Source organism: Homalodisca vitripennis, chromosome 2, assembly GCF_021130785.1.
Source record: "Homalodisca vitripennis isolate AUS2020 chromosome 2, UT_GWSS_2.1, whole genome shotgun sequence".
NCBI classification, from domain to species: Eukaryota; Metazoa; Arthropoda; class Insecta; order Hemiptera; family Cicadellidae; genus Homalodisca; species Homalodisca vitripennis.
Genome location: NC_060208.1, coordinates 234,515,230 through 234,803,587, shown reverse-complemented (window position 1 = coordinate 234,803,587; position 288,358 = coordinate 234,515,230). Strand labels below are relative to the sequence as shown.

The following is a 288,358-nucleotide window of genomic DNA, read 5'->3' as shown; positions in this document are numbered from 1 at the left end:
GTCTTTCATCCATCCCAGATGCAATAATCCAATGGAGATAGATCTGGTGATCTTGGTGGCCAAGGGTGAGGCCCTCCACGACCAATCCAGTGTCCAGGAAATTGATGATTTAAGTAAGCAGAAACGGCACGTGAAAAGTGGGGAGGTGCTCCGTCATGCTGGAAGTACAAATTTTGTCTGAGATGTAAAGGAACATTCTCTAACAGCTGCGGCAACTCTTCTTGAAGGAAAATGCAAATAGAACTCAGCATTTAGGCGTACAGGTAATATGAAAGGTCCAATCAGCCGATTGTGCAAAAGGCCACACCAGACATTTGACGCTAAATCGGTGTTGAAAGTTCTGTTCCACTACCTCATGTGGATTTTCTTCTGCCCATGAGTGTTCATTGTGCAAGTTTATTGACACCATCCCGAAGTGAATTGTGCCTCATCCATAAACAAAATACGCTTGTAGAGTTGATTATTAATATTCAAAAAGTTGTAAAACTCCAAGCGAAGCGGACCATCCCCTAGCTGTAGATGTTGAACCTTTTGTTTATGAAACGGATTAAAATTTGTTTTCGAATTAGTGACCTCCACACCGTTGACTGCGAAACTCCTATCCGCCTAGAAAATACGTCGTGTAATTTACACCTGGACTGCGATGAACAGCATTAATAACAATATCATCATCAAGTTGGACAGCTCGTTCATAATTGGTTTCTAGTACTTGGTAGTGATCCTGTTTCCCGAAGAGTACGAAAAAGTTCCTGAAATTGTTTTGGTATCTGGAATCCTCCTATTAGGGTAACGTAGTTTCATATTCTTCTACAGCAGCTCTAGCATTACCATTAAAGTAACCCAAAATAAAAACCAATATCAGCGTATGTTCTCTGATGTAAATAAGTAAGGCATTTTTCGCTGAATAAACAATCGAATTATAACTCACAGAAAAATTGCTTTTAATAACACGATTCACAGAACCCCGATCTCCTGCTGTAGCTTGCAAAACACCACTAATACACAGTTCTAACGTAACAGTACAGAATACCATTGTTGATCAGCTGTTATTCGTGCGTTACCAACTTAGAAATTAATAAAACAAAAAACTGCATTTCGATGATTAGTAAACAATAATGGGAAAATGTTTGCTTCATTTATTTTCAAACATTTGATGTAAATTTTTATAAAAAAAAAAATACAACGTAATAAAACATGATATTTTTATTTACAAACAAATTTATTTAACAGTTAATCTTGTTTTCTCAATTTATCTCATCATTAAGGAACAAACATTTTGTTTTTGTTTTATTTTAACTAAATACCGTACGGTATTTCTTTACAGCTAGTAATGTATTATACTGAATAAAATTGATTTTTTGGTACTACTTATTTCTATTTTATTTTAGACTTTGATTATATCAATTTTCTCAGAATTAAATTCTCTACAATTAATGTTTGTTGATTTTATGTATTTATTACCAATTTAAGAAAGTTATTGTACACCAAACTTAAAAAAAACATTGTTTCGTGCCCCAATTTTTTGCATTTAACCCTGAATCCCACAAAAACTACTACAGGTACAGTTCTGAAAACCTATTTTATTAGCTTTATCAGGTAAAAATACATAAGAATCCACGATATTTCTTACTTAATTAACCTTTCCAAAAGTTCAGTATGGCTTTATTTTACTCTTTACCCAGGAATTCAGGCGAAATCTTTCGCTAGCTGTAACTCGCTAACGAAGCGTTTTCGGACCTATGTTTATATAACATTTTTTTTCATTATTTTTACTAGTACACTAATGTGCTGTAGAAGTGGGGGGAGAACTTCATGAATCACCCTGTATAATTGGATCTTAGTTTCTATTAGGTATGTTACATTAACATAAATCTATTTTGTACTCTACAACGTTGTAATTGTTTATGTAGTTTAGTTTTGTCCCCAGTGTAATGGGGCAACTAGTCGTGAAAATCTCCGGCCCTCATGGACAACTTCTTAAAGACTTCAGGTTCTCAGATTACACTATTTTTAAAATCACCTGATTTCTGTGAGCGTCTAGCCTCTGGTAACCTCCAAGCTTCCAGTCCTCCTGATTTCTGGAAGCGACCAACCTCTAGAAGCTTTCGGCCTCTAGGGCGTCCTCTATGGAAATTCGACATAGAACAACTAATTATTGTTGTAATTTATGATAAGTACAGAAATATACTAAAAATTGGAAAGTGTATAAATCATGATAATATACAACTTAATGTTCACGTGTACAAATGATATCGTGGTGCATTAGCTTAAATACCTTGCCAAATGTCTTAAAAACATATTGTTCAGTTTGTCACACGAAAGTAAGAAATATAAAGTAATAAAAATAATATAAATATAAGACTTGTCACTAAGGATTTCAAATTAGATACTTCAGTAATAAAAGAATTAAAATAACGTTATAATTATGTCAACTATTTTTAGAAGGATAATAAGTTTAAGAGTTTTACAATTATTGAAATAAAATAGATTATAATCAATTACAATAAAATTAGTAACTCTAATTATGGGAATGATTAAACTCACTTACCGTCTAGTTGTAAGAATTCAACAGTGTCTTAATTTGTCAGTTGACAAGTATACTGAATCATACTAAGGTTGATTGAAGAAACGTTTGGCATTCCAGGCCACAAGTGCTCGTCTCAAGTTTCTACAGGCTTACTTAAGAGCGGCTTCCAACTGTCCGGCACGAGATACTGTGATTGTCTTCTTCCACTGAGAAGTTCGAGTGATCCTGTCAGGTTTCTACAGGCTTACTTAAGAGCGGCCTCCAACTGTCCGGCACGAGATACTGTGATTGTCTTCTTCCACTGAGAAGTTCGAGTGATCCTGTCAGGTTTCTACAGGCTTACTTAAGAGCGGCTTCCAACTATCCGGCACGAGATACTGTGATTGTCTTCTTCCGCTGAGAAGTTCGAGTGATCCTGTCAGGTTTCTACAGGCTTACTTAAGAGCGGCCTCCAACTGTCCGGCACGAGATACTGTGATTGTCTTCTTCCACTGAGAAGTTCGAGTGATCCTGTCAGGTTTCTACAGGCTTACTTAAGAGCGGCCTCCAACTGTCCGGCACGAGATACTGTGATTGTCTTCTTCCACTGAGAAGTTCGAGTGATCCTGTCAGGTTTCTACAGGCTTACTTAAGAGCGGCTTCCAACTGTCCGGCACGAGATACTGTGATTGTCTTCTTCCACTGAGAAGTTCGAGTGATCCTGTCAGGTTTCTACAGGCTTACTTAAGAGCGGCTTCCAACTGTCCGGCACGAGATACTGTGATTGTCTTCTTCCACTGAGAAGTTCGAGTGATCCTGTCAGGTTTCTACAGGCTTACTTAAGAGCGGCCTCCAACTGTCCGGCACGAGATACTGTGATTGTCTTCTTCCACTGAGAAGTTCGAGTGATCCTGTCAGGTTTCTACAGGCTTACTTAAGAGCGGCTTCCAACTGTCCGGCACGAGATACTGTGATTGTCTTCTTCCACTGAGACGTTCGAGTGATCCTGTCAGGTTTCTACAGGCTTACTTAAGAGCGGCCTCCAACTGTCCGGCACGAGATACTGTGATTGTCTTCTTTCACTGAGAAGTTCGAGTGATCCTGTCAGGTTTCTACAGGCTTACTTAAGAGCGTCTTCCAACTGTCCGGCACGAGATACTGTGATTGTCTTCTTCCGCTGAGAAGAACGAGTGATCCTGTCAGGTTTTCTACAGGCTTAATTAAGAGCGGCTTCCAACTGTCCGGCACGAGATACTGTGATTGTCTTCTTCCGCTGAGAAAAACGAGTGGTCCTGTCAGGTTTCTACAGGATTACTTAAAAGCGGCTTCCAACTGTCCGGCACGAGATACTGTGATTGTCTTCTTCCGCTGAGAAGAACGAGTGATCCTGTCAGGTTTCTACAGGATTACTTAAAAGCGGCTTCCAACTGTCCGGCACGAGATACTGTGATTGTCTTCTTCCGCTGAGAAGTTCGATGATCCTGTCAGGTTTCTACAGGCTTACTTAAGAGCGGCTTCCAACTGTCCGGCACGAGATACTGTGATTGTCTTCTTCCGCTGAGAAGTTCGATGATCCTGTCAGGTTTCTACAGGCTTACTTAAGAGCGGCTTCCAACTGTTCGGCACGAGATACTATGATTGTCTTCTTCCGCTGAGAAGTTCGATGATCCTGTCAGGTTTCTACAGGCTTACTTAAGAGCGGCTTCCAACTGTCCGGCACGAGATACTGTGATTGTCTTCTTCCACTGAGAAATTCGAGTGATCCTGTCAGGCTTCTACAGGCTTACTTAAGAGCGGCTTCCAACTGTCCGGCACGAGATACTGTGATTGTCTTCTTCCACTGAGAAGTTCGAGTGATCCTGTCAGGCTTCTACAGGCTTACTTAAGAGCGGCTTCCAACTGTCCGGCACGAGATACTGTGATTGTCTTCTTCCACTGAGAAATTCGAGTGATCCTGTCAGGCTTCTACAGGCTTACTTAAGAGCGGCTTCCAACTGTCCGGCACGAGATACTGTGATTGTCTTCTTCCACTGAGAAGTTCGAGTGATCCTGTCAGGCTTCTACAGGCTTACTTAAGAGCGGCTTCCTATTGTCCGGCACGAGATACTGCGAGTTGCAGACGATTGTTACACGAGGATGTTGAGTGTTCTGGAAGATGAGTCTGCACACAATGCCAGACTGCGTATCAAAGATTAAGTTCTGTTATCTAACAGCATATTGGATTCATGTCTGAATTAGCCTACTCTTTACTCATATTGAGGCAAACTTCTAGCTAAATGATGGTGAAAACCACAAGGGTCATCCGGAAAGGAATATTGACAGATTTCTTATAAAAAATAAACAACATATTCTTTGTAAAAAACTTGATTCATTTTATTCCTGGCACATTTTATTTCTTTATTTTCACCATATTTTATAGAGTTTAAACATTTGTCATAACGTTCTACGAGCTTTTGAATGTCGATGTCGTAGTCTGCCGCCTGTGAGGATAACTAATCTTTCACTGCTTCTTTCACCTCGTCATCATAGTTGAAGTGCATATAGCCAAGAAAGTCCGTTAAGTAGCGAAACAAGTCTCTCGGCGCCAAGTCCGGGCTTTATAGGCGGGTGATCAATTTTCACGAATCTTTTCATCAACGAGATTGACTAAATCTTCCGTGATCACTGATGGCCGACCAGATCGCGGTTCATCATTTCACCCGCACATTTTCCCGTCCACCTTTCAAAGCACCCACTTCTGCACTTTGCTGTCGCATTAGGGTTATTCACCTCTCATCACACGTAATTATACCTTTTACTGCTACTAGGGAGACAGGATAATCAGGATTGGTATGGTTGGGAGACGCCTCCTGTTGACATGCCACGAGGAAGAGTAACAGGCTCTATCCCAGTCGTGTCACCACGGAAGAAACGGAGGCTAGCTCTATTCCAGCTTCTTACAATGGAAGCAAGGAAGACCGAGAGAGAACATACTCCCTCATGTTGAGGCTTGAAAAAACCCTTTAACATTAAGGGATCTCCGGCCACTCGAAAAGTCACCCTCTACAGTACGGTGGAGACTATTTATATGACACATCGATTTTTGCTGTACCCAGTGCAGGTTTTACTGGTAGGTTGAGGTCACCTTCTTGAAGCAATACGAGTTATTCTCTCTCTCTCTCTCTCTCTCTCTCTCTCTCTCTCTCTCTCTCTCTCTCTCTCCCTCTCTCTCTCTCTCCCTCTCTTTCTCTCTCTCCCTCTCTCTCTCTCTCTCTCTCTCTCTCTCTCTCTCTCTCACTAATATTCTTTTCATTATATACTTAGTCCTGACCAATAAGAATTTGAGAAATTTTCAATTTTTGACTTGTGTTCAAAGAAAGGTACAACCTAGTTTGTTTGGCCTACTAGCTAGTGTAGCTGTTTTTAAAGTATATCCGAAATTTTAAGGAGGTATATGCGTGCATTGTGCACAAATTTAGGCAATAGTCTTGAAACGCAGCATCAGTTTATATAATCCTACCTACATGTAGTGTGTTAACTTTGCCTTGTTCCTGGGCTTGGTAGTGTATAAACGGGTAGGAAGGATTAGACTACGTAACGCATTCAGATTAACGCAATAATACAAGTAGTTTCGATTGTTATCATCATTATTTCGATAAATTTATTTGTATTTTTGAAATTGTATGCAAACATCAAAAATATTATTTTAAAATTTTTCGATAGCAATTTTCGACTGTTTAAAGTGTTATGAATTGTTTTTATAAAGCAATGATTTAAAACAGCTATACTGCAACTTAAAAATATATTAACAAATTTACTGTTATTAACAATTTTAACGGGCAGTAAATACATACTAACCAATTTTAAATAAAAATGTACAAAAATGTAAAATGTACAAAATGAAAATTGTTATGTACGGACATAGTATGTTTTAAAGATTTTACTCCTCCCTCTTGAGCTACTCTTAAATCTTGAGGTTGTTGTGAGATGGACGCTGAGGTCTGGGCCCTATACTCATCTGGTGAGATCATAATGAGATAAAACAGCTAGAATATTCTGTACCGTTATGGAACACTTGTAGATATGACAAGATGGTAGTCCTAGTGGTATATATCGTAAAATTAAAGATTGACAAACACCATTGGATGCAAACTCATTCTTCAATCTATTTATATTTCAACATCTGAATTACTCAGAGGAGATTCTTACCCCACACCAATTCAGAGAATGCTCCTAAATTCAGAAAGGATATATTCTAGAGAAGGCAATTCTCATTTGTCTGTATTTGTCTCATTTTTAAAAGCATTTTAAAGTGTCTACAAATATTATGTTAAACGTATTTACCGTTACTCTTATGGTGACTCTTCTTCCTCCTATAACAGATTTAGTCAGTCGTCAGTCGTCACTCTCAGCTGACGGCGTTTTCTAATTAAATGTAGATATAATCGTGACCTTACTGACAATAAGAACAGAGTTGACTAACACAGCTCAGCACAGTGCGGTCGGACTGTATTTGTATGGTAAATTGTAAACAGACACTAACCATCAGTTTGACGGATCAGGAAGTTTGACCACGTGATACAATCAGCTGTCAGGCTCCCGGAAGTCCGTCTGTCTCTGGAAGATCGACTGTTTCCGTTATACCACGCCGTAATATTTATCATCATCTAGACGGTAAAGTTGTAGGCCTGTTTTAGTTTAACTTTGCAATTTAATTTCACATAAATTATCAGTTAAAATTAAACATAATTAATTTACGTTTTCTAATTATTTTTAACCTGTATCAATTCTAATTCTCTTAGTATGTTGCATGGAAAAGTATAGATGAATAAAACAGATATATTTTTATGAAATAAAGTAACTTGCAGGGTGTTGAATAAAAGTCACCTCCAGCTAGCTTTTGAAATAGACAGAGAGAAAACAGTAAAAACAAACCTCGTTTGGTAGGGGCAGATCTAATATTCATTGTACATAACGCAATATATTGTTACTTACGAAATCGATGTATGAACTCTTTATCCAAATGAAGAATTCTATAAGAAAGAATGAAAGTTCAGTAGGGTTAGCATAGGTAGGAGTCGAAATGAGAGATTTGACAAAAGAGTTATAAACCAATCGGTAATAATGTTTAAGTTTAATATATTTTTAGCTAAACACGTTGTAAATAATGCTTAAGGATTCACAAAATAACCTGAAAAGTTGGTTTAGGACTGAAACTGACTAGCTAGTACGTTTTGACATTGAAAGTCTTGTTCTATAAATGTGCCAGTTCTAGAAACGCTTGGAATCATTGAATCACGTCTCAAAGGAGACCGAATTTTAAAAGAGATTCCTAAATTTCCCGTGCCAAAAATCGTGAACTGTGAGAGCGATGCACTCAATGTAATTATTTTGAGTTAGAGGGGAATATTTACAGTCTCCTATTTTCGTCAATATATTTATGGAGGAATTAGATCAAAAAGTCTTGGCTTTAGGTAAGATAAACCGAAGATTTGGTGGAGATAATGTGGGTGATACCTACAGTTTTTGAAGACACTAAATGGAATGCCTTTTTTTGATAAAATTCCTCCTTATATTCACCTCACAATGGACGTGAAAGTCCAAGATAAGTTTCATTTTTTGGATGTGTATGTATTAAGAGATAAGAATGTCCTGAAGACTACGAGTTTTCGAAAGAAAACACACACGGTCATATTACAGTATTGATATTTAAACTATCTATTAAACTATGAAAAATCTGTCATAGAAGGAATGGCCTAATCGTTATATGATACAGCAAAGAGGTTAGGCTCAGATAAAGATGGATTAAAAGAGGAATTTAAGAAAATTGAATCTTATCTTAGACCCAATGGATACCCTCCATCAGTAATAAATAAATGCAAACGAGACAGGAGAAGCTTTCCTGGGTCATTAAATCAGATTAGAGCTAAATTTGTGTTCATGTCAATCCCTTATGTACCTGGAATATCGGAGAAAATTAGAAGATTTGGTGAAAGTGCGACATTAGACACATAATAATCTTATACAAACTCTCCTAAAGAAATGGAACTCAGAATTCCAAAAACCATGTTATAGCATAACATTTAGTTGTAATAAAGCATACATAGGCGAGACAAAAAGACCATTAAACGTTAGGATAAAAGAAAACTAAGAAAACACGAGACAAGGGATAAAATTGCACAACAACTGATCACTCAACCATCAGTCGAAATTAGGCCGCTTCGGTTGAAATTCTGAACAATTAACTAACGAGGAAACCTAAAGTATCAAGTAGATTAGAGATTTGTGATAAACCAATTCGGAGCAATGTTATGGTTTTGAGAAGTCATCTAGAATTAACCATAATAATAAAGGCCTACTCCCGTTTCCTTTTTTGCCGACAGCTTGCTTCTTCCGTGACGATCGCCAATTACTATTGATCTCTGGATAGTTAATTATCTATGGTTATTTGTTTAGTGAACCCATTTTTATCTGTATTTTTAGTTCCGTTGTTATAAATAGAGTTTTGTTTTTATTAAGTGCATGTTTTAGAGATATTATGACTGGAAATAATACACCAAATGGTGGTTGTGATTCCTGTCATATGCGTGTCACAACACTCTGGTATGATATGTTTATTTTAACTTAGGTTGAAATTATATGTTTGGTTAGCTATTTACCTAAAGGAGAGATCAGATGGAAAATCAAGAAATAGTGTTATTGATTTCTTGTATCACTGAACGATGGCAAATCTCCAGATAACTCCTGTTTCCTTTACAACCCTTCCATTGTCAAACACAAACTTTAAACATTTAAAAACAAAGAAAAAACAGAAAAGGAATGTTGCGATAGGAAGTTGATTATGTAACCTCAGAATATTTGCCCATCAAGGGTTATAGTCACCACACTGACTTTTGTTTTAAAATACTCACTCGTGTTCCACCCGAGGGAAAGATGGACGGATCACCTGACACTGTGCAGCCCCTGGAGCTCTGGTGGCAATTTTATTCTTCTTACTAAAGTCAATATGTTTGCCTCGGGATAATTTACCGTAATTAGCGTAAGCACACAAGAAGTTAGACCCAAACTCACCAAGACTTCGTGATATGAGACGATCGTTGGCACAAGTACCGAAAGTGATTATAAGATCATAAACGAATATACAAATTACGACATAGTACTTATAAGACAGAGTAAGCCTTATTGATTGGTTATTTATATATATATAACAAGTAGGAGAATACAACACTACGTGATGCTGTGACGTGTAGCAGGCTTCGCTGAAGTTGCAAGCAAATTTCAAGTCTATTAATAATTTTATTACGCTACATGTATTACTATATCACATGTATCGTTATATGTATGTATATGTTTATAACATATGATTATAATCTGTTTGTTTATGAAGTTATTTATACTACGATTACGATTTATTATATAAAACTTCAAGTCTATCGTTCTTGAGATATCGTGCGGACAAACAGAATTGCAATTTTTCTATCCCCTTGAGCTAACGCTTGCTCAACAAGATAATAGCAAGCCAGAACACATGTCAATAACAGATTTGGTAGGTTTTGTGGGCATTGTCTCAAAGATGTTCTTGTGGATATGGTTCATCCAATTGTCAGAAAAAGTGCATCATCCTAAAAGGTATCTCTAATCATGCTAGGGCAGTAGGATTCTTCAATGTCTCCCTGTGTGATAAGGTCTATCTATGAGGACTTCCTTGAAAGATAAGGGAAAGCAACTGAAGGCACATGTAACATCATCGGAATTTAACCTAAATTCCAAGCCAATAGCTCAATTCGATATCGAGATATTCTGTTGACAAGAGGACAGTGCCAGTAGACCGAGTGATTTGTTAATCCTCAGCTAATAAAATGCACACCTCATTCTTACAATTTTGGTCTATTCTCGAGATAAGTGCAGATATCACTTTTATAACATTTCATACTGTAAATATAGTTTTGGTTCGAATTAAAGACGTTCAATTGAATCTTTATTAGTGCCACCTTTGGTGAAAATAGTTAATTATATATTTTGTAAGAAATACTGCTACACCAATTTAATTTTTTTTAATCCATCCCAATTTAAATGCAATAACGTAAACAATATGCGAGATATAACAAATACTACTTATATAAATTGTACATTCATTTAAATTATAATGGCTCTAGAGTTCCAGAACTAGTATAAAGACCCGAGAAGCAGCGACGTAATTGGCATATGGGGGTGGGATTGTGTTCAGCTGGTGTAAACAGATAACATTAACATTTCTGACGCTGTTTCATACACAGTGCACCGTACATGGTTGTCCTTTACATTGAATGTAATAAACGTGAACTACAAGACGGTCAAAATGTCTTTCTTACCTTATTTTTAAACTGTTTTATCCTAAAACCGAAGAGTACGTTTATTCTCCCTGAATTCCTGACTAATGAAGATTGTTAGTATTTGAGAAGTTCTAAGATTTATGCCAAGCAACTTTTACAAATTATTTTTGTGGAATCCGAAAAGTAAGTTTATTTTTCCTGTATTCAGAACTATCGATAATTGTTAGTCTTCGTGAAGTTAAAAGATCCATGACTAGCAACTTTTACAAATTGCTTATGTAGAAACCGAAGAGTACATTCATTCTTCCTGTATTCCCAACTATGGATAGTGGTTAGTCTTCGTGAAGTTAAAAGATCTACGACTAGCAACTTCTACAAATTATTTATGTAGAAACCGAAGAGTACATTCATTCTTCCTGTATTCCCAACTATCGATAGTGGTTAGTCTTCGTTAAGTGAAAAGATCTACGACTAGCAACTTCTACAAATTATTTATGTAGAAACCGAAGAGTACATTCATTCTTCCTGTATTCCCAACTATCGATAGTGGTTAGTCTTCGTTAAGTGAAAAGATCTACGACTAGGAACTTCTACAAATTATTTATGTAGAAACCGAAGACTACATTCATTCTTCCTGTATTCCCAACTATCGATAGTGGTTAGTCTTCGTTAAGTGAAAAGATCTACGACTAGCAACTTCTACAAATTATTTATGTAGAAACCGAAGAGTACATTCATTCTTCCTGTATTCCCAACTATCGATAGTGGTTAGTCTTCGTTAAGTGAAAAGATCTACGACTAGCAACTTCTACAAATTATTTATGTAGAAACCGAAGAGTACATTCATTCTTCCTGTATTCCCAACTATCGATAGTGGTTAGTCTTCGTTAAGTGAAAAGATCTACGACTAGCAACTTCTACAAATTATTTATGTAGAAACCGAAGAGTACATTCATTCTTCCTGTATTCCCAACTATCGATAGTGGTTAGTCTTCGTTAAGTGAAAAGATCTACGACTAGGAACTTCTACAAATTATTTATGTAGAAACCGAAGAGTACATTCATTCTTCCTGTATTCCCAACTATCGATAGTGGTTAGTCTTCGTTAAGTGAAAAGATCTACGACTAGCAACTTCTACAAATTATTTATGTAGAAACCGAAGAGTACATTCATTCTTCCTGTATTCCCAACTATCGATAGTGGTTAGTCTTCGTTAAGTGAAAAGATCTACGACTAGGAACTTCTACAAATTATTTATGTAGAAACCGAAGAGTACATTCATTCTTCCTGTATTCCCAACTATCGATAGTGGTTAGTCTTCGTTAAGTGAAAAGATCTACGACTAGCAACTTCTACAAATTATTTATGTAGAAACCGAAGAGTACATTCATTCTTCCTGTATTCCCAACTATCGATAGTGGTTAGTCTTCGTTAAGTGAAAAGATCTACGACTAGCAACTTCTACAAATTGTTTATGTAGAAAACGAAGAGTACATTCATTCTTCCTGTATTCCCAACTATCGATAGTGGTTAGTCTTCGTTAAGTGAAAAGATCTACGACTAGCAACTTCTACAAATTGTTTATGTAGAAACCGAAGAGTACATTCATTCTTCCTGTATTCCCAACTATCGATAGTGGTTAGTCTTCGTTAAGTAAAAAGATCTACGACTAGCAACTTCTACAAATTGTTTATGTAGAAAACGAAGACTACATTCATTCTTCCTGTATTCCCAACTATCGATAGTGGTTAGTCTTCGTTAAGTGAAAAGATCTACGACTAGCAACTTCTACAAATTGTTTATGTAGAAACCGAAGACTACATTCATTCTTCCTGTATTCCCAACTATCGATAGTGGTTAGTCTTCGTTAAGTGAAAAGATCTACGACTAGGAACTTCTACAAATTATTTATGTAGAAACCGAAGAGTAGTTTCATTCTTCCTGTATTCCCAACTATCGATAGTGGTTAGTCTTCGTTAAGTGAAAAGATCTAAGACTAGAAACTTCTACAAATTATTTTATGTAGAAACCGAAGAGTACATTCATTCTTCCTGTATTCCCAACTATCGATAGTGGTTAGTCTTCGTTAAGTGAAAAGATCTACGACTAGGAACTTCTACAAATTATTTATGTAGAAACCGAAGAGTACATTCATTCTTCCTGTTTTCCCAACTATCGATAGTGGTTAGTCTTCGTTAAGTGAAAAGATCTACTACTAGCAACTTTTACAAGTTATTTATGTAGAAAACGAAGAGTAGTTTCATTCTTTCTGTATTACTATTGAAGGTTTTTGATGTTCGTGAACTTAAAAGATCTATACCTATCCACTCCTCTACAAATTATTTCCGGTTCTGGCCGAGTAGGACAATTTTTATGAATAAATTATCATGCGATACAATAGTTAGTTAGTTTTTGCCTTCTTATCTCGGCCAAGAAAATATACACGTCGGCCAAAACATTCTATTTTGGTTCTACATCGAGCCATTTAATGTTCTTCCGGTCTGGGGGATGGAGTGACAATTTCCAACTTCTGGTTGTGACTTATTATTCAATATCCCAACATTAGTGCCGTGCTGAATCTCTCCGCAGTACGCCAAACCGTTCTCAAGATAACCTGCATACATCCACATTCGCTGAAAAGACCTTTTCATGACCGCATCATTGAAAATATCATAAATTTTTATAAAAATCATAAAAACAAGCTAAAACGATAATTAAGGCAACAGTAAACACATAACTGGTTTCTTTGCCTTCGGTCCCATATGAGGGAATAGTTGGCACTCTCCTGGTTCTACACATGTCGTAGCTTCATATACTAAGATTCATGTGACTCAATTTAAGAGTTGAAGTTGCATATTTTCGAGATTTTAGATAGAATATCATCAATAAATCGATATTTAGAGGTGACCAGATCTGCAATAAATGATCGGGTAAGACGAAATTAAATTAATAGTCCTTTACGACAGGTCCTTCTTAAAATCTAGTCGTCGACTGTATATCCACCTTTTAATTCTATACTTATCTATTTATATTTTGATTAAATTTTAATCAGCATGGTTTAATTCATTTCTTGAATCAAGATATATATTTTGATCACTCACCTTGAGGCATCAATTCCAAGATTTACATTTTCTCTTCGCATCTTTTCTTCTTTCTTTCAATAATACTAGTCTTTCTTGGCTGCGTGCCTATTTAAGAGGAAAAATATACTCTTCCTTATTATTTATATTCAGTGTGTTCCAAATTTTATACACACTGATGGCATCTTAGAAATTATAAGAGATACAGCTAAGATTAAATGGACAAAGTTGCGCTCAATGACACCATACCATTAATACATTCAAGTTGATTATTTATTGATTGCGCCGTTCACTTCACTCGCTGAGCTAAAAACTGTTTTTGGTCATAAAATTTCAAACTGACACTAAAATAAAATTTTTCAAGTCCGCCAAGTCCGAGGTTTAGAGTTTGAGTCCATTTTTTAATGCAACAACAAAATAAAGTAGATTTTTATTGATCTGAAAAATAAAGTATGTGTTTACTTTCCTTGTGGTTTTCATAAAATAAGTCATAAAATTATGGTTGTGTGAAGGGAATCTTAATTATACTATTCGGATAGTTGGTAAACCTGACTGATATTTCTCTGCACACAGTGTTGGAATCAGCTGTTTAGTGAACTGCAGAAAATATTAAAATGACTGTTGCTGATATTTCTGTAATTGATTAGCAAAATAACACGTTATTTTAAAATTGTATCACAGTTTATAATGTATAAAAATAAAGATAATAATATAAATATAATTAAACAATCTAATTAAATTTGAACACATAATTTTACTGTTTCTAGTCCCTTTTCCGTGTTAAAAAAATTTCTGTTCTAAAACCTAACTAGGCTTGAATAAACCCATCCAGCGTGCCGCAAACGGAAAGTAGACTATTGCCATGACTAGTCCAAGCAGATGGGTGAGAGGAAGCAGGTACACTAGTAACCTCAGTGACTGGCAGTACTACCAGCACAAAAATGAAGGTTCCGAAAAATTAATATTGTTATACTTTATGAAATCCTACTTGAATGTCCTAGAAATATATTTAGAACTGATAGAAAAGATAGCCATACTCATGATCCATCGAAATTCCGTTCGAGAAACTACGAAGCGAGTACGGACCGGACCGGACATTGCTCTCAATTCTTTTACTCAGCGATTAGTGTTTTCCTCCTACTGTAAGCGAGTCACGAGATGACCCTTGTCACTTTGCATCCCGGCAAATTGAAGGCGCTAATCACCTCTCTTGAGACTGTAACTATAATCGTGTGCATTAATGTTGCAGACGTAATTACTGACTTAAGTGGCTGCAAAATAAAAGTGATACATAATTTTTTTGATAGCCTTCAGGAAAAAAATGTTGGTGACATCTTGAAAACTCTTGCAAGGAAGTCGATCAAGGGACACATACTATATTTAGTCTATGGCAAGTCAGGATGTTTAGATTTAAGATGCAGTTTCAAATTACAATGAGTTATATAGTTTAACATTGATTTTTACTTTTGTAAACGATACAATCAAAGTTTAAAACAATTGTACCATGTTTTTAGAAAGCAGGTAGTTTTAAACATAACAGCTACCTTAGATGGTAATAGATAGGCAATTGAATGTTGGAAGATGTTGTGGATTTTGTAGGTGGCCACGTGATACACATTAATTTATTTTTGTTCAAAGTGGCGCATAATCAGTCTACCATGTGTTTTATATTTCTGAATGCATATATTGATTTGAAAAAAAAAATATTATTAATTCCTGCTTTTCCTTACATATTTCAAGCCACTGAATAATACTAAAAGTACTGATTTCTCAAAGAACGGCACAATTTATATTTATGACTTAAATATTGCTAGTTAGATTTTTTATACGAAATCTATTATGAAAAGAAATACAATATGTCACATACGCACTTCTTTCATTTAACTTTCAAAGTGCCGCTTAAATATTAAAAATCTTGATTTATTAAAAGATAGCACAAGCCATTTTAGTTTTCGTTGCTCAATGACAAAGATTCCTTTCCTCTTATTATAGCTAGTATATTCAGGTTTTATTTACCTAACATAATAATTATTAAGTAAAGCAAAATAAGATACTTAAGATGCGTGGTGTTGTACATTTCCTGGCCGTGTTGGGATAAAACAATGAACACTGTTGAACCCCTACATCTATTGTTAGGCGCTCAAGACCGTGTACTGTTGGGAAAACACGGCCATGTGACTATTACCGGCTATTGTGGTACGCAGCTACTACCGCAGACAATTAATGATTTCTTTACAAAAATGTTACACTTACAACCATTGTTAGTCGCCCAACAGTGTACTGCTGGGGTAGACACGGTCCTTGTGACTATTACCGGCTATTATGGTACGCAGCTACTACCGCAGACAATTAATGATTTCTTTACAAAAATGTTACACTTACAACCATTGTTAGTCGCCCAACAGTGTACTGCTGGGGTAGACACGGTCCTTGTGACTATTACCGGCTATTATGGTACGCAGCTACTACCGCAGACAATTAATGATTTCTTTACAAAAATGTTACACTTACAACCATTGTTAGTCGCCCAACAGTGTACTGCTGGGGTAGACACGGTCCTTGTGACTATTACCGGCTATTATGGTACGCAGCTACTACCGCAGACAATTAATGATTTCTTTACAAAAATGTTACACTTACAACCATTGTTAGTCGCCCAACAGTGTACTGCTGGGGTAGACACGGTCCTTGTGACTATTACTAGCTATGGTGGTACGCAGCTACTACCGCAGACAATTAATGATTTCTTTACAAAAATGTTACACTTACAACCATTGTTAGTCGCCCAACAGTGTACTGCTGGGGTAGACACGGTCCTTGTGACTATTACCAGCTATGGTGGTACGCAGCTTTGTTAAAGAATTTTACTTATACGCTTTAGTCATGCTAAAGAGCCGGTCATACTCAATTTCCTGTTTCCAGATATCAATCAACTGGTTGTATTTGTGCCAAATTAGTCTATCGGATTTTCCACGACAAAGAAAAAATAGTATACTTCTTTGAAAACTTAATCGGATGCGTTTCTCGATGGTTTAAATTTAAGATTAGATTCTATGCTACATTTATATATACAGTAGACTTACCATACGCCATAGTTAAAATGTTTTCCAATTTAAATGTATTAAACTGCATGTTTAAGTAGACAATAAATAATGAAAATTTGTTTCTTTGCTACCATATTGCAATTATTATGGCCATATTAGGGATACAGATTTTAGGTGTGGCTGCTGCTTTTAATTTGTAAAAAATGTTCCCCAGTCATTTCAAAATCAATGAAGTGTCCAAAGTAGTGAGTAAAGTGCTAAAATTCTATCAGTTTCTGGAAGTATTTTCCAAATTTATAATAATTTACTCCTTATAAGGGCCTAAATATTCTAAAATATAGTTTCAGAACACTAGACAATGGCTTTGTAACAGTTAAAAAATTAGCAAACTTTCAACGTTATGCTAGTTGTTCAAACTAATAAAGCATCACTAATTTAATATTTTAAGTAGCAGTCACATATTAATCTTCCTTTCTTAACACTGTGCTGTGAGGCTACAATTACAAATTAAAGGCAAAGCAGCCTCTGTTAAAGCATTGTTTCTAAACATGTTTTTCTTATGAAAGATACAAAGCAACTATAAATTGTTTGTAAAAATTGAATTGTATTAAAAAGTATTAGACGTTTCGGCAAAAATGCGGAACTTGGTGATCTTGCTAGCTTTAGCTTAGTATTCCTAAACTCACCTTCTTTGATTATTTGATGAGCATTTAAACTAAAAACAAAACAATTCATCACAAATTTAATTGAATCTGTGTAGAGATTTAAGATTGCCACTATAAAGTGCTAAATAATGTAACTTTGTGTAACATTTCAATTTAAACTGCGCGAACATTAGCTCAAACTATTTACTTATTTACGGACGCTCAAGGCTGGCAAAGCCCAAGGAATGAAGACTACTCGGGACATTGACATTGCTGCGTATCTTGGCGATCGTTAACCCTTTGTAATATTACCAGACTAAATTGAATTCCTGTTTTGGAATTTCAATGGGGAATTCCTCAAGATTTTTTATGAGTAAAAAGTAAGCATAACGCGTCAACAGCGTTTTTAAACTTGACAGATGGTAAACTGAAATTCGCAAACTTAATACACATACGACACTACAGTCATCCTAATATTACTACATTTTAAATAGCTCTATTACTAATGGAATGTCACCTTAGAAGCAAAGACATTCTTATGATCTTATCATCTCAGTCATGTCGAAGGGATTAAGTCGCCTAGCAGATCCCAATCCCCTCTACAGGCTTGACATAAGTACAACTTACTGTCACCTATGTCAGAAGGTATTAGGAGAGAAAACACTTCAACATGAGAGACTTCAATTTATAAAATCTGAAATCTACTTTTCTGCTTAAAAAATGAGTTTTTCGTAACTGGCTGAAATTTGGAAGAAAATCACTATGGATTACAACTAAACCGTGGCGGTGGGCTAAAAACTGTTATCGTTTTACACAGGCATCACCAGGGTTTTTGAATAGCTATTGGGAAAAAGTTATCCTCATCTTAAAATATGGAATTCATTTCATTTTATCTTCGGATGTTCTTAATTGGACAACGATTTTACAAAGTTTCATCAGTCAATCACCCAGCTTCAAGTCTTTTTTGTATAGACCGTACAATATTGGTTAGGTATTTTTGGACATAAAATGGTACAATGTAAATGCAAAGATTATATGGATTTTTTAAATTTTACTTGGTTTATATATTCATTAAAATTTTTTCATGAATGCATGTCTGAAAATCTGTACTATTTCCTTTTATCTATTTCATGGCTGTTTTATATGGTATATAGTTAGAATTTCATAGCTATTTAAATACAAAATTATAATTTAGATTTTTTTTAGCAGTCAAAAGATACTAGATAGTATCAACCAAACAATTCTTAAATCTTCTAAGATTTAAGAACACTAATACAGATGCTAATTATCTAAATATGAAATGAACTGCAAATAATAATTGACTCCATTCGCCATTGTACAATCTGGAGTAAAAGTAAGATTATTATATACATTTATTTTCTGTCTTTGCTATCTACACCACTACTAATGAAACAACTTTTTGATGAACTTAAAATGGAAGCGTTAACAGCTGTTTAGTGTCAGTTAAGTTTGGATTTGAAACATAAATATTACCATTTTTCCGAATTCAAAAATATTCCAAGAAACTTTGCCGATCCTCTTTATATATAAACCTTCCTTGCATTTCAACAAAATTTTTCAGAAAGAATTGTCCAAATTGGTCTAGATCATCTCAAGATTAAACACTGTGATTAATGTTTATTTATAAGACGATGCATAAGTTTGAAATGAGTGAGTTTTGGTTTGAAAATACAGTGATTTATTAAATTAAATTTGCAGTTCGCATACTTCATACCTGCCTGAAACAGGTATTTAACCCAAAGAGCTGACATAGCTGTATGACATAAAAGACAAATATGGCACTGTGTTAGTTGTGGTCAGACATTCCTACATTCTGGGTCGGAGCCCAGGAGCAAGCCTCCTCTGTGCATGAAACAATTCTGATAATTTTTAAATTACTGTTGGTAGCGCTTATACTTTTCCTTTCCATTGTAAAAAGATAAATATCTTTTCTATAAATAATTTTGATCTCTAGTAATAGTCAGGTATATATAGGAGTAAACAATGCTACAGTAATTGAAGACATGTTAAAATACAAAGGACATATATAATCATTAATATATTGATGAAGATAATGTACTTATGTAACATTGTGCTCAAAGATTTACGAGTTAAATAAATAAAATTTCAAATATATATATATATATATATATATATATATATATATATATCATACCCAGTCTATTCTTGAATGGCTGGTCTCGTCGTTTTTGTTGTAAAGGGTAATTCTTGGTTTCATAAACTGTTCTAAATGGTTTGTTCATATTTAGCTCAGATGGTAAGATCTCAGGTTTACTAGTAGATGGCATTCATTCAACAAGTATCTTTCTAATAGATTCTATTCAGGGCGTCCCGTAACTCTCTGGACGAAGGTATACCAAGTTATTGCTCAGTTTATGACAAACATATTTTAACATATGAACATGGGTCTCAGATTTTTAGTTTCCCATCTGTCTGTCTGTATGCTTTTTTTAGAAAAAAAAACTAATAAATTAAATTATACCAAATTCGGTTCAAATGTTAGCATAATTTATGATAGCATAAATTTGGTTCAGACTGGAAACTAAGTATCACAGACCCATGTTCATATGGTCAAATATGTTTGCCTTGACCTGAGCAATAGTGTAGTATAGACCTGAGTTTTATGTGTGAAGACTCGGTTGCTTCACCGTGCTTTTGTATCGTGACAGTCAATGTCGTAATGTGCTCAACTGTTCACCTGATCAGACAATGAGAATACCTCTTCACATAGATTGCACTACTTTTTGTAGTCTGGGTATCTCTGATGTCAAAACGATGCGAGGAGTTCTTTTTGAGCGTCTTCGTTCTTAGTCACCGACTATTTTTGGATCCATTCAGGCGGACATGACTCCAGATTTCAGGAGTCAAGTCTTTTACAGCATCAGATTTCAAATGCTGCAGGTAAGAGGAAGGTGAACTGGAGCTAAATTCAACATTCACATCGAATCAGCCCTTCCCACCGTAGTTGTTGTATACTTTTGTCCAGAGAGTTATGGGACACCCTATATAAATATTGCGGCAGAATAGACAATAAATCAAACGTAAACTTTCTTTAATGTAAACAATCCTTCTTTAGGTCGTAATCATACAATTTGGATAATTGTATCATTCCAGTATTTCAACCTTCCCTTTATTCTCCCAGACTTACATTTTCAAAATCTGCCAAACACGAGCTACTAAGCCCTATCGACTCTCCAGTTTCGTTTTACTGTTAAACAGGACCAGGTATTAGGAATGGAATGAAAGTATTACTCCTACTTCTAAGACATTTATCTTTTATTGGTACAAACATTGGAGATCTTGTACTCAATAACGAGCTACTAAGCCCTATCGACTCTCAAGTTTCGTTTTACTGTTAAACAGGACCAGGTGATAGGAATGGAATGAAAGTATTACTCCTACTTCTAAGACATTTATCTTTTATTGGTACAAACATGAAAACGCAGAACTTGTACTCAATAACTGTTTAAGATTAACATTCGATCTCAATGCTGTAGAGACCAGGATAGAAGAGATAAAGTTAACTGGAGAAATTCGTTGTTAATTCAATATTTACGATTGTCTGTTGGTGAAGATACGTAAAACCAATTTTAGTCCTTGGATTTTGTCAAATAGAAAAGTTTTCCCAATTAATTAAAAAAAGCAAAATTTGTGCACATTTTAATGCAATTTGTAAAAATATAACGTGCAGTACACGCGTGATCGTGTTTTTAATGTGTGTACATTCACGCATGCACAAAAAATCGAAACATGTTCACAAGTCTATAATTTTCACATTTAATCCATCTGAGCTTGTGTATTACTAAAAGTGTGGCCAATAGCTTATGTTCTTGCAGAAAGTTGTGGATATATTAATAAGCAGTTGTAAGTTCTATGGAAAGTAGCTAGACTGTTCTGCAACTGGAGTTTTCGGAGAAGATCAGAGGTGACGTAATTGGCAAGTCGGGGTGGATTGTGCTCAGCGGGTGTAAACAGATAACACTAACATTGCTGAGACTGGTACTTATACATAGTAACTCTGCTGTAGGCAATAACTGCGTTATCTGCTAACCGATTCAATTCATATATAGTCACGATTACACAAATAGATGTTGTATAACATTGCTGAGACTGGTACTTATACATAGTAACTCTGCTGTAGGCAATAACTGCGTTATCTGCTAACCGATTCATTCATAGTCACGATTATAACATTGCTTACTTATACATAGTAACTCTGCTGTAGGCAATAACTGCGTTATCTGCTAACCAATTCAATTCATGATTACACATTGCTGAGACTGGTACTTATACATAGTAACTCTGCTGTAGGCAATAACTGCGTTATCTGCTAACCGATTCAATTCATATATAGTCACGATTACACAAATAGATGTTGTATAACATTGCTGAGACTGGTACTTTATACATAGTAACTCTGCTGTAGGCAATAACTGCGTTATCTGCTAACCGATTCAATTCATATATAGTCACGATTACACAAATAGATGTTGTATAACATTGCTGAGACTGGTATTTATACATAGTAACTCTGCTGTAGGCAATAACTGCGTTATCTGCTAACCGATTCAATTCATATATAGTCACGATTACACAAATAGATGTTGTATAACATCGGACTACAATAGTTGGCTTTTGGATTTCAGCTTCGAGTCTTACGTGGACAAACTAATTATTTACCAGATTATAGAAGAATAGAAGAGAAGACACACAAAAATATACAATGAGAACTAAGTTTAAGAAACACAATGCCTTGTACTGCAGAAATCTTATAGAAATAAAAAAATAACTATTAGGACTAATATATTGGAATTACAGCATGAAATATATCATAGCGTAGAGGTAAAAAATAATAGTAATAAAATAATTCAAACTTAAAAAATGTGAACAAGGTTTATGTATGTTTGGTCTTGTTTACATTTGGTTGATTAAATTAATAAAAAATTAAAATAATCGACTGGAAATCCAATATTTTTGAAGCGGTTGAAGTTTCGGTTTTTACATATCTTTTTACAAAGTAGAAACAAACGTGGATAGGTGCTGGCATTGAAATGGTATTTTTTTTTGTCCTGAGGGGAAATGACGGTTTGTCCCCGGTTAGTCCTAAAAGGACCTTGAAAGGGTATTTGTAAAAGAAGTTTCTAATTATTTACGTGGCTTAGAATCTTTGCAAATAACTTGAGAATAACAACGCCAGTGCTCAGAATAGCCGAGTATTATCGGACATACGATAAATATCGTAAAAGTACGATCAATTCATAATTCGGCACGATATCCATCGTTAGTCATTGCAGTACCGTGAAAGTATTTTATACCAATTAATACAAAGAGCGAGACAGAGAAGTTGCTGGGTCAAGTAGAATCAGCGATATTATTGGAAGAAAGAATTTATGCAAATGATAGAGAAATATTTTTATATTTACCTATGTTTAATTGTTTCAATAATTTAATTAGTATTTTGAGGGCTTTCGCGCCGTAAATAAATAAACCGCTTTGGGTGAGTTTCCCTGTAAATAATTAAATCGAACTGTATTTCCCATCCGGAATGAAACAAACTAAAAGTAAGTGTAGTGTTATTTAGTACATACGTACCTAGTTGAACATCTCCACGGCACGGTCATTGCAGTGTAATATTTACTCCACAACAAAATGCACAGTGTGCTATTTGTATTGTGCAAACTGAATCTGTTATAACTGTGCAACGTAATTTTAGCCGTCACTATGTCCGAAGCACCTACAGAGAAAACTATCCGTGATTGGCTAGTGTTTTTCTGTACAATGAACTATTTTAATTCTTACAACTATATCCTCTCGCTGCCTTGAAGAAACCTGAGTAGCTAAGAGACGCAAAATCATTATTTTATTAAAGTCAGTGTGGTATTTTCAGAGTAAACCCTAAAAAATAATTGGTTATTCTGATATTCTGGTTTTTACCTTATTACGAACATTTTAAACCAGTTTAAGAATTATAGCAAATTAATTACTTTTAACGTATAAAACTAAAGTAAACAATGTTAATTTCTTAATAAAAAGTAATGCAAATTAAAAAATACAATCTATTTCTAACTGTGTAAGGATACCCTTTCCCCAAAGAGTGGCCTTTGCTTTTGGATACTGTTAATATTAATTATTTGGAAATAGGGATAATCTATTTATCTATGAGTAGTACAAAAATCAAATAGTACTGTATAAATAGATCAATATTGTTATTCTGTGATAATGTTTGCTATTAACTGATAAGGCTTATCGGATTCTCACAATATTCGACAATGAAGCAATCGCGCATTTACAGTTATATTTGGTACAAAGATTGCATTGTAATAATTTAATTTATGTTAGTAAAAAAATCAGTTTTTAAGCATTGTATCATAATGATTGAACATCCGGAACAGTTAGTACAAAAACTAAAAATGTTTATATATTTTTTGTAACCACAATATCGTTTGCTTTTCTGGGATTCTATTTTTATTGAAAAAGTATAAGGCACATGATGAAAGTATTTAGGAGTAAGATACTTGAAAACATTATTGAAGTACTAAGGCCTTTTGAAGTCCAGGAAGTTTGCAGAATATACCCTGTTGTGGTTTTAAAAATAATAGCCGTAAATAATTGGTTCTCCCTGTAGATCAAAGAATTAATCTTTAAATGTAAAATAAATTAGTGAAATAGTGAAATTATTATTGCAGCCAAAGTACAATTTCATGGCAACCGTCATGTTATACTACACACTACACTACTACTGTTGTACTTATACTAAAATTTGGATTCAGTACTACAGTTCTCTCACACAGACATAAATTGTGATAATTTCCATTCATTCATCACAAATTATTGCTACTTCAATCCGGGATCATTTTAATGATTACATAATACTCCTGTTTATTATTTATATTTATGTTTATAGTCCACATTATAAAATACGTAATACGCTAAACAGCATTTCAAAGAACTTTTAATAGGCCATAGCGTTAGGGCATTCTTTTATATAATTTGGCAATTTGTTGAGCAAATGAACTCCAGCCTGTGAGAGAAAGCGTTCTTGTTCAGCCGTCCTGAGTCTCGCAGTCCGGTAGTTCCTCCTGCCTGTAGCGTGGTATAAGTGTAGGCTACGTCTCGGCAATTGGTCAATGCACAATTTTATATACAGTATAATGATCTATCTATAGAGGCTAGACAGAGTGAACAGTTGCAAACTTTTGAAATCTGGACCACACGACTCTCTGAATTTTAACTTTGCAATGAGGAGGATTGTTTGTATTTGTAATTTACATAACCTCAGGAGCAGTGCATTGGCGCAAAAACTTACAAAACCAGTCCGTAAGTAAGGAGCGAATAATCAAGTGGGAATGAATAAGTCGTCTACAGTACCTGAGTAGGCAGTATTCAGCTAAGGACCTTGAAACTTAAATCCTGTAGCAAATTTGAAGCAGAATTGGTTTCCATGCCAAGGCTCCATTAAGTGAATTCCAAGAAATTTCGTACAGTAAACTTCATCTAGAATTCTATCGGCCACCATTACGGTTGGACCACACTCGAAGTCCACCGAGCGGAAATAAAAATTCAAAACACTGGATTACTAGTACACAACGCGGCTATAGGATTAAGTGAACCTATTTGCAGTCTAAAGTGTTAATTTTAATTCTAGAACTGTGCTTATTATACATTGGTGATTATGGTGCTAGAGATGGGATAGGTATGCTCAGTTTTCTTTTCACGATTGAAAAATGCGGGGGAGACTTTAATAAGCGGCCTACACTCGTTATTCGATTGCTATTATCGAAAAATTCGATACATTATCCAACTTCGACATTTAAAATCGTACAGAATAAGATTTATAATAAATTAACGTAAAAAGAATAATCCCGTACGTTACCATTTAAAAACATAAATTAATAATAACATTACGAAAAAGCAAAACCAACTATGGCCTAGACGTAGATATCAAAGATACCTTACATATTTATAACTTGGTCAGCTTGATATCAAAGAGTAACCGCTTTTGTTAAACGGAGGAAAGAATTCTCCCCATGTGTTGCTATGTGCCCCATGTGCCAAACTCACATGTTGAAGCCACTTAAGCAAATTAGTCACTTATTTTCTTCATATTAATAGCCATTTTCAAAGTCTTAAAATATTAGTTGCTTTTTGTTGTTTATTGTTTACATTAAAATTAATATAATTAATAAGTTGAAATAAATTGCTAAATTAAATACATTTTAATATCGAATTATTCCTTCGGATAAAAACAATCGAACCATTCGATAATAGCAATCAAATAACGAGTGTCGGCCGCTTATTAAAGGCTACCCAAAAGCGGAAAGAATCAATAAAGTTCCATTGAGTCATTCATAAAGATGTAACCATTGTGATACCTCGTCCGGTAGTAAATACGTGACCATTCCACTGTGTATGAACTGTACTTTGACAGTGAAAGTAGACTATCAACCCATAACAGATCAGAGTATCTATAAGGACACTTCTAGTAATGTATGCAGTTTTTACACCGTAAATTGATTCTCTCAATTTAAAATCTGTGCTCTTTGATATTAGAACAGCATAATTGTTAAGAAGTTAGGAAAATGTTCGCATATAATTGTAATTTAACTCAGCCCAGTTTGTTGGGAACTATTCATGGTGGATGACACGTCTGTAGAAAAGAACACTAAATCCCAAAAGGGCTCCGAAGTTTGAAACCAGTCGAAGAGACAGTAGGCCAGGCAAGCGGCGGTTGTTCTCGAGAAAGCCCGTTGAAACTTGGACCGAGTATTGTCTGCCTGGAATACTAAACTTTTTCAATCAACCGTTATATGATGCAGTTCATGTACGTCACGGTCTAAATAGGTTCTGTTGATTTAAACTTCTAAATAACAGTAATAAATTGAGAGGAATACATTTTGTCTGTAATGTGCTTTTGACACATACGCATTCTTTATTTAAAGTTTGTTTTTGACGATAGACTATTTTAAAGATTAACATGATCTCGGTCTTTTAACATCATGTTTCGTAGGATTGGAATATACACCCTCTTCTTCAGATGCCAAATAATTTTAAATAATATATATAAAAACTTGTTTAGCCTTTTACTATTTTATACACTAAACATTTAATAAGATGCAGAAACTAATTTTAACACAGTTCTTTAAACAATTTGTGACAAAAAAGTTCAATTTAAAAACATACAAGAATTAACATTGAATTCTCCAAACTGATGAAATTGATATACGAATTTATACATCGATGTAGTTTTATACGACAATACGTTTATAAAATTATTAACTGTTTAAGAAACAATTGAATTATAGTAAAATGTAGAATACGACATTTTATTTATCCCTCAAAACGCAGAATGCCAAGTCATGTCCAAGTATGTGTCTTGCTGATCTTATTACTGTATCATCCAAGAATAAAGTATTCTTAGGAACGAACATTAGCTAATAGTCCAATAACAATTGAATTATAGTAAAATGTAGAATACAACATTTTATTTATCCCTCAAAACGCAGAATGCCAAGTCATGTCCAAGTATGTGTCTTGCTGATCTTATTACCGTATCATCCAAGAATAAAATATTCTTAGGACCGAACATTAGCTAATAGTCCAATAACAAGAAACAATTGAATTATAGTAAAATGTAGAATACAACATTTTATTTATCCCTCAAAACGCAGAATGCCAAGTCATGTCCAAGTATGTGTCTTGCTGATCTTATTACCGTATCATCCAAGAATAAAATATTCTTAGGACCGAACATTAGCTAATAGTCCAATAACAAGAAACAATTGAATTATATTAAAATGTAGAATACGACATTTTATTTATCCCTCAAAACGCAGAATGCCAAGTCATATCCAAGTATGTGTCTTGCTGATCTTATTACTGTATCATCCAAGAATAAAGTATTCTTAGGACCGAACATTAGCTAATAGTCCAATAACAAGAAACAATTGAATTATAGTAAAATGTAGAATACAACATTTTATTTATCCCTCAAAACGCAGAATGCCAAGTCATGTCCAAGTATGTGTCTTGCTGATCTTATTACCGTATCATCCAAGAATAAAATATTCTTAGGACCGAACATTAGCTAATAGTCCAATAACAAGAAAAAATTGAATTATAGTAAAATGTAGAATACGACATTTTATTTATCCCTCAAAACGCAGAATACCAAGTCATGTCCAAGTATGTGTCTTGCTGATCTTATTACCGAATCATCCAAGAATAAAATATTCTTAGGAACGAACATTAGCTAATAGTCCAATAACAAGAAACAATTGAATTGTAGTAAAATGTAGAATACGACATTTTATTTATCCCTCAAAACGCAGAATGCCAAGTCATGTCCAAGTATGTGTCTTGCTGATCTTATTACCGAATCATCCAAGAATAAAATATTCTTAGGAACGAACATTAGCTAATAGTCCAATAACAAGAAACAATTGAATTGTAGTAAAATGTAGAATACGACATTTTATTTATCGCTAAAACCGCAGAATGCCAAGTCATGTCCAAGTATGTGTCTTGCTGATCTTATTACCGAATCATCCAAGAATAAAATATTCTTAGGAACGAACATTAGCTAATAGTCCCAATAACAAGAAACAATTGAATTGTAGTAAAATGTAGAATACGACATTTTATTTATCGCTAAAACCGCAGAATGCCAAGTCATGTCCAAGTATGTGTCTTGCTGATCTTATTACCGTATCATCCAAGAATAAAATATTCTTAGGACCGAACATTAGCTAATAGTCCAATAACAAGAAAAAATTGAATTATAGTAAAATGTAGAATACGACATTTTATTTATCCCTCAAAACGCAGAATACCAAGTCATGTCCAAGTATGTGTCTTGCTGATCTTATTACCGAATCATCCAAGAATAAAATATTCTTAGGAACCGAACATTAGCTAATAGTCCCAATAACAAGAAACAATTGAATTGTAGTAAAATGTAGAATACGACATTTTATTTATCCCTCAAAACGCAGAATGCCAAGTCATGTCCAAGTATGTGTCTTGCTGATCTTATTACCGAATCATCCAAGAATAAAATATTCTTAGGAACGAACATTAGCTAATAGTCCAATAACAAGAAACAATTGAATTATAGTAAAATGTAGAATACGACATTTTATTTATCGCTAAAACCGCAGAATGCCAAGTCATGTCCAAGTATGTGTCTTGCTGATCTTATTACTGTATCATCCAAGAATAAAGTATTCTTAGGAACGAACATTAGCTAATAGTCCAATAACAAGAGAAACTGGATGAATTACAATTTTAGAGCAGGTTGTAATAAAATGGCCTTGAGTTATATCCTATAAGAAAAATATTAAACCTCATGTAGTTTTAAGCCCTTCATTTTAGTCGTGGAATTATGGTAATGCCTCATTTTAAAGATATAATTAATACGCATCCAAACTCATTTAGTATGTTTTTATGGGTTGTTTATTGTAAAACTTATTGTACTTGATTGTTTAAATATTAAAAACATAAAGCTTAAAAAAACTAAAAAGCGTTTGGAAGCTTAGTTAATAAGCATATGATATCTTTAAAATGAGATATCTCCCATAATTCTACTATAAACATAAGGGCGTAAAACTGTATGAGTTTTAATATTTGTTATGGGAAATAACTCAAGATCATTTTACTGCAGGACTTCATCGCTCCACTGGTGGTTTGAACGTGAACAGAATCCAAATGTCCATGTATTGTTGATTTTGCTTTTCCTTAGAATACGGATTAGGATTATGTTCAGTTGATTTATATTACAATTAAACGTTTCTCTAAGAAAATAAGCAAAACAAGAAGAAGGTGTTACCTGTCGGGTTTGGAGATACAGTTTTAAAGACGTTGTTGGTTTTGAATATAGTTTATAGAGTAGCTTCCACAACACTATGGTTTATTTCAATTATTTCTGTTATCATCATTAGTTAGCAAAATTATGGATTTTGAAAATTGTATTATCACCGATTTTCAGGCTTCAAGTTGCGGTTCCGGCTACGAACTTAACCAATGACTGTATCCTTAAAAAAACGACGTATTTATCCATGAAATTCAGTCTCTTTAATAAACTGCCGACGATCAAAGAAATGTTAGATACAATCTTTCTCGTGCCTTGCTTTAATGATTGGCTATATTTGACCTATTGTCTCGTGGTAGATATATACAGGGTTTAAATTAAGTCGTGATACGCCTGGCTATATTTGAAACGGATTGAGATATCAATGTAAAATCTTTACAATGGCTATTAAAATACTTTAATGGACCATTTGAAGGATAAAACCCTTTAAAATTATTTAGACGCGGGTCACTTTAAAATTTAAAATTGCTATCCCTATCTCGTGACATGTCATTCGATAAACATCTCTACGATCATCCTAGCAAAAGTTATGGGCTAACAATCCTTTAATCTAAGGGTGTAAATTAAGTCCTGATACGCCTGGATATATTCCAAACGGATTGAGATATCAATGTACAACGGTAAACATACCTATTAAAATACTTTTTTGGATTTTTTGAAGGGTAAAAATAATGTCACCTCCATTTTAAAAGGGGGGTAGAAGGGGGTAATTTTAAAATTTAAAATTACAACCCATATCTTGTGACATGTTAATTTGAAAGGCAACAGTTATATATATATATATATATATATATATATATATATATATATATAATTCTTGATGCCAAAACACCTATTGTACACATGTTAAAGCTGTATGTGAAAGATGTGCATACATTTTTATTTACACCTATTTTTATTACTAGTCATGCGGTTTTTATTGCCCTAAAATTCTGTTCTAGTCCATACTACAGCTGAAAAAGTAAAGATATCGCAATAGAGAAACAACTTTGTCAGAGTTTTACTGGAGAGACATTCTTAAACCCTTAAACTTTCCGCTCTAGAAACACTTCTGCCAGATTACTTTCTTCCGAGACTAACTTTCTCAATCAGACTCCCGGATTGTATGCTTGTACAGTGTGTATTATTTGTAAGTAATGTATATATTTAGCATGCGTGCCACCATTGGCAGGAACGAAAGACTTTTATGCAATGTAAACGGCTCAAACAAACTAGTAATAATTAAAGTAATTAACGTGATGTTAAGCAACGTTAAGTTTATTACTGTAGGTACTTAAAGTGTAAAGCTGTACAAGCTACACAGCTACATACGAGTACATAGGTGAAGTTTGACGATAATAGTTTTATGTCTATATGTCTGTTTGTGGTTTCTGATATGGAATGAAGTTAGAGAGTATGATATATCCTTATTGGGTTAGGTGCGAGTCGAAGGCCAAGTGGTCAAGGGCGTCGGACTTTGAGTCTGAGTTAGGGATAGCACAGGTTCGAAGCCTTTCTGTGACCGCTGCACTTTTTATCAGTACTGCCAACTTCATACTGTACCGAATTTGTTTGATAATATCCTCGCACAAGTCAGTGAGTGCATATGAAGAAGGGCAGAAAGTCTACCGAGCTGCAACGAGCGTAGACGGAATTGAGTTGGTGTCCTTGCAATCCGACCAATATCTAATTTGTTTTGAGCTGTACTTTCAAATTATAAGCAAAATAACAGAAAATAGACTGTGTCTAAAGGTGAAGAAAGCTTATAGTTCACTATATTAAAATTTAACACTTCAGTACCCACATGCGGAATGTGATGGTGGATTGGTTAAACTCGTATATTCTCTGCACATCTGGTGATCGTACTATTCCCCCACAAAGATTCACGTGCTTGATAGCAGCATTATCACTGCGAGAGTGATAATTAGTTCTATTTTAGTTGACATTGGATAGTCATATTTACTGGTTATAACGACGTTTTATATGACTACCAAAAAATCTATGCCTGCTTCTTTATATATATATTATTAAAAACGAGATTACACCCATCATGCATTAATAATTTTTTTGAGCCACACTCTAAAAAAGAATTAAACGTCCTAAGTTACTTATTCAAGCCAATTCCGATTCAGAGAGAAATCCTGACTCCCTTGCTCGAATATTAAGGTTTTATATTTCAATCAATCGAAGGTCAGTAAGCTCAAATGATTACTGGATTACTAGCTCATCAAATGTGTAATTAAATGTGTAATAAATTAATACGTAAATATTAGTATTAAAAATAGTTTTAAGTAGATTGAAAATTATTATAGGATAGTTTATTTTAAACTAATGTATTTTCCCGCATTAACACATAGATATAAAGGAGGAGTTTGTTTAGTTTTTATAACAAGTAATAACATTAACATGTATTCAAACATGAACATGGCTGGAGAAAGAACGAATCGCGACATGGGGGAATGTCAACACAAAGACACCATTTGGTGATTACTGGTGTCTGGGCAACACGGTTATTGTACTGTACACATGTGACTGTCATTGTGACACCTTGTGATGTGTTCAGTCCAACACTGTGACCTTCCGTAAGTTTATAATATAGATATTTGTGAACGTGCTAAGTTTAAATGAAATTAAAAATAGGATTTGTGAAGCAAAATGTCTTGCAAATATTTTAAACCATATTCTAGGAGAGAAAAATGTAGAAAAAAACTTTTCAAGAACATAAATAGGAAGTGAAAATAATATTATCTTGGACCGATTTATCTTATATAGATGGCCTTAAAGAAGAAATTCATTATTTGTAATACTTATACCAAGGTTGAATGTAATTGTAGTACCTAATGTAATGGATTAACGTGATTGAAATACCTGCTGCCATAGATTATTGTTATTGTAATTCCTGTTGCCATGGATTACTATCATTGTAATACTTGATGTCGATGATTCTGTGATTAAATATACTGGTCAAGGTTTTCCGCGTACCAAACTCGCTTAGGACAATATTTATTATCAGGTCTCCAAGATCTAAAGCATGCAGTAGAACTAGATTTGAGACAACCGATTTCAATATTCAAATATCTTTACATAGTTTTAATTTATACAGTGTTTTAGTAATGTCACCTCTGTGGGTAATAGCAATCAACTTAACTTGGAAAATATTTTAATGACATTAAAGCTCAAATGTTTTTTATGAGTTTTGGTCTTTGGTTATCCTGTTAGCTTACCCAGCTTAACGAGTTAATTTTTGCTTTGGAACTTTCCCTCAACTAATGAATGTTAACTGTTTTAAATTCTTGAGAAAAAAAGATAAAGTGATCGGAAATACCAAATCCAATAAAGTAAATTGTGACAAAAATAAAGTAATATTTACAAAGTATTGTGTGCAGCTAATTCCAATCCAATTCAGATCCTTTCACCATAACTTTTGCTTTTATCAGATTCCGTTCTCAATCTGATTATTTGTTTAAAATGCTTAGAACTGAATTTTGCCTTTTTATGGAAGTCAGAATTCTTTATAAAAAGTAAAAATATAATGAAAATTAAAAATTAACGTACTGCTCATTTTCGATTTTTCATTCACGGCAAGAAGGTGAAACCCCTTTCATTGGACTTAGTCCTAAAATTACCTTTGCGCTAGCCTCCGGACTGACGGGATATTCAGTATGGGCGAGTTTGGTGTAGGAGCCGCTTTTTGCTGGGATCCCATGGATATGTTCGGCAGGATATATGTCAGTCATGGCGCATTGGGAAAAGGGTAGGTATGCTCTGCCGTAGCCTCTACAGGCAATGCTGGTAGGGTCAGTGCTTAATCCACAACACACGGGGAGCTTAATCCACTCCAACAGTCGTCCTCTGCAGTAGGCTAGACCCATCGATCCAACTCCCCACCAAAATATCTCTAGATTTGCGGTTAGTAATGTGCCGCTCCTGGATACCCATAGGTTTACCCACATATTATCGACACATATAGGTATGAACCATCCAGACACAATAATATAGGGAATACTGCTTTGTTACTTTCCATGCAGTTTTTCCAGGAGAGTTTTATGCTTGACACTGATTATTTATCGCCAAAAAGTGATAAGACTTGATATGGGTGTTTACAGATATTGAAACTTGTTGTCACGTTTTTGAGCTCTTCTTGTTCATAATTATCAAATTTGTTGCTTAATATTCATGAATGCTGTAACTAGCCGCAAAAGTTTGTCTGAGCGTTGAATCTTTCTTTCGACAACGCTGATTCTGATGGACGTCTGTCCCGCAGTATTCACCAATGATTTCCTAACCCTCGGCTTCTCTTCTGGTAAGTTTCTTTTACTCACGGATATAGAAAGTAGCTTCTTATTGTACAGTATACGTCTAATTCGATTTCGTTCTTTTTTAAATGTGGTATGTACATGTTCATTCTTCCCGTAACTTAGGCATTTATAACGTTTCAAAATCCATGAACGACCTAATGAGACTACCCAATGAGATTTTAGCGTGGTATTCGCATAAGACACTCTTATATTTAATACGTTTAATATTAATAATATCACCCTATTGAATTTAAAAATGTCTCAATTGAGCGTATATACTAACGTACTCATAAATAATAATTTCCACTGGCAAATGGTAGACTATGAATTGAAAATATTCCACAGACACAGTTTTCATTGGTTTTGACTAAGCACTACGAAAAGATAAAAAGGGTTTTTATCTTTTACATCGTTAAATGTTACAAGAGATAACAGTAGTGTTATTGCAGGCGGTGAGCTTAGTATTCCAAATTTAATACATATAAATGGTCACAAAAACCGAAATCCTGCTATCCTTTGAAATCATTCATCTTTAATCCTTAACTTTAAACAATGAACTATTTGAAATCTAACTACTGAGAAAAATTGTAGCTGTGAAGTTTTCAGGATAATAGGGTAAATCTTTAAATAGAATTTAATTTAATAAAATGGAGTGGGATAATCACTATAGCAACGATACTTACATATAAAGTTTTTAACAAATTGCACGACAGTTACACGATTTTTGGATTAGATATAATTATTTAACAACATTTATCTACTTGTATTGCTGCACAGTGTACAATGTAATTGCACTTCTAAGTATTATTTAGACTAACACACATCCACAAGCCTCATTATCACTAAGCCGAGCAGAGCTGCAAATGTGAGTGTCATGTCCTTGGTCGGGGTTAAGCCGATATTTTCCGGTGACTGCATCAAACCTCCCAAATTTATCCTGCTTATGACGTCATATGAAAACTCCTAGGTTTGCGACTCTCGGTATATGTCTAATTCAGATTTTCCAGCTAATACTGTGCTATACACAAGGTATAGTGATCTCAATATTTTGTTTCTAATTATGGAAGAGTTGATTAGAATTTTTACTATTCCCGCCAAGATATAAGGTTTTACAGAACCATCAACATTGACTAGGTTTCCTCTGATCGCATGCAAAGTATATCGAAAGATATGAAAGCAGCATTTTTTTGTTTATAACAGTGAGAATAAATTCTAAATTTGACAGCAGTTGAGTTTCAGACCATACTTCCCAAAATCTTTCATTTTCGGTGATTTGCGAAAATGGTACTATTAAATGTATAATCATATAGTATTTTTATAATAAAAGCCATCTTAACTCAGTTTCAATTGTTTTATAGTTGATGGCTCTCGAAATTGAGACTGAAAGTCTGCTACTTGACTTAATTTATAAATTTCTGCAAACGTGAGATAAATGTATAGTGACTGCTACCCAAAATCATTCATTAACTTGTACATAGGGGAACAGTTATTGTTATGCAATTTAAGTGTTTTAATCTAATAAACCTTCAACGTTTGACTGAAGGTGGGTCTTCAAAGAGATGCTGAAATAACTAAGGATTTTATTTGTGTTAACAATATTTCAATATGGTTCGAACAGGACACTTAGTAGCTTAAGGCTAGATTAGTTTCAAAATAAATACCACGTTCTTTACTGAAGATACACTACAATAGTAGTGTGTAGCGTAACTCCGGCCGTTAGAGCAGCCCTCACAAAAATAGTACGATGGTAGCTCTTACGTTTCAAATATCCCTCTATACTCAGCGCCCAACACTGTTGCCAGTTTTACACGTATTTTGCGATAAGAAAAAAGTTAGTTTTCGACACGGAAGAACAGCTGGCGGTCAGCAGTAAAATGGCAACACCGCCACAAATGCCATTGAAGTATTTTGTTGCGGGTTGCTCTAGCTGGGACATACAAACAAAGAATACATTATAATAATAGGACTTCATGAAAAATAACAGGATTATATAAATGCAGTTAAAGCATTACATAAAAAACTGTCTTATAAAAATGTTTCGATTGACAATTAACCACTTAAATTTTTTGATAAGGTCAAAGTAACAAATATTACAAGATTATTTTGCCAATGTGAGTATTATTTTCAACTACTGTTCATGATAGCTTGCTACTAATGCAGAGATACAATACTGTGCCATAATGTTCGTAGGTGAATATAGGCTACCCAAGATTTGTATAGCTCCACCACAGATTCGCATTCACGGATTTCGAACTGCACTGTGCACGTCGATACGCACTCACCGGAAACAATCGGCTTGCTCTCGAGCTCCACCGCAGACACTTCGCATTCACAGTTTCGACTCTGCGAGTAATGCAGCAATACATAATGTTCGTAGGTGACTATAAGATTTGGACGCACTCACCGGAAACAATCGCATTCGCACACAGTTTCCAATAGGAAATAGAGGATATCGCACTGTATTGTATGGCTGCAAGTAATGCAGAGATACAATACTGTGCCATAATGTTCGTAGGTGACTATACCCAAGATTTGAACGCACTCACCGGAAACAATCGGCTTGCTCTCGAGCTCCACCACAGACATGGGATTCGCATTCACAGTTTCCAATAGGAAATAGAGGATATCGCACTGTATTGTATGGCTGCAAGTAATGTAGAGATACAATACTATGTGCCATAATGTTCGTACGTGACTATACCCAAGATTTGAACGCACTCACCGGAAACAATCGGCTTGCTCTCGAGCTCCACCACAGACACGGGATTCGCATTCACAGTTTCCAATAGGAAATAGAGGATATCTCACTGTATTGTGTGGCTGCTAGTAATGCAGAGATACAATACTATGCCATAATGTTCGTAGGTGACTATACCCAAGATTTGAACGCACTCACCGGAAACAATCGGCTTGCTCTCGAGCTCCACCACATACGGGATTCGCATTCACAGTTTCCAATAGGAAATAGAGGATATCTCACTGTATTGTATGGCTGCAAGTAATGCAGAGATACAATACTATGCCATAATGTTCGTAGGTGAATATACCCAAGATTTGAACGCACTCACCGGAAACAATCGGCTTGCTCTCGAGCTCCACCACAGACACGGGATTCGCATTCACAGTTTCCAATAGGAAATAGAGGATAGGCCTATCGCACTGTATTGTGCGGCTGCAAGTAATGCAGAGCGTACAATACTGTGCCATAATGTTCGTAGGTGACTATACCCAAGATTTGGACGCACTCACCGGAAACAATCGCTTGCTTCGTACTTTCGCATTCACAGTTTCCAATAAATAGAGGATATCTCACTGTACCCAGAGATACAATACTGATGTTCGTAGGTGACTATACCCAAGATTTGGACGCACTCACCGGAAACAATCGGCTTGCTCTCGAGCTCCACCACAGACACGGGATTCGCATTCACAGTTTCCAATAGGAAATAGAGGATATCGCACTGTATTGTATGGCTGCAAGTAATGCAGAGATACAATACTGTGCCATAATGTTCGTAGGTGACTATACCCAAGATTTGTACGCACTCACCGGAAACAATCGGCTTGCTCTCGAGCTCCACAACAGACATGGGATTCGCATTCACAGTTTCCAATAGGAAATAGAGGATATCTCACTGTATTGTGTGGCTGCAAGTAATGCAGAGCGTACAATACTATGCCATAATGTTCGTAGGTGACTATACCCAAGATTTGAACGCACTCACTGGAAACAATCGGCTTGCTCTCGAGCTCCACCACAGACACGGGATTCGCATTCACAGTTTCCAATAGGAAATAGAGGATATCGCACTGTATTGTATGGCTGCAAGTAATGCAGAGCGTACAATACTGTGCCATGTTGTTCGTAGGTGAATATACCCAAGATTTGAACGCACTCACCGGAAACAATCGGCTTGCTCTCGAGCTCCACCACAGACACGGGATTCGCATTCACAGTTTCCAATAGGAAATAGAGGATATCTCACTGTATTTTGTGGCTGCAAGTAATGCAGAGCGTACAATACTATGCCATGATGTTCGTAGGTGACTATACCCAAGATTTGTACGCACTCACCGGAAACAATCGGCTTGCTCTCGAGCTCCACAACAGACATGGGATTCGCATTCACAGTTTCCAATAGGAAATAGAGGATATCTCACTGTATTGTGTGGCTGCAAGTAATGCAGAGCGTACAATACTATGCCATAATGTTCGTAGGTGACTATACTACCCAAGATTTGAACGCACTCACCGGAAACAATCGGCTTGCTCTCGAGCTCCACCACAGACATGGGATTCGCATTCACAGTTTCCAATAGGAAATAGAGGGTATACTATTGTTTTGTTTAAGAATTCGATAAAAGCAAAGGAAAGTAACATTTTGCTAGAAAATCATGAAATTCCGGTTTATTTACTAGTTCGACTAGCATAGCATTTTAGTTATATATTATTATAATAAATAAATAAATAAAAATGCGTTTATTTTCAAGCGATTTTCTGTATAAACAGATTTTTAAAATAACTTTCCTCAAATCAAACAATACAATAAAAATACAAATTCGGTCTTAACCTAAATACTTATCTAATTAATTAGAGTACATTTGATTTTTTCTCTAAAACTTGCAAGACAATGGTCTTTGAGGCTCGCCGGGAGTCCATTGCACAATGCCAGACCGAAATAGGCAAACCCCCTCCTGCCAACCTCACGAATTATCCTCGGGAAATGGAGGAGCCCGTCCTGCCGGGTGCCTCGCAAAGCGACATCACGCCGAAGGGAGAGTTTCTCACAGAGGTACTGAGGCTCTCCAACAATGAGAGCTTTATGGACCAAACAGCATGTCAGCACTCTGCATATGACATCCATGGGGGGTATGTGCAGGGCCTCCCTGAAAGGCGACACTCGGTCACGGCGGCTGAGGCAGAACATAAACCTTATGGCGCTGTTCTGAACCTTCTATATCCTCCCCATATTCTCTTTAGAGATACTATTGCCATACGCAGGATAACAGTATTGAAATACTGATAGAATCAGTGACTGTACAAGCTGAATTTTTGCTGCCTCTGGCAACAACTTTCTAAATCGGTAAAGTCCCCTTAATCTACCAACTGCACGTTAAATATTCAGGCTAATATGGTCAGAAAAGGAGAGATCACGATCTAATGTGACACCAAGAGTTTTGACCTTGTCACTCACTTGTCATGAGTGCCTCCCCATTTAAAGTAATTGCCAAGGATCTCTCGTTAAGGGACTGTACAAGTTGTTGTGGCGCTATGTGGACTGCACTACATTTCTTAACGTTTAATTTTAGACCATTTTTGGCAGACCAACAGGATATACTCTGTAGGTCATCATTGATGTAGCCGATTGCAAAGTCGACCGTCTTTGGGCAGTAAGCTAACTGCAGCTGACAATCATCAGCGTACATGTGGACCGTACAATGTTGCACACATCTTGGTAAGTCAGATGTGTACAGGTTAAACAATACAGGCCCAAGGCAGCTACCCTGAGGTACACCACGATCCTTTATAAGCAACCCAGATGTCTCACTTCCCACTCTGGTGACCTGCGCTCTGTGAAATAAGTACGACCTAAACCAATTTACTGCATATCTGCCGAACCCGTAGTAGTGCATCTTTGCAAGTAACAGTTCATGATTCAGAGAGTCAAAAGCTTGCGAATAGTCAAGCATGACAACAGTGCTATTTTTACCTTCATATTTGGCTTTGAACAAATCATCAAACATATTCAGCAAAGCAGTGCATGTACCATGGTTCTTTCTAAACCCGGACTGTAGTTTGGGTAAAATATTTTCTGAATTTAAGAAAGTCAACATCTGTCGTATGGCATATAGATATTGGCCTTAATTGTTGCACACTTTTTGGATTCACAGTTTTAGGGAGTGGATGCACAATACTTTTCTTCCATCTCTCAGGAAATATCCCTTCTCTCAGTGATTCGTTCACTAGGTGTGTGATGGCTGTAATTGTAAATGGGCTAACAGATCTAATCATGTCAATGGAAATCTCATCGCTTCCAACTGCATTTGATTTAATTTCTTTCATCACTTCTATCACCTCGTTTTCTGACACAGCTCTAAAATTGAAGGTGCTCTCAGATGTGTTGAAAGTATTGTTTCTGAAAAAACTTATGTTGTCATCAGAGGCATTTGTATCGTCACCCATTTTCTGAAAGTAGCTGTTTATCTCATCTGGGGTAATTTCAGTTGGTAAATCGTTGTTCTTGCTTTTCCCCAAAACATCGCACTGCTTGAGGCACGACCAGAAATCTTTTGGATTCTTGCTATTAGAAAGCTTATCTGAGAAATACTTTTTGTTCTCAATCCATATCAACCTATTTAACTCATTTCTTACAGTTTTGTATGTTTGCCATTCACCATTGCCCTTGGTCTTCCAGTATTTATTCCTTAGCTTATTTTTAATCTTAGTTAGTCTTTTGATCTCATTTGTTCTCCAGGGTGCTTTTTTCTTAGTCACTTTCTTACATACAACTGGTGCATGCTCATCATATATTTTTCTTATGCTTGAGGTGATAAAGTGTTCTACGTTTTCAGCCCCTTGTATCGCTAGTGCGTCATTCCAACCGAATTCTGAAATTTGAGTAACCACACGATCCGGCTTAAAACTGGAAAAATCTCTGTAAGTTATAAACTTAGATTTACTTTTATCCTTCTGACAGGCTAACTCACAATACACCAGCTTATGATCAGTTATTTTAATTCCTCTGTGATCTTTAATACTTGCTGTATCTATTACACCTGTTCTATCAATTTTGGCCCTCTTGTCCACTATAATGTGGTCTAATAAGGTAGTAGAGTTTGTTGTTACTCTTGTTGGTTCACTAACTAATTGAATCGTATTAGTTTCCTTCAAAATTCGGTTCAGGTACTTTGTCTCATTAGCCACACAATTCATCATGTCAATATTTGTATCACCTAGATATATCACTGAGTTTACTTCAGCTGCCAGATCAACAAAGAGGGAGTGAAACAAGGTTGAAAGATGGGTATACCTTACATAAGACGGCCTGTAAACCACACAGACGCCAAGCCTAACGCCTTTAGCTTTCAAAACGATACAAAGAGATTCCAAACCCGGGGGAAGATCCTCAGATAGAGTATGCTCGTCGTAAAATATGCCATCTTTAACATAAACGACCACACCACCACCAACCTCCTGCGCAGAAGTCGTTGAGGACTGATGGCGATCACAACGGAGCATTGAATAGCCCGGTATTTGAAAGCTGTCTGATGGAGTGCCAGGAAGAAGCCAAGTCTAAGTTACTCCTATAACATCAAAGTCGCAATCGTTCAAAAGTGAACACATTTCATCGAACCCAGTGTTCAATGAGCGCATGTTCAAATGAGCAATTTTGAGACTCCTTGTGGCCTCCCGCTCAACTACTTTCCCGAGACAGAGGATGACAAACTCCTTCGAGGTGAATCCCCGTCCATGGGACTCAGGTCAAGACGGGAGGTTGATTCCTCCTCCTGCACACTCGGCGAGGCTGTTTCCAAAGTTTGCAGCAAACTGCTGATGGTCTCTAGAATCAGTTATCCTAAGCGTGAGACACCTCTCCGGTTGAGATGGACGCCATCTCGAGCAAGATTCCACCGCGAAAGCACCCGATTGACATCAACAAAAGTCACTCCGAAGTTCTGGCACATGAGCTCCAACTGTAAGTTAAAATTGTTCAAGGCTTTGTAAGACAAGTCCCCCCGGATCAAAATACTGTTAAGCACAACATTCGCCGAGGGAAACATGGTACGAACAGTGTAGAGCAAACCCGCCATGCTATGAAGGGCCTCGCGCTTTCCCTGTCCGCCATTGTACCCTGGACCCCCATTGTAGCCTCTCCTTAGGTTATTTGTACCTACGTGAATATAAATTAAGTTAAACTCTACACCTACATGCTCTAATAATCTTGACTTAATATCGTCTATTTTGCCACCCGGACAAAACTCAACAACAGCTCCCTCCCTACAACAGTGTCCACCAGCATGCCTCAACAATGAGTCCCCAATCACAAGTACTTTACTCATGGCCTGAGGTGTGGAGGCGACGCAAACAGTAGGGATAGTTTGCTGCTGCTGTGAGGTAGGCGACTCTGGCGGTGTCGAAGGTTTGAGCAGTTCAGGCTGTAGAGACGGTGGGGCTGTGTGGCTGCTGCTCGAACCAGACCGCTGATCCACGTTCTCGGCGCACTGCTCGCTGTTGGTAGCATCAAGTGTCACCTCAGTCATTGTCAGCTCCGCCATGACGTCCACCGACACAGAGGACTGTCGCCGCTTGGCCCTCTTCTCCATTTGACGCACCTCAGCTCTTAGACTCTTTACGTCAGCCTCCAACACCTCAATAGTGGTCAAAAGACACTTACGATCAGCTGTGAGTGCTTTGATCTTTTCGTTGCTTTCAGCATTTTATCAACTAAGTCTTTAAGGCACACATTCTGCTCCCTAACTTTATTTAGCTGTTCAGTTATACAATGTATTTTACTTTCGTAATCATCCTCTATTTCCAAACATGCAACAGTTTTATCTTTGAAGCTATTATTTAAATCTAAGCATTTATTTTCAGCAGCTATCAAATTTTCACTTAACAATTTCATTTCCTGTTTCAACTCACAGTTTACTTTACATGAATCGTTAAGCTTTGACAAAAGAGAAGTCACATGAGGTACAAGTTTAACAATAGCTTCCTCTCCATAGGTTACTACAATGCTTTTTAATTCATTATAAAAAGCTGAAACTAGGTCAATGACCTCGTCATCAATATAAAATAGACCATTAGTTAGATTGAGCAAATCGCTTGACCTTGTAATTCTAGGCATTCTAAAATAATTTAATTTAATTTAAAAAATAATCAGTAATTTATACAATAATTACAATAATTAGTTAGTAACAAATAAATTAATAACTTAACTAGTAATAAATATTCTTCAATCAATAAAAATAAATAATAATTTAAAATAGTTTAGGACGATAGCCTATAATAAATAACTAACAGCAATAAAAAAACAATAATACAATAACAACACAATAACAATGATTTATTTAGATTAATAAAAACATCTCAATCTGAAAAAGTCCTTCGCCGTAGATTAAAGATGGTAGGCAACCGCTTTGCAGCAGTATGCTGAGGTTGCGTCGAGAGAATTGAAGGCGCCAAGAAAAAACCGGCGTGGACGTAGAGCAGCAGGCAACCAGATTGACAGATGTTAGTCACAGTGTCGGCAGTTGGCTCTCCTGGATCGGCTGCGCTGCAAGCCTGCGCCGCAGACGACTTTGCAGTTATACGTGCCAATTCAAGTTTCCAGCTATCTTGTCGTTAGTGTTTTACTTTAACACATATATTTACTTACAGTTTCTGTTTCACTGAAGTAATGTTATAAACAGGTTCACACAAATTAAAAACTCAATGGCACGACACAACTGGTGGAGTGAATTTAAAATAATTCGTCAAAATTATAAAAAACCGTTGGAACACATACAGAGCTCTACTTCTAATGCAGATAAAGGGTTACGTCATATTGTCATATAAACTATTTATCTAGCATAACAGAAGAATATGTAAAATTTCTAATAACTGTCATCTAGATTTATATTTAGGCTTTCGGAAATCTCTTTTGTCTAATATAAAAGAAAAAACTATTTAGGTTTGATTTTTAACAGCTGGGTATGTTAGAAATGACATATTTCTGAATTTAGGTATTATTTCTGGGTTTCCAATAATGAAAAATTGGTTATAAATTTAAGGGAATGTAATAAATTCCTGTTAATTGATGAGATTCGATTAAGATGTGTAACAGAATTTGAGTTAGATGCTAGGTTGCTTGTTCAGAGGAAAATATTGATTTGTCTATTTATATTTATCACAATTACGTATTACAAAAGCATTTATACTCTTTTATTTACTTGCCTCTATCTACTTGATACTACGTTGTTGCATATGAAGAACACTATTATTGCTCTAGGAAAAGACGTAGCTACTATACCAAAGGAAAACTGTCAGAAGCGCCAACACCGCACAGAGGTACATACACACAAGAGTGTATTTGTCAACATCCTTTCCAACCAGAGCTCAGCACCAGGTGTTAAAAGCTTGATTAAAACATCGATTATCTTAAATGGATTTTTAATCCGTGAAGGTGGTTCCTTCACAGCTTTGAGAGCGGGCCAATATGAACTGGGCCGAGAGTAGGAGGTGTAAAATCGTATGATTGTGTGATCACGTGAGCCTGCAAGGTGAGTTAATTATGTTGTAGTAATTCAGCAATCGACATTTTATTGATACTATTAATTTAACATATAATATATCGTGTTACATTAATACAAAATTAATAACACGTCAGTCCAGATCATCAGTTTTAAGCCTGGCAATAACTTGATATATCTTTGTATAATCTTTGTGGTTTCAAATCAAAAATATGTCTCAATGTGTTACCGTGATCATTATAATACACTAGACCTTTATTTTTTAAATAATGTCTGATGGAAGTTTTAAATAATGTGTTTTAAAACATGTCAGTTTAAGGGCCGTCAGTAGTGATATGACTTTGAGTTCCATCCTTGTAGGATGTTAAATTCCAACGTTTTACTAATGATCACTTAAGAGCCTTCAGTAGTGATATGACTTTGAGTTCCATCCTTATAGAACACCTTACGCTCTTAGCTTTCGTCGTAGAAGTATGAATCGTCTTATTTTTTGAAGATTATGGTCAAGAATTTTAAAAACTTTTGTGTAAAGAGTATACTTTTTGAATATTTAAATAATAGGGATCAAAATTTGAGATTTTGCCTCAATAGCACAAAAAAGTAAATAAAACTAAAATTGTTTGGTACGTGACGTTTTGGGTACAAATTTTTGAAATGAAACAAATAAGAACGTAAACGTCTTTTTATCGACAAAAGTAGGTTGTTAGATCATTCTTATTTGGCTAAAATTAGGATGACCGCTAGTACAACAAGCTTTTCAGATATAAAAATTATTTTTACCCTGCTATAAAATTACCTCAATACTCATTTCAAACATTCTGGGAACAAAATTATTTTCCCCCATTATAATAATTATTATAAATTGAATAGACTAGATTTCCTTTTAAAATTCAGGATAACAACTAAAGCAATGATAACAATGAATATTAAGCATTTTTTAAAGCAAGTTTTAATACTATAGACAGAAAAGTACTTGAAGATTGAATTCTTAAGAACGAATCAACTTAGGAACGGTTTTAGTTAAACAAAAGTTATCTGGTTCAAATAAAGCGGATGACTGGAGTAATTAAAAGGTCCACTTTGTCCAAATGGATTGCCATTTCATTGTCTAACGCAAGACAATTGGACTGTAGCGTCTTAAGTTGTTTTTGCTAAAAAGAACGTCACTTGTAAAAGTTTACAATTGAACAACAAGTGATTTCTGAGACATTCAACATTTAAATGTGTATTGAAAGAACATTTTTATCTGTAAGGTTTTTATTTTCTATTTGGTTTTAATAATATTTTGAATTCATTAATTATTAAGGATGCTTGTGGTATACATAAAACAGTCCTATATATAATTTAAATAAACATTTACTCACAAAAGGTACTTACTTCACTGGGACATTTATAATTAATACAATTTTAAAATAATGTCCAAACTGGACTAAAATTATAAAATTTTGTTTTGAAACTGCAACAGAATACGATGCCCTGTTTTGTAAGGTAGTAAAGATTTTTAATTTTAGTTTTAGATAAAAAGAATGTCAACAAAATTATAAAGTGGCGATGGTAATACTTTGCAATTACATTATATTTGGCATGTATTAGCCTACACGATATTACACCATTGTTAAGTTTTATTATAAAAACATGATATTGGACGTATTGAATATGTAATTGAGTGAGTGCGACTCAGTTTAAAAATAAAATTGTTGAAAATAAATTTAACCGAGTTGTAAGGTCGAGAAATTGGATGAGATTAGTGGTTAGAATGGAATAAGCGTACACCAATGCAAGGAGTACAGAGAGAGCCAACAGAACCTAATGGAGGTCTTTACCGAACTCACTGTGGCTACCAAACAATGGAATAAAGTAACTTTATCGTAATGTAAAAATGTTAAAAATGCATTTTATAAGTTTACTTTCGACCTTTCAAATCCAAAATAAACAGTTCTTCCTAGAACCAAAAAAACGTTCATGCAAAATTTCGATTCTTTGAGACTACTCTATCATGTCTTATCGCAAGAATAGAAAGACAGACTGACGTACGACACTATTTAAAGGACCTGTCTTATCATAATTTAATAATAAAAAGTTCCAAGACCAAAAACTACTCAAGGTTACAGAGCCTCTTAAAAATTTCATTACACTGTGTGAGGGAGCGTTCTGAGAGCTAACGCCAACCCTAGGGTAACGTCTAGACGTGGCAAAAGACTCGTTTCGAGTCTTTTGAACAAAGGTTTTGTATAATAGATATTATTTGTAATTTATCGTATAGTAACACGTGTTATTATATATCAATAAACGCGGAAATATATGCTGAACATTATGATATATAATATTGTAGGTTTATATAAATTATAAAATTCGAAAACAATTATAACTTTCGGCAAACATTTACGATCACTAGCCGCCGCCATGAGTACGATCTTCATTTGATATAGTACCCTATTTATTGGCTTCATTGGCCAACTAAAACTTTTAAGTTCTGTCAAAGTTCTCTGTAAAAACATTTACATGTATATTTTTCTTTTTATTATAAAATTGTCTATATTTTCGGTTCGTAATCAATTTTTCTTTGTTTTTAAAATCTAGTCGTTTTTAGTTCTCTTTTAAGCATCAGCTCTTGGCTATGCTGGCTTGTTTTTGGTCACTGTGGCTGCTATTCCTGATTTTAGTTTCTTTATTCGCTGGTTCCTGGCAACAAATTTCATTGATCACAAAAAAAAAAAAAAAATTAATGTAATACACTTATGGCGGATCTCTATAAACACTCTTTCTCTTCAAAGTAAAATATATTAAGAAAAGATTCTACAGCATTTAGGTGGGTTTTACGTGTTTCAACCAGTTTTTACCAGTTTCAACGTTTTTTGCTATTTAGCAAATTATTTATTTTATAATTTTACTTTTTTATAATTTTCAAAATCTTTCCATTGGTCAAATTTTCTATTTAATTAATTTTTGTAATTATGTGTTTATTATTTTTTACAATGTGTCAAATTTACAATTTTAGTTCGGTATATCTAAATATTTTTAGTTTTCCACATAATAAGTCCAATTCATGTTTTAAGAAATCATATTATTTTGCCATAATATAAAAGTTTAACCCTTTCTGCAGAAATCAGTATGCAACATCACTAGGTTAGAGTAAAACAATATTTTTATAAATAAAAAAAAATAGTTTGCAAAGTGGCCAAAAAGAGCTTGACACTGTGGAAGTTTAGCATTGCCACTTCTAGGGTTAAGACAACTTTGATGTAAAAAAAACTAGTGGCACTAAAAAGAGTGTACACAATATTGGACCAATCAGTTTTTAATCCAGAATTCGTAATGGCCAAGGATGTGGGAAGGCGGATATTTAAATCAAGGGGAAGCTTGAGGAACATTCAGCAGTACTCTCTATATATAATGAATCTATTTTATATTAGATATTGTATTGTGCTCTATAAAAACTTTTCAAGTTTCAAAATTTTAATAATTTTACAGCGGGTCTTAAGTTTAGCTCATGCAGATGTTGGGCGATAATCCAGCGAGTTCTCAACCCTGTGTGATTGTGCTGAGTGCCTCAATCGGCTTTCACTGCTGACGCCACAAACAGGAAACATCCATCGCCAACTGCGCTGCATCCGTGCTGAATCTCTCTCCGTCTGCAATATATTATACATTCTATTTTGATTTATAAATAACATTTGTAAAATTAATGGTTCTTGGGGTTTATTTAAAAAGATATCTAGTTTCTTTAAAACTCTTGGTGATTGAACACTTAACGTTAGATTTTTCAAGCGAATAAAAATACTCTATGGAATAGTAAAGTTTTTGAATACATTACTGTTGTAGTAGGAGTTGGGTTAGGTAGTTTGCATTGATGCAGTTAAAATGCGACACTATGGCTTAGGTATAGTGTTATAGTGCTGAATTTTACTCGGGTATTTGAATGAGATTAAAATCGCAACGCGATGAAGAACGTTTTGATTTGAGCAAGTGGTGGTGGTGTGCGTGGCAAAAAAGTTGCCTATTCATTGATGAATCATTGGTTAATTCTGAGTTTTGGGGTAACAGCGTTGGTCTTCCATCATGCAGGATCGCCTGGTACAGAAACGGGGAGAGCTCATTAGGGGTGTCACGGTTGTTGTAAGAAGCATGAACATTATTACAAGATGTTCAGGAAACTCGTAGGATATGGTCATTAAGAATGTATTAATTTATGCTTTATTCTACATATAAATATTAATATTAAGTAACTACATATAAATATTTAAAATTGCTTTAAAACTTAGAATATAAACTTCCATACAACATGTGCTATTTAAATGCCATTTAGAAAATTCTATAATGATGTCCACCTTCATTTTGTCCCAGTAGAATAATATTAAACCTCAACTGTTTAATGCTGTTAGTTTTCGTCGTAGATTAATGAGAGATTCCTCATTTCAAAGATAACCTCTTGTTGGCCTTCTTAATGATTATAAACAAGTTCAAACCCTTTTGGCCTTATTCAATAAAAACAATCAAGGTAATGTAAAATTTATATTAATGCGTATTAGTTATATCTTTGAAGTGATTTGTCTCCCATAGTTTTAACTCCAAAAATAAGAGCATAAAACTGTGTAAGGTGTAACATTGTTCTTAAGGATATGACTTAGTTAATTTAACTACGACTGGCTCTACATCTGTTTTGTTAAAAATTTATACTTGTTAGTAAATTGTGTATGTTTAATAAATGTATTAATTTCAAATAGTAGTAAAATACTTGTTCCTCTAGAAGAATTAATTCTACTGCATTATAGCGAGTGCCCGATCAGGCGAAACTAAACGTACAGAAAACGATTGACACGATTGTGATGGTGTGATGGTTATTTGTTTCGCCTAATTTGCCATTTACATGGCACATATTTCAATCCCTTCAATATATATTGAATACAATATATATATTGTGTTGAGTAATAATCAGAATTAGAGAGTGACTCGTTATATTTTGTGAGTGACACGTTGCATACGCAAATAAATAAGTTTGTCTCCATTTTAATACATTTGGGTACTATAATTTAAAAAATGTTTATTTTGTTGGATAATATGTATTAAAAATATCACAGTGTGGTAAAAATAGAAGAAAAAAAGAAAAGAAACCAATTACATAAATGTTACGTTAAAATGAAGTAAACCCAAAAGTCGTTGAATACCAGCTCTCCTTCGAAGCCGAGAGGCCCCGGTTTCTATTCTTTGGGAATTCACAACAAATAAAAAAATACCAGTATACTTTAAAACCAGCGTAGTTAAATACCGAAACTTAGAGATATTTCAATCCATAATCATACACTGAAGATTAGCTATGTATATTATAATTATTTATAACATGTTTATAGTTATACAGTGTTAAAAAAGATTAAAATCATTGTTTTTTCGTTATTGAATTAGTATTTATATATGTTTTTAACGGATAAATTCCCACAAAATTAGAAAAAAATCAAAAAGAAAGCGAAAAGAATAAAATATGAAAATGAAAATATAAAGTTTAGGTCTCAAACAACAGAATAATGCACTCATTCCATACACGGTAAAAGTATCTTGTTTAGGAATTCCTGTGAAGGGTTAACAAAGTGTAGTTCACAGCTTGAACCTCAGTCTAGAGCATAGCATGGTGGTGGAATGCGCTCAGATGCCTGCAGCCCTCTCATATTAGTCAGGTTGTTGTAAAGATGTGCTAGGTATGCTTTACAGCCAGGGTCCTCCACAGGCTGCTACTCAAACACGCTAAACATCCACCAACTATTTACCGAGGCAACAAGAATTATTACACTTCGTTAATAGTTTGTCGCATAAGCAAGTTTCCTTTCAGCTAAAAACAGAGGGAGCGAGTAACAATACTGCAACAGTACTTTTAAATAATTCATTATTTTTCTTAATAATGAATCGTTCTTTTACGTCGTTTTATTATAATCTACTACCGTATAGCACTGTATAAAATGTTAACAATGTGCATAAGAATTATTCTGGTATAAAATAGAATTATCTATATGTTCGTTATTTTATATTCCTTATGTTCTTCACTTCTCTAATGTTTGTTCAAGCCCCTTTTGCCATTCACTTCCCATGTGCTTTTCGCATTTATCGGGCTCTTCAATTTCCCTACGTTTGTCATTTTTTAACATTCTTTACTTTTATTGTGCTCTTCGCTTCTGAGGTGTTAAAAGTGCCATTCACTATTGTGCCATTTACTTGCTTCTTTGTTCATAGATTTCCTATTATTATTCATGTCCCTTGTGTTATTAAATTCTCACGTGATCTTCCCTTTCCTTATGCACTTCAATTTCCTTATGTGAATATACTTCCATGTTCTTTATTTTCCTTGTGAAGTCCACTTACCATTTTTGGTCTTCACTTTACGTGATCTTCTTTTCCATGATATTTATTTCAATCGTTTTTTTCAGTTAATTGTGTTATTTACTTACCTTGTGTGAACAACAGCAAGAAACACTTATCTTGTGTTATATGACAATGTAATGTCGAAAAAATTATAATCTCTAACCGTGAATTATTGATCAAATTTTCTTAGTCCGATAAAGAGTTTCTTTGGAGAGATGCATGTTAACTCGGACCAAGAAATTGTGATATAGTGTAGGACTTAAATCTAGATTATATATGAAGAAAAAATATAAAAAAGCTGAATAAAATCCCTTTGGAAAGGCCTTATAGTTTCCAATACCTACTCCAAATTTATGAAATAGATTTACAATCCAGTAATATCCCTTTTACTGCCTCATCCGATAATATATATTAATTAAGGATAAACCCATATCTATAGCCATAAATAACCGGAAGTTGAAATTAAAGTACATATTAGCAACTTAAGTTTAACAGAGTTAATTTTCTACAACCATTAACAAAATTAAAATATATTTGAGGTAATGAGGCCCGAATCAGAGTTTGAGGCAATTCATGAGCTTGAGGAAGAATTCTGCATTCATATTTCATATCAGGGTGTAATAATACATAGTTTTATGTAAGTACGGTAATCACTATTTTGATTAATGTGTTTCATTCTTAGATCTTATTGTTATTATTAAGAAACCATGGAAATGAATGCGTTACTAAAGTTAAGAAGTAAATCAATCATGAGATAGTCATTGTAAAATTTAAAATACATTTTAGAAGGATTCACTCACCCCCTCAATATTACCAATACAGGTAATCTGTTTTGTGGTATATTTTTAAGTTTAGAATAGTCGATTAAAACACGTAAAATGTAGATGATAAATAAGAAGGAATTTAAATGTTGAGTTTTTAATAGTCTCATGTATGAGAAACGTGATATAATTTATCATCGTTACTAATAAGAGTAGCATGTGTTATATCATAAAAAGCATTCCAATCTCAATCAAAGCATGTCCTACTTTTATCGAAGAGGTAACCAGATATTCAACAGTCTCACAAAGGTTCATGGTAAATCTTTCTTAAATGAAATAACTTTTGTTGATCAACCCTGGATCTGTTTTAACTCCAAGATAAACACTAAATATAAACAATTTCAGTAAAAATTATGTTTTGGAAGAATAATAGAATTTTAGTTATTATCCATATTTATATGTATCAAAGACGGTACACTACTTTAGGTGGATTTAAGTATAAACTCTCCGAGAAGTCAAAAAGTTCTAATGTACAAGGTTGAACATGCGTAACACGCTTGAAACTAAAAGGTACGACAATCCAGTATAACAAACAATGATGTATTGTGAAAATCCCAGAAACATCATACATATTTAATTTCTGTGGTAAGGAGATGGAGAAAATATGTGGAATTGTAAATGTGGAGTTTTAAGATGCATGACGAGTGCATTAGGTGAAAGAAGAAGAATTTGTAAAACTGAAGTAAAATGTGTAGTTTAAATAGTTCTTACTTTATATTAAGTACAATTAGTCATTTCGGTATTATAATTTTGCAGAAAGAAGTGGCTAATCACCGTAAATTTGAAAATATTAGAAATGAATACACTTTGAAAATAATGAATTTCTCGTATGAGCAGCTTCAATAAATTTAAACATTGTAAATTTTTTTCAGGCTTGAATTATCGTACATGTATAAATCTATAAACAATAATTGATAGTGTTCTGAATCTTCGATCTTTTGAAGTTTTTTTAATCCTAACAATATCTCTCTCTCTCTCTCTCTCTCTCTCTCTCTCTCTCTCGCCTGTCATGGTGATTAAACATTCTGTTAAAAAAGGTATTAGTAAAAACGTCCATTCCAAATTTTTGATTATGATGTTCCAGTATTTTTTGATTATTATGATGACAAAAAAGAAATCATACGTAACTAAAAATCCCTTATTAGGTATATTTTCAATTTATGGTTAAAAATAGAGGGCATAAGAGAATAAAATGTTTTGAGTTTAAAATATAAAGTACTTAAGTATAGCGTACTATATTATTTATGTGAAATATATTCAAGAATGCTAACTATACATTTAAGATTAAAACTAGATTTGGTAATGAGTTATACAAATTCCTATTCACAAAACAGTGATAAATAACAAATTCCTTAATGTTTTGTCTATTAGGCTAATGAATATTTTAGACAATGATATAAAAAGTCCTTATAATGTGAAACAATGTTCTAAAAATGTTACTGTTGCAAAGTAGTAATTTTGTATAAAATACGAATTTAATACTTACAAATTAAAGTTTTTATGTTTTTACAGTTTTAGTACTCAGAATGGACTGAATTTAACTGCACACTTATTGTGAAAAATTTGTTAGTATAGGTAACCATTAGTCGGGTTACCTATACTAACAAATATACAGGGTGTCCAGCAACCATTCGAAAAAACTATGCCACATTGTTCAGCAGGCCAAAACTAACAAATAATGAAATATAACAGGTGCCCTATTTCGCTTCGTTTAGCGTCTGTCTGTCTGTATGTGTTTTTTGGTAAAAAATTACTACTCAAAAACCACTTAAGATACAGAATTCAAACTTAACAGTTATGTTAACCTAGTGTTGGTCCTTTTCAGTGAAAAAAATAAAACAAATATCTCATTGCATTTCAAAATGGCGGCCGTTCAAAATTTTCAAATTGTATTAGCTTTGAAACGGCTACTTTGACAACAAATTCACCAGGATAACTTTTTTAGCGTATTTTATTACCAATTCAACAATTTTTGTTTCAAAAAGATTGAATAACAAATAACTGAGTTACAGCACCAAACGTAAAAACAGGTTAAATCCATGCATTGCAAGTACATACAACAATGTAGTGGATTTTTACGAATAAACTTTTTAAGGTCCTTTATTAAAATAGTGAACAATATTATAACCTGAAATTTAATATTTATTTTTAAATTTGTTTTAAGGTAAATTTAAAAAAAGTTCTTAACCAATTGTGAATCCTGGTTTTTAAATATAAAAAAAAATGTTAATAGGGCTACGTTATGGTTGGGTATAGGGTTTTCTTACATGGCAATTGTGTGAAACAGCGTAATTAATTCAATGTGTTTGAAAAATTTTATTGAACTTGATATTTTTTATTAAGAAATCAATGATTACATTACTGTAAAACTTTCATAATCGTTGCTCAAAGTGGCGTCCTTGTAACTCGTTGCAGATTCTGAAGCGTCGTAAGCACGATTCTCTCACCCCTTCAAAAGGATTACTGTCTTGAATAACTGCAGCAGCCTCAACAACTCTAGCTACTAGATCCATTTCATTCTGTATGGGAGTGGTATACACTAATTGCTTCATGTGTCCCCACAAGTAAAAATCAATGGGTGTGAGGTCAGGTGACCGTGGAGGCCAAGGGACGGGACCTCCACGTCCAATCCAACGATCTCCATACACTTCATTCAAATGTTGTCTAGCAATCAGGGAAAAGTGGGCCGGTGCTCCATCGTGTTGGAACCACATTCTTTGTCTAGTTTCAATAGGAACATGTTCCAACAGCTCAGATAAGATTTCCCACAAAAAAACTTCATAAGGTCCGTTCAGTCTGTTTGGTATAATGTGTGGCCCAATCAAATATCCGTCTACTATTCCAGCCCAGATATTGACAGAAAATTTGTGCTGAAAATTACGTTGCACAATTTCATGAGGGTTCTCTTCAGCCCATAAATGGCTGTTTCGGCTATTTAATATGCCATCTCGAGTAAATGACGCTTCGTCAGTAAAGAGAACATACCTTAAAAAATCGGGTTCATCATCTAATTTGTGAAGGAACCAACGAGAGCAGTCTACCCTGAGAGGAAAATCTGCAGGTTCTAAGGCTTGTACTTTCTGATGTCTGTAAGGGCACAAACGTTTTTCATTTAACACTTTCCACACAGAACTTTTGCATACATCCAAATTATGAGCAATAGCGCGAACGCTGGTGGAGGGGTTTTCTTCTACGAATAATAAAACCTCTTCTTCAAAATCAACAGTCCGTACGGATTTTACCCGTTCTACAACATTATTTTTCAAATGTCCAGTTTCCCTAAGACGAATATGAACGGCACTGAAGACGCTATGAACTGGGTGCAGCCTATCTGGAAAGCGCTCTCTGTACAATCTGCTAGCTAATCTGGCATTTCCTCCAGCAAGTCCGTACACAAAGTGAATATCAGCATACTCTTCAAAAGTAAAACGGTTCATATCGTACAAGAAACAAAGTAATAAAAGAAATTTAAATTAACAGGAAAAAATAACAGGAATTACAAAGAAGAACAGAACATTCAAACAGTGACAATCACGTTCAAAACATAGACTTGCTCAACAATGTCTTGATAGTTTGTTTATTAGTTTTTCTTCATTTAAAACACCTGATTTGGTTGCTGATTGCTGGTCAGCTGTTTTCATGTAATATTATGCTATTGTTTTTTTAAGAGCATTGTGAATAGTTTGTTTCTTTTTTATTTGTGTGTGTGTAACACATTGATTACTGTAAATGGAACAAAAATGATAGTAATATTTTTTTTAGGTTATAATAATTGTTCCGTTATTTTAATAAAGAATCTTAAAAAGTTTATTCGTAAAAATCCACTACATTGTTGTATGTACTTGCAATGCATCGATTTAACTGTTTTTACGTTTGGTGCTGTAACTCAGTTATTTGTTATTCAATCTTTTTGAAACAAAAATTGTTGAATTGGTAATAAAATACGCTAAAAAAAGTTATCCTGGTGTATTTGTTGTCAAAGTAGCCGTTTCAAAGCTAATACAATTTGAAAATTTTGAACGGCCGCCATTTTGAAATGCAATGAGATATTTGTTTTATTTTTTTCACTGAAAAGGACCAACACATAACTGTTAAGTTTGAATTCTGTATCTTAAGTGGTTTTTGAGTAGTAATTTTTTTACCAAAAAACACATACAGACAGACAGACGCTAAACGAAGTGAAATTAGGGCACCTGTTATATTGCATTATTTGTTAGTTTTGGCCTGCTGAACAATGTGGCAAAGTTTGTTCGAATGGTTGCTGGACACCCTGTATATTATTACTGTAAACATTAGTTAATTAAAAATATATTATTTAATTTAATATTTGTAAATATAATTAGTTTTATTGGTAAATAAAATCGAAATAACATTTTAGAATGTATTGAAATATATTGATATAAACCAAATATTTGCATAACATTTAAAAAGAAACGTAAACTAGTAAATCTGCATTGTTGTAGAAGTTAGTAATTTAGTGGTTACTAAGAGAACCCGAAACAAAACGTAAAGTGTTTTTCATTTAATGGTTCTTTCTTTTGATTAAAAATTTGTACGGTATTTGTTAAAAAATACTAAGGAATAAACAAAAGATTATTCTATGTAGCTACCACCAAACCAAACTTTGGGGTAATAATTTTTAAATATCAAAATTTTAAATTCGAGAAACTGGTATCTTTCTATAGTATGGTTAAAAGAAAATGCATTTAAGTATGAGTTGTCGTTGGATTATTTTTAAAATTCAAATTTATGTGATTCAAACAAGACATAGTTTGATGTCTTGGAAAAATTGTTTCTAAAATATATTTGAACAATTTTGTACCAGGTATTATAGTGGATTAACATCAGTTAAAATTACTAAATGTCACCTAAAGGAATATCTCAAATTTGTTAGCACAGTAGTGAACGGTTTCTTGACTACTAAAACGTTATCCCAGAATTTATATGTTTTTGTTAAATGTGTCTGCCACTACTTTCTGTTTTAACCTATGAAGTGTGTACGTTAAACCATGGAGTAAGCAGATACTCTGAATGGAAAGTGGTGATACTAGTGAGAATGCAAAAACCTAACTGAGCTCGAGCTTTCCAGATCAGATGGATCCTCTCAAGCAAGTCTTTATAGGACAGAAGAAACGAATACGACGAGGCGAGGGGGACCACATGGGGCTGCCTACTTGTGTCACTCCCTGCTATAAACATTGAAGGATGTTAATAGGAGGGTAAATCAATTAGCTTCTGTGGGCGCGTGCCGACGCAACAGGAGCGCCGGTCCGCGCCGCGACGACTAGTGGGGGAGGGGAGGGGCGTCCCGACGCTCACTTGTCGCGTAAACGCCACCGACGCTACTACGCGCCACGCTGTCTCCCTCAGCTCGCCGTCTCGCGTAAGTAGTTAACACTTTATCTTACTGCTCAAAGTTCTCGAATATCCTCGCTGAAAACTTCCTGTGCGGAAACATAATATCTGGAATAATAACAACTGAATGACAATTGGAACGAATAAAACGATATTTATTTACCTATATTATCCCTAACTTTGAAAATGTTTTAGACAGCGCACTGACACGTCAAAGTAAATTAAATATTAATGATATTGTAGTGAAATATATAAAATAAAACGATCAAATACAGTAATAAAATATTAAATCCTTATATTAGCACCATATAATGCACACGAAGAAGAATGTTTTTAAAACTCAACTTGTAATCAAAATGTTTACATAAGTTCAGTTTTGTTCTGTTTATAAATAATTATAAACCTTAATAATAATGTAGCGCAACAAACGTGTTTATGACCAATATGCTATTTTTAACTTCTAACTAAAATGTGGATGGCATGAACAAAATTTTGAAAATAGTAAATTTTTATAGGGATATTAAGGTTACTTGGAGTATTATAGTTAAACCAATTAAATAATTTACTAGTTTTCTTGTAACGTCACTAGAAAATTAGTATATTTTAGCATTAAATTAAAAATTTATAATTTTTATTAGTTCAAGATTGCCATTACGAGAAATATAAGAAATACAAATCAATGTAGTTAACAAGCAAAATGGAATTATTTACTAATTTAATGTACATATTTTAATTTACACGTGTGAAAAATAATAATAACTGTAGTTACTAAACAATACGAAACACTATGTTTAAAATTAGGGAGTATTACTGATTTATACACACCGCATGCAAGTAATTACGGTTGATAAACAATTAATGGTAAATAACAACAGTCACAGTGGTTATGTTGTCGACAACATTCAGTTTAACAATAATTAATTTGGTTTGACAATTAATTGTTAATTGAATTACATTTTCTTTTAGTACGTTTCAAGCATCATTTCTACCGGAAATCAAAATCACATATCAAATGAACAAATAAAACTATTGTTTGAACTTCTATGGTTTTAATCTAACCAAAATATGTTAGATGTAATTGAAAATATATTATTATATTAATAAAGAAAGTGTTATAGGTTTAAAAGTTAAGTTAAAAAAACACTAATATTACTTAAAGTTTGATAAGTTAAGTGCCAGTAAAGATGAAATTATTACAATTTGTATACATTGAACTAGTAAAATAATTTCAAAAATTTAACATTTAACAAAAAATATTGGCTATGTGAAAGACAAACAATTATTTGGTATATCGCTTTTTATTGTAAATAAAAATAATAAACATATAAATATAAATATACAATACATGATTGTACGAAAACTGCATCCATAAATTTCCGTACAAATACTCAGTATTTTACTTACAAATAGCTATTTTAATATTTAAAAAATCTACATCGTACATCATACTTTTCTTTTCAGTTGACATTTATGATACATTCTGAATTTCACTAATATAAAAAGTAAGTTTGAAATAATCGAGATATCTTAATTACAATCCATCGTGTTTTAAAATCTCTTATTGTCAAAGTATAAGTGGACCCAATAGCCAGGTTATAAAAAATACAACAATCATTGCAAATTTATTACAATTCTAAATTATAATTGTAAAACGTGATGCAAAAAAGGAGTTTTGTTTTAAAATGTTTACCATGCATTAAAAATATATACTTGTTTTATGAAAAACTTTATTTATACAATTTTCATACGTATTGTATAAAAAGTCTTTAAAATGAAACCAAAATGTTAAACTAGAATAGCATGTTACAAATGTATAAGTGAATTTGGTTGCAATCGAAAGATTACTCTGTTAAATAAAGTTGAAATGTAAACCGACGTTAATTTCTGTTGACAAATCTAATTTAAAATAAAAATTCATACGGTCATATGGTGATTGAGACAAAGTTTAAAATAATTTATAAATTTATATTTTAAATTGTTTATTTTACTTAGCAATGATTTTTAAACGCTGAAATACAAACAATGTAACAAGAAATTTTCTCTAAGCATCTCCGTCTCAACTTCTAATAAATCTATATTTTGCGACTGAACAAATTATATTGTGCGTGGTCAAAGCTGTATAATTTTGAAATTATTAAAATTTTATTTATGTTGCAGATTAATATAAACGATAAATACATCTAAGCCAACATCTACAGTTTAAAAAATCAATTACATAAATAGTACAGTGTAGATGTCAAAACTCATGTTGTTCTTAAAAGAATCATAAAATTATGATTATGGTAATGCAATATTTTTACATTTGTTAAAGCTTTATTTCATAAAAATATTGTATAGGTTAAACAATGGTTTTATTTTTTGTACTAAGAAAAATATAGATTAAAATAATAGCTTCTCTAAAAATTCTTTTAATTAGTACTTAGTAATAATTAAGTTGTTTATTCTATAGGAAAAATTTAATATACATAAACATTTATTTATTTATTTTATTTATTGTCTCTTAGCATCTATATCTCAATTTAAAAAAATAAGCATTTTGCATTATTTTTGGACCCAAAATTATATTGTGTGGTAAAAGTTGTATAATTATGAAATTATTAAAATTTTATTTTGGTTACGGATAGGATAGAATATAAACGGATATATACATATAAGCCAACATATACAGTTTAAAATAATAAATAATAAAGTGTAGATGTCAAAACTCATGTTGTTCTGAATAGAACCATGTTGTATTCTATAATTATGGTAGTACAAATATTTGGTTTTATATTTGTACTAAGAAAGTTATAGATTAAAATAATAGCTTTTATTAAAATTCATATACTTTGGCAATTTGATTGATTTGTTCTATAAAAACATGTAATATAAATAAACATGAAAAAGGATTAAAAAAGTAAAATATTTTTTAATTTTAATAGCAATGTTATGGCCTTCAACTATCTCGGACTTAAAAATAAATAAAATCACATCTCACAATACTTTTAATGATGTAAAAGATTATAGTGCCTAATTTTTAATAAATTATAGGGAGGTGTCTTCAGTTTTTATATTGAAATAGTAAACCATAGAATATATTTACACAACCCTATTAAAAATTCAAATCCAACTATAAGTTGCTAATTTACAAAATAAATGTATAGGCCTACCTATAATACTTTAAGAAATTAGGCTAAGGTGCAATAAAATAAATCTTATTAAGCCCGTAATCAAATAAGAATAATAACCCATCGAAGAAGTCTTTATTTTAAGACATTCAAATAAAAATATTCTACCATTAAACTAGCAAATTCTAAGCACTTTTCTGACTAGTTTTTTCTTAATAGTTTATAAACTGAATAAGTTTTTTAATTGCTAGACCGTATTTAAAGATGAATAGATGAATGGAGCTCATTGATATTATATTTGGTTGGTAAAGTGAAAATTCTTGACTTTTTTAAAGTTATGAAGTATACATTGGATCACAAAAGAATTATTAATATATGTGGAAAATTATCAAATTATGATGGTTTTTGTCCATTGAAAAATTTTATTGTAATCCGTAAAATAGAAAGAAGGTTTAATATAAATAAATATTTAGTTTAAACCTGTGTTTTAGGTAATTTAATTGCAATATTTCCTCGGAAAATTTTAACGATTGATTAGCACGCATTAAACAAATAATTAAACAATTATTCTTAATAATAATAGTGGTAAATAAATGATGGTTAAATGGGATAAACTATAGAATATTTACTTGATAGCATGAGCTTACATACTTCATATTCAGTAGTTAAATATCATTTACTTATTTATAACAGTAATCTCGTTTTATCACAGGCTGTATATAAAAATATTAATCAGTTATAGTTCTCAAGAGTTTTAAAACAAATCGCATAAAAGTTTAGTTTTTTCCTTCATAAAATTATATCTGTTTACTTGCAACAGATCGAGGATAAGCTAGGCATTTCATTTTCTTTAATTTTAAAACTTATCTTCAAGTTTTAAAACCCTAATATAAATTCATATGAGTTCTTTGGCAGATACGAAATCAACTTCTGAAACGTAAAAATAGTAAATTCCCTGTTTAGAAATAGACACATAAAGAAGAGCTGTTGGAATCCTTAATGACAATATAGTCGTGGTGTTAACATGGTTTTAAGTTGGAACTAAAAAATGTCATAGTTTTTCCTTCATAAAATTATATCTGTTTACTTGCAACAGATCGAGGATAAGCTAGGCATTTCATTTTCTTTAATTGTAAATTAAAACTTATCTTCAAGTTTTAAAACCCTAATATAAATTTATATGAGTTCTTTGGCAGATACGAAATCAACTTCTGAAACGTAAAATAGTAAATTCCCTATTTAGAAATAGACACATAAAGAAGAGCTGTTGGAATCCTTAATGACAATATAGTCGTGGTGTTAACATGGTTTTAAGTTGGAACTAAAAAATGTCATAGTTTTTCCTTCATAAAATTATATCTGTTTACTTGCAACAGATCGAGGATAAGCTAGGCATTTCATTTTCTTTAATTGTAAATTAAAACTTATCTTCAAGTTTTAAAACCCTAATATAAATTTATATGAGTTCTTTGGCAGATACGAAATCAACTTCTGAAACGTAAAATAGTAAATTCCCTGTTTAGAAATAGACACATAAAGAAGAGCTGTTGGAATCCTTAATGACAATATAGTCGTGGTGTGTGTTAACATGGTTTTAAGTTGGAACTAAAAAAATGTCATAGTTTTTTCCTTCATAAAATTATATCTGTTTACTTGCAACAGATCGAGGATAAGCTAGGCATTTCATTTTCTTTAATTGTAAATTAAAACTTATCTTCAAGTTTTAAAACCCTAATATAAATTTATATGAGTTCTTTGGCAGATACGAAATCAACTTCTGAAACGTAAAATAGTAAATTCCCTGTTTAGAAATAGACACATAAAGAAGAGCTGTTGGAATCCTTAACGACAATATAGTCGTTGTCTTAACATGGTTTTAAGTTGGAACTAAAAAATGTCATAGTTTTTTCCTTCATAAAATTATATCTGTTTACTTGCAACAGATCGAGGATAAGCTAGGCATTTCATTTTCTTTAATTTTAAAACTTATCTTCAAGTTTTAAAACCCTAATATAAATTTATATGAGTTCTTTGGCAGATACGAAATCAACTTCTGAAACGTAAAATAGTAAATTCCCTGTTTAGAAATAGACACATAAAGAAGAGCTGTTGGAATCCTTAATGACAATATAGTCGTGGTGTGTTAACATGGTTTTAAGTTGGAACTAAAAAATGTCATAGTTTTTCCTTCATAAAATTATATCTGTTTACTTGCAACAGATCGAGGATAAGCTAGGCATTTCATTTTCTTTAATTGTAAATTAAAACTTATCTTCAAGTTTTAAAACCCTAATATAAATTTATATGAGTTCTTTGGCAGATACGAAATCAACTTCTGAAACGTAAAATAGTAAATTCCCTGTTTAGAAATAGACACATAAAGAAGAGCTGTTGGAATCCTTAATGACAATATAGTCGTGGTCTTAACATGGTTTTAAGTTGGAACTAAAAAATGTCATACACAATTTTATAAATAAAAATAAACGGAAGAAAATAAACTTATATGCTTAAGGTGAATAGTAATAATCACACACAATTGTGTTTTTTCTATTATTATGAAATCCGCAGCCAGTATAGAAAAGAAAGAAAGAATACGAATCATGTTTGAATGTTTAAATTTTTTAATTAATGTCAATTTAAAATTCAGTGTTCTACTATTCTGACTGTCTATGCGTTGTACCGACATAAAAATAAAAAGGCCGTTTGCCGTGGAGAATTTTTAAAACAGAATTCTAAGGCAGAAGTAAGTGAATGTTTATTTGAAGGTACATGCTAATCATAATAGTTACAGAAATAGGTTTTTTTAAGATCTGATTCATGCATTTTTGACTTTATTTAACAGGTTTTGGCTGGGCTCTTGTGTTGTTGAGGAACAACAAAGCATTTCATGTAACCGTTTTGTATACTGTTTAAAGTGTTATTATTAATGCATATTTTCTCACATAGAAAACAGTGTATTTAGAGAAGCATTGTGTACAAGAATACAATAATTCACGTTCAAAAATAACAGCTGTTATAAAATTTAGTGTAGTGTAACTTACCATGTCCTCCTTTTATGATAGATTGGTAACTGTCAATTTTGTTATGGTTAAGAAAATACCTTGAAATCAGATATTACAATAATTAATTACTCAAATCATGTCATATAATGTAACTATAAGTTAATCCAGATTTATATTACATTTTGAAAGCTATTAAAGAATGCTCGTAATTTTGAACTGAACTGCAAAATGATTCTGCCAGTTTAAAATAAATAAACACATATTTGAACGATCGTATAAACAAGTTTGGGAAACAATAACACAAGACTATCAATAAATGAAGTACCTGAAAAAGTAAAATATGTACGTTCCATATAAATACTACAGATTAGGTGTTTTATAAATGACATAATTATCATACGTATTTAATACGCGTGCATAACGTCGGCTTTATTGGTAAGTACTACAGTTTAGAACCTAGACAATATGTATCTCAATAGTGAAACAGTATAACATTTTGTGGGCTGAACAATATATTTATTATTTAACTTAGTTTAAAAATAGTTATTATAATAAAGCAGTGATTTAAATAAGTAACAAATACCAAGTAACGGACCTTATCGGTTATTAAGAATATAGTAGAGCTATTGTTCTAAAAAACTCTCTAGCGTAAGTACATTGTGATTAATTATTATAGTTTTTAAGTGTTTGTTCAATTTGGAACAGCGTAACTTGTATTTCGTCAAATTATTTGTGGGCCCAAGAAAAGTCCAGAAAAGAAGCTGAAATTCATACAAGATAAGTTTTTAGTAGATCGTATTAAAACTCATGACTTCTCGATAAGTACCCCAAGTACACCTTTTGACTTCTATACATAAGCTGTTGGTACATTTGTTAGTGACATCAAAATGGTAAATGAAATGGGTAAATATTATGACGAATAAGTATAGATTTATAAGGAAATTATTGATCAATAGATCTGATGTTCCCTATGTTTGAATAGTATGGGGAGGGGGGTAAAATAAACAAATGATTACGAGGTTTTATTTCCGAAGGGAAATTATTAAACCACTTATTTGATAATAGACGTGTTTATTTATATGAAACGTGTCTCTATCTCTCTCTCTCTCTGTGTGTGTGACGACTTACGAGTAATGTAAATACAATTTAAATAGAAATCAAAGGCTGCGATGTACATAATTTTAAAGATAATGTGGCAAATTATGAAAAATACATATTGCTTTGTTAAAAGAATTTAGAAAATCGTAACAATCAGCTGTTCTAGGATTCTAATTGCAGAGTCGATATTCAAGTTTGATTTATTCTATAATTGAAAGTTTTGTCTAATTAAATTTTGTATTTACTCATTGCTCTTCTTCTCATAAAAAAGGGACTGGTTAAATTATATTATCGCTCTCAATAATAATAAACACAGGGTTTTGACACGCCCTTTGTCGATGGCTGCTTATTGCGTACATACTTATTGCAAACCTTTAGTTCAGTTTACAATAATTCATGTTTGTTTTATTAAGAGCATGTCTTAGATATAGTGTGCATGAAGTTGACACAGAACATGTTTGTTGTGATTACTACATGTGTGTCACAACGCTCTGGTATGATTAGTTTAGTTTAGCCTAGATTGTGGTTACGTGTTAAGTTAATTATTAGACTGCATAGATCGAGACGTATTATTGCTGTGTTTTTTTTGGCAAATTACAACCGAACTTTCAAAGAAGCTTTTAAATGTTTATGTTAATTTAAATTTATATATTCTTTACAAAGTTTAATATAATCAAAACATATCAGAGAGATTATAATTGATATTGAACTCAATACTCTATATTTGCATTTGTTTTCTCCACGGCCTTCTGGAAACTTTTCTCCCTTAGGCACAAAAATTGCAGATCCACGTGATACTCGATGACCAGTATAATGATTATATTTGCCTTGTATAAACCATTATTACTAATACATTTAATGTTTAACTATATTTGCGTTTAATTTTGCATACTTATTTTCTGGCTCACCAAATTATTAAGGGAAATACTTAACTTTTATAAAGTATAGATTTTATAATTGACATATTCCAGGTCAGTAAACATTTTCCATTCTCTCAATTTTCACATTTTTGCTCCTTTTCAAGCCTATTGTATTGATAAAAACAAGGTTAACTTTTCTTTGTAGACCAGAAGATGTTCGTACGAGGAAATAAGCTTTATTTTCCTAATTTAAAATGTAATATACGTTCTTGTGGCTTTCAAACTTTATTAAAGATTCCTTGACAAAGACTTTAATATTAGGAGATGTGGCATTCTTCAGCCTTTAAATTACAGACATGGTAGTCAAATATGCTCACTCGCAGTTTCTTGGGTCTGATAAAGAAGAGGAATTTTGGGACTAGATTATAAAAAGTAGTACAATGGCTTGGAAATCTACAATGGTATTTTAAGTTATTGTAAATAAATATTGCTTTGAAACAATATAACATCAAAAATAAATAAATAAAAATTGTAATTAATTAGTTTAGAACTAATATTATTTTAATGTAAATTTAATACAGAAAAATATCTAAAGATCCATGCAGCATTCTATGATTATGCGTTTAAGTAACATTATGATTAAAGCATAATTATAATTATTAAATAAATATAAAAAGTTAAAATAAAATAATATTCATTGGAGAACCGTATCAGTCATGTTAGTTACTTTAAATTTATTTTACACTGTACGTCTTGGAATATGGAAATAGCAACCTTTTACAGCGTGTAATTTACTAGATTTTTATTATTATCAAAGTGAAATTTATAACATTTATAAATGTACTAAAAGTTTATTGATCGCAAACAACATATTTATACGTTCTAAAGTAATTCAATTTATTAATATTTTAATATGAGTTTATAGACTGTAAAAATGTCAGATTCCCATCGAGGGAAGTGGTATTAAACAATTTTAATATGATTCGGGTAGTTAGAGCACAAAATGTAGGGCGAAGTGGCGTTTAACAGTCCCGGGGCAATTACAGTATCGCTGGGAAGCAAGTTACATGATTCTGTTATAGCGAACAACCGGGGTGGGGCGGAGCTCTGTGCTCAACAATATCGCTAAACAAATCGCTGGCACGCTCAGCCCGCCAAGTATTTGTAATGAATGTTGCTGTAGCGCCTTGGCGGGAACAATGAGTGCCATGGCGGGAAACAGTAGCTCATGTTTACTCCTCTAGGCTTCATCCTCTGCCACTATTACTACAACAATTATTGTTGAACACTTTTCCAGCCATAAGAATGACTGGAGTAAAATCAGTAAAAGACAAAATGACAGTTTTATTGTTGTTCCGCATAAAGTAATGACTATATATTAAGCAATTAAACGATACCAACACGATAAAATCTCGCATACTTTACGATTTGAATTTCCACAATCATCCCAATGAGAATTGCAACCGTCATATCGGGTAAGACAAAAATGCTGTTAACAGAGAACGTATTGCATGTATTTTAAAATTAAAATCTTTCAACTTTAAAAAATATATTGAATACTTACAACTAACGTTATTACATAGTTAATACTAATACTGTATGTCACGATGGATTTGTAATTTTGTAAATTAACAATACATCACTCATTTCAGTGTTTATTAGTAATCCCAGAAATCACAACTCTGTAACAAAATATATATTGAATACTTACAACTAACGTTATTACATAGGTAATACTAATACTGCATGCCACGATGGATTTGTAATTTTGTAAATTAACAATACACCACTCATTTCAGTGTTTATTAGTAATCCCAGAAATCACAACTCTGTAACAAAATATATATTGAATACTTACAACTAACGTTATTACATAGGTAATACTAATACTGCATGTCCACGATGGATTTGTAATTTTGTAAATTAACAATTTATACATCACTCATTTCAGTGTTTATTAGTAATCCCAGAAATCACAACTCTGTAACAAAATATATATTGAATACTTACAACTAACGTTATTACATAGGTAATACTAATACTGCATACCACGATGGATTTGTAATTTTGTAAATTAACAATACACCACTCATTTCAGTGTTTATTAGTAATCCCAGAAATCACAACTCTGTAACAAAATATATATTGAATACTTACAACTAACGTTATTACATAGGTAATACTAATACTGCATGCCACGATGGATTTGTAATTTTGTAAATTAACAATACACCACTCATTTCAGTGTTTATTAGTAATCCCAGAAATCACAACACTGTAACAAAATCCTAGTTTTATAATTTTATGAAAGTGACATTTCAGGTTCAGCTAAATGCAAGCGTTGTATGAAACAACCAGTCCAACAAAGTAACTTCAACAAATGTGTTGCTAAGTTGTTGAAAAATATCTTTTGGTTCATTTTATTAATTATATACACACATATTTCTCATGATCAACAGTTTACCCATAAACCCAATGTAACGAATGTCACCTTTTGGACAAAAATGGACTGATGTTTACCACTTTCCTGCGAAGTAGAGGCAGTAAAGGTAATGTTTCATATCAACTTTCAATCCTCTAGATCGATTCGTTCGACAATTATCGTGCGTACAGAACAGAGATGAATCCGATTTCCTCCATCAGAAACTGGCGGGAGAGGCTTCACTACATACTCAGCCATAAATAATTTCATAAATGTTTTCCCGTAAGAAATACATAGAATTCTTTTTACCCCAAACGTTTATAAATAGGTTTGAAAATTTTCAGGTCATAAGCGCACGATTATGTTCCATATTTAAAATGTTTAGTACGATTGGGAGCAATGCCAGTCAGACGGTACAGACGTATGTTGTATTACAGTAATAGTTAATATAGTACCAAAGTCATTACTTAGCGTTATAAAACAGTATTGCGCCGTTTCATTTCACATCAGAGCATCCGGTTAACCAAAGAGTCGAATAGGTCAATGAGTTGAGGATAATTGGTACTCTGACATTAAATTTTATTCCATTCATACTATTTGATTACACAAAAATATATGTATAAAACAAAGTGTTATTTATCTAAATGTTATATCTGCATGTTTTTGGTAGTAATTATATATATATATATATATATATATATATATATACACATATATAGTTTTGTGTGTGTGTATATATATGTATATATATTACTACCAAAAACATGCGTGTCCATGCAGAGCGTCAGTATCGATCTTTCTCCCAGATCGTGATGGGAGGTAGATCCAGGAAATAATCTTCCTGGAGTTTGATTTCTTGTACGTTTTAGGAAAGAAACTACAAACAATTACTTATAATACTAAAATTTAAAGATGTTTTTATAGTTGATGGTATTCAGTTGATTCGATTTTATATTTTCGAATATCTTATGTCAACAAATATTTCTCTTATATACAGATTCTTTCTCATATACAGGGTACTGTTGTCTTTACCATTATCAACAGAAGGAATAAAAGTCAACGGCCATGACTCCGTGTCTATATCTTTACGTATATTGTCATTATTCATTTGTTTACTACGTGATTTTTTAGAAATAAAACACTGTCAATGGAAAATAAAACTCTTTTCCGATTCACTCAGAAATATTTCAACTCATTTAATATATTTCATGTAAAATGTTTTCCATGTTGTATTATTCCTACTTTGTGTTTTTCGGTAGTTAGTTGTTTTCTGTTCCTCAATTTTTTTACAGTTCAGAGATACAATATTTAATTAAAAACAATTTTACTCCTTAAGTATGACACTGAAAATATAGTAAATACAACCGAATTAAAACTTATAAACTGATTAGTTTATCAATGCTCAAACTATAAATATTGGGGTTTTCTTATAATAAGGCATTTTATTTAAGTGTTATTTTATAAGTCTTTTTCAAAACGTCCATACTTGCAATTGTATTGATTGAAAATTGCCAATGAAAATAACGTTTGTATAAATAATTAATCTTCGGTTAAATGCTAAAACGATACATTTCCCGAGTATCAGGCTTTGATTTCATTACCAATTAATACAAATATTTACTTCATTACCTAATTATAGATTCCGAGAAGGCTGGTGGGAGATGACAACACAAACCGTTATTAATTGATTAAATCCTACTGTTTTTGTATTACTGGATTTACTACCGATCAAGATTATAAGTAATCGATGACTTATATTGCTATAACACTGTATTTTACCCAATGGCGTAGTGCAACGGGTACAACGGTTATCGCAAGATAACCGTTTCAAGCAACGCCGAGCTTGGCTGCTGCTTGGATGGGTGACCGCTGAGCGATCCTGTCCTTGCAGGCAGCCCGTCTGCCCGGCCGTTGGTGGTGGTTCGGAAGACCTTTAAGCCGTTGGTGCCCAAGTTAAATGTTAGAGAGGGCTTCTTAGCTCTATATTCGCCTGGTAAAATAAGACATCTTTACTTTACTTTTTATGTTTAGGAAGTACGTCAAAATAAAGCTACGCAAATCTATGATCACTCTACAAAGGACAGAGATAAGGATACGACTTTTTTGTGGTTCGTACGTGAGCTATCAGGCAGGGGAAATAAATTTCAAATGTTGTATGCAAGTACAAAATCAAAGATTATATAGTAACGAATAATTCGCAATATTAAGATATTATATTTTTAGAATTACATTTCTATACATTAGAATTTTGAGTTATTACCATCTAGAAAACTCACAACATATCTACGTAGTTACACAAGGGGCTAGACTTCATGCCGCGTATCATGTTTCGCTGCAGTTGCATGCAAAGTTTCAATCTATAATTCATTTAATTGTTGAGATATCCTGTAGACAGAGGGACAGACAGAAAATCAGAAGAAAGGAAATTTGACATGCACCTGTTATACATAGAGAAATTTTGCCAGTCAACTGTGTTAGCATTCGATGACGCTCAGCTAAATCTCTGATGGACAAGCACCACCACCAAACCCGTTGTTGCTTGAATAGAGATGAAGCTTTACGCAAATTGTAAACTCTATAACTCATTTTGTTCTCGATATATCATGCGGACGGTAAACAGAGAGAAGGAAATGAAAATTTTCAGTCCTCAAGTGGTAGCTTTCGTTAACGCTCAGCCAATAAAACTATGTCAGCTGGAAAGTAAAATATCCTGTCTGCACAGTTGTGTGAAAGTACAATATTGTAAAGTTTATAAGCACAAATAATATTTGGCACGTTCATGTATATTTGAAGTTCCGTTATGTAGAAAACCACAAAGGATATCTAAATAATTATAGGAACATCGCGTTCCTGAAAAAAGTATTAAATCGTTTTATTCTTGTTCTGATTTTAACCCTTACACACTTTTTTGTCATAACGTAAATTTTAACCAATTTTTAATTAAATAGTATAAATCGGAAAAATCGAAAAAATAAAAATTAATAAGATTAGCTCTACATTTATATTTTAATGGCATAGACTCGACTTATATGCAAAGTAAACTTTGCAGGTTTCGTTTATATTTATAACTTTATACTCGTGATTTCTTATATTTGTGCTACGTTAGCTCTACATTTATATTTGAATGGCATAGACTCGACTTGTATGCAAAGTAAACTTTGCAGGTTTCGTTAATATTAATTTATAACTTTATACTCGTGATTTCTTATATTTGTGCTACGTTAGCTCTACATTTATATTTGAATGGCATAGACTCGACTTGTATGCAAAGTAAACTTTGCAGGTTTCGTTGATATTTATAACTTTTATACTCGTGATTTCTTATATTTGTGCTACGTTAGCTCTACATTTATATTTGAATGGCATAGACTCGACTTGTATGCAAAGTAAACTTTGCAGGTTTCGTTTATATTTATAACTTTATACTCGTGATTTCTTATATTTGTGCTACGTTAGCTCTACATTTATATTTGAATGGCATAGACTCGACTTGTATGCAAAGTAAACTTTGCAGGTTTCGTGTATATTTATAACTTTATACTCGTGATTTCTTATATTTGTGCTACGTTAGCTCTACATTTATATTTGAATGGCATAGACTCGACTTGTATGCAAAGTAAACTTTGCAGGTTTCGTTGATATTTATAACTTTATACTCGTGATTTCTTATATTTGTGCTACGTTAGCTCTACATTTATATTTGAATGGCATAGACTCGACTTGTATGCAAAGTAAACTTTGCAGGTTTCGTTGATATTTATAACTTTATACTCGTGATTTCTTATATTTGTGCTACGTTAGCTCTACATTTATATTTTAATGGCATAGACTCGACTTACATGCAAAGTAAACTTTGCATGTTTCGTTTATATTTATAACTTTATACTCGTGATTTCTTATATTTGTGCTACGTTAGCTCTACATTTATATTTTAATGGCATAGACTCGACTTACATGCAAAGTAAACTTTGCATGTTTCGTTTATATTTATAACTTTATACTCGTGATTTCTTATATTTGTGCTACGTTAGCTCTACATTTATATTTTAATGGCATAGACTCGACTTACATCCAAAGTAAACTTTGCATGTTTCGTTTATATTTATAACTTTATACTCGTGATTTCTTATATTTGTGCTACGTTAGGTCTACATTTATATTTTAATGGCATAGACTCGACTTACATGCAAAGTAAACTTTGCAGGTTTCGTTTATATTTATAACTTTATACTCGTGATTTCTTATATTTGTGCTACGTTAGCTCTACATTTATATTTTAATGGCATAGACTCGACTTACATCCAAAGTAAACTTTGCAGGTTTCGTTTATATTTATAACTTTATACTCGTGATTTCTTATATTTGTGCTACGTTAGCTCTACATTTATATTTTAATGGCATAGTCTCGACTTACATCCAAAGTAAACTTTGCAGGTTTCGTTTATATTTATAACTTTATACTCGTGATTTCTTATATTTGTGCTACGTTAGCTCTACATTTATATTTTAATGGCATAGACTCGACTTATATGCAAAGTAAACTTTGCAGGTTTCGTTGATATTTATAACTTTTATACTCGTGATTTCTTATATTTGTGCTACGTTAGCTCTACATTTATATTTTAATGGCATAGACTCGACTTACATGCAAAGTAAACTTTGCAGGTTTCGTTTATATTTATAACTTTATACTCGTGATTTCTTATATTTGTGATACGTTAGCTCTACATTTATATGTTGAATGGCATAGACTCGACTTGTAATGCAAAGTACACTTTACAGGTTTCGTTGATATTTATAACTTTATACTCGTGATTTCTTATATTTGTGCTACGTTATTACATATGTAATGTGACTCCAATCTTTCATTATTACCAGACATCGAGAAAGATATGTGATAAACATTTAAGGAGATGCTAAATTATCTGAGAATTCTAAACATGTAGTCAATTTACCATAAATATATAAAATTATTTTTATATAAAAGTAAAAAAATTCGAATGTTGTTGTTTGTAATACATTTATTCCAATGTTGTAATAGATGATTTGAGTAATTAAAAAAATAAATATGTAGGCCTATTTAAATTTTTCGTGTGTTATGTTTGTGTCTACGGTTATATCTGTTGTATACTGACACAGGCTAAGAGATCTGGGATTGTAATCAGTGAAGATTTGGATGTTTTTGGAGGATTGCAATACGCAGGTTCCTAAAAATATCTAATCAAAAGATATAATATAAAACAATAAGTGGGATGCCTTCAAAGTGATGAATCATAGCAATATTAAATCAAAATAATCAAGTTTCAATAATCGAAAATGACGTTGAACATTGACTGGTAAAATGTAATACCCAAATCCTGAAGCTCTTATTCGACCACCATTACTGCCACAACTATAGCCGTCAGCCATGTGTAATTATGTGGCGTGGAACTCATTATTATGAATATATACGTATGAATATTTACATTCGATATTGTTTGAAATGGCAATAGCTTGTAACGTCATTTATTTATTGTTCTCATTTCGTAGTTTATAACAAACATATGACAGTCTCATGGTATAATGTTATAATCAATAGGACTAAAAAGGCATCTAGCTCCTCTAATGCTTATAATTGTATTTAATATTAAAATATCTTCAGACATAACACCATAAACGTATAAATTTGCTTCAGTGGTACCAATATATTTACATGATCATCGTTAAGCTTAGATTAAATATGATTACTTTATTATATTTTTGATATCACATTTGTGTACTCTGTGATAGAGAAATGTTAAAAAACCAGTAACTCCTTTACTTCGTTTGTACTAAGTTGGTATTAAAAATTAGTTTACAGAATGTGTTGACTGTTAACCGCTTGAGCCTGAAATTGGCTGCACTGTATGTGCAGCTGAATGCAATGTGCAGCATTTTGTGACGCCTACAATGGTTTTATAGCTACCTGACAGTAGAATTAAATATTTTGAATTTAGATGAAGGATCATGATAAAAAGAGTATGGCAGGACGGGAATATACACTAGAACCAAAAGTACTCGTATGTATATATCAGATATATAATACGTATACAATAAATGTATATTATAAGGAATAACACTATATGAAATATTGGTGTCATGATTAATGTGTATCTAGTTACTAAATATAAAATAGGGACGGTAAAAATTTCTAGTATCGGTCAAAATAAAGCAGTCTCTTTACAGAATTAAGTCATAGTCAAGCTGCAATATGTAATAATAAAATTCACTATGCGAGTAACCGAGTCGCTTTAGGATGATTAACATGTATTACTCGCGGTTATTTAACAAAACATAAGTTTGCTTATCCAAAATACTTTTATCACGTTTGCGAGAAATTGTATTCAATGTACATATGATATTTATTCATAATGTTTAAATATCTCTTTATATGTTAGCAGTAATTTAGATCAAATAGTTTAAACTTTATTCCCACCTATTTCAAAATATAAGAACATTATTTAAAATCTAGTTTTTATTACATGCTTTTACACATAAAAAAGCTATGGTGGGAAACGCTGATTCGATACGATTACGGGCCGAGTTTAGCTCCAGTTCACCTTCCTCGTACACGCAGCATCTGAGATCTGATGCTGTTGCAGACTTAACTCCTGAAATCTAATGTCATGTTCGTCTAAAGGGATAAAAAATAGTCGGCGACGAAGGACGAAAAAGCTAAAACGAACCCCCGCATCGTTTCTACATCAGAGACCCTCAGACTACAAAAAAGCATACTGGAGCAAAAAGATAACTGGAGCTAAACTCAATAAGCGTATCGAATCAGCCCTTCCTACCATAGCTGCTTTACGTTTTAGAGGACTCGGTTGCTCCACCGTGCTTTGGGATCGTGTCACTCAACATCGTAGTGCGTTCAATTGTGCACCTGATGAGACAATGAGAATACCTCGTCACCTACCTGCTTTTTTGTAGTCTGGGTGTCTCTGATGTCGAAATGCTGCAGAGGCAACAAGGATCAGAAAGACTAAACACTTTGTCTCTTCATACAGGCACCGAGATGTCTTCCGGACCAGCATCGTACGTTTTCGACTTTTTTCCCACCTAGGAGCCCATACAATCTGCTTCCATCACTGGAAATTAAAGAAATCGTCAAAAAACATATTTTTACAAAATTATAAGATGATGGAATCTTTTGAAAGTATAACATTTGTTAGTACAAGAATTTCGAGTAAATATTTGTAAAATAGCACCATAACAATAATTATTTTTTTACGTAAATAGATGTGCTATACTATGTTCTGTCATCTAAAAATGTAATGTCAAACAATATTGTTTTTAATACCGTTTACTTTTGTTATACATTTTTAATTTACTATTAAAATTTTGAATTGTTTTTAAAAAGCCTTTGATTAAGCTTTCATGTTTTTAACTAGTTTAATATACTTCCATGTAAAATATTTTCCGTCTTGCATTTTTTTTATCTTGTGTTTTTTCTGGAAATTGGTACTTTTCTGTTCCTAAATGTTTTGATTATTCAGTGATAAAATACACTGAGAGTATTGTAAATATAACCAAATTAAAACATGTAACATGAACTTAACTTACCGCTCAAACTATAAAAGATAGATTTTCCCGAGTATTAGGCCTTGATTGCATTGCCCATTATCAAAGTATTTACCTTATTACGAAATTATAGATTCTGAGAAGGCTGATACAACGTCAGTGAGCGAACACAAGAGAGGCTTGTTAATGGTTTAAATATTACTGGCGTTACTTTACTGGATTAAGTACAGATTAAGATTATAAAATTCTAGACAATTTATACTGTTATAATATGATTATATATAACATTAATAATATGATTAAAAATAAAGCTTTAAAAATCTATGATAACTCTAAAATTGTAAGACATTATGAATCAAATTAAAATGATACTATGTGCAATTTTGGAACCAGTTACTTAAGTAAAACAGTTAAAGATAATGATGCGATATTTTTGGTAGTGGGTTAAGAAAATGATGTTTTAAAATTGTATAAACACTTCTATATAAAAAACCCGTTCTCTTGGTACATTGTTTACATCCATTCTGTAAAAATTCATGTAATTATCATGTTTTTTTTCAGTTGCCGTAATTTGAACAGTATACATTTCTACAAATTCACGTGGAATGACATTTTTTAATTTTCCTGTCTTTAGGGAAAATAAATTTTGGGGTTGTTCTTGTAAAATAAAACAATTATCTCAACTGATACTTATTGTATTACCTCAAGTATGTGAGTGCCTCGTATGGTTTAATGTAAAATGTAATTTTATAAAATGCTCGTTAAAACGGTTTCTGCTGCTAAGTTCAAAGAATTTATTGCAATGAAATAACTTAAATCATTGTTGGCTGAGAAGCCTATCACTTTATGGGGTTGGAAAAATTTCAAAAATAATCTGAACAAGTTTTTTTTCTTTTTTATGTTTGCCCGAAGTTTAGCTCGAGAATTAAATGAGCATAGGCTTAAACATTTTCATGCAACCTTAGCGTAGCCTGTTCCGTATTCATACTCTAGCATGCTCCTAATTGGTATTATAATCGGAATACCTACAATAATTTAACGCCTATCTCTAAGCCCATGCAACAGACTTGATAAATACACATGCATTTTTATTGAGTAATCCAAGGAATGTTGTTTACTCATTCTTTCACACAATAAAGAATTAGACACAGTTTCTCTTTTAGATGTTGGCATTAAAGTGAGAATTTTACAGAATCTCTCTGTCATAAATAATGATTTAAGCCATTCCCAAAGTCGTGTATTTCATCTTCGACCCCATTAATACTTCTCACTGAGCGTTTAGAGATACAAACGACTGAAACCTTATAATTTAGTGAAACACACATCACGCTCAAGACATTTAGCTTGGTCTTTTGTGTCATCTGGGATGTAATTCCTGAAGAAATATTTGGTTACAGAACCGTATATCTTCTTCATACTGCTCTCTAAAGTTTTAATAAAAATTGATACACCAAAATATATTCATGCTGAATTCATAGGAAATCACTATAAAACCCTTAAATAATGAAATGATCTGAATCTTTAGTTAAAAGTTATTTACATCTCTCAAATCCCAGAGTTTAATTTCATTTATTTTCCTATACTATACTATAGAGTAGACCACACAGTGGTGGTGTGTTCTATAGTAGGCCTACATTTGAGTGATATACTCCATATCCGTCGATCAGTTGGGGTCTAAAGATGTATGACAACTGTTTAATAGTAAAAATATAAAATATAAAACTTTTAAGTACCAGAGAATGATTAAGAGTTGGACAGGATAATAAAATATATTTATTATTATAAAATCTTCACATGGAGTCTTCACTGTTATACCTTCAATAGTACTATCAAAATAAATAATATTTATTTATATTATATTTACATTTTAACTGAAATTCATGGTTACCATAAGTTTAATAATATGGACCATATACAGAGAGAACTGTATTAGCGATCCCTGCTGAGGACATTAGTCGGAATTACTATCAAAGCTCAGCATTTATAGTTGTAAACTTATCAGTTTTATTTATAAAATTTTATTCTTCATTAAGATTCTTATTTCATTATTGCTTTCTTATACTTCATTTTCTGAAATAAACCACATTAGTAAACTCCAATTCTAAGGGTTTCTTTTGTAAAAACGAATATTAGGCGTAAAAACTATATAGGAATCAAATTTTATATAAGGCCATAAAATCAATCACTCCATCCGAGATAAAACGAAACGCAGGAATTAATTTATCACAATGCAAGTCTGCGCTGATGACCCGACAGAGCGTGGATTTCAAAACAAAGAGTACAATGTCTGTTGCTGATCTCCCCCTCCCCCCCCCCCCCCGCTCGCTTTCGCATTTCAGTTCACAGATATTTACCGAAACGGATGCCGATATTTCTTTCTCCGTTTTAAATTCCAAGTAACGGCAAAGCAGTTGATCATGTTTATACACATTGGGAAATCTGGGCAGCAGTTGAACTGGTAGTAAAAATATCAGTGAGCACATTCCTCAATGAGTCTTCTAGTTGGGACTCGGCATAATCGTAAAGCTTTAATGCTGTACAATTGTGGTGAATGTAATTAAAAGTGAATGGGAGATTGTTAAAAAGCATTGGAGATACCTGGACATACTGGAGAAATTAGAAGAATATGCTAAAACTTAATTCTAATTTGATTTCTTTAAAAGAATGATAAAGCAGGTTCTTAATTTGCCCATTTTTTATAAATTGAGTTTTAAACTTAATATTTATTACATTGTACTGCTCTTCTATATATTCGAACTTGTCACCAATTCAGTAGCATAATTTTTACACATTAAGTATCAAAGCATTTTAAATCATACCCTAATTAGAAATTATGATATTGATACATCAACATAGATCAAAAGATTCTGAAACCATACTCTCGATTCACCATGATTTCAAATAACCTCAAAATTATTTTTCCAAGTAGATGGCTTTTAGTCAGACTTAACACACAGGACACTTGTACAGTGGATTTACAGTCAAATTTAACAATGTTTCCTTGTTTAATAAATGACAGCAACTTTATTACGTTCACAATTATTTTAATTAAATATAAAAAGGATGTTAAACATGTAAAATGATGTTTCTTTAACGACCCTGTGGTGACGAGTGATGAAGATTTTATGAACTAGTTAGAGTTACTATTTCTGCAAAAACTGTTGAATACTTTATGAAATTTCTGGTCAGTGACATATTCAAGCCCAGAATCACTTTGTGCGACTTTCATTGTCTAAGGTTAAAGTTTAGAGATAGTTAATATGTAATAACATATTAGGATATCTGCGCAAGATATCCTAACATTTCATTGAAGGAGGAAATCCTCTTATTGGAGTACGTTAATACGTAGTGTATAATTTGTTTTAACTGTAAGAAGATACATCGTCAGGTGTAAATTCAAATTTTTAATATTCAAAACTTTGAAGTGTAGTGGCACCTTATGATTAAATTGGAGACTATAATCAATCTTTTTAGGAAGCATAGAAAATACGTAAATAAGAATATCTGTTCACTGCATTTCTCAGCACTAAACATTGGGGGTTGAAGACTGAGATGAGATAACACTCCCTTTCAAAATTGTGATTAAGAGAAACATATTACTAACAAGTGTGAAAATATTTGGTTATATAGTTTATTAATTAGTAATATATTTACTGAAAAGCCCAGTGGAGTGATAAGATTGGGGAGGAGGAGGAGAGCAAGATTTTCCATAAAATCCACCCCATGGGTGTTTGAGTTACTTTTTCTGCAAAAACTGTTGAATAGTTTGTAAATTTTAATTATTATTATATGCTGATTAAAGGAAAATAGACATATGAGTTAAGGGTTGACACTATTTGTGATGATAACAATTTCAATATGTTACCGCCTAATATGAAACGCTTAAGTATTTTATTTAAAATTGCAAATAAAAAATAATTTTTGTACAAAAATTTTTAATGTTGTTATTTTAATTCAGTGCACAAATGGCATTATGCAATCAATAGTTATAAATTAGTTACTATTGAACGCGATAACAGCAAACAAGTACTTGAATGAAACGAGAATTTAATAATTCCCCATTTACTTTTCCATCAAAGCAAACATATACTTACTCATAATTCAAATGGCCTTTAACTCCATATTTTGCCAAAACATATGATTCTTTTGTAGTTTTGTTATTGCGGGTTTCTACATATGTTTAGTTAATTGCTTTGATCAATTATTGTATTAATTATTAAAGGCTCAAGAACGTAAGTTGTTAAAAGTTAAAAACATTATGTGCATTTCCAAGTATAGAATTTGTCATTGTAGCTTATTACTTAGTAAACTGACATAATTTCTCTTTAGTTTGTAGTGGAGGTGTAAAATATTTCTTTTCTGAGTCCGTATATCTTTTTGAAGGAATTTGAGAATGACATGAACTTAGATTTGAAAATTTGCTAGCAGCTCCATTGAAGACTGTTACTTGACATGCGGTGTGGAGGTCCTACCTTGTATTAAAATTAACTTTCAGTGATTGAAAAGTTTGCTAATGTTTTTTGCTTGTATGCACGCAGTATAAATATATAATATTTTAAAATGAGCTTTAAAAAAATTTGAGAAGTCCCATAAATTACTTTCTGTTGGCTGATACCATATCTACTTCATAAAAGGTAAAATTTGTTGCTCACAACTCACAATGCGTTAAGTTTAATGCCTTTATAGTTGTAGAGTGTGTACCAACCTCAGATAGAGCGATAGATTTACCACTCTGAGACGGAACTTTCCCTTTCACAAAGCCGCCAGTACAAGGCAACCAGCTTCGGTGTACATGACGCGATGCTGCGGTGTTGGGAACGACCCGATTATAAATGTGGGACGCACCACAGTCTGTACCAGACAACCGTTGTGTTCGTTCGGTCGACAAGAAGCTCCATAACGTCTTCTACCAGATTTATTGACACTGCTGTTTAGAGCGGTCCAATAAATGTTCTTGCTAGAAGATATGTGACTACATGAATCAGACTTTATCGAATAACTGGAGTGTCGCTGGTAAACTTTGAACTAAGTTCTTTGAGGGTTTTAAATCACTTACTCTTTACAAGTATAAATTACAGGGGTAAATGTTTATTCTTGGTGTTTAGTCTATAGATTAATGATTGGTTGACAGTTAGCAAAACATATCACTTAAGGTGCTGAACAAAATTAATTACTGTCATTTGTGTGTTACTTTCCGCACGGCATTTCAAGGGCTTACAGACGATATATGCTCCATTGATATATGCTTTTAGCAGATTTCAACATATTAATATATGTAGACTAATTATTTCAACGCTATTTTATGGTAACTTGGTGTAAGACCTCTTTATTTAAACACTGATATAAAACCCAATTAATGAATAATAATGTGAATATATCATGAAAGAAGTGTCTCTTAAAAGATGTCACAGCGGACTTAGAATTTTGTATGAACTTAAATATTTATATACGTAACACCCAATTTGTTAATGGTACACGTCTTTGTAATGGATTTGGCTGAGCGTTAGCGAGTGTCTTCAGAGTAACCATGGTGGAAGTGAGAAAATCGAAGAATAATTCAATTCGTAAAGAAACTGAGTACTTCAAAACATATGGCATTTTATCCTTTGACATAACAACACATGTGGCATTATGAAATGAGCTGTAGGCTTGTAATTTAGCATTAACACTCAGCGAAGCCTGTTGAATACTCCTACAGTACCTTTTTTAAATAATGTAAAAGTTGTGATTACTTAATGCTTTAAACGCCTATCCTTGCCAAAAAACCAGTCTAACGTATTATGGAACTAGTGTTATTGGCACAGTATTAACCTCAGTATAACCGAGTCTGATGGTCACCCCATTCTGAAATAGCTTACGAGTGTTCGTTATGTAGTATTATATACATTTGTTACATACATAAAACAACTTAGACTTCAGTTAAACCACTTTTAAAATGCTTCCTAAGGTTTCAAAAATTACTTTTGAATCTTCGTAAGACAATTACGGTGGATCTTTGATGTATTGCTCAGTGAACATGTAAAAATTACAACAAACTGAGAACCACCATAGTATGAAATTTTAATATATGAGCTACTAAGACATGCAGTATAACTATATACAAGATTTTACTACTTTACATATGTCCGACCATGGAATTTTGCTGAGCGTCATTGAGGCCAAATTTGTTAAGCTCAGAAAGTGGATGATTTGACAAGGTGAAGATGAAAAAATTTCACTTTTGTCGATTAGGGGGATGTAAAATTTATTTTCTGTATGATTAACTGTATTGATTGCCTATCTGTAAGCAGTTCATCTCGAGAATGAACATTAAACATTAGCGCACGTGTTGTGGCGTACTACTTATTAGTGTTATGGGATATAGAGTTTCAATGAGTAAATATTATACCTTAGGGTTATGCAAATCAATCATGCGCCTGTGTTTTTAACACCATTTATTCTCGTACATGACTCTTGAATTTCTCTAATGGTTTTTGTGAAATTCGTTACGGATAGTCGTAACTATGTAATGAATACTTATATTTAAAGGCTTGTCGATTGTTTAGCGTTATAAACTCTATACTAGACCCTCTCTCAGTTGAGATTACCTATATAATTTACTACGTGTTACTTTCATGAAAGGGTCTCATTATGGAAGCTGCAATATCAGTGTGTTCCAAACCAAAGAGCTACATCACGTTATTTTGGAGCTAATTCTTCATGGCTATTGCCCATGTAGCCTACATTATCCAGCAGTTAAAGCCAAGTGCTTAATTTTGCTGAAGTTTGTTAACTTCTCACTCAAACTTTTTAGACTTCAACCCTATAATAGCCCTAATCAAAGTGTTGCTTAACATTAACGAATTGGTCAGTTTTTATTTGAATCCGTACTTAGACGCCTACCGTGTTAGTCCCAATTTGATCCCAATCTACTCCGTTTCACTAATAAAACCAGTAGATATTTTAATGACACAAAACTTTTTAAGTTATGGAGATTTAAAAAATCTTCAAAATTGTGAAAAATAATTTAATGTTTTTGTTAATAAAACCATTTGTACAAGTAATTCTTTATTTAATTTTTGAAACCAGATAAAAACCATTTTAATTACTTTTATGTCTAAAAAATTTAGTAAAACTATTAGTTAAACCCGTGCAATGATATTTATTGATGATTTATTTAACAACATTATATTTCATAGCTGAATCTGGAGATTAAAGTATTACTTTTGTATCAGTCCTTAGTTGACCAAAACATAAAATTAAAATATCAGGACGAATAGTCAGCCTCTGTTTGCGGGCAACAGCTGGCCGTACATTGGGTGCTATCAATCCACCATTACGTCAAGGGCCGCGAGTCATTAGTCAATCTCATTATCTGGCTGGCTTCGGGTGTAACTGTGTCATAGATTCAGGGTGAAATCCTAGTTTATCACTTGATACGCAAATAACTTATCTGTTTGTCAGTTTTAGAAACGTATATACACATATATGACATAAACTATTCAAAAGACAAAAAGTATGTGCACTAAGATGTACATAAAATAAATATGTGTAGTAAATGTTACGTGAAAAAATAATTAATTCATTTATAAAAATAAAATTTGTCTTCATAAATAAAAATGGAGATGGAATGGGCGTTCAAATAATAATTTGCGTGACGATTAAAATGTAATAATACCACTTTTTAACATTTAGTGAGGGCTTTTGCGGATATAGTAAGTTTGATGTCAAAGACTTTGTTTCGTACTTTGTTAATTTACTTGTTTTTTATTAAAAAAATAGCTTTTCTAGAAAGCTAGTCCGTGAAGGAAATAGTGGTCTCAAACGTCCCAGAGCTGAAAACCATCTGCCCTGAATTCGTCAGAGATTGACGCAAATTAGAGAGATAATTGTACAAGGTTCATAAATAGTTGCAAAAGTGGATAGAATAGGAAGACGCCTTAACGTGACAAAATTTTCCTTCTAACTCGTGACAAGCTAAAATATTTCCGAGATTCTTATGATAGAATACTATTAAAGTACACATATGGACATTTTGAGTAAGACATTTTCTTGTGCAGACGATGGAAAGAACGTTACTACACCTTGAGATAGCCATAGACATTAGACAATTTTAACAGGACTCATCCGGATTTCTAGAGAGTTGACGGATCTGTTAGCATAATTTAAAAGAGAATATGGCATAAGAAATTATTGTTGTTCCAGTTTTCCCTAAACTAATCAATAAAATATGAAGGCCCTGTCTCTTACTAGGTACTCAGCTGACTGTCTCATGTTAAATGTCGTCAAGAATCTAAAGATCTTAGCTAAACTCATTGAATGGAAGTAATCGAGTTAGGCCAGCATTGCTTTGAAGGTTTTAAAATACACTGACAATGATAATTTAATTTACACTGACTAAGATATTTAATACATATTTCCAAGAAGTTATGTTTCTTACAGTACTGAAAAAGAGCTGTAGTAAATCCAATTTTTAAAAACAAGATCCATTGAAAGTAAATAATTCACGGCCAATCTCAATCCTAACAGTGCTATATATATATATATATATATATATATATATATATATATATATATATACACACACACACACACACACACACACACACACACACACACACACACACACACACACACACACACACACACACACACACACACACACACACACACATATATATATATATATATAATCCAATTCTCCAAAAAATCAGTAGAACCATGGACGAGGGTGTTGGCCTCATGCCCTGGAAGTTTGGAGTCCCGGGTGCCGGACCACTGGAGCTGTCTTCGCTGCTCTGATCAAGTCCTGAAAATATGGTTAATTAAAACATATAGGGACATGTAGTGGAACCAGTAGTGCCATTGGGGCCAGGGTGTTGGCCTAATGCCCTTGGAGTATGGGGTCCCGAGAACCAGGCTACTGGATCTGTCACTGTTGTACTAATCCGTCAAGTCCAAATCAGTTTGGCTTTAGAAAAGGAAAATCCGCAATCGATGCAATTACGTACTTCATTGAACTGATTGTTAATAGCTAGGACAAGAAAACCGTAACACTCAGCATTTTCCTTTACTTGACCAAGCCTTTCGATTGTGTGGATCACACTGTTCTCCTCAAAAAATTGTAAAATTTTGGCATTAGAGGATAGCTACTGAAGTGGCTTCAGTCATACCTCTCTGATAGAACCAATTTTCAGTCCAAGATTATTGTCCAAGTTATTGTAGTTTTAGATAAGAGGTCCTGCAGGCGTCCATCCTAGGACCAGTTTTGTTCCTGATGTACGTAAACAATTTGAATTTAAATATTCATAAAGAACACATAGTCCAATATGCAGGCTACACGACTACTTTCACATTCAAATCAAAATCTCAAGTTGAAATTCAAGCTTACGAAGAATTAAAAGTATGTACCTAATGCTTTGAAAACATAAACTAGTTTAACTTAGTTATTCGAAGACAAATTACTGTACATGGCTTTTAAATGGTATCACTGCACCATCTTAGAACAGACCTGCTTTGATGTTGGACGAGATGGTCCTGGATGAAGTTGACTATACGATACTACTGGGAATACTACTCGGTAGAGGTTTGACTTGGACAAACCATGTGGACAGTGTTTGTGCGAGACTATCAAGTAATATCTAACTCTTCAGAGGTCTTACCGAATACAGTTCAAATCAAATAATGAAGGCTGCATATTACGGTTTGGTCCACCCACATTTATCCTACGGTATTATATTGTGGAGTGGCTGTTCCACAGAATATTTGTCTTTCCGAAGAGGGTTATCGGAGTTATTGCCAAACTAAAATTTAGAGAGCCACGTAGGAATACTAACATTACAATATATGCATGTACAGGAAATTACTGTACACTGTCGATTTAAGGGCCACATGGTTCGAAATCAATACATTCACAATCTTGGTACAAGGGATATTGAAAACCTCATACCTGCTTGGCATAGATTGAAAATACGTGTAAATTTTTTTTAAAGCCAAAATAAGGTTTCTAAATGGGCTCCCTGAAGAAATAAAATTAAAAAAAATTGAGGGCAGTGTTTTAATATATTGCATTAAAATCAAAAGGCAAGAGATAAATTATTCTTCTATTGGTATCAAAAGTATCTTGGGTCCTCAGTCAAATAGCATCTCAGACAATTCGAATTTCGAGAATTTCGTACGGGGATTATACACGTATACACGAGGTTTCTCTAGAACATTGAATTCTTGGCGAATGAAGAGATCGTTTGGTCAGTGTGTATAGTCAGGTGTACTTTTTCTTACAATATCCAGACAAGGAACAATACCTCAATTGATGACTTAGAACCTAACACTTTGTCAACTAAGGGGAATCAGAAGCGTTCTCTGAAGAAGCCATGCCCCAAGTGGAATGCAGTGACCATCAGCGTGCAAATTCTAATGGAGACGCGAAAGTCGTGTGAATTAAACTAAGGTCAGTCCTCATATTCGTGTATGTTTATTTTGTCTGTAACGTTGATATAATGAAATGAAAATTTCGAATACAGGAGAGAATGCGAGAGAGTGTGTGTATAGTGCCTGGGTAGGGATTGTAGTGGGTGATTTTAGTATCAGCCATCAGGACCACCATGTTGACGGCCCATTTACATCTTAACCATAAATAAAAAAGGATACGGTCCCTAAAATGGAAAATTGCAAATCTCTGGAGTAATGGCTGACTTCACTTTAGGCGTAGTTATTATACTTAACCAGATAAGCTCCCTTCTCGCCCTTCTTCTGAATCTATAGCTATTGTAATACAATCTAATACTCTATAAAACTTCCACGAAAACCCTGTTGACACATTTTTCACTTTCATATCAAGTACGTGCAACAAAATATTAAAACTCCTTGAATAAAATAAAGCATTATTAATTATTCTTTTCCATCAGGTTTAAAGTATATGAAAGTTTTAGATATTTCATCAGAAGTGTAGGCGTGTGTAATATATTGTAGGCAATTTTCTTTTACAAATATTTTATTGTTGATAGTTACCCTGAAAATGTTTAAAAAAGTAAATTTAGAACATATACTATTCATAAAAAGTTTGAATTAAAAACTATAACTTCTTAAATAGAAAAACCTCAAAATAAACCATCTAATTTATCATGTTGTACCGAATGGATGAAACACATGGGGTTGGAGATCTATAAGGTTGTAGTAATAAATACTCCATGTTTACTTTAATGTTTAATTATGTCAAATAAAACCTAAAAGCACTCCTTTTAGATGTTACAATAAAAATAACTTGCCACGTTGCTACCAAAATAGAGTAATAATTAACTAAAATGATATCTGAAGGGCTAACCTAGTGGTTTCAATGTTCTTTGGAACTTTACCTACGAACTAAATCATTTAATAATGACCTATAATCATTAAAATTACCTCCTTTATGTTGAGGTTGACTTTGCATCTTGGCTCGAAATTAAAGATGGAGTGGCAAAAGGAAACTTGAATCAAAGTAGTCTTAAAGAATAATTATTGTAGGACTCAAGAACTTGCCTAAAACAAAATCGCGACGGGATTAGCCATTTATTAAGACTAATTAATTATAATCACAACAATATTGTCTCGTTAGAAGGACATTCCCACAATTTATATATTTATTAATCTGGCAAATAAAACATGGTCATGGGTAAGTTACTTTCATATTTATTCAAAGTAGATGTGTCGCATGAACGGGTGAATTTATAATTAAAAAATATTAATTTAACTTACGGACAAGGAACGAAGTGTGGTAACCGGAGAGCTGTCAAACTGCAACAAAGTTCAAGACAGAACTTTGGTTCAAAATATAATACTTTACATCTTAGAAAAACAACACGATGTAGTTACTATATTTTTTAACAGCTGATTGGCTAAAAATGGTAGGCGTTAGTTTAATTAAAAAAAAAATACAATACAACTTTTTATAAGTTGTTTTTTACAATTAATTAAAAATAATCCCTTATATACATAAATGTGCCTGTCTGCAAGAATTATTTACGATATTTTAATGTTTCTGAAGAATAGTTATGGAAGTAAAATGGAAACGGTTTACACATTTAGTTTAATACATATGAAACAAAAAAAACCTCAAGTGGACAATACCAAATGTCAAATTTAAAACTAGACCTAACTTATCTTCAGTACATTTACGTTACTGTATCACACAGTTTATACTTTCATGGATAGAATTCAAAATATGCAATTCAGTAGCAAGCCTGTCGTGTTCTATACTTATATACTAGTAGCAATTAAAATAATAATTGAAAAAGCATTGATGGTACCAAAATTATGCAAGAGAGAACATGCAGTCCTGTTTTTTTAGTGATATATCATATTTTTATTCTCTCACGTTGTCGCTACAAAATTAAATTTTTCATCACCCCTTAGTTAATGTAGTAATGATAATGAACTAAAAACGTATTTGAATTACGCTAACGTAAGCGTGGTGGTGCCCCTCGTCCGGCCGTCCGTCACGGTGTGGTACGCGGCCAATCGTTTAGCCATCGCTGTGATTGATTCAGACCCATCATTCATACGTTATCGTGCCAGAGTTTATCAGCTTAACCCTTCCAACTGATCCACTAAGCTTTTAAATTGTCCTCTCATTTCCTGCTCAACCGAGTTTAATATGACTGACATTTGAGATCAGCTACACAACTTTTGGTACGATTCATTTTCACACTATGGCGGTGCTTTATGCATTTATTGATAAACTGAGTGTTTATAAATTGTAATGTTTTAATACTAAAATAACAAACCTTTAGTATTCTATACCGTTACTATCTCTTGTTTCCTCAGATAAATGCCACATGGTGAGTTGGTACTTCATTTTATATACAAGGACAACATAAGCTAAACATAATGGTCATGAAGGAAAATGATATTCCAACGATAAGTTTAATAAATATAACCAAAAGGTGGCAATTTCAAGCTGTAAAAGGTGGATATTGTGTAAATCTTCTCTAACTGTTATATACATAGTTTATTATTTTTACACATTATTATTTATTGTCTATAAATTCTGTGCATATACTTTTAAAATGTAGGGTGCATAACATAAACCAAGGATATTAAGAAGGAAACATTAGCGATATGTGTGTGTGTGTGTGTGTGTGTGTGTGTGTGTGTGTGTGTGTGTGTGTGTGTGTGTGTGTTTTAGGTTTTAACAAATACATTTTCGTTATTATGTATACACTAATAGATTTTAAGGAGATACGGTCTAGGGGAATATCCTATCTACCTTTGTTATACGTGGGGAATCCTTATTAAGCTTATGCAACATTCCAAAATTATCGTTTGTGCAAGGTTTTGCATTATAGATGGCCTGTTTTCTTTCGGAATTGCGTCCGGAAAATAATGTATCGTTAAGGAATATTCGTTTCATTTCTGTTTTTCTTGAGCTACTATTAATATAATTGTACCATATCACAATTCCAAGGAAGCCCACCAGTTTCGGGTGCCTTATGTGAAAACATCCTCAAATTTGCAATGAACCAGATGTTCCAAATTTGTCACAGGCGCAATCTGGTGTAAAAGATATTAACTTTGCCTTTGATATCTGCATTACTACTACTGTATCTGATGTAGCACTTTTCTAAAATTTAAATTTTAAACAAATGCCTTTTCAAACTACGACAGAATGTTTTGTCATCTTTACTCAGGAAATATCTCAGATAACTTTTCAGATCTTTCTCCTTATGTAAACCTTATTCGATTTCAACCATTATTTAAAACAAAATTGCCGAATTGGTTTGACCATTCTGGAGATTAGCGATTAGCAATGCGTTTTGTGATTCACTCTTATTTATAAAATTAAAGGTTAAATTTCATAAAAACTGAACCCATAAGCTTGCTTCAACTCTTAAAAGATGATTGTTCAAAATGTAAAATTTTGTATTTTTAGGAAAAATACTTACATTATATCTGATTTGGTAACTTAAATCTGTACTTATGATACAGATAATGTATGCTTTAAAAATATTTTTCCAAAATTAAGCCCTTTTTGTTAGAAGGAGCTTTTCTAATCTTAGATCATTATTATTAATAAAAATTAGGTTGGCTAGGGAAATATAGAAAACAGTAGCAGAAATAAGATTTGGATTTGTTTGCATTGTCTAACCAATAAGTTCAGAATTGTAGTTATTGTCATAATACCCACATCGAGTGTAGTGTAATATCCTGTGTAGTGGATTATATCCTGTGGCTATAACATAGTAGGTGAAAAGTAATTAAAACTCATTTAATTGTGGTACATTTGGTAATATTTATTTTAACACCTTCGCTGCGGATCTATACTGAGTGGTCCTGACTAATCATACGGATTTCAAATCACATACAGTCATTCAAATCACATACAGTCTCGACATAGTTATACAGCTGTAACGATTATTCTCAAACAGAAAAAAACATAACTATAAGTTTAGCACTTTTGAAGGAGGTGATTTCTTTTCAGACCCGAGCCCTCCAATTCTCTCACCGTGTGAGATTTTATAAAAATGTTCCTGAAACACCTGATAGAAAATGTCACTTCTAACAATATCACGTGTTGCCATAGTGCGTTCGTTATTGAGAACGATGAATGATGAAGATACTTCTGGTACCTTATAGATAATTACTATACAGTGAGGTGGTGCAGCATTTCACATTAAAGCTTGGTCACCAATGTCGTCCGATCATGACAATTCAGGTCTTACATAATCTTAAAAATATGAGGGGTCGTGTTGTCATTATTACACAATAATATCACTTTGGACAATTTTGTACTTTCTCTAAGATCACTTTTTGGGCAGAATACAAATACTATTAACGGCAACTAGGTTTTTAAAATTAAGAGTCAAGTCTAGTTTGACTGGACTACGATGGTCTGTCTTTTAGTCGAATACGATTACAACACACGTTTTGACTAATTACAAAGCTTTAATTGATTTTTAGACAAAAGTACAGCAAAGCTAAATGCAAGTTACACTGTTTCAGTTTGTCCTTTGTATTATTTACCGTGGATATAAATCATACATACTTGGTTTTCTGGAATCCTGTGAATTATTGTAGCTACTTCTGAAGTCCAACAATAGGGCTGCGTCTCTTTACTTTGATTGTTAATGCTCAAGTATATGCTACGTAAGTTTCTCGATCCACAGATGGCAGTACAAGCGCTCACTTTTGCTGTACCTCATCTGTAGCATTGGATGAGTTATCTCTTGTGTAACTAATACAGTCGAAGGTTTGAGCCCACTTGAACTATACACACGAGAAGTTCAGCTATGAAGTGGTTATTTCAAATATAAATATTGCTACACGTATAGTAACATGATACAAAGCCCGCAAAGCACGAGTAAGTAGTGTACTGTTGTGGTGTGGTTGTTGGGGTGGGTGGGGGGTGGGGCGAACTGTCCGTGCTCACAGGAACTGAACAGGCTATAAATCCAAGCGGGGCTTATACGTCTCTTGTCTGCCGCAGCCTACTGGCTGGAGCAGGCTCTTAAATATGTCTGGAACACACCGACCAGATGTGGCTTCCAGCGATGAGGGCCACTTCTGTCCTTGACACAGCGTCTGTTGACAATGTGTGTCAATGTGTCATGTTCTGATCAGCTAGCTGTTTTGCAAGTAAAAATCGTAGAATACGTACGTACGTTTAGATTAAATTTCGTGACCTTATTTTCCCTTTGCCTTCAAAATTTACACTACCTACGTACGTTTACATATTGATATCTTGAATCAGTGAAACAAAGTTTCCTACAAACACATTACAAATATCTCAAAGTTGCACCGTACGTAGATATCTAGCTGTATTTATAATAATTATAATGCGTGAAACGTCATTTCTACGTATACAAGATTGAGTTCTATGATGGGGGATGGAGGAAAATCATTGAAGTCTATCACTCCGCATGATTGCTTGTCCGCCTGTTTGTCCACTACCTACATTAAACTTCATTACGAATGTTAAGTTCAGCTTCAATTCACCTTCCCCTTAGTGCAGCGTCTGAAGTCTAAAACCGTTACAGACTTGAAATCCCTTAAATCTGGAATCAACATCCATTTGAAAAGACACATAACTGTCGGCGACGACGGAGCTTAAAACAAACTCTTTACATTGCTTCTAAATCAGAGACACCTAGACTATAAATAAAAAAAGTTAATCCAAAATAGTGGTGGATTGTCTCATCAGGTGCACTACGGTATTTCTGACACAATCCCAAATCATAGTAGAGCAAACGAGTTTTCTACAAGAGTTGAAACGATGTAAAGATTCGTATTGAGCTTCATCGTTGCAGACTGTTTTGCACCTTTTCTGACGCACGTTGAATCCAAATTTCAGGAGAAAATTCTGTCACGGCGTTAGACTTCAGGCGCTGCGCAAAGTGGAAAGTGAAATAGACCTGAACTTAAAATTCTTATTTAACCAATGCTCTACGTTATGTATTGTTATCAAATTTTGCACGCAACGTCAGCTAAGCCTGTTACGGTGCTCTTATATATTTCATTCACGGACTAGATAGCAGAGAGATGGAATAATGTGTACTAAATGTGTTATTCTATATTTATACACGCCGAGTCTACCAAGAGAAATTGACTATAAACTCAGGTTGTGCTAATGTGACATACAGGTAAACTAATTTTTCCCTTTACCGAGCTGTTTAAAAAATGTAATATAGAAAGAAATATTTAGAAAGCTGTAAACGTGTATACATAAAAGAACAATAAATTACTTCTAAATATTCAAATTTCTTTATGTATGGTATACGTTAATTTGTGCTAAAATTAAAGTTACTACGCATATAGTACATCATATTATATACATGTATATATGATTAAACGTGTAAAAATATATAATAACATAATATGTATATAGAAACTGTGTTAATTAAGAAAATGTGCATTTTTTTGCATTTTAGTGCCTTAGATTTAAAAACATTAAAGCTTGAAATTGTTTTAAAAATAATGAATGGCTGTTAAAAACCCTATTTGTAACATGTTTTACGACAAATAAACGAATTTATTATTATTATTATATATCTGAATCAATAATTGTAGGGTTAAAAGTTTATAGTTAAATTATAAATTCATAGTGCGTAGTCCTTTCTTAATTACCACCCTTCAGGTAACATTATGAATGGCAATTCAAAACTCCGATTCACTTGGTCACGTAGATTCTTGTTACCATTGTTAAATTTAAAACCGTCCTTAAAACATTTGAGTTCAACATGATTAAATGTCACTGTATACCTGTATCTGAATGTATGTACTTATTTATATTAAAAGATCACGGTTAATGATGTCGTAACCATGTAAGCAATCAAAAATTATTGTACATTACAGCGGATAAAGCCTTAAATATACACTATTTACTGACCGATTTGCATGATCTAGGTGAAAAATTAAATAAATCTAGAAAAATTGTATCCTTTTATAAAATTTCGTAATCTCAGTAATCAGTTTTATGGTATAGCTTTAAAACCCTCAACCATCCGCCATCTTAAAACGTGATATATAATATATTAATTTTTCTCTTGATTGAAGACTGCATACATAACTTACGGGTTTAGGGGTTTATCTTTACTGGTTTCTGAAATAGAAAATAAAAACTAAAAACACGTACAGACAGACGATAAACGAAAAAGACGGACCGGTTGGTTGAATTTAGTTTTGTCTACTGAAAAATATCCAAAAGTTTGTGTAGAGAGTTTTCTTACACTCTGTATAATAATAGGACAAATAATAAACGGTTTTATCTAGTGTCATGTCTCTGGGTTGACTGGGTTAAGAACTATGGTAGCTTGGAATTAGTGATGCAATATTAGTTTTATTTCGTTCAGATTTATTTTATGAATAATTTTAGAATCCAACAACAATGTACATTACAACAAAATGGAATTATTAAAAAGTACCCAACACGATAGGTTTAACATAATATTAAATAATAACAAATTTTATGTTTTTGTTTCGTAATTAATGTTAATTTTGCGTAAAGAAATGATAAAATAATGAATTGAAGGTTATAGGACTGTTGATATTAAATAAGCGCAGTAGTTTTGTGAAGTAAGAGTTTCGTTATCATAACGGAAATCCAATAAAGGAAATCATACTTGAGAAATACGGTTATGGAAAATCGATCCTTAACCAGTACGAACGAAATGTATTCAATACCTATAGAATATCTGAGGGTATAAAATGTCCACTATTTGGAAAGTAGCTGACATAAGTTGAATAAAAGAAGATTTAAGTTCACCACTAACTCTGTTCCCATTATTTTACGTTTCTATTAATACAAATGGAATCCTAGTGGGAAAGGATTAGCCATTTATGGAGGAAAATAGTTATAAGTGAGATGGTAGTACTCATGATGCAGACGTCTAAATGTGGAATATATGAGTAAATTAGCAAACCAATGCAATCACTACAGCTCTGGTGATCTTTTACTGATCAATTTGCTAATAAAACGTCAAAAAGTATTGCTAATATTAATTTATTTAAGAGGAAGATTTATCTGAAGCAAGTAATGACGAAAGTACGAGTGTGATACTGTATTTTTCAGTTCTTTGTTTCTTCAATGTCACAATAAACTAGGATATTAAAAATTCCCGACAAGACTTCATTTATGTATTACAATTACTTCTTATTTGAAAAGTTACTTGTACCAATAATTCTTGGCTATTCAGTTGGTAATGTTTAGTAAAGTTATAAAATTCAATAAACCAAGATATTCGTATGCTTTTACCATATCTCTCGGATCAAGGTAGTAGAGTTACCTCGCAAGTCTGTCTTTGCGACCGATGCTGGGCCGGCTTCTCCACTCATGACGTAAAGGAAGAGTATGCAGGGATGGCTAATTTTGGGTACAAGTTTAAGATGGAGCGACTATGAGAGTGAATTACCAGCATCGGTTAGTAATTTAATGCAAATATGAATACATGGTTAATAAGCAATTTTAATCTTCTTATTTTTAAAATTATTGTTATTTATATTATTAGCTACTCCAATAATATTTTTAATGTTGTTTGTTTCAACAGTGGAAGGTTTCAATGTCGTCATTAATTAATTTACTATTAAGTGAGTAAGTGTTTAACTAACCATCATGAATATAATTTAAACAAAAAAGGCAATTTTTCATAATATTCCACTACTAAGAATGATCTAATGCGACGAATCGCGATACCCTAACATATGCCACCCGTCTCACCCGAAGCAGTACAAATTCTTTTCCATCTCATTTTCTGCCAGTCTGCAGGACACATCGAAAATTAAATGAGATATAGATATGAAATGTTGGCGTACTTCTATCTTCTCACATAATTAAGATCGATGAAAGTACCTATACAAAGTTCGTGCATCAAATCAGATGGATTAGTTTTCCAAAGTATGTGAGTATTAAAATTCATCTGAAATGCAAGACTAAATTGAATTTAGCCAATTTAATAGTCAATTGAGGTTTTTATTAAGTTTGTATACGTCATACAATGAAATTATTAGGTTTTATGAAAAGCTCACTAGTAGTGTGTTTGATTGTAGAGATTTAGTTGCCAGGTTCTAATCTTTGTTGCCCGACCCTTGCCTAGAGCTCAAGCATTGTTACCCATTCATCACTTGGCGCACGCGCACACACACACACACACACACACACACACACACACACACACACACACACACACACACACACACACACACACACACACACACACGCACGCACGCACGCACGCACGCACACACGCACACGCGCGCGCGCGTAAATTTGACGATGCGTCTACACAACACCTGTCTAAACATGTGGATGTATGGTGTCCGGCTTGACCTCTTTCAGTGCTGCCATTTAACACTAATGTTCTCACTGGATCATTCATGTTGCTGTCAGAAATATAATTTTACCGTATTGAGAGTAAAGTTATGCGTTTATTAATAGTTATAGAAGTAGCAATGACATTTGCTGATAAATTTAAATATATCAGTTATCAATATTCTCTATTAATATTCTAACTGCACACAGTAAACCTGTATTTTTATATTAAGGCTGTGTAATTGTTTTCGTTGATATGTGTTTTAAACTTTTATAACAGTTTGTGTAGCCCTCGAAGATGGATTTTCTAAATACAAGAAAAATATAAAACAATGTTATGGACATTCCACGATTAATTACAGATATTTAGAGATTAAATACAGATAATTATAATGATTATGAATGTAAATTAGTATTTAAACGTAATTTAGGTACATATTTACCCATAATTTCAAACCGTGGAAAATTTGTAAAAAGATAGCAAACTATTGAAATATAAAAATCATTTAATAGAGCTTATGTATGTTTATTACGCGTGGAATAAATAAACATAACACATCGGTTTCATTAATGATTTTTAGGTGTTAAAATTATCCGCCAAAAGATAATTACAACAAGCTGCATCGAGTATTTTGGATACATTGCCAATAGTTTAGAAGGCTAGAAAAGTTTCGGAAAATGGTACAAACAATAACAACAACGGAGAAGGTAAACAACGGACTCAATAAAAAGGAATATGAAAGGTTTGAGGTGTTCTATTCACATATTTTGGTGTCGGCTTTAGAGCCCAGCAGCTTGCAGATAAGAAAATCCCTGAGGAACAGACAGCTCTCCTTTAGTATATTCTCCAGCCTTTCTTTATATTTCGCTGTATCCTACATTACTGAATAAAACTCCGTCGTGTTATGTTTTGTCACCGCTTGGATATAAGGTAACCGTGTTACATCAATACAATCCTGAACTGGATCATTCATATCCAATTCCAATTACAAAATACGATAAAACTTATTTAAACATGGATAGTCTAAAAATGAATATAACACCTGGGAAACTATTGGTGTGGTAACTACAAACTTCATGCACATTATCCGTTCCCCATGACTGTTTCTATTAAACATAAACGTAAATGTGAACCGTGTTTAAATTATTGAAACGTTACAGAACATTTTCAAAGTTAGAAAATTGTTTATTTGCCCACTGATACTAAAATTATTTTAATTCATTAACACAAAGGAGTATTTTAATGGGGTTTAATATCTGATTAATACTTATGATTCAACAAAGTATCACACATTGGTTCTAGACATATTTGCTTCTTATCATCATTTGTGATACTAGTAAGAAGTTCGAAGGGACGTAATCAAATTACAGGTGTGTTAACCAAGTGACTGGTGATTCAGCTTTGAATTTCCATCACGTTGCTCACGAAACAAACTGTTTTGCAATGCAATTTTAATTCTCTTTATTTGCTCTATAACAATAGAAACAATAAAATATTGGAATTGACCAGGTGTTTCTGATTCGATCGAACCATGGAGATAAGCATTCGTTTCATTTGACTTTGTGGTTGTTTATTACAAACGGTTTGCTCTCCATTTTTGTCTTCGTCCCACCATCATTGCGCTTTCTAATGGGAACTGATGAATATCATGAAAACTCAATCACTCATGTAGCATTAAATTTAGCATAAAAGTGATATTTTTCACCAAGAAACAGTTTCACTATCTGACTTCAAAGCTATGCCCCAGTGACCGTCATGCTTTTTGGATACTCGCGAAATCTAGAAGAAAAGCATTAAGTAAATTATACAGGTTGTTAACAAAGTCGCGCACGGGCTTGGGATAGCTCCGAACGATTAAAGGTAAACCAAAAAAACTTGATGCATCATTACGGCGTCTATAAATGAAATTTTTGAAGTAACTACAACTTTTTTCCATGTCTAGGGGATGGAACTTTGAATGATAGTTCGTTCACGTTACCCCGATATTAAAAAATTCTGTAATTTCAGAAATTACGAAGTTATATACAATGACCATTTGCTCTGATCCACTAACCGTTAGACATAACTGAAATAGAAAATAGTAAAATAAATCAGTACGGTCCGCAACTGTGTGACTCGGCGTAGCTCAAATATACTTTTTTAGGATCTTCGTGACCAAGATAATTGAAGTTTTAATTGACATTCATAATGTTACCTCAAAGGTGGTAATTAAGAGAGAACTACGGACTATGAATTTCGAGTTCTGGCACACTGAAACTCAAACCCTACCATCGATTCAGATATGGGTCCTGATATAATATGGATATATCTTTCAATTTCCAGCTATACTGTGGGCACATGCGTTCTTTATTCAGATATTACTTAGTTTAATTACTGAAAACTTTATTTCATTGTTTTAAATGTAAAAAGCTCAATAAAAACTGAAATAAAGAAATATTTATGTTCCAATGTTTAGATAAAGATTAGGAAAATTTCTTGGATTTAAGTACATACATTAGGATGCAGAGACGTAAGTGCATTAAAATATGCATATACATACCTTATAGAGCACTCTTCCTATATCTTATTGTAATATATTGTTAAAACACTCGCTTATGTTCTAACATACCTGTAGATGACCTTAACAATTGTTTATAAGTAGATAGGCTTTCAATATCAAACGTATATGTTTGCACAATTTGAAACAGTGTGAAAAATAATGTATATGCAATTAAATAAAATGTATTTATAATGGAAAATTTTGAATAATTTTTAAGTAGGAAAAATTAGTCGTGAGTCCACACTGAGCAACTTGTGTTCTCTTAATAGAAAATAATAGTTGATTCAGATGTAAAGAATTAATTCCTTTTTATGTCGTTAGACCACCAGTTTTGCTTGTAAGTTATAACCCCCATTTTGATCTCATTAAAATTGTTCTGTGAGATTGCAATCAGGTCATACCTAATAAGATGCGAGCAGAACTAAATGTTTAAGTGATGCTAAATTGGTATTTGCTATACTGATGCATATCCATTCAGAAAATGTATCAATTTTATATTTATAAAATTATAATAAGTCTATAAAAATCTCCTTTATTTAAAAAAATAAAACGGCAAATAATTATTAAAACCTAAGAGGTGGGAAGGTACCCCCTCCTCATGGAAGTGTCACAAATGATGAGTTGGGGCCCAAGGGGATACAAGGGTTGCTCCCTCTACTTTTATCAGCACATAAATAGTTTATATATGTGCTATATAAGATATTAACTATAGTATTGTGCAGCTTAAAAACTCGATTGAGCTGAATAGAGAGTATTTTTATTGTTCTATATCTAAAAATAGTATATAAATGATCTTTAAAAATACAATATTATGAAAAAATGTAACAAAATAAATCTTAAACCGTGAAAAGTCGTCTATGTACACTTGATAGCCAAAAAATTACCTCCTAATTAACAATGCCGCAAGTTAACTGATGTAATATTAACTGTGAACTAGTTAACTGAAAATTGTAACTGATGTAATACTTGAGATACAATAATACTTGGATAATGTAATACTTGGATAATTTTTTAACATTATTAAACTATTTAGTTTATGCAAAACGTCAATGTTTACTCATAAAATAAGTCCATATTTAAAAGGTTTTTAGATCCTATGAACGGCTTAAAATTTTCAGCTATCATCCAGGAAGAAATTGTGAAAACTATTTATGAAGTTTGCAAGAAGTTCTAATATTAGTTTATCAATAAAATATATTACGATATCACTTACATTTATGACCACCATGTAGGTGTTATTATTTTGACCCGAAAGTAACACAAAACTTTGATTATTTTAATGTATGTACGATATCATCCGGTCGGCTAACAATCCTCATATGAGTTGGTGAAACATTTTAATTAGAAAGTTGCGGGGAGGTTTAATTCAAGCACATTCCAGGGGAATTATTAAAACTCTGAGTCCACCCGGGCCACTACATATTCAGTAAGAACAGTTAGATAAGCTGTATTCATTTGCATGCTTGAAAATAAAACAGTTTAGTAAAAATTGTGCTTTCGTAATTTCTTTTCTGTTGTTTAGGTGCAGAATGAAAAATTCTTTATGGAATCCATTAAATCTTTGATGAATCATCAGAGAGGTGTAATGTCCAGCAGAGCTGATGTACTGTGATGTGAATTTTTTATAAATAATTTACAATTAAAAAAGGTGACGCGCACCAAAGGGTTATAAACTACCAGAGTTAGTATACGACTTTATAGAAGGAGCGCTGTAATTACTTCTGGGTTGACGTGCCTGATCTACATTCTCAAGTTGTAGCCCCAGAAAGGATCCGGAAGATCCAGGATCCAGAAGGCTTAGTAACCTTTAGTAAATGAAGAAAAACACTTTTTTGTGTTTATCTATATTTCTACTTAACTTATCCTCTTTAATAGGCTAAGTGATGAGAACTGTGTAAATATTTGAATTCCACTGCATAATAGAGTTTACGTAAACAGTATGCCATGTTGAAACGTGAATTTATTGCAATTGTTTGAGATAATCCTTACATGTTTTTTTAACAGGTTTTAGGTTTTTTAATAATACACTGTCTGGATAATTTTACAATGAACAAAACAAGTTTATTTATATCACAAGGTATGGACTTTTTAGAAAATTAACACTCTGAACTTATCCAAGTCCTTTGCTCCCACGAATAAGATAGTGTTATTTTTAGTATATTTACTATGGATAGTGAAAGTAATAGTTTTTGTCTTAGAACATTAAAAATAAAAAATAACTTGCTGTAAAAGTTCATATTTAAGAATTTAGTTTCAAATATGTTAAAAATAAAAAAGGATAGAATGAAAATAGAATAGATTTTATTTATAAAATAATCAACAAAACCTATTTCTTGATGGCGCTGTAGACGAAGTACATGCCATCGTGATGAAGTAATACATGCCATCTTGATGAAGTAATACAGGGCATCACGTTAAAAAAGCGGCATTCCAGGTAACCTTTACTGTTAACGTTTGTGGCTCCGGTGGTAGAAATTCTTCACTTATATACATCAAGACACGTAATTTTTTGGTTCCAAATGAGAAAGTTTACTTGTAATAAAATAAATAAAAATAAGTACTAATAAAAAAGTGATAAAATACGTTTGTGTTATACAAAAAACAAACTAAAGCAAGCATTATTTTGCTTACAAACGTTTCATAACTAATTTACAGTTAGTATACAAATGTTACTAATTCAACATGTTCAAAACTTATGGAATATTGTTTACAGTCAATGTTTCAAACATGAAACGAGTTTATTTTTTTTCTATTTTTTTATATGTGCAGGTAAATCAGTAAAAATATACGGCCCCAAAATTACTTCTTTAAAAAGTAAATTATCAACTTTTACATAATACTGTAGACGTTTTTCAGTCGAACTCAGACACACTTAATCATTTGCAGTTTAGCCAATTAAAATATCACTCATTCAGTCGCATTAATTTGATCAACGACTTTTACTCTTTAAGTATTATAATTGAATTTATTGAATTGAATTATATTTATTCATATATCTGTAAGTGTCAATCAGTTGAAAAAATTATATTTACAGTGAAAATGTGTCATACAAGTATTAATGTGTTTTATACCGTAATATAAATTTCTGAAGAAAACTATTATGGTATGCTTGGATAATAAACTAGTTTAATTTCTATTAATAGTCCAAAAATGAAACATTTAATGTTAGATGCAAGAAAGAAGCTACGAAACTTATAAAGCAGTCCATTTACTTGAGGAGCACGGCTCCACCAAGTTTTCGAGCGAGATTTATTATTGGTGAACTTCTAGTCTCTATCGTTTTCTGCTTAAAGTGTATCTGGAGACTGTCTTTACAAAGCGAGCGATCCTTACTTTTTCTTGTAGTTTCCTAGAGAACAAGGCTACAAAGTTTTCCGGTCCTAGAGATAGATTGGTAAATTTTATTATTTTAATTGTATAGAATCGATTTCATTGATACTTGATGGATGAGACATAATAATCAATAACAGTGATACTCAACATAAAACTGCCTGAGTGACAATTTAATATTCAAATAATGTAATTTTCCATATTGCTCAATACGTTTCTTAATAAATAGTGGAAAAATCGTATATGAGATAAATTATAGGCTACTCATACTATTTTTTAGTTTAATTCATGCGAAAGTCGTATACAACATTGCAATCGCTTCTTCCATACTTAGGGAATTAAAGAAAAGAGCGAATTAATTAGTGAATTGTTACCAGTGGCTAGCCATGAAATCTATACGGGAATAGAATGAAATTTAAAATACAGAAGTGATTTTATCGAGCTTTTAAACGATTTTCATATTATTGCTGCTTATCTCCAGGAATCCTGATTATCCCGAGACGAATCTGTGATGTGAGTGGTAGATGTTGAAATTTAAAATTTTCCATACGTATTGTAATGTATCCTTGGGCATCCCTAATAAGAGTCAAATGACCTCTGAACCTGCAGTATACTGATACCTTGAAAATATAGAAAGTAAATTATTTTTTGAGGGTTATTTTTGACGATTGAAGGATTGTGAAAGAAACAGGATTTTTCTGGGGATTTGCCATAGTGTAGTGACACAAAAAGAGCAGTAACACATGTACCCGAATGTTACTTTATATTTACTTGTAATCTCCATTCTCCTGTAGAAGGTAAGTCAGCAATCCAAAGCTTCTCACGAAATCCAACCGGCTCTCTAATTTGTATTTGAAATGTGTGATTGTGAAGCTTGAAGACTCTTGGAAATCCTTTGTTCGAGCAGCCACCCCAAAAAAATAGTTTATATGAAAAATGTTAATGAAATAGCACAAATGTGGCCATTTTAAAAAGCTCAAATGAACACAAACTTGACATTAACGTGTTCATCCCAGGTAAGTCTTCTGTCGAGGTCTAATAGGGCATCATCCGCCATGACAGCGAGCTTAAGCCCGCATGTCTGTAGTGTCCAATATATATTGACTGAGATTTCACCAGAAAGAGCGGGATGCAAGAATTGAGCTATGTGAATGATTGGATTCCCAAATCAATTCTCAATTATCCTCTACCGCAGAGAGTGTGTCACAGTAATCAATTACCAAAGTCACCATTTATAATGGGTACAAGTATGAAACAATTTTAATAAAACATGTAAAGCTACAATTATATTACAAAATATGTAATTTTCATTGAATGGCACAGTTTCCTCTGATATATAGACCGTTTGCTACGTTGATCTTCCGGTATTGGTTCAAGGTTTCGAGCAGCTCTTTTTCCCAACAGTTCAACTAGTATCAAATAAAATAATTCTACTGTGGTCTGTCAAAATCTAATGAACTGAAGATTATCGAAGGATGTTAGTCTAACTACAGCTACTCCTTTTTCGTTTATGGCAACCAAACAAACAAAGAATCCTCCCAAGGCCTGTGATTTGTTTAGTGGTTTCGGGTCCGTACAGAGAATCGATTTTTTGTTTGAAGTTTGTTTTTGATGATGGAAGGATTGTCAAAGAGCATGAATTTACCGGACATTTGCCATCCTGAAAGGAAATTCCTGTTTCTTTCACAAAAACAAAGTCTGGTTGCATAGTCTGAACTTTCTTTTAAATAATGTATGTATATTTTAAACAATGACAATATGCAATGATTACCGTATAATAGTAATTGTGTCTCGAGTATAAACTTTCATACCAACCTATGTAGAAAATGAAATAGTCGCAAATCATGAATATTGTCATACATGCCGCCACGTATTTTCCTCACAGGCCCGAATGCTAATGTAGCAGATTGATATTCAGGTCGTAATATTCAGTACAAGACTCACTCAGCTTTCACACCCACACATGAACATTTAAACCAAGAGTTTCTTTGCATTTAAAAGAAGCTCCTATCAATATCATATTTTTTCAATAGAATAATAGCCTATTAATGCCTCTGAATGTAGTAAGGATACACTTCCGTATTGTATAGGGTGGTAAAAATTCACGTGATGTCCAGTAGCGTTCCACTTTTTGTTACTCGAGGTTTCTTAATGTTCTTGATAAATGGTTTTCACGGTGCGATTATATTTCATCCTTAGATGATACTTTGTAACTATTATTAAATAAATAACAGCATAAAACTCAGATAAAGATTGTGATGTATATTTTAGCTTTAGCGACAAAACTTCTTCCAAGGCGCCAGCTGATGTTACTATTGTTGCACATATTTAATAAAGAAGATATTAAATTAGGAACATATTTGACTAAGACCTTACTCTATTAGGCTCTATTTTTGTTAAGATTATCTTGATAAATTTATATCTGGTACAAAATATAATAAACTCATAATTTTTCATTGCTTTCAACGTGGATCAAAATCAGTTTGCAACGCTGAACTTAATTTCATGAAGAGCAATGAAGCGTCATCTCACAGTACTGCAAAACATTCACACATCGAATTCTACCGTTGCCGACGTCGCTCCAGGACGTTCGATTTCGGTCATCCAAAATCGGTTGTTATGTTAGAAAAACATCGATGTTCCGCTTGAACTGATAGATTATGTGACACGTGCTGATATTCTGTGGTTGGGCATTGGTATGCCATACATCAACCACAATCGACTGGTCTTTCAAGACGATCTATATCCAAAGAATTAGTGGCTAAAAATTCTTTGTTCTTGAAAGAAGCTCATCGTGGCAAAAGGTTTCCTGTTTCTTCGTCTTAACTGTACACTACTGTTTATTTACTAGAAATCTTATGAAATTTTTAGAAAAAGTAAAAAGCAAGTATTTTTTATCACAACAATTCGGAACAGTCACACATTGGCTTAAAAAATAGAATTTTTGATAGGTTAAACCATAGAATATAATGCGTATCAGTGGATACATAGTGATGTATATCCTTGTTTGGCAGCTGATGCTTTGTTTGTTCCGAACACAAAGATAAGAGGAAGACTACGTGGCTACCGACTTTTGACACCCACATTAGTTCTATCGAATACAAAGTGTACTGAATTTCATTTAGAATACTAGAAAAAAAAAAATAAAATCAATTCCGTTCATATGTATTTGTATTGTTCATGCTACTCTGGAACATCTGTAATACATATTGGGAAATATATTATCTTGTACCAATATATGTATAGCGAACAATACATTGTGTGTGATCTTATCGTCTTTACCACTGATTCTAAGATGGGAAATACACATGTATATTTTTGTGTGTTTGCTATGGTTAATTGGATCATTTGGATACAGATGTATAATAAAAACCCCTCCCTTCTATATAAAGGTGTTCTTTAAATGTGATTAATATTTCTACTTCAACAAAATAAACTTTCTGCCACAATCTTATTCTTTTGACACAGAAGGAACAAAAATTGTGTTATTAATTATTTTATCTATATATCAAGTTCCCCAGGAGGGTTAATTTCTGGTTCTTATCTTCCAATTGAACATGCACCGGGTACTGAATAATCCAAAGTGTCACTTAAATCTGGGAAGTCCTATGGATGCCCAGGACCAGCACACTGACCACTATGTCGAGATATCGGTATATACGGTTGATCGTAGGTCAGTTTACTGCGGAGTATAGCTGCTACAGTCAGTAGAACTCCCTCAATGTTAAAGACTGATTCTAGCCTAAACATGATGGATTCCTTGCCCACTTTGGCTGGAAGTGGTTGGGGGAAGGGTTATCTGCCCTTCTTACAAATTCATCACGTTATAACCCCGTGACATTACATTATCTCAGTCCCAGATATACATCATGCCGTCCGTGGTAGTTGCTCTGAGGTGGCCTCACGTCTAAGTTATGTCAAAACACAGTTTTAACAAGTTTTATAATTATTCTAAAATTACATCTAGTACTTGTTCCGTGTAGTAGTCATATATATACTAAAGTGGAGATTCAAAGTTTATCGATTTCCGGGGAATATAACTGTATATGTTATATCCCGAACAGGGAATACAATAGTTAAAGTAATTCGGGTTTTATTAAGCTGTATCTAGTATAATTAATTAAGAGAACACATAGTAAAAACAGAGCATCTTTTGAAAGAAAAAATCGGGTAAAGCATTAAAATGTGTACAACGCAAGTTGATTGAAATTAACCCTCAATACCTACAAATAAAAAATGTTTATTTGTATTATAATCATATAATAATACCAAAACTATGTAATAAACTGAAAAGCAATGCATTGTAGATGCTATATTTTTATTAGATAGTCTTCTTACTAATTTAAAATAAACAGTTCAATATTATCTTAAAATATTATTTAATCGTCTTTCTTTAAAAAACTCTTCCAAAAGGACAAGATAAAAAGTTTTATTAACGTCAAAATCTCATGGTGTGACATTCACAATCATCAAACTCGATGTTTTAAATATTCAAATGAGTCTTCTGACAGGATTTCAAGTAGATACTGTCAGCAACAAGTGAAATTGCCTGCCCCCTAACAGGCTAATTTTGTAGCAATACAAAAGTCTTGGTATGAAAATATCGATTGTTATTTTTTTATTTGCTCTCCTATAGCGACCAAATAAGTAATAAGTGAATAATGCACTATTTTGAAACTGTGTTCCCATTTTTTATACTAATAGCGATTGGATACTTGAACACCAAGAAGTTATAAAGTGATTGTGTATATTCTGTACCAAACATTTACTTTATCGATATTTGAGTTTTAATCTCATCCTATAAATGTTCTATTGTATGATCATCTTGGTTCAGCATTTATAAATGATGATGAAAAATTTCAATATTACCTCGTCAGTATTCCGATGTCAAAAAATGCAATAACTTATTTATTTTACATAACTATTTGCATAAAATAATTGCACAAAAACAACACAGTCGATAAAAAAGAACGTGAAAGAAGGTTTGAAGTGTTCTATTCACATATTTTGGTGGCGGCTTTAGACCCCAGCAGCTTGCAGATAAGAAAATCCCCAAGGAGCAGACAGCTCTCCTTTAGTATATTCTCCAGCCTTTCTCTACATTTCGTTGCATTCTACATTGCTGGATATAAATGCAACGTAACTCTCGAAAACTCTTCCAACGCATCGAATCATAAAAATGAACCATTCATATTTTATTTTACGGTTTATAGGGTGTGATTTAGAGTATTAAAAAGTATAGGTACTCATTCTAATGGTTCGTATCAACTGTAATTTTTGTAGTAGAGAGCATAATTATAAATTCTTTTGTTTTATAGTAGTAATTTACAAAAATAAACTGTTATAAATATGGCTTTAGAAAATTCAAAGAGTATAATAAATATTGTAAACTGATTTAGGGCATAACATTGCAAGCCTGGCCATTTGAATGTATTATTTATTAATAATGTAAGGAGATAGTTATAGTAATAGTTTTCTTGTCACCACCATTGAAGTCCGTAAGCCCAACAAACATTGCTTGCTAACAATCAGTCAAATCCCATGGAGTGACATACAAGACCATCGAACTAGATGTTTCTGTAGCAAAAATTAAGTTTAATGAAAAATTAGTTAGTTCTTTCTACGGACATCCATACAATACATAAATGGCATTTTACCATTACCTCAAGTAATAGGAATCAACCAACTATTACATGCATAACAAAATAACATTGCATATATTTAAAAACTGTAAGTTCTAGTTCTAATATGAATTTTTAAATTAAATTAACCAATATAACGGAATATTGAAAGACGTGAGCGAACATAATACAAGAAGTAGAGCAATCACAAACAGAAAGAAGGGCGGGTTGCCCTATTACTGTTTTTACTTTAATAGGATTAGAGTTCTTCCTTGGACCAACATAAACCTGAGTACCAAGTTTAAAGTCTCTAAGACTTTTCTATAAATCGTTATCACACATATGGATAGGTGGAGGAACGGGCGGACTATACCACAATCTTATGTATACTCGTATGTCTGGCTTTTCATATACGTTCCATATCCTTTTTATTTTTTCATATATATGGAATCTAGCTGTAAAACGAGAATTTTTTTAAGTTCCTGGAAATATTAATATATCCCGGAAATATACAATGTTCTTTCTAAGTTCAGTTTAGTTTATTCACCCAATACAATAAGTATCTTCATTAAAGCTAATGCTTTAACACAAGGAGTGCATTACCAATAAATACGTTTGCAATGTATTATTCTCGGATACACATTAATCGTTGGTTCCAGATTATTTATGTCTCAAACGTTCTACAGAATGTTATATTTACACATTGCCACTGTTTGCCTGATATTCTCTCACTCACTCCGAATTCCTATAGTTGACTAACCTGAATACTCATTCAGGCAAACTAGTACTATAAGAAGTTTCCATTTTAGTCAATTTGGTCGTATATAAAAGCGTTCTTACTGTTCAGATCTAATGTTTTCTAATGTAAATTTTCTATTACTACATCTATATTTTTCATACAATGTTTTTCAGTAAGGTAGAAAATTCAGTATTTAATTTAAATTACAAGCCATTGACATTAAAAGATTATCTTATGATTTTAGTTTTTTAGCATTGACACACTAAAATTGAAGTTTGGAATGTCTTATTTATGAGACAAATTAAACCCTTTGTCCCCATGTTAGAGGTGGAGTCTCAGGTGTGCGGCCAGGAGCTAACTAGTGTGTCCTCTAAATAGTTTTTGATCTCAAGGTTACAATGAGTGTTTGAATCTCATGGGCGAGTGTACTTTAATTGTTACATTTTTTAAGAGTTAAAGTTAATAAAAAACATTTTTAACTCAAATAAGTGGTCTAACTTTTACAAAACGTTTACGTAATGGTTGACTTCCTAATTTTATATATGAAACCTCAACATTAGTTAACGGTTGAGGTTAATAAGAATGTCTCTCCATGATATTTTATGTTATATAATTCTTTATGAAGTGTTTTTAGGATGAGCAGTCGTCGACAAACTTTGACGTTTTCACTAGCTTTCTTCTCATAATGTGTCTACGTTCTTCAAATTTCACATTTATTGATCTTTTTGTCTCTAATATTAATTCCTATCAGAAGAATATTTATATTTTAGTCACAGTTTTTTTAATCAAGCGTAACATGTAAATGTTGTATGCAACACTTTAGCACTTCTGATGTGTTTCTGGTTCTAAATGCGGATGTAATGTCGTATCTTCTGCCTATTCTTCTAATTTTCTATGATAATCCGGGCTCTTAATGGATTGACAGCTCGTACATTTTTCATCTTTTAAAATCAAGCATTGTTTTCTATAATTTCTTTTCTAATTTATTATTACAGGCTGAGGGTATCCATTATGTACAGGTCCAAATCTACTATTACAATTTAGGCCATCTTTGAATGAGCACAAGTTATTTGCCTTGTGAAACAATAAGTATACACATTCTTCTTTAAGAGATCTTTTGATGGTTTTATTGAAAATTTAGATTATAACCCGTACTGATGATCATGTAAACTGGTAACCTCGAAGTTTTCACCCAAAGTTGACCACGAATCCACCTAAACAACCTAAAAATAATTAGTTTTAAGCCGAGACATAGTAAAATTAATAAACTGCTTTACTAAAAGAAACAAAAAACTAAGAAGTCAATTAATTTTATTATTTACTTTAAAATATATAAATAATAATATTTACAAGAACTTCTCGGCTTGATAACTATTACTATACGCAAAAGTAATACTTATGGACATGTCTCGTAGAAATTTGATTTCGTAGCTCAGACAGGCCAATTTGTCTAGCAGATATCACCACACTTACAGCGGAAGTGTGAGTCTATCTCAACCGTGTAAATAAGTCGTTACAAGTATGTAAAACTTCAACAGTGTCTCTGATGTCGGAAAGAGTTCGTTTTGATCTTCTTCGTCACCGACTTTTTTTAGACCTGTCCAGACGGATGTGGACACCAAATTACAGGATATATGTGGCAGTGTCAGATTTCAGACGCTACACTTAGCGGAACGTGACATTAAACTAAACTAAATATTCGCATTGAATCCGCCCTTCGCACTGAAGCTATGTTATCGTGCAGTTAAGGATTTCGACAAAGTTTAAAGAATCGGAGTAGATTCTTTCCAACGAATTTGCACCACTGGGGAACATTTATTCACTGCCTATTTCAACCTATGTCCGGTTGACCAAATAAAAACCGGTCAAGTGAAGCTGAGGGCTATAGACGAACATGTGAAATATGTAATAAAAGAAGTATCTGACAAATTAAATACGCTTGAAAAGAACTCAGAACTTCTTCCTGGACATACAATTTGGATCAGTTTTGAGGTTTTAGAGAGAAAACATCCATGTTGGGTGTCCTGAGTTATTGAAACCATATAGATGATACCAATTTCATCAAAATTTGGCATAATAGTGTTTATAAATTGATGTGAAATAAATAATTGTTTACAAATTTAAGGTTTTATAAAAAAAATCCAAAATGATAAATAAAATGGCTCTAATTTAGAAATTTAATTTTTTATTTTCAGACATAGACAATACAAATTTCTTGGACTTGCCGTTTGTAATGTGTATGTGTGGATGATTTGAGAGAGTGAGGAGAGTGGTGAGAGGAAGTAGAGAGGGGCGAGGCTACACGGGAAAACCAATGTATGCATTGTAATGCACAAAATAATTGCCAGACTGACTAATAGTCCTCATATGAGTTCGCGAAACATTTTAATTAGAAAGTTGCGGGAAGCTTTAATTCAAGGAGATTCCATTTCAATTATTTAAACTAACTGTGCTCTCGGGTCACTGTACAGTATATTCTGTTCGGATTGAACCGAGTATATTTGATCATTTCACGTACTCGCTAATGAAACACTTTTGGTCAATAAAACAGCTACATACATTTCAATTATTTAAACTAACTGTGCTCTCGGGTTACTGTTACAGTATATTCTGTTCGGATTGAACCGAGTATATTTGATCATTTCACGTGCTCTGTAATGAAACACTTTGGTCAATAAAACAGCTACATACATTTCAATTATTTAAACTAACTGTGCTCTCGGGTCACTGTACAGTATATTCTGTTCGGATTGAACCGAGTATATTTGATCATTTCACGTACTCGCTAATGAAAACACTTTGGTCAATAAAACAGCTACAGACATTTCAATTATTTAAAAACTAAACTGTGCTCTCGGGTTACTGTACAGTATATTCTGTTCGGATTGAAACCGAGTATATTTGATCATTTCACGTGCTCTGTAATGAAACACTTTGGTCAATAAAACAGCTACATACATTTCAATTATTTAAACTAACTGTGCTCTCGGGTCACTGTACAGTATATTCTGTTCGGATTGAACCGAGTATGTTTGATCATTTCACGTGCTCGCTAATGAAACACTTTGGTCAATAAAAACAGCTACATACATTTCAATTATTTAAACTAACTGTGCTCTCGGGTCACTGTACAGTATATTTCTGTTCGGATTGAAACCGAGTATGTTTGATCATTTCACGTGCTCGCTAATGAAACACTTTGGTCATATAAAAACAGCTACAGCCATTTCAATTATTTAAACTAACTGTGCTCTCGGGTCACTGTACAGTATATTCTGTTCGGATTGAACCGAGTATGTTTGATCATTTCACGTGCTCGCTAATGAAACACTTTGGTCAATAAAACAGCTACATACATTTCAATTATTTTAAACTAACTGTGCTCTCGGGTCACTGTACAGTATATTCTGTTCGGATTGAACCGAGTATGTTTGATCATTTCACGTGCTCGCTAATGAAACACTTTGGTCAATAAAACAGCTACATACATTTCAATTATTTAAAACTAACTGTGCTCTCGGGTCACTGTACAGTATATTCTGTTCGGATTGAACCGAGTATGTTTGATCATTTCACGTGCTCGCTAATGAAACACTTTGGTCAATAAAACAGCTACAGCCATTTCAATTATTTAAACTAACTGTGCTCTCGGGTCACTGTACAGTATATTCTGTTCTGATTGAACCGAGTATGGTTTGATCATTTCACGTGCTCGCTAATGAAACCACTTTGGTCAATAAAACAGCTACAGCCATTTCAATTATTTAAACTAAACTGTGCTCTCGGGTTACTGTACAGTATATTCTGTTCGGATTGAACCGAGTTATATTTGATTCATTTCACGTGCTCTGTAATGAAACACTTTGGTCAATTAAAACAGCTACATACATTTCAATTATTTAAACTAAACTGTGCTCTCGGGTTACTGTACAGTATATTCTGTTCGGATTGAACCGAGTATATTTGATCATTTCACGTGCTCTGTAATGAAACACTTTGGTCAATAAAACAGCTACATACATTTCAATTATTTAAAACTAACTGTGCTCTCGGGTCACTGTACAGTATATTCTGTTCGGATTGAACCGAGTATATTTGATCATTTCACGTACTCGCTAATGAAACACTTTGGTCAATAAAACAGCTACAGACATTTCAATTATTTAAACTAACTGTGCTCTCGGGTTACTGTACAGTATATTCTGTTCGGATTGAAACCGAGTATATTTGATCATTTCACGTGCTCTGTAATGAAACACTTTGGTCAATAAAAACAGCTACATACATTTCAATTATTTAAAACTAAACTGTGCTCTCGGGTCACTGTACAGTATATTCTGTTCGGATTGAACCGAGTATGTTTGATCATTTCACGTGCTCGCTAATGAAACACTTTGGTCAATAAAACAGCTACATACATTTCAATTATTTAAACTAACTGTGCTCTCGGGTCACTGTACAGTATATTCTGTTCGGATTGAACCGAGTATGTTTGATCATTTCACGTGCTCGCTAATGAAACACTTTGGTCAATTAAAACAGCTACAGCCATTTCAATTATTTAAAACTAACTGTGCTCTCGGGTCACTGTACAGTATATTCTGTTCTGATTGAACCGAGTATGTTTGATCATTTCACGTGCTCGCTAATGAAAACACTTTGGTCAATAAAACAGCTACAGCCATTTCAATTATTTAAACTAACTGTGCTCTCGGGTCACTGTACAGTATATTTCTGTTCGGATTGAACCGAGTATGTTTGATCATTTCACGTGCTCGCTAATGAAACACTTTGGTCAATATAAAACAGCTACATACATTTTCAATTATTTAAACTAACTGTGCTCTCGGGTCACTGTACAGTATATTCTGTTCGGATTGAACCGAGTATGTTTGATCATTTCACGTGCTCGCTAATGAAACACTTTGGTCAATAAAAACAGCTACAGCCATTTCAATTATTTAAACTAACTGTGCTCTCGGGTCACTGTACAGTATATTCTGTTCTGATTGAACCGAGTATGTTTGATCATTTCACGTGCTCGCTAATTGAAACACTTTGGTCAATAAAACAGCTACAGCCATTTCAATTATTTTAAACTAACTGTGCTCTCGGGTCACTGTACAGTATATTCTGTTCGGATTGAACGGAGTATGTTTGATCATTTCACGTGCTCGCTTAATGAAACACTTTGGTCAACAAAACAGCTACAGACATTTCAATTATTTAAACTAACTGTGCTCTCGTGTCACTGTACAGTATATTCTGTTCGGATTGAACCGAGTATGTTTGTTCATTTCACGTGCTCGCTAATGAAACACTTTGGTCAACAAAACAGCTACCTCAGTGTTTCGGTTTATGTAAATAGTTCCTTTTTTTTTAATATTCGCGAAGTTTTGTATGCTTCTTTAACGGACATTCTGAAACTTTCGAGAATGTTCTAAATAAACTTGGAATGAAGAGTATTTTATCAACTCAATAGAGAAATTTCCTCCAAGAAAGAAATCGATCTTTAGACACGCTTATTTCATTGGGGTTTAAAATGGTATACAATAAGAGGGGCTAATAATTACATAGAGATAATTATTATTTACGAGTATTTTTATCAACTCAATAGAGAAATTTCCTCCAAGAAAGAAATCGATCTTTAGACACGCTTATTTCATTGGGGTTAAAATGATATGCCATAAGAGAGGCTAATAATACATAGAGATAATTATTATTTACGAGTGTTTTATTAGCTTGACACACTTAAAAGCAACTGTGAAACTCGAACATAAATGTTAAATTAGTGTCAGCCAATCATGTGAACTTTTGACTAGATATGTCGTTTGTCAGTCTCATTGACTCTTTGGCTGACGGTAATATTAGGATCACAATCGCTTAATATTTTTCTGATGCAATACAAATCTAACTAATCTGTCGTCTTCGAACCACTAAAAAATGTAATTATGTTAAATTGCACTTTGTATGTACCAAGGGAGAGTGCTAAGGGTAAACGTGAAAATTGTTTCGTATGAAAGTGAACCAATATATGGCATATTACATATGTAAACAGTTCAAAAATTAATTTTTTATTAGTATTATCATTTACAAGTTTCAGAACTAAAATCCCGTCGTCAAGACGGTTTGTACATCTGTCGATAATGGGACTTTCGTTCCGAAAAATGTAATGTAACAAAAACTAATTTTTCGATTTTTCGACTAGGTAATGTACCAAATGTCTGCCTTTAATTTAAGTCTTGTGTTTATTACTAACATTTATTATATGAGACAAAAATACTATATACCCTATAGCAACTTTTATAGATTTTTTACGGTCTTTGTGCAATTGCGATCTATAATCTATGGTAAAATTTCATATAACAAATTACAATGTATGATGGTAATAAAATAACTGTAATTATTATCTAAACACATTGGTACAACGATCAAAGACCAATTAATAAAGACCAATTGAAGTTAGAAAACTTTATTTTGAAATCAAAAAACTTCAAAAAGATACTTAATCAATACAATAATTGCACAATACGCTATACAAGAAACAATCAAGCCTAAAAAACGGAAGCAACCACTCGTTTGGTTGTAATCGAGGGGTAGACGGATATACGAAATGGCAGAAATATTTAAAAGATACGTCATACCTTGCTCAATAAATTTCTAATCCATAATTCAGCACCGTGAATTTGTTTAAACAATGATGCTTTGAAGAATTCACGCTGCAATCAGTTATAGTACCTATTTAGAGAGTCTCATTTTTTATCTTAGCCGAGCTTTTCATAAATTCTCATAAACTCTGTAATTTTTGTACAGAAGCATAGCAAACTGGTTCTGCAGTTTGTATCTTCCAATATCCAATGTGGAGCATTCCGAATTCAGCTTAATAAAATTGATTTTATTGTTCCCGAGAATTTATCTTTGGAATTTTATCATTAATAACGCTCATTGTTGACTTTAAAACATTTTTAAGTAATCTGACTCTACTCACAACCACAAAATAATTCAATAATTAATACATAAGATTGCTGATGACTCTAGTATTCTCTTCAAGCACAACTCGATAAATATTCTCCTCGTTATATTAACTGATTTTCATGGAATACTTTATTCCATAACAAGTCTAAATCTAAAATCATAATACTATAGGATAACATTTTTCTTTACTTTTATAAAGATTTTAAACTGAATAATGACAATCCCAGTGTTGTTTTGTAATGTAATTTTTAAGAACTAATAACAGGATAAAATGAATCGAGATATTCGTATAGACTATCTCTAAAAAACGATCTATTCAATTCTTTAGATATCCGTCTTGTGTTTGTCCACTAGAAGCTATATTGCATGAAAACTATATAATTGGAAAATAAATGTTGACATTTGATTGATTTTTTATTTGTTGCAGGCTAAATACAGCTGTTCACCGGACTCCCTCTGAAAAGTAAGTCGAATATATTTTACTTAATTTTACTTGATTGCGTAAAATATAACACAGTACTTATGAATAAACTGTAAATTAAATTCCAAATAAAATACTATATTAAAGTGATGTGAAACTATGATATGAATTTACAATTACCTCAGTTACAATAAATAATATTAAAATTAAATATAAAATACACAGTATAAATATGTGAGTTAAATATACTTGAAGTAATATAAAAATCAATTTGTTTATTTTCTACTGATGTTTAAGGAAAGTCAAGAGAGACAAAGAAAATGAACGAATAAACACCTAATAGAGTCTCAATTACCAGACAGTCTCGAAATAGAAAACTATAGAGAACTTGTAAAGTTTGACCGATAATAAATCTGGCTGGAAAACTTAGGAGAGCTGCGCTTCCCAAATAAATGGTTCCGCTACTAGACTTGAAGAGCATTTTCTGCGTTGGGTATTAGGAAACTTTCCTGTATCCTCCGACATGTTTGATAAAACTTAGTATATTATTTAACAAATATGACGTTACCTTAAGAACAACTTTTCATATTTATATAATTAAATATTGATAAAACTCCGCTTAACTTGAGATATATTTGATAAATATCAGTGTGCAATTATTTAACAATGAACTAACTTTAAAAACATGTTATTTATTAATTTTCTAATAACGTAGCCTACATTTGTAGTATTTATATAATTATCTCATACTTAGAATATTTTAGTAATTAATAAATAGGATAACCGAAGTAGGAAATGAGTTTTAACTAGCTATTTAATGTAACGGTTAGAATTCAACGATACTTGCGAAGTTATAGTTGAAAATCTTTATATCTGTACATTAGAGTTCATAAAATTCAATAATATTTCAAATTTGTATATCCTATTTAAAACATGAAGAGGGAAATGTGATATGTGTTTTAAGAGTAGTTGGTGTTATTTTTAAATTAGTCAATAGTCAATAGTCAATAGTCAATTTTTTATTGCGGAGACAAAATACATTTGTATAGCAAACGTCAAATTGTATTTAACATAGGATATTGAAATATTAATATATGTAACGTTAATAATATTTGTCTCACAAATCCCCGTTACATCTCACACAGCAATCTTAGGCTAAAAATGTATTTATTATCAATAATTAAATCTTCCACTAATTCTCCTCCAATTTATTATTAAAAAATACAGTAGATAATTATGGTCAATTGAATTCAAACAACTGAATGTTGTATAGAAGAATTCATTTTCGTTAAATATTATAAAGGTTTTCATTTAGAGTGTTGATTTAACTCAGAAATGTCTTGTTTAAAGCGTCTTTAAAGAGAAAAGGTCTTGAAATTATGTGATAAGTACGAACAATAAACCTTTGTTGGTATATGAACCGACGACTATTTCTGCTTATAACGAATTGATTTAATAGCGAAGCTTGGAACCTCAACTTCCAGCCAGCTACACTATCATATTCTTTGCTAAGGTTTTAAGATTCATAGTTTTGAAAAAGAATCGTGGATTAAGGATCTAGACCTTTGAGACCTTCGATCGTTGGGAGCCATCGGCCTACTAGAGCCTCTGGTGTCTGGTAGCTTGGCTTCTAAAAGCACCTGCCCTCCATACGTTTCTGACGTCTGAAAGCTCACGAGATGTAAAAGGAACCAGCAGGAGATCTTTCAAGGCTTCTGGACTTTGAGTTTCCGGCCTCTTGAACCTCAAAGCAATTAAGAGCTCTCAACCTCACGAAGCATCTTCACTGAGAAATATACTGTCTATGGCAGCTCTTTGCTTATGGACGTTCATAATGTCTAGAAGCTAATTGCTAACTATATTTAAAAGACTATCTTAAGGTCTATAGCTTTTAAAGTTCCAGGTCATTTATGGTCTTTAGAAATCGTAAATTTCTCGCTCTACGATGCTTTTGACTTCCATGGAGTTCGCCTCAAGGAATTCCAAACCTATTTAGACGTTTAAAAAGTTCTGGATTTCTTTAGCGTACTATATATATTTACAAGCCCAGCGTAGTTTTGAACTCAGTGAGCGGACACTCTAATTTACATCAAAAGGATTTGTTTTAGTTTTAAAGACTACTGCTCTATAGAACCTTCCTGAAATATATTTGTAAGTGGTAGATTTACAATGATTTGATCTATGGTTTAATTAAATGCACTCACAAGTTCTTGTAAAATAGTTAGTACGACTCTTCATTATGTTTCCCATGGTTTGATAATTTTATACCTAATTAAGGTTTTCACTTAGCTGTAAGATAGAGGATAATAACAACTTAGAATGGAGGATAGAATTCCGAAACCGTATTTAAAGTGAAACACGATTGCAGAAAAACTGCTGTTATAAGTATGCGTGAGGTTATTGGCGTTTGAATTAAAAAAATTGCTATGATACAGAAAACATATAGAAATTGGTCTTTGAAAAATATATCATGTTTAAGAAGTTGCAGCGAGTAAAAATAATAAATGTATCCTATCTCCAATAAGAATTATATCCCATTTTACTTGTATGCCATTTATTCTTTACATTAATTACAAAATGTTATATATTGCAATATAGTATGAATATATAATACTAGCCAATGGTATTGGGAGATTAAAGTTTAAAATAAAATGAAATAAACGATTACAACGGTTTTATCTCACATTGTATTTAATAACAGTTTAGTGGTTTTTTATGTTCAACTTCAAGTTCACACCATTGTAGATTTATAGTTTTATTGTTTATAATGCTATGATTTTATATTTTGTGTAGCTGTATAGGATGTAAAACAATCGAGCAAAATAGAATGATACTCTACTTACTCATAAGTATGGTATAGCGAAGTATCTTAGTTTGAATATCCATGATTTGAACTAGCGGGTTTGTTGAGACATCAAGTAACTTAGATTTTCAAATATATTCTTTTCAATATAAAGCAATTTTCGGTTAAAAGTTCAAAAATATTATATAAAAAAAAATATCAAAACTCAGTTAAATTAAAAATATAGCTAATAATAGAGTGCCGATGGACGAGTGGTCTATATAAAGAATCTGAGTTAGAGATAGACCAGGTTTAAATTCTGTTTACGATTGTGGCACTTATTATCAGTATTACCGACATTTTGCTAATATCAACGCTTCCCATTATTGTTTTATAAGATCCTCATACAGTCCCACACAGTGGGCAATGAGATTAAGCAGAAAAAGTGCCTCAGCATCTCGTTAAGTAGTGTTCTATTCCACTCACCAGGTCCAACTTACTGGCAAAAGGATATTGTATTGAGAGGAAATAGTGCAATTCAGTTTCAAAATAAATATGGTTCGTATTAATGTTTAGTAAAAGTATGGCCGTACAATATTTGAATGAACCTGTTACATTTTGAAAAACATGCCCGTGTAAAACATCACGTGTATCAAATTTTACTTCTTGATTTTTTCTAGTTGGATGTTGTGTTCATAGATTGTTTACGATATTAAACGTTCCGGTTATGGCATCAGACTTTATTTAATCGTATAAAGTTTATAGTAAAGAAATAGAATAAAAGTCTCTGATTCTAGTAAACCATTCAATTCGTTTTATACGTGTCCCAGCAGTGGGAATAACAGTGCTGTTGTGATTGATATGCGGAACACAGATACAGCGGCATATCGCGCGGTTTAAAAATGTGACGTATTGCCTGAACCGAACCATTCCCCTTGAACACGACATATTGCCGCTACCTGATACATGACGTAGTGTGATACTGGCACAGTAATGAATTTCGATGCCAGAATTCTGTAACTATAATTTACTTGTGATTGCAAACACAGTTTTGTAATACTTATGTGGACATTTTAAATTTCTTGTGAACGCTCATTCGTTCGTGAATTTTGAAATTGAATAAAGTAACTTTTTAAATGATGAAAAAACAAACACGGATTATTTTTATTTAAGAAGTATATACAGTTCGTGGAATCCCTCATTTAATTTTCACTACGTTAAAATAAAAATAAATGTCCTCTGGGTAGTGTTAACAGTGCTATGGATGAATAATTATAATTGCATCCAAAAATGGTACATTTCAAATAAAAAGTGAAATTTTAAAATGTAAACCCCGTTAACTAAAAATTTTAATCCATGACATTTTCCGGAATCTTGAAATTTTGACCTCTTGCACTTCCGGTCTCTGTAACGTTGTGTTCGCCATTGCAACTTTCTGCCATTTGGAATATTCCTTAAACCTTTATGCTAATCACAAAATAAATAAGGTAATAAAACATAACTTAATCAAGAACAGATGCTAACGATGTGTGATGTTATTTACGAATTTAGGAGTCTTACAATGATGGATTTCTGTGATAGAGATTCTTATCAACAAGTTCTTGCAGTATACGTCAATGAGCATTGAAGTTATATATTTTAATTTTTGTTTGGTTTTTGTATAAATTGATTATGTATCTGCCACATTGTGCAAGGAAACCAAATTCAAATACCTTACATGTACAGATTTTCAATTTAGATCATTAATTTATATCCAGAATAAATTAATTGGTTTGCCTCGTTATTCATGAGGCGTTAATAATCTCCATGAAACTTTCAGTACATTCGGTTGAGAATTTATGTGTCAAAGTAAAACAGACAAACAAAGGCACACTCGCATTAAAAATATTACTAGGATATCTTTACCAGGTTTCAGAAAGCGAGCAGAATTTGCCAACAGATTTCGGTTGGAATATTTTTTACGTCATAATGTAAATAAAGTTAAAACACATTCTGTAAAGTACATGGTTATCAAGTAATACATGTTTATGCGTGGTTCTTCAAAAGCGTTCAGTTAAATGGGAATCTAAGTTTTAGAATTTATTCAGACGAACGTTTCTGCCAATTGTAAGTGTGCAATAACACTCAACGACTTAGAAAATTGTTTCTGCGCAGGTGATTTATGGTTATTTTTAAAGTATTAAAAATTGAAGAGTACAGCAAAAGTTTCTGAATAACTTTGGTGCTTTTGCGACAATCGATTTTTCGATCATAAGGTTTCGAGATGTGGCTCATGCAAATCTATAAGAAATAAACTACCGTAATTTAGACTCCAACCAAATCTGAAAACAGTACTTGCAAGTACAACAATCTAATATAAGTTATCTAGATCTAAATAAAACAATACATTTGTGAAATAAAAGAAATATATTTCATTTTTGATATTGCTCATTACAGACCAAACCTGAAAATTTTTAACGGCAGTTGCATACATTAATACCTTTAACAATGCCTTTCTACACTGCAACTGGTATAATTCATAAATGGTTATATTGAAAACCGACACAATTATATTAATTATTGTGGTATATATGAACGTGTTTGTGAGCCATATTCATTCACTAAATTTTCAGTATGGTGGCTATATACATGTATATATATGTATGTGTGTGTGTATGATATATGTGTGTGTGTTGTGTGTGTGTGTGTGTGTGTGTGTGTGTGTGTGTGTGTTGTTTACATATGCGTTGAACAGCTACATAATATTTATTTCTTGGTTATTATCTGACATATAAAATTATAGAGTACTCTACATTTGTAGACATCACTCACATTTACATAACTATTTCATATTTTGTAAAATTTAAGAACGGGATTTAAAATTTTTTATGATAATTATAAAAAGCTGTTTTAGAAACACCATGGACAACTGTTGCTATTCATTTCTTTTGTGTCACGATGATTTATAATAGGATAAAACTGTATGATTATTTTCCACGAAGCAAACAATTACATCAGCGTGTAACACTAGCAGAATACAGTCGTCAGCGGAATACCGAGGCCAGGCCACTAAATGGTAGGCCGGGCTGTTCGGCCATTTGGAGATACGCGCGCTCAACACTCAGCTAACGTTACACTATTAACATTCCCACTCTAACAGCATTATTACATCTGGTGCTACATTTCTTGGTTTTCTCTTTCTCTTACACGTTAGATTGACAACGTTGGGTTCTGTGTATATTCCAATAACGAATCTACGTGCAATGTACCAAATTTGTTGAAATTTGTTAAATTTGTTTGGCATTAGTATAATTCGTACGAATGAGCATACCTTAGTAGCCCATTCACAGTTGGTATAAAGCTTGCAATTACCAAGTGGCTGGTATAGCAATCTGTGCGATAGATTTGGCTTTAATGCAACTCATTTAAAATATAAAACAAACTCTAACTGGCGCTTACAATTTTAACACAATCATTTTATTTAGAACTAATATTAGACAATAAATCTAATTGAATACTTAATAATTGGTCGTGCGTGGCAATTGTAAAAAATCAATGATTTTATACTTTTGTACTAACTCTTTTTAAAGCCTCTTTGGGGATTGTTATGAACATAAAAGTATTTTTTTGGATGCTCTAATTTTGATAAACGAGTTTTCAAATGACATTAATAAATAAATAGAGAATATTTATCTTTTACATATTCAATGATTCAATTTTTCAAATTTTTGAAATCGAATAAGAGCTTTATACTTATACTTTGGCAAAATACGTAACAAGTTGAATATTTGTAAAAGAGTAATGGGTTGAGCTGTAGAGTTAAAATGATGCATAGAAATACATTCAAGTGAAAAACCTAGTTCATTAATAAGGACCTGCCTCTTCCTATGGTTGCAGCATATCACTCTAGGGCCTGTCTGTCCACAGGATATCTCGAGAATGAATTGAGATGTTGCATGATATTTAATTTTTATATAAACAAGATCGAGTTCGATATTTGTGCATTTTATATATGTTCTATCCCTAGCTAAGCATGGTGCGCCTGGTGTGGAGAGCATTATACACGAATATTTAGGAAATGAGCTAAAATCGTTTATAGTGGCAGTCGTAGAGGATCAAAATGTTTACAGCCGAATATTCTCATCAGTTCTTGGAGATTTGTAAAGTATCTCAAAGATAATAGGTTGTTTGAGAAAACACTCTCCCTATGTAAAGTCCCTGCATCACACATTGAAATATATGATCGGAGATGTCTAAAAAGGTTTCATATTTCACTTATTACAAATCAGGAAAATATATTTTTAATTAATATTTTATATACTATTACTGCATAATATCTGGAATTACGACTTCCTCTTATAACCTTATATTGACCTTCCATTAAACAATGAAATTTGTATGTAGCTGTCACAGATATCCTGGTATAGTACTCCCAATACCAGATAAAATTAATACCAATTAATTCACCAATGCAAAAATATTTTGCGGTTTCCATTAAATTGACATCGTCATGTAGGATGTGATATATATGTTCGCACATTACACTGAAGATCAATAATCTTTGCATTCCATTACTCTTAGGAACCCATAATCATATGAGGACATGAGGCACATATACCTCGAAAGAAGCTAATACGCTATTTTGACGAATTCACACTTTTGAGACCTCTTTTGTAGACACTGGAAATATAAAATTCAGGAAAATACAACTCGTATGTAACTAACGGTTTAGCTAGTTTTGCCTCAAACAGTCTCTAATTTAAAATTATTACATTCCTAACGGAAACAAATTTTCAGGTATTAACTAAATAATAGTTAAAAACAATTCAAAATAGTAGTTCGAAATATCATAAACATCATTGAAAATAATGATTGCCCCTTCCCACAGTCAATAAAGTAACACAAAGGTTCTATTTAAAATTCTCGCTTCTATTTAAAAATATTACAAATTTCGGACTAGCTAATTATAACCAAACAAAATAGGATTGTGCGACAGCAAGAGTCGCGTAACATGACTCGCTGAGGTTGTACGCAACAACTAATTTACAGCTCATTTCATGCTAATTGTGTGCTGCTGACAGATAAATAAGAGACAATCATTTGGAAAAGAAACTTTTACATTGACCTAGAGGCAAAAGGGAAATTGTCCACCATAGAACACATCCTTCTCTGCATGGTTTCATACAAAATTTCGAAAATGAAATATTTCCACTTTTAAAGTGAAATGTTTCGCTAAAGCTCAGCTAGTTAAACGATGGATATTCACTATTAAAAAATTTAAACTTTACCGCAATAAAAGATACGTATGACGAAGACGGTGGTAAACTGTTTTCTCACAAGCTGAGCTAAATGCTTTGGACTGGCGGTTTTCAGAGCTAAGTCAATAACAGAAAGTTGTAGCAATGTTCAAGAGGCCAGCCGCGGGGGATTTATTGCCTAGCCAGCCCGGGGATAGTTAAGTCGCATTGTGCCCCGCTAAACTCTGCTTTCATATTTACTTTAAATACAGTTCCAACATTCCAATGATTTACAATTTCATATGCTGCAATTTTGGGGGAAATGTTTAGTTGGCTTAGACTAGAACGGCATGTTTAATAGAATGGTCTACATTTTTCCATTCTACCTTAAAAACATTTATTATATGAAATTGGATAAATAGTTCAAGACTATTTTCAAGTCGACTGCTTTGTTGTAAATTACTTACCGTACCTGAGCAATCCAGGCAGTTATGATTAATGTCAATCGTCTTCATTGTGTATGAATATGGGACTAACTAAGATTCATAAAACTAAAACCAATAACATTAACTATACTAATTAAATAGTGTGTCTTTTAATGATAATACTGTGGAACTTTTACAATATCAAAAATGAATACAAAGCACAAGAACACACATCCACCTGCTTTTACTTTATTAAGAACTCGGCCTTGTTTGTAAAATTGCTGGTGCAGTACTTCGTTATAATAATAATAATATCGAAAAATTAATTTAACAGACATAGATTATTGTTATATATATTCAATTCGGGTATATAAGTGGAAAATGGCTCTACTATAACAATTACTAGACTTCTCCGTATAAAATTTCCTTTAAAATTTCGGCATTTGACGTTTTCAAAAAGGTATAGTAAAAAAAACCACACCAAACAAACAAAATACTTTTTGAAAACCGCAAATACCGAAATATAAAAGGAAATTTAATACCTAGAAGTCTAATAATGTTATATATATATATTGTATATATTGTATATACACCATGTATGTATGTATTATAAATAAACTTACTTTATTTTTTATAACCAGGCATATATAGTAAAACGTACTATTTAATGACCAGAATATGAATTTAAAAAAATTATAACAAGTTTTTAAAAAAACATTAAACTACCGAAACCAAAAAGAAGGTAACTCTTAACTAAATTCCACCCATTAAAATGTTTAATTTACATTGAAGTACACCACCGCACTTGTTTAAATCTCAAAATGGTCCAAAGTATTAATCAAGTAAATAAACAATTATTATTATTTAGTTATTATACCCAGTTAAGCATAGTATTAGTGTTAATTAATCGTCGTGATTTAGATTATTTAATTGCTGCCGTGTATCTAAAAGGTTTGATATATTTACTGTTCAAATAGTTAACCAACGAATTTATAATTCTCTTGTTTAATAAAAATCTGGGAATGATGTATTTGAGTTAAACTTTAAATTTTCAGAATGAAATTACATAAAAATTATAATAAACAATATTATTATTATTTAGTTATTATACCCAGTTAAGCATAGTATTAGTGTTAATTAATCGTCGTGATTTAGATTTTTTAATTGCTGCCGTGTATCTAAAAAGTTTGATATATTTACTGTTCAAACAGTTAACCAACAAATTTATAATTCTCTTGTTTAATAAAAATCTGGGAATGATGTATTTGAGTTAAGCTTTAAATTTTCAGAATGAAATTACATAAAAATTCGTGACAGTCCAAAATACAAAGGTAGTTCATCAACACCGAAAATAATGAGACCATAAAGAAAGGGAAGGAGAAATCTAGAGTCTATAAAAAACTAGAGTCTAACTAGAAAGCGCAGAGCATCAAAGTTGGTCCTCTAAGGGCCAGGGCTTATTTTGTATTTTACAATTAAAGTAGAAGAAGATTTTTAACAGTTAAATAAACCATAATGCAGTGGTAAATGAAAAATTTGTTTTTAAGTAGTAGCCGTCATTAGGCGTTTAATTTCCTCGAAAATTGACTGCGAAAATCTGGTATCGAACATAAATCTTTAGAATGTAATAAAGAAAAAACTGTAGTGAAGAAACTTTACGCTAGACTTGTCGAATATAAAGCGTTTGAATAATTTTTATTTACTTTGATTAAAAACCCGCTTATTTCTAGGTCTTGTGATCTACTTCCAGAGCCATATTTGACTTTGCCACTTTGTTTCTACTTAGGAGTGAGAAGCCGACTTCCGTCAAAAATGACTACTTCCGGGCGTTTAAATTCACTTTTAGTCTAATATATTTACAGTGCTACAGTTGAGTTTGCCTTATTTACTCGATCAAAAAGAAGTGTATATATATATGTGTGTGTGTGTGTGTGTGTGTGTGTGTGTGTGTGTGTGTGTGTGTGTGTGTGTGTGTGTGTGTGTGTGTGTGTGTGTGTGTGTGTGTGTCTGTGTGGGTGTGTGAATCTAAACACTGTCAAAAAGTTGACTTCCAGTCTAAGATATTTCCAGTGCCATATTAGAATTGCCCTGATAAATGGTATATGAGTAAACAGGTAGAACTGAGAAGCCTACTCCGGCCAAAAACTATCTACTTCAGGCCGTTAAAATATCTGGATCTCAGAAAATTACGTCTGTCAAGTATGGTTTACTTACAGAACTTGCAATCTTATATTGTTCAAAGATATTACCAGTGCCAAAGTTGAGTTTGCTTTTTTGTTACGATGAAGAAAATATACATATATCTTAGAAAGGAGAACAGAAGTTTAGTGTCAATTAAATTTTGAGTATGAAACATAGTTACTATAATTAAAATAGTGAGTAAAAAAATAAAAATATTGTCGTGCTGTCATATTACAATGTTTACACAGAACAGTTGATCATATTTGATAGGCTCTTTAAATTCATATTGCATAACTTTAGATACCAAGATGGAATTTATGCTGCTTTAGAGACCAGTGAGGCATGCCCCAATATGGATATGGCCCGGAGGGATTTTAGAAGTAAGAATTCATATTGCATAACTTTAGATAACAAGATGGAATTTATGCTGCTTTAGAGACCAGTGGGGCATGCCCCAATATGGATATGGCCCGGAGGGATTTTAGAAGTAAGAATTCATATTGCATAACTTTAGATACTAAGATGGAATTTATGCTGCTTTAGAGACCAGTGAGGCATGCCCAAATATGGATATGGCCCGGAGGGATTTTAGAAGTAAGAATTCATATTGCATAACTTTAGATACCAAGATGGAATTTATGCTGCTTTAGAGACCAGTGGGGCATGCCCCAATATGGATATGGCCCGGAGGGATTTTAGAAGTAAGAATTCATCCCAGGGACCCTAAGAGTGTCTATATAAAATTTCAGTATAATCGGTTGAATAGTTTATGCGTGAAAGCAAATCAAACAAACAAAGGCACTTTTGTATTGATAATATTATTAAGATTAGGATACTTATATGTGTCATAATCCGCGATATTACGTCATACTAATTAGTTGTGAAGCAAGGATTGATAACTTTTTATTTTAAATTTGATAAATGTTGTTACGCAGTTTAAAGGCATGGAAATGCGTGTAGCGGATCTTGCCCGCTATTTCCAGGTTTAAGTCTCAACACCACTTTATCTTTAATGTAATCTTCCCCAGAATGCGGTTAAGTCAGCGTTTATTGCGTAGCAGTGAACACTACTTCTCGCTAGGTCTTAAACACTTTATTATATACATATATATATATATATATATATATATATATATATATATATATATATATATATATATATATATATATATATTATATATATATATATATATATATATATATATATATATATTGTTTAACATTATTTATTAATATATGTAAACACCTCATGACGCAACAAGATTCATCAGAATCACGAGTGATAGGTTTCACTAAAGCTCAGCCAATAAAATTAATGTGAATAAATTTATTCACGGAGTTTTGGAATCATATAATAAAATTTTATTCTTTTTCCTGTACTTTGCATATAGATTTAGATTTAATTTGACTAAATATAAATATGTATTTATTTTTATTTAAATATATTTAGTTTTCTCTAAAATGGATGGCGAGCTTTAAAACTGCAAGTTCGTTTTTGACGATGGAAGGATTTTAAAGGTAGCAGGATTTTACAGGACATTTGCCATTGTTCAGTGCTACAAAAATGTTACTGATTTTTTTGTATCACTAAACTATAGCAAATGTCCGGAAAAAACTCCAGTTACCTTTACTTTTGTAAGTGATGTTAAACTAGGAGTATTTATGTATGTATGTATGAATTTATAAAACACTAGCAGCACAAAAATATTATTAAGTATTCAACATTCGTAAATTAATATGTTATTAGTATTAGAGTATTAGAACTACACGCATGGTTTTTATGATTAATTAACAACTAAATTTTTTAAATCTTAATCAACCAAAAAACACTTTAAGAGAAATCACATACCTAATAAAAACATAACTAAAAAGTAATGATTACCAAGTTGTAACATACAATGTGATGGTGATTTCTTTAGTAAATGAAATTATATGTTTGTCTCTGGTTTAAATATTACGATTAATTTGATTTAGGATAATCAATTGAGTAAAATTTGAAAGTCAATAAAAGTATGAACCTTTATAGTGAAAAATACTTCACATGATGATAAGTCTTTAGCTATAAACAAGAAACATTTCATTGAAGTATTTATTGCTATCCAACGAGTCTGTCATGAATTAATTTGTTTCTTAAAATTTAAGCTTTTAATAAAACAAGGCAACACGCGTCACATATCAGACGCTGAGGTTGCGTGTCAAATTTCAATGTTTAGCAAGTTCATAGTTAGGCTTCATGTTACTGTACTGTGTAACTTATTAACGTGTCATATAACTTTTCATAGTTAGGTTACGAATGTATTTATTCTGTGCTTTCTTGTTTGAATCATGATTACCCATCAGACTAGTATAAAGATGTTACTTACTAACTTTCAGCCGAGTAACATGCACCATCATCGAATTTTTCATGAAATTAAGCTTCATGCAAAATTTAAAGTCAGTTGATTCTTGAAATATCGTTTGTAAAAACAGAGAGATAGCTAAAATGTAGATTTCCAGCTCCTAAGCGATAGGATTCGTTAACGCGCAGGCAAATATACTAAAGAAATACTAAAAACTACCTTCCATTGATCCTCTGATTATACTAATGGACTTAAAATGTTACTTTATCGTTTAAAACTTCAAGAACTTTGGTCATTTACAATTTATTATACTGTAAGATCATAATATTTACAAAACCTTTTAAAAAAACAAGGTAACACAACGTGACGAGTAACAGATTTTGCAGAGGGTAAAATTCCATTCACCGGGCAGAAACATAGAAATTGTGCTAGCCTACTGCTACTGAGTGATAGGATTCAATTTTGCTCAGCCAGATTCCATGGTTGGACATGCATCACCACATAACTCATTATTTTATATGTACAAATAATGTTTCATACTGAGTTTTAAATCAGGTTGACCTTTCTTGATATATGTTACCACTTGACAAACTCAAATTTGTGTTTACTGAATTAGATGTTATAGCTGTATTTAAATAATTAAGTTTCCGGTCATGTAGGTAAGGATACTACAACACAAGAGTGGACTGAAATCAAATTTGTTCACCAACTTTTAAGATTGTCTTTCAATTCTGTTATTTTTAATTTTTACTGTATAAAAAAGCAATAAGCATTAATACTTTATTTAACACTTGAAGTATGAGTGTTAAAAAGAGTCGTTGCCATCATGGTACGATCAATGTACAAATAAAAAAATAATAATAATTTATTGTTCTTCCAAAATATACAATACATTCAGTTACAAATAACACATACATATTTATATGCAAACACAAAAAATAGAGTCCATCACAATTACACTAAAGCAAAACAATGCATATATGTATATATTATGTTGCCATGACAAAGTTTTTTGTGGAAGAAGCAATATTGCACCTCAAGGCAGAGCCCGTTTTGAGGTTGCAAATTTTAACATAACCAACTGATCTAAACAGAGCTCAAAGATAATACAGTTGGTTCATCATACAAAACTACTAAGAATATAAAAACGTGTGCACTTGAAATTAATAATATTTAATCTACTTAATATTTTTGTTTGTATTTAAATACTTTTAATTCTTTACTATTGCAGGATATCAAAAAGAAAATCTATGTCTTCCAAACATAATAGCCATTTTTTCAATTGTTTGACAATTAATCTATTTGAAGGTAAATTCTTTATTTCATCTGGAATTTGATTGAAAATTCTGGGAGCAATAAAATTATAGGTTTTTGTGAAAAATGTAGTGTTTGGCTTAGGTACATCAATGTTATTTGGATTTCGCAGTTTAGATCTAAAAGTAGCTACTCTGTTATTTTCTATTCTATTACCACTCTTTGAAAAGAAAATCCTCATTACTTTAAAAACATACAGATGTTTCAAAGGCAGAATCTTCAAATCTCTAAAAAGCGGCAAAGTGTGCTCATACCTATGCTTATTCTTTATCAATCTTATAAAGCGTTTTTGCATAAAATAAATAGGCATAATATTTGTTTGGTATGCTCCTCCCCAAGCTGATATAGCATACTCCATCCTGCTATGAACAAGAGAAAAGTAAACTGTCCTAAGTACTACTTCTGGACACATTGTCTTTAAGAAATAAAATATTTGCTTACGCTTCGAACTGGACCGTCAAAAAACTCAGTGTGGCTTATATCAAAATTTATCTTCGTACAATTTATGATTTCGATAGTTTGCAAGATATCGAGACGACAGAGAGAGACAGATAGACACAGAGATAGACCCGAAAGACATTTTTCAATTTATTCTGGTGATAGGATTCACTAACGGTCAGCCTATCACTTTAGTGTATCACTTATTATGTATCACTTTAACTAACTTTAAAAAGTTATACATTTTTAAGAGTGATGTGTTGCGGATTTAACTTAAGGAGTGTTAAGTTCTTGTTAATTTTGCCAATTCTTGGTAAGCAATGACTTAATCCGTTCGATATGCACTATTCAGAAAGTATAGATGAATTATACAAGGAAAACACAGTTTGTAAGCAATGACTTAATCCGTTCGATATGCACTATTCAGAAAGTATAGATGAATTATACAAGGAAAACACAGTTTGTAAGCAATGACTTAATCCGTTCGATATGCACTATTCAGAAAGTATAGATGAATTATACAAGGAAAACACAGTTTGTAAGCAATGACTTAATCCGTTCGATATGCACTATTCAGAAAGTATAGATGAATTATACAAGGAAAACACAGTTTGTAAGCAATGACTTAATCCGTTCGATATGCACTATTCAGAAAGTATAGATGAATTATACAAGGAAAACACAGTTTGTAAGCAATGACTTAATCCGTTCGATATGCACTATTCAGAAAGTATAGATGAATTATACAAGGAAAACACAGTTTGTAAGCAATGACTTAATCCGTTCGATATGCACTATTCAGAAAGTATAGATGAATTATACAAGGAAAACACAGTTTGTAAGCAATGACTTAATCCGTTCGATATGCACTATTCAGAAAGTATAGATGAATTATACAAGGAAAACACAGTTTGTAAGCAATGACTTAATCCGTTCGATATGCACTATTCAGAAAGTATAGATGAATTATACAAGGAAAACACAGTTTGTAAGCAATGACTTAATCCGTTCGATATGCACTATTCAGAAAGTATAGATGAATTATACAAGGAAAACACAGTTTGTAAGCAATGACTTAATCCGTTCGATATGCACTATTCAGAAAGTATAGATGAATTATACAAGGAAAACACAGTTTGTAAGCAATCACTTAATCCGTTCGATATGCACTATTCAGAAAGTATAGATGAATTATACAAGGAAAACACAGTTTGTAAGCAATGAACACAAGAAGTTAATGCGAGAATGTCTGAGGTGGATGACGCCATCTCAGGGTGAATTGTTCCCAAGATGCGAGCACAAACCGTCACTCGCTAGCATTGCTCTTTAGCTGTATGGTTACCACCTCTAGTGTTGCCCTGTGAGTACTTTACTCTAAAACACTTCCGCCCCCCTCCCTGGAGCTTGATCGTGTCGATTTCGATCTCTATCGCAACTCTCATTGATCTTTAAAGTAGATGACATAAAAGTAAGAGCCGCACTTATTTACACACACACGATCGGGTTTAAACGATTTTGATGTAAATTACGTTTATTAATGTCGTTATATTATGAAGTCATTTTATTTGATCGTTGAATTTATTAATAGTACCTGGAGAAAATATATTCTCTGATTTCCTCTTGTAACATTGAGGAAGCGTTCAAGTCAGATATTTAATGAATATTTTTTTAACTTACCTGTAAATGTGTAGACTTCACGGAATGTGATATACTTGACATTTAACTATAAGCACATTTTTAGATATATGGTATTCAAAAGATATCGATTTAAAATACTTTTCTATTATATTTAATGTTGTTATTGCATTATTTACTAACAATAAGGTACCGCGCATTGTACAATCTAAAACATTAGCAATGTTTCCAAATAACTCACAGATTTTATCACACTACGTTTATTAATTTAAGCAGTTTTTATAGCTTTCATCGCGATTTTATGAGTACTTTGTAAGAGAAGCATAGCTGAAAAGTTGTTATAGTTTTATTACTGAATTACCCAATACCTCAGTTTTCGTAACATGAGATGAAAACTGTGGGAACTGTAAACAGGCTACGCAAGGAAATATTAATCTAGGGCAGTGCTTTTAATATTTTGTTAAGCTAGGCTAGTGAAGACCCATTCCACTAAATTAATTAAAAGGAGTACAAATACTTACTTTCCTTACTTTTATAAAAAACGATTGGTATAGGAAAGAACATTTTGGAACAGACTAAATGGAGAATGATTTAACCATTTAATGGTTTATTATTGTACTCGAAAACTACATTATGCTAAGATCCGCAGCTTTAAACAATGAGGAAATATCTGTTTTCGAAAGAGAACAGTTTTAAAACGGGTAAAAATATAATTTTGGTATTTATGGTCTTCATTATAATAAGTTAGACCGAAACACATGCTATGTTACTCACGACAGGCGGTAAGTTCCTCCGTTCCACTGCTATACTCTAGTTTAGCTAAATCGAAATGGTGTTTGTTCTACGTGTCGGTTGTCAAACACAATACAATGCTCGCTTTGATTGGTTTTGCGGCGCGACCTTTGTTGTATGGTGCACCTAAACTGTGACGATGCGGTGTTTAGTCATGGTGTTATTGGAGCTTTTCAAATTTATTATTTAGAGTTTCACAGACAAAACATTTCTACCACTGTTTTAAAATTTACTACCACGATTGGAGAGCAAAATATCAGTTAGAACAAGAATGAAAAATTTAACAACATATTACAGAATTTATTCGTAACATTCTAATGTACAGCAAACTGTTGAAAAGAATTCCAATAATGCTGTCTCTATATTTTAATTTAAGAGTAGAAGCTGCAAAAGATGTTACTTTGTAAGGTTTCCTACTTATAACGATATTGATACAGTATTAAATTAATTCTACTTTAAAATTAAAACGATCTATTAGAATTAATTACTAGTTATTGTTATTATTTGTTAATAGCTAAAAATTATTATTTTCATCGTATGTACTTTTTTATACATTTTACACAAGTTCTGGAAATTTTGTTTACGTTTTACGTAAACAACATTTTTAAACATCTTATTTCCCTAAGGAACCTATTATTTAATTAATGGGACTCAATGTCTCACGGTCAGGTGCTATGCACCTATGTGAGGAAATATTTCCAAAAACATTAAGAGATGGCTACATATAAATATTTAAATTTTTTAATGTAATGTTTGTTTTAATTACTAAAGTAATTTTATATTATAAATGTAAAATTGTGTACCTACGATTTATACATTTTTGTATCATAATGGAAATAAAGATGTTTTTTGATTTTGTACTGTACTGGGCACCTATGATAAGAGTTATTATTATGTACTGTAAAGTTGTATAATGTAATTATATACTAAATCCTTTTGCTACATATGGCAGCGATATTTTAAATCATTTACCCGTATTAAAGTTTATTAAAAACGTAAAGACACTGTTGACACTCTTTTAAGTACCTTATGTCATTCGACGTTAGTGTTTTAAATACAAATTGACTGAACAAGTATTTTTAAATTTATACAGTAATTTGAGTTTAGATATAGTCTAACAGTCCTGGGCTAGTAATGATAAATAAATCAAAGAGTAATTATATTATAAGTGTATGAAAGTTTAATTTTACTAAGAGCGATAAAGTAAACAGTAAGTGGCTGAAACATATGTAAATAAAGATGATATATTCGGTTGAAAAGGAACGTGAGTTTTACTCTGAGTACTTTCGGAAAAAGTACAATCTGTGGTTATTGATAATATATATATATATTTCACTTAGTGTATTAAGCACTAAGGATGAATATCAACGTAGACTTGTTTATGAGAATAACACATTGCTCGCTGCTTGTCAAGTATGAGGTAAGAGACCTCAAGGCAGGAATTCTGTATTAAATTCCTCAAAGTCCAACGTTGAATACAACCACAATATAAACTCTAGTGGAACTTTACGGGATTTTAAATTTTTTACAAACCTCTTTCTAGACTTAAATAATTGGATAATTTAATTTTTGTAACAATATTAATGTTTATTAGTCAATTGTAATATATTGTTGTAAATTTAGATAATACATATTAGTAATATTTTTATATTAATAATTTTAAATCATAAAGTGAAGATTCAACATTAATGTTTTATAAGCAATTAACGACTCGTAGTTTTCTAGATAGACCTAGTATATTATCGTCAGGAAATAGCTATGATGTAGCAAGTTAAACTTATAAACTTAACATACATTTTAGTAAATTAACTGATAATGGACTGACATTACCGATACTAAATATTTTCTTTTCTAATGAAAATAGGCTTTTAACATTGCTCGGATTATAATATGGTATTGTCAGTTGTAAATTGCCATAACAATGAAAGTCATCATGAATAACCTCATCAAAGACCTCTTCGATAATAAACTTATTTTATGACGTTAACATTTACGTAGCATTGAAATAACATAGATGCGTAACTTTAAAATTAACTTTTATGCAAGTCAAAATATTAAAGAAAAATATTATCAAAGGTGGAGCAGAGCAAAGAGTATATAAATATATATATATATATATATATATATATACGTATATAAAATTTACAAATATATATGTAAATTTTCGGATTACGGTACTTTTAAATTCTTGGGATCATGTTCGGAGAAAATCTCCCGGAATTTCGTCATGAGGGCGATAGAATCATTTTTATTGAAGATATCTAATACGGATATTTAATACCTAATTGTGGTGTTGTCGAACGATAAAAATTAATTAAATTAAATTTGATCAGCAATTTACTTTATTAAAATAATAAGTAATTATTTAGAGATTTCTGTGACATATATGTTCAATAAAATAAAAAAGCTCTAAAAATATATTATTTTATGAAAGACAAATTGAAAGTACCTTTAAAACACTCATTCAATCGTCTTGTGTTTAATGATGGATTGTGTTGACTGACATATATGATTATAGTTGAGAAGGAAGGCTATGCGGTAGGACAGCTTAATTGAATACAGACTCGCCAGCTGTAGTAGCTATTTATTGCAGGGATATAGGGCAAGCGCTTATGGGCTCAGCTGGGATGTAGATACGGTACAGACGCATCTGCGCATGCAGCAGAGACATATGCGCGATCGTTTTATGTCAAATTATAAACGCGGTCATAAGTAAGTATTCCAAGTAAATGTTCTTTATATTTTTATAAGCGCTCCAAGCGTCCTGTCTCTACATGGCGCTTCTTACAGACCACCTACGGAACCGAAGTTTGGTCGGTGAAAGGAAAAGCTGTAATGGAATCAAAATAACCATTACACTATCGCTACGGTATAAATTATCATCACTGAACCTAATACTAGTTATAGCCATCTATCTTTGTTTTATAGTCACTGAAATTTATTATCGTTTCACTCCGTTTATTGTGTGAATTAATCGCACAAAATACAAGAACAGAACAAAATACTTGGTTCTTAATTCACTAATTAAAATGTTTCGAACATAGTCATGAAGTATAGAAATACTATTTCTTAAAGTCTGTTAACACATCTATTAAAATTACGAGAGACTAAGAACAACAGTTAAAAATTCCTACAATTTATAAAGTATCCCATTCATAAAAAAAGAATCACAACATGGATTCAAAACAACTGTCAGGGCTATTCCTTATGGTATCAGGCACGAAGTTAAATATTATTTATGCAAAATATAGCGTTGATTAATAAGAGCTTTAATCTTTGTTTAGGAATGATGCAACTGTTTTTGTTTCTAGTATTATACCGGTAGAGATATAGAGGAAATAGGCTTTTATTACAGGAAACTAAAATATAAATAGATTTGACAAAAAGAGAGATCAAAGTTAAGATTCCCTGTCTCTTCGTCTGAGATCGCAGATAATTCTAAGCGCCCTTTTCTGAAGCAGAAAATTTCTCGCCAAAGACGATTCAAGAACCATTCCCAAAACGTGACGCCACTGCTGAGAAAAGGGTAAATTAGTTCAAAATATACAGCTTTGAACGTTTCTTTATTTTAAAAATACACCGAAGGCAAACGTTAAGACAGAATAAATTGTATACCTAAAAACGAGACATGATAGGAGAGAATCCACAATGTAATAAAATGCATGAGAACCCTATCCAACCAGTCAAGATTTATAAATTTAGTCTTATCAACATTTAATTAGAGATTATTTATTGAAACAACGTACTTGAAATTACTTGTAAGAGATTCCAGACAGCGCACACTTACAAAAAAGGTAAAAGCAATACAAAATTGCATTGCACAAAATATTAATCAGAACTAAGGTAATAGAATCTTGGTGACTTTTTCATTGCTAATGGATTTAGTTCGGCTGAAAATAGATGTGACTCACTTTCTGAAACAGATACGGTTAAACTGAACAGAGGCCGGTTAATAAAGCGGCTTATTCCATTGTACTTTCAGCGACACTGTTTTTAGCAGGGGACAAAACTGCGCACAATTCTATTAAATAAGTTGATTTGATGAGCCTGATAAGTCGCCCTAAACTTATAACAGAAGGAAGAAGGATATGATGAAATAGTCTTTCCGACTCAGTAGGAAAAAGTAGGTAAGTCAATCATTAAAACAAGGCAGGAGTACTCGTGTCGCATAGCAGCCGTCGCTGAGGTTCAATGGAAAATTTGAAGTCTATAGCTAATTTTATTATTGGCAAATAGAACGACAGAAAATGGTATAGAAAATAAATTAATAATTAATACATCCCCGCCTAGTGTGAAATGATTGAACATTCTTTGCACTTCAAAATTGGAGTTTAAACCTTGAAACGTTAATTCTTGTTGTATATTTTGTAATTGATAAGCTTAGGATAAATAATATAAATTTTCAATTTTAAATATTTTTACTGGAATAAATTTCCTCCTAAATATTTATATATGGATTAAGTTAAAATTAAACAAAATTATTAAAGTTGTTTATAAAAAGTTTTAATTATAGATTGTTTATTAAAATTAAGTGGATAGTTCTTGCATCACGTAATTTAGAACGTACAAGGTATGGACAATAGGAAGTCATATTATGTTACATATTATATGTGTGTATTTTAAAGATGGGTTTGATACATTTGAACTATATGCAGTTTTAATTATAAAGGAGTGATGAATTAAGATAATTTTTAAAAATTATGTTAGGTCACGCAAATAAGAATAACACTTGCACACCGTGATAATAATATTAATTAAGCATTCATAAAAGCTTAACAAGTTTTAAGTGAATATATATTTATATATAACTAGCGGGCCCGGCGCGCTTTGCTGCGCATTTCAATAATTTTTTGCAAAAGTTGCCCGCGGCTTCGCACGCAATTTCCCGTTGAAAACAGTACACTATATATTCACTTATTCTTTTTCTATCACATTCTAAACATTGCTGAGATAATTGATAGTCGTTCCATCGTGAGCCTCTTGGGCGTATTATTAAGGTATGTACCATATTCCTGCCTCTATCTAGCTGTTACCCACGGCTTCGCACGCAAATCTTAAGAACCGAAGTCCTAAGTATATTACTTAGTAAATTTTTTTTTTTACTATAATAAATTTTAGATTAAATTAGTTATATCTCCGATGCCACGATTGAGCTTGCTTTGTTGTCTCGATCGAGAGAATATGTACACACGGAGTTTTGAGAACCATACTTCTGTCAAAAAAAACAACTAAGGTTGATTTTATAACATTCTTTATATTTGTAGCCAACGTAAGATAGTAATTATGATATCTGCATTGCTCTTCTGATCAAGCATGAGCATGGTTTATATTAAATAAATATTGCAGTTAAAGGTGAATTTTTACGTCAAATTTGAATTGTATTATCTGGATAGTAAAGTCTATGTTTAACAGTGATTGCAGAAACAGTTTTAAACAAAATTTGTCGTTTCTCTTAAGCTTACTCTATGCTTTAAAACTATAAGTGTAATATATGTTTACAAAGAACAGCTGATTAAAAATTTGAAAAGACGTTAACATATGTTTGCTGCAATGCATTTCTTATGGGTATTTCTGTAACCAGTGGGGCGGAATCCTGAATCGGGAAAGGGATGGGCATAGCTTATAAACCTTCTCCGTGGAAAAATACATATACGTACAAATTTTCATCATGATCGGTCCAATAGTTCACGATTCCATAAAGGACAAACATACAAACATTCATTTTTATATATATAGATATCTTTAGTTGAAACAAGCAGTCAATTGAAAGCTATTATGTTCTACGTTTATTTAAAAAGGAAAATTTAGAGCCACGGTTTTGTTAGATCTGGTCTCAAACCAGGAACAGAGATTGCATGCAATATGTGTATAGTAATTCCTGTGCAATGTGGCAATTATTACCTGATTCTATGGCTTTACAATTAACTTACCTTAGTTGAAATAAACCGTTTTCAGATACATATTAGAATTAATATTTTACATAATATATTACAATAATGCTATACTATATTAATGGTAATTTGGTAATAAATGGTAATAGTAATTATTAATGGTATTTATAATAGTGCTATACTATATTACATATATTAATATAATAATAGTAGCACATGGGTGCTACATTATTAAATAACTATAACAAGTTTGAGCAAAATATATTAAAATGAATCTATATAACCAAATCTCTAATTTTGTATCAAATTTGTGTGATATTGTCCAAAGTAAAAAGAATAAGAATTTCCTTACATTTAGTTAAGTTTACATTTTTGTAATACCGATAATGTATGTCACTTGCATTCGATATGTTTTAAATTACTTCTTGAAAGTAAAAAGAAACCACGTAAATAGTTTTCTTTGACAAATTCGATTCTAGCTGAAATATGAACCAGGTATCGGAAGTGGCTAAGAGGCCATAACTCACAGCCTGTGTGACAGCAAACCTGCCATTGTTCTGGACGGCCACTCGCTGCCCGATATATGCTTTCTTATCTCGTGACACCGAGAAATAAGTTTTATTCCTGAAATATTAGTTTCTGGTGAACACAATTACAGTGCCCTCAATTTTAGATTTGCTTAAAACGTGTTCTTATTATTACTTTGTTGAAGGAAAATGTAATTAAAAGTCATGTAGGTGTGTCTATTTACTAATGCCAAAGTTGTCCCAGAGTTATAATTGCAAAATAGATTTTGTGGCCCTTTGATAAAAAAAACATGCAAGTTTGGTTAGGATCTGAAAGTTGTTTCTATCTTTCGACCTATTAGCGGTGTAGATTTAATACCATGTTCCAAATCCCCAACTTTTAAGATTGAGACCAGTGACAGATTTCCAACTAGCAAATTTTAGAACTTAAAGGTGATTTTGGTTATCAGATAACCTAAAAAGATGATAAATTTATTTATACAATTTATAATTCTCAAGAAATTAATGTATTATCAGTTTAATTACCAAAAGGCGCACAAAAAAGAAAGTGTTGAGAGGCAGATTATGGGTAGAGGCGGAGTTATTCAGAATTAGACAATTCTTTCAGTCCCTAAATAACTTTTAATTCTTTCTTTTTAAATAAATCATTACTAGTTTTGTAATACATTTTGTGTGATAGTATATCTATTGTGATTGACAAACTCTTTCTTCTATTTTATAGTAATAGTCAAATAATGGCTCTTAAATGGTGAATAATTTTTTAAAGTTACCAAAACAGTTTGATTTAGATAATGATAAACTAACGCAATACAGCATACTTATTTTTAACTATACTCCCAATGTCATGAGCATTGAACCTTTCAAACTACTCAATGAAAAGCAGACAGCTTATACCCTTACTTTGTCAGATAATATTATGGTACACACTGACATAGCAAATTACAAAATGAACTTTTTAACAAAACACGCAAACTCGATTTGCTCAATCATTAATACATCCCTTGTATAATTTGTCGATAAGCAAGTAAAAATAAATCATCAACGACATACCATATTGTAATGCCTAAAAGAATCATTCAAATATTTGCAGTTCCAATATATTATCGTTATCAACCCTCGTAGAGAATAACTCCTGTTTGTTCAGGAATTGATTAAAACAAGTCTGACATCCGCAAATATTCAACTTCCCTGAGCATGTGGAAGTATTCAGTGTTATTTTACCTTTGAATATTCACTGAGCGTTTGTATTACAACGAATTACACACTTAACTTGCTCATCGGGAGTGTTAACGTGAGTGATTTTACTGAAACTCCGGCCTGAAAGGATCGATATTCAAGCTTAGCCTATTTAATCACGGAGGCAGAACAATGATGGGAGATAAAGCCATTTTGGTCCAGTTTAATGATGAAACCGATTGTCGCCAGCAGCACTTTGTCAGGCGTTATTGTTATTTTATACGATTCAGAAAATGAGGGGAGGAGAAGATAACGGTTAAATATCGTACCCGTAATCAATGGATGCGTTACAGCTTGGCATCACCCTTTTTAATATAGTAACATCATTTACTGTGACATTTTGATATAATGCATGGCGTGAATGGTAGTATACATTCAGAAAGGTAAAGTTGAGTAGTATGGAACATTAAAATTTAAATAGTGATAAAAATAACTGTAGGAGGTATGACTGATCTGCTATGTGCCTGGAAGATCTCCGAAATTATAAGGAAGCAGTTCGCCAGACTATGTGTCACGTAAAACAGACTTCGCTAAGGAATGAAGGATATTGCCTTTTTATGCTAAAGAAGAGAAATTTTGTCAGCACCCTTAGACATTGGCTCCAACAACACTCAACAGAAACTATATTTGTTTATATGGATAGGTTTTAAGTATTATATACTCAAATTAGATATAGTTTTTAATAATATGTTATTGTGATAGTATAGTATAGAAAAGAAGGCGAACATACAGGCTCTTTGTGTAATAATTGGTAATATTATTAAAGCTCGCAGTATTATTAAGACTAATAGTGCTCTAAAATATAATTTTCATTATTGAAAGGGATATATTCTTACGCCTGTTTCACGTATAAATAGGCATTGCAAAGAAATGGCCTTAGACTTAATATTGCATTCAATCTTTGTTCCTGATTTCAATGCAGTTCTCTATGGTATTGGTACGTATGTAATTATATAATACGAACTACCTGTTTACTGCCCTGCGGCATGGTATCGAACACAAAAATTGCAGTAAATCTTTATTTCTCGAGTTATTCTGTTGAGCATCAGCTCATATTATAAAGCACCGGCAGTAGGTTAAGTCAAGTATCGCAGAGTATTTTTCACATCAGTGTTCGTAGGAACAAATATCAGATTGTAGAAATAAACATCAGAATTGGATGTGCCAGTTTTTAAGAGTATTAGTATATATGGCTGAAAAGGAAATTTCACAGTTTCGCAAAGTAGAAGTGTACCACAAATAAAAGCGAATGTAGTATTATCTAAATTTACCCTATATTGCGGTAGTGATGCATTTAAGCATTTTATTTGTTCTGGATGATATTACTAAAATGTAGATAAACCTGCCACTCGGAGGGCTGGAAAGGTTTTACGTCTGTCTGTATGTCTGTCCCCATATATATTGAACAATATCTGAGACATATACTTGAAATTTGAGAGAGACTCCATTTCTATAGAGCAAAAGCGAATTTTGATTATTGTGCATTTCTTCATGAGATTTGAATAACCATTAGATTTATAACTGAAGGTTATAACTAAATTGGAGATCGAATTGACATAGTAACTTGGAATTTTAGGTAAACCGTAATTTCTTCATACGTAGATGAGTTCAAGTTTACGATGTTTCTTGGACTTTCATGAGAGCGTTAGCGAAGCCTTTTTTCAACGTACATTTCGAGAAACGATTTATCTGTTATCATTACATTTTGCATGGAAATTCGTTTCTAAATAGGCAAGGCCGAATTCAATAATGGTCTATGGGATTTGGCCGAATGTTATTATGCCAAATATGTTATTAGCGAAGCCTATTACTGCAGACAATATCTACAGATAAAAGCTGTAGGCTTGACATTGGAATGAACATTATGTACAAAATGGGAAGAACTACTTCAATATGCATGAGCTTCATGATCAATCTTGCTCTTCATTACTTTATTTGCTAAGCGTTTAGTGAAGTATTTAACTTTGAGGGATACTAACGGTACATATCGGATATGTGATATTTTGGATTTGTTGATTTGTATAATTACTATTTACAATTACGAGTATGTTGGGATTTTGCATGAACATTGAAATAGTTTGTACCTGAAATACGAGATGTTTTCTTCCGTTACACAATTTTCACACAGATATCCAATATGTTACACCACTATTGCTTTTCATAAAAAGAAAGTGCTTTTTATTCCGACTTTAGAATTCTTTCACGATAATCTATATTAAATCATGCTGCTAAAATCTTGCGAGCCATTTAATCCAATATCATGGATTTTTGCACACAAATTTTACTTATTTCATTGGTGTTTATGAAACTGTTTTACTCATAGAGTTCAGGAGAGAGAGTTTCTTTAGTTCTATAAAAGTAAAATAATAAAGTATATCAAACTTCATTAACGCACGGCTGAGTTATAGAAAAAACTTGGTGTCGGAAAAATCGGCGTCTGTTATGATCTTAAAATTTTTTCCTGATATTTGTATTTAGACAAGGAATATACCTGTATAAATTAATGGATGTGGATCTCTTGGTGATGAAAAGGCTTTATTTGGGGATTTAGGGATATGTGGCTTGAAAAGTAAATTTAAATACTTAAAATTGCAAGGCTTTTAAAACTATTTAAATTAAATCCATGTACTGTTATAATTATAATAATTATAGTTAGTTACTTTTAGGTCATTATAGTTCATTAAATTTAGGGCGTATAACTTAAAACACTTTCGCCAACGATAACAATGAGCGCCATGAACCATCATCGAACTCTATTTTTCTATGCAGGAATTAAGTTTCTTGCTGGTTGTATGGTTATATTTCTATTAGTTTTCGTTACATCTTCCTAAGTGATAGTTTTCATTGACGTATTGCGTTAAATTCATTATAAAAGTGTCTGATATTTTAGAAAATATAAATACTTTAAATTATGATCATAGTGTTTCATAGTGTTTGCCAAATTGACAAATAAATGAAGCCAATGACAGTTACAAGAAATGGTCGTAGTTTATGTATAAATGTTTATGCAGTCTAAGAAGAGAAACGGGACATATGAAACTTTGCATAACTTTACGCTTAGTGTTCAGTTTTCATAAAACTAATCAGTAAACAATGACTTAATTATGAACTAATATAAAATTTTCATAAATTATACTAATTCACAATTAATTATAGTTTTAATAAAAAATTTAAAATTAATTTAATTTTGATAATATGTATTCTCGTAAAAGAAATATCATAATAAAGTTTTACTGAACCCACAAATATTGCGGAAGTTAAGATCCTTACTTGTATACTAATAAAAAAACCGCAATGCGTACTGATTAAGAATATTAATCGGAGTTAGTTGAGGTTTTTTAACTCAACATGGCAGAATCGTGATCCTTGTTATGTTGAAGTGAAAAGGTAGAGTTGTTAACATTCAAAGTTAACAAATGTGACTTACAAGACACATATTTGCAATCAGTTAGTGCAAAAACTATTTAGTGGGTTATCTAGTTTCTAATCTTATTAAGTTAATAATTGGCCCAAAATAAATGATCCAGAACGATAGCATTAGCGATATCAGCAAAAACGTCAGGAGAACAAATAAGGTAAAAGTTAGATGTGTCGGAGGTACATACGGGAAATAAACAAGGTGCAAGAAACGAGTTGATTGTATAAAGGGATTCCAGGAAGAAAACAACATCAAATTTGAAGAGACAAACCACTCCCTGAGGACTTTTGTTGACATTGATTCCCCCCCCCCATCGCCTACTCACAATCACCACCACACGGTAACGGAACAAGACGTCAGGTCTTAAACACTCTTATCATCTCGTACCTCTTCAAATGCGTTCGGTTTTATTTTCAAATTTTATAAGGTTGTAAATCATTGTAAAATATTTACTATTGCTCTGCGTTACATATACGCACTATTCTGAAAATTGAGAACCCATCATTTAACATAAATTTCATACTTTATCTCTCTTTCACTAAGTACCTGACCGTTACCCAGTGGCAGGACTAAACTATCGTTGCACAAAATTAATCAAAACGGATAGCAAATATGTAAAGGAAACAAACTATGAATGGAAGTTATGTATAGTTTTTAATGAGTCAATAATTAAAAGTGAAATCCAGTATTTCAAATGAGATTTGTCTATCTATCTCTTCATTGGGAAAGGACCTTTATCTGCCATTTTATAAGAGTATAAAAAATGTCAACTGTGAGTATATGTGAGAAATATATAACTTTTTATATCACCACCGATGAAATATAATTACATCTCGATAACCCTCTTAAACGTGGCTGCCATTCAAAACTTCTTTTTATAATTTTAAACATTCAACTAACAATATAAGACGTTAAATATTTTATTTGGCAAAAATCCAAACAAAAGTCCAAAAAGTAAATTAAGATAATATAACTTATGAATTAACAAATATAATGTTATTTAAAGAATGGTCTTTTTATGAGGCCACAAGATTAAAATCCATCTTAATTACGAGATACTCCTGACACATAATACTTCAGCTCTTTTAATTTCATTTTAAGACGAATAGTAAAGGTTTAATTGCTCATATCATATCCCTCTCCCCAAAAATGCTAACAATGTAGCCGAGGCAACAACAATTCTAATTTAAAAAAATATTATCGGACTTATCTCAACGTATTAAAACAGTATGCTAGTTGAACCTAAACTATAACTGACATCTTTTAATAGTCGCTCAAGAACATTATGATCCCCAGTTGGGTTCACTTATGGGTGGTTTATACCTTCCAGTTGAACCCACACTGGGTACAGCAACCGATGTGTCACTTTAATCTGGGTAACCGCAAATGTCGAGATTCTGGGGCGCAAGGGTAATTCCATAGGTCTAGTCTACTGCGGCAGACTGTTGGAGTGGGTTTGATTTGTTCCCTAAAAGTCAAAGGTACTTGCCAGCCTAGACATAAGGGTAGACATCACCTGCTACTTGTTTTTCCTGGAGAGGCTAGTTCAGAGCTGGCTTCTCCATCCGAGGGGACATGACTTGAGAATAGTGCCCTACCTTTGTCCTCATGAATATTGACAGGTGGCGGTCCCTAACCCCAACCTTACTATCCAGAATATCCTCTCACTCTGGAAGCAGTTCAAAGGTCCTTATAGGACTAGGTGCAATCTTCTAAACTTCTTATCCTAAGAGAACAAAAAACAAAAAATCTATAAACGAACAAATCCGAAATAACGATGATTAATGTGTGGCTATCGTATAGAAATATTAAATTAGTAGGCTGCAAAGCTGTTATATTGATGAAATTGAAAAAAATTGAATATCCACAATTTTAAAACCTTAAAAGATACTAAACAGATATGAGTACAGTAGAAAATTATTAAATGTGTTTTTTAAATACCATTTTGCTTTAATGTGGAAGCGTAATCTAGATGACATGGCCATGAATTAGATTGATGCAATTGAATAATCGCTTCATGCAACAACCAAGCTTTTTAAAAATGAATATTAAAGCGAGTCATACTAACAGTTTCAACGGAACAGATTTCGCTTCCAAATCCGTTTAGGGCACTTAAGTGTAATCGTACCTGATTGTGTTGCAATCAGTTAGAAAATAAGATGGCGCTCACGTTCAGTAGTGCTGATTCTATGTTCTTGTCTGCTACTTGTAACTTTGTAGCGTGGTGTAACTGGTTATTGAGATATGAAAGTTCTAGTTTGGTTTTAAATTCTTTGGTCCACATATCGAGATAACAATTTTGCACAAGTACGAATGACAATTTATTGAGTTGCAAAATTATCTAAAATTATTCAACCATACATTGACAAAAACTAATTATGAACTATTGTACCCACAGTATTAATTCATAATGAATTCTTTGATGCTATGTTATTTTATACTTCAAAATATTTCTTATGACTACCCAAGTTGCAAATGAGTATTCAATTTAAATTCAGTTCTTCTATGAAAATGACTATGTCTCTCGATACTTTGTCAGGTTTAACTTCACCATTCACACTCGAGACTCTACCGCACGCCATTTAGAAACCTTGAGAAATATTGGAAAACGAGTAAGGATGAATTTAGTTTCACATGGAACAGTAAAACAGTGTTCATAGGGTTCATTTATGTTGCCCTCGAGTGGAGGTAGAAAGTTTGTACACAAATCAAGAGCCGCTTTATAAAACCTTTCACTGAATGATACTGACTAAAGGACGTATCCTAAATTTTCATAAGTACTATTAACGTTGCAAAAATTTAGCAAAATGAGAAAAACATTGTAAACATAGTATTAACAATCTTGCGCACGTTACATTCATCAATGACATCACACTGAACTCACACTGAACTAGCAGTTTTGAATTTAAGGACTGCTTAGAAGTAAAAAGAATAAACGTAAAAAACAAAATTTTCTATCTGATACAATCTTATAATATAGTGTATTTTATCAGAAGACATTTTATTGGTCTCCATTTTGGTAATAGTAATCGTTTAAAATATTAGTGAAAACTTATAATTCATAAAAAATTAAGCTAAGTTACTCATTTAAAATACTGTATTTTTGCATGTTAAGAATATTCAATATTCGCACACTTAAAAAATCATCCTATTTCTTCTCTATGTAAGCTATATACAAATAATATTTGTTTTCTTTGTGACAGTTGTATAATGAAATATAGATTTTTCATTTATATACTATATTGATATATATATATATATATATATATATATATATATAGTTTATAAATGCAATGCATGGTTTAGTAGTAAAAGGTTATATAATAATGGTAATTGTTCTTTGTAATTAACATAACTTTTAAACATAGGATTTATATTAATCTTATTGGATTGAATTGATTATGAAAATTTCAATGGTGTGTCTTATATGTAAAAATTTGTGTTTTTTGCTTTGTACTCATATTTATTGCAAAAGTAGTTTTTTATAAACAATATTCTATAAATTTTAATTTCATAAATTTATTACAACGTATCATTTTTAGTCTTATGATTCATAAAGTACTAGTCTTGTTGTTATTCTTCCCTTACATAATCTAAAGAGGAAACGTTTATAATTGTGATCTACAATTACATTTAATTAAAAGTTTGATTAACAAATATTGATTAAGAAAATAAAATTTAAAATATGCTTACAAAATTTAACGGAATCGGTCAGTTTATCACACGTTACCGAAAATAATTAATCCAGCTTTTCTTGGAATAAATGACCGAGTCAAAGTGAGTCACAATGCAGAGCTAAAGCCGCTCTCTGTTCAGTCTGTTAATGGAGTCAATTGTCACCTGCAGCGTTTAATCTAATGTTATTGTAGCTGCCAGGGGACAGATGGTGGTGTGAGGGGAGAGGAAGGGGGTGTTATTGAGAGGGTCGAATTCGACCAAGTGACGCTCATCTTGCAGTTCCGAATATTTGTTACTACGCTATAAACTGTAACATAATAGTTATAGTTTATTATGTATGTGATGCATTATATTTTAGTTACTGTTGTTGATTCAACTTATTTTATTTTTTCTCGTAGTTCTAAAGAGAAAATTGTTGTAGAGACGATTTGAATACAAAGCTCAGTTAAATAGTGTCTCGTACAAAGCATAGGCACGAGAAGAGAGTATCCGTATTGAAAAGTATTTGGAAATATACTAGCCTATCTATCTTTCCAAATTCAAAGAAATGAAATATTAAAGCCTCTCTTTTAATTTCACAAATTTGTTAAAATAAATTACATCATCCCTAAATGAAAAAAACTGTTTTAAATACAATTTCAAGTCACTTATTTGTCTATCAGTCAAATATATTATTATTAGGTGAATATTTCATCAAAAGTTCGCGAATTTTATCTGAGTTGGCACAATATGTTTGTCCGGCGGTCGACACATTATACAGGGCTCATTTTGAATGAGTTTAATCTCATAGTTCTAAAAGGAAAAATTGTTGTAGAGATGATTTGAATACAAAGCTCAGTTAAATAAGAGTCTCGTACAAATCATAGGCTCAGAAGAGTATCCGTATTGAAAAATATTTGGGAATATAGGCTTCCATGTATTTTTCCAAATTCTAATGAAATGAAGTATTGAAGCCTCTCATTAATTTCACCACTTTGTTAAAATAAATTGTATCCCTAAAAGAAAATTTTTTTAAATACAGTTTTTATGAGGTCTTTTACTTGACTATCAGTTATTAGATTATTATTTTGTGAATTTCATCATAAGTTCCCAAATTTTATCTGAGTTGCCGCAATGTTTCTGTACTAACACAAGTGAATACATTGACTTAAACACTTTAAGTTTAGTTCCAAACAGTTTGTCCGGCGGTCGACACATTATACAGGGCTCATTCTGATTGTAACAAGTGGCCATTCATACAGCGACCATGTCCGCAGCAGACGCCGAGTTACGACCACTCCAACCTGCGCTGCACTTCATCCACTCGCTGAAATATCGCGCTTTTAACAACCGGTTCAACACCACACCGGTCGCTAACCGTGGAATATGCAAATCTGCACTCTGCTCGACCCTATAGCTTATTCATCTTTATAGGCCATTACGCTGCTTAAATTGTGGCCAAACATTAAAATTCAAACGGGAAAATCACAATATTTCCCAGTTTGGTATGAGAAGCTGTAGACAATATTTACGACGAATGCTTTACCAGGCTATATTTACGGCTATTACGGTTTGCAATAAAATCGCATTCCTTGACCGGTCTGTATTTATTTGCAATTGTAATGAAAAACGATTCTTTGTAATATACGCTAGTAATAAAAGTTTCAAAACAACAACCCATTTCACCAGGATAACTTGGTAAATTCTACTATGGCAATGGAAATAACTTGGATAGGAATTCAACTCTTTACGATATGAATAGGTTTCCTAGATCTAGTGAGTGAGTGTGTGTGTGTGTGTGTGTGTGTGTGTGGTGTGTGTGTGTGTGTGTGTGTGTGTGTGTGTGTGTGTGTGTGTGTGTGTGTGTGTGTGTGTGTGTGTGAGTGTCTGTATATAACAAAATAATCGAGTAATAAGGCCAACTAAACAGTAGCACCGTATATACATTATACTAGAAGTGAATTTAAACGCTTGGAAGTAAACTGGAAGTAGGCTTCTCAGTTCTAAGTAGGTATATATTTTTTCTTTCATCGGGAAAACGAGGCAAATTCAACAATGACACTGGAAATATATTAGGCTAGAAGTTGATCACAATATCTGGAAATAAGCTTTTAACCGAAATAGATTTTTAAGACCATGTATGTATTTTTTGGATATGTCAAGGCAAACTCATATGCGGCATCGGAAATATTATTCTTTTGAACCAGAGATGCGCAATACTTGATATAAGATTTAGTTCCTGAACCTCTGATCATCTAATCATGAACACTGAAATGATAGGTACCTGATCGTATGGCTGGGTACGATTGAAATAATATCATACGGAACCATCATATTACGTCATAAATGCTTTGATTAAATAGGCTACGGATTTTTATTTTAAAAATAGGATTCGAAGCTGGGAGTAACAGCTAACTGTTTATATTGTAAACATGATATAGCTATGGTAGTTAATTCAACGCAGATATTAGTTCAACTCGCTTTCCGTTTTGTGCAGCTTCTGCAATAGTAATCTATCACTGGCACATACTTGACTCCTGGAATGTGGAATCCACGTCTATAGCTATTTTATGTGTGAAATAATCGATTATTCCACCGCCACCGTGCTTTGGGATCCTGTTTAAAACATAGTTGTGCGCTTAATTGTTTACCTGATGAGACAATGAGAATACCTTAATCTAGAATAAACGGGATAGCTGCTGGGTAAACCAGACTATTTTGTAGTCCAGGGCGTCCCTCATGCCAAAATGACGCAAAGTCGCCTTCATCACCGACTTTTGCATCTCTTCAGACGTATGTAGTCACCTGATTCCAGGAGTGAAGTCTGTGACAGCATCAGACTTCAGACGCTGCACTAAACGGAAGGTGAATAGACGCTAAACTATATATTCACATTAAAAGTAAAGTAAAGATATCATTAGTATAATGAAAAGTCAACTAAAAACCCTTTTAAAGTGTTTTTATTGCCATACACATGTTTCGGTATTCAACCATCATCAGTACCTCATAATAAATAATTAACAATTAATTATATAAATGTGGATCATTTAAACATTTAATAGGGCAAAATATATGTATGGCAATAGAAACACTTTAAAAAGGGTTTTAGTTGATTTTTCATTATACCAATGTAAAGATAATTTGGAGTTAATAACATAAAGATATCATATATAACAGGCGAAGTTAAGCTAAGAAGCCCTCTCTAACATGTAACCTGGGGACCAACGGCTTAAAGGTGACTTCCGAACCACCACCACCAGTGGCCGGGCAGGCGGACTGCTTGCAAGGACAGGATAGCTCAGCGGTCATTCATCTAAGCAGCCGCCACGATCGACGTTGCTTGATATGGTTATCTTGCGCTAACCGTTGTACCTGTTAAACTGTGGTATTGATTCAGTGCCCGATTTGTATATATCTTATAAATATAAATAAAGGTACACAGGTTCTTATTTTCAAGAAGCGTATATTAGTTTGCAACTAATAACACAATATCTTTCAGCAATAACGCAGTACAGTATAAATCAACCTTCAAGTAAAATAAATGGAATTTTCGTCATAATTGAGGTGCAGTAATTAAACCATACAGAAAATATACCTATCTCTGAGCTTTGCACGTATTTTGGGTACTACTTGAGGTACTATTGTGTTGATTTCGAGGTGCTACTTAATACATATTTACTGTATACCCTAGCACTATTATCCTCTTGCTATAGGTTCAATCACATTTATGGAACACATCATAAATTTGAAACACTTCATACATGTGAATGTTATAAACAACCTTTCTATGATATTTTAATACCTTTTTAGCAATTCTGCGTTTAGTTTTCTCTGCTGTGACAAATCTTGTGTATTTATTACTGTCCACAAAAGATCTAGTCCAATAGGTTATATGCAAATGAAAGTAATTATATAGGTCTCAAATACAAACAGTGACAAGGACACTTGCTACGAGTTAATTATCAGTCGGTATCAGCAACAATAGAGGAGCTCCATGTTGTCGGAGCTTGCCGATAATGGAGCGGCTGTCGCTTGTCGCTGGGAGCGCTTAATCAAATGTTATTGTCAATAAGTGATCGGGGGGGGGGGGGGTATGTATCTAGTGAGTGCGTGTATGTCAAAATTTCAGTTTTAGGTCAATTAAAGGGACGCGACACTTTTAACTTAGTGTTCATTTTATCTTAAGATATTTTAATTGATTTTTCTTTAAAACTTTTATTTCTATAAATTAAATTCTTTCAAAGCATGTTTCTCGTATTAACACTGTCAAAACTCCATATCTTTATTTTCAAAAGTTTTTCATTGGGGCTGACTGATATGAATAAAATATGCTTCAGCTCGTAGAAAGATCCTATTTTGTAATTATGTTTCTTGCCATTAGAAAAGCTCTTAAAGGGATGGGCTGAAATTTAGTTTCAAAATTAAAAATGATAATTCAACCCAACATTGATTGACCTTTATTATTAATAATAATAGAATGGGAGGGCATCTCGGATTACAATCTAACAGACTGTATATGCTGTCATAACAATTTAACGCGAGTAACCAAATATTAGTTTTAAAAGCACTTCAATAATTCTAAATTTACGATTACAAAACATCGTATATGGGGAGTTTGGCCAGTTGATATATATCAGTGGTCAGGTGCCTGTAACAAGTGGCCATCCCCACCAGGCGGGGGGGCGAGGCGCGTCAACTGCAGTCGCTATTGTTATGGCCACTTGTGTTTCCATCCCTTCTGTGTCTCGAATAGTTTTGAGCGATTGTTTCTCTGTAGCACATTGCAAGAGAGTATCATTTCTTTCTTTCAATACAAACAATAATTCAGATCAAATAAACCTTATTCATAATTAATTACGATAGTTATTTTGCGTCATTTTCAGTTCTGAAACGACGTTTCTTCGTCATATAAAGTTGAACAAAACCTTACAAATTGTTTTTAATTTAGGCTGTATAGGCCACTTTAATTTATTGCACTGTCGTATAATTAATTGGTAAACATTTTAACATTAAAAGTATGAGAATTATCTTATATAAGAGCAAGCTAATATAAAAAATATGTAGAAAATAGAACGGCTTGCAACTCCCATTAACTAAAAAAAACTATTACAAATTTTTTATTGTTTAAAGTAAGTCCATAAATATGATCTTTTAAAGTAATATAAACTGTAAACGCAGTTGCTTTTATGATTAAAATTAATTTTAAATTATTCTTGAACTATTTTACAGTGCTATTCGCACTATTAATCAACCCAGGTATTATTTATAAGTCACAGTAATCCCTTGAAAAATTTTAAACTAATATGCCATTTAAATTAACCAAATTTCGCCTATACAAAGTAAAATTTAATTGGTACAGAAAGTGATTCAACCACATTGTTTTAAACCGTCAGCCACATATGTCATCAGACTTGAGTCTGTAACACATATTGAGTATTTTGATCGCGTTTTGTCAAAGATGTCTAACAATCCGCTTGGCGGAACCAATAGGCGGCTGACTGCAGAGTCGGCGTTGGTTATTGAGGAAGTGCACAGCAGTGTTACAAGTAACACTCTGTGGCATATTGGTGGATTTATCCTACTTTGTCACATCTGACCGTTAGTTGTGTACCCACTGCTATATTACGTCCTGTATCGCTTGTGTTTACCTGGGCCGATTGTACAATGCTGCAATAGTGTTGGGGCCCTAGTAGTAGAGGACAAGCTCATCATTACATGTTTACTAACGTTAACATCTGCGCTTAGTGCTTGAAAACTGTGATTTTTTGCATCACCACATTGGGACTACATTGAATATTTTAATCAGTACCATACTTTTGTTTAAATCCTTTGTAAAAATAACGGGGTGTAGTGAGATTGAATTTAATTATCAACCAAAGAGGGGCTTTTTATGGTTATACAGCTACAATGCGGTTGAGGATCAGTTTAGGATGGTTTATTTTAAAGGATAAATATGGTACAAAGTGAGGAGCTGGACGGACTCGGTCAATATATCTGGCGACGAAGGTAATGATGGAATCATAAAGTGGAGGAGAATGCAATAAGAGGTGGATGCCTCTTAATCTACTTATAGGGTGACTCTGTTTCATTGGAACAGATGGGCAAACGTGACGATTGGGTGGATTGACTTGAAGATATAATAGAAGGCTATGGTTGTGCGTTCATGGTGGTGGTTACTTAGGAACTTCAGTTTGTGACGAAACATGGTGGGATAGTTGCAAGGTACTTGTGTGAAGTGATGGATCAGGAAAATGTGACAACCTAGGACTAATCCTTGGGTATTTGCAGGTTGCAGTGAAGCTATGTGAGTTAGTATTAAGCATAAAGCGATCGTATCCCAGCGTACTTTAACCGTTGACTATTGAAACGGAAATACTAAGTTTTTTATGCGTTAAGGCGAATTCGCTACATACTACAGTAGATAAGGTAGGATTTTTGGGAATTTCTGTTAACCATGTGGCAGAGTGTCGTGATGCTCGGAAGATACTAAAATAACTGTGTTGTCTGCAAATAGTGCGGATTCGTAGATTTTATGTTGGGTGTTTCAGGAACGGTTGAGAAAACGTATCTCAAAGACTTTCAATAAAGAGCGGATCTATCGCTGAGCCCTAAGGAACTCCGGGACTCATTGACATACTGCCGCTTATGCTGAGGTGGAAATTCACTTTATATCTTCGTTCGGGATTGCAGATCTTTATGATGAGTCATATTTCCTTACAAGGATCCTGTTAAACGTGGTGAGGTTGTTGTATGAGGATGGTTGGTAAGAGTTAGTGGAAAGAGCAAGGAATTATTCCTTCTGATTCTGACAACAATAATTTTTCATATAAAAATTTATAATACTATGAAAAATGGGCAGCGAAAATCATTTAAAAACATTTATTTGTAATACACGTGTTTCGGTATTCAGTCATCTTCAGTAAAAATAACCTCTCCCATTATATTTATTAAGAATGTATAGATATGTGAAATTTAAAATAGAATTTTCTACACTCGCTGTAAGCAATGTTTTGTGAATATAGACGATCAATTAAATTTAATTGCATTCAAACTTATGCATTTGATTTTTGAAAACCCAATAGATCATATTAAAAAAGATATTACGCTTATTTTTCACGTTTTTCGCTAGATTCTATTATGCAAACTAATTATTAAACCAAAATTGGTGTGGAATTATTTACAATTGCCTTTATGGGAATCGTTTCCATATTCTACGTTAGTTCTCGCAATCGATTTGAGACATTGTATTAAACACTCTGTATATATTCTATGTCAAGGGGAGCTGTAAAAAAGCTGTCAGTGTGTTTGCAGAATATAAGGGAACCGATTCGCTGACACGTTATTGCTAAGGATCCTAAATTTATAACGAGTTATAAATATGTACTTTAAAAATACTCCACCAACCAAAGAATTTTACAAATTTACAAAGTTTGTGACATTTTCTATTTTAAGGATGAGCACCAGGTTATGACTTGTTGGTGTATAAATAAGCATAGCAGTTGACACGGAGGTGAGAGTAACTTAGTTTTCCGGAGATTGGCCAATTAACGACGGATTTCCGAAGTTCGCTTGAAGTTTAAGTAAGTTGTTAATGAGGAGGTGACTATTGTAGTAGTTGCAGATTATCCAAGTTGTATTGCCAAACTTGGCTCAACGGAATCTTCACAGACTTGTTATTAGCCGTAAATTAGTCAGATTTATTGAATATGTTTTCTGTTTATATTTTTAGCTGCAATAATAATGAAGCCATTACAGTCCGTAATTACTTAAAAAATTGTACATTTCTTGGAACTTTAAATACGTGGAAGAAAGAAAATTCTAAATAGAAGACAGTTTGGTCATTATGCTGTTACAATTGTGAAGAAAAATAGTGAAACAAATTGATATGTGTGTCAGGTCGAACCCAGAATATTATTGGTTCCATTTAATTAGTACCACAAGCAAATATTATTTGCCTCATGACACTCACTTAGATAATAATATAACTTCTACTAATTATTATCAAACATCACATCTCTAATTCTAAATGTACGATATTTTAAAACTCAGGACTTTTCAAAATCAAACCTGAAAAGTCCTTCAGGTTTATTCACTTCTGTGCTTGAATATGTTAAATCAAGATTTAAAAATACTTAAAGAACATCAGATGTAGTGCTTTTGTACTTTTAAGTTTTGCAATATAACACGAATACAACTAATGATTGTATATAAAAATTAACTTTTTTACATACATTTTAAACATGTACTGTTCATAGGACAGATTTGCTATTGTTGACTGTATACTGATAATAGCAGTGCTTCATATCGTGCCTGTGGTAACATATAGTACTGTCTGTATCTAAGTCCCTAGTTGTATTTACTCGGGATCAGGAGAGAGAAATCAATGTGGGTAAGATCCCGTGGGAATAGCTCGTCACCTCCACGTGTATCCTGTTTCTTTATCATCTTTATACAATCAAATCCTTTGTTTTATATCCTTTTATACAGCACCATATGCCCAGAAATATTTTAACACTACATTGACGTAAAAACTTAAAATTAGACACGTATATTAACCATATTTACCAAATACACACAGGAATGTTATTGTCGGTACACAATTGGAAATAAATGATTAGCGTGATAAATAGAAATACATCTCGATCCTTCTCCTATTATTGAATTTAGAGATACTTCGGCAATACACAATGAAATCACTAAAGGATTAGGATCTGTGCGATGCATAGTGATGCTAATAATGGGCTCGTACTTTGAGTTAATTTTTGACGGTAGTGTGAAAACAATTTAAGGACGAATAGTGTATAAATTGGATTTGTATACATTGTAACAACTTCACATCCAATTTTAGTCTAAATTTTAATAGTAAATCAAGAATACAATAGTACATCTAAAGTCTTTCTAAATTCAAAACAGCCTCTGCGGCTTTAACACACTTCTCTAACGTTTTGGTATATCAATCGTTGCTGCCACTAATAAAGCTGAATCGTGCCCATTACTTTATATACATTTTTCTTGAAATATTTTAATACCCAATCATAAATTTTTAGATTTTTTTGTAAACCACCTCTTTGGTTTTATTTTAAAAATACAAATACAAGCTGCGGCAATACCAACCATTCCATTCACTCTGATTTACTTCTCAATCCTTGAGGTCCCGAAAGCTCTGTCTAACATCGTTAGAACAATTGCGTTGATGATACCCATCAAGCAAAAAATTAAGGTTTGGAAGACAAATTCAGATACCATTCGGGAACAGAAATTTATTTTTCAATTTATATATCGTCCAACTATCATTATTTTATTAAGTAAAACCTCCAGATTTAACAGTTCTTGCGAACATTTCAGCACACAACACTGTAACCCAAGCCCTTTATAATATTTAAATGTGGATTATCTGCTGCCAATAATTAATACTAAACCTATTTACAAAGTATTCAACGTGAAAGACCTTCTTACAACTAGTAGTGATCATACAATTTCCCAATATTAATATCAATTTTCTGCGAAGTCTTTCAAAACCAACCATTTCATCTCGGAGATGGACCATTTCATCTACCACAAATACATTGGAGTCATCTGAAGATAAATTCGTTGATTCTGAAGGCCTCGCACAGAATAAAAATGAATATTTGGAACTTGTGTGATTATTAGAAGTTGTATCAAATTAACGTTTTTAAATTGCTCTAAGACTTTTTATACTGCAAAGAATAGTTTAACGGTTCCATTTAAAAAGATATATCTTAAAACTCGATGCGTTTATCACAAATTTTTGGACATTTTTTCTTATCTTATACACTGTGGTTTGAAACTTAAGGAAGAATATAATTATTATCTTGAAACATTGGAGTAAAAATTATTGGGGGATTGTGTGTTTATTTTAAAGAAAATAATATATAACCAGCTCAATAAGGAACTGCAAATTAGTAAAGAAGAACAAATGTCATGGGACTTTAGATGAATCGACAGCTGCCACGTTTCTTGAATTCCAGAACCTTGGAGGCTTCCGTTGTTTACGAGCATTCTTAACAAAACCGCTTGTCATCAATTTATATTGATAATTTTTATTTTATTGGGATAAAGTCTCACCTCACTGTAATTGTGTTGACATCCTCCCTCAACTTTATACTGAGCGTTAGCAAAACCTTTCACTCGAGGTGCTATAAAAATGTCATTTCTAAATTGTTTCTCTAATTTTTTGAATGAAGCTTCATTTCTACTTAGGAAACACTGAGTTCGTTGATGGTACATATGATTTGGCTGAGCGTTATAAAAATATTTTTACATTGGTCTTATGAATAAGATTGGCAATTCATGGCAACAAAAAAGCAGTATAGTAGTATGAGAACTCAACGTGTGAAATTTTCATTCATGAAATATACATTGAAAATAATAGAGATTAAATTTAACATTAAAAGTCAGTGACGATATTTTATTTCAGGGCACTCTTGCGTTTTACTACACTCCCTAGTTCACCAGATATTTTATTAATTGAACACTGTTATGGAACTCTAGTTAACGAACAAAAGAAAAACAAAAATGTATCAAGTGACAAGACTACTCGCTAATGGCTTCATATGAAGACTATAAGTTCTGCATGAAACATTATTTATAAATATAAAGGATGAGTATGGATGTGAACCATGGAATTTGACTGGCCCTTTAAAGCGTATTTACCAGCTGACACAATTTTTCATTTGTCTACCGGGGAATTTAAAAATGTGTTTTCTGTATGCTTGTCTGCCAGTCTATCTGTCTCCAATACAACTTTACAATGAAATTTCCATATAGACTTGAAAGTTTGCATTGTATTTTAGCGAAACCTGTTAGCCAAACGTGGCGTGGCGTAGTCCTACCTTGCACTGGTATAATAACAACTGATCTCCACTTTCTGCACCTAAAATCAAATATATTTAAATTTAAACACTCATAGAAAATATAAAACCATACAAAAAAAGTAAGAAAATATATAATGGTGTTCTGATTTTGTTGCAATACTAACGTCAACAGCTAAGAACTATTGAAAATTTTGGGTTTCATATTATACATTATGTATATTAGTAAAGGGAATTAAATTAAAGTTGTATTGAAATCAAATATTAAGAAATACTAACTTGGGAATAAATTCCTTATAAATAAATGAAATTTTGCTACAAGTATAAATATTAGTTTAACTACAGAATCTTTGAAAATACTGTTGACTTGATCAACAATAGATTCATTAATTGAATTAAAATTTATAATTTAAATAAAATTAACTAACGTTTTGAATTAAGTTCAATTATTTATAGTTGTTTCAGTAGAGAGGATAAATCAGTTTTTGGAAATATTTCACAACGAAGGAATTCCCACCAATTAACAAGTGTATAAACAAATCAAATCAATTTCTAGTGTTTGCAAATAATGTCAGTAAAAGTTTTGTTTCAAATAAAATCCAACCCTTGTACTGCTTTTCAGGTTTCTCAGATTGAGAAGTCTACGTCTGGACCACAAACACACTGTGGTTCAGTCCCACGAGGATATTTGCCACCTTTATTGGATTTCGTCTCTTTATCCTTAACACAACAAACCTATTTCATTTTGTTGTGTTAAAAATACGTCAATGCTGAATCACTGTGACAATTTTCTAATTTATCATTATCAAGGCGTAAGCCTGTGCAAAATTTTGGCAAAGTATAAAAATATTCATTTGTAAGTTTAATTTATTTTAAGAATAAAATATTACAAAGAAACGGAGAACTCTGTTACATTTCTGACAAGAATAGTAATGTAAGTACATTAAAAATAATAATCTATAAATATATAATGTTTTAAGAAAGTTTTACTCAGGTTATAGATTGATGGAAGAACTTTACAGCCTTATCGCTTTTTTAATTTTTTACGCCGAAAGATATTTTAGTAACATCCAATATTACATGTTGTAATAGTATTAATATTTCTATACTATTTCGTGTAAGGCTTTGTATGTACTGACTAATTCGTCCCTTTAAAGTTAAGCGATCATGATCTATGTATGAGCTTAACGAATTTTTTATGCACACTTAAAAAAAATTGAAATATCATACCTGAGGGATACAGCGAAAGTAATGGGTTGCAGCATTTCAAGAGCACTACGTTGTTGGTATTAATTAAACTGAAAAAAAAGAACGGTATAACTGACAGTAAATCGTTGAAGTATAAAAATATTGCAATAAAATACAATAGAATGAGCAAACACAACCCAGTTTTAAGGAAGTCTGGCATAGAACACTTCGGCGAGGGAGTTGAGCTTACATTGGTAGGGTCCTCGACTTGTAGCGAAGTTGGCCGACACAAATTCAGCTGACTACAGCTACTGAACATTTAACACTGTACTCGTTAAAAACTTGCTGAATGTTAACTACTGATATCTGACAGATGAGTAATATAAAATTACTGCACAGCATTCGCATCTGCGGTATTTACTTGCCAGATATAGTAAATTGCAGTTATATCCAACTTGACTTGTTTATTGAAAACATCAATTAAATGCTTCATTCAGTATTTATTTATTTAGTGTTACACAAGTTTCAATTGTTATAGTTAGACTTTTTTTAAACATTATATTGTTTTAATTTAAATCAATATACATAAAAAATAACTTATTAAACTTATATAAATATTATACGCTGCACAAAACAATGCTACAAATCTTTGAATTAAGGAGGTGGCTCCCAAAAACTTTTAAATGTTCATAAGGTATTGACATTTTAAAGACTGATAGGTACCTCTTGTATAGTTTCATTGCTGCGTAATATGGACCATGTTGATACAATTTAAATTATTCATAATTCATAATCTCTTTATTGCGTGTTTGACAATATATAACATTGTATTGCAATAGTCAAATGCGTCATAAAATATATCCTAACTACTCATTCACTCACAGTCATACTTACATCTCAGCATTCTCACGACACAATCACACAGACTTCGGATCCATGATTTTCAATTATCCCAACGGCTCGTCATGAATTCATCAATCGAGTAAAACGCTTTATGGATTATGGATAGGACATGGCTAAATTATATGTCTGGTGCAATATGAATGGCGGTCCTGATATTTTTAACCCGAATTTAAATTCGCCTTGCAACCACACCTAAATCTCATATTTATTGTTAGAAAATTTACAAAAAAAAACGTACGCGATTTTTGGTTTGAACACGATTGTTAAAGATCGTTAAAATGCGCTTTTGTTGTTTCGAAACGATTTTGGAAGGAACAGTTTCCCCAAACACTAATCCATATATCAGGTGCGAGAAAAAAAAATAGGCTAAGAAACAGTTGCTAATTAGATTGTAATTAGTTGCTGAATTAAATTTACCAGTTAATTATCCCACATGGTACTTCCATTTGAAGCAAATGTTCAAAACTAAGAACTTTGAATGTTGTGCCAAACCGTTTGCGTGCAATATTTATTTTTGAGGAGCTTTTAATGAAAATGCACTAAAAAGCACACTATTTGTTTTATTTCTACTTAATATAAGGCCACTTTAAGTGAACCAGCGGTTTCTCTTATTCAATGTTACATTTAATACATTATTTGTTGCTCAAGATTTGAATTTTGACACGTAGGGTTGTATTGTCTGTGAATAAAATTGCAAGTGCTTTTTTTTGGACTACATGGGAGATAATTTACAGAAATAAAAAAAAATAACATTGGTCCCAACACTGAACCTTGAGGTATATCTCGTGAATTTAATTGTCATGAAGAATTATGTTGAATGAATGAACTATTCGTTAAAGTCCCTATTTTCTCTCCCTTATCCCTTATTATCTTCTCCCTACTTACTCTCTATTTTCTTTGAAATAAATAAGGACTTATCAAATAATGTATACAACCACATAGGCCATAAAATTTAATAGAAAAAGAAGTTAAATTATGGCCAAAAAAAATCAAAAGTTTTTGAAAGATAGCAAAAAATATAGTTCCTATTCTTTTTTTCTTATAACTGACGTTATTACAGCTTCAAATAATTTAAGCACTGCTAAAATACTATATATACCATTCCTAACACCGAATTATCTTTTTAAAATTCGTAATACACCCTGTTTATTTAAATTATTTGTTATCATAATGGACATGATTTTTTAAAGACTTTAGATAAAGCTTGTAAAGTGATATGGGCCTATATCTGATGGTGACATTTCTGATGGTAAATGTTTGTTAAAAAGCGCGTGTTTGAGTTGTTGTTGGAGTGCTTCTACTAGCCACATAGAAGAAGAGGGAAAAATAAACAGATATTCAGATTTTTAATTTCCAAAATGGTTTCATAAGAGTGCTGTAAACTATGGATATAAAAACAGTATAGTTTCTTGCTTTTCAGTCAAAAGAGAAGATGATCCAAAAAGGTTATTACATTTACAGTTTCCTTACTGTAAGAGAAGGGAGGTGAAGAAGTAAAGTAATTATGATTTATGAAATGGTATATACGACGTAACGTATGAGGTTTATCGAATCACCAGATTTGGAATAGCCACAAGATTACCTCACTGCACTAATTAACGCGTACTTCATGTACCACTTTGAAATTTGGTTGATCCCATGGTCTATGGCTGAAATAAAATTAAAATTGTAAAATTATAAAAGATTAAAAAGGTGAGACCATTTTGAAGACGTTGAAGTGTTTGGATGAGTATTGTGATGGTATTTGTTATATTGCTAAAGTTTTAGGTTTAAAATGTATTACTGGAAGTGTCGAGGAAAAAGTATGAATTAAATGGACTACTTTTGAAATATATTTTATAATACAAACTTTTAAAAGTTACTAGCTAAATTTACAATTTTTGTTTTGTGTTTTAGTTTACTGTTACAAAGTTCAATAACAGCCGTATTCAATATACCACATTACGAAGTGTAATCACTACATACCAGGATCGGTGTAATTTATGGGTCGTATGTAAAGAAAAGGGAACAAATGGGGGAAAGAACCGTTAACATGCCAATAAACGCAATGAGTTCAAATTAAAATGTCGAGTGCTTGGAGCTCCTCCAACATGGCGCCGACCCAAACATCACCGACCAGATGTTTAATATAAAATCATAGCTACGTTATAACGAGTACCATGGCAATTAGAATGTTTATGTCGTTGTGGTGAATAAACAAAAATTAAGATATACTACATTAAGCTGTAAGGTAATAACGATTTTTACATTATGGAATTGAAAAAGAGGAGAATCTAATCACTATGTGTTAAGAATGAAATTAAGTATGGTTATAGTAATACCTAAAGTAAGTCACACGTAGTGATAGTTATATATAAATGTTCATATGATTTTTCAGGTTTATAATCAGGTAATGAAAACTAAATTATATAAAAGTCTTGCAGAATATTGGCAATGTTTGAAGGACCAAAAGACTTAAAAAATGTGCTGTGATCTTTGTAATATAAATGATTATAAGTAACAATAATTGTAGTTATATTTAAAAAGGTATAACACAACTTTTCGAGTATTGGAATCTATCTCCTTCGTCAGGTGGGGGAAGAATAAGTACATACAAATAGGTGTTTCTCTACAGTGACAACGCCTGGAATAGACTCCAAGTAGCTTTTAGGTGTATTTGAACCCTTTCCTTTAACCTTCTTTTTTTCGTTCTATTCTTTATTTTTGTATGTTATAATACCTCCCCAACTGACCAAAAGGATAGATTCCAATCCTCGAAACGATGTACCTGTTTTAACCATAACGATGGCAAATGTCCAAAATCCTGTTATCCTCTCAAACCTTCCATCGTCAATAATAAATTTAAACAAGGAATAACTGCCTGTTGTGTAATTTATCTCTTTATATATCTATATTTTTAATTTAACTCTCACTTTAGCTAATAGTGAATGGGTCACACGAATGAGAGGAGTTACAGTCAGTATGGTGGATACACGCCATGTAAAGTATTAGGACGGTGTTCTGTCAATTGACAGTTTTCAGCAACTTTACCTAAGAGTGAGTGGGTCACACGAATGAGAGGAGTTACAGTCAGTATGGTGGATACACGCCATGTAAAGTATTAGGACGGTGTTCTGTCAATTGACAGTTTTCAGCAACTTTAGCTAAGAGTGAGTGGGTCACACGAATGAGAGGAGTTACAGTCAGTATGGTGGATACACGCCATGTAAAGTATTAGGACGGTGTTCTGTCAATTGACAGTTTTCAGCAACTTTAGCTAATAGTGAGTGGGTCACACGAATGAGAGGAGTTACAGTCAGTATGGTGGATACACGCCATGTAAAGTATTAGGACGGTGTTCTGTCAATTGACAGTTTTCAGCAACTTTAGCTAATAGTGAGTGGGTCACACGAATGAGAGGAGTTACAGTCAGTATGGTGGATACACGCCATGTAAAGTATTAGGACGGTGTTCTGTCAATTGACAGTTTTCAGCAACTTTACCTAAGAGTGAGTGGGTCACACGAATGAGAGGAGTTACAGTCAGGATGGTGGATACACGCCATGTAAAGTATTAGGACGGTGTTCTGTCAATTGACAGTTTTCAGCAACTTTAGCTAATAGTGAGTGGGTCACACGAATGAGAGGAGTTACAGTCAGTATGGTGGATACACGCCATGTAAAGTATTAGGACGGTGTTCTGTCAATTGACAGTTTTCAGCAACTTTACCTAAGAGTGAGTGGGTCACACGAATGAGAGGAGTTACAGTCAGTATGGTGGATACACGCCATGTAAAGTATTAGGACGGTGTTCTGTCAATTGACAGTTTTCAGCAACTTTAGCTAATAGTGAGTGGGTCACACGAATGAGAGGAGTTACAGTCAGGATGGTGGATACACGCCATGTAAAGTATTAGGACGGTGTTCTGTCAATTGACAGTTTTCAGCAACTTTACCTAAGAGTGAGTGGGTCACACGAATGAGAGGAGTTACAGTCAGTATGGTGGATACACGCCATGTAAAGTATTAGGACGGTGTTCTGTCAATTGACAGTTTTCAGCAACTTTAGCTAATAGTGAGTGGGTCACACGAATGAGAGGAGTTACAGTCAGTATGGTGGATACACGCCATGTAAAGTATTAGGACGGTGTTCTGTCAATTGACAGTTTTCAGCAACTTTAGCTAATAGTGAGTGGGTCACACGAATGAGAGGAGTTACAGTCAGTATGGTGGATACACGCCATGTAAAGTATTAGGACGGTGTTCTGTCAATTGACAGTTTTCAGCAACTTTAGCTAAGAGTGAGTGGGTCACACGAATGAGAGGAGTTACAGTCAGTATGGTGGATACACGCCATGTAAAGTATTAGGACGGTGTTCTGTCAATTGACAGTTTTCAGCAACTTTAGCTAATAGTGAGTGGGTCACACGAATGAGAGGAGTTACAGTCAGTATGGTGGATACACGCCATGTAAAGTATTAGGACGGTGTTCTGTCAATTGACAGTTTTCAGCAACTTTAGCTAAGAGTGAGTGGGTCACACGAATGAGAGGAGTTACAGTCAGTATGGTGGATACACGCCATGTAAAGTATTAGGACGGTGTTCTGTCAATTGACAGTTTTCAGCAACTTTAGCTAATAGTGAGTGGGTCACACGAATGAGAGGAGTTACAGTCAGTATGGTGGATACACGCCATGTAAAGTATTAGGACGGTGTTCTGTCAATTGACAGTTTTCAGCAACTTTAGCTAATAGTGAGTGGGTCACACGAATGAGAGGAGTTACAGTCAGTATGGTGGATACACGCCATGTAAAGTATTAGGACGGTGTTCTGTCAATTGACAGTTTTCAGCAACTTTAGCTAAGAGTGAGTGGGTCACACGAATGAGAGGAGTTACAGTCAGGATGGTGGATACACGCCATGTAAAGTATTAGGACGGTGTTCTGTCAATTGACAGTTTTCAGCAACTTTAGCTAATAGTGAGTGGGTCACACGAATGAGAGGAGTTACAGTCAGGATGGTGGATACACGCCATGTAAAGTATTAGGACGGTGTTCTGTCAGTTGACAGTTTTCAGCAACTTTAGCTAAGAGTGAGTGGGTCACACGAATGAGAGGAGTTACAGTCAGGATGGTGGATACACGCCATGTAAAGTATTAGGACGGTGTTCTGTCAATTGACAGTTTTCAGCAACTTTAGCTAATAGTGAGTGGGTCACACGAATGAGAGGAGTTACAGTCAGGATGGTGGATACACGCCATGTAAAGTATTAGGACGGTGTTCTGTCAATTGACAGTTTTCAGCAACTTTACCATCTTCTAAATGATGTTCCCAACCATTACGGATCACCAGTAATAAAGATCAACGCTTATACTTTTCTTTAATTGTGTTTTATAATTTACTTCTCCTGAACAAAATAACGAAGTCTCTAATTAAGTATGAATTAAAATACTTGAATGAAGTCATTTAAGTATTAAAAAAAAAAACATTCTTGCTAATTGAAGCCATAATATTCTGCAGTACCACGTGTAACTGAAGTTTACTGCAGTCTTAAAAATAAATGCAGTAAGCGCTTTGTTATGTTACTAAAAGTAATAAATTCGTGCGTTGACCAGTTTCTGGACTCAAGTACTGCCTGAAATAAACTGCACTACTATAACTCGTTGCCATGTTCTGAGATTTTGAACGCTAAGGCTTTCTCCTAAACTTTACAAATAATTATTTAACAGTTAGATTAAGCAAAGTATTAAAAACTATTGATCATAATATAATAGTTGTTGTTCATACCAGCGTTACATTCGTTATTATTTATCCACAAAAATCTCTTAACTGCAGTAAGTGCTGTTTATATGATTGAGGTAGGTGTTTAAAGACTAGGCACAGTCAAACAGCGTATTACCTGACTCCCGAGTTGGATTAATAGAGTGACTTAAACACTCCAGGTTGTCAGTTATTGGGGAAAGACAAACACTGTTACATCACTTTAACAAGTGGTGTTCTCTGAGTTATTGGTGTTTAAAGGCTAGGCAGAGCCAAACAAAGTATCGCCTGACTCCCGAGTTGGATTAATAGAGTGAGTTAAACACTCCAGGTTGTCAGTTATTGGGGAAAGACAAACACTGTTACATCACTTTAACAAGTGGTGTTCTCTGAGTTATTGGTGTTTAAAGGCTAGGCAGAGCCAAACAAAGTATCGCCTGACTCCCGAGTTGGATTAATAGAGTGAGTTAAACACTCCAGGTTGTCAGTTATTGGGGAAAGACAAACACTGTTACATCACTTTAACAAGTGGTGTTCTCTGAGTTATTGGTGTTTAAAGGCTAGGCAGAGCCAAACAAAGTATTACCTGACTCCCGAGTTGGATTAATAGAGTGAGTTAAACACTCCAGGTTGTCAGTTATTGGGGAAAGACAAACACTGTTACATCACTTTAACAAGTGGTGTTCTCTGAGTTATTGGTGTTTAAAGGCTAGGCAGAGCCAAACAAAGTATCGCCTGACTCCCGAGTTGGATTAATAGAGTGAGTTAAACACTCCAGGTTGTCAGTTATTGGGGAAAGACAAACACTGTTACATCACTTTAACAAGTGGTGTTCTCTGAGTTATTGGTGTTTAAAGGCTAGGCAGAGCCAAACAAAGTATCGCCTGACTCCCGAGTTGGATTAATAGAGTGAGTTAAACACTCCAGGTTGTCAGTTATTGGGGAAAGACAAACACTGTTACATCACTTTAACAAGTGGTGTTCTCTGAGTTATTGGTGTTTAAAGGCTAGGCAGAGCCAAACAAAGTATCGCCTGACTCCCGAGTTGGATTAATAGAGTGAGTTAAACACTCCAGGTTGTCAGTTATTGGGGAAAGACAAACACTGTTACATCACTTTAACAAAGTGGTGTTCTCTGAGTTATTGGTGTTTAAAGGCTAGGCAGAGCCAAACAAAGTATCGCCTGACTCCCGAGTTGGATTAATAGAGTGAGTTAAACACTCCAGGTTGTCAGTTATTGGGGAAAGACAAACACTGTTACATCACTTTAACAAGTGGTGTTCTCTGAGTTATTGGTGTTTAAAGGCTAGGCAGAGCCAAACAAAGTATCGCCTGACTCCCGAGTTGGATTAATAGAGTGAGTTAAACACTCCAGGTTGTCAGTTATTGGGGAAAGACAAACACTGTTACATCACTTTAACAAGTGGTGTTCTCTGAGTTATTGGTGTTTAAAGGCTAGGCAGAGCCAAACAAAGTATCGCCTGACTCCCGAGTTGGATTAATAGAGTGAGTTAAACACTCCAGGTTGTCAGTTATTGGGGAAAGACAAACACTGTTACATCACTTTAACAAGTGGTGTTCTCTGAGTTATTGGTGTTTAAAGGCTAGGCAGAGCCAAACAAAGTATCGCCTGACTCCCGAGTTGGATTAATAGAGTGAGTTAAACACTCCAGGTTGTCAGTTATTGGGGAAAGACAAACACTGTTACATCACTTTAACAAGTGGTGTTCTCTGAGTTATTGGTGTTTAAAGGCTAGGCAGAGCCAAACAAAGTATCGCCTGACTCCCGAGTTGGATTAATAGAGTGAGTTAAACACTCCAGGTTGTCAGTTATTGGGGAAAGACAAACACTGTTACATCACTTTAACAAGTGGTGTTCTCTGAGTTATTGGTGTTTAAAGGCTAGGCAGAGCCAAACAAAGTATCGCCTGACTCCCGAGTTGGATTAATAGAGTGAGTTAAACACTCCAGGTTGTCAGTTATTGGGGAAAGACAAACACTGTTACATCACTTTAACAAGTGGTGTTCTCTGAGTTATTGGTGTTTAAAGGCTAGGCAGAGCCAAACAAAGTATCGCCTGACTCCCGAGTTGGATTAATAGAGTGAGTTAAACACTCCAGGTTGTCAGTTATTGGGGAAAGACAAACACTGTTACATCACTTTAACAAGTGGTGTTCTCTGAGTTATTGGTGTTTAAAGGCTAGGCAGAGCCAAACAAAGTATCGCCTGACTCCCGAGCTGGATTAATAGAGTGAGTTAAACACTCCAGGTTGTCAGTTATTGGGGAAAGACAAACACTGTTACATCACTTTAACAAGTGGTGTTCTCTGAGTTATTGGTGTTTAAAGGCTAGGCAGAGCCAAACAAAGTATCGCCTGACTCCCGAGTTGGATTAATAGAGTGAGTTAAACACTCCAGGTTTTCAGTTATTGGGGAAAGACAAACACTGTTACATCACTTTAACAAGTGGTGTTCTCTGAGTTATTGGTGTTTAAAGGCTAGGCAGAGCCAAACAAAGTATCGCCTGACTCCCGAGTTGGATTAATAGAGTGAGTTAAACACTCCAGGTTGTCAGTTATTGGGGAAAGACAAACACTGTTACATCACTTTAACAAGTGGTGTTCTCTGAGTTATTGGTGTTTAAAGGCTAGGCAGAGCCAAACAAAGTATCGCCTGACTCCCGAGCTGGATTAATAGAGTGAGTTAAACACTCCAGGTTGTCAGTTATTGGGGAAAGACAAACACTGTTACATCACTTTAACAAGTGGTGTTCCCTGAGTTATTGGTGTTTAAAGACTAGGCACAGTCAAACAGCGTATTACCTGACTCCCGAGTTGGATTAATAGAGTGAGTTAAACACTCCAGGTTGTCAGTTATTGGGGAAAGACAAACACTGTTACATCACTTTAACAAGTGGTGTTCTCTGAGTTATTGGTGTTTAAAGGCTAGGCAGAGCCAAACAAAGTATCGCCTGACTCCCGAGTTGGATTAATAGAGTGAGTTAAACACTCCAGGTTGTCAGTTATTGGGGAAAGACAAACACTGTTACATCACTTTAACAAGTGGTGTTCTCTGAGTTATTGGTGTTTAAAGGCTAGGCAGAGCCAAACAAAGTATCGCCTGACTCCCGAGTTGGATTAATAGAGTGAGTTAAACACTCCAGGTTGTCAGTTATTGGGGAAGGACAAACACTGTTACATCACTTTAACAAGTGGTGTTCTCTGAGTTATTGGTGTTTAAAGGCTAGGCAGAGCCAAACAAAGTATCGCCTGACTCCCGAGTTTTATTAATAGAGTGACTTAAACACTCCAGGTTGTCAGTTATTGGGGAAAGACAAACACTGTTACATCACTTGAACAAGTGGTGTTCTCTGAGTTATTGGTGTTTAAAGGCTAGGCAGAGCCAAACAAAGTATCGCCTGACTCCCGAGCTGGATTAATAGAGTGAGTTAAACACTCCAGGTTGTTAGTTATTGGGGAAAGACAAACACTGTTACATCACTTGAACAAGTGGTGTTCTCTGAGTTATTGGTGTTTAAAGGCTAGGCAGAGCCAAACAAAGTATCGCCTGACTCCCGAGCTGGATTAATAGAGTGAGTTAAACACTCCAGGTTGTTAGTTATTGGGGAAAGACAAACACTGTTACATCACTTGAACAAGTGGTGTTCAAGATTATTGCATTATTTCATCCGACACTTTTCAGCAACTCATACGGGTTGCATGCTTTTACTGCTAGCTTGTTTTAAAAATTATAATAGTCATTAATGTCTTCTTGTAACTGTGATTATTATGTAAGGTCTAAGTGCTGTTTTGAGAGAAATACGGATATTACATTGTCAGCTGAATTATCGGGAATAAATGGAAAAAACTTACGCATAGAGGAAGTTATGTATAATTATATGACGTTTTAAGAAAGAAAAGAAATTATGCCATAAAACAATGGTTTTTACTTGTTTGCCAAAAAGTATGACCAATTTCAACATTATTAACTTACAATATTTACAATACAGACCTCAATAATTGGGAACTAAAATGATTTAGGATTCTAAACACATATTTAAATATGGTTCCTTTAGTATATTAACGTACGTTTTAAAATATAACGATACAAATAAAAAAAAAAAATAGTGGTCATACTACTTCTCTTACTTTTGCTCGAAAAGTGTGTACAACTTTAATGATATATTTACAATTAATTCATTTGTAGTACTTTCATATCTTCCTAACATGTTTATAAACTCTTATGTAAAATAAAATGCTTTATTTAATTAAAAAATGATTTATTGGTGTTTAAAGGTAGGCAGAGCCAAGCAAAGTAATCGCCTGACTCCCGAGTTGGATTAATAGACAGCAGAGGTTACATGCAATATTTAAAGTATATACCTCATTCAATTCTTGAGATGCACTGCGGCCAGATATACTATACTGGTACACTCTCACAGAAATCAAATTTTTACACCCAACAGCAGATAAAATCTAATTGTATCAGCCTCCTCAGTGATAGTTTCCAATGATATTCAAGCAAATTCCCTGATTGGATGTACCATATAAATCATGCTTTTCTACGAAGAAATTATATTTTACGCACAACTGCAAAATGTAACGTCTACAGATGAAATCTATAGATCCTCTATATATCCGATCACATTAAATATTCAAATTTTTGTCATTAAATGGCAGTGGTTAAATATTAAAATTCTGTAAGCTTTGTTTTCTTTATCATCTCCAAAAAGATCGTTTTATGTGTAATATTTCACATGTTAAAATAGATACGATTCATTTAGTGAGTTTACAAATTTATTTATTCTCTCATTTTCCCGTATCATTATGGTACTCATAAGTCCAATTTAAAAGGTTTCGCTAACGCTCAGCCAATAAATAAAGTTCATATCACAATACTGTAATTAGAACATTTTAACCTCAAAAGAACTAAACCTATTTGTATTTAAGTTTATCCGATGACAAAAAATTTAAATGTACAGCTATGCAGATATTTAAATTTACGATTTGAATAATAAAATAATTAATTAATTCTATGCTAAATTTTAGCAGAAGAGAATGAATTACATATGATCATATTCACAAAGACATTATAAGAGGAGTGATACTAATAAATGTTTTCAAATTTTTAACTTCGTCAGGTTTAATTTGTCCTATATCTTCATCTAACTATATCTTCATCATACATGTACACAGGAAATTCCTGAAAATGCACTAAATTATGCAATAGAAGCGAAATATGAATATCCGTATTCCTCAGATAATCATTATTTGCCTAAAGACTTTAATATAAATATCATATTAAAGAAATGTTTTTATTTATATTGTGTAAGTATTTCCTACAAGCCATTTTTACACTACATAACTAAACATATCCTGTGGAATTCTGTAAATATTTAATAAGTCTGACAGAAAAATAAATTTTCAGCTAGCGTTCTGCGAGTAACTGTAACACTAACCAGAGTATTCTTGGAATTTTCAATATTAGCTGGATATCGAGGGTCGAGTACACGATGAGGGCTCACAGGTGGTGGTGGCTCTGGGCAGAACTGCTGCCTGAACTTAACGATGCCACGATAACTCACCTTCACATTCCGTTATTTCCAACCTCGACTTCCAATCATACAATACAATTCCAATCAGTAACTCTCCAGCTTTATTAGAGTTTTGTGTAGTTACATGCACAAGTTATATATAGTCTCATATGGACACAAACATACCTATAACGTTTCTCAGGATATCTATATACAATCCTACTATATTGTAACATTAATAATACAATACAATTCCAATCAGCAACTCTCCAGCTTTATTAGAGTTTTGTGTAGTTACATGCACAAGTTATATATAGTCTCATATGGACACAAACATACCTATAACGGTTCTCAGAATATCTATATACAATCCTACTATATTGTAACATTAATAATACAATACAATTCCAATCAGCAACGCTCCAGCTTTATTAGAGTTTTGTGTAGTTACATGCACAAGTTATATATAGTCTCATATGGACACAAACATACCTATAACGTTTCTCAGAATATCTATATACAATCCTACTATATTGTAACATTAATAATACAATACAATTCCAATCAGCAACGCTCCAGCTTTATTAGAGTTTTGTGTAGTTACATGCACAAGTTATATATAGTCTCATATGGACACAAACATACCTATAACGTTTCTCAGAATATCTATATACAATCCTACTATATTGTAACATTAATAATACAATACAATTCCAATCAGCAACGCTCCAGCTTTATTAGAGTTTTGTGTAGTTACATGCACAAGTTATATATAGTCTCATATGGACACAAACATACCTATAACGTTTCTCAGAATATCTATATACAATCCTACTATATTGTAACATTAATAATACAATACAATTCCAATCAGCAACGCTCCAGCTTTATTAGAGTTTTGTGTAGTTACATGCACAAGTTATATATAGTCTCATATGGACACAAACATACCTATAACGTTTCTCAGGATATCTATATACAATCCTACTATATTGTAACATTAATAATACAATACAATTCCAATCAGCAACGCTCCAGCTTTATTAGAGTTTTGTGTAGTTACATGCACAAGTTATATATAGTCTCATATGGACACAAACATACCTATAACGTTTCTCAGAATATCTATATACAATCCTACTATATTGTAACATTAATAATACAATACAATTCCAATCAGCAACGCTCCAGCTTTATTAGAGTTTTGTGTAGTTACATGCACAAGTTATATATAGTCTCATATGGACACAAACATACCTATAACGTTTCTCAGAATATCTATATACAATCCTACTATATTGTAACATTAATAATACAATACAATTCCAATCAGCAACGCTCCAGCTTTATTAGAGTTTTGTGTAGTTACATGCACAAGTTATATATAGTCTCATATGGACACAAACATACCTATAACGTTTCTCAGGATATCTATATACAATCCTACTATATTGTAACATTAATAATACAATACAATTCCAATCAGCAACGCTCCAGCTTTATTAGAGTTTTGTGTAGTTACATGCACAAGTTATATATAGTCTCATATGGACACAAACATACCTATAACGTTTCTCAGAATATCTATATACAATCCTACTATATTGTAACATTAATAATACAATACAATTCCAATCAGCAACGCTCCAGCTTTATTAGAGTTTTGTGTAGTTACATGCACAAGTTATATATAGTCTCATATGGACACAAACATACCTATAACGTTTCTCAGAATATCTATATACAATCCTACTATATTGTAACATTAATAATACAATACAATTCCAATCAGCAACGCTCCAGCTTTATTAGAGTTTTGTGTAGTTACATGCACAAGTTATATATAGTCTCATATGGACACAAACATACCTATAACGTTTCTCAGGATATCTATATACAATCCTACTATATTGTAACATTAATAATACAATACAATTCCAATCAGCAACGCTCCAGCTTTATTAGAGTTTTGTGTAGTTACATGCACAAGTTATATATAGTCTCATATGGACACAAACATACCTATAACGTTTCTCAGAATATCTATATACAATCCTACTATATTGTAACATTAATAATACAATACAATTCCAATCAGCAACGCTCCAGCTTTATTAGAGTTTTGTGTAGTTACATGCACAAGTTATATATAGTCTCATATGGACACAAACATACCTATAACGTTTCTCAGAATATCTATATACAATCCTACTATATTGTAACATTAATAATACAATACAATTCCAATCAGCAACGCTCCAGCTTTATTAGAGTTTTGTGTAGTTACATGCACAAGTTATATATAGTCTCATATGGACACAAACATACCTATAACGTTTCTCAGAATATCTATATACAATCCTACTATATTGTAACATTAATAATACAATACAATTCCAATCAGCAACTCTCCAGCTTTATTAGAGTTTTGTGTAGTTACATGCACAAGTTATATATAGTCTCATATGGACACAAACATACCTATAACGTTTCTCAGGATATCTATATACAATCCTATTATATCGTAACATTTCCTGCATATCCTAGCATAACCTACCGTAACACATCTTACCATACCATAACATACTTAGATCACACTCATATGTTTAGAAACATAAAATAAACACAAACATTGTTATATGTTTTATCCTTGATATGTTATCAATCAATCAATCAATTAATTTATTGCCAAAAACATCCGATGTAAAATGAATTGCATTTAAATAACAAGTTTAACTTGGTGCAAGATGTTATTTCTGTGTGCACTAAATAGTCAGTATCGTATTTAAAAGAATATATATAATATGTAATGTAAAATGTGTCAATATTTAAAAACAACAATGACATTTACCTTGTATTTCGTAAGTATAAAAGATTATAAATGATGTTATAAAGGATGCAATCAAGCACTTTCACTTTATCTTTCAGATGGCGTTAATTATTTATGATATAGTCTGTACTGGAGAATATGAGACATCTTATTTCCGCATCCCATCCATCCACCTACAGCAATCTAATGCTCCAGGATTAGGCATCGTAAAAACGAAAACATATTATGGTTCCTGCAGAACAGTGGTAGAGTGTTGGGATTATCATGGAAATCTACATCCCTTCTTTGTTTAAAGGTTATTTTTGACGATGGAAGGATTGTGAAGGAAACAGGATTTTTCCGGACATTTGCCATCGTTCAGTGAAACAAGAAAACAGTAACACTACGTTTCGAGATCTGCAATCTGATCTCTTCTTCAGGTAAAGAACTAACCTAATACATAATTACAAACTAGGTTAAAATAAACAAATCTTACTAAAGCGTTGTGGCACGCCTAAGTCATGAATCACAACCTACATGTTGTTGTCAACTTCACTAACACTAAAGACATGCACTTCATACAAAACTATACAAAACACTAATCATTAAAAACTAAACTACGGAATACAGGTCACAATACGTCTTCAAAAATACGTCTATACATCCCTATAGTTCATTCCCTCTCACTGATGAAACTACAGCAGCACTTGACGATAAGAACCGGAACAGGATGAAATATTGAATGATCAGGCTAACCCAAATTATTAATACTGGCAGAAATAATCATTCAAAAAGATTCTTATAATTACAATTCAATCAATCTCTCTGTACTTTTGAATAAAATTTAGAACCACAACAGAGACGTCAATAGTGCTTACTTCGATAATTTAATATCCCCCAGCTGGCGATTACTCTGAGTTTAGTAATCTAAATGTTTTCCGGGCAAATATTAATTATGGTTAGGTAAATGCTCCTATCTCTGCAATCGATCCTGTCTCGCTGAGCAAAATCTTTATGCTCAGCAATGTAAGAAGGATGTAGCTAAACCTACCAGTAAATGTGTAAGAATGGAAACTACCCCTTAATATTTGATTGCCGGTATTGAATATTGGTGCAAATTCGCTCCTACAGGTTTGTTATGAATATTTAATAAATCTTCATGTCCACATCCTTTTCGAGTTTGCAGTATCAAGATCGAAAGTTCATGGATTCCAACAGGAAAGTCAATTGGTAACTTCACTTAGTGAGTGACATGTAAAATGGAATTCTATATGTGTGATACTATACTCTCTCTGCTTCACTGCATCAGTGCCACAAGCTTTAGAACTCCAAATAGTGAAAATGGCATTTTGAAACACTTCCCAGGAAATATATACACCATGGATATGGTGTCGCTGGTACTTGAGATACAAAAATTCCAAGTCATGCAATAATAATAATTTTATTGCTTTCGAACATGTATATCTTGTAGCAATTGTCAAGCAATAAAATGAGCTAAAATTTTGGATTCGTAAATGACATCTAGATTACTTCTTTATGTAAAATTTGTTCCATCCATCCTACTGCTCATTCATTCGAATATCCCACTCTAGCACCAGCGTCAGTCAGCCAAATATGTGCCAAGAACTCGTTTGTACTGTAAAACGTTTCTCAGATCAATGTGGTTTTCAGACGCAGGTCTATTCTTTATAATTTTGCATAGATTATCCCACATCAGGGTGTACTACATAAGGCGTAATTATAAGTAAAATACAAATAATTTATGGACCGTTTATTTGGTGAGCTCTGAACGTACCAGGCAGCAGCACTATATAAAGTGTGATGTGTGTAACTTTACGCTGCTCTCTCGCGCCCTCTGAACAAACACTTGGGAGCGCCACTTTGGCGATGTGACGACTTGACTCGCCTAATGGTCGGATATTGACTGACAGAGCCCGACATCTTTGCAGCGATCCGACAACATTGAGCCAATAAACTCCAACTCGCTACAAAACAGAAGCTGGGAGTCGCACGCAATTCCTGGGACTTCTACTTTAATTATATGTTGTAATACTTTACAAGTTGGATTACATTGTTTAGTCCAGGAGTCGTCAGCATCGGTAGTTTCGATTCATATCAAAATAGGAGGGTATCAAAAAGTTAAAAAAGTACAGAACGATAATTCATTTCCAAATCATACTTTTCCAGCTTGCCGCATTAAAACCGCCTGTAAGTCACGCAAATAAATGTTTAATCAGCTTAAGCTAACTATATACAAACCTCAAAAACTCTTGGAATATATTTTTTTCTGATTTTGATTCATGCTTAGGCCTGACATGGATACTCGTTGTTCTTTCTGGTCAGAATGAAATATAGTACTTTTTTTGCTCTCTTAGTACAAGTATCTTATAAATTGCACTTATTCCTATAAGGACCTTAGCGCTGCTTCCGGAGTGACAGGATATTCAGGATGGGTAAGATTAAGGGGTAGGGGCCGCCTCCTATCGAGATCCATGAGGAAGAATTAGACATTCACAAGGTTGCCCAGATTTAAGCGACGCATCGTTTTTTGCTGTGACCAGAGCTTTAATATGTGCCCAGGTTCAACTGAAAGTATAGTAAGAAGTGATCCCTGCTGGTTAAAGCTGACCATATACAAACCCTAAAAATATTAATTTTTAGTCTCTTTATCTAACTGCGTGACGTTTTTGTACCTATTATTTACATACATAACGGTTGATTTAAGTGTGTAAAGATAACAAAATATTATCTTTTAAATTTTAACCCTTTTTATACCATCAAATTGGCTTCTCTCCTAGAAGAATCACGTTGTATATGGAGATTGGCTCCCAGCTCCAGGAATATATTGTTTTCTTGATTTTGAGTCATGTTTAGGGTTGACACGAATACTCATCGCTCTTTCTGGTTAGAATAAAAAAAATCATACGTTGATAAGGAGAGTATTTGTCTTGTACCAAAAGTCCAGGCAGTATCATAACCCAAATGCTATATTCAAATGCATTTCATTGAATAAAATAAAATAAACTCCCGTAATGATAAAAATACAGAGAAGAACACCCATTGGAGGAGAACAGATCTTCATGAAATCCACCAAGCAAGAGAGCACCCACCATTTGTAGTGCCGAAGCAGATGTGTGTCTTTCCTCAATAACTGCTCACTAGAGGTGTTTAACGCTGTCTTTGATGTTACTCGTTAAATTTCTATTTGTAGCCTCGCCTGTAGGCTTTCTTCCTTTCATTGTCAATGTCGCTTTGGTTAAATCACAATGTAGCCTACTGAGTAACAATAGTAACTCAAATACTACACTATAACGTAAAAATACTCTACTCTATTTGTCTAAACTATTAATAAGGCATTAATTTTAAAAGTGAAATAATATAGATAAATAATACAAATATTAAAGAGACCATCTAATATACATCACTCATATAACTCATATAATTCACACTATTTCAGTGGCAGAAGAAAGAAATTTAAAAAACCGGTGGTTTTACATTAATTTTAGTTTATATGTTATCTGAAAATATAATATAAATATCTTATTGGTATGCGGTAGTCATGTAAATGGAACATATTACCTAGTGGTCCAAACATAGAACTTTAATATTACAGACGACTGTGATAGTCATTATAAATAATATTATTTGAGAGTTCAAAAATAAAACTTAAATTTTTTATATATCTAGGCTCCGCTGTGTTTTATAGTATTTTCTCACTAGTTTATACCATCCCACTTTGCGGTAGATTATATTATAAATTTAAGAGTATACATGCACATACAGGGTGATTCGGTTAGTGTTACCGGCACTTTCTGAGCTGATTGTACTATAAAAAATAAAGAAAAAAGTTCATATAAACATGGGTCCGGAAATGCTTCCTTACTGGGTTATGGCCAATTGAAGATTTCACCAAAAATTGTGTGCAGGAGGTCAAATGATGATTTGCCGCGTGTTTATGAAGAGATATTTATAGGCGAATGCAACTTTTTCTAAACGGATTTTTTAGATGAGAAATTGAATAAAGTTCATCTCATAGCTGTATCTCATTTAGTTTTTTTGTTATACTACAAAAAAACAGAAATAAAATAATTTTGAAAACACTTTTTTAAGGTTTAAACGGACTATCATTTTGTTAAATAGGCATTGAAGACCCACATTTTTACAAAGAAACTTGCAGAAAATTTAATTCTGAATAAAATTATGTGCCACACACGGTTATTAACAGCGAAGTATTAGTTTCTGGAATTTAATTTTACAACAAACATTCTACCAAGCAAGAAATTCCAAAGCAAAGGAAAACCGCATTTTAATGACAATAGAGTAGCCTACACATAAGATTTATTAGGATGCAATTTAAATTAAGTTTTAAATAAATTATTGTTTTTTCATCTAAAGCTTATACCACTTTCATAACAGGTGTTCAAAAATCAGTCCTTGTACTTCAATACACTTAGCAGCTCGCTTTCTGATTGATCGAGTTATCCTCCGCAACGCTGCACGATTGTTTTTGATTTGTGCGGCGGCATCTTCAATTCGATTTATTAACTCTTCACGTGTATTTACTTTTTTCCTGGTACACCAGGTTCTTCATCCAACCCCATATACAGAAATCTAATGGAGTTAGATCTGGTGATCTTGGTGGCCAAGTGTGTGGTCCACCGCGACCAATCCATCGCCCGGGAAACTGCTCGTTTTAAGTGCATTGTTACATTATGGGAAAAGTGGGCAGGGACACCATCATGTTGATAAATAATATTGCACCTTGCTGCTAATGGAACATCTTCTAATAATAGTGGTAGTTGTTCTGCAAGGAATTCCTAGGTACATGCGGGAATTTAGATGTCCTCGGAGAATGAATGGTCCTATTAATCGATCATGAATGAGTCCACACCATACATTTACACTAAATCTGTGTTGAAAGTTGCGCACGATTGTACTATGTGGATTTCCCTCTGCCCAAGTGTGTTCATTGTGAAGGTTGTTGACGCCATCTCGGGTAAATTGAGCTTCATCAGTGAATAAAATGGTTCTATGATGTTGACGGTTTCTAATTAACCAGTTGCAAAATTCCAATCGAAGAGGAGGATCTGTTGGTTGAATACTTTGAACTTGTTGTTTATGGTAAAGGGAACATGCTATTTTTGCGCAAAGTTCTCCATACTTCAGACTGAGACACTGCGAATCGCCTAGAAAGACGCCGTGTACTGACACCAGGACTGCGTTCAGTAGCCATGATTATAGCCTCTTTCCATATCTACATTATTCTGTGGCAGGGCGATCCCGATAATTATTAATACTAGGAAGTTTACCTGTTACTCTTAGGGTACGAAATGATCCACTGATCGTTTTTGGGTTTGGAACTCTGCGATTAGGAAATCGTCTTCGGTATTCTGCAGTAGCAGCGGTTGCATTTCCGTCACAAACGCCTAAGACAAATACCATGTCGGCATATTCTTCCGTTGTAAATAACAAAGACATTGCAATTGTGATAGTAAAGTTACTTTTTAAAATACACTTCACTAACAAACGAGTAGTAAATTAATTGTGTTAAATTGCACTCATTTAAACTAGTACAGAATTGGTAACAAATAATTTGGATTCCTCAATAAATTGCAGTGTATTGTTGAACAGCTGATTTGTGATACCAACTTATAAAAACATAATTTACCTTCTGTAAAGCTAACGTGACAAAGATATGTAGGTACATGATGTAACCATTTGGATAGTCCTAAAAAGTAATAGTATTATTGTTTTTTAGTTTGAGCATTAATCTATTAAAATCGTATTTACAATTGTATGCTAATCAATTATTTGTGTACCTTATATCATTACATTACGGTGTTTATTTACTAAATACGTATTTCTTGCTTGGTAGAATGTTTGTTGTAAAATTAAATTCCAGAAACTAATAATTCGCTGTTAATAGCCGTGTGGCACATAATTTTATTCAGAATTAAATTTTCTGCAAGTTTCTTTGTAAAAATGTGGGTCTTCAATGCCTATTTAACAAAATAATTGTCCGTTAAACCTTAAAAAAGTGTTTTCAAAATTATTTTATTTCTGTTTTTTGTAGTATAACAAAAAAACTAAATGAGATACAGCTATGAGATGAACTTTATTCAATTTCTCATCTAAAAATCCGTTAGAAAAAGTTGCATTCGCCTATAAATATCTCTTCATAAAAACACGCGGCAAATCATCATTTGACCTCCTGCACACAATTTTTGGTGAAATCTTCAATTGGCCATAACCCAGTAAGGAAGCATTTCCGGACCCATGTTTATATGAACTTTTTTCTTTATTTTTTATAGTACAATCAGCTCAGAAAGTGCCGGTAACACTAACCGAATCACCCTGTATAGTTTTTCTTAACTTTAACATTGTTTGTATTCAAATGGTTATATTAATTTACACTATTTTAGTTTATGACTGAAATATTACTTAGCATTTGTTATTTGACCTATGAATAAAATAAAAAGAACTCCTTCATGTTTTGAAATGAAAATTACTAATTAAGGCAACTAGAAATAATAATAATACAATTATTTCTGCTCTCTCTTATAGTGAAGTGACGCTGCTGTAGTTTCTTCAGTGAGAGGAGATGAACCACACACACATATATATATATATATATATATATATATATATATATATATATATAGGATATACATTTCCTTGATAATCCCAATTTTATATCACTGTCCAGAAGGAACCCAAAATATGTTTACGTTTGTTATGATGCCCAATCCTGGAGCAGTAAATTGGAATTTGTGGATAGATGGGATACCGACATAAAACTTCTCATATTCTCTAGTACTGACTATATAATATATAATTAATGCCATCTGCAAGATATGGTGAGAGTGCTTGGTCGCATTCTATTTTAACATTATACATACTTTTTTATAAATATGAAATATAAGGTAGATGTAATTGTTTTTTTAATATTGTCATATTTTTAAAGAAATATACGAATAATATAATATATATTCTTATTGAACACAATTCCGGCTAGGCAATGCATGCATAAATGACATATTGAGTCCAAAATGTTGTTTAAGTTCATGTTATACCATACCATGGAGAAAACATATAATAATTTTGGTGTCAATTTTATATTTTTAAACATATTTAATTGAGAGTGAGAACATCGAGGTTAAATATGTCATAGGATCTTACATAATCCTACCATATCTTGAGAAACTATATTTACTATGTTTGTAACCATATAAGAGTAAATACAAAATGTGAATAGCTTATCTCGAAAATTAAGACCGATTATTTATTTTACCATTAATGTAAAACAATTGTCCTTAATTTAAAAGTTCGCGAATTAACTGGTGTCTTTCGACATCGGTATTGAAATGAGATGAACTTAAATGATCACATATGCTTGAATTTAATTTTTTCCTTATCCATTCATTTACCCTTAATTTTAAATCATATTTATTGTAAACATCTCTGATATTTATTTATTGGTATGGTCTATACTATTGGTCCCTACAGACAAGCTTTACAAGTTGCGAGAAGGGAGTCAAATGAAGAATTCATTAATACAGCGGATAACAAGTGTAAGGCTGCTTGGACTATTGTGAATCGTGAAACCGGCAGAGATAGACCATCACATCATGTGCGGAGATGCTGAGGACTTCAGTAAGTACTGCATCAGTGCTGTGGACGAGATTCGACAGAGCCTCTCTCTTCCATCATCTTTTGCTGTTGATCTGCTTCAACGCAGTACCCCGGCGGCCCCTTCCCGGCTCTTCAATTGGCGTCCAGTGACTGGTGGTGAAGTGAGTCGTTTGGTTTCAGGGTTTACATCCTCGGGAAGCTGTGACGTATATGGCATATCGTCAGTAATTGTGAAAGGTGTAATCGATGCAATAGCTCATCCACTGGCTAAATGTATAAATGCTTGTCTACTGGAGGGAAGTTTTCCCGCTAAGTTAAAAATGTCTAAGGTAGTACACCTATTTTTAAGAAAGGTAACTACGGTGAAATAAACAGCTACAGAGCGATATCTCAGGTCCCCTGTTTTTCCAAAGTGTTTGAAACCGTCCTAAAACTCAATTAACTTCTTTTTTCGAAATTAACAGTCTCTTCAGTAAGAGTCAGTTCGGATTTAGGTGTGGAATGTCCACGATCGACGCGGTCGAGGGACTTGTGTCCCACATACTTTCCGAGTTTGAGCTAGGTTTACCTACAGGAGCCACATTATTTGATATTTCTAGGGCGTTTGACTGCGTCGACCAGGGAATTTTGTTGAAAAAGTTAGAGTATTATGGAATAATTGGTATTGAAAATTCCCTTTTTAATTCCTATCTCAGTAATCGTTTTCAAACAGTATTCAGCAATAATACCTACTCTAATTATGCTGAGGTTTGACATGGGGTACCACAGGGATCTGTTCTGGGCCCACTTTTGTTTTTAGTCTTAGTTAATGATTTAGATGTCAATGTCAATTTCAGATCGGTTATGTTTGCTGATGACGTTACTTTGTTTACAACTCAACCTTCATTAGACTTAATTTTTAATGATTTTAAAATTATTTTAAATCAAGCCGATAACTGGTATAAAGCCAATATGTTATTTATGAACACAGAGAAGACCCAACATTTGGTATTTACTCTTAATAGAGCAATTTTGAAAGAAACAACAATTTAGAGTGTAAAACTATTAGGAATTTTTCTAGATCCTACGCTGTCTTGGCACATACATGTTGATTATGTTCATAAAAAAGTGAGCAGAGTGGTATATTTATTGCTAAAACTAAAACTTTATGTTTCCAAAGATACGCTAAGAATGGTTTACTTTGCACTGTTTCAGAGCATCATTAGTTATGGTCTGCTCTTGTGGGGCAATGCATCTGGTATTGATACAATTTTATTGACTCAGAAAAAAGCCATGAGAGTTATAGCGGATGCTAATTTCAAAGATCATTGTAAGCCGATTTTTAAAAAAGAAGCCATTTTGACAGTTATAAATCTTTACATTTTTTACTGCTTGATCCATGTCAAAAATAATTTTCAAAACCTAACACTGAATAAGCACATACATATTCACAATACCCGAGGCGCTAACCTGATCAACAAACCTTTCACAAGACTTTCTAAAATTCAAACTTCATATGAGGCCGTTGGAATAGATCTATTCAATAAACTACCTCTGAATGCTCAGAGTGTTACATTAAATAAATTTAAATAAACGGTTATTTATAAGTGGCTGGTAGAGAGGCCGTTTTATGACTTATCAGAGTTTTATTCATCTGACATCAGTGAGATAGTTTTTTAGTGTATTGTCTGCTAAATAGTACAGCTTTGTCTCACTAACATTATTGTATTATTATAATGCACTTTTACATTTGAACTATTGCGTCTTCTATAATGAGTGTTTAATTTAAATTTTTTATTTTACTGTTAGTATAAGTATTCTGACGTGATCTATTGCATGCAATGTCTAATGATCAATAAAATGTTATCTTATCTATTCCTTATGGTACACTGCAATTTATAATGTAGTACTCACAAATATTTTAATATTATTGTTGTATGTACTAAGTGGCAATTGTTGTATGGATAGCATAATACAAATTAATAATAGAAAACAAATTAAGTTCATAAAAAGTTAGTTTAGCTGTAATTTTTATATTACAACTTTACTCGCCACTTAGTAAATACTAAATTGTTTCAGTCAGTTATTTCTCCTTATCCCTCCGCAACTTATCTCTTTCTGTTTCAGACAGGTACGGATGGCTCCTCCTTTCCTGTACTACTGTAGGTAAACATTTATAAGAGAAAATGATATTATTCTTAATTTATTTACTAAATCTAGTTGACAAATACATCCTTACAAAGGGATGGTATTATTTGTAACACCACGTTCCGACACCAGTTTTAGAGTGTTCAAATTTCGTTAGCATATTTGTCTTTTCGATAGGAAGTCTGATGCAGTTTCCAGCATTGCATATCTCAGACTGACATGCTCCTGAGAAAGCCCTTAAAAATGTCATTTAAGCATAGATCAAGCCTAATTATGAGACATTCCCATTACAAAGTCTAATATTACAGGCACTAATAGCAATAGCCAATAGCCTCAGTTCCTGTTATAAAGACTGAATGTCGTCTCCCACATACTATTATAGTTCTTGATATTATTCAACTGATTATTAATAATCAGTAGATAATTAAGTTTGAGTGGTGTACTTACTAAATAATAAACCAAAAGTTAGTAAAATGTTTGAACCCCCTAATTGTATGTAAGCAAGAGTGTACGGATTCATAAGTTTCACAGATTTGAAGACACAACGGTGCTCTGTAATAAAAATCAAGGTATTAATTTTAGAACTTGCAATGCAATTTGTTTAGAACATTATGCTCAAAAAACTGATTTGGAAAAAAAAAAAAAAAAAAAAAAAAAAAAAAAAAAAAAAAAAAAAAAAAAAACGAGAAATGTAATTTCCTTATTTTGATTTCAAATATTTGATTGATGAGGATTTGCGAAATAAACTTAATATAATAATAATAATAAAATAAAAAGAATACAATAATCGATCACATGGAAAAATTGGAATAGTAGCCCTGAGCCATTAACTCACAGTTTAATAAGTTTTGTTCTATTTTAGAATAGGAACAGATGCTATCAATAAAAAACAATTTCTACTCAGAACCAATAACCGAATCTTCAAGTTACAAAATGCAGCTGACAATTACTTTCTATCAATATAACTTTTATTTTCAATTCCTGCAGAACTGTTTGAGGTAAAAGGGACTTCAATTAAGGGAATTTACAAAGTAAGTAACATTTGTGCCCATAAAAAACTTTGATTAGAGTTCGCAGAGTGTTTAAACACACAAAGCATTGAAAAAACGTGTTGTAGAAATTACAGACCTTCAGCCTTCAATATCTCGTTGCGTTCGTGTACTAAAATGAAGTTAGTTAAATATTTGAATTGTCGGATCGGTGCTTTCCGGTAAAACGATAAAAACAATGCAATGAACCCATATTAAAAAGTGTCGGCCGCTTTGAAAATGATTATAACGAAAAACACTTTCTTAGACATATTTTCAACAGTGTCCTAAGGTTATTTACAGATCAAGTAGGGGGAAAGGGTGAGAGATAGTAACAGTATATGGGCGATGATGGTAAATATCCCTCGCACTCCCTACACATCACTAGAAGGCTCCACTTTACCCAGGCCAACTTGACACAGCTAATGGTGGAATGTTGACCCACTCGGTCAGGCCCCTCTTCTTGATCTTTTACGGCAATCTTCAGTCCTAGAAGAATATTTTTATTTCTCATGAGCATTTATAATTCATATGTATATATAATAAGTAAGAGTAAATAATAAGCACTCATGTAACTTATATTTACTTATAAGTAAAAAGATATATAGCTGCATTACTAACAGCAAATGTAGTTATTGAAACTGCCATACTAATATGAAACAGTAAGAGAACGTTTCGAGGATCTACTCACTTTTTCAGGTGTATATTTCTAAGAAATAAGGTTAAGCATACCAAAAATAAACAAACACATGGCGATGAACACACCACACTCTATACGTGGACAACTCGTTAAATTTACGAAAAGACCAAATATGAATCTAGTTCCAAGTCAGGAGGGACAAAAGGAATTATTAACACACACACACACACACACACACACACACACACACACACACACACACACACACACACACACACACACACACACACACACACACACACACACACACACACATATTCATAAAGTCATAGATATACATGTATAAACTTATGATATACTCGCTGCAGTCTCCCATGTCACCTTGGCAGAATGACTAAATGTGTAGGCGGCAAACCTAAAGCCGACATAGTACTACTGGTGAGGGTTTGCTGGGTAAGGATAGGAAGTCGAGGGTTTTTTTTAAGCAGCAAAATTGTAATGTATGAAAACTCTTTGCGCAATGAACAAAAAGCCTTAATCAATACATATTTGAATTCAGAACAAACCTAATACAGAAATAACTTTTTACTGCGACGTTTACTAATCCATAAATAATACTGATCCATGTGACAACCATAGAACATAGAAGAATATAACAAATATTTTTAGCGGTTTCAAAATGTATATTTCTGAATTTATAAAACTAAGCAGAAAATGAGTTAATTTAACACATTATCAACAGTACCAAATAATAAATGTGTTGGATGACAGGGAAATACTGATATTATTATTATTATAGTTCATATTAAGTAGCTATTGCAGTGGTAATCGATTGGTTTAATTTTAACATGAAACATTGAGTATATACTTTATAATAATGATGACGATTTCTCAATACACGAGAAAGGTTATACAACTATCTTCGTAGTTTGTTTGATCCACTCAGAACTCTATACAGTTCTTGCTTCAATTTCAGATGCTCGGTCCATTTTAATTAACAATCTTCTCCCCCCATGCGGGCCTACCCTTAATAGGATTTATAGAGGTGATTACTTGACACTCCTATGGTCTCACATTCCTTGCCATGTGTTCAAACAGATTAGTCTAAATTGTAACTATGAAACAAAATTAATAACTGTTACATATGAAAGTTAAAATTAAAATTGAAATATACAAATATAATTATGGTTGATTTGATTCATTATATTTGTTCGTAGTGGTTATAATAAATAACTAAGTGAGATTAAGTCCCTAATGATTTATTATATTCGGCTAATTTATATTTATAGATTTCACATCATACTATAGACTCAGGCACACCACGTTTAACGTAACAGTCTTTACTTTGGCTGAATGCAAAATTTTGAATCTTAACTTGCGGATAGTTAAGTTACATTTACTACTAGAATGTCATGTGATAGTCTAGTTCTCACTTAGTGGAAAGACAAATGTAAAAACATTTACTAAGACCCAGATAAACCCCATGGAGTGACCTGCACAAAACTCGATCTCGATAATACTTTTCAAATCTATAAGTTAGCTTTTGAGATATCGAGTTGATAGTCAGACAGATGAAGGTAGAAGTTATTTTTCCAGACCCTCTAATGGTATGCTATACTAACGCTCAACCTACTAAGGATTCCTAAACGAAATTAATAAAGATTCTTCAGAACAAGCGGTCCATAACGCTCTAGTAGAAACAACAGTTTTGAATTTTTTTTAGTTAACTGCCAACGATACCTCCTATAAATTTAATTAAAAATGGCATAAGTTAGCTAAAGTAAAACAAATCAAAATAGCAATAACTTAATATATAGTAAATCTAAGAAATCTGTTAAAATGATTGATAAAATCAATAGTTGAAATCGGCCGGATAAAAAAATCACGATCTTTTAGGATCAAAGGAACATTCTGCAGATTTTAACACCACGACAAACGTGTTTGGTGCCCTCTAAACAGAGCTGAGGAACATTGAACCCTTTAGTGGCGACTAATTCTCCTTTTGTCCTCCACCACCACGGAGAGGGACTGTAAATAAAGCTACCCCTTGCTGCAGGGGATGCTGGCTTTCACCCCGACATCAACCGACTCTTTGCTCTTTTGCTCCACATGATGCATTGTGCTTAGAAACACTTCATACGATCTTTTACTTACACGTATCTGTACTGTAGAAACAAAAGAACTCACGCAAAAGGAGTTTTAACTCTCTTAAACGTAAGAATAAAAATTTGAACAAAAATACTGTAATAAACGAAACTGAACATTATTTACATGTGAATGATAACTCACGTTAATAATACTCAATTTGTGGTATTTGAGAGCTATTCAAAGTTATTTAAATTACCGTAAACGTATAAAATTTAGAAAACGAATAAAACTATACTTCTTGATGATGGTCGGCTTTATAAGTTGATGTCTGTATTTTTGTGTGTTTGCCCAATGTTTGCCATATTTTAAAACAACCGACTATAAAAAGGGTTAAAAGAAACGTAACATAGACAAGTTTTTCCATTTGGTGTATCGATTAAAAATCATGTATATAACTAAGCTTATACATCTACCTAAAATAAGCTGATCCTAAATACAAAAGTAAGAAAATAACGAGGAGAGTAATGATTTGTATACTAACTAAAAATCAAAAAGCTTTATTTACAAGTAAACACTGTTTACCCTTAAGTAATATCTATATATATATAAAAGAAAGTCGTGTTAGTTACACTATTTATAAGTCAAGAACGCCTGATCCGATTTGGCTGAACATTGGTAGGGAGGTAGCTAAGAACTGGATAAGAGTATAGGATACTTTTTTATCCCGTTCCCGATTCAGGATTCCGCCCCACTGGTCTCTAAAAGTTACAGAAATACCCTAAGAAATGCATTGCAGCAAACATATGTTATTAAGTGAAAGAGCCTTTTCAATTTAATCAGCTGTTCTTTGTAAACATGTATAATGCGACAAAAGAAACATATGTTTATATCATTTAATTACTATTTTACATTTCTTTACACTTATAGTTTGAAAGCATAGAGTAAGCTTAAGAGAAACAGCAAATTTTGCTTCAACTGTTTCTGTAATCACTGTTAAACATAGACTTTACTATCCAGATAATACAATTCAAATTTTAATTTTTTACAATTGAAAGCAATTATCTCTGCATCTCCAAGTCAGATTACATTATTTGCTATCATCATTTCGACATGCTTTCCATCGAACCCATCTAACCTGTGGCACAAATACAAGGATAATATGGCAGAAGATATTTTTACATCAAATTCGTGTCAATTCAAGAAATCCCAATCTTGAAATGAATTAGGAGATACATAATAGGGCCTTGCTTTTGATTGAAGACATGTGCTATCTCATATGCGGTAAGTTTATTAGTCAGGTTAGGAATGCCAGTGCCAAATTGTGAAATGAATGACCGCATTAATCGAGAATTGGAACGGAAACGTAAATATGATCACCAGGAATTAGATTTAGAAGTTCAAACGAATGTACCCCTGATGAATCCCCAACAAATGGAAGTTTATGATACATTAATGAAGGCAACTGATGATGGAAATGGTGGTTTCTATTTCCTGGATGCCCTGGTGGAACTGGTAAGACATTCCTCATGTCAGTAATTTTAGCCACTGTTCGTGCAAGATCCAACACTGCGGTTGCAGTTGCTTCTTCTGAATAGCAGCCACATTACTAAAAGGATGTCGTAACGACACATTCTGCATTAAAATTGCCGTTAAATCTGGAATATATTGAAAAACCAACATGCAATATGGCACTCCGCTATGGCCAAAGTTTTATCAGAATCGAAGATCATCATCTGGGACGAATGCACAATCGCGCATAAACGTGCATTGGAAGCACTCTAACCGAACATTTGCAAGATCTACGTAATGACTCGAGATGTTTTGGAGGCTCAATGATTTTACTGCCTGGCGATTTCCGCCAAACATTGCCAGTAATTCCCAGATCGACTGCTGCCGACGAGATAAACGCTTGCCTCAAAATCATCGAATCTATGTTAAGAAACTTCAGCTGACAACAAACATGAGAGTTTGCATTGTTGAACGATACATCTGCTGAAGATTTCTCTGAGCAATTGCTGACTATCGGTAATCGTCGAGTACCTGTCGACGAATCGAGCGGATTGATTTCATTTCCTCCGAATTTCTATAACTTTGTCTCATCGAAAGACGAACTCATTAACAAAGTATTCCCAAACATCATTACTAACCTCAAAAATAATGAATGGTTGAGTGAGCGAGCAATTTTGGTAGCTAAGAATAAAGATGTAGATGACTTAAACTACATAATTCAGAATGAGATCATTGGTACACTGCATTCTATCAAATCTATTGACTGTTGTAGCAAATGAAGGTGATGCCACCAACTATCCAATAGAATTTTTAAACTCCTTGGATGTACCTGGCTTACCACAGCACAATTTACAACTAAAAGTTTGGTTGTTGTAATCATGCTTAAAACTTAAACCAGCCAAAAACTGTGCAACGGAACACATTTGGTGGTAAGTAAATTGATGAACAATTTTATTTACGCCACAATACTCAAAGGAAAATTCAAAGGTGAGGAAGTTGTCATTCCGAGTATCCCGATGATCCCCAACCGACATGCCATTTCAATTTAAACGACTTCAATTTCTGATCCGTCTTGCATTCGCCATGACTGTAAATAAGTCACAAGGCCAATCGTTAAAAGTTTGTGGTCTTAATCTCGAACATCCATGTTTTTCCCATGTCCCATTATATGTGGCATGTTCACAGGTCGGAAGACCTTCCGCGTTATTTTTTTCGCGCCTAATAAAAAAAACAAAAAATGGTTTATCACAAGGTGCTACAATAAATGGCTAATAAAGAATCATTGAATAATTATATATTTTTTATTTACAATTATCCTAATTTAAAAAGTACAAAATGTGATCATGTGATATTGCCTTTAAGGCGGAACAAAGTTCGCTGGGTCAGCTAGTTTGTTTATAAAATACGAGATATCGTTAATTTTTTGAGATAGAAGATAAATATCTGAGTATTAAGAAGTGTCAAGAATTATTGGCTCTTATTTGTTCCATTTTGTCGTAAAATTCACCAAAGCTAAGATTCTTAAGAAATTATCAAATTGTTTCCTGAGGGCCGCAAACTGTATAAAACTGACGTTGTATTATAAGAAAATAGAGCATGAATGAACACTTAATTTTTTTACCGATCATACGAGTATAAGCTTAGTAAATAATTAAAAGCGTTATTTTAAAATTCTATGTGTTCTTTACAAAATTCTAAATTTTCTATATGGTTACAAGTATAGATAAGAATATTCAAAGTGTGGAAAGGAAAGCTATTGGAACTAAAGGATTCACGCATCTTTAGTATTTAATGAATGCTTTTCGCTCTACTATAATTTGTAATATGAAGCAAGCTGGAATGGCACACATTTTAAAATATATTTTTATTTATTTATTTCCACGGCAATCGCCACTTTTACAATACCATTACATAGTAAAATAACATAACAATATAGAATAAGAGTGCAACAAGCGAATACAACATATTGACATTATTCTTAGATATTATTTTAAATACAACAATCCCAAATTGGTAAAATAAAAACACCGTAAAGGCTTTAGATTGTTGCACATACCACAGAGTATTGATTATTATCTGTGAATGACCGTTACAAACAATGGTGATGAATGAAATGAATCGATCTTAAAAATGGAACATTTTGGTAAAAAGTGTAGTGTATTCCAAAAAGCTATTAAATTAAATTACCTAAATTATTGTAAACAGCACTTAAAAACCTGCATCAGCGTTTGAAGCACATACTCCATTTTTGCAAATGAACCAATCCTAAATATCAAACCACGGGAAAGGATTTCATTTAAACTCATCGTGGGCAGGTGCAAACACACTTTAGTTATAGAAGTAAATAACATGTATTCTCTTATGATAAAAATACAATTTATTTGGAAAAAATTCTTGTTTTCTTATTCATCAGTGAGTTTCCCACACTAAATATTTAGTTTTAAGTTGAAATTTGTGTGGAATATAACCACATAAAATAGCACGTGCATTTATATATCTGTACATCGGTTCGTACTTCAAAAACCTGATTTTAAAACTGAACCTAGCATAGTATATCAGAAAAAATTTAAAACTACAACAAAACTAGGTACAATAACATCAAAGTTCGGCATGTGGCGTAGCAAAATTGGTAGCCTTACTCTCTAAGGTATCTTGATAAGGATACTATCAGTAGACGTTATATTTTGCATGAAACACCAGCGAAGCCTCTTACTTGACACACGGTGTAACGTACTCATGCCTTCTTTATATAAGAGGTAAATATTCTCCTAACGTCTTCCTATTTTTTACATCCCAAATGGAAGTGTTAAGAAGCTTTCAGTTAGTAAGAATAAATCTTTTTACATACAAAACGATTCAGTTAATTTAACTTTTTTCATCCAAACAAATTGAGGAAATGGACAAATGCACAATTGAGGAACTTTTTGTTACTAAGACCGGTAACCAGGAATTGTTTCGCAATTAGTTCATTATAATCGATGTAAGTTGAAATTTTTATGAAGCCATGATATACTTTAGCTGACGTTTACACTCTCAATATTATTATTAAGCCAAATCCATACGAATCCATACGCAAAGGAATGTATATTAAAATACCTGTTCACAAACAAACAGGAGAATGTGCGAGGACAAACTATGTAGTGGTTGCAGAGTGGCAGAGTGGCCTTTGCAGGTTACTTTTATTGGATTCTTCTTTATTACATATGTTTGAAGTGAATTCAAGGAATTATTGCAAAATTGTGTAGCGTATATTCCAGAAACCGATAAAAACGTTAAAAGTTATTTTTCAATGACAGTATCTGATAATTGTATAGCAGAAACAAGTAATGCACATAATATCTTACCATATGCCTCGTTTCAATTGAATTTTGATAGAATATAAATATATTACAGAGGAACATTATTTTGGAAAAACGAGACAAACGTAACCTAACTTTACCCAATCCAAAATATTCACCTCATGACCTATAAGTCGAACCATTAGTTTATTATGTTTTAGTATATATTCCTTATCTGAATAGCTCTACAAAAGATTTGCCTCCTTGAATACAGGTTACAAATCAGGGTATTAAATTCTTGATTACATGCACATAATCAGTAGGTTGCGTATGTTCATTGAAGAAAAAGTTTCAAATTTGATATTACTTCAAATTGTGAAAATATTTTACAATAGCTCGAACATAAGGGACTAAATATTTAAAATTTTAACATTTGGTATAAAATGTTTTATAAAAACATTTGTAAAGTTTTGAAAATCTCGAGTCATTAAAAAAAAAATGTTTTTGATGTCTGGAAATGTTTCAAAATGAGGCTGTCAATTACAAAAAGTACAATAAAAAGGTAAGAATGTTTATGCTTGATCATTTTTAAATTGAAAGACCCACAATTTCCAAGTTTTGAGATGTACGACAGCACTAATACTAAGGAATACGAAAAACTAACATTTTTCTGAATTAACTACAATATATAGTGACATAAATTTATTTAATAAAATCCGAAGGAGTTATTAAGACGTATCTGTTGAATTATTATTCGTAATATTAGCTTTTTACTTAAATTTACATGTGTCTACTTTTACTTCCCTGCAGTAGTCAATGAAGTGAATGTATAAAGTAGTATTCCATTTTAATACTGCCATAAGTGAAACTTTGATAGGTCGAAACATTTAAAAGACATTAAAGTGTTCTTGATGGTATTGTTTTGAAGGCTCGCCTTGGGCTGCCTGAGGCTGAGAAATGGTGTACAAAATTACGAGTGCACAGCTGGGCAGGGATTGTTAGCCTTGCAATCTATCAAGTCGGTAACAAGATACTCTGTAATTGGGATTGTCGCTATCTATTACTATCCAATAAGGCCTGTTGACAAATGTATTCGTCATTATCATAATAGTGTAGAGAGACTTTTTTAATTTTAGTATGAAATTTAAAGAATATGCAACATATGTTATTTTAATTCATTAGCAGCGTTGTAATGGTTTTATAACATAAAATTATTGAATAGAAAATGTATTAAAGACAATATTTATAATATTTACCAGAAATAACATAGTTTTTAAAGAATTCCTGTGTTCTAAAGATAAGCTACGCCAGATATTTACATTATATTTTACGTTGTTAAATCTATGAAATGTAACCCTTTTTAAGAGAACCAATTTAAATGGTTATCGGATTCTATGAGCTCTGAAATAGTCCACAATCAAGTTATGGTTTATGGATTTAAAAACAAAATAACTTTTATGGGATGGGTGATGGGTTCTGCAGAGGTTAATATGTCATGCGACATATGATCATGTATTCCATGTAATAGGCTATCATCAAGCCATGGCATGATCAATAGACATCTAATAGGCCATATGAAATGTTACATAAAGGTTAAATAATTAAATTTAAGCAAAACTACTATGATACTACAAAATAAACTTTTTATAACATACTTTTCTCACAAAGCATACGTTTTGGAACGTATAGGAAAATTGCTTGTCATGTTTACACACACACACACACACACACACACACACACACACCACACACACACACACACACACACACACACACACACACACACACACACACACACACACACACACACACACACACACACACACACACACACACACACACACACACACACACACACACACACACACACACACACACACACACACACACATGACAAGCAATTTCCCTTTAAGTTCCAAAACGTATGCTTTGTGAGAAAAAGTAGCTTATAAAAAAGTTATATTATATATATATTATGTAACATTTAGAATTATTCAAAATTCAAACGTAAATACTGTATGAAAGAATTGATAAATAACTATAAAATATGTTAAATTTTTTTTCACTTTTATATCATTGATAATAATCATTTATCGCCATATATAAATGCTCCTACAGATTTTAAGGAGCCATAAAAGAATTAATGATAAGTTACATATCATTTACTAAAATAAAACATTAAAAGCTTAAGAATCATCAGAACATTTATTGTTATAAAAATATATTAATTACAATATAAAAATTATAAAATGTTTCTTCATTTTTATACAAAATATTAGTAATTGTACGTACCTCACTTACATTGTTAACATTTACTCAACTAGCTTAATAAAGATTACTGACATCGTTTATAAATGAAAAACTGGAAGGTTAAATTAAAACCTTACTTGCGGAATAAACCAAGTCATCAATTTACTTTATGAAAGATTGCCGTGAGTGAAGGTCACAGAAGATAGATGTAGCGGACATGTGACGTCAATTATATCTGGACAGAGCTTGAGAAATGATCCCCTAAATTACGGGCTGTCCACACAGCTGAGTATTATGGCTTTAGAAACCTAAAGATACATTGGCTGAAGAAGGGCTTAAACATTTGTTGTTAACTAATAATCTGTTTCTTCAAGATTTAATTTTATCTGCATGAAAAAATTATTGTCACTTAAAAAATCAAAAAGGATTTAAAAACTAAGTGAATTTGCTTCTTATCTGATATATTATAACTATATTATATAAGTTATAACCTACGTATAAATATGCTTTTTTAAAGTTATTTTTATTTACAGTTATGTTTTTATTTACTCAAGTCATGTTTAAGTATCTGGACTTTGTATTAGTGTAAAAGATGTTTACAAGCCGAATATAACATAAGCGTCTTACAGATTGGATACAAAATGTAACGCTTGTCTGGATGATATAAACACTTAAAAGGTCAAATACATGGTGTTGTAATATTAACAAATTATGCTAACATTTGAATGTAATCTTAAACTTTGTGTGGCAACAAGGTTTTCTATAGTAATTTTAATTTTAATATGTAACAGTTTTATGTATGATCATCGCTCCAAATAGAACAGGTTTCATTCAAATTCATCGCATATTAAGTAGGTTGAAATGTTATAGTGTTGACGAATAAAAATAAGTAGGATCCTTTTTCTAACCCTAGGGCATACAGTTATCTTTATAGTAGAGGTATTAAAATAGGTTTAACTTATTCATCAATAAGTAACAATATTATTTAAATGTATTGCAAGAGTCAAATATTTCAAGAATACTTTGAAAAAAATGTTTAATCGTGTATTTATGTACCTTAGCACCATTATGTAGAAGTTCTTCGCTTAAAACTACCATCACAATAGTAAATACCAATTTGTATTACACAATTAAAACATATGATACAAGGAGTGTATCATATCTGCATCAGTTTTTATATCAAAACACTAAAGTATAGACAAAAACTACAACGGGGGATGAGGAAATTCTTTCCAAAATTTGAAAAAAATTACAATTTTCTATTCACGATATGAACAAATATAATGTTACAAAGACATTTCCTTTGCTAGGTGCCTTTTGGATGTGTTATTTATGCACATAGGTTTCAAAGAATAAAAAAGTCACTAGGTGTATATACAAATATTTTGACGCCTAGATCATAAAACTCGGTCAGTAAATAATGTAGCTAAAAGCTTTTAAATATTTTAATGCTCGGTCAATGATTGTGTTAACGTGTAAACAATGAAAACTTTCCGTACATTAAAGCATGTAAAAGCTTACATTTACATTATTTCTTGACTTTTATTTTGTAGGTTTTAAAATGTGTTTACAAAATTTTAGAATTCGGTCAAAATTTTCATAGTATTTTTAGTTATTTTGTTATGAAACGTAGTATAAAAACAGTATTAATTTAACGCTTAGTTTAAGATTAGAAGAAAAATAATTTTGCAAAACTGTAATTTTATACATTTACTGTTTCTTAAATAAAAGCTTTAAAACACGTACAAATGCACACAAAAAAAAAAGAAAAAAAAAAACAAATTTCTGACCCGTTATTATAGAAAATCTATGGTTTGCCTTAACTCGGAGACAGTAACCAACATATTACTGATTGTTTTCGTATACATCGTGTACAGAACTTCAAAGAAGTGTCAGTATCTTGAACTAGTAAATACAACTAATTAAGCCTAAAATATTATTGAAAAATGTATTAAAATTAGCCTTCAAATAACACACTAAAGCATCTATTGGGTCGTTGGGGGGTGTAAACCCTATCCATGACTATATTAGCCAAATTAATTAGCTTTTAAAGCCAATTTTCTAATAACAATATATAAGAACGAACCCTCAGATTTATTTTCTATTTTAGTTCTTATTATATAATTAAATGAGAATATATTTAAATTTAAAAAAATAATTTACTGGTTAAAAATATGAAAAGGACAATTTTAACTATATATTTATTTTGTTTAAGTTCAGTCTATGCAAATAAATCATGCAGCGATAAATTCCAAAACCATGGTGGATCTATTACATAGTTCAGACTCAATGTTCGTGATCACATTACTGTATCAATACAGGAACCACCAATCACCGAAGGATGTGTTATTCCTCTAAAGATGATCCTTAAAGAGAAAATAATAAGAAAATGGAGTTGAGAAAAGTGCAGCACAGTAAAAACTACGGCCATAGTAGACTACCCTGTCATTTCTTGATTTTTAAAATTAATTTTCCCAACATTGAAGCTGATTTTCTCACTTACTCTATGTGATAGATTCGCAAAATCTCTTGAAATTTATCATAGCACGGTGTTGCTTGCTAAAATTTTCATGAATTGACAATATTCTTGATTATATTATGTAATCAAATTTTTATATTAGATTCGTGTTGTAAATGACAAAATACTAAATCGTAAATTTTAATTAATCATACCTCAGTCAGTTGCAAGTGCAACTTAGCAATAATGAAAGGTGTGAATACGCGAGCAGAGGTAGCGGGATATTGCAGAAAGTGATTTGGTGGATGTTCAAATGCCTGCTCTACGGGAATGCACATTAGTGTGACTATTAATTATAATTTATTGACGATTCTACATCAAACATCTGGCTGTGAGTGTTTGGGTCAGCGCCACCTTGGACCATCTCCAAACTCGATAACCAAAGCTTCGACATTTTAATTCGGGTTTAATGCAGTTACGGACGTGTCCACTCTTACCAACTAGAGATAATATTGTGTTTTCTTTTGTATTAAATACGTTATAAATTAAAAATACTTTACCTCAATGCTGTTTTCAAAAAACTTGATATTTTTAGTGTCTAGAATAGGTTTTTTTTATTTTAATCCTACATTGCAAGAACCAGGGTTTAGAACTCTGATTCTTAAGGAAAATTTAAATGAGGACTAATACCAGAGGATGGATCCAACCAGTTCTAACTAAAAAGGTATACGAAGGACATCCTATATGTGCTCAAATCGCACCATGGGCTAGTCAGAGTATGGCAATGATTTCAGAGGTTGGTGAATAGCAAGGTTATCTAAACCCGCATGAATTAGTGGGGTTGAAGTTTTGGGGCGATATATTTCCAGATCCAGTTGTACGCTAGTCATGGTAATTAACTGTACAAGATGGTTAAGTTTAGAAATCTTTGGCCATTTTCAAAGACTCAGAGCATGACAATAGCTTCTTCTTTTGTAGAAGCAGAAGAGTTGGAAAAGGACACTACCTACTACCAACAGACTCTCATTGAGACAATGTTTGATTTCGCTAAGGCTGCTTTAAAATTTGAAATCTATAGCTCATTTCTTTCTCGAGATGCCTTGTGAACAAATATACATAGAAAATAAGTCATACAGAAGACATTGTTTCATCCCCTGGGTTCGACCAGAGAGATAAGAACGAAACCATCCTGAAAAACGCATCTGACACCACAAACCTTCAGCTTTTCAGGAGGCGCTGGTGGCCAACGGACCCTACTAAGATCACCGAAGGATGTTTTATTTCTCTAAAGATGATTCTGAAAGAGAAACTATTGATAATGTCTTTTAGCAAAAGGAATTTTCAAGCTGCTCACAGAAGTCGACATTAAAATCACCACAAAAATGACCCTGGACTTTCTGATGATAAGGTTGCGAAAAGCGTCCCCTAATCTATCAAAAAAGGTTGGAATCCCCATCCGGTGGATGTTGACAAACGGCCATTGCAGACAGATCCCAAGTCGCAACAGATATGACTAAGGACTTGTGCCGCACCAAGTTCAGCCGGAAAATGATTTTGATTTCCGTTACAGGATAAGGAAAATCCTCCCTGACAAGCACAGACACTACTGCCTCTCGATCTATGGACTTGAAGTACATCACACATTCTTCACAATTTCAGCAGTGGCAGCAGAGTTTGGGTTAAGTCTACCAGGTAGTACATTGTTTAGCGAGGCATCACCGAATCACATCACCATTCTCTGAGCTGTGTGACTCCCTTTATTTGTATTTCCTTTTAATAAGGCAAGGTTTACCCTTGTTGATCTGCTCAATTAACAGGATCATAATAATACGATTCTAATTATATTGGACTTCATATTAAAGTAGTAGTTAATAATTTACCCGACTTCTTAATTTAGCCGGAATAGATTTTTAGAACTTTTAAGTGATTAACAAGTCAAATATAACATTGAGTAACACAGACATGAGCTGTAATTATTGCTCTTAATCTTAGGAAACAAATGTTGCACATATTGCATTAACTTAATACAATGTACATACAAGTGATAAAACAGTGTAATATAAATGATAAAACTAGATGAATATGCATTTAAAAGCAAATAATCAACAAAAGGTTTAAAGCAAATAGCTAAAATTGGTTTAAAAGCAAAGCGAAAGTATAGCACAGAGCAAATATGACACATAAAGAGAAGGAATCAGGACAGAGTCGCCATCTACCAGAAAATATATTAACTACGGTGGAGATCGGTGCTATCCAAAAGTACGATGGAGCAGAGGCAAGAAGAAAACCCTGCAGTGGAGAGTCGAACCCCTGACCTTAAGCGTAGTAGGTATCACTCATCCGTCTTCTCCACGGGAAATAAGAAACCTTAAGGTGAGAAGCTAGTCAAATGTCAAGCTACGCCGAAGAAGAGTAGCGTGACTGACTCAGTTTCAATGCCCAGCTTGAACTTAGTAATTCAATGCGGTTATGTCGACTCATATTTACTCACAGCTTAAAACCTTAGATAGATTAAAGTCAAGCTTGTCAGATAGATGTCAAAAATTATATTTGAACTATTAATAACTTCTAGACTGAATATTAAACTAATTAATTAAGATTTCTCGTGGTAAACAATAAACTCATTGTCGCTAGTATAATAATAATGCTTCAAGCAAACTTTTGAGACTATAGGTGAGATCGTTTTTGAGATATTGTACGGACAGACATACAGATAGAAATTACATTTCTCGTGGTAATCAATAAACTTATTGTCGCTAGTATAATAATAATGCTTCAAGCAAACTTTTGAGACTATAGGTGAGATCGTTTTTGAGATATTGTACGGACAGACATACAGATAGAAATTACATTTCTCGTGGTAATCAATAAACTTATTGTCGCTAGTATAATAATAATGCTTCAAGCAAACTTTTGAGACTATAGGTGAGATCGTTTTTGAGATATTGTACGGACAGACATACAGATAGAAATTACATTTCTCGTGGTATTCAATAAACTTATTGTCGCTAGTATAATAATAATGCTTCAAGCAAACTTTTGAGACTATAGGTGAGATCGTTTTTTTGAGATATTGTACGGACAGACATACAGATAGAAATTACATTTCTCGTGGTAATCAATAAACTTATTGTCGCTAGTATAATAATAATGCTTCAAGCAAACTTTTGAGACTATAGGTGAGATCGTTTTTGAGATATTGTACGGACAGACATACAGATAGAAATTACATTTCTCGTGGTAATCAATAAACTTATTGTCGCTAGTATAATAATAATGCTTCAAGCAAACTTTTGAGACTATAGGTGAGATCGTTTTTGAGATATTGTACGGACAGACATACAGATAGAAATTACATTTCTCGTGGTAATCAATAAACTTATTGTCGCTAGTATAATAATAATGCTTCAAGCAAACTTTTGAGACTATAGGTGAGATCGTTTTTGAGATTTTATACGGACATACATACAGATAGAAATTACATTTCTCCAACCTCTCAAATAATAAGCTTCGCTACCGCTCAGCCAAAAATGTTCTGTGGTTGAGAGAATTTTATCAGTGTGGTTGTATAATATCTGAAAAGCAGGCATTAAAAACTAAGAGAACAGAAGAACTACGTGTTAACGGCACTACTTGGCACAATATTCGCAAATTGCGTTATTGATGGCTTTTATAGTTGTCATCCTTATGGCACCATCTTTAACCTAATTGGGAGAGCAGATTTTAGGGCAGTAAAATTAATTTATACGAATACTAATATCACATAAATAATTAAACATTATTTGTGAATATTGAGAGTTACGTGGGCAACTATTAATGTTATAATATAACTTCAACGGTTTTATTACAAAACTCTACATTGCCACCATATTAAATTTTTCAAGATACCCTGGTAATTTTTTGAGATAGCTTTGTAGTAAATAGTGAAAAACGTATCTATAACACTTTCAATTATTCCTCAAAGATGGTTTACTGCTCTGATTTAACCATATAGCCTTTTATACACTTCAAGCAATCTCTATCCTCAGAAGTCAAGTTATAATAAACGCAAAATAATTTGTAAGACAATGCTCAAATAGTACAATAATGTAGAATCCTTCAAATTTAATATTACAAGCAATGTGTAAAACTTTAAAAACAATTAACTACTGTTGGATTTAAATTCTAAACTAAATTTGAATGCATTACAAAACTAAGCAGTACAACTAGACAACAATATCCAATATTATCATACTTTCTTAATATGACATTGGTGATTCCAAAATTATGCTGCATTGACTAAGTTATATATCTTATGAGCTTTTGAGCAAAGGTGCAATTTTAGAGAGATAGAGTGAACATGATTGGAATACGGACATATATGGAAATACTAGGAATTTTAATAGGTGGTTATTTATAAACATTATATTTGATTTAATTTATAAAGTATATTAATTTATTGATTATTTTAACTTTTAACCTTTTTATTGAGTTATTTCATGCCGAGTGTACTTTAAAAACTGGAAAGTTACGTGTATATAAATTAACCCTTTCATTAGACTTGACAGAGCCTTCTTAAAACCAAGTTGTTTTTACACTAATTTTCATTATTTTATTGCAATATTTATTGCCTCACAAAAAATAGATGAGATAAACCTGCAAATAATACTTTAAATATCACCATAGAATAATTAGAAACTATAATAAAAGGCGTCAAACAACTTTTGAACCTTCTTTGTTCTTGTGTAGCTGTCAATAATACAGCTTCCTGTCCGATGGTTCAGGTTAATGGCTTGTGTAATAGTGTCGTTATCTCTAGAGTACAGAAGTTATATACGTTAACTCTACGTTTGTGTGTACAGTATGTGTTCCTACCTTCCATCACATGAGATAAAGATTATCATATCGTAATCTGGGCCTTTGTTGTTTCTGTCCAATGGTTCGGGCTAATGGTTTTGTAATAGTTTTATTGTCTCTCGAGTACAGAAGTTATATACGTTTGTGTGTGCATGTGTCAGTAATGCAACATCCTGTCTGATTGTTCCGATTAATCTCTTGAGTAATAGTGTCGTTATCTCTAGAGTACAGAAGTTATATACGTTTGTGTGCATGTGTCAGTAATGCAACATCTTGTCTGATTGTTCGGATTAATCTCTTGAGTAATAGTGTCGTTATCTCCGTGTGCATTGTTATATGCGATACCTTATTAACGTTTGTGTGCATGTGTCAGTAATGCAACATCCTGTCTGATTGTTCCGATTAATCTCTTGAGTAATAGTGTCGTTATCTCCGTTGTGCATTGTTATATCCGATACCTTATTAACGTTTGTGTGCATGTGTCAGTAATGCAACATCCTGTCTGATTGTTCCGATTAATCTCCTTGAGTAATAGTGTCGTTATCTCTAGAGTACAGAAGTTATATACGTTTGTGTGCATGTGTCAGTAATGCAACATCTTGTCTGATTGTTCCGATTAATCTCTTGAGTAATAGTGTCGTTATCTCCGTTGTGCATTGTTATATCCGATACCTTATTAACGTTTGTGTGCATGTGTCAGTAATGCAACATCCTGTCTGATTGTTCCGATTAATCTCTTGAGTAATAGTGTCGTTATCTCCGTTGTGCATTGTTATATCCGATACCTTATTAACGTTTGTGTGCATGTGTCAGTAATGCAACATCCTGTCTGATTGTTCCGATTAATCTCCTGAGTAATAGTGTCGTTATCTCCGTGTACAGAAGTTATATACGTTAACTCTACGTTTGTGTGTACAGTATGTGTTCCTACCTTCCATCACATGTAAAGATGCAATCGTAATCTGGGCCTTTGTTTGTTTCTGAATTGTTCGGGCTAATGGTTCTTGAGTAATAGTTTTATTGTCTCCGTGTACAGCAGTTATATCCGATACCTTATTAACGTTTGTGTGCATGTGTCAGTAATGCAACATCCTGTCTGATTGTTCGGATTAATCTCTTGAGTAATAGTGTCGTTATCTCCGTTGTGCATTGTTATATCCGATACCTTATTAACGTTTGTGTGCATGTGTCAGTAATGCAACATCCTGTCTGATTGTTCCGATTAATCTCCTGAGTAATAGTGTCGTTATCTCTAGAGTACAGAAGTTATATACGTTTGTGTGCATACGTCAGTAATGCAACATCCTGTCTGATTGTTCCGATTAATCTCTTGAGTAATAGTGTCGTTATCTCCGTTGTGCATTGTTATATCCGATACCTTATTAACGTTTGTGTGCATGTGTCAGTAATGCAACATCCTGTCTGATTGTTCCGATTAATCTCTTGAGTAATAGTGTCGTTATCTCTAGAGTAGAGAAGTTATATACGTTTGTGTGCATGTGTCAGTAATGCAACATCCTGTCGATTGTTCCGATTAATCTCTTGAGTAATAGTGTCGTTATCTCCGTTGTGCATTGTATATCCGATACCTTATTATACGTTTAAGTGTGCATGTGTCAGTAATGCAACATCCTTGTCTGATTGTTCCGATTAATCTCCTGAGTAATAGTGTCGTTATCTCCGTGTGCATTGTTATATCCGATAATTAACGTTTGTGTGCATGTGTCAGTAATGCAACATCCTGTCTGATTGTTCCGATTAATCTCTTGAGTAATAGTGTCGTTATTCTAGAGTACAGATAGTTTATATAACGTTTGTGTGCATGTGTCAGTAATGCAACATCCTGTCTGATTGTTCCGATTAATCTCTTGATTTTTTTATACATAAATTGTTAAATATTAGTGGTCTAATAACTAATAAACACAATTGACTGCATTGTGGTGTGTGGAAGATTTCACAGTTACAAACTATTTTTCCATTTCTATAAATTATACAGTACTTACCCTTAGTAATATTCAACACGTGAAATGGTGTATAAGTTATACAAAAATGTGGTAAGTGTTATACGGCGTGAAAATCTCATACAATTTGGAATGTATATTAAAATACCTGTCCTGAAACCAGAGGCAGAATGTGTCCGAGTATGAACAATGCGGCGGACACCACAAGTTTTATTGGATTCCTTTTGGTTGCCATATGTTTAAAGATACGCAGGAGGTTTAGTCTCCGCAGGAAATTTGTGGATCCATAAAATTTATTGGAATGGATTTGGAAAAACTACGATTTAAGATAGAGAACACAATACATTAGGTAATACAGCTTTCTCTAGTGTGTCCATACGTATAACTGCAATATATAACTCGAATTGAGTAAAATTTTAATTTTCAAGTGGTTAAACCCATATTATTCCAAGAGAACACAATACATTAGGTAATACAGCTTTCTGTATGTGTCCATTTGTAGCTGTCAATAATACAACTTCCATTCCAATGATTCGGGTTAAAGGTTTACGTAATAGTGTTGTTATCTCTTGAGTACATAAGTTATATACGTTAGTTCAATGTTTTATGTATGTGTTCCTTAATGTGTCAATAATACAACATCCTGTCCAATAGTTAGTTAATTAATGTGTTGTGTAATAGTGTCATCATCTTCGGAGTGCAGACGTTATACACGTTGTCATTGTTTCTGTGAATGTTTTTCTACCTTTCATTACATTGAGTCTATAAAAATCGATTTTTTATACATAAATTGTTAAATATTAGTGGTCTAATAATATATAACACGAATTGAGTAAAACTGCATTGTGGTGTGTGGAAGATTTCACAGTTACAAACTATTTTTCCCTTTCTATAAATTATACAGTACTTACCCTTAGTAATATTCAACACGTGAAATGGTGTATAAGTTATACAAAAATGTGGTAAGTTATACGGGTGAAAATCTCATACAATTTGGAATGTATATTAAAATACCTGTCCTGAAACAAGAGGCAGAATGTGTCCGAGTATGAACAATGCGGCGGACACCACAAGTTTTATTGGATTCCTTTTGGTTGCCATATGTTTAAAGATACGCAGGAGGTTTAGTCTCCGCAAGAAATTTGTGGATCCATAAAATTTATTGGAATGGATTTGGAAAAACTACGATTTAAGATAGAGAACACAATACATTAGGTAATACAGCTTTCCCTAGTGTTTCCATACGTATAACTGTAATATATAACTCGAATTGAGTAAAATTTTGATTTTCAAGTTATTAAACCCATATTATTCCAAGGTCTCTGTTTTTAATCCAGCTGAAGCTCGGAGGAAAATGCGTAAGCAGCCTGCTAAAATGTGTCTGGTAATGGACAACATCAAATAGTTAAAAAAGATTGTTGAAAACTTGAAATATTAATAAATAATAAATAAATTATGTTTATGAACAAGATTTATGACAAATTACAGTACAAAACCGAAAGTCTTCTTTTATCTTTTTTATATTTTTAATTGTGTTTCTTCCTTTCCTCATATTACATAAAACGTGTTTTATTTCACTTGGAATTTATTAACAAAAGGATTTATGACTGTTTAAAACATAAATGTTGCTAACATGAGGCTAAATTGTGAACTCATATTTCGTAAATATTATTAAATTTTATACTTTCCCACTCACATTAAAACTGATGGTCTTGCATATGGCAAGGTCACATTTTGTATCAGGTACTAATCATGTTAAATTTATTCTGCCTTAAGGCAGCAATAAACATACACTAACTTAACTTACAGTTTTGTGTACTTTTCCTCAAGAGAGTGTTTGGCTGAAACTAACATTGTCGTTAGATTCAATGTGGCACTAGGCGATGGTGATGTTGGAGATACAAGTATTTCAGCAGTAATCTTGCAGACTACGTTTCAGGTCTCAGAACGGCGTTAGCGGTAGAAGATGTAACTGTTTTACGAAGAGCCATACACATGTGGCTAATATTACATCTGTCTTCGCTACTAACCTACTAAGTGACTTCAAAGTTGCCTGCCGAAAACCATGATTAAACATGGTTACGACCTTATAGTCACGCATGCACAGATTAGGTGATCGGTTGGGATTGACCAATCAGCAGATTGATTTTAATTTTGGATTCATAAATAAAGAGATATGTACAACTGGTTTTAATGCGCTCATTTAGCCTGTATTGACCTTTTCAGTTGTGTATTTCACCTTAAATCGAACCTAAAAAAATATATTTTTTTATGATATGTAGGATAACTATGATCGCAACGAGAAAACCGCAGAAAAAAATAATTAGGAAACAAATTGAGTAAGATCACGTGACATTTCACCTTGTATCCTAACGAAATGAGCTATAGACTTGTAATTCTTCATGCAACCTAAGCGAAGGCTGTTACACGACACCTATTTTGGCTAGTACAGTCCTGTAAAATATGTCAAATATATGGAAGTAAGTAGCTTTATTATTTGGTGTACTATTAATGTTATAACACTTTAATGCAAACAAAACTTGCATCGGTAATTACGAAAACAAATTCTTTTTGTAAAGAATGATACTTTACCGTTGAAGTCTTATTCAATTTTGTGGTATCATGTGGACACGAAAACAAACAGTACATTCGTATTTTCCTATTATCTGATGAAAAGGCTTTCCTAACTTTATGCCAAGATATTTGTTTTTTAACTAAATAAATTATGCATCCATCTTCAATAAAAACTAGAAGAATAAACTTCTCTATTGAATAAGCTCCGATATCCAATAATACCATATTTCCGTCATAACTTAGGTGAACATTCATTAATTGTTACTTCATTATATAAAATGAAATTAATCATGGCATAATGTTATTATTTGTTATTAAAGATAATATTTTGTATCTTTTGTAACAAATAATTCTTTAAGTCACTTATAACATTTGAGTCACATTATTAATGAGTATGATATTTGAAAATCTGTAACTACATAATTCAATAACTTTCTACCAGGTTAAAGATACAAAAAAACTATTACTCTTAATCTGTAACACAATATATAAAATTAGAGAAGTTATCATTAACAATAAAGAGTGTAGCAACGCATGCACTAAATGCACATTTGTTTGTTTTGACAATCGATGTTTTGTTGACTTTCAAATAAGCTTTATCAGTTAACTGCACATATATCGTTAGCAATAAAACATAGTTTTTTGTATTACCACCGCATTGTTTACTGAATTGGATTATAAAATAATGAAAGATTTAGATATAATGTACTTATTTTGTTTTAAGTAGACGGATTTTATTTGACTGAGCGTTAGTAAAGCTGGGTTGGAAATTTATGTTTTTCTATCTATACGTTTGTCTGTTCACGCGATATTTTAATGACCAGCTGACATATAGACTAAAGTTTTTGCATGAAGCTTTTATTCTACATTAGAATCATCGGGATCAATGATGTTGCATGTTACCACCATGGGACATGGCTGAGAGTTTGTGAAAATTTTACATTGGGCTTATGAGGAATAATAAAGGTAACGCAAAAGTTGCGGAATAAATAAACTTGTAAAAATCTCAAAATACATTTTGTGATATACTATCCCATGTATCCTAATGAAATTAGCTTTAGACGTGAAACTTTATATGCAACGCGTTGCAAGGCGCTATCCCTCCTTGTTTGTATGTGCAGGAAAATAAACTTTGTTTTATTTAAAACAGAAGGGATAAGCAAAACATGTTTTAGTTCTATAATCACTCTCCGTCTATGAAACATTTCAATATAGTGGAGATTTTCTGACTAGGGGTTTGTTTTATTCTTTATTACAAACACAATTCAGGTTTTCTTATTAATAAATATTAGATAAAAATATTGTTCTATGTTCATTTTATAGTTTTGAAGATGGAGAAGAATAAATAAATCTTACAGTATAAATAAATAATCATAGAAAACTTCTGAATGAAAGTGTTTCCAATAGTCCAGTATAGTATGCTCCAATACACAAACAGAACGTTCATTATTGCGAGTATATAATATAACCACAAATAATTTGATTAGTCTACTCCACACAGTAGCAAATGGTAATATCAAAGGTATATATTGATTTAGATCTATATAGGCTGTTAAAGCCTATATAGATTTATTATACAGCCTTTACAGATGATGTGCAAAAAATTATATAATACATTCGTATCTTAGTAAGCTTTTACTGTGAAACATGACGTGATATTAGAGACTATAGTACTTGATAATAGCATACACTTAAGATACCTTTATATACCTGTAACACAAACGAATTGTTTAAATTTTATAGTTAGTTTTAACATCGAAGTACTGAATTATGTACTGGCATTAATTTATTAAACTTCATTATTAATTTAGAATTCCTAACACGTATGTTGTACAGTCACGGATCATTGCTGTGAAATATGTGCCAAATCAAATCAGGTACACACCTTGTTTATGCACTAAATTAGTCTTGCAACTGATTGCAGAGGTATATTATTGAGATGTTCACGCGACATTCAACGTTATGGAATATGTTTCATATCAAATCAGGTACACACCTTGTTTATGCACTAAATTAGTCTTGCAACTGATTGCAGAGGTATATTATTGAGATGTTCACGCGACATTCAACGTTATGGAATATGCTTCATATCAAATCAGGTACACACCTTGTTTATGCACTAAATTAGTCTTGCAACTGATTACAGAGGTATATTATTGAGATGTTCACGCAACATTCAACGTTATGGAATATGCTTCATATCAAATCAGGTACACACCTTGTTTATGCACTAAATTAGTCTTGCAACTGATTGCAGAGGTATATTATTGAGATGTTCACGCGACATTCAACGTTATGGAATATGTTTCATATCAAATCAGGTACACACCTGGTTTATGCACTAAATTAGTCTTGCAAACTGATTACAGAGGTATATTATTGAGATGTTCACGCAACATTCAACGTTATGGAATATGTTTCATATCAAATCAGGTACACACCTTGTTTATGCACTAAATTAGTCTTGCAACTGATTACAGAGGTATATTATTGAGATGTTCACGCGACATTCAACGTTATGGAATATGCTTCATATCAAATCAGGTACACACCTTGTTTATGCACTAAATTAGTCTTGCAACTGATTGCAGAGGTATATTATTGAGATGTTCACGCAACATTCAACGTTATGGAATATGTTTCATATCAAATCAGGTACACACCTTGTTTATGCACTAAATTAGTCTTGCAACTGATTACAGAGGTATATTATTGAGATGTTCACGCAACATTCAACGTTATGGAATATGTTTCATATCAAATCAGGTACACACCTTGTTTATGCACTAAATTAGTCTTGCAACTGATTGCAGAGGTATATTATTGAGATGTTCACGCAACATTCAAACGTTATGGAATATGTTTCATATCAAATCAGGTACACACCTGTTTATGCTACTAAATTAGTCTTGCAACTGATTGCAGAGGTATATTATTGAGATGTTCACGCAACATTCAACGTTATGGAATATGTTTCATATAAAATCAGGTACACACCTTGTTTATGCACTAAATTAGTCTTGCAACTGATTACAGAGGTATATTATTGAGATGTTCACGCAACATTCAACGTTATGGAATATGTTTCATATCAAATCAGGTACACACCTTGTTATGCACTAAATTAGTCTTGCAACTGATTACAGAGGTATATTATTGCGATGATCATGCATTATTCAAAGATATAAGGTTAAAATTATAGTTTATCATAAGGAACATCGTGATGCAATTTCGTGTTCTATCATGTATGTATTTTATTTATTATATTATATATTAGTAATAAGAAATATAACATACATACATAAAATACAAATACATGAAAAATAAAATACACAATAAAACTCCTTCCCTTCCCTTTTTTACATTCTAAATGTTTAAAGTGCTTTTGGTGTTCATGTGCTAGCGATTGGTACTTAAGAGAAAATAATTATCTGATTTCTCCAGCTTTTCTTCCTGACATGCTAGCTACAAAATAACAGTCAAGTAGGTTCTTGCCTCAGCAGATATGACTGTTAGAAGTGTCTACTTATTAATATTATATCAGAGTTTTGTGTTCTATATAACCTCAAAACAAAAGGGGAAGACTTGTAGTTAACCATTACGAAACAGTCTAAGACTATTCCAATTTTAGTAATCTATTACAACCACAGAGGAACCGACTTGATAGTAAAATTTACCAGTTTTTCATAAAGCCTTTACGTCACTTCAAGGCATTACAAACAGAAGAATCATAATCTTAAAAACTGCATTAGCAGTTAATGGTAAAACGGTCATTGATAACCGTGAGAAGTAGACAAACGGACCTGACAAATAAAAGCTACAATATTCAGAAATGTGTGTGGTCAATATAAAATCAAGAAGCGTAAGGCTCACTACAGCCTTCATGGCAGTTCAAAACCCTATGCAAATGAAAACTTAAACATTAAAAATGCGCGATTTATACATTTATAACAACCAACAGATATAAATTTCATATGGAACTTACTGGTGACATTTTTAACAAACATTATTACATAATATCATGAAAATGAACATAAAATCGTTAAGGATCTAAGAAGAAAGGAGGTTTTCTATCTCAAAGTTTACAAAAGTAATATTGTATTCATTATGAATAAAACATATTATTACAGTCTTGGTCAAGAAATTCTGTAAGTTCCTTATGTGAAAACCACTAAAAAGCCTCTTAATACATACGTTGAATTGGTGGTGGCCACTACAGTGAAAGAATGCCAATTGCTCATAAACAAAGCATACATTATGCATTATGCAGAAAACTAACATTTTATAATCCTTGTTTATCACGTTTATATTACTTACCAAAGATAAATATGCTAGGAACAAAATGAGGCCAATTTTATTATGTATAAACTCTCCTATTTATTAATGGTTTGTTCTCTTAGGACAAGAAGCTTAGAAATTGCACCTAGTCCTATAAGGACTGCTATAATAAAGGACTGCTATAAGGAAGCGCTGCTTCCCGGGTGACATGATATTCTGGATGGGCAACATACCCAGAAAAAATTATGGCACTAATCTCAAATCATCTCCCCTCGGAAGAAGGGTATGCCAGCTCTGATCCAGCCTCTCCAGTCAAAGCAGGCACGGGGTAAGACACCCTTATGTCTATTCTAGCAAGAATCTTTGACACTCAGGGAGCGAACTCCACTACTACTCCAACATATCCTTTGCACCCAAATGTTAATTTAAACAATTTTAAAAATTTCTACAACCTCTACGTTTTGATGATAAAGGTAGAAATCAGTGTATGGAAATGACAACATCTATAAAAATTGCAATTGAAGAATATTTAATTTCATTTGAGGTTACTTCATTGTATCCTAATGTCCCTACAAAATATATTTTAAATATTATAAAGGAATGGTGAATGTCAATCGATTTAACACAAGATGAAATTATGAAATACATAACGCTAACTGATTTATGAATGTAACAAAAAAGTTTTAATATATTTTTTATTTTTATGTTATTTTTTCAAATATATATATATATATACGCTTATATATATATATATATATATATATATATATATATATATAACGCTTAATTTATTATAAATTTTTATTTTAATCTTATCAAGGTTATTTAGTTGGATGATTAATAATACTGTAAATAATGACATCATTGGGTCTTGGTTACATAGGGTTATGGCTGTAACATCTATAGAGAACATTTAACATAATGGTAAAATGATGTATTTAGTGTGAAACGCTTTATAAAATACGTTTAAAATGTAATAAATCAGTGTAAAATACAAAATGAGCTGGCGTCCGAATAATATGGTGTATAGCAATATTAATTACTTCATTTTAGCCGCGGGCGACGAGAGATTTACTTGTCTAGATTCTAAGTCACTCGATATTTTGTGTCTAAGTCCTGGAGTTTACTTCATGCCCTCAGCTCTATTGTGTACGATAACCACATTGTCGTAGTAACATTTACAAAATTAATTTCGTTTTCTGTTGTCCAATTTTAAAGATAGTTTGTTTATAAGTCATTCCCTTTTGTTTATATTATTCTAGAGATTTTTTCTAGAGTTGTAATGTCAATTATAGTTTTATCTAGAAAATTTAAATCTTGATTGCAGTGAGGACATTAAATTTTTAACGCGGTCATATGGGAAAAATTTGAATATTTAGTAAAATAATAATTTATTTGCTAGTTTTTAATATGTTTTACATTAGTATGCTTTTTAAAAGAATTTAGTTGAAAGTTAAACATTTTTCATCAAGTTTTAGAAAATTGACTTAAAATTTCGTAAAACTGTACTATTATTTATTGATGATTAAATCTTTTATTTGAATATTTGATATGGAATGGTTCTGAAACTGTTTCATTTTCAGAATAATTTTTAATACCTACATTATATATAAATTTCGCATTATTTTTTAATGGGTACACAAATATATGAATAACATTTTATATGCCTTGAATATGAATCTCAGTATCAATATACCCTTTCGAGAGTGAATTTCCTTAAGATCCCACAGTTATTAAGCCAAAATCGAATGCTGTATTAGTATTTAATCCCTTTAAATGATATTTTTACTTCTGATAAGTATGATGTTGGACAGCAGGAGCTGAAATTCAGAGAAAATATATCACCATCACTTATTTGTGGATTCGAAGAATTGGGTTTAAAATAAATAGGAATGGTATTAAAAAAAGAGTTAACCTTTTACAAATTACTTTTTGCGTAAATAAGTCATTACAAAAATATTATCGAAACCAGTAGTAATCTTTTATTAAATTGGTTTGTGTATTTGAGAATAACTGATCGAGTAACACGTGTATTTCAGTAAGCTGACGGTCAACTGAACAAAAACCTATTTTTATAAATAGAAGTTATAGCTTCGGACGGAAATACAGACGTCGCCTGTAGCTTATGCTACATGAAACTTATCGTGACTCAAATATAAGGACTAAGTAAGAGAATTCAGCTTTAATCATCAAATAATGACAAATGTTTTTTAAGTCTTAAATTATTTTTAAAGTATACTTTCTAGGTCTGTGTGTATTAGTTTCTATTCAATTTAAGTTTTATTATATCTTTATAATTTTTATTGTTGGTAATGCGTGAAGTAAATCTCATTTTAGAGCAATATTTGTTAAAAATAAAATATTTATAGAATATCCATTATAATGGATTATCAAAATTGTGCCGCACAAAATACATACTTGAATACTTTTCAGTAGGAAAATGGTCAGTTTCACATAAAAAATGAATCGTGGTTAAATATAATATAAATGTATGTTTTCATGTTTACAATCGTTTTTGTTCTAAATGAAATAAGGAGAAAACACTATTTGTAATATACTTTTGTTCATTGCAATAAACCTATTGTTCGCAAACAACTTATCAGCATTTTTATACCAATAATGCTTATATTGTATTATTGATACAATGAACTACATTGTAATATATGTACCTGAATCTATGGTTGCTTGGTTTTAGAGTATTTGTTAGCCGGAGATAAGCCTTATCAGTACGCTACAAATACTCGCGGTGCAAAAACACGGTCCAATAGTATTGAATGTTCAGCACTTTTGAATATTTACAATATTCATACAATAATTGTGATTTATAAGCTTTTGTTCGACTCTCTAGAAAACTGGTTCTGGCAAACTTAATAGGATATGTAATTATACAATTAAGATTGTATTGCTATCTGAAGGGTGTAGTGTAGGCATTTCATTTATTAATCTACGCGTTGTCTCTTTGATGCTGCACAGTAAAATAATATAAATGAGAAAATCTTTTGTTAAAATCACGATTGTTTTGAAAATACTCTTAAATAAAAATACTTTATAGTGTTCATTTTAATCCATCACTATGTTGCTACAACAAAAATTACTTTACAACTAAATCAACGGTAATTGCAAGAAACGGGAATAAGGGCTGTAAATTTACGGCCTTCAATTAAAAAGGGGCTGTGGGTTGTGGCAAGCCCAGTTATTTACTTGAGCGTTTAGGGGATTCATTGTTTGTTCTATAAAGCCTGGTTAGATTTTTGCCTTTTAAGGCGCTTCTTGTAGACAATAAACAAAATTAAACGTTTTAAATTAAAGTTTATTATCAATAACGAATAGAAATATACGCTTTTAGTTTAAAATTAGAGTTTAATAAGGAAATATGACAAAAACAATTAATGATATTTTACATCAAAAATAACACAATTTATCTTTTTAAAAGTTTGTGGTTACAAACTTAAAACTTGGATAAGAGTGACATAATTATGATTTTTAAATTACGAACGTTATTAATTATATCAACGCTAGCTGAACGTTAAATAAAGCCATGCACTTAGCTGACGATTGCAGTGTGTTTTACAGAACCAATTACTTATCAGCTCACATCGAGATGGTATTGACACATTGACAGAAAGCCTGGTATTGACCAATAATATTGATTGCGGGCCGATTATCGTTGATTATAAAGGCATTGTGGTGCACAGATTAATCGTCATTAGAGTCACTGTTCAAACAGTCCCTTCATATTAAAATTGTCAATGGATCCTGACAACATTAGGCTTAATGCCATGGTTATAATATAAGGTGTGTGAGCAAGTCCTAGTATTACCACTAATTATAATGTTTTCATTAACTATTTATTCTAATACTCAGCATTACTTATGTTTGAGGATTCATTTAATGGAATTAAATTTTTTTGTTATTTACTTTACTGAATAATAATAATATATGAATATTTTTATCACCCGTGTTCAGTTAAGTTTAAGGAGATAATGTTTAGGGAAACATGTATTTTAGATATTTCTTGCAAAGTTTTTAGTAATATATTATAGTAAAATACGATTTACTATCGATGAAGATGAAAATTAATACATCAAAAGATATAACCAAATTTTTTAAAAATCGTACTTTAGTTGAAAAAACTATTAATAATGGTAGATTAATGTTCAACAAACATAATATATTTGTTAGACAAAGCCGTATGTGAAGTGCGTCATTCTTTACTACCTTTTCTATTGAAATACTGTTCTTTTTATTGGTTTTGTCATACAGAATAAGTTCAAAAGTGGAAGCAGCAAGTGTCAAATCAGCATGAAACTCTAAATGGACATGAAGAGCAGCACTTTGAGCCATAATCAAGAAAAAGCATACGAGTGTAACCGAAAAAAATCATTGTAGCTAAGTTTATAAATTGGAGATATTTTATGCTGACTTTTATGCAGATGTGAAAAATTTCCATTATAGGTACTAATAAGTAAGCTGTGAGAGTTTGAAATTTTTGACTAAAATAGTTTTTGGAGTACAGGGAGTGAAAGACACAATCAATAATTAATTTAACTATATTTATTTGCTGATCTTGTAATCACGCATAAATTTGTCCATTTAATCTTTGCTGTATCTCATAGCTTTAGAGATCCCTTTAGTGAGCATAGAATTTGGAATACACCGTGCTCGTGTATTGTACTTATTCATTTATTTATCGTAGGGCCTATGTTCCATTACGTATCTTTTTACGTAAGTGTGAATTGGACTCATGCTTAATTTCCTGCAATAGAACCTGGACAGAGTATTGCTGTACGTACTCGTAGCTGTACAATTATTAGTAAAACCCCATTTTCCTGATCCCACCAGCATTTGGATTTAACTCTGAGAAGGCCTTTTCCACTATTTCAAGAATTACCAGCAATTGGTACGGCTATGAGCTCATTTATTTTCAAACTACCAAATCGTACCTTTACAATTTGATAAATATTTATTACTTATAGTGCAATGCAGAAATGCAGATACCGCTCATATTAATTCTACCGCCTTGATCGTGCATTAGAAAACTCTGGGCATTACACAGCACGTCATTAATTTGCCGCTTTTATGAAACTATGTGTTTTTCTATTTGACTTCTATTTGACCATGTAATTAGGGCTGAGACTCTATCTAAATTAGCTACTATATAACTAACGGTTTGTTCAATTTAGTCGAAAAACGATTCATCTCTCATTCCTAGGGCAGTGTTCGGCGGAGTTACCACAAAATGGAATATTCCATCTGCAAATTTGAAGTACATTATTAATATTTATTTTGCTTCTCACTACATTATCCTTTCCTAATAGGTACCATAACGCGTGTTTTGTAAACCTTGTATAAGAAGAACTTACAGTAGGTTTCTTCGTGCCAATACCGTCATATCAGCAACTGGACTTTGGAATCACGAAGAATCTACTGAAATGGTCCTACTTTCATAAGATATAGGCTCAAACCCTGATTACGCAAATTTAATTAGTTTTGTGTGTATTTATTTGGCGATAGTTGCGGTTGGTATGGCACATCTCTAATTGTAATGATTGCATCATTATTGATCTTTTCAGCAATTGTCTCAGGAAGGAGTCGTGGTTATTCCTGGATTCTTTCGATCAAGTGGAGGAAGCCTTTAATGCATTTTTAAAGCGAGTAATTTTTCATTTAAATGTCACTTGTCCATTCAAAAATTTCAAAGAACGTTTTCAAAGGAAAAGAGATAACTGGATTACTTAGGATATTCTCAAATCAAGAGAAAGGCTCAAGTGTTATCATTCGATATATGTAGGGACCGAAAACGAACAATTCAAAATTTTTTTTCGAAATTTCAAGCAAAATTATCGAAAGGAAATAAGGATGGCCCAAAGGCACGAGATGTCGAAACCAAACTGAGACAATCAGACAATTTTGCAAAAGCGGCTTGGAACATTATAAAAAACAGCAAAAAAACAACAAAAGTTTTCAAATTTTCAACTCCGACACTTAAAACAACAAATAAAATAATTAATGATCCGTTTGAAGTGGCAAGCGAATTTAACAAATTTTTTTTCAACTGTGGCTGAACCAGACGATTCATTTTCGGATAGCCCTCGCGATGATCCATAGGACGAGACCGATCTCGTCTGTGGTCCTTATTCCTGTGAGTGAGGTGGAGGTGGCCCGTATCGTGCGGGATTTGAGACCGAAAAAAATCCAGTGACACCAATGGCATGTCTGTGTGGTTGCTCAGGGGGTGCTTCAAAAACCTCTTGACTCCAATCACCCGACTGATCAATCTTTCATTTGCTCCAGGCGTATTCCCGTCGGCATTGAAGATTGCTAAAGTTATACCAATTTTCAAAAGGACGATTCTTGCATTCCAAGCAACTATCGTCCAAATTTCTATACTCCCAGTGTTCAGCAAAGTTTTCGAAAAAGCTTTTCTCAAACAATTTGAACAATTTCTTGATCGTTACGAGATACTATGTCCCGAACAATTTGCGTTAAGGAAAAACAAGTCGACAATCGATGCTGTAACGAATCGAATTTACAATGTTGTCGAGGGCCTAGAGAGGCGAGAGCACGTGCTAAGCATATTCCTCCGACCTCTCTAAAGATTTTGACTGTGTGCATCATGCAACACTGTTGCACCCAGTTGTTGGTCAAGTGGTATTCGGTGACTGCCGCATGATTGGATCTCGTCTTATTTAAAAGATAGAGAGCAGTGCGTGCAGATTGCGAGTGTCTTGTCAGGCAAAGTCAAAATGCCCTACGGTGTCCCACAGGGAACAATATTAGGGCCAGCCCTTTTTCTAATTTACGTCAACAGATTGAATTCTGCAATCCAGAATGAAAAATTGATTCAATATGCTGACGATACGACTCTCTGCATCAGATCAAAATAAAAAAACGAACTTGAAAATTGAGTCATTCATTGAATTGAATTCATGCATAGAATATTTCTCCAGAATCAATCTGAAAACAAACAGTTTAAAATCAAACGTCATACATTTTTGCCTTCGGCAACAAGAGCAAGAGCTCCGACCCGCGGTGATGGTGGACGATTTCCTTCTGGAAGAAACAGACTCCATTAAGTTCCTTGGAATGTACCTTGATCGAGGGCTGACATGGGACGATCACATTGAAAACGTTTGCTCTAAGATTGCTTCGGGAATTTATGTCCTGCGCAATCTTGCAAAATTTTGTTCGGTGGATGTATTAAAAATGGCCTATTTTCGGTCTGATACATCCACATTTGACATATGGCTTGAGATTGTGGGGAAGCTGTTCCAAGTACAGATTTGAAAGAGTTTTCAGATCTCAAAAGAAAGCCGTAAGAATTCTTTCAAAATTTAACCCAGAGAGTCGTGCAAATATGCCTTTAGGGAGCTTGGATTGCTGACCCTTCCCTGTCTCTATATTCTCGAGGTGGCCTTGTACTGCCGACTTAAATGCGAGTTGGTACGGGGCATGGATGTCCACCAATATGGACTAGAGGCAGGAATAACTTTTCGAGTCTCGAACAGCACAGAACGGCAGCTTTCGAACACTTACCATCTCAAGTTGGAGTCAGACTAATCAAGGCTCCCCGAGGGCATCAAACAACTCAATGAAACAAAAACAATTCAAAAACTCGCCTAAAACATTTTCTTATGTCAAAGGCATTTTACTCAACTGATGAGTTCATGATGGGCCGCTGGGATGAAAATTTTGAAATTAACAACAACCACGAAATGCCCGGTTCTGATACATACAAGAATTTATATTACATTGTATGTATTTACCTTGACCAACATCATTTATCTGATGTACTTATTTACTTTATATAGTTACGTTGACGCATGCCATGTAATATTGTAATTGTTTCACGCAATAAAGAATATTATTACCATTATTATTATTATTTGTTATAAATAAATTGCTAAAAAATTGAGTTACTTATAATAATCAAGATAACAGGTTATACTAGGTTATTCCAGTTATTCCAGGCTATTCCAGTCTTCATGAATTATAATCTCTGATCATTACTGCACGCCTCCTCTCCACAGATAGCAAAGACGAAAATTACCTAGTCTTACACACGACATGACGCTAGAATATGCTGGTTAAAAAGTAACTACGGGGGAGTAGTGAGTTAGATCATATTAATTTATATTAACATTTCTAGAACCAAAATTTTTACTATAAACACTATTTGTCTGTATCTAAGAATAATTATAGGTATCTGATAATATTCTTCTCGATATTATTACACTTTCATTTGTGAGCACCTATAGATCAATTTACAGTTTTTAACCGTTGAGTTAAACACAATTTCAAACCGACAGCAAACAATAAAGTTAGGTTTAACAAACCTATCTTTAGAGAAAACTTCAATTTGTTATAATAACATAAAATGTGTTTTTAGAGCAGACAAGTAGGATTCCCAACAACATTTTATGTGAAATTTTATATTCAATATTGTTTCTAATACACTCAGATTACTATCTCTTGTTGGTCATTAAATCGATTGGAAGATCTTTAGAACCTATCCAAGTCAGTTGGATTATGTACTATAACTAAATAAGAAGTTTGTATTATTTACGAGTGTATAGAATATTTACGGCTTCACTTGTGAAAAAACCGCAGACTGTTAACATTCGAATAACACTTTTACGTTTATGAATGGGCTGAAAGGAAGTTAGTTTCCGTGAGGTCAATCCATCTGCAAGGCAAATGTAATTAATGTTTCTCAGAATAATCAGCAGCCACTGTCCAGCGCACATTTCTCATTATTAAGAGAGAGTTTTTCTGAACATAGTTCCTAGTATTTCTTATTACAAAAAAAACACAGTTTAATAAAAAAAAACATGTTTTATCATACTCAGTTAGAATATAAATTTAAAAAAATAAATAAAGTTTATGATTGACGTAAATCATTCGGTTTATTTATGATATTAGTGTTTAAACTAATTAGTAGTGTCTGTTTATTATTTTTATAAGAGATTTTTATAACTTCAAATTTTGAAACATTTTAAATCATTTGGACGGAGAAAAAGGGAGGACATTTTTAATTAAAAAAATGTTTTACTGTTATAGATACATTTTTTAAACATTTACTTGCGATTAAGGTCTCTATACTAATGTAGTCGATGTAAACGGCCTATTATTAGTAATTGTACAAAATCTTTCCTGGAAATGCCGTGAAAACTCTTGACACTCAATCCTTTACAATTTCATTGTATATTTTTCACAATACCACTGATTGAAGCGTACTATGTGATTGATTGCGAGCTACGTGTATTGAAAGTATTACGTAAACTACCATTAGATAATTATAATTAATGTAGATTTTAAGAAACAAAATAAATTTCACTAACGCATTGTAATACGAGGGTTTGTCGGTTTACAAAGGAACAAAAGGAACCGTATTTTTGAACTGTAAATAGTAATTATATTACTGAATTATGTTACTACAATCCGTCCCATTGTTTCCGTACCTCCATTGCCGTTACCTTGTAACTGCATCAGCTTTCATTGTTAACGAAGAAATTAAGCATAGTTATTTAATACATTTAGTACAGGTAACTGTAGTTACATTAGTACATTGTTATTTCAGTTGTAACTACAATATTGTGATGTTTCCTGATAAAAGCTATATGTTACTCTGAATGCCAATGAAACCAACTCATTGGGTCATTTGTTCAACTAATTATTCCCGAATAGTTATGTTCGTTTGGAGCCAATACGTGGGAGGGGATGCGTTGGTAAAGCAAATTGTGGTCTCCTATCTCTATTTTTCTAAAGTAATACTTTAGTACCTACAGAAGTAGGTCTTTCTAACGATCGTAATACTCTCATAATTACGAAAATTTAAGTAGCTTTCGAATGAAAATGATTTTAGGTTGAAAAACATATGTTTGATGATCATTTTCGTAAATATCTTCTTCACACTATTGGTATTGTATTATTTTGTATTATTAGAGTATATTCTAGGTACAGTAGTATGATACTTTTAATTTGGGTTTCTTAAAGAAAAATCTAAGCTGTTGAAGCATTGAACCATTATATTATAAAAGTAAATGTTTAATGACAGTGTTTGTTTGGTAACATGGTCTATATACAGGTGTGCTGAAAAGTCTTGAAATAGTCTAATATTTTCTGTACTCGTAAACTTACAAATATAAAACTTTGCACAGTGACATAGGGCTTAAAATTGAACTATTTTATGCCATCAGTAGCACTTCATCACTTCAGAGGGATCGCCGGTAAGGAGTATTAGTGGTTAGTGACTATAGCAATACAACATTTTTAATGAGAAATTAAACTAGTTAAAGCAACTTACAAGATTGTCTGCTAAATTTACAATTTAATTTTAAAATATTTGAATCGCCACCATTTTGTAACTGTTAAAGCTTTTGAATGCGGTTTGCGGAATATATTTTTTGCTTGAATAGCCCTTTGAAATAATATCCATATCAACCTATGCTTACATTATAAATTTTATACTGACTCTTTGTGGATCGTTCCCATAGAAACATAGCAGGATAGTGGATACATCTCAAAGTATGTAGTTGTGTACAGTAACCACGTGAGAAGCTTTGTAGCTTCATCTGATATGAGTACAATAAAATTAATCCATTCTTGAACTTGGACCTAATATCAGTATTGAAACTTTCGAGAACCACCTTATTTTACAGGATTAATCTTTTGATGTCTAATTTGCGAAAGCTGTTCTAATAATTAAGACTTTAAAATTATATGCAGATCGATCTATGCTTACGTACAGTATAATATTTTCCACCAACTCCTAACGGGCCATCCCCCTGCAGTGGTGAAGAGCTACTGATTGTATCAAAAAGTTCAATTTTATATCCTATATACTGCAATCTTAAGTTTGATGTTTGTAAATTTACGAGTACAAAAGATACTAGACCGCTTAAAGACTTTTCAACACCACTGTATATACTGTATTTAATAAATGGTTTGGAAAGAAAACTAATACAAAGAAATTAATTTAGAGAAATAACACAGTAGTTTATCTTCGACAATATTGTATATACATTGCATGTAAATACATTGCCCTTTTTGCAGTGCCAAGCGACAACAGGTTATTTTGTCTTTTATTAAGAAAAGCCACACGCATTCTATTTAACAATTAATAGACTTGGATTTAGTCATAAAATAATATTGCAAATAAATTATGCGCAGGGGAGTGGTTATTTAAAAATATATCCAGAAATTGGTTTGAACAGTATATAGCAGGGCTTAAATATTTTAAACGTTATCATAAACATTGAATAACACGTTTAACAAGCCTACAGATATTACACAAAGGGTGACAGTCAGAAAAGATTTCCTGAGTTTGCTTACAGTGCATTATTACATTAATTTCAACACCTGCCAGTGAATCCGGAGAAGTGTCTTACGGAGACATATTTCCAGTACATTTCCATCGACGCCTCTAGTGTTTAACCCCTATTAACTATTTATAAAAACGTTACCAATTTGTGTGATTGCACGAAGTTAGATTTTCATCAATAATTACGAGTCTCTTAGGAAAGTTACTAACGGAAACGACTTCTTAGTTTTTATACTTCAAAAATTAAGCTTAATGACTGGTCCGAAAGATTGTATTTCAATAGAAATTTCATGTAGATATTTACAAAATAATGAATAATTCCAAAAAAGTAATCATAATTTTAATTGTATAATCTAAAACATTATTAAATCTCAAAAATTGTAATATACGATCTCAGCTATAAATTCTAAACACAGTGCTCACTGCACAGTTACGAGAGATGTAGTTACTGTCGTGTAACAGTTTTTCGGGCGTTTGACATTGTTGTAGGTTACAAAGGTTATAACACAATGTTTAGCGTTTCAAGAAATGGAATCTACCCTCTTCGTTTGGTGGATTACCACTGTGGTCGGTGCTACTTGATATTCAAATCTTTAAACAAAGAAATACTGTCGTGTATTTATTTGAATGAATGACACAGACAGTATGGACTATTTACTAAACAAACTGAAGAATTTTTATTCCTCCAAAAGTTATGCAGAATCTGATAACGTATAGAAGATTCAGAGTTTACTACTATTGGCTGAGTGGTAGTGAAGCCTATCATTCTAGGGATAAAAATATTATTTAGTCTGTCTGTCTATCTGTCAGCACAATATTTCGAGAACGAACTGTCCTATAGACTGTAGGCAACATCGAGTTTGATCTCATACTCAACTCTATCAGATCTGAGCGCTTATTCAAAGGTTGATATTGGTCCTATAGGCAACTATGATGGCAATGAGAAAATGGAAGAAAATTTAATATGCAAACAGTTTAGAAAAACTATGTCATTTAACATGTCACGTAGTAACATATGTAGCAATGAACTTTAAATTTATCATTAGATGTAGGGAAGCCTGTCACGCGTCACGTGGTATTGGGTATTCTTATCTTATTCTATGTAACTGTAAAAAATGTAGTTTCCTATAATGTTCCACACAATCTCTACTGAAATTTTATATTTTTACGACTCTTTGCATTTTTTTCCTTGGTAAAAAAAGCAATTAACACGAAGGAAACTTTGAATTTCATTTAAATTTTAACTTCTTTATCATACAACTTACTGTGCTGTAGTAATAACTTACTAAAGATTACATCACAACATGCTAAAAACATTTTGGATTCTGAGAGGCTTGAAGTTAAGTGGAAGACCTCTATTATAAAATTCGCAACCTGGTGATGAATTCGACGTTAGTATTCGGCAGAGGCTCTTGGATCTCTTAGAAGGTACAGGGGTAGCAGACCCTACTAGGGGAACCTGGGGTGCACAATAAGCGTATTTATGAACACGCGTTGGGAGGTATTAGTTATTTATACCCTTTTTGAATCAAATGTTCTATATGTGATATTTGCTTCAAAATCAATTGGCATTTATTTTTCTGTAGACCCAAAACACTAACAAAGCACATATCACAATTTGAACTAGTACATATTATTAATTTGTCATTTGTGTCCCCTAACAATCAGCTAATACTTCATCACTCATCAGTACAATTAAGGTAAAGTCTGATGACGTCATTAACTACCATATTAAAGATTGCCGTGAGTCAAGGTCACAGAAGATAGATGTAGCGGACATGTGACGTCAATTATATCTGGACAGAGCTTGAGAAATGATCCCCTAAATTACGGGCTGTCCACACAGCTGAGCCGATGCTTTCACAAGGCTTCACTGCTAGGCCTCAAAACAACTGGTCTACTCGGGAAACAACTTTTTTAATTTCATACGATAAAACTGTGTAAGGAATTAAAACAATTGATGATTTTCTATAAATAAATTGTATGAGATTTTTTGACCAAACACGTCTTTTACGCTCTATAAAACACTTTTAACTATTGTATTGTTAGATACTCTTAGTATAGACTTTGTGTTCAATATACGGCTCGTATGTTAGAGCCATTCATGTGTAACTTATAACACTTCGAAAAGGTGAGTTTGAGCCTATGCTGAACTCGGTTTTCTGCATTACTTATGTCCTTAGAGGTAATGATACAAGCATTCATTGTGAGAACATTTTCCAAACAGTAGAATAATAATCAATGATCGAATACCTTGAAATATGAGTATTTCTGACTAACGACTATCTCAGTCCCCTCTATATAGCCAATAAAAATCTCAGTTCCTTCTTTCTGGCCAATAGCTATCTTAAAGTCTGAGAAATTACAGTCTAAAAGTCTCTTCATTATGGCCAGTAACTGTCTCAAAGACGCTTATATCTGTGAAATCATTGTTTCAAAGATTCTTGACTCTAGCCAATAATTATCTCAAAGCCTCTTTTTTCTGGACAATGTCTACCCGAAAGGCTTTTCTTTCTGGCGCATCACTAATTGAAAGTTTGGAGCCAATGGCAGTCTCATAGGGTTTTCTCCTTCTTCAAGTGTAAGATATTTCATTTACAACGTTATTCGTGTTCCAAGTAATACTCCAAGCTTCCATTTAAATCCCAACTTGAAAAGGTGGTTTCAAAATCGCCGTGGTTAGTAACTATCAAAAAAACGGAATTTTATGTGATAACTAAATGTATAGTATATTGAAAAACAGGTACACGAGTATTTATATCTGTTTTCACACAGGCTAAATCAAAACATGGAATAATTTAACCAGCATTTTTAATCAATTCTTTATAATAAAAAATGTATTTGTATAATCCGTTATGCTTTAAATGTAATTAAAATTGATAACACAATCAATCAGGTACCTTGGATTTATTGAAAACGATTAAACAATGAATTACTTACAAATGAACTTACTTTCTTGCTTATAAAAATAAAACAGAGACATTGTAGCACATACGGTGAAGCAACACTAAAATAATTATAAAACTCGATACACAGGGATTTGGACGAGAAATATTCAAATAGCAGAATCCGACTGAAATTAAACGACGACAGGCTTGAGATATGATACGGTAAATTACATTCCGAACCGGGGTGACGCATCCGGGCAGTAAGGTTTGAGTTGTAATTCGTTTTGATGTCTCTATCCATAAAAGCCTTTGTTTATTTAACGACGACTTTAATATATTTGGTAAATTTGGTTTGAGTTAATAGCTTAAATCAGTACAAAATCCAGAATGGCCGAGTAGAATATTTAGCATCAATACGGTACACAATAAAACAATTATTGTTTGTATAAATATTTGGTGAAGTAACTCCATGATGTACGTTGCCTTTTACTGTGACTAATGTAGTTTAGTCTAAAAAATTAACTAACAAAAAAATGTATTTGTAACCTGCCGAATTTAGTCTAACCACTTTACAAACATACTCTGAACACCTACAATCTGGATTTACTGGACGATTATGGATTATAAATCCGTAAATCCATAAACTTGCGATCCAGCCACACAAGGCCCACTACAAAAAAGACATATTTATTGGCTGAGCTTTAGTGAAGAATATCACTCTTGGGGCAAAAAGAATTATTCGTGTCAGTCTATTTATCTACCTGAACGCACGCTATTTTGAAAACTAACAAACCTAAAGACTTGAATTTCGGCCTGAAGCTTCATTTGTATATGAGGAACACTGAGTTTGAAGAAGGCACATGTCACTCCATGGGATTTAGGTGAGTGTTAGTGAATATTTTGATACTAGTCATATGAGTAACTAAGATAGCAACGAGCAAATAACACAATAAATACATTTGTATATGAGGAACACTGAGTTTGAAGAAGGCACATGTCACTCCATGGGATTTAGGTGAGTGTTAGTAAATATTTCGATACTGGTCATATGAGTAACTAAGATAGCAACGAGCAAATAACACGATTAATACATTTGTATATGAGGAACACTGAGTTTGAAGAAGGCACATGTCACTCCATGGGATTTAGGTGAGTGTTAGTGAATATTTTGATACTGGTCATATGAGTAACTAAGATAGCAACGAGCAAATAACACGATAGATACATTTGTATATGAGGAACACTGAGTTTGAAGAAGGCACATGTCACTCCATGGGATTTAGGTGAGTGTTAGTGAATATTTTGATACTGGTCATATGAGTAACTAAGATAGCAACGAGCAAATAACACAATAAATACATTTGTATATGAGGAACACTGAGTTTGAAGAAGGCACATGTCACTCACTCCATGGGATTTAGGTGAGTGTTAGTGAATATTTTGATACTGGTCATATGAGTAACTAAGATAGCAACGAGCAAATAACACGATAGATACATTTGTATATGAGGAACACTGAGTTTGAAGAAGGCACATGTCACTCCATGGGATTTAGGTGAGTGTTAGTGAATATTTTGATACTGGTCATATGAGTAACTAAGATAGCAACGAGCAAATAAAACGATAATACATTTGTATATGAGGAAACACTGAGTTTGAAGAAGGCACATGTCACTCCATGGGATTTAGGTGAGTGTTAGTGAATATTTTGATACTGGTCATATGAGTAACAATAAAACAAATAAAACAATAAATACATTTGTAAACAAGTTCAGCAAACTAATAAGAGACATGTAGCCTAACTATCCTAACACGTGTGACATTATTTTATAGCTACTTAGTGTCTTGAATTTTATTATTAAACACTCATATTGGACCCAATTTAATGAGAAAATGTATATTTATCATCAGACAAGATATCTGCATAAATATACAGATATTTGCACATATAAAGACAAGTTTTGCGTAAAACTAAAGTTTTGTTATAGACAAGACTGAACTAATGGATACGTGACAAACCACTGAATCTCACTCAGTAGGGTGATATAATTTCGCTTTTGCAAATTGTGAAATGACATATAGACTTGAACTTTATTATTGAAACTAAGCGAAAACGTTTACGCAAAATTTGGTGTGGCGTACTCATACTATGTTGGTGCAAATTACTATAATGGATTTAGCTATGAGTGAGTAAATATTTTACTTCGGTATTATGGGTGATCATGTTGACATGGAAGATTTCCGTTTTAGTATGGAACGGACAGTGTAATAAACCAGTTTTAAGGATCTAATTGATCTATTACGTAACAACTTCAGTAATAGGATACAATAATATACAATGGTGGGTTAATTACGAAATACTTGTAGCAGAATTTGCTGTGAACTTGAAAATGGTTTTGTTATTCTATTTCTCTGGCTTATGGGTAAGAGATTTAATAATAACTAACTCATAAAGATACATAAATAGTTAAGACATTAGATTATACGATTACAAACCCATCAAAGGCAGTTTTGTATAACAGCTTTGAGTAAAACTTTGATTCTTATCAGTCTTGGCCCAAATTCAAATACAGTTATTTAATAGCGTTATTTTTAAACATTTCCTTAATTCGTATCCAAGCTATATCAATACATTATTTTATTTATGACAGCTAGATAGTTATGATTTTCTAAGGGGAGTTGGCTTTAAAAGTTACAGACAATGGGTCAAAGTCAAAAATATATAAAAATTGAAATTGGAACACTGACCACAGCACACAATAAACAAACTTAATTTACCACGTAAAGACAAAATTGTAAATCTCAAGTACAGTAGAGAGCTTGCAGCCTTCATAATGTCTGACAGGAGAATCTAGAGCTCATAACTACCGTATTCTATTTGTTTTTCTCTTTACATGTCTTACTTGCACACCGTGAACTGAAAAGAAGTATAAGAACTAAATCAGTCATATCTGAAACTAAAACTTTCCTCTTTCACTAGTAATCTATTGAAATTAATTTCAGAAAGATTCATTGTGCAATTTCGATTTAACAAAAAATTAAACACACACTTTCACACAGAATTGATTTTTTTAAAGTAGTAAGTGACTGATTTGGCGAGAAAGAAATGTATTTATTTCGGTTGATTATAGATAGCACAGCATTTTAAGTACTGTAATTAAAATCTTAAACTGTTTGTATTACGTTTATAAATTAAACGTAATGAGATTGTAATTAAGTGTATAAGATTAAATATTTTAACACTAATTAGAAATACGTCCGTTATTTACAGTTAGAAACACTACTTACCTCAGTAAAGAATTAGTTAGTCATTTATATTAAAACAATAACAATTAATTTTTTATATTTAAAAAATCTTTGTTAGTATTGTTGCTTATATGTTGTCCCCCTAAGTACTTTACTAGGACTTGATGTGTTATAGACATTGATAGGAATGTTATTGCTGGCAGGATAACTAACTTTCTTCACAAAAACACGTTGAGAGTTAAAATTAACTTGTACTTATCTATGTGGAACGTCACTTATCTTACGCAATAACGAAGGGCTTATTTTTACAAGTATTTTGTAGTGAATCTGACTTTTCAAACACAGATTGCTCTTAAGTCTTTGTCACTTGTTGAGTTGTCACAACTTCAGGGTCAACCAAGCGTAGAATTGCCTTCTCTCTTTCTCCAATTTCCCTGCTTCAAAATTACTACAAATCACTCATAAATTGCTCTCAATTTATATAAACATATATAATAGAATATCTCTAATAGAATAGCAGGTTCCTAACCTATTTATTCAGTATTCTATACAAAATATAAAGAAAAATAAACTAGAAAGTAATAATGATCTCATTTGTTTTTTTTATTGCTCATGACAAAGTGGTTCTAAATAACAATAGTAATTTCAGTACGATAATTATTTAAAAAATAATGTGATTAATTCATATACAATAATGTAGAAGGTGATGGGTGTATTAAATTTAAATTTTAAATTGCATTGATTAGATACATTTGTAAACGTAAAATAAAATGCTATTTTAATTCAAACTTTATTAATAAGAACTGTTGGTGCTTAATGAACAGAGTTAGCTGAAAAAATCGCTTAAAATTGATGCTGTGCTTAATAGCAAGGGAAGTAATCAGTAAACACAATGGTTAATTATTACTATTGGAGTATAATAGAAAAAGCAAAAGTAGTTTTTTCTTATATTAAAATTAAATGGAAATAATCCTAATCACACAGACTAAAAATGACTTGATTGCTAAAACTTTTAATAATTAATTAATATATGTTTATTAGAAACAAATGTTTTCAATTAAATTTGTCTATATGAATTTAAGGTCATGGTTTTACAAGGGGATATGTAGGAAGGGATACTTATACAGTATGTAAAGCTAGTTGGATACCCAGAGCACTTAGCTTTGTTTAGAGTGTCTGTTCTTCAGTTTGCACGAGAAACTGCTCGCTAGTAAGCATTGTTCTGGAGCTGGGGTCGAGGGGTAGAAGGCAATTTTTCGCTTGGGTGACCCTGAAGTTGTGACAGCCCAACAAGTGACACGGACTTTAGAACAATCTCAAGATGGTAAGCCGGGATTACGAGAGGAAATTCTAGTTTAATTAAGAAAAGTTGGCTGTATCTTTAAGGATTCAGTTGTATTGCAAATATTAAAGTAATACAAAACGGAAACTGAGTGAAAATGTGTTGAAACATGTATTGTCACATATTGAATCCACACCAATCACAAGTAAATCTCAATTAAGTAAAATTATATGTTGGACTAAAACAATTAATACACACACAAATTAATTACTGATCATTATTTTAGTACAAATAATATCCCTCAATAAAAGGGATTTATCTTGGATGAATACTTATTTTTACTTATTCCGTATCTTTGTGATTAAAATATTTTGAAATAATAATTACGTTTCTAGAACATACCAAGTAAGCTATGTGAAAATTAAACAAAGCAAAGGTTTCAACGACAAGTAGTATTTTATAAGAACAATTTTGTAGTTTGTAGGTACAATAAAATTGTTAAGAGCAAGAAATAAGAGAAAATAATTGCTTTTTTGTGAAAACATAACAGTATGAACAAAATGCCATGGCATTTTGCAAAAACAATAGTTTTTATTCCTAGGAAGTCTTTATGAAACTTTTTGCTTAACTATTAATAGAACTTAAATAAATACTATGAATTAAGGAATCCAAGCACATGAATTGTTGCCATAATTCCTGTTTCATAATAGTGACGAATTTGAACTGATTATGCTCTCCAATTCCAGGGCTTTAAATGGCCTTGCTAGAATCTAGGAAAATATTACACACTAAATATACCCATAAATATATTTATGTGACCTAATGCTAAGAAAATGTCCATACTAAAAGTATTTATACTTTACTTACATCAATCATTAAGTAATTGATAGAACAATTATGTGATTGCCAGCTAATAAATAAAACATTCATTGATTCAAAAATGTCCCGAATGATATGAATATTTTACAATGGTCATAATTTATCTCAAATGAAGAGGACGTTGAGGCCTCACTTACCTACGACACTACTGTAACAGTTCCAGAATGTATGCACTAAAATTAGTCTCACATACTTTATTTTTAAAGTTCATTCCAATGCCTCCACTTTAGAGCTGTTTATTTTTTATAGGATTGTATCCCCATCAGTTTTAAGATGCAGTGGCTCATCTATAATCATATAAATTTGGCAATAAGTTTTTAAAATTATAACTGTGAAGTGGTTCTATACAGTATAGTAGACTCTATATATGCACCTAGAGTAATGTAGTACGAAAGGAAATAGTTGGGGAAGACTGACTGGTATTATTCGATGTAATTATTAGTAAAAGTTTGGATATGAACTTTAGCTTAATCGTAGGTTTAGATTTAAGGAGAAAGAGCTAAGTCCGACTTAACAGTTTACAACTGTACAAAGGGCTTAAACTTTTAGAGACCTAGGAAAGTCTGCGTTGATCGCCCAGCCTCTAATTCATGTAAATGCTCTCTTGGTCATAGTAGGCCAGAAGACATTAATAAACGCCTCCCTTCACCTTCCATACTTTAAAGATATCAAAACGATTTTGACCTCCAATCTAAAAACAAACCAAAAATACAACTATAAAATGCTATATCTCCTGAAGTTATTTTATTCTTTCATCTGCGACAGATTCGATCCTCGAACTAACCTATTGTTCTTTAGAAAGACCTCAAGTCGTCTTATTGGTTATATATGAAAGTATACTAGGATCGCGGATATTTGCCAAAGGTATATATGTTGCAACAAAATGTAACACCTGACCAACAAGTTATTTGACAGAGTTGATGCCTCTTTCTTCATCTCTTCCACAGAATTGATACAAAGAGCTCAAGAAGTTCATCCTCTTGGTAGCCTTGCACCTGTTAGAGGAAGAGTCGATTAAGTCCTTATTTGTTATACTTAGCTCACATTTATACATCAGTTATTGATGAACCAAATTTTACACTTATTTGTAGGTTTAGATTGTGATTCGTACATAAAGAGTTGGTTGTAACAATGAAACACTGCTCGAGTGTGAAAAGAATCTGGGGCAGGAAGTCTTTAAACATTAAAACAACTTTATCCGAATTCCGCTAAGAATGAGTTGAACAGATTTTTAGTTTATTAGAATAATGTATTACTAATAAATATTACTTACATATTTTAGAGCTCTATTTTTTATGCCAACTAGTGAAAGCGATGTTTAAATGGTGTTGAGATCCTAAATCAAGAACCTTATCCAATCTGCTTAGATTTGTCAAGTAGGTATGCTGACGTTATCAGGCATTACCTCTAATAAGAACACCTATAAACAGCATCTGCAGTCATTCGATTCCAATATAGTACATCTGCTGTTCTAGTTAACTTCAATTTACCACACATTATCATTGGCAAGCGTAAGTTTACCTAGAACATGCATAATACGTTGAAACATAGATGTCATCTGAAGGAATTCTGCATAAAGAGAATAAAAAAAATAAAATAAAATCATAAACTGTTACCACTCGTAGATAAAGTCATTATAATCTACAATACTGAAGATTGTGTTATTTATAACAAGTACGCCCGAGCCATCTTAATTATGATGGATACATTAAAGTCCATTTGCTTGACTGAATTTTTAATTCATAGCATCCCGCTTATTTCAGAAACAAACGATGAGCTATAACGAAATATAGTCAAGATTACATTTACGAGTAGAATACTTTAATTGTCATTCAAAGAATGCCCATTTAAATACATATTTTAAATTTTCCTGACAGATAAGGAAGATACACTAATAGTCTTACCGTGCTTTTATATTCAATTTGTCAAGAGAGCATTTGTTTATAAAATCCCTGTACATTGCAACAAAAGTAGTAAATTATTGTAAACAAAGTTATGAACATTTAAAAATGATTATGTTTAGAATTCTTTTTTATATTTTCAACGATTTCGTTATATTTTCAAGTAGTACGAATTTGACAAAACAGTTATCTATAGAAATAATAATTCATTTTGCAAGTAAACTTTGTAGGAAGACAAGTTTTCGTATGCTTAGTTAGTAGAGTCATGATTGTCATATTTTTCAGACCTCTATTATTCATACTAGAACCTGTACTGTAAATATTGCATTTATATTGTAGCGATGCCAGTACAACAGTTTATACGGTTTAAAGCTGAAGCATCAACCATTCAACCGTAAGTTCTGCAAGTGACAAGCTTAGTGATAGCGGTACAAATGTTCCAATGGTAATAAATACTAGATATTGAATAGACAAGAATTTTTTCTGTAAATTGGTAAATGCGTGATGCTGATGGACAGCTTACGCTCTTAACACCATAATACTTATGGTGTCAGAAAATTTCTGAGCATTATTCTCCGGCATTATTCGCATATTTTGCAGACAACACGTTAGAAAACACTATCTCTTTGGACCTTTAAAATAAGTTTTGACGGTTCTGTGGCGAAGCGGTAACTTCATACTAGCATAGTCCATTTCGAACGATTTGTTAGCTTTCAAGAAGAAGTTTTATGCATATATAGATGATACTGAAAACCAAGAGAACAAAAAGACAGTGCCTCTTATTATTTTGGGTTTCTCTTTCCACCTTGCCCCTATCTACGTTAACTGTGTTACCACCAAATTCACCCTCATGTCCAATCAGTCAAACGTAATATAAAGAATGGTCCTACCTAGAACGAGCATTAGATGTCGAGATCTACTTTATAGCAATCAAAAATAAGTTACTCCTACCCTCTGTCTTATAAATTCATATAATTTTACATCTTACCTCTTTGAAATGATCAAAGTTTTGGATTAGGACGAATGGTATTTATTGCTGCGAGAGCCAACAGGTCTGAGCTCTTTAGAGCTATTTTAGGAGGTGTTCAAATCATGTCTATGACTACAGTATTATACTTTGCACAGTGTTTTCACCTCGAATGTACCAATTTTTCCAAATATTCTCTTTACTAAGAACTACGCTCTGGGCTTTGGTCAATAGGGTGGAAAAATAATACTCAAAAGGGAATAATACTCAGATCCACCCCTTAAAAATGGAAAAAGAGAAAAAAATATGAAATCGTTCAAATTAGGAAAAAAAATTCATTATGACTTCATCATGTTACAATAAATAATAGTATATAAAATATGTTTAGTAAAAAAACTATAACAATAATAGTATGTAGATAACATCTTCTTAGAATTAAAGCTCTCGTAGAGTTTTGATTTGCCAACTTCTCCCTTGTTCAACATTTACAATAAGACAATAAAAGTAAGACATGAAAGGTCAGAGCTCCATTAGTGACTAATGAGCTTCCTGGGTCGGGTGGTGTTTGCAAATATCAGAATATATTTCAATGCAATGTTATGACACAATGGTGGATCCCAACATCACGCTACAAGCCATGACCTCATTAGGGGTTTTTCATAAATTTTGCCAATCAGCAAATACATTTAATGACGGAGTGAGAGGAGCCTTTGTTTGTCACTCTCGTCGCAAATAATGACAACTCTCAAGGGTTGGGGTGAGTACTAGATCATTGAGAATAGAAACTTATGATGCCTACAGGTCCCCCCCCCCCTAGCTAGATTAATTCTTCTTGATGATTCTGCCTTTTGATTGTGTCTTATAGATCTAAAAAAAGATAAACTAATATGATTATATGTGCGAAGCATATTTCTTTTACTTTCTTGTCATACATTTAACATTAGCTGTGCAGTGTTTATTCTTAGAAAGTATGAATAACTTTATAGTCATAGACTACTATAAGAAAATCTCATTTCGAGTATCATGCACACATTCAAATTTGTATTAGTTTATTGTTTGTCACTGCTACCATCCATAATGAAATTTAGATAATATATCTGTCATTGCTATTTGAAGCACACTACGATAGTTGGTATTTAAAAAAATAAAAAAATCTGGGTCTCTGCGTGGGACGTGGCGTTACATAACTCAATCAGCTGATAATTCTTTTTCCTTTGCTGTAAAGGCAGTAAATGACCTCTCATGAAATTAATTGGAAGAGAATTTATAGGTGTTGTTTTGCAATAAAAATATTCTATGTTTTATTGTTGCATCTAATCAATGGAAATACTAAATATTGTTTAGTTCTCCCCACCAGGTTTTGTGTGATTTAGTATCAAACACCAAACACTTCAAAATATTTTACATTTACAATATGAATAGGATAAATACCCAAAACTCTGGTTATAAAAATAAAGTTCTGAAAATATTATTATATTTTCATACTTAGACCTTAGGTATTCTAAAATACAAACTAAAACGGAGTGCGAGCAGTAATTACTAATATAAATGTACTCGTTAGATATAAGAAATTTAATAATATTTATATAATATTATATTTATATAATAATATATTTATATAATATTATATTTATATAATATTATATATTTATATAAAATAATATTTATTTTAATATCTAACTCCAACATTTTAAATTAGTACATAAATGTTGTACTAATTATGTACTATAATTATAATTATAATATATAATATAATTATAGTATACATTATAATTAGTACATATAAAATTATGTACTAATTTAAAATGTTGGAGTTAGATATCAAAATAAATATCAACAAAACTGATTAAAACATAATGTAGCACTAAAATTCTTTGTCACCATAATGTGCAAATAATGAACGGCTGTTTTGGTGCTATGATGTCTTGCTATATGTTCGATGTTTGTATTTACTTATGTTGTGCCAAGTTATATTGCTCACATTGTATATGTCCAACTACATTTTACCTGATTTTTACCACATAAGTTATAGCATACTAGCAGTTACCCACGGCGTAGCACGTAATTTCGTAGACTTTGTACATTTATGAGCACTTCTGGTTCTAGTGAACTTTATTTCAGACCCCAAAATTGAGTTTACCTTCTTGCCACGACCAAGAAAATCTGTAAAAATGTATATTTATGGTCATTGTAATTATTGACTCCAGTCTTTCTGCTTTTGTGTCATACATGTTTTTGATTTTTTATCGATCAAGAACATACATAAACCTACATTGGTCTGAGAGAAAAGTTGATTATATTTAAACGGGCTTTTCCTCAACCAGTGCAACAAGTTTCCTCATGAAAGCATAAAAACATACAGTCACCTTCGCATATATAATGTTATTAGTATTATACCCTTTAATAGTTCATGTAATCGTACGTATAAAATAATCAATATATGTGATTAGTATGCATCGGAACAATTTTGGAGCTTTTTGTGATTTGTATACATTTCTTTTGAATATGTTATAGACGAGAGAAAAATATAGTTTACTTTTAAATAACCAATTAAAATATTTATAAAATGGAAACTCTTTGATTGCGATTCAAAAATATTTAAAATTAGACATTTGTCATGAATCTAAAACAAAAAGTAAGGACTGACAGATTTTGATGACTTTCCTTCCAATGTTCCTAATTTATTTTCAATGTATGAATGGGTGTAGCACACTAATATATGTTTTTTTAATGTTATATAATTCAAAACATTTAGATTAACAATTTGAATTGAAGGAACGACATGTGTACGAGTATATAGTCTGACACAAGGGGAATTCCGCAGATCGCGCGACAAGAAGGCTAGACACGTTTGTCAGTTGCGTGACGTAGCCGCCACAGCGCTCAGTTGCAGGCTGCTCCGTCTCTGATCCGATTTATTTACTTCGTTTACGATCCTGCAAACTCTGTCAACAAATTTGATATTTGATCAAGAGGCTCAGGAGAGTTCCTTGTGTTACCGATCCGACTGTTTGTGGGCCAAAACTTCCTTTGCGCGGATTTATTTGGTGAAATGCTTCGTAACAGTATTACAAGCCCAGGCTTGCTCGTCGTGGTTTAGTTGTTATTTTGTTCCTTGAAATAAATATTAAATCACAATATAAAGCAGTAAATAAATATAGGACTTATCTTATAAGTTGGGGAACAGAATAATGATTTAAAAATAATATACTTTACCATCGTTCAGTGAAACAATAAATCAGTAACACTACGTTTCGAGATCTGCAATCTGATCTCTTCTTCAGGTAAAGAACTAACCTAATACATAATATTACAAACTAGGTTAAAATAAACTAATCTTACCAAAGCGTTGTGGCACGCCTAAGTCAGGAATCACAACCTACATGTTGTTTGTCAACTTCACTAACTCTATAAACATGCACTTAATAGAAAACTATACAAAACACCAATCATTAAAACTGAACTACGTAATACAGGTCACAATACGTCTTCATTCGTCTACTAACCTACTACCTACTAACTTCTTCATACGTAGTTCAGTTTTAATGATTGGTGTTTTGTATAGTTTTCTATTAAGTGCATGTTTATAGAGTTAGTGAAGTTGACAAACAACATGTAGGTTGTGATTCCTGACTTAGGCGTGCCACAACGCTTTGGTAAGATTAGTTTATTTTAACCTAGTTTGTAATATTATGTATTAGGTTAGTTCTTTACCTGAAGAAGAGATCAGATTGCAGATCTCGAAACGTAGTTTTACTGATTTATTGTTTCACTGAACGATGGCAAATGTCCGGAAAAATCTTGTTTCCTTCACAATCCTTCCATCGTCAAAAATAACCTTCAAACAATGAATATACTTTAAGTATTTTGTGGAAGCTAGTTAAAAAATCTTATTTCTACATCGGTTGTTTGTTCTTTGAAAGTATTAATAATTTTACAGTGATAAATATCTAAACGTATCTTAAAATTTTAATTAACAGAGCTTAATACCTCTCACATTGCCCTACGCTAAATTAAAAATTGTTTTTGAGTACAATTTCACTATTTGAGTCAAAACACTTTTAAAATTTTAAATATGTCCGTTATTTATGAAAGGTTCGTAAAACACCTTTTTAGTGATCGATATGCATTTTATATGAATTTAAGATGTATAATGATTTTAAACTTTAGTGATATCGAGCTGCACGACATGTCAGTGATACAGTACTGATATATAGGTCCTTAAGTATCTATTGCATTAAATTAGCAAAATTACTTTCCAATGTTTTAATATACAAGCAAAATAAACAAAAGTGTTAGAATAATATAACCTTAAAAACAATATTTATATAAATTTAATTTGTAACGTCTTTTATAAGTAAGGTCTTTTATAACAAAATAAATATCGGGAGATAAAAAGAAATTTAACTGTAAGAATATGAATTCCTTTCATTAAAAATCAGGTAAATGTTGGGTTTAACAACTCAAATATCTTTGGACTATTCCTGACAACGCACACTTAATTAGTACCACAAGGTACTAGCGGGAAACTAATAAAAAGTACAAAGCAAAAATATCAAAATTCCAGGAATCTGATACAATATGTCTCAGGCAGTCAGAACGGAGTTGCCACACGAGTACTTATTTGGCTGTAAGTAACATACATTTCAGACGGTGTCACCACTAATGATTGTGGCATAGGCAAGACGAGAATTAAGTAATTTCAATTAGTTTTAGTGCTAAAATTCTAGGAATGAACTGAAGTTTACTTCACCAACATTGGTGCCACTTAGCTTATATATACTATACATACAGGTATACATACAATCCAGTGTACAAAATACATAAAATAAAAACAAAATTATATCCTAAGGAGGGTTTGCTTTAAAACCGGAACTCCTTAATACAACATTTTTCTTTACAAAGAAGAAAAACCAGACCTGGCATATTCCACTAAAACTAATATATACCATGTACAATTACATCGGAACGTTCAAAGGGCACATTGAGATTCGGGCACTCCAACGAAAATCGTGTCACTAAGGTCAATGCTGCCCTGAGACACGTGCGGCAGAGAACTGTCATTGAAGTCGGCCCTGAGGTTCCTAAGAGGGTTACAGAGAACCTGATATATCTCTAATGCCCTAATGGTTGAGGTTACCGAGTACTAGAGTTGCGGTAATGCTAATTGGTGTATACCAACCTCCGTCACTATCTTATGGAGAATTCAATGCTTCACCGACCAAAGTTATAAAGCAAATTCTAAGATACTGGTGAGGTAAGATGATAAATAAATTGTAAAATCTAATTGGTAAATCTTTGGAACAGTAGTTTCCCATCTTTAAACACGTTAAAAGTGTATATTCCGTATTTTAGTTAAACACCCTTGCCGAAACTTTGGGGTACTACGCCACCTTATTTAATTAACATGATAATGAGTTTTCTTAATTAAACTTTATTCACTTTATACATAGTGCAGACTTCGATCTATAGTTAATATAATTCGATAGTAAGATTGCTACTTGTCTTACATTTAGTAATTTTTTGAGCATAAATAAATGTGTACAGATCATAAGGATGACTTTATAATATACGTATTACATAGCAACTTTGTATTTCATATTATTCGTATATGATCTATGAGAAATTGAAGATATAACAATTCTAAATTTGTATTCCTCCTTCAAAAATAAAACCAAAGATGCTCCCTATTCTGAAGAGATGCTATTGAAATCATAGGATATTAAAGGCGAGATGATTTGAGTATTACCTTGTCCTTTCTTCAAAAGTCGCAAATTAACTTATAGTTGGAATATAGCAATAACCATCCTCATTTCCTCTCTCTCTCTCTCTCTCTCTCTCTCTCTCTCTCTCTCTCTCTCTCTCTCTCTCTCTCTCTCTCTCTCTCTCTCTCTCTCTCTCTCTCTCTCTCTCTCTCTCTCTCTCTCTCTCTCTCTCTCTCTCTCTCTCTCTCTCTCTCTCTCTCTCTCTCTCTCTCTCTCTCTCGCTCTCTCTCTCTCTCTCTCTCTCGCTCTCTCTCTCTCTCTCTCTCTCTCTCTCTCTCTCTCTCTCTCTCTCTCTCTCTCTCTCTCTCTCTCTTTTGCCTTGCAACATACTTGGTCCTTATAATCTTCACTTATACAACCCTTTATGAGTGATATGTGTCGAACTGAGTGATTCCTTTTAAGGTTAAGGAGGTCCTGCATGAAATACATAACCCAAGTGTTCATGATCATCGTGTAAAGTACAAGGTTCTAAAAACATTAAAAAACTTTAAAACAAAACTTTTCGTTAAGCTTAGTGCATGTCATTCCATCGAATTTGGTTAAGCGTTAGCGAATACGTATTAAAAAGACAGTATTGTGCCGGTGACAAATGTTGCGATGGGTGTTTCCATTGTTATTATGGTTGACCATGACGGAAAAGAGAAAATAGCAGTATTATTGCGCGAAGACAGTTTGTATTAAAAAGACAGTATTGTGCCGGTGACAAATGTTGCGATGGATGTTTCCATTGTTATTATGGTTGACCATGACGGAAAAGAGAAAATAGCAGTATTATTGCGCGAAGACAGTTTGTATTAAAAAGACAGTATTGTGCCGGTGACAAATGTTGCGATGGATGTTTCCATTGTTATTATGGTTGACCATGACGGACAAGAGAAAATAGCAGTATTATTGCGCGAAGACAGTTTGTATTAAAAAAGACAGTATTGTGCCGGTGACAAATGTTGCGATGGTGTTTCCATTGTTATTATGGTTGACCATGACGGACAAGAGAAAATAGCAGTATTATTGCGCGGAAGACAGTTTGTATTAAAAAGACAGTATTGTGCCGGTGACAAATGTTGCGATGGATGTTTCCATTGTTATTATGGTTAACCATGACGGAAAAGAGAAAATAGCAGTATTATTGCGCGAAGACAGTTTGTATTAAAAAGACAGTATTGTGCCGGTGACAAATGTTGCGATGGATGTTTCCATTGTTATTATGGTTAACCATGACGGAAAAGAGAAAATAGCAGTATTATTGCGCGAAGACAGTTTGTATTAAAAAGACAGTATTGTGCCGGTGACAAATGTTGCGATGGGTATGTTTCCATTGTTATTATGGTTAACCATGACGGAAAAGAGAAAATAGCAGTATTATTGCGCGAAGACAGTTTGTATTAAAAAGACAGTATTGTGCCGGTGACAAATGTTGCGATGGATGTTTACATTAAGTTACTCGACATGAGTGAAATAAATGAGAAACAAGCACAGTTGAACGCCTGCAGGCTGAACAGTGCGCCTAACGAGCTTCCTGGTTGCCGTGTCGCGACTGTGGCACAGTTTTCACGCTGAATGCACTGTTTCTGGTTCAACAATGGCGGCGGCCGCATCAGCCAGCAGGCGTCATTAGCGAGCGATTGCACCATTCACTGCCTCCTTGGCGTACCCGTACCACACCGCGCCACGCCACGCCGATAAACAAATTATTTTCGAATCGTACCTCTTCCACTCTAAAGTACCTGGCTGGACAAGTTAACGAAGCTGTAATATGCTTTGTTTTTAAAGCGGGTAGGTAGAGCTAAGAAGAAATTGCACTTTAAACTATGATCTTGAGCACTTGGGTTACGTATTTCATGCAGGACCTCCTTAACCTTGCACTGAACCTAAGACTTTCGTCCGTATTGAAATCTTGCAACCAATTCAACAGGAACCAATGATAAAGGAATCACAACAGTCAACGCGTTCAGTTTTTGTAGTCTTTAGTCCAGACGTAATTTGTTATTGGTAACTCATTTTTTTAGACTTGTGATTAAACCTCTACGGTCTTCTCCTACAGAAAATTTTTGTTTTCATGTTCCCAGAATTAAAACTAGAATCCACCTTCTGTTTGCTATACCTTTTTCTAGAGCCAATATACTAGCCAACTCTTCTATTGTCTCAAAAATGCTGCTTTAAAATTCAATGGTTCGACATTTAGATATTTTTAACAATAGTTTTGAGTTAAGAAGGGTATGTTTAACTCTGCTTGATATATAAATATTTAAACTTATTATTACAAAAACCGTATTTTGGCATAACTTATATACCGTAGTTTTTCATTCTATTTAATAAGTAATTGTATACTTGTTTATCGCTAGTTGATCTTTTATTAATCTTTCTGTATACTACTTGAATATGTTTGAGTTCGAGTTTAATAGTTTTTGTTATGAATACTTTTTACTTGCTAACAAGTGGTAGTTTTTGTTTAGTTTTTAGTACTGCTCTGTTGTAATTAGGTTTTTTACCTGTAACAGTGCATGTAAAAATAAAATAAATAAACACATATTACTCATCAATGCTTCTATAAGTGAAGATTATACGGACGAAATATGTTACAAGGTCAAATTTATGTATTAGGAATAGTGGGATTTTGCTTTTAAAACATGAAGTTTAGGGTCGGAGGCTATTTACATAAATGGTTTGAATGTCGCTATAGTTTAAAATATTAGTGTGGCTTATAAATGCAATATCAAGTCAAAAGGAAAGGGTGATTATTGCTATATTCTAACAATGAGTTAATTTGCAGCTTTTGAAGAAAGGAAACTGGGTAAAAGAGAGATGGGTAAATTATGAAGTACCAGCAATATGTTATACGTGGAGAAAGTCGATGGAATTTAGAAAGGTTAGAGAAGAATACTGAAATCGTCTCGTTTTAAACCTATGTTTCCGATATCCATCTCTTCAGAAGAAGGAGCATCTTTATTTTTCGTTTTGAAGGAGAAATTAAAATTTGTAATTTATACGTTTTATATTTTCTATTTTTAATAGCCTATCTAATATGAAATACAAAGTTGCCAATGTAATAAGTATATTATAAAGCTACCCTTATGATCTATATATATTTATTTACACCTAATAATTGTACTAAGTGTAAGACAAGTTGCAAACTTACTATCGAACAATATTCACCATAGATCAAACTCTGCACTCTGCATAAAGCTACCCTTATGATCTATATATATATTTATTTACGCCTAATAATATTGTACTAAGTGTAAGACAAGTTGTAAACTTACTATCGAACAATATTCACCATAGATCAAACTCTGCACTCTGCATAAAGCTACCCTTATGATCTATATATATATATATATATTTATTTACGCCTAATAATTGTACTAAGTGTAAGACAAGTAGTATACTTACTATCGAACAATATTCACCATAGATCAAACTCTGCACTCTGCATAAAGCTACCCTTATGATCTATATATATATATTTATTTACGCCTAATAATTGTACTAAGTGTAAGACAAGTGCAAACTTACTATCGAACAATATTCACCATAGATCAAACTCTGCACTCTGCATAAAGCTACCCTTATGATCTATATATATATTTATTTACGCCTAATAATTGTACTAAGTGTAAGACAAGTAGTATACTTACTATCGAACAATATTCACCATAGATCAAACTCTGCACTCTGCATAAAGCTACCCTTATGATCTATATATATATTTATATATATATATGTATATATATCGAACAATATATATATATATATATATATATATATATATATATATTTATTTACGCCTAATAATTGTACTAAGTGTAAGACAAGTAGTATACTTACTATCGAACAATATTCACCATAGATCAAACTCTGCACTCTGCATAAAGCTACCCTTATGATCTATATATATATATATATATATATATATATATATATATATTTATTTACGCCTAATAATTGTACTAAGTGTAAGACAAGTGCAAACTTACTATCGAACAATATTCACCATAGATCAAACTCTGCACTCTGCATAAAGCTACCCTTATGATCTATATATATATTTATTTACGCCTAATAATTGTACTAAGTGTAAGACAAGTGCAAACTTACTATCGAACAATATTCACCATAGATCAAACTCTGCACTCTGCATAAAGCTACCCTTATGATCTATATATATATATATATATATATATATATATTTATTTACGCCTAATAATGTACTAAGTGTAAGACAAGTAGTATACTTACTATCGAACAATATTCACCATAGATCAAACTCTGCACTCTGCATAAAGCTACCCTTATGATCTATATATATATTTATTTACGCCTAATAATTGTACTAAGTGTAAGACAAGTAGTATACTTACTATCGAACAATATTCACCATAGATCAAACTCTGCACTCTGCATAAAGCTACCCTTATGATCTATATATATATTTATTTACGCCTAATAATTGTACTAAGTGTAAGACAAGTAGTATACTTACTATCGAACAATATTCACCATAGATCAAACTCTGCACTCTGCATAAAGCTACCCTTATGATCTATATATATTTATTTACGCCTAATAATGTTTAAGTGTAAGACAAGTGCAAACTTACTATCGAACAATATTCACCATAGATCAAACTCTGCACTCTGCATAAAGTGAATGGAGTTTAATTAAGAAAACACGTTATCTTATTAATTAAATAAAGTGGCGTAGTACTCCGTAGTTTCGGCAAGGGTGTGTATTGTTGCGGTAAGAGAGAGAGGGAGAGAGGGAGGGGTATATTGGCCGTATATCTCTCCAAGTTGTCTCTCTCAGGCTGAGTTCGTCTCGCTGCAATCTGTTTACTTCATTTCCTATATAGCTCGCAGCTACGTAATTGAGATTTAGCTAACTTTATCCTCCCTCAATGTCATTGCTACTTTAGCATTGATTCTGGATATGTCCTTAATAATTAAGGGTTTGTTCTAAAGGAACTAAGATGTTTTGTTTGCACGAATAAATGCTAGATACAACAGAGTTCATAAACGTACTCCTCTAGAAGTAATGTTTTCAGTTTGATATTCGATACTGCCAAGTTATTCGTAGATCTCTAAGCGTACATTTATGCATACGTCTCACCGTTTATAATATCAATTATGGCATTAATATATTCTACCAATATATCTGTTGTCAATATTATTCATTTTACTTACCATGAAGCCATTAAAACAATGTTATGTTATTATATGTTTCATTAAAACATACAGTGTTTCGTGCGATGTGACTTTGTGGTGTGTGTTTAGTACTAGTGCGATGTGACTTTGAGTACTGGATTTTTCCATTACATTTTCGTGCGATGTGACTTTGTGGTGCGTGTTTAGTACTGGATTTTTCCATTACATTTTCGTGCGATGTGACTTTCCATTACATTTTCGTGCGATGTGACTTTGTAGTACTGGATTTTTCCATTACATTTTCGTGCGATGTGACTTTGTGGTGTATGTTTAGTACTGGATTTTTCCATTACATTTTCGTGCGATGTGACTTTGTGGTGCGTGTTTAGTACTGGATTTTTCCATTACATTTTCGTAGAGCCTGATGTTTTTATTTAGTTAGATTTCTCATGTATGATCAGGCGTATAAAATATTTAACTTATGTGAAATATTTTGTATTAAGAACAATCTGTAAATGTTTTATGTGGGTAGCAATAAACGGAAATTTTGCTTATGGTAATGTACACTTAATAATCTTGGTAAGGACTTTGTAAATGCTACAGGGTGTCCGAAAAAGTTATGATTTCAAAACTGCCGTTAATTAAAAACTGTTCAATATAAATTAACAATATAAACGTCAAACTGAAGCTGAAATAACTACGTGTTGTTTTCCGTGTGGCATGGGAAGAACGGTGACCTTGACAAGCGCAGAACAGCTGCGCGGTGGCAGTCGGCTATTGTGACTGACACGCCTGTGATAACAATCAATCAGTCTAAAGATTTTACAGTATCTTACAAACAATTCAACAATCTTTTATATAATCTTTGTACTTTATGCTTTTTATCATACAAGCTCCTAATGCTATGGTGTACTGTATATGTACCTATAATAAATGTGCCTTTTAATACACTCGAAGAGTAGACTTCCAACAATATATATATATACTATTTTGTACGCGAATACTGTAAGATAACTCATTGACAGTGTGATGGGTTTTTAATACTGAAACAAAATAATAAATATGCAATGCATAATTCCTATAGTATAAATAGAAAGAGGCTGGCCAGTGAAATACCCGAAAAGTAAAATAAGTATTTTGAAATCGAATGTACCATTATACATTGTTCGTCTTGCCCGTGTATTCAAACTAAAAGTATTACCCTAACGCAGCCCTTGAGTAAAGGTAAATAAGAATAAGGATCCAATGAAGTTAAAATTGTGTGGTAATTAATTTATATTGATACAAACAGGTATAAGTTATAATTTTTAACTTAGTTAGTACTTAGGATAAATTATAATATATGTACAGAACTGAGGAGTCTGAAGAGATAGGTAACTGAGATTTGTCAAATTGATTTGATATTTATCTGGGATATGGATGGCCTCACATTTAAATGATAATTAATTTAATTATTCAATGATCCTATTTGAGAAATGCAAATATAGGATGAACTTTCCAAATCTCAATTTGTGTTTTACTCATTAACATCAATTCAGCTGCAACAACACAATGAAAATTAACGCCTACCATAACATTGTAAACCATGGTAACGTGTAGGTTTCATAAGAGTGGGCTTATTTTAAGTTAAGTTTTAACTTTTGTTTGTCAACGCATCTTATTGAAAGTTTGATTTATTGTTTCACAGAATGAACCGCTATTAAGAATGCAAATGAAGAACACTGAGGCACCTGAGCCCAGGCAATTCCAGTGGATGTTTCTTTCCTTGGAGTATACTTTAAATGTTGGTTACAACTTCAGAAAATAAAATTTGTAACACCTTTGAATGTTATCTAACTATTTTAATACAGGCTGATGTTGAATTTATACACTATGAAGATTATTTCACATACATTACGAATTTATTGAAAGTTTTACACGTTATATAAATATACACAACTAAATATTTTCATCACTTTTAAATTTCAAGATTATTTTTTTCTATAAATGTTTGTGTTCTATTTCCATAATCACGAGTCCTATGTTTTAGGTTTAAAACGTATTAGTCTTTAAAACACCCAAGCAAGTTGTAACAATAATTTCTGACATATTGAAATCAAAGCTAGCTCAATTTGTAAGTTATTTTTAATGAATAAAACGTTTCAGTATGGAGACTATTAAATTTATATAATTTGTGTGATGATTGAATCTCGGTTATTTCACAACATGGGCTACATTAAGTAATTAAATGGTTCAAGAATTTAGCAATTCTAATTTATAGGATTTTATTTGGGTTGTAATGATGTACAAATATAAAGTAATATTACCCGCAGCTTTTTATGTATTTATGGTGTCAAATTTGAAATTACCTTATTGTCCCTACCAAGAAAATAAGTAAATATGTAGATCTCAGAAAACTATATCTGTAAAAAACGTCTACTCATGTATCTTGCAATCTTCTTTTATTCTAAAATATTTCCAATTTCATAGTTGAGTTTACTTTGTTATCACGATGAAAAAAATATAAATACATTTTAGGATTTCAGTACAAATATTGAAACAGGCGTTTATTGTCATTTACATTTTTATGATTAAACATTAATATTATAATTAAATTGTTGTTGAGTTAATTAAAAATAGGGCCGTGCTGTCGTAATACATCAATGTTTACACAAAGCAAGTGATTAAATTTGACAGGTTCTTTCAATTCATATTACAAAACTTTAGAGAAGAAGATGGGATTTTTTGGTGTTTTAGTAGACTAGTGGGGCGTAGCACAAAAGAATTTTCTATAAAAGAATAGACATATATGCATCAAGGACAATAATACAAAGTGGACAATAATAATAGCATTTGCTTTGTACCAGGACTTATATTCAAACATTCATTGATACTTCGAGAAACAATTACGTCATTTTAAATAGGTGAATAATAATTCAAATACCATTTTATGATCCGTAGTTAAATTTATTGGTTGTTGCAAATAATTTATGATTTTTTTATTTGTTTTCTTTAGTTATCTAAAATGTCAAAGATGAGAATGAAACATTTCAACCACTGAAATTGATACAACTCGACCTATCAAGGTGTTAAATTCCTAGGGTTTTCCTCTATAATTTACGTACTTATATGCTACTTATTAGTGTTTTCGTGGACGAAACGTAGAATGTAAAACACTCAGTAAGGACTCAAGGATGGTGAATCATTTCAAACACAGAAATCGTTGCGAGTATTGATCTCTAGAGTAACTGTAACAGAACAACCCCATCGGTAAACGGCACAGGAAATGAGAAAGGGTGAAGCAGCTCCAGACTTATTAGAGGAATACCGCCTGTGTTGCTCTGATTTATTAAGGTCTTCCAGCTCACTATGTAAACATGTTTCGAAGTTCAGCACCAATTTTGTCGCTTAATATAGTTTATAGTTAATGTTACTATTTAAAAAGCTATCACATCCCCGAAAAATTAACACTTAACTTAACATAAATAATGGATGGACATAATGTATATATAAATAATTAATTATTATTTGTGTACGTGCATCAAGTAGCCTATAATATGTTTAGTAGCTAAGAAAGACTCAATACTTACCTAAAGAACTATTTTTAAAATAAATTCTAAGTTAATTTTAATAAAAAAATGGGCTTTATATGTTTTGTTGGGTTTTTATGGGAGATTTAAGATTTTAGAGGAGTGTCTTCAGGACGTTTTAAGTAAAGTAATTAACACAGTTAAAAAAGCTAAAATAAAGGAAAAACGCAAAATTCATAATCAATGTTGGTGCTAAACATTTTAACATCCAATGCAGTTGCAACTATTATATTTCATTAAAATTTTCCCTACTTGTTTATACAATGTGCATAGTATTTAAATACTCATAAAACCCATTTGCCAAGTTCGTATTTAACCAGAACTCTATGCCAATGAATGTTTCACTATGGAACTTTTGGTCAAACATTTTTCACATTAGTGCTTATTAAATCTTTATGTAACTTGAAGAAGAAGTATTACTGTATAGGTTAGTACTAGATAGGTTACAGTTAGAATACATTATTAATCTCGATGTGTATAGTATTTTATTTAATAATGAAATAATAAAACAAAATTCGTATTAAACAAATTATAAACATTACAACAATAAGCTATGAAGTCGGTTATGAAATGAATCGGCTGACTAATTCAAACCAATGATAGAGAACAATAATGCCGAATGTAATGTAATACACAATTTATACTATAAAAATGCAAAATATGTATTTGTAAATATCAATATAAAAATTCTGTTGATGGGCAATGTTTATTGTGATGATTGAACAGAAATGGCTTCTCTGGAATATTATACTTTATATACAGTAATTAATCCGTAAATACGAGCTGGTATATAATGCTTATATACTACATCTAGGTTTGACAAAATATGTATTTGTAAATATCAATATAAAAATTCTGTTGATGGGCAATGTTTATTGTGATGATTGAACAGAAATGGCTTCTCTGGAATATTTTACTTTATATACAGTAATTAATCCGTAAATACGAGCTGGTATATAATGCTCGTATACTACATCTAGGTTTGACAAAATATGTATTTGTAAATATCAATATAAAAATTCTGTTGATGGGCAATGTTTATTGTGATGATTGAACAGAAATGGCTTCTCTGGAATATTTTACTTTATATACAGTAATTAATCCGTAAATACGAGCTGGTATATAATGCTCGTATACTACATCTAGGTTTGACAAAATATGTATTTGTAAATATCAATATAAAAATTCTGTTGATGGGCAATGTTTATTGTGATGATTGAACAGAAATGGCTTCTCTGGAATATTTTACTTTATATACAGTAATTAATCCGTAAATACGAGCTGGTATATAATGCTCGTATACTACATCTAGGTTTGACAAAATATGTATTTGTAAATATCAATATAAAAATTCTGTTGATGGGCAATGTTTATTGTGATGATTGAACAGAAATGGCTTCTCTGGAATATTTTACTTTATATACAGTAATTAATCCGTAAATACGAGCTGGTATATAATGCTCATATACTACATCTAGGTTTAAACGCAATTTGACTAAATATGCGAATCCAGTATACGTAATTGTTGTTTATTGGCTGAAAATTATTAAATAACAATTAAATGCCATTCAGAACATGTACTGTTGGGGCAGTTTTATAAAAAATTTTAAAAGTAGTTTTTTCGTCTTACAAACGCTTAAATCACAATTTATTTTTGTCTATATGAAGGTCATGTAACCACAACGGTTTGAAACAACGTATACACATACCTGTGCGAAAAGGGTCCAAATGTCCGCAATAAATTTGCCTTTTTCCTGCAATGAACCCCAATTCGGCAGAGGAGGTAGTTTGCTATATTGGAATATTTACTCTCAAATTTCAGAAATTTCTATTTCTCTTCTCCTTTCTTTGGTTCATTACGAACCTCAACATTGGCTATTCTTATATATTGAACCGAATCAGCTAAATAAAGTGCCAATTTATAAACTTTAAAATGTTTCGTCTTTTTTTTAAAAACTGCAACTTTTTTGAACAGTTGGGAATTCTTTTCGCCAAGGAATTCTTAACAATAATGGTAACATTTATAGAAAAAAGGTTGATTTAAAAGTTGAAAAAGATTTAATTTGAAATACTCAAACTGCTTACCTCAAATTTTTCAGTAGAGGTTTTATCGGTGGTTATTTTATCTTTCATAGATATGCCAGAGTTGGAAAAAGTAGCTCTTGTCCTACGACGTATACAGCTTCCACACAACCACTTGTTTTTATGCTCTAACCTCACTTTACGCCGAGTTCTAACTTTGAATCTGCATTTGTCAACGAGGAGCAATATATAATATGAACTCCGTAAATAATCATTTTCCCCGACTTAGGCAATCCCATTTTTCCATGGATTTTTCACATTACGATGACGTGTTGTGATATACTTTGATTAATACGATTTTCAGAAGTATATTTTAAATGGATAGTAAGTCAAGTAGTAATTTAAGTAGGCCTTCAGCGTATAAGGTAATGGAGGTCACCGGGCTCAGCTTGGGCACATATTTGGTGTATATATACGAAGTCAATTTATAAAAACACACATGTTAGTACATAATTATCACAATACCCCATATGAATGACTTCTGCGTAACAATATACAGTATACAAGCATGTTGAGAGTGCCAATGGTCTGACGTTGGACTTTGGGTCTGAGTTAGAGATAGCGCAGGTTCAAATCCTGTCTGTGACAGAAGCATTTTTTATCAGTACCATCGCCCTTGTAGTATCGACTCTCCCCCTTATTCTGTTTGGTAAGACCCTCGCACAGGCCAGTGGCCCATGAGGAAGGACAGAATAAGACAAAAAAGGGATCGACCTCTCCTTAAAAAAGAAAGTATTTTCAGGCGCTACGTAAATTTTGTAAAAAACATTTGTTTAAGATAAACCTAGAGAAATTATTCTGCTTCTGTGTTAATAATCAAATTTGTAGTTATAACGTGGAGTAATTAACTGTTTTATATAGGCTATATAAAACATTTAGTATATATATATATATATATATATATATATATATATATATATACTATATATATACAGTATATATATATATACTAAAATCGCAATGTTAGAGCCCACAAAACGCATGTATTAAGTAATAAAGCTTTCAAAATACAGGTATATAATTGGCGAGAGGTGTACTAGTTGTGTTCAAGCGTCCTACTACTTGAAACCACTAAACAAATTATAAGAAAGTAATGTCGGGAGAAATATTCAACCCATTTTTCACGGAAGATAAATCACAATTACGGTAAACATCCAGACTGGGACGTCAGCTCGCCTTCTGTTTTCTATCTAATTTAGATTAAGCGGCGAGCTGTCTGATAAATTTAACTTAAATACTTTTGGGGACTCTTAACAGTCTTAAATGTTGCATAAATACCATATTTGTCTGTTTTCGTCTTTTTTAACGTTTATTGTAATTTCTTAGAAACGCATGACACACGTTTTAGTTATCGTATGTTAATCGAGCTACGTTTACTCCAATTCAACGTCGTAAACCTTTGTGCTACCCTCTGTTATCGTACTAATGGGGAAAATCCACAATAGCACGCAAATCTCCCATTCGTTAATTCAGATATGTTCTAACTGAAATACATGTGTCTTACTAGGTGTAGCTGGCATAGCCATATTGAGCTTTGCCGGGCCCCCGGACAAGATATTCGGCCGGGCCCCTCCACCGCCGTCCGTCGACAAGGCCCCTTCAAATAAATGCGTGGTGAGGACCGGCCCGGGCCCTTAGGGGCCCATTGCAATTTCCGAAAAAACAGATCTGAGTACGCGCCTGGTGGCTGTGTCAGTTCAAATAATTTAAGAATTACGAGTAGATACATTAGGTATCAAGGGAAGTGGATAGCCTCTAGACTGTGACTGAGGTAGTTTCTCTGTATGACCTAATACCAAAGGAAGATGAATTGGTTCGTAAGTATTCATTCTACGGCCATGGCATGTATAAATAACTAAGGGAAGTATGTTTTTATCCACGACAAAGGAAGAAGTTTGAGAGCAAAAAATGAGAAAAAATCCATTTTGCCATGTTTTTCCATGTTTTCGAAAATAGTGTGTATCTAAATTACTCATAGGAAAAAATATGTCGTTTGAACAGGCTTATTAGTATAGCTTATGTATAGAGAAAAGCAACGGTTGGAGAGAGTAAAAAATTGCGTGTATCCTTACGTTCACCATTGGCTAAAGTACGTTTATTACTTAATTAGATATGACTTTATTTTAAAGTTTCATGATCAAATGGGGTGGGTTGGGTAAAAACATTTATATTATTAAGGCCTGAAAGGGAGCACTTACATAACTTTATTTGTTTCTTTTTTTAATTAGGTGCAATGCTTCAAAGTTACGATCAATTCCTCACTCTTTTCGAATTTTAACAATAGATTTAAGAACAAATAGAAGAATAAGAAGAAGAGGAGGAAGAAGAAGTACAATGCGAGGAAATAAACGTGTGTTTTAACATAGTTTGTAATCTCAAGACTACATGTTTAATGTTGCTGTTTATCTCTAACATAATTAGTAGGGAGACACATGCTGATAATGATACACAATTGGGTCCCACTCTGGTTTGGACGTTATCAGTAGGTCCTGAGCCAGTCTGATAACAGTGAGACCAGACTGCCATTACCAGACGGTCTGTGTGTGTCATCAAACAATTCATACACTACCGTCGCGTCGCCAGGGGCTCTGAGTTATTGATCTTGTTACTAGTTCATAAAGTGATGAAAATTATTCTTTAGAAACGAGGTGTTTCTACATGAATGACTGCAAGCACTTAAAGCATGATTTTTCATTAAGAAATGTAATCCAATTAAATATAAATCAACCAGAGTAATAAAAATGTTTCCCCCAACATTTAAGGCATTGTTTTGAGCTAAAAAAAATTAAAATGTATAAGAAATTGCTGGAATTTTTCGGTCACACAGGAGCCTTAATTGTTTGTTACGTAATTTTTTGTTAAAACTCCTCTATACGTATATTTAAAAAGTTTTTAATACATCTGTTATGACAGTTATAAAAATCAAAAAGAAAGTTTGTGATTTCTTAAATATTTTTTTATAATTTATTTCAAAAGTTCAATACACGAATACCTTTAGCAGGAATGAACATTTTAAAATTTTATGAAATTTATTACTTTTATATAGCAAACATAGTAGCAGGTTCAAATTTTTTCGAGTTACCCCGTTAAATATTCTACTTTAACACATGGGACAGTAAAGGTCAAATACAAAATAATTGAATTATAAAACGAGAGGGCTCTGTGGTGTAGTGATAACATGCTTCCCGGCAAATGAGAGTCCTAGGTTTGAGCCCCGGCGGAGCAGGTGCGGAATTAACGAAAATTACCTAATTTTAATTTCATTAACAATTGAATCACTAAACCTGTTTGGTTCTGTATATACAGGTTGTTCGGAAAAGGATGATAGAAACATTTGTGATTGATAAAACTTGTCATTCCAAACAAAAACATGTCCTATTAAAATAGGTAGAGAAATAGGCCGTTGGCCACCAATTCGTATTTTTATTAAAATCTCATATCTTTAGAACTAGTAGAGCTAAACCTTTGCATATAGGTAGATATAAATAAATGACAAATTTAAAACAATGGTGTGATTATGCTTTAATATTAACAAAATAGCTCGTGTTGAACAATTTATTTTAATAAAAATAACCAGTATGGATATAAATACTTAACATAATACCCACTGATTTGGAATTTTATTAAAATACCAATGGTTCTTTGCTCAACGAAATCTGTTGACACATAAACATGCACGACCACTAAATATTTTCCTTCACAAGCCAGGAGCAACAAAACTTATCGCCAGAAAGGATTGCATCAGTTGCTTTGCATTAGTTTTCAAAGATTTACAAGATACTACTAAATATTTTGAAATGATTATTACAATTCCAACGGTTCTTTATTCGATCACTTACATGATTACTTTAAATATGCGATTGGACGAGTCTGAAGTAACAAACATGTCGAAACACGCATTATTTTAACAGTGTGATAAAGAATCAGTTCAAGTTTACTGTATATGTTATATAACTTTACGTAATGCTGCAAGCCGAATGCAGTGAATGTTATGAATAAAAGAATGGAAACTGGGTGAATCAGGGATTATTGATCAGAAGCAATTCCGGTGAGATTTTATGGTAGAAAGCTGGAGTCAACCATAAAGCACGTAATGTGTCGCTTGCACCAATTTGCATTCTGGTCAGTTGTAAAACACGCTTGGATTGTGGAACCAAAGGAAATTTCGCTTTATATGCTGCCCACGTCTTTGGTTAAGTTTGGTGTATTGCGAGTTAAATGTATAGTGTACTGATGTGATGAAAGTTTCTTTTAAGATTATACAAAACTATTATAGTTTACAACCAAGACTAGAACTAATATGTTGTCTGCGTGATTTGTCTTTTATAATGAATTCCTAAAATCATTGTGTCTAAAACTAAATATCCCTCGCAGCTTAGTCGGAAGAAATGTAGATTTCATATGTGGCTGAAATCTTTAAATGCCCAAATAAAGATACTATTTTTAAAGAAACCATAAAAGAGAGATATTCTGTCATTTTTATAGATTTATTTTTTATTTTACCACTACATTTTATATATTTTAAATTGTTCTGAATAATTTGTTTGCTTGACTTCAAATTTATTTTTCTTGCATTGTACATAGATTTTTCAAATATGTTGGATGTCTCCGAATTAGACAAAGATAATGTTAATATATCTTATTTTAAATATATATTTAAAGTATTTTAAGATAGTATTTGGATTTCAATTTTGAATGGCTTCCATGGTGGAAAAGGTCACGATCGCAGAAAATCCAAAACAATCTCCTGGAACTTTGGACATGAGAGTAATTTCAATAGGTGGATTTCTATGAAATATACCTAAAATCTTTGTGAAGTATGTAAAAATGCTATTTAATTACCTCAATTAATAAACTATTAATTAATTTTAACCCCATCTAAATAAAAAGTACATTTACCAACATCTAACTTTCAATATCCCTTTCGTCTTAATCGGAAAAAGGTAGATTCCACATGTGGCCGTCATCTTGGAATGTCAATCTGAACATAAATTATTACTTTAGATGTTTAATTTGCACAACACTAGTGAAATAACTCAATTTTAGCTTGACATAACACTTTCAAACGATTAGGAGCTATATAATGATGAAACATTACAAAACAAAATCGTTATAGGCATATACATTTCTTTGTGGATAGTGGAGTTTGCATAGTTAAAACTAATCAGAAATTGTATTTGTAAACTATATTGATAAAATATATTGTGTGTAATGTGTTTTTTTCACCAATTAATGGAAATTTGTTGACATATATCAATCTATTGACTGCTCAATAATATAAACATCTTCATGGGGCACAGGTACGAGTATGCCTTAAATTATACGAATATAGAGCACAAAGCTTTGTTAATTTCTTGGCCATTAACGATCTAATTTTTACTCATTTTCTAATCTTCCATTAAAATCAAAGGCCAATTATGAGCCCATTAACAGAAAGAAAGTATCCGAATACTGGGTCAGGGAAACGATCGGATTAATCAGTCTGGTTATAAGTCCATCCTTTTAGCCAATGAGTCAACCTGATAGAAAAGTCATTCTTTTTAGTAGAAAAAAAATAATTGAAAACTAATATTATAGTGAATAATGAAAAATAATAATTTCCAGCAATAAATAAGTAAACATTTCCGATTAATTCACCTTGGAGACCCATAAACCACTGTGGAAGTATGAACGTCTAGCGGACACGATATGTGGTGCTGATTTCCTGCCAGGATATTTACGGATGACTTCCGCTGCCGCTGTACCACGTGATACTGAACTCTCACTGGAATATATCTTATTTTAAACTTCTGCTAAACTGTAGTAGTACTGTAGTAAACTACAGTAGGTTTTTAATAAGGTTTGGCTGTTTTCCTTATTTTATTAAATTTTAAGTACTTATTATATATTATTCCGTTATAAATATTTCTGCGATATTATCTTTTCCGCTGTACCACGTCATACTGAACTCTAACTTGAATATATCTTGTTACTTTTTATAAGTGTAGTTTAAAATTTGTAATAATGTTTGGCTGTTTTCCTTATGTTGTATTAAATTCCAGGTACTTAGATATTATTGTCGGTATAAAGATTTCTGTGACATTATTTTTTTAAGTTGTCATCATCATACTTATACTCGTATTTTGATCCAGCACCGTTTTATTTCATTCGCGTATACTTACTTCGAGATAAAATAATTCATAAAAGTTGCCAGAACCCGATGAATATTGGACTGTATTCTTGAACTATTTCTAGTAGTAGTATAATAATCTCCAAATCATCTACAAAAACTTACCCCATTCTCTTACAACTTTCGTTTTTTCTATGTCATCTATTATCCTTACTTTGAATTTATCTTCTTAACTAATTATTTATCAGAAGTTTTGGAGGATCTTCAAGTGTACATTTTTCAGCCACATGGCTACAGATAATATTTAATCTTCTTTTCTATCAGCGTCTATATTAAACACAGCCTTGAGGCTTGAATGTATAGTTCTAGATTTTTAATTGATAAAATAATACATGAAATTATTATAGAATCTAATGTACTGACAAAGAACCCAGTCAATTAAAAATCACATGTAATTGTAATATTTAACGATAGTGGTGTAGGCCTATTACTACACTTTAATCCATATAAACCCAAACATTGTTTGAGCATAAGTCGCTGTAGAATATGTATGAAGGGATATGCAATCTGATCCCTTCCGCAGGTACAAAACTAACCTAACGTATCACTGCAATCTAGGTTAAAATAAACAAATCATACATAGCTGCTTAGGGTTCACTCTAGGCGTTGTCTTTTTGATTACAATGTCTACTTCAAATTCAAAAGAAAAAAATCATTGTTTTATTGAAAATTAATCTATGTACATGACACCAATTTCTTGTTTTAGAATCATTCATATATATATATATATATATATATATATATATCATAACTGAAATTCCTAATATCATGTTAATTTTTTTTTTTTTAATTTGTCTAGTTAAAACCAAGGCGTATAGTACCGTTACTAATAAATTTGTATTGTGAAATGGTTTTAGACATTTATAACACATTATTAACACAGTATTAGTAACGTACTTATCTAAATGCAAATCCAGAAAATGAGGAAGAGGATCGGCGTGCCGTTGTCTGCAGAAAGTGGCTAGCAGCTAAGTAAAGCTCTCGCTTGAAACTGTGATTTATACAGCTTCTCGCCTCATCTGCAAAAGTGGCATAGTCTTCGAGATGAACTATCCGTCAGGGATACTTAAGTTCATCATAATGTTTAATGTACAGCGATGTAACTGGATGCTAAATTGTGGTTAAATAAATAAGGATTTATAAAGTTTACGACTTATTTTATTTATAAGTATAAGTAAAACAGTCACGCATCAATACAATATGTCAAATGTATGCTAAGTAAGTCTTTTTTATTATTGTGTATATTATATTTTGCTATTAAGTTAAACAAACATATGCACCAAAAACTATTCACTCTAATGTTAATTGTTTTGACGTATATTTACGGATTCGGGTTTTTGTGGTAATTCTAACAGATTACTTATTCTTTTTTAATTATTTGGTGGTGTATAGCCATTTATTGAACCTAGTCCAAAAATTTAACCCATCCTTTACATTTTTGATACTTGAAGTTAAACTGCAAAATGAAAATTAAGCCCGTAACATTCAAATTACATAAATTTTTCTTTTAGCGAATTGTAAATGTTATATGTGCCTATTATCTAGGAATGTTGAAGCTAATATTTATTATTAGTTTTGACATTAAAACTAATGGTACGATGACTTTTACAGTTGGCATAGGTTTGATTTAGTTACAATATGAATTTGCTATTGTAAAGATTTAAAGGTTTTACTTATAAAGGCTTAATGCTACAGTATACTTCTAAAACTTTGAAAGAAGGCAGCCATCTTGACTTTAACCGTTATAAAAAAGATGAGTAAGAATAAAATTAGCAACACGTTGCTTGTCAAATAGAGAAATGGTCAATATGTATTAGTATTGTGAGATAATTGAGATACATATTTTGCACAAATCTGAAAGACTGCCATCTTGAAACCTTTTATTATTTGATAGTAACTAACGAAATTATACAAGCAATGTGTAAGTACCAAGTTTAGTTTGAAACTGCTATAAATTACGGCAGTTGTAGTGTTCACCATAATTTTCACAACGTTATTGTATACTGTTCAAAACTTTGTATACAAGTCTAAGGCACTTTTTTGCTGTGCTTTATGATATGCGAGTATAATAACTTTATATTTATAACCATTCCCTCTAAAATTGATATAGCCTCCATATAAGACTTTAATTATAGCAATGAAAGGAAAAGAATATACTTATATACTTTGATTATGATAATTAATAATTTTTTAACTTGTGATTTTGGGTCAGTACTAAAAAATGTTAAATCTTTTTTTGCAAATGTGAAAGTTTTTATTGCTAAAGTAGCTCATTCAAGCTAGGTGAAAAACTCGCTCTGCATCAAGGTTAGTCGGGATCTATAAAACATTACGGCGATTATCATGATCAAAAGCCTTTTTTATATTTCATAAGTCTATCCAATATATAATACATAAATACATTTTCATATTATAGTAGTTTCGGGTTCTGTCGGTCATTATCGGAGAAAATACAAAATAATCTCATGAATAATTCGTCATTAGGGTGATTACAATAATAAGATAATAAAGAAACAAATGTTTGAACTCCAATGTTTATAAAAATCTACCAAGAATTCAAAACATAGGACGGAAAAAGTGGAGCAAGAACCTAATAATATTTGTCACCCGGCTTTTACAGAAGGTCATAAAATCATAACCGGAAATAATATAGTAGACCTGCCACCATCGTATTGCCTTCCAATACTCTGTTACCGATATCCATTTTACTTTCCTGGGTATCGGTTTACGATTGCAGTTTACGATCTTGATGAAAATCACCACATTCCGTATAAAAAATATAGGCAGATTTCTATTAAATCTACCAAGTACTGAAATAATCGTATTATATTTTGGAACGTTTCTAAATTTGTATAACCATGGTATAAGAAAGGGATTTATATTTCCTTTCATAGACGTGTTTAATATATTTTAGTATTTTTAATCTGAACAAAGCAATGAAACACAATTGTGAGTTAACGTTAACATTTATTAAATCTACCAAATACTGAAATAATCGTATTATATTTTGGAACGTTTCTAAATTTGTATAACCATGGTATAAGAAAGGGATTTATATTTCCTCTCTTAGACGTGTTTAATATATTTTAGTATTTTTAATCTGAACAAAGCAATGAAACACAATTGTGAGTTAACGTTAACATTTATTAAATCTACCAAGTACTGAAAATAATCGTATTATATTTTGGAACGTTTCTAAATTTGTATAACCATGGTATAAGAAAGGGTTTATATTTCCTCTCTTAGACGTGTTTAATATATTTTAGTATTTTTAATCTGAACAAAGCAATAAAACACAATTGTGAGTTAACGTTAACATTTATTAAATCTACCAAGTACTGAAATAATCGTATTATATTTTGGAACGTTTCTAAATTTGTATAACCATGGTATAAGAAAGGGATTTATATTTCCTTTCATAGACGTGTTTAATATATTTTAGTATTTTTAATCTGAACAAAGCAATGATCATAATCATCCCTCATTCAATTAACGAAACATTGGATTGCTCTACTTTTTCCAGTCAATACCATGGTATTGAAAACTCTGGATTGACATGAACATGTTGAGTACATATACTATGGAAATAAATCTTCATACAAAAATATCAATTCTATAGGTCAGGTCGTTTTAAAGACAGACAGAAATGCAATTTTTCCAGCCCTTCCAAAGATAGCCTTAGCTAACACTCATCCAGTTAATAAGTTCATTTCAGAGTAGGATGTTAGAGAGAATTAAAAAAGTGTTAATTCATTTTTATTTCCATAACAAAGTATTGAGAGTGAGGCTAGAATCTTTTACCCAATAAAAACTTTATTGTGTACACCCACCCCTTTCATTCCCACTATAGACATGATTTGATTTGTTACCGTATTTAAATAAAAAAAATAAAAAAGTGATATTAAAGTAAATTACCAAAGGGGAAAAAATGAAAAAGATAAGATGAACAGAAGCGAGTTAAAAATTAAATGAAATTCACAGTTTGTGAAATGGCTTTCAATCATTAAATAATAATATAAAACATACATTTTATTTAACGTCATCGGTAAAATAACACAAGACATGTATCCATTACCCTCAGAATTTCTTATAGCCAGTTTCAACTTTCAAGAAGCACGTATACATGGAAATGGTAAGTTATAGAATGTGTTTTATGTTTCTTATATTTTTGACTGAGCGTTAGTGAAGCCTATTACTCGAAGGGCTGGAAAGATTTAATCTCTGCCTGTTCATCTATCTGTCTCCCCGTGATATCTTAAACCGAACTGATCTATAGACTTTAAAGTTTGCCTAAGACTTCTTTTCTATATAGAGAAAGTGCCTATCTCAGTGGAGAATGATGATTATACTTATATCACTCCACGGGATTTGGCTTAGTATCAGCGAATATTTTTGCAATGATCTTAGGGGTAACTATGATGGCACCGAGAAAATAGAGAATACATAAATTTGTAAACCATCTGATTGATTACTATCATATGAGGTTTTAACATGTGATGTTTGTATTGATAAAGTAAAAAATACTTAACAGAGTGTAAAGTAAACTATAAAATTCTGTGACAAGATTAGATTTTTGTGCACTCTCGTGTTGCAGTAGCACTCTTCTTAGCAACCAACACTTTTATTATTTTAACACTGCTATAACTTAATGAACGAACATGTGAATGCATCATGCGGAAATATATCTTGAAAATATTAAATGTGTATATTTTAAATTTCTGTATGATATTTTTTCAGTTTTTCCGCAGGACCTAGAATGTAGTGAGCTACAGATTTGAAATTTTAAAATCAGACTCAACGAAACATTTTTTTTGTTCTTTTAGAACAAGAAGTTTAGAAAATTGTACCTAGTCCTGTAAGGACCTTTAAGATGCTTTCGGAGTGACTGTATATTTTTCATAGGTAAGGTTGTGAGTAGGGGCCGCCTCCTGTCGAGATTCATGAGGAAAATTTTAGTATCACTAATCTCAAGTAATGTCCCTTCGAAAGAAGGGGAAGCCAGCTCTGAACCAGTCAAAGCAGGCAGTGGGTGAACACCCATATGTCTAGGCTGGCAAGAACGTTTGGCTCTTAGGGTAACCTATCGAATTACCCTTGCACCCCGAAATCTAGACATTTGCGGTTAGAGATGTGCCGCTCCTTGACATCCATAAGGTTGCCCATATTAAGTGACACCTCGGGTTTTGCTGTACCCACTGTGGGTTCAACTGGAAGCCAGACGTACGAAGGTATAAACCCTGGGGGGGGGGGTACGAAACCTGTTACGTGACACATAATATGGCGTACTTCTACCTTGTCTTGGATAGTACATATTTATTAGTTAATGGTCTCTTAAAAATATCGATATCCTAATTCCATACTTTTAACGTTACTCAGAAACCAACATTTCATCTGCTAAATCTAATTTTTTCATCGTATATTGGAAACAAGAGTGAGTCAATCGGAGTGTTTTTAAGGTTAAATATGTGTGTTATATTGCATGCAATAACTGTAAAGTTTTCGGTTACATTAGGTTAATTAGATTTTGTATGTTGCAGTATATGTAACGCGAGTGTCAAGTGAGTTGTGGATAACATTGCAGCATATGCATTTTGGTAAGTACACTGCTTGTTTACAATTATACATTATCTTATTACTATTGAATACAAACCTACGCATATAACTGTACGGCGGCAGGCACCCCATGTCACATGTATAGTTGTGGATAACATTGCAGCATATGCATTTTGGTAAGTACACTGCTTGTTTACAATTATACATTATCTTATTACTATTGAATACAAACCTACGCATATAACTGTACGGCGGCAGGCACCCCATGTCACATGTATAGTTGTGGATAACATTGCAGCATATGCATTTTGGTAAGTACACTGCTTGTTTACAATTATACATTATCTTATTACTAGTGAATACAAACCTACGCATATAACTGTACGGCGGCAGGCACCCCATGTCACATGTATAGTTGTGGATAACATTGCAGCATATGCATTTTGGTAAGTACACTGCTTGTTTACAATTATACATTATCTTATTACTATTGAATACAAACTTACGCATATAACTGTACGGCGGCAGGCACCCCATGTCACATGTATAGTTGTCACATAAACTGACTTTAACACTTTATCTTTATCATTTACCGCACATTTGACCTCATAGAACTCAACGAAATTATTTTCAACTTTTCAAATGCCACAGAAGGGCCAAATTTAGGGTGTAAAGGTACTTTATGAGAAATTTTCAAATGTAATTATGGGTTGTGTGATAAATCGATTTAAAGATCCGATTAAATTGAACATGTTGATGCTAACTTATGTCAATTATCTTCAACTTTATCTACAGAGTGTACCAAAACGTTCTGAAAAAAGTTAATTAAATACATATTTTCTCAAGCTATTATTGAGATATTCTTTAGTTGAAAGTATAGTAGGGAACATCTTCATTGCTTTTCCATAAACTTAAAATTCTTAAATATCAATGTGCGTTAAATTGTATATAAAATAAATACTATTGTAAAAACTAACAATTTTTATTAAACATTTTTACTACCTCTTAGTTTTTAAAATGGCTGCTAACAAACATAATAAGACTGCCTGGTCCTAGATATTTGTCAAATATTCTTAACAATTAAATATCTACTTATTGTTAGTTTGAGAATACCTTAATTTATTTGGCAAAGTATTGTTTATTAGTTTTATCATTTAATATTTGAGCATAATATTTACATTTTACGCTATGTTGTTGGTGAGCTCATATTATTACAAATTATTAATTATTTAATTGTTTTTTAACGAAAATATCGTAGAAGTAATAAGTTAGATACCGACAAAATAATCTACAGTGATTAATGTCTATATGCCTCACAGAAATATTAGTTACTACTTACTCGCGGCTTTATGCGCAATTTAGTAGGATTTGCCTGTGCATGAGCACTTCTGGTTCGGGTGAATCATACTGCCGACGTCAATGTTGAGTTTGCTTTGTTGCTACGACCAAAAAATATACATCACGCATCAGAGAAGCCTACTTCTGTAAAAACTGTTTTATAACAAACTGTGAAGTTATAGTAAAAGTTAGATAGTAACTTTTGTATCTTCTACTCAATAGTTGCTAAACACGTGCAGTTAAAATACAGTAAAAAGGACACTATTTACGTGTTTGTTTCTTTATAAACTGAACAATACTTTTAATATTTGAGGCATTTAAAGCTGGGATTGGAACATGAATTCAAAAGCACAGTCTAGTGTACTTTCATGTAGCATAGTTCTTGCCAACTGCTTCAAAGGGAGTCTTCAGAGTCAAATTCTGACCATCTTATGTTTTAGGACATTTTCTAAGGTAGATTTCTAAGGTAGTGTACTTACCTAATCGCTGAAATCTAAAAAAAACAGCGTAAAAGTAATGGTTACACCTTAAAGAATTTACAAACTATAAATGAAAACAAATTGAAAATAGTTATTAAATAAATTAAATATGTTGTGCTGTCGTAAAATAACATTTACACAGAAGAGTTACTCACATTTCACCCGCTCTTTCAATTAATATTACACTGCTGTAGAGACCAAAATTGGATTTTTCGCTACATTAAAGACCAGTAGAGCGTAGCCCAGAGGGATTTTCAAAACGAGAATAGACCTACACTCATCTCAGGAACCATAAGAATGTCCATGTAAAATTCCAATCCAATCGGTTCAATAGATTACGCATGAAAGCAAAACAAAGAAACAAAGGCACTTTCGCATTTTTAATATTATAAGGATTTCAATTATTTTCCCACATGGCTTGGCATACACTTCAATTTAAAATCTAATAATAACTTTTCTTAATATTATATTAATCTTTTCTGAAACAACAGTTACGTGTTAATACACGTAGGCTATATTGAATAATTTAATATTCATTTTACTTCAATTCTCATAAAAGAATTATCCATTTTATTTAAATAGGTACAATTTAGATTCAAATATAACAACAGCACTCACGAATGAGGGTTACATGACAAATAGATGATATTTGGGAGAGGAATATCCTAGCAACATTTATAGCTTTCATTCGTCAACTCAAAGTCACATATTGTATCAAGAAGAAAAGTCTACAAGAAACTCAAGGGAGGATAACAACATTTCTTTGAATACAGAAATGGTTATGCGGGGGGAGGGATGAGATACATTTCGTCTTTCCTCATATTTCATTCTTGCTAAAATGAGTTCCTTAACAAACTTTTGTTGATAGCATTTCCTAAAAATCCATTTAACTACCAAGTTTTAATGCGCAGGGGAAGTATATTACGCCTGATAATGCGGGTCTGTAAAATATAACGTGTCTGCGATTAACAAGGATATTATTCTTTTGCATTATAATGCAATATTTTAATAATTATTAATGTTCTTCTTGCCTAAGCTCCACCTAGCTGCATGTTGATTTTACCTCATAAGAAGACTGTCGACCTAAAGATGGGTGATGGATTTTAGGGGATATTTCTTCATTCTAATAGATACGAGTTTTAAGGTGGGATTTAAAGTGTCTTAATATTATAATAATATTTTGTTAATATGATGGACTCAAAAAAGTTTTACAGAAAATGTTAAGTTAAATAAAAATATCACTCGTTACTTATTTTGTACGTCTCACCGAAGTAGTTTGTCATCTCAACTCATAGGATTATTAAGTCGATTTAAAGTTATTGTCAGTTATCAGAGTTCTGTAAAGATTTAAACATAGAATGTGTGATACTTGTCATAAGTAACACAGAAAGAACCAGTTGATATTTCATGGTTACACAACAATGAATATGAAATAAACTTTAAAAACTAAACTTTAAAAACATTTAATACGCAGAAGGTGTATTTATATTACCAACGTAAAAGTCCTCGCTAACATATCACTGTCTAGCATAAAGAAAAGAAGTAACGTGCAAAAGATTATATGAGAGTTTGTTCTCAAAATGTCGTAGGTACAGACAGCCATGATAAGTGAAATATTTACAGCTCATCGATTAGGTTTCAGTTATATAACGCTCAGCAAATAACATATTTTAAACTAATGACGTTATTGCTATTTTCGGTATCCTTGGAAAACCTGTATTTCCATTTAAAAGAAATAGTTTTTAGTACTTTATAAATGGAGATTCGATTAACAGTGACTCCAACACTGATCGAAACAAAACAATGACAGGCATCTCGTTACTAATGTCGTCAACAATTAATGAAAACGATGGGAGTTACCGCTGGTGGTAAACACATTCAAGACAGGTGCTGATTATCTCTGCTGATCAAATTTCTAAATTTTTGTAACAATTAGTGTTGTGCTATTTTGCTTTATAGCTATTAAATACAACATTTGAACGACACTATAACAGTAAAAATATATATTTTGGCACTTAGGAGTTTCTATCAGTTTATGCAATGGAATATATTTTCAAATAAAACTTTTAAAATGAAAATTCGATTCTAGTCTTTTTAAATACTGCGCCAAAAGCAATAGAGTTTACTACGGAAACTCACATAGGCAAAAATACGAAGAATCTTTATAAAAAATTCAAACTCTGCAAGTATTTCTTTTCCATGACAAAATTTACACTGCTCCATTTACAAAAAACGTTTACATTAGTGTGGACTCCCGCGTGCTATTCGTGTTCATGTAACTCGGCTTTTAAAAACTTAAATGGCCGCTATTTTTCAATAGTTAAAGCAAATATAAACTTTTGTCGTAGGAAAGGGTTTCATTGAAACTTACTGATGATCAGTTACATAGTTTTATACTATTAATATTTTTGTAAATTCTACATACAGACAGTCATACAGTAAACGGAAAGAGACAGACCGTTGATTGCATTTGACCTTTGGGTTCATTTCACCATTTTAACTGTACATTTGAGCAAATATTAAGTATTCAGTGTTTGGCCAGTACTGTAATGCAGATAAATAATCCAAGACTAAGATTATTACTGTCGAACTTTGACTATAAATTTAAAGACTGTTAGAAATCACATCCTAGCTAGATGTTTGTTGACGGATATAAGTTTTGCAAAACTGAGTATGTACATATTTTTTTGTTTGGGATAAATTACAATGGCCATATAATATGTACACATTTTGACATATTGTCTGGATCTTGGCAAGAGGGTAAACTCAACATTAGTGTCGGAAATATTAATTTACAACCAGAATTACTCATGATGTGCAAAGCAAATCTGTATATGTACGTATGTAAGTATATATAGAGTACACATGTTGACATATTGTCTGGATCATGGCAAGAGGGTAAACTCAACATTAGTGTCGGAAATTATAATTTACAACCAGAATTACTCATGATGTGCAAAGCAAATCTGTATATGTACGTATATAAGTATATATAGAGTACACATTTTGACATATTGTCTGGATCTTGGCAAGAGGGTAAACTCAACATTAGTGTCGGAAATATAATTTACAACCAGAATTACTCATGATGTGCAAAGCAAATCTGTATATGTACGTATATAAGTTATATATAGAGTACACATTTTGACATATTGTCTGGATCTTGGCAAGAGGGTAAACTCAACATTAGTGTCGGAAATATAATTTACAACCAGAATTACTCATGATGTGCAAAGCAAATCTGTATATGTACGTATATAAGTATATATAGAGTACACATTTTGACATATTGTCTGGATCTTGGCAAGAGGGTAAACTCAACATTAGTGTCGGAAATATAATTTACAACCAGAATTACTCATGATGTGCAAAGCAAATCTGTATATGTACGTATATAAGTATATATAGAGTACACATGTTGACATATTGTCTGGATCATGGCAAGAGGGTAAACTCAACATTAGTGTCGGAAATATAATTTACAACCAGAAGTACTCATGATGTGCAAAGCAAATCTGTATATGTACGTATATAAGTATATATAGTGTACACATGTTGACATATTGTCTGGATCGTGGCAAGAGGGTAAACTCAACATTAGTGTCGGAAAATATAATTTTACAACCAGAAGTACTCATGATGTGCAAAGCAAATCTGTATATGTACGTATATAAGTATATATAGAGTACACATGTTGACATATTGTCTGGATCTTGGCAAGAGGGTAAACTCAACATTAGTGTCGGAAATATAATTTACAACCAGAATTACTCATGATGTGCAAAGCAAATCTGTATATGTACGTATATAAGTATATAGAGTACACATGTTGACATATTGTCTGGATCGTGACAAGAGGGTAAACTCAACATTAGTGTCGAAATATAATTTACAACCAGAAGTACTCATGATGTGCAAAGCAAATCTGTATATGTACGTATATAAGTATATATAGAGTACACATGTTGACATATTGTCTGGATCTTGGCAAGAGGGTAAAACTCAACATTAGTGTCGGAAATATAATTTACAACCAGAAGTACTCATGATGTGCAAAGCAAATCTGTATATGTACGTATATAAGTATATATAGAGTACACATTTTGACATATTGTCTGGATCGTGGCATGAGGGTAAACTCAACATTAGTGTCGGAAATATAATTTACAACCAGAAGTACTCATGATGTGCAAAGCAAATCTGTATATGTACGTATATAAGTATTATATAGAGTACACATTTTGACATATTGTCTGGATCTTGGCAAGAGGGTAAACTCAACATTAGTGTCGGAAATATAATTTACAACCAGAATTACTCATGATGTGCAAAGCAAATCTGTATATGTACGTATATAAGTATATATAGAGTACACATGTTGACATATTGTGTCTGGATCATGGCAAGAGGGTAAACTCAACATTAGTGTCGGAAAATATAATTTACAACCAGAAGTACTCATGATGTGCAAAGCAAATCTGTATATGTACGTATATAAGTATATATAGTGTACACATGTTGACATATTGTCTGGATCGTGGCAAGAGGGTAAACTCAACATTAGTGTCGGAAATATAATTTACAACCAGAAGTACTCATGATGTGCAAAGCAAATCTGTATATGTACGTATATAAGTATATATAGAGTACACATGTTGACATATTGTCTGGATCTTGGCAAGAGGGTAAACTCAACATTAGTGTCGGAAATATAATTTACAACCAGAAGTACTCATGATGTGCAAAGCAAATCTGTATATGTACGTATAGAAGTATATATAGAGTACACATGTTGACATATTGTTGGATCGTGACAAGAGGGTAAATCAACATTAGTGTCGGAAATATAATTTACAACCAGAAGTACTCATGATGTGCAAAGCAAATTGTATATGTACGTATATAAGTATATATAGAGTACACATGTTGACATATTGTCTGGATCTTGGCAAGAGGGTAAAAATCAACATTAGTGTCGGAAATATAATTTACAACCAGAAGTACTCATGATGTGCAAAGCAAATCTGTATATGTACGTATATAAGTATATATAGTGTACACATGTTGACATATTGTCTGGATCGTGGCATGAGGGTAAACTCAACATTAGTGTCGGAAATATAATTTACAACCAGAAGTACTCATGATGTGCAAAGCAAATCTGTATATGTACGTATATAAGTATATATAGAGTGTGAGTTAAAAGTATGGATACAATATGTTTAGTTTTTATGGATAAAGATGGAGGATGGAACTAGGCAGACCTTTATAGGAAATAGAATTGAACATTTTAGTCACTGTTAAAAATTTGCCCATTTCCCCCAAAATGGGATGGGGGGGCGGCACAAAATTTGTAAATGTAAAGTCATTAAGTGACACCTCATATGAAAGGTCTCTATAAAAGAAGAACTGTGGAAGCTAGAGCTTTCTATCTCAACCCAGTACAAAATGGTTTCATCAATAAATTGAATTTTAGATGTTTGAGACTCTAATGAGAAATTCGTTCATTGTTATTTTTCATCAACAGGCAAGTGAGTTTTAGTTTTGTTTTCAATATTTCATCTCAACAATCTTCAGCACTTCTAACACTAATTTAAAATACATTTTTTTAAATAAGACTTACATTTTCGGAACTCCTTATTCCAAACGAGATAAGTTTTCAACTGCTACAAATTGTACGTATATAAAAGTCGATTACAATTCATGTAAAATTTTTGAAATTACATCTTCACTTTTAAAATTACAAATGGCAACAAAAAATTTGTTTGTTCTCTGTGGGATGGAAGGAATCACAAGCAAAACGTTAGGAACCTTTTATTATCAAACCCATAGAAAACACGGTGTAATATATGGATATGAACCTTTTACAGTAATTACATGATTGATGATAAGAAGTGACATGTTTTCTATTTAAAAAAGTATATAATTACTTAATTTATATTTAAGACGTAAGTGAATGAAAACGTACAAATCTCTAAATTTATAAACAATGTACATGCTGTAAACATTTATATTCAGAGCTAATCTTCAGGAATGTTATCGTAAAAAACTCTTACAGTCAAAGCTATTTAGATCTCTTAAGTTTAATAATTCTTGTTTTTGTAATCCTCTCAGTGAAAGAAGTTGATTTTTGTTACCTAGAAGCTGTTAGTGCTGTTTCAACTTAATGACAGTTTAAACAAATCGGTGTGTACATTTACGATTTGTTAGTTTAATATGCTCCCTGGACGTACAGATTAAACAAATGCTGCAATACATTTCTAAAATGGATAATTTACTCTTCCACGAGTGTAGATCAAAACGTGCAATTGAACAATATTATACACGCACAACATGCTCACGTTCACAAGGTCCGTTGTAGAGCGGTATACCTGACAACCGGTGATGGATGCCTCACTGATTGTTCACGTATGTTTGTGTCCATTGTTTCTGACTGTTTTCTGCGTTGAAACGTGATTCAATGTGTAAACAGAGCTGCAGCAAACACCCGGCATTGTTGATTTATGTGTGACAAATATGAAGAACACGCTTTAAGGGTAAAATGTACATTTATTTCGAACAGGTATAAATACTATTTTGTGGATTTAAACTTTTAAGAATAGCGTAATAATGGATGTATTTAGTGCAAACATATAGAAAACACCAGGTTCAAGATTGTATTCCTTGTGTATACACTTAGTTAACTGAGCATTAGTGAAGCCATCACTGGAAGGCGTGGAAAAATAATTAATTTTATCTGCCTTTTTATCTGTCAATCTGCCCGCACTACGTCTTTAAAATAAACTGACCTATAGACTTCAAATTTTTCATGCAACCTTAGCGAAACGTTACCCGACGCTTAGTGGCATACTTCTACCTTGCATTTGAGTGCTACAGACCGTGATCAACAGTTCCATCAATCTCACTGGATGGTAATACTTATCTCGATAAAAGCTTCAGACATGTATGTGTTTAGCTTGTTGAACCACTGGAATTGTCCCATTAGACCTTGATAAAATTGACAAGTTTCTTAGGTCATCACGTCTTTCTTCTAACTCAACAAAGAGCCCATTTACTATACGTCAATGATACACCGAAATCTGTTTACGTCTTTATGACAACAATATGGGTATACGTACTTCAATGAAAAGTTTCCTCACAAGCGACCAAATCGTTATGAATTAATAGTGGAGTTCAAACTCAAGACTATCACTTAGCTCTCAAAGCGTTATGCAATGAGTTTAGTAGCAAGTCGGCCATATTTGCAACAACAGTGGAAGTTGTTTCCCGAATCCTTTATATGTGGAAGGACACTTCGGAAGATCCAGAAGGCAGCAGCAGTATTGTAAATCGGAAAGACTTATTAAGGGTAGAGATATTATGTTATTGTGTTCTGAAGTCCCAAAGAACGCTTGGTTGAAGACCGCTGAATTTTTCAGTAGGTCTCGTTAAATTCTATTAAAATACACTATACTTTACAAGGGGGTACTTTACCACAATGTATTTTGTATTAAAATAGATATTAGTACCTGTATAGTACCTATATAATTCATAACTATGGAAGTAAGAATATAAATAACTCCTAGTATCTATCTATTTATACCTAAATAATATAATAATATTACAATTCGTAATTATATTATTACTGTAACCATCGTTACCGTCAAATATTTGGCATAATTTCTGTTAAATTATCAAACACAATACAATCTGGAGTCATGTTGTTCTGAAGAGACCAAAAGAATGTCGGCGATGAAGAAGCTCAAAACTAACCTGCACATCGTTACGAGATCAGACACACCCATAAATACTCGTAGATGAATTCACAGTCTCATTGTTCAACTGATGTTTCATTCATCAACTAATGAGTTGATTGCATTACGATGTTTCCGACACGATCTCTAAGCACGGTGGAGCAACTGAGTTTTTTTTTCGATCTCTTCAGATCAACATTACTCCAGATTCCAGGAGTCAAGTCTGAGAAAGAGTCAGATGCCAGACGCTGCAATGAAAGGAAGGTTAACTGGAGTTAAAGTCAATATTCAAATTAAACCAGCTTCGTTATGTATGTAATATTAGAATTGAACGCAATGAAAATAACTACTAGTCTGATTTAGTTGGAACACATTCCATACAATAAGTCCAAGAAAAAATAATTGTTAAGTTAGTCATAAAAACATACCACACACTTAAAATATAATTGATGTATTTATAAACTCAGATAGTTTATTTTTGAACTATTTCTATTTAGGGTCTGGTATCAAAATTGCCCAAATGTACCATTTGAACAAAGATAAAATTCTAAGGTCGACTTGAATCTGTTAGCTGGAATAGTTTTAAAAATATATGACTTTTAAAAATTTGTATTGTCTTTCGAATATGTAAAATATATGTCTATCATTGGGATTACTTTTAAAAGGCGCTACAACTCGCCAAAAAAGTGAGGTTTTGTGGGTTTTCATTCGACTTAAAAGAGTAGAAAATCGTTTTGAAATGTATCAAACAATTGTCAGGAGATGTTATGACAAATCCTTAAATGAAATTTGGAAATTATCAGTCGAGCTGTAGGATTTGAGGATTTCGCTTTATAATTAATCTATGCATACAGACACACGTTTTCAGTATTAGTATTTAATCCTCCAGTTTTCAAATCAGAACTATGACAAGAATGGGAAGATGGAGTGGTACTTCTTCCATTGTCAATAGATTTACCAAATTATTGACTGTACACCATCCCTTTTGGAGTCCACAAGGTGTCCGAGGTCTGTTAACAATACGAGACGAATAAAGTGTTGATTTCTTCTTCCAATGACAGTGACTAACTAATATTTTCTTGTAGATATATCGTCAACTAGGCAACGTCATCACGGTAATATTTCTGTGTTTATTCTTGTAATGAAAAACCACAAAAAATTGGATCAAACTATTTATAATTTTAGTTTGTTGTATTTATGGATTCATAATGTAGGGAAAGCATTAACTGACCAATATATTCAATTCATTTATGTTGAACTTCTAAGGTTACAACTCATTACTTTGTTATTCTTTAAGTCTTTACTTCTTGAAGTAATTATAAATAGGATTATATCATTTGTATATTTTTGCAGTAAATGCAACTAAACTAAGACTTACGTAACTAATAAAATCAAATAAGTATATCGTAAAACTAAAACTAATTCTTCTCATCCGTAGAGTCGAGTAAAAAGTCAATAACCAAGTCTTCATTGACAAATGGAGTGTTCTTGACATCGTCTTTCGTTACTAATAACCGGAGACAGCCCATAACTCAGCGAGAAAAACAGTCCAGACCAAATACTGTTTTTGTTTTGTCAAGAAACTGCAACAATGCTAACGTGTTTTACAGTAATACATCATTTTTTGTAAATAGGTCATTAATATTAAAGTATAAAAAACTCAATTATAAATATATAGTATTAATTATAACAGTCACTAGAATTTTATTACGAGTTTAAAGTCCATTTAAATCGACCATCTAACTAAATTATAAGACGATTAAATACCCACATAGTAGTTGTACAGAAGAAATATTATTGTCACCATTTTAAAACGATTAACTACACAGATAAGTAGTTATACAGAAAAAGTATTACGTTCATCATTTGAAGTGTTAGTAATGTTAAGACGATTGACTACACAGATAAGTAGTTATACAGAAAAAGTATTACGTTCATCATTTGAAGTGTTAGTAATGTTAAGACGATTAACTACATAGATAAGTAGTTATACAGAAAAAGTATTACGTTCATCATTTGAAGTGTTAGTAATGTTAAGACGATTGACTACACAGATAAGTAGTTATACAGAAAAAGTATTACGTTCATCATTTGAAGTGTTAGTTATGTTAAGACGATTAACTACACAGATAAGTAGTTATACAGAAAAAGTATTACGTTCATCATTTGAAGTGTTAGTAATGTTAAGACGATTAACTACACAGATAAGTAGTTATACAGAAAAAAGTATTACGTTCATCATTTTAAGTGTTAGTAATGTTAAGACGATTAACTATACACATAAATATTTGTAGAGAATAACTATGACTGTGACCTTTACAAATGTTGGTAATTTTATTTCTTTGTGGCATTGATATATAGATAATTAATTTGCACTACCACTAACGGATAAAGCTTTAGATAAAAGTGGAACATAAATAGATGAAGAGATACTTTTGCAAGAGGCAATTCAGAAACAGTCGTTCGAAGTTTGTTACTTCTAATACCATATACTCAGATTTAAACACGCACTCAAACACATATAAGAGTTAATTACATAATCTCCATTTTCGGAACGGGCCAAAAACATAAGTGAACGTAGATATTATTTATTTATCTGTTCACGTCAAGATATTTTTAATGATCATACGTTTTACCGAACTATTATTCATTTCAACGGAACTTTCCATGAATTTTACAAATATAGTGACAGTATCCTCAATACGCGTCTCATGAGGAAAATATAATAAACCAAAATTAAAAATTGGATTTTTATCAATACTTTCATTAGATTTACAAATGGTTGTAAATTAAATAAAATTACTCCTTTAAATTTTTGAAATGGACTGAGGCACATGCTAAACTAGCCTCTTTATCTTTACACTATTATTGATATTAATCTTGAAATTCTTTCATCATAACATAAGTAGGATTTTGGAATTTCTACTGATGAAATTATTGTGAGATACATTCATTTTCACCTTATAACAAGACTGCTGGCAATAAACGGACATCAACATACTTTTGTTCTATTTTATTTATTAATACTGTTTTGTTTATTAATGCTAAAAGAGAGAATAAGCCTTTTATTAGAAAATTGCCTTTTTGCCGTAAAAATATACCTTACTCGAGTTGTACAAAGTCAATAGAAACTAAGTCCCGCACCAAAAGGGAAGTGAGCTGCTATTGACAATACACAACAAACGTTAAACACCCTGCAGGTGATAAATGGGGCAGACTGTATTGTTTACAGCGTACCCCTGTGTTCTATGTATTTGGCTGTTTTGTTTTGTACATGACAAAAGAGAACTTTGAAAACTGATCCATTGTAAGTAAATACTGTAGTAAAAATGAGCGAATTAAACATGGACATTAAATGCTTTTGTCCTTGCATGCATCTTAACTTACATTTAATAGCCACAAAAGATTAAATACAGGTATGAAGATTTCTAGCTAAGAATTAAATGATGTTAGAAATGATGACAAAATATCAGTATGTATAAATTGCGAAAAAACTTTTATGAAAACTGTATAATATTTGCTTTGGCCTAATGGAAATTAGAAAGCACACGTAATTTATACACATAAAATTGAACGGTCAATTTATCAGATATGATTCTTCCTGACAATGATCACTTCAAAGGAGATTTTTAGCATTATCCACGTCTTTAAATGTATTGTAACAAAATAGTGTAAATTTAATTTTGAAACATATATCTATTTTCTCCCTTGTATCAAAATTTGTAAGGAATATAATTCTATTACATTTTAACTATTATTTTGTAGTGGATTAAATAAATTAAACGGAATTCGACATGGAGAACAGTCATATTTGACGATGCCTATAAATAATTTTTAATACACGTTTCACTTTGAGTGAGCGTAGAAGAGTTATTATTTAATTAAGTAAAGTAAAGCTGTATAGCCCTCATAGAAGGCGTTCCTATTAAATGTCGTTGTGTTTAACGTTTATAGCACCGATGTACAGACAGAAAGACAGACAAAGACATGATTTAGAAAAGGCCTTGACGTTAGGTCCTTAAATATGAACGTTTTAAAATAATGTTTACCAGACTTTAAAAATTAATTGTATTAGTTGTTCGTTATTATTAAAAATATAAATTATTTATTCACTAGTATTTTGTACTAACCATATCATAATACAAAACTCAATGCATCTAAACAAATATATAAGACAAATTTATAATCACGATCTTTGACGCTTTAATAAATATTGAAATTATATAAACAAGCCCAGTACTAGTGCTGCATACTGATGGGGTATAGCCACAAAAGGGTATAAGTTTAATGAAAGTGTAGACTTGTGTTACAGTTACAGTTGTATAACAATTTGCCAGATAGCAGGTTTGCAGGCGCAGCGGCCATGATTCCTCCTGGAGCTCCCGACAGCACATAGATAACAATACTGAGCAAATACAAACAATATCCTGGCTTTAACGCAATTTCTGCAACATAACGACCTCTCCAGTGTTCGGTTCTCGTTTTAACTGCACACGTCGTCATATTATTCATTCCTGAATGCTAGTCTAGTGATTCTTAAACTACATTTGAAATAAAAAAGGTAGCTCTAATTTGGTAGTTAAATCAGGAGTTTAAGGTATTGCAAATTCTTTAGTTACTTTATGTAATGATACACTGGTTATTTAAAATGAGAGTAATTCCTTTAAAAAGTACTTTACCAAAAGCACTAATTAAATCACAGTTAGAGCTAAACATTATTTTAATGCTTCTCTAAATATTTCCATTAAAAACAATTCAAATTATTCTTGCCTGAGCACATACGAAGCTTCTCGGCCGCTTAATAAAACAGTTACTTTCTGTTTGTTGATCCCTCAGTTCATGCGATAACGACTACATGATTATTGGTATGTCCTACAAATGTGTACAAACAATGAGACTTTACAAATTGTTTTTTAACATAAAAAACGTAATTAACTTAAATTTAGGTAGTAATAAGCACTGCGAAAATTATTTATATTAGTAAGTCTTTTGTTATGGCAGATAATGAAGTTAAAAATTTAATAGAAAATTGAAAAATATTATAATAAATTATGGTAGAATGATAAAAGTGCATTAAATTTGTCTATATGTGAATGGTCTTTAAGGGTTTTTAGAAAGAATTCGAATGTTGGATTACGAAATTGTTCTTATTTTTGTCATGGAATTTGAAAATGAATGTAGGGATATTGTATAATTTCGTGTGACGTTATTTTAAGGAGCTTACATCAAATTTATATAATGTATTTTATAAACTATAAAACTATTATTAAATTAGTTATTAATTAGACCACAATACAAAAAACTGGATATAATATTGTTAAAACATTAAAATGTTGTTTTTTATAAATATAAAGTTTCCTTAATACATTTTAAACATTTTTTTGGATTTGAAACTGTTTTAGAATCCATTTGTAAATTCATAATTGAAATACGTGGGGAAGGAATGCTTAATCCAGTCTTATGTCAACAGGATTGCAAACCCTAATTAAAGCTACTCACAATCTAGTTGAGTGCAGAGGTAAACGAAACACAATACATTAAATACATAATACTGTACATGGAGCCCCGGTGCAGTGCGAGCTATGGAGGACGAGACAAAGGAGATTTGGCAGTCGTTTCTCAGAACTCAGGTACATTTCTGGTTGGAGTGTTCAAGATAGATTAAATTACAGGCATTATATAGTTACGTAAATTTAGAAGTGAACTGTATATGTTATCGAACATTTAATGTAGGATACATTATTTTTTCCAGCTTTTAAAAATAAAATAACATGTACGTTTAGGATTTCCTTAGTGTTATTAATCATTGAACCGAATTGAATATAAAATAATTCCTGTCAGAAAAATCACTAAATAACACATTATAATTGAAATTAGTGAATGGAACCTTTATTATAAACTGAATATATGAAGGAAGCATAAACTGAAGAAAGCAATTAATAAATTAGTCATTATAGTTATCGAGTTAGAATTTATAATACTAGTCTAGGAGCCAAGACCAATTATTTATATTGATGAAGTTCATATAGTGTTTTGTACTATATATAGACGAGTTTTCCATAGGAAGAAGGAACTTGTGATAGTGCCCGACATGGGAGGATGTCGAGAATATCGAAAGGCTTAAAAATTTCAAACGATACAGTTATTCCGATACAAAATGCTGTTAAATAATAATAATCATGACATAACGAAACTAAATGTTAAAGTTTAATAATCAGCCTTCGTATGATTGGGTAGCGCATATTTACGAACTACCTGTCCTGGTGTTTATTTTGAAGTTTTAGTCCCATAAACATACTCTCTAACCTGACAAACTTTGACGCGTTAATTTTGGTTTTAGAATAATACAAGATACTTCATTTTCAATATCTAATACGTATCCAAACTGTTCTTATATTTTATTACGTTAATTGATTTTTCAGAGCAAAGTCGCAAACTTTGTTGTACTCTATGTTACTCAAATAGTTTACACTTAGCCTAATCAACAAAAAGACAACATAGCTTTTCTCTTATTATCCTATTGTTTTAAGACAATCCTAGAATATAGTAATACATTCCGTAGTATTATGTACTGGTATAGTCCAATGTTTATATAAAAATTGAGCGTTAATTGCTTAATTAAACTATTATTTGGCTATTAGAGCAATGATTTTGCAATCCCACATGTTTGTCATTTACAGCGGTGTACACAATTTCCATTCATCATGATTGACGCTGAAATATGAAAAGAAGTTCAAATAAACAACACCAACATTAGAAACACTCACGTAGAAAACGCACAGAAAAACGTACGTTGTAGGTGTGTATAAAATTGGCCAGATAACAGGATTGTTGACAAAGGGACCATGTTTCCTCCTGGAGCCCACGACAGCAAATAGATAACAATACTGGGCAAATACAACATCCCGGCTATATCGCCATTTTTACTACATGACTCTTCAGTTCTTTCGGCTCTGATTTTAATTGCACACGTAAATAAATTAATCACAACGAAATGTTGTTCAGGTTTTATTCAATTTAAGATTGTACTTATAGGGTAGTTGAATTCTTGGTACAGTAACACGCTTTAATTATTTAATAAAATTATTTAGTGTTTGTCTGATAATTTCCTATAAAATTATCTGCTTATATTAAAAGTCACCTTCTTTAGAGCTAAGTCAACATTGAATCCGCAATTTGATTCCACTACCCTAATGAATATTAATATTTTCTTAAAAACTCATTAAAACCATTATTGATGGGCGGTAAGGATACTTCTTCAGCTTGTTGACTGTAAAATTATATATCTTTTTCTGGCTTTATCTTCGATTATACAGAATATCGCCTAGTCAATTAAAGCTACATACTTTCAAATTTCAAAAGATTAAACTTTTCACACAAAAATTTCCCCCTGCGCATTGAACTCAGCGATACGGAGCCTTAGCAGAGGTGGCGCAGTGTCTTTTACCGAGTTTCCGCATATTAATACAATGGAAGGTAAATCTTTCGCATAATGTTATTAGTGAAATGACCAGCAACATGGATCTTCATTTAAATTCACAGCCGTACAGAGAATTTGACGATTAGTAATATTGCAATCTTTAACAAAAAAAGAACTAAATCCATGAAGAAAAGTGAATTCATGGAAAAAGGCAGTCGTTGCTAATTTTCATTAGCTTCGAAACTACCAGATCCAAAATGACATACTTGATCTGATTTAGTGGTTTTTTTTCAGATTGAGTAAACAACAGTTTAATTGAATCCGTAACATTACTTAAATGAACAGCTTAGGAAAATATTGCAATAACCAACAAGAAATTGATTTCTAACACAAATAAATATGAAATTATAGATAAAACATTATTTTAAAATTTATTATTTTGTCAACTGTCAAAAATAACAGTACAAACCTAAGTTAGTTTTGTAACTTCCTAACGGAAGACGTTAGAGAATTGTACGTAGAGTAGTTTTTATATCAATATGAACTTAAAAATCCATTTAGGTTTTTGGATAGAAACGTTCCAGCCATACATTCACGTTGTATTTATATTTCCCACATAAGTTCAAAGAAATATAGGATGCAAGTTTATAATATTCTCAGTTATTTATTGTAAAAACCCAAAGGACACTACTGTACAGACAAAAGCGTTTCTTTACTATTAGAAAAATAGGAATAAAATTATATATACTAAAAACTAAGGATACTTTACTAATTGTAGGCTAATGTGTACCTTTAAAAAAGAAAAGATCATCATGTAAGTGGTAGCAATGTAATTCTGAGCCATTACTGAACCACATTAAATATGGTTAGTACATGTAAGTAGGCTAACTATTATCATGGTATTAGGGCATAAAACAAAACTAGACGCCGCAAATACTATTTGACTCCACAGTAAGCGATAAGTGGTTCGAATTCCACACAGCAATATACACCATATGTGTAAACCGGCTCATTGACCCAGTTCAGATTGTGTTGTTTAATACAGAGCAACCGAGGCGACGTTAAGTCATGCAGTAGTCAACTAAACACAAAAAACCCACGAAAAAAATAGTTTATTCCAGCTCAAAATAATATTTTATCGATTTTATATACAGGGTGAGTTTTTTAAAGTGATCCAATAGCTAACTTTTTAATTACATGACTTAAACACCACACATTAAATTTGGAACTTGCTCAATTTTAAGTTTTACTCAGGAATACACTTTCAAACTTTTTGAAAGATGGCCGCCATTTTACAATCTGGTGGCCAACTTTAAAATATTTTATGGAACACCCCTGTATTTTATGTTGTTTTTAGATTCTAATCTACAAAATAAGACATTTTTGTTTTTGAAAGTTTTTCTATATCTCTAATGGTTCAGGAGCTACGTGGACTGGAAGTTTTCGGATTTTTTCGGACTGATGGTGAAAAATTTTCAGTCCACGTAGCTCCTGAACCATTAGAGATATAGAAAAAATTTTCAAAAAACAAAAATGTCTTATTTTGTAGAGTAGAATCTAAAAAACAACATAAAAATACAGGGTGTTCCATAAAAGATTTTAAAGTTGGCCACCATATTGGGAAAATGGCGACCATCTTCAAAAAATTTGAAAGTGTATTCCTGAGTGAAACTTAAAATTGAGCAAGTTCCAAATTTAAAGTGTGGTGCTAAGTCATGTAATAAAAAAGTTAGCTATTGGATCACTTTAAAAAACTCACCCTGTATTATGTAGCAAAATGATATATGATGTAGCAAAATTTTTGAAAAGGTTTTCTGTGAAAGACTTGAAAGCTTTCTAGAAAGCAAATGAAATTCTAAATCCTGAACAATTTGGCTTCAGGAAAAAAAGATCAACAATTGACGCTGTAAACAGTCTTTTGAACAATGTTGTTGATGGCTTGGAAAGGCGAGGAGAGAACAAGTGCTCAGCATATTTCTTGACCTATCCAAAGCATTTGACTGTGTGCATCATGAAACACTGTTGCACCAGTTACAAAAATGTGGCGTTCGGGGTCTGCCAAACGCGTGGCTTGCTTCTTATCTTAAGAATCGAGATCAATGCGTGCAGATTTCGAATGTCATCTCTAGCAAAAATTAAAATAGCCCACGGTGTCCTCAGGGTTCTATTCTTTGCTTCACGACTCTTTGCTTCAAAGGAAAAAACTACACAAGATTTGGAAATCACATCATTTGTGGAACTGACTTCATGCATTCAGTATTTTACTGACAGGAAATTTGAAAAACGAACCAATCAAAATCAAATGTCATCAATTTCTGCCTAAGACCAAGGGAATTTGCAAGGCAAACCTGCTGTATTTGTGGACGATGACCTTTTAGAGGAAACTGGATCCACAAAATTCCTTGGGATGTACATTGATCAAGGTCTGACCTGGGACGACCACGTTAACAATATATGTGCTAGAATTACTTCTGGCATATTTGCCTTGCGAAGCCTAGCTAAATACTGTTCCCCTGAAGTCTTAATGACGGCATATTTCGGTCTCATATATCCGCACTTTGCGTATGGCTTGAGACTGTGGGGGGGCTGTGCCAAACACAAGATGGAACGCGTTTTTCAGGCTTCAAAAAAAGGCAATTAGAATTATTGCAAAGTTGAATTACAGAGAGTCGTGTAGGGACTCTTTTAGGGAGCTAGGTTTGCTGACGTTGCCCTGTCTCTACATGTTTCATGTGATCCTGTACTGTCAATCGAAGTGCACTTTAGTCCGGGGCAGGGACTTTCATCAGTATGAGACTAGAGCCAGGGACAACTTTAGAGTCCATAGTCATAGACTGGCGGTATCTCAGCATTTACCGCATCAGGTTGGCGTCGGCTTAATCAACAAGCTCCCTGAAAGTGTAAAAAATGCAACTAATCAAAAACCCAATTCAAAAAACTCGTCTCAAAACGCCTGTTGGTGTCAAAAAGCATTTTATTCGCTAGAGGAGTTTATGATGAGTCGCTGGGATATCTAAAAATATCTTAAATTACCAAAATTTAAAATCTGGATCCAAAGATAGTGTGAATTAGTGTGAATGATTGAAATGTAAGTCTGACTGTGTGTGAGTGTGTAGTATATTTGCTGTTTGAATATATGACGACTGCTATACAATGTTATATATTGTCTAAAAGCAATAAAGAACTGATATATATATATATATATATACAGTATATATATATTTATTTATATATATATATTTATTTACACTGTATGCAAAAAATAAATGCGCAGAGGCTGCTTACAACAATAAGATACTACATATATATATATATATATATATATATATATATATATATATATATATATGTAGTATCTTATTGTTTATATATATATATATATATATATATATATATGTAGTATCTTATTGTTTATATTGTATATATATATATATATATATATATATATATATATATATATAAAAAACACTTGTTATGAAGGTATTTTTTATTTTACACTATTGAAAAATCTTTTTCACTTCATAGATTGAGAGATAAATAAACAAAACAAAATTATAATAACATACTGCAGTACGTATAGACCTAGTAAGTAAATAAATTTAAGTAATTTTTATATCAACAATATTGAGTTTTCAGGTCTGCGATTATCAAAAAATTTTATGTTTTTAAGTTTAATAGTGCTGTAATAAAAACTTTCGATAACATTCACCTCCGGAGTAGAATTTGTATTAATCTTGAACAATGATAAAACTATCCTCCAAATCTTAGCGTCATATACCACCATATGCATCAAAAGTCCGCTCAAGAAACGGTCCTGCGCGGGGCAAAAACCTTGTCAAAGAGTTCATCCGGGTAAAGAAATGTAAATATATTAAAATGGCCTTTTATCAATGTTTTTTATCTATTTTATCTTTACTAATTTCCACGTATGGTAAAGGTGAAATGCTAGATCTTCTGGATAGTTCTTACTTGATATTCAGGCAGAGCATATATAATATTTTCTAGCATGATAACATTAGAACAAAGTTTAAGAGAAAGATAAATGTGAAATGTCACCGATATGTATAAAAATAAATAATTTATCACATTCTAGTTTTAATAGGAAATTCAGTAAGTTGTTTTCAATTTCAATTTTTAAATCGTTTGCGAAAATTAGGGTATACAATTTATTCGTTCATGAACATGTATATCACTTTTAGTTAAAATTTTTTATTTTGTTTCTGGATCAATTAATATTACACTACTTCTAACTTTCGAGACCAAGATGTGATTTTCCCCTACTTTGAAAACCAGTGGGGTGAAAAATGATAGGTCTATATTCATCTCAGTAACCGCAAAAATGTCCATGTAACATTTCAGTACAATCGGTTGAGTAGTTCACACGTGAAAACAGTACAAACAAAAAAGACACTTCCACATTATAATACTAGTGAAATAAATTATCAGAGTCCTACTAGATGTGATTATTCAAAAATTTGCTAATCATTAAATTATCGAAAATGGAAAATGATATTTTATAATTAGTCTTATAATGTAAAGTAGACCATTTGAATGACACATTTACCATTAATTAAGGAAAACCACGAACTGATAGAAATATGTGCACTCGCCTTTATTTGACATTGCAGGTTCGGCCATTGCAGGTGCCAAACTGGCCGACTAGCTCTAGCCAAAGTGAACATGTTTGGAGGTAAAAATTGGACGATATTTCCTAACCACTACCGTACGACCCAGTTGTGGTGGTGTTTCAGTTCACTCATTCATCGCACAGACATGCTAGCCGCTGTGTAGCTTGTTACATATTTCACGCCCTATACAAATGTTATTACACAAAATTATTTCTTTAAAATTCCATCGTGTTTAAATATTACTAAAGTTATAAACAATGGAATGTTCTTTCGCTTATGTATCTGACCATACTCTAACTATAGATCGCATTGTTGAAAGCAAATACATACCATTTCAATTTATTAAACAAATTTTATTTAAAGTTTATTAGGATGATATGTATGACAAACACTACGTAAACCAATAAATTCATAATTATATCATTAATAGCAAATCATTTAATACTACAAATTAATAAAAATCAATTTTATCCTAAGAAGTGTTTTATGGTTTGTTCTTAGAAACTTTATACATGAAAAGATGTTACTTTTGTTAATTATTGACATTTAAAGCTATAAAAAAGTAAGTTAGTAATATTTATCAAGTTTAAATCCTTCTTGTTATTAATAGTACTAGATTAGCTAGTTTGTTCCAAAAGCAGGTAGTAACATTGTTGTGGGTCTATTAATAAATAGTTTTATTTTAAATATGTGATTCCAATAGTGTCAATGTCAATCGAAACTGAATCAATTCAAATCGATTCTTAGATATCGGCAACACCTGTCTAGATTTGTACTACTCTACACACGCACTTGTAGATTTTAAAATGAAATGATCAATTTCCTATCATTTGGTTGGATTTGCCTTTACTATATTTACATTTATAAAATTTTAATATCCATTCCGGCTTAGTCAGAAAAAAGGTAAATTTCAAATTTGGCTGTCATATTGACATTTGAAACAATGTCAATTTGAAACTTATAAAAACGGATGCCATATTCTTATAAATAAAAAGTAATCACAAAATTTATTGCCGAAGCACTAATCTTGAGAACGGAGAACAAATCGGCTTCCTTTTGCAAAATTCTCTTAAATCCAAAAAAAGTTTGCATAAAGAGAAAATGTGCTAAAATATTAATTATATGAGGAACATTTTAATATATCCGTTGCATAATCCAAATGTCTTGGTTTATGATCATATTTGTAACACTTTATCAGGCCCTGCTTCTATAACATTTTCATAATTAGTTACTTAATAAAACTTCTCAACTCAAATATATCGTGAAAATCAATTAGTGTAACCAGGTTTTTTTACAATAAATGTGATTATTTGGATAACACACAGAGACAGGAAATTTTAAAATCGTACTCTAAAGATAGTTTCTGAGAGTACATCAAATTATCGTTTTTTAACTCTCCACTAGCGCAATGTAAAAAATTGATTTTTTTTGTATTATTTTAAATTGTTTATTATGTTTCATCATAATGTGGCTAAAATAATAATCTACTAAAATAATTCGTAAACATAAACAAAGATGTCCAGCACATGGATAGTAATTATCCTACTAAGCTTAAGCTCTTATTTTATAGTGCGGGAGTAGTAACCGTATTTAAGAATTGAATAAATCTACAGACTCAGAAAAAAATACTAGAGAAACTTACAAGATATGATGGAAAAATAGGAAGTTAGGATTTCTTCACAGATTAAAAGGGTCTTCTGTTACGAACCGTATGAATAGATGTGTATGGACATCTCGCAGTTCAAATACAGATTGCCGATGCCAAAATTCTGCAAGACTCAGCATTGGTCGCTGAGTATGTTAAGGAGATGAATATTTTTTATCAAAGATCACTAGTTTATTTTTTGTTGACGAAAACAGTACCTGATACAATTGGTGCCGTTGATGAACTTATTGATATGGTTTCCGATCCTAATGCACAACGAATTGCTAGAGAATATCGTAGAGATAGTGCCTTATTCGCAGTTTAGAAGCCTAACGAAGATGTGATTGCTGTAGTGTACAGACTGACCTAAACACTAAAACAACACACTACAATACACTACAGTCAGTGTATTACTGGTATTAATAATGTCTCATTACACTTTAAAGTTCAGATAATGCCCCGTAATAATGCAATTTTCAAGGTAATTAACTTCCGGAATTACATATCGCATAAATACTTAGAGTGAGAATTTAGCAGTGCATGCGGATAGACTTACCCTTATGCATGCATTTCGCATTGGATTTTAGCGTACTGTTGAACTAATTCGGAACTATGCATAATCTGTGGCGAAATTTTTCTTTATGTCTCATACACAGTTGATTCACGATAAGCCTAGTTTGAGGCCATAGCAGCGATGAGAAATGTAGCGATTTTACTCAAGAGATCTCACAGTTTTTTTCTGGAGCATAAATACAAGAGATTGATAACGATATTGGAAATGATATTTCAATATTGACTCTAACAAGCAACTGTTAGGGCTTTCGTTTACTGATGGGGCGGAAACAAATGGTCACCCTTAGGCCGGTAACAAGCCAACCCTCCAGTGCGTCACTATCACGTGACTGACCATTCGTCACTCAGGCGGCTCTAAAAATACGAAGAGTGCAATCATCCCTTCACCCTCCGTGAACAGAATGCCACCACACAAGAGGAAATATGTTTCAGGGAGGAAAAGGTTATGCTTTTGCTTAAAATCCTAGTCATAAGTAAAAGTGTCTCCAAGGCTGAAGTACTTTGAGCAATGTAATAAAAATAACCTCTCACGTAAACCCTACTGGACCGATTGTACTGAAGTTTTACGTGGACATTCTTGTGTCCCTGGGTAGCATATAGGTCTATCCATATATCCAAAAATAACCTCTCACGTAAACCCGACTGGACCGATTGCACTGAAGTTTTACGTCGACATTCTTGTGTCCCTGGGTAGCATATAGGTCTATCCTTATTTTCAAAAATAACCTCTCACGTAAACCCTACTGGACCGATTGCACTGAAGTTTTACGTGGACATTCTTGTGTCCCTGGGTAGCATATAGGTCTATCCTTATTTCCAAAAATAACCTATTACGTAAACCCTACTGGAACGATTGCACTGAAGTTTTACGTGGACATTCTTGTGTCCCTGGGTAGCATATAGGTCTATCCTTATTTCAAAAAATAACCTCTCACGTAAACCCTACTGGACCGATTGCACTGAAGTTTTACGTGGACATTCTTGTGTCCCTGGGTAGCATATAGGTCTATCCTTATTTCAAAAAATAACCTCTCACGTAAACCCTACTGGACCGATTGCACTGAAGTTTTACGTGGACATTCTTGTGTCCCTGGGTAGCATATAGGTCTATCCATATATCCAAAAATAACCTCTCACGTAAACCCTACTGGACCGATTGCACTGAAGTTTTACGTGGACATTCTTGTGTCCCTGGGTAGCATATAGGTCTATCCTTATTTCAAAAAATAACCTCTCACGTAAACCCTACTGGACCGATTGCACTGAAGTATTACGTGAACATTCTTGTGTCCCTGGGTAGCATATAGGTCTATCCTTATTTCCAAAAATAACCTCCCACGTAAACCCTACTAGACCGATTGCACTGAAGTTTTACGTGGACATTCTTGTGTCCCTGGGTAGCATATAGGTCTATCCATATATCCAAAAATAACCTCTCATGTAAACCCTACTGGACCGATTGCACTGAAGTTTTACGTGGACATTCTTGTGTCCCTGGGTAGCATATAGGTCTATCCTTATTTCAAAAAATAACCTCTCACGTAAACCCTACTGGACCGATTGCACTGAAGTATTACGTGAACATTCTTGTGTCCCTGGGTAGCATATAGGTCTATCCTTATTTCCAAAAATAACCTCTCACGTAAACCCTACTAGACCGATTGCACTGAAGTTTTACGTGGACATTCTTGTGTCCCTGGGTATCGTATAGGTCTATCCTTATTTCCTAAATTTCTCCGGGCTACGCCTTGCCTTATTGGTCTCTAAAATTTAGAAAAATTGAATCAGGAATGCATTACAACAAACAGATGTTATTAATTGAAAGAGCACGTTAAATTAAATTAACTGATCTGTATAAACATTGTTCTATGAGAGAAAATCATATTTTTAGTTCATATAAGTACCGTTTCAATACCTTTACACATATCTTATAGATTTAAAGCACAGGGTAACCTTAAATGTAACACTTCATTATTTTCTGAAATGACCAATAACGTTATCGAGATAATAACGTTGAAAGTATTAGTAACAATTCGTTTCTCCGGGGTGCGCAAAAGACCCTTGAGGCTGAAGTGCATGGCAATAGGCCGCCTTATAGAAGAAGAACAATTTGTTTTAGCTGTTATCTGTGCCATGTTTGGTCAGTATTGTAATGCAGAGATCAAAAACAAAGTAAAAATTATACATCCTTTACAGTTTTAACTTTTGAAGGTTTGAGGTTCAAAGAAGAGTCAGTTTAAAACATTTAGTGAAAGCAGCGGGTTATGTTCTCACTATTTTAAAAGAGGAAATGAGACAATTGAAGTTACTTAAAAGCTGAATAAATTGACCCATTTAAAGTGTTCAGTTTGGAACTATATATGCCATACATTTCATAAACAGAGAATATAAGGTTATAGAAAATAAGCTCAGTCCAAAATAAGAATCTATAAGTTAAATCTAGGCATATTTTTTAACTCGTTCAAATCTTGATTGGATAAAAGCATTGCTATGAAAAATCTCTACACACTACACTACAAACAGAAGAGTACTTGAAGTGTGGTCCTCCAATATTTTACGGATGACTCTAATCGAAATAACAGTAATTTCGAGAATACTTATGTTAGGAAGGGAGCTCTCATTATTGCAAGTATGACTCATTAACAGTGAATAAAAACTTCTTGAATTTCAAGAATTTGCAACATTATTCTACATTTGGCGCTTTAAACAAAAAACAATGTATAAGAAAAACTAAATTTGCTTACGTTGCTATTGAAGGAATGTGTAATCGTTCGTAATAATAAGTTTGTTGTTGTTATTAGTAATCTATATTTCATGAGTTAAGGTGGAACACTAATACAATCATGGCTACATTTACCAGAATTGATTTCAAAAATTCAAAAAAGATTTCAAAAATGAATTAAAAAAAAGAACCACATTACTTTTACTGTTACAACTTTAAAGTCTATAAGAAACTAACGGAATTAATGGCAATTTTACTATTTAATTCAGTCAATTTAAATCAGTTTAAAAATATATGGATAATTGTAACAGTTGTAGTTTTTTGTAATTTAGTTAAATAAATAATAAATAGAAATGATAAAATTAAATATTTATATATTGTTCATATTTACTTAAAATGTATTACTTTTAATGTAAGGGTATTTTTAAATGTATATCTTTGAATATACTAACATTTTACATCTGAGTTAAAAATTTTTCGCGTAGACGTTGCTACTGTGCTAATATTAGTATGGAAACAATAAGTTAATTAGTCTATATAAAACAGTTAACCATCTAAATGAGTGGCAGCTTTTACAATTTTAAAACAATATTTTGAACTCCAATAAAAGACAATTATTAAGGGAAGACAGTGTTCAACTAATTTACATTGGTTTGAATATAAAAACTAAAAATTAATTGTATTAGTTTTTCGTTATTACTAAAGATACAAATTATTTATATACTAACTACTATTTTGTACTGCTCATAGCATAATACAGAACTTAATACACCTAAACAAATATATAAGAGACAAATTTATAATCACGATCTTTGACGCTTTAATAAATATTGAAATTATATAAACAAGCCCAGTATTAGTGCTGCATACTGATGGGGTATAGCCACAAAAGGGTATAAGTTTAATGAAAGTGTAGAGAGTCGTGTAGGGACTCTTTTAGGGAGCTAGGTTTGCTGACATTGCCCTGTCTCTACATGTTTCATGTGATCCTGTACTGTCAATCGAAGTGCACTTTAGTCCGGGGCAGGGACTTTCATCAGTATGAGACTAGAGCCAGGGACAACTTTAGAGTCCATAGTCATAGACTGGCGGTATCTCAGCATTTACCGCATCAGGTTGGCGTCGGCTTAATCAACAAGCTCCCTGAAAGTGTAAAAAATGCAACTAATCAAAACCAATTCAAAACTCGTCTCAAACGCCTGTTGGTGTCAAAAGCATTTTATTCGCTAGAGGAGTTTATGATGAGTCGCTGGGATATCTAAAAATATCTTAAATTACCAAAATTTAAAATCTGGATCCAAAGATAGTGTGAATTAGTGTGAATGATTGAAATGTAAGTCTGACTGTGTGTGAGTGTGTAGTATATTTGCTGTTTGAATATATGACGACTGCTATACAATGTTATATATTGTCTAAAAGCAATAAAGAACTGATATATATATATATATAAATATATATAATATATATATATAATATATATATATATATATATATATATATATATATATATACAGTATATATATATATTTATTTATATATATATATATATATTTATTTACACTGTATGCAAAAAATAAATGCGCAGAGGCTGCTTACAACAATAAGATACTACATATATATAAATATATATATATATATATATGTA

At 32.6% G+C, this 288,358-nt stretch overlaps 1 long non-coding RNA gene across 1 annotated transcript; it reads left to right on the top strand.

Moving 5' to 3' along the window:
• Positions 1–56,455: 56,455 nt before the first annotated feature.
• Positions 56,456–260,661, top strand: LOC124355512. Its single transcript, XR_006921770.1, has 4 exons — positions 56,456–56,515; positions 113,904–113,939; positions 182,490–182,493; positions 260,160–260,661. It is a non-coding gene; the product is annotated as an uncharacterized LOC124355512 (long non-coding RNA).
• The last annotated feature ends 27,697 nt before the right edge of the window (positions 260,662–288,358 follow it).